At 46.5% G+C, this 214,345-nt stretch overlaps 4 protein-coding genes and 1 long non-coding RNA gene across 33 annotated transcripts; 3 read left to right on the forward strand and 2 right to left on the reverse strand.

The window, feature by feature from the left end:
- Nucleotides 1–42,354: 42,354 nt before the first annotated feature.
- On the reverse strand, nucleotides 42,355–45,224 carry LOC118155376 (uncharacterized). Its single transcript, XR_004745837.3, has 3 exons — nucleotides 45,087–45,224; nucleotides 43,409–43,488; nucleotides 42,355–42,487 (listed from the first exon to the last, which is right to left on the reverse strand). It is a non-coding gene; the product is annotated as an uncharacterized LOC118155376 (long non-coding RNA).
- Nucleotides 45,225–78,874: 33,650 nt separating this feature from the next.
- On the forward strand, nucleotides 78,875–158,661 carry WDTC1 (WD and tetratricopeptide repeats 1). Of its 7 annotated transcripts, none has more exons than XM_035308309.3 (17): nucleotides 79,080–79,400; nucleotides 79,992–80,188; nucleotides 106,468–106,615; nucleotides 108,349–108,432; nucleotides 133,484–133,530; nucleotides 134,268–134,379; nucleotides 139,472–139,659; nucleotides 143,145–143,327; nucleotides 144,607–144,701; nucleotides 145,099–145,214; nucleotides 146,919–146,994; nucleotides 147,579–147,687; nucleotides 148,443–148,616; nucleotides 151,728–151,963; nucleotides 154,008–154,182; nucleotides 155,415–155,607; nucleotides 156,607–158,661. In XM_035308309.3, the coding sequence occupies exons 3-17, from the start codon at nucleotides 106,568–106,570 to the stop codon at nucleotides 156,802–156,804; spliced, it is 2,034 nt and encodes a 677-aa protein (XP_035164200.1). In that variant the 5' UTR covers nucleotides 79,080–79,400; nucleotides 79,992–80,188; nucleotides 106,468–106,567; the 3' UTR covers nucleotides 156,805–158,661. The 7 variants fall into 7 exon arrangements, with proteins under 7 accessions (XP_035164202.1, XP_035164201.1, XP_078186967.1 ...); XM_035308308.3 differs by having other exon boundaries at nucleotides 79,992–80,118; XM_035308307.3 differs by having other exon boundaries at nucleotides 79,992–80,036.
- Nucleotides 158,662–171,972: 13,311 nt separating this feature from the next.
- TMEM222 (transmembrane protein 222) lies at nucleotides 171,973–190,136 on the forward strand. Of its 2 annotated transcripts, none has more exons than XM_078330852.1 (6): nucleotides 171,973–172,195; nucleotides 180,455–180,539; nucleotides 181,894–181,925; nucleotides 183,652–183,748; nucleotides 183,843–183,973; nucleotides 190,066–190,136. In XM_078330852.1, the coding sequence occupies exons 1-6, from the start codon at nucleotides 171,996–171,998 to the stop codon at nucleotides 190,082–190,084; spliced, it is 564 nt and encodes a 187-aa protein (XP_078186978.1). In that variant the 5' UTR covers nucleotides 171,973–171,995; the 3' UTR covers nucleotides 190,085–190,136. The 2 variants fall into 2 exon arrangements, with proteins under 2 accessions (XP_078186978.1, XP_003733434.2); XM_003733386.5 differs by lacking the exon at nucleotides 190,066–190,136 and adding an exon at nucleotides 185,074–186,160.
- Nucleotides 190,020–201,292, forward strand: SYTL1 (synaptotagmin like 1). Of its 8 annotated transcripts, none has more exons than XM_017974442.4 (15): nucleotides 190,020–190,136; nucleotides 192,537–192,765; nucleotides 194,656–194,804; nucleotides 195,040–195,112; nucleotides 195,199–195,244; nucleotides 196,183–196,255; nucleotides 196,500–196,600; nucleotides 196,754–196,867; nucleotides 197,078–197,238; nucleotides 197,496–197,592; nucleotides 197,900–198,058; nucleotides 198,337–198,415; nucleotides 198,535–198,634; nucleotides 200,663–200,868; nucleotides 201,069–201,292. In XM_017974442.4, the coding sequence occupies exons 2-15, from the start codon at nucleotides 192,575–192,577 to the stop codon at nucleotides 201,206–201,208; spliced, it is 1,689 nt and encodes a 562-aa protein (XP_017829931.1). In that variant the 5' UTR covers nucleotides 190,020–190,136; nucleotides 192,537–192,574; the 3' UTR covers nucleotides 201,209–201,292. The 8 variants fall into 8 exon arrangements, 6 of the variants coding, with proteins under 6 accessions (XP_017829931.1, XP_017829930.1, XP_078186968.1 ...); XM_017974441.4 differs by having other exon boundaries at nucleotides 201,089–201,292; XM_078330842.1 differs by lacking the exon at nucleotides 196,754–196,867.
- Nucleotides 201,293–202,139: 847 nt separating this feature from the next.
- On the reverse strand, nucleotides 202,140–213,626 carry MAP3K6 (mitogen-activated protein kinase kinase kinase 6). Of its 15 annotated transcripts, none has more exons than XR_004745838.3 (29): nucleotides 212,899–213,626; nucleotides 211,453–211,592; nucleotides 211,340–211,363; nucleotides 210,886–211,076; nucleotides 210,600–210,768; nucleotides 210,115–210,221; nucleotides 209,525–209,695; nucleotides 209,315–209,427; nucleotides 208,766–208,925; nucleotides 208,380–208,542; nucleotides 208,195–208,302; nucleotides 208,021–208,070; nucleotides 207,831–207,926; nucleotides 207,596–207,683; nucleotides 207,380–207,513; nucleotides 206,929–207,056; nucleotides 206,545–206,681; nucleotides 206,102–206,207; nucleotides 205,477–205,634; nucleotides 205,187–205,379; nucleotides 204,950–205,088; nucleotides 204,486–204,645; nucleotides 204,163–204,339; nucleotides 203,771–203,876; nucleotides 203,360–203,504; nucleotides 203,158–203,270; nucleotides 202,871–203,063; nucleotides 202,630–202,706; nucleotides 202,140–202,430 (listed from the first exon to the last, which is right to left on the reverse strand). XR_004745838.3 is itself a non-coding variant. In XM_035308325.3 (29 exons), exons 5-29 carry the CDS (start codon nucleotides 210,630–210,632, stop codon nucleotides 202,228–202,230), a joined length of 3,327 nt encoding a protein of 1,108 aa, XP_035164216.2. In that variant the 5' UTR covers nucleotides 210,633–210,728; nucleotides 210,886–211,076; nucleotides 211,340–211,363; nucleotides 211,453–211,592; nucleotides 212,899–213,626; the 3' UTR covers nucleotides 202,140–202,227. The 15 variants fall into 15 exon arrangements, 14 of the variants coding, with proteins under 14 accessions (XP_035164216.2, XP_078186965.1, XP_035164211.2 ...); XM_035308325.3 differs by having other exon boundaries at nucleotides 202,140–202,519; nucleotides 202,871–203,043; nucleotides 210,600–210,728; XM_078330839.1 differs by having other exon boundaries at nucleotides 202,140–202,387; nucleotides 202,990–203,043.
- Between the last annotated feature and the right edge of the window lie 719 nt (nucleotides 213,627–214,345).

Below are 214,345 nucleotides of genomic sequence, written 5' to 3' on the forward strand. Positions count from 1 at the left end.
CACTGTGCTTAGTCTCTACCACTGTCTAGCCATGTGACCTTCAGCAAGTTACTTAACTTCACTGCACCCCAGTGTCTTCATCTAAAAGATGGGGGTAACAGTAGAACCTATATCATAAGTATTGTAAGGATTAAATGAGTTAATACATGTAAACTGTTTCGAATTGTACCTACATAAGTGTTTGCTGCAATTATTATTATTAATGAATGGCTAGGTGAGGTGGTTCATGCCTGTAATCCCAGCATTTTGGCAGGCCAAAGCAAGCAGATTGCTTGAGCTCAGGAGTTCAAGACCAGCCTGGGCGATATAGTGAAACCCCGTCTCTACTAAATATTCAAAAAATTAGCCAAGTGTGGTGGCACACACCTGTGATCTCGGCTACCCAGGAGGCTGGGTTGGAAGGACTGCTTGAGCCTGGGAGGTGGAGTTTGCAGTGAGTCAAGATTGTGCCACTATACTCCAGCCTGGGCAAGAGTGAGACTCTGTCTCAAAAATAAAAAATAAAATAAAAATCAAGATTGGCTCCTGGTAAGTCCTATATAATTGTTAGCTATTGTTGTTCACTGCTGTATCCCCAGAACTGAGAATAGCACTTAGCACATAATTAGACATTCAGGAAAAAAATTGTGAGGTGAATTAATTAAGACACATGAATACATAAGCAATGGTATTTTTGGATGGGCCCGGTGGCTCACGCCTGTAATCTCAGCACTTTGGGAGGCCGAGGTGGGTGGATCACGAGGTCAAGAGATGGAGACCATCCTGGTCAACATGGTGAAACCCCGTCTCTACTAAAAATACAAAAAATTAGCTGTGCATGGTAGCGCATGCCTGTAATCCCAGCTACTCAGGAGGCTGAGGCAGGAGAATTGCCTGAATCCAGGAGGCGGAGGTTTCGGTGAGCCGAGATCACACCGTTGCACTCCAGCCTGGGTAACAAGAGCGAAACTTCATCTCAGTTAAAAAAAAAAAAGGTATTTTTGTATGCCTTTAAAATTCATATCAATTGCACTGGACACAGTGGCTCAAGCCTGTAATCTCAGCACTTTGGGAGGCTAAGACAGGTGGATCACTTGAGTTCAGGAGCTCAAGACCAGCCTGGCCAGCATGGTGAAATCTCATCTCTACTAAAAATACAAAAATTAGCCAGGCATGGTTGTGGGCGCCTGTAGTCCCAGCTATTCAGGAGGCTGAGACAGGAGAATCACTTGTACCTGGGAGGCGGAGGTTGCAGTGAGCCAAGATTGCACCATTGCCCTCCAGCCTGGGCAACAAGAGTGAAATTCCGTCTCAAAAAAAAAAAAAAAGTTTGATTTGCAGTAGCTTTGAAATAAAATGTATATCAATAGCATTATATTATACATATCCTTCTTTATCTTTACTTTTTCACACATTATATTTATAACATCAAGCCATGCTGATATATATAAATCTAATTGTGTCCTTTTAGCTATTGTAAATAGTCCATACATTAATATACCTCAATTTTTTTTTTTTGAGATAGAGTTTCTCTCTTGTTGCCCAGGCTGGAGGGCAATGCCGCGATCTCGGCTGACGACAACCTCCGCCTCCTGGGTTCAGGCAATTCTCCTGCCTCAGCTTCCAGAGTAGCTGGGATTGCAGGCATGCGCCACCATGCACAGCTAAGTTTTGTATTTTTAGTAGGAACAGCATTTCTACATGTTGGTCAGGCTGATCTCAAACCCCCTACCTTAGGTGATCTGCCCACCTTGGCTTCCCAAAGTGCTTAGATTACAGGCATGAACCACCGCACCTGGCCAATATACCTCAATTTTATATCTGTTCTTTTTATTTTATTTATTATTATTTTTTGAGATGGGTCTTCCCCAGGCTGGAGTGCAGTGGTGCAATCTCAGCTCACTGCAATCTCCCGGGTTCATGCAATTCTTGTGTCTCAGCCTTCTGAGCAGCTGGGATTGTAGGCATGTGCCACCATACTTGGCTAATTTTTAGCAGAGACAGGGTTTCACCATGTTGGCGAGGCTGATCTCAAACTCCCGGCCACTCACCTTGACCTCTCAAAGTGCTGGAATTACAGATGTGAGCCACCAAGCCTGGCCTCTGTTCTCCTGTTAATAGCCATTAAGGTTGTTCCAAATTTATGTTATCATGAACAATGTTGTATCAAACATTCTTGTATATATATCTCTTTTTTTTTCTTTTGAGATGGAATCTTGCTCTGTTTCCCACACTGGAGTGCAGTGGCACCATCTCAGCTCACTGTAATCTTCGCATCCAGGGTTCAAGCCATTCTCCTGCCTCAGCCTCCTGAGTAGCTGGGATTACAGGCACTCACCATCATGCCCAGCTAATTTTTTTAAAATTAATTAGTTAATTAATTTTTGAGACAGAGTCTCACTCTGTTGCCCAGGCTGGAGTACAGTGGCGCAGCTTACTGCAACCTCTGCTTCCCGAGTTCAAGTGATTCTTATGACTCAGCCTCCTGAGTAGCTGGGACTACAGGCGTGTGCCACCACAACCAGCAAATTTTTGTGTTTTTAGTAGAGATGGGGTTTCCCCATGTTGGCCAGGATGGTCTCGATCTCATGACCTTGTGATCTGCCCACCTCGGCCTTCCAAAGTGCTGGGATTATAGGTGTGAGCCACCGCACCCAGCCTAATTTTTGTATTTTTAATAGAGACTGGTATCACCATCTTGGCCAGGCTGGCCTTGAAATCCTGACCTCAGATGACCCACCTGCCTCAGCCTCTCAAAGTGCTGGGATTACAGGTGTGAGCCACTGTGCCTGGCCCCAAATCTTTATTAAATCACATATTGCACTATATTATATTGTCCTTTGTTAATTGTGTGCCTGTTGCTCACACTATTTTGTTATTACTTGAGAAGAGGGGCCCTATGCAGTTTGTCTTTAACCAAGCACTGAGTGTGGTGCAGTCAGTGTTTACTGAATGAAGGAAGGAAGGAACGAATGAATGGGGCTACAGTCTGGATCAGTGGTCCTTGGACTTTTTGCTCTTGTGCCCCCTAAAATAATTTTTTATTTTGTATTTTTATTTTATTATTTAATATATTTTTTGAGACAGGGTCTCACAGTGTCACCCAGACTGAAGTGCAGTGGCGCGATCTCAGCTCACTATAGCCTCGACTTCCCAGGTTCAAGTGATCCTTCCATCTCAGTCTCCTAAGCAGCTGAGACTACAGACACATGCTACCATGGCTGGCTAAGTTTTGCATTTTTTGCAGAGACAAGGTTTCACCATGTTGCCAGGCTGGTCTCAAACTCCTGAGCTCAAGTGATCCACCCACCTCGGCCTCCTAAAGTGCTGGAATTACAGACACGAGCCACTACACCTGGCTTAAAATAATTTTTAAAACTCTGCACCCCCTTTTGTGAAGATTCTGACAGGAAACAAATGGCACACTTAAGACAATTCAAGGAGGTTATATACACAAAAGGACTAATTTGGACGTGTGATCAGGGTGTAGGGAAATCACAGGGGATCATGCAGGAAACTGGGACTGTAATCCCAAGTAACTGGAATTACAGGCACATGCCACCATGCCCGGCTAATTTTTTTTATTTTTGGTACAGACAGGATTTCACCATGTTGGCCAGGCTGGTCTCAAACTCCTGACCTCAGGTGATCCACCCACCTTTGCCTCCCAAAGTGCTGGGATTACAGGTGTGAGCCACTGGGCCTGGCCAATATTAATATTTTAAGTAAAACTATTCTATCACTCAACTGAATGTAAGTACCATGGTGATTTGATATCCACTATCATCCATTTAAAGAAAATACTTGGCCAGGCACGGTGGCTCACGTCTCTAATCCCAGCACTTTGGGAGGCTGAGGCAGGCAGACCACTTGAGATCAGGAGTTGGAGACCAGCCGGCCAACATGATGAACCTGTCTCTACTAAAAATGCAAAAATTAGCTGCACATGGTGGTGGGCGCCTGTAATCACAGCTAGCTGGGAGGCTGAGACAGGAGAATCTTGAACCTGGGGGGTGGAGGTTGCAGTGAGCCTAGATTGTTCCACTGCACTCCCACCTGGCCGACAGAGCAAGACTCTGTTTGGGGGGAAAAAGGAAAAGAAAATACTGAATAAGCTCTACTTTAACAAACAGAAATGCTACATCATACTTTTCTTCTTGAAAGTATGGTTACATTTTGCTTCCTCGTACAGAATGATATTCTAGTGTAATATATTTTATGCTTGAAAGCTTGTTATTTGGCTGGGCACAGCTCACGCCTGTAATCCCAGCACGTTGGGAGGCCAAAGTGAGTGGATCCCCTGAGGTCAGGATTTCAAGACCAGCCTGGCCAACATGGCAAAATCCTGTCTCTACTAAAAATACAAAAACTAGCTGGGCATGGTGGTGAGTGCCTGTAATCTCAGCTATTTGGGAGGCTGAGGCAGGAGAATAGCCTGAATCCACGAGGCAGAGGTTGCAGTGAATTGAGATCGTGCCACTGCACTCCAGCCTACGAAACAGATCGAGAAAAAAGAAAGCGTTAGCCGGGCGCAGTGGCTCACGCCTGTAATCCCAGCACTTTGGGAGGCCGAGGCAGGTGGATCACAAGGTCAAGAAATCAAGACCATCCTGGTCAACTTAGTGAAACCCCATCTCTACTAAAAATACAAAAAATTAGCTGGGCATGGTGACGCGTGCCTGTAATCCCAGCTACTCAGGAGGCTGAGGCAGGAGAATTGCCTGAACCCAGGAGGCAGAGGTTGCGGTGAGCCGAGATCGCGCCATTGCACTCCAGCCTGGGTAACAAGAGCAAAACTCCGTCTCAAAAAAAAAAAAAAAAAAAAGAAAAAAGAAAGCATGTCACTGATCACCTGATTTATATTCCCAGAGAAATTTATATACTATTAAATTACAATTTATAAATTTGGGTGCCAGGTGGTAGTGGCTCACTTTGGGAGGCCAGAGTAGGAGGATTGTTTGAGGCCAGGAATTTGAGACTACAGTGAGCTATGACTGTATCATTGCACTCCAGTTTGGGTGACAGAGCAAAATCCCCGTTTCTAAAAAATAAAAATAATAGGCTGGGTGCAGTGGCTCACGCCTATAATCCCAATACTTTGGAAGGCCGAGGAGAATCACTTGAGCTCAGGAGTTTGAGACCAGCCTGGGCAACATAGTGAGACCTTGTCTCTACAAAAATACAAAAATTAGCTGGGCATGGTGATGCATGCCTGTAGTCCCAGCTACTTGGGAGGCTGAGGTGGGAGGATTGCTTGAGCTTGGGAGGCAGAGGTTGCAGTGAGCTGAGATCATACCACTGCCCTCAAGCCTGGGTGACAGAGCCAGGGCCTGTCTTTTAAAAGTAAAATTGGCCAGGCACAGTGTCTCACACCTGTAATCCCAGCACTTTGGGAGGCCAAGGCGGGCAGATCACGAGGTCAAGAGATCGAGACCAGCCTGGCCAACATAGTGAAACCCTGTCTCTACTAAAAATATAAAAATTAGCTGGGTGTGGTGGTGCATACCTGTAGTCCCAGCTACTCGGGAGGCTGAGGCAGGAGAATCACTTAAACCTGGGAGGCAGAGGTTGCAGTGAGCCGAGATCTTGTCATTGCACTCCAGCCTGGCGACAGAGTGAGACTCTGCCAAAAAAAAAAAAAGTAAATTTATATTTATATATAAAATAAAAATAATAAGTAATAAAATATTAGGTTGGTGCAAAAGTTATTGTGGTTTCAGACCATGTATTTTAAATCATTATGATTAGGCTCAAATACATCTTTATTAATCAAAATAGGAACAATTACAATCAAAACATTTTTGCTGATGAGAAATAAGTTTGTTCATTCCTGTAATGCAAAAATCCATGCTTCAGGATTTGATGAATTCTTGGCATTTTCTGCATCCTGCTGGTTGTGGAAGTGTTTTCCCTGCAAAAAGTTGTCAAGATGCTGGAAGAAGTGGTGATTGGTTGATGAGAGGTCAGGTGACTATGGCAGATGAGGCAAAACTTTGTAGCCCAATTTTCGTTCACCTTTTTTTTTTTTTTTGAGATGGAGTGCAGTGTCGTGCTCTGCTCACTGCAACCTCTGGCTCCCGGGTTCAAGTGATTCTCCTGCCTCAGCCTTCCAAGTAGCTGGGACTACAGGCATATGCCACCATACCCAGCTAATTTTTTTTTTTAATACAGATGGGGGTTTCACCATATTGGCCAGGCTGGTCTTGAACTCCTGACCTCAAGGTGATCTGCCTGCCTCAGCCTCCCAAAGTGCTGGGATTATAGATGTGAACCACCACGCCCAGCCTGTTCAACTTTTGTAGAGTTGGTTGTGCGACCTGCAGTTGGGTGTTGTGGAGAAGAATTGGTCCCTTTCTATTGACCAATGCTGGCTGTAGGCATTGCAGTTTTTGGTGCCTCACATCAAGGTGCTGAGCATACTTTCCAAGTGTAAGAGTTTCACCAGGATTCAGAAAGCTGGAGTGGATCAGACCGGCAGCAGACCACCAAGCAATGACCATAACTTTTTTTGGTGCAAGTTTGGTTTTGAAGTGCTTTGGAGCTTCTTCTCAGCCCAGCCACTAAGCTGGTTGTTCCCATTTGTCTAAAATCCACTTTTTGTCTCATGTTGCAATTCGACAGAAAAATGGTTGTTGCATAGAATAAGAGAAGACGATAATTCAAAACGACAATTTTTTAAAATTTTCGCTCAGCTCATGAGGCACCCACTTATTAAGCTTTTTCACCTTTCCAATTTGCTTCAAATGCCAAATGACAGTAGAATGGTCTTTGTTGAGTTCCTTGGCAACTTCTTGTGCAGTTGTCAGACGATCAGCTCTGATGATTTCTCTCAATTGGTTGTTGTCAACTTCCCATGGCCGGCCACTACGCTCCTCATCTTCAAGGCTCTCGTGTCCTTTACTTCTTGAACCACTACTGCACTGTATGTTTGTTAGTCGTTCCTGGGCCAAATGCACTGTTGATGCTGCGAGTTGTCCTCTCTGCTTTATGACCCATTTTGAACCTGAATAAGAAAATCTTTCGAATTTTGCTTTTTGTCTAACATTTTAGACAAAATTTGCTTTTTACCTAATTACCTAATTTTATACTGTGGAAATGTATTTTATACATTTCCACAGTATAAAATAAACATAAAATAAACAGCAAATAATAAGTCATTAGCAAAAAAAAAAAAAACTGTAAAGCAAGAAGTGTCCATTAAAATGATGTATAACATAACCACATTTTTTTGAGACAGGGTCTCACTCTGTCACCCAGGCTGGAGCCAAGTGGTACAATCTCGGCTCACTGCAACCTCAACCTCCCAGGTTCAAGTGATTCTTCTGCCTCAGCCTCTCAAGTAGCTGGAATTACAGGTGTGTGCCACCATGCCCAGCTAATTTTTTAAATTTTTGGTAGAGTCAGGCTTTCATCATGTTGACCAGGCTGGTCTTGAACTCCTGGCCTCAAGTGATCTACCTACGTTGGCCTCCCAAAGTGCTAGGCTTACGGATGTGAGCCACCATGCCTGGCCAAGAGCCTGTCTTAAAAAAAAGAAAAATAAATTTTTTTGTAATAATGTCTGTCACCCAGGTTGGGCAGGCTGTTCTCAAACTCCTGACCTCAAGTGATTTGTTCACCTTTGCCTCCCAAAGTGCTAGGATTACAGGTGTGAACCACCATGCAGGTATTTTTTCTTTTTTTTTATGGAGTCTCCCTCTGTCACCCAGGCTGGAAGGTAGTGTCACAATCTTGGCTCACTGCAACCTCTACCTCCTGGGTTCAAGCGATCCTCCAACCTCAGCCTCCTGAGTAGCTAGGATTACAGGCATGTGGCACCATGCCTGGCAATCTTTTCGTCTTTTTCACAGAGACAAGTTTTCACCACGTTGGCCAGGCTGGTCTCAAACTCCTGACCTCAAGTGATCCACTCACTTGGCCTCCCAAAGTACCGGGATTATAGGCATGAGCCACCCAATGTCACTTAATAATTTGAATTCCTTCTGGGTTACAAGCTAAAAATCACAGTGTCCTATCACCCAAAGCTTTTTTAATGACAACTGAATTAGAACCTCCTTCCCCTTTGCTGAAAGCAAAGATCTGGCAACTGCCAGGTACGCAAAGCTCCTCCTTATCTTGTCATTAGAGCTCTTCACTTTTGATTGGTGCCCTGGAGGTTTTTATTCCCTCTCCAGCCCATAACCCCCAATGCTCTAGGGAAAAATTCCTTTGCAAAGTGAGTAGGGAGGCAGGAAAGAAGCAGCACCTTGATATCAGTGCCAATTCTCCTGAAGATGGATTATAGGAAAGAAAACAAATGGAGGTTGGGGATCTGGATGTCAATTTCCTAGAAACACAGGAAACTAATGCAAAAGAGAGAGACCTGGCCAGGCAGGGTGACTCCCGCCTGTAATCCCAGGACTTTGCGAGGCTGAGGTAGGAGGATCCCTTGAGCCTGGGAGTTGAAGATCAGCCTGGGCAACATAGTGAGACCCCTGGGAGCAGGGGTGGGATGGGATGGGGGGAGCTGAGGATCATTTGCACCTGTGAGGTTGAGGCTGCATTGAGCTGGGATCGCACCATTGCACTCCAGCCTGAGCAATAAAGTCTGACCCTGACTTAAAAACAGAGAAAGGGCGGGGAACAGTGGCTCACGCCTGTAATCCCAGCACTTTGGGAGGCTGAGGTGGGCAGATCACAAGGTCAAGAGATCAAGACCATCTTTTCCAGCATGGTGAAACCCCATCTCTATTAAAAATACAAAAATTAGCTGGGCACGGTGGTGTGTGCCTGTAGTCCCAGCTACTGGGCAGGCTGAAGGCAGAGGTTGCAGTGAGCCAAGATCATGCCACTGCACTCCAGCCTAGATGACAGAGTGAGAGTCTGTCTCAAAAGAGAGAGAGAGACTGAGAGAGAGACCGGATGCAGTGGCTCATACCTGTAATGCCAGCACTTTGGTAGGCTGAGGTGGGCCAATCATCTGAGTTCAGGAGTTTGAGACCAGCCTGGCCAACATGGTGAAACCCCATCTCTACTAAAAATACAAAAATTAGCTGGGCACAGTGGTGTGTGCCTGTAGTCCCAGCTACTTGGGAGGCTGAGGCATGAGAATCGCTTGAAAGCACAAGGCAGAGGTTACAGTGAGCTGAGATTTTGCCCCTTACTACTCCAACCTGGGTGACAAAGTGAGACTTTGTTTCAAAAAAAAAGAGAGAGAGAGAGAGAGAGAGAGAGAGGCCCTGGAAGTTACAATAGGGGATAAACTGTGCATTAGAGAAGGCGCTCATCATCCCCTCTCACGTTCACTTAGGGCTCCTCTGGCCAGGTACTTGTTTCTCACACTGGGCTAGGAATTCTTGTTTTCCAGAGAATTTCCAGTGCCAAGGCATGGGACTTGGAGAAGAGCAGTGCTCAGGAAATGGTTGATTCACTGGCTGCATGAATGAATGAATGAATAAGTGAACGAATGAATGAATGAATAGCATTTGAAGGACAGGTAGCTCTTGACTATAGGAGTCAAGTGGAGGAGAGAATGAGTATTCCTGAGAAAATTAAAAATAGAATTTAAAATTAAAAAATGAAAAGACAGATTTTCCTACGGGCCTCAAACCAAATACTTTGTTACTTCCAGAAGGTCCTGCTGTGCAGTGGGCTGGAGGTCTCAGAAGCCCCTAAGGGCACGGCAAGAGAGCTTTGATCCCATGCCCTCTGATCTCTAGTCCTTCTCATTGGCTGTAGACCCACCTTGCCCTTTATCTATTTGTCTCCTTCTCTAAAGGACAAAGTTGTTCAGTGAATTGGACTTCTCAAGGCCCCCGCAAAACTGCCTGTGGCTTCTCACCTCTGCCATCCGCTTCCTCTCACCTGAGCCCCTGTTCTCCTCCAGCACTGAATGACTGCCTCCTCCTCTGGGGATTCATATATTTTTGTATCTATACAGTGCATCTGGCACCTTCTAACCCTCATGTCCAGCCTCCCCTGGGGGACTGTAAGCCTTTGAGGGTGGTGGCCCACCCCTCATCGATGCCACGCTTATGTGCATTTACCATGTGCTGTGGGAAAGGTGAGCCTACTCTATGCAGGGCATAATTCTCACCAATCTCCATTTTACAAAAATGTAAAGAAACAAAGCCGTGGTGACAGCACACCCAAGGTCACATGGTGAGGAATAGGCACCACTGGGATCCAAGCCCACTTCTGTCTGATTCCTGTCTCCCTTCTCCACCAACTATGAATCCACAAGCGCACCCCCAAGGCACTTCCAGTGAACAGAGAAAGAAAGTTAGCAAATAGCCAAAGGACAAAATGTACTGAGGAGCTGATGAGTGTACAGAGAGTTTACTTCTGGCTGTTGGGGGACCAGGAAGTTTCATGGATGAGGTGGCAGGGGAGATGGTTCTCAGGTTGGGTAGGACTTTGACAGAAGAGATAGCAAAGAGGGCCTTCCACATTGAGCATACCACATGAGCAAAGGCTTACAGACAAGAACCCAAAGGGTTTGTTTGGGGAATAGTTTGGTGGAAGCAGAGCGTAGGCATAGACAAAGAGTGAAAGAAAAATCTGAAGACAGCCGGGTGCAGTGGCTCATGCCTGTAATCCTGCACTTTGGGAGGCTGAGGTGGGAGGATCATTTGAGACCAGGAGTTCAAGACTAGCCTGGCCAACATAGTGAAACCCTCTCTCTACTAAAATTACAAAAAATTAGCTGGGCTATGGTGATGCACACCTGTAATCCCACTTACTCGGGAGGCTGAGGCATGAGAATCATTTGAACCCAGGAGGCGGAAGTCGCAGTGAGCCAAGATCACACCACTGCACTCCAGCTTGTGTGACAGAGCAAGACCCTGTCTCAAAAACAAAACAAAACAAAACAAAACAGGCCTAGCACAGTGGCTCATGCCTGTAATCCTAGCACTTTGGAAGCCGAGGTGGGCAGATCAACTGAGGGCAGGAGTTCAAGACCAGCCTGGCCAACATGGTGAAACCATGTCTCTACTGAAAATATAAAAATTAGCCTGGCTTGGTGGCAGGCACCTGTAATCCCAGCTACTTGGGAGGCTGAGGCAGGAGACTCGCTTGAACTCAGAGGTTCATTGAGCCGAGACTGTGCCACTGCACTCCAGCCTGGGTGAGAAGAGTGAGACTCCATCTCAAAAAAAAAAAAGACATAGAATCATAAACTCTCCAGACTAAAAATTCATCATAAAGATCACTTAATCCTGAAGCTAAGCTATGAGTGAGGCAGGAGACTAGGGCCTGGAAGCAGGGAACCTAAGGACTTCCTAGAAGTAAATCAAATGGAAACACTTCAGCTATGACAGGAAATATCCTTCTCATTTACATAGGGCTACTTCATCCTCTTCATTTACATAAGGAGTACACCAAGTAACTAGTGAAAACCTCTAGAGGGTATTTAAACCCCAGAAAATGCTGTAACGCGGGTCTTGAGTTCCTATGTTCAGACCGCTCCCACCTGTGAAGTGTACTTTAATTTTTAATAAATCTCTGCTTTTGTTGCTTCATTCTTTCTTTGCTTTGTTTGTGCTATTTTGTCCAGTTCTTTGTTCAAGACACCAAGAACTTGGATACTCTCCACTAGTAACATATTTTTTGGGCCAGAGAGGGGGTAAGCCCAAAGTTTGAGATTTCTTTTTTTTTTTTTGAGATGGAGTCTTGCTCTGTTGCCAGGCTGTGTGGTGGCCCGATCTTGGCTCACTGCAACCTCCGACTCCTTGGTTCAAGTGATTCTTCTGCCTCAGCCTCCCAAGTAGCTAGGACTTCAGGCACACGCCATGACACCCAGCTAATTTTTGTATTTTTAGTAGCTATGGGATTTCACCGTATTGGCCAGGCTGGTCTGGAACTTCTGACCTTGAGATCTGCCCACCTTGGCCTCCCAAAGTGCTGGGATTATAGGCGTGCCTGAGTGGAATTTCCTTTTCATCTTTTCCTTTCTGCTCCATACAGGGGAATCTCTCCCTTTCCAACTCAGGACCCTTGGTGGGCAGTGCCTAAACATGGCAGCAACTGCAGGTTTTTGGCTGGTGCCACTTTTGAAGGACTCTTTTCCATCTTTTCCTGTTATGGCCCCTGGTCCTTATGTGTGAAGCAGCTCAGGGCAAACTCGCATGTGTTTTGGGCAACTTAAACCTTTTCTTAGGCTAAATTCTTCCCTTATTCTACTGGACTGGCTAAGGACAAAAGAACTCACCCAGCCTCCAGTTCCTATCATTACAGTTGATGGCTATCACTCTAGTGGAATGGAGAGCATGGGATAGTGCAGCCTTATCAACATATAAGAATGCATCAGGGCTTGTTCCGTTGCTGATGAGGAACTGCAATCCCCTGTAGAGGGAGAGGGGTTCTGATTTTGGGTATGCTCGGCCTTCTTAGGCTGTTTTTTTTTCCCTTTATTATAAATGTATCCATCTGTCGTCTTTACAATTACCGCCTTTCTAATTAGGTTTCTGAGTCGACGTCCAATTTATTGATTCCCAGTGCTGCAATTCAAGCAACCCACTGCACCGGCCAAAATAGCACCGATAAGACTGATGGTGCTCTTCTGCCTGGGAATCTCTGGTCTGGCTTCCTTCTTGAGTCCGCAACAAGTGGCTCTGCCTTCCCGGAACTCCAAACACCAGTCAGTAAGGGAACCAGTCCCATTTACTCTGCATGAAGAGCTGCCGTGCCAAGGCACCGGCAAAACCGCTGCGCCGGCCACAAGAGTCATGCTGGCGACCCATGGGGCTCCTCCACTAGAAATCTGTTGAAGTAGGCTCCATTATCTAAAGTAGGCTTCAGAAGGTGGATGATAAGAAACTTCTGGGAATTAAAAGAACTTGTTCTAACCCAATGTAAAGAAACTAAGAACTTTGAAAAAAGGTTTGACAAAATGCTGAAAAGAATAGACAATATAGAGAGGAATATAAATGAACTAACGGAGTTGAAAAATACAACACAAGAACTTAGTGAAATATGCACAAGTTTAAATAGCAGAATGGATCAAGCAGAAGCAAGGATATCAGAGGTTGAAGACCAACTTAATGAATAAAACGACAAGACAAGAATAGAGAAAAAAGAATGAAAAGGAATGAGCAAAGTCTCCAAGAAATATGGGACTATGTGAAAAGACCTAATCTACGTTTGATTGGTGTACCTGAATGTGATGGAGAGAATGAATCCAAGCTGGAAAATACTTTTCAGGATATTATCCAGGAAAATTTTCCCAATCTAGAAAAGCAGGACACTATTCAACCCCAGGTAATACAGAGAACACCACAAAGATATTCCTCAAGAAGAGCAACCCCAAGGCACATAATCGTTAGATTCACCAGGGTTGAAACGAAGGAGAAAATACTAAGGGCAGCCAGAGAGAAAGGTCAGGTTACCCACAAAGGCAAGCCTATCAGACTTACAGCAGATCTCTCAGCGGAAACCCTACAAGCCAGAAGAGAGTGGGGGCCAATATTCAACATACTTAAAGAACAGAACTTTCAACCTTGAATCTCATATCCTGCCAAACTAAGCTTCACAATTGAAGGAAAAATAAAATCTTTTATGAACAAGCAAGTACTCAAAGATTTTATTACCACCAGGCCTGCTTTACAAGAACTTCTGAAAGAAGCATTATACATAGAAAGGAACAACAAGTATGAGCTTTCTAAAAATATACCAAAAAGTAAAGAGCATCAACATAAAGAAGAATTTACATCAACGAATGGATAAAATAGCCAGTTAACATCTAATGGCAGTAACCCTAAATTTAAATCAACTAAATCCCCCAATCAAAAGATACAGCCAAAACCTAACAGTATATCCAAAGATACACAAAGACTCAAAACAAAGGGTTGGAGAAAAATTTACCAACCAAATGGAGAGCAAAAATAAATAAATAAACAAAAAGCAGGAGTTGCAATTCTCACATTTGATAAAATAGATTTCAAAGCAACAAAGACACAGTGGTAAAAGGATCAATGCAACAATAAGAGATCTTAATACCCAGATACATAAGACCCATAACGAGATTTAGACTCAACGAGACAGAAAATTAGTAAGGATATCCAGGATTTCAACTCAGATCCAGAACAAGTAAACTCAATAAATATTTATAGAGTTCTCCATTTTAAATGCACAAAATATTGATCGGCCATTACTAATACCCATTTTTAGAATGAAGCAATATTCCTGTTCTCTCTCCCTCTTTTCTTCCTCTTTCTTCCTCTCCTTCTCTCCTTTTTTTACTTTTCAACATCCTAGTTCCTCACCTCTACTCAATACATTCCTCTGAACACCTGATTCCTTGTGATTCTCCCGTCCCACTGAAACCTCCAAAAAAAAAAAAAAAAAAAAAAAAAGAAGGGGGCAGATGAGAACAGCTGTTGCAAAGAGTAACAGTTGAAACCAAACTTCAAACTTCTCTCTAAGCTAGAAGAAAGTGAGTGTGTGAGTATGTGCAATATTTTGCACTGCAAAATATCGTTTCAGTGGTTTGCAGAATCAGAGTGGAGAATTCAAAGTGATACTGAAATGCAAAAGCACACTAGGTCAGGATTTATGAGATAGATTCTATTTCTGCCTCACTTCTACAACTGCCTAACTTGGTGACCCTGGACAAGTCACATATTATTCTTGGGAAAAAAAAAAAAGAATGCTAGAAGTCCAGGCCTTCTTGACCCGGGACAAAAGGAAAGCTCACAGTTGGCCATCACCTCTGAAGGGAAAACATGCAAATCAGCACCGGTGCCCACCCAGGGTCAGAGATGTCTGACACTCTTAAGATTGGACCCCAAAAAGGGTTGCCCTGGGGTTTCCTCTGGACCCCAATATCTCCAAAAGGGGTGATCTTGGCAGAGGTTCTGTGGTTCAGTACTAAGTTCTCCTTAGAATTTTCTCGGCTGGGCACAGTGGCTTATGCCTGTAATCCCAGCACCTTGGGAGGCCAAGGCAGGCAGATCACTAGGTCAAGAGATGGAGACCATCCTGGCCAACATGGTGAAACCCCATCTCTACTAAACATGCAAAAATGAGCTGGGCATGGTGGCACATGCCTATAGTCCCAGCTTCTTGGGAGGCTGAGGCAGGAGAATCGTTTCAACCCGGGAGTCGGAGGTTGCAGTGAGCTGAGATCGTGCCATTGCACTCCAGCCTGGGTGATAGAGTGAGACTCCATCTCAAACACACAAACAAACCTGATAGAGAATTGAAGACATTCGGCTAATTAAATTTTTTATAGTTAAATCTCTTAGTTTTGATTAAAGTAAAATAAGAAGTATTATAATGAAATGCATTGGCAGTAGCCAGTTGCAGTAGCTCACGCTTGTAGTCACAGCACTTTGGTAGGCTGAGGCGGGTGATCACGAGGTCAAGAAATTAAGACCAGCCTGGCCAACATGGCAAAACCCCATCTCTACTAAAAATTAAAAAAAATTAGTTTGGCATGGTGGCGTGTGCCTGTAATCCCAGCTACTTGGGAGGCTGAGGCAGAAGAATTTCTTGAACCCAGGAGGTGGAGGTTGCAGGGAGCAATGGCACTATTGTACTCTGGGCAACAGAGCGAGACTCTCTCAAGAAAAAAAAAAAAAGAAAAAAAAAATCCATTGGCAATTTGGTCTTTCTTTTTAAAATATAATTAAACATGAAGCCGGATTTAGTGTGGAGCCAAATTTCACATACATGCTTGCATTGCTTCATACTATGTTTACTGTTTTGCCTGGATAGTGTTGGCACTGGAGTACTTATTGGTTATGTGCCTAGAGTGAATTTCTTGGTTGCACAGAATTTATAGTGATATTAGCTGACTTAAGGATATTGAATTGTGCATCAGGAATATTCATTATGTGTGTTTTCTGGGGCCCTGGGTAACACTAGCCTCCAGGATAGACTGAGTAAAAAAATTAAGGGTTGGTTTCCTGTTTATTTGTTTTTGCTTCTAATTTTCATTCATTTGCTGTTTATTCTTCTCTGGGTTTTGCTTGTGTATGGATATACATAAAACCATGACTTTTTTCAGTGTCTAGTGGAAGGCTTTTATTTGTTTCTGTGAGTGGTTATTTTGTTTCCTATGCATTTCTAGCAAATCATCATTAGTGCCATTTATCTGAAATTGCTAGTCTACCTTTGTCAGGCCTGCAGAAATTAATGGAGGACACCAACTTCTTAACCTTAAAGTAACTTTTTGGGGTTTAGGCTTCCTGATACTTTAAGTGTGTTAAGTACACTTTCACAGATAGAATTTGAATCATATTTCTCTCTGCCTAATTTCTTCAAAATTTGTAAACTATTTGTGAATATTCTTAATTCATGGTAATGTGCTTGTTTGCATACAGTTGAGCAGGGTTGTTAGGGCTGCTCAGGTAGAGAGAACCCAGAAACCTGACATGCTGGTAAAAAGGTAAGAATTTCTTACCAGTTAGACCCTGGCCTCTCTCTCTCTCAGTGGAAACTGGTTTGTTGAAGGGTAAAAGTCACTGTTTATCACCTCTGTAAAGTTTTGATTAATAAAAAAAAAAAGCGATCCAAGATGGCCGACCACTAACAGCTCAGGATTGTAGCTCCCAGTGAAAGCCCAGAGAACGAGACAACGTCACACTTTTAGACGAATTTTTGTCACTCACTGATCAGCCGATTCCCAGTGGAGGAGCCCCACAGGTCGCCAGCGCGACTCTTGTGGCCACCGCAGCAGTTTTGCCGGCGTCTCGGCGCAGCAGCTCTTCACTCAGAGCCAACGGGACTGCTTCCCCTACTGACCAGAGTTTGGAGCTCCAGGAAGTCAGAGCCGCTTGTTGCGGACTCAAGAGGGAAGCCAGACCAGAGATTCCCGGGCAGAAAAGCACCATCAGTCTTATCGCTGCTATTTAGGCTGCCACAGTGGGTTGCTCGGATCCCAGCACTGGGAATCAATAAGTCGGACGTCGACTCAGAAACCTAACTAGAAAGGCGGTTCATTTACAATGAAGGGAAAAAAACAGCCTAAGAAGGCCGAGTATACTCAAAATCAGAACCCATCAGCAACGGAACAAGCCCTGATGGAAAAGGACTCATCAGCAACCGAACAAACCCTGATGGAAAAGGACTGTGTTCCATTATCTGAAGTAGGCTTTAAAAGGTGGATGATAAGAAACTTCTGGGAGTTAAAGGAACTTGTTCTAACCCAATGTAAAGAAACTAAGAACTTGGAAAAAAGGTTAGATGAAATGTTGAAAAGAATGGACAATATAGAGAGGAATATAAATGAACTTATGGAGTTGAAAAATACAACACGAGAACTTAGTGAAATATGTACAAGCTTAAACAGCCGAATTGATCAAGCAGAAGAAAGGGTATCAGAGGTCAAAGACCAACTTAATGAAACAAAACGACAAGACAAGAATAGAGAAAAAAGGATAAAAAGGAATGAGCAAAGTCTCCAAGAAATATGGGACTATGTGAAAAGACCTAATATACGCTTGATTGGTGTACCTGAATGTGACGGAGAGAATGAATTCAAGCTGGAAAATACTCTCCAGGACATTATTCAGGAAAATTTTCCTAATTTAGCAAAGCAGGACACTATTCAACCCCAGGCAATACAGAGAACACCACAAAGATATTCCTCAAGAAGGCCAACCCCAAGGCACATAATCGTTAGATTCACCAAGATTGAAATGAAGGAGAAAATATTAAGGGCAGCCAGAGAGAAAGATCAAGTTACCCATAAAGGTAAGCCTATTAGGCTTACAGCAGATCTCTCAACGGAAACCCTACAAGCTAGAAGAGAGTGGGGGCCAATATTCAATATACTTAATCAACAGAACTTTCAGCCCAGAATTTCATATCCTGCCAATTTAAACTTTACATTTGAAGGAAAAATAAAATCTTTTAGGAACAAACAAGTACTCAGAGATTTTATTACCACCAGGCCTGCTTTACAAGAACTTCTAAAAGAAGCATTATACACAGAAAGGAACAACCAGTATGACCCTTTCTAAAAATACACCAAAAAGTAAAGAGCATTAACATAAAGAAGAATTTTTATCAACGAAAGGACAAAATAGCCAGTTAATATCAAACGGCAGCAACCCTAAATTTAAATCGACCAAATCTCCCAATCAAAAGATACAGACAAAATCTAACGGTATATCCAAAGATATACATAGACTCAAAATAAAGGGTTGGAAAAAAAAAAAACCTACCAACCAAATGGAGAGCAAAAATAAATAAATAAAAAGCAGGAGTTGCAATTTTCACATTTGACAAAATAGATTTCAAAGCTACAAGGATACAAGGGTAAAAGGATTAATGTAATAATAAGAGATCTTAACACCCAGATACATAAGACCCATAATGAGATTTAGATTCAACGAGACAGAAAATTGATAACGATATCCAGGACTGGAACTAAGATCCAGAACAAATAAACTCAATAGAGCTCTCCATTTTAAACACACAAAATATACATTATCCACAAAATCTAACGATATATCTGAAGATATACAAAGACTCAAAACAAGGGGATGGAAAAAAAACTCACCAACCAAATGAAGAGCAAAAATAAATAAATAAAAAGCAGGAGTTGCAATTCTCACACTTAATAAAATAGATTTCAAAGCTACAAGGATGCAAGGGTAAAAGGATTAATGCAACAATAAGAGATCTTAACACCCAGATACATAAGACACATAATGAGATTTAGATTCAACGAGACAACAAATTGATAACGATATCCAGGACTTGAACTCAGAGCCAGAACAAATAAACACAATAGAGTTCTCCATTTTAAACACATAAAATATGCATTAACCACTTCAAACACTCAAAATATTGATCGGCCATTATTGAAACCCATTTTAGGAATGAAGTAATATTCCTTTTTTCCCTCTTTTTCTTTTTTTCCCCTTCTTTTTCTCTAAAAATAAAAATAAAAAAATAAAAAATAAAAAAAAAGAACTCTGAGGCTGGTCTTAAGCTGTAGTGAATCTGGTGTGGTTTGTCTTTCCATATTCTTCTGTCATAAATAGGGGTACCTCAGGATAAAATGTGTGCCTAGGACCCTGTGGGTCTGCTTTTCAAGTTGGCCCAGCAAACTGGTCAGTCATCTCCTTGGGAGCTTGACCTTGTAACCACATGGCATGCTTTCTCTTTTCACAATGGTGGTCCAGGTTTAGGGTTTGATTCCTGGCTTAGAGAATGAGTCCTTTATTTTCTGTCTGTCTGTGTATTTCTACATCTTCTAGGTGTAATATAAAAGAGATTTAATTCATTAGTTTAATAATAATAAGACCTTAAATCAAATATTTTGTCAGCAAAGTTAAAGGTGTAATGCCTTTTATTTAGTTCATGTGACTTAAGTAATCTTTGCAAAATAGTTTTTTGTTTGTTTGTTTTGTGAGATGGAGTCTTGCTCTGTCACCCAGGCTGGCACGATCTGCAAACTCCACTTCCCAGGTTCAAACAATTTACCTGTCTCAGCCTCCCGAGTAGCTGATATTACATTCATGTGCCACCATGCCTGGGTAATTTTTGTGTTTTTTTTTAGACTCTAATGTTCCAAAATAAATTGAACAATTTTTAAAAGTCAAAGAAGCCATTTATGACCTTAAAGCATTTAGCAAACCTATTATCTGACCTCAATAATTTATACCAAATGTTTACATTTTTGAAGATTTTAAAAATTTTACCAATAATCTTTAAACTGTCTTTGGCTCATACCTGTAATCCCAGCACTTTGGGAGGTTGAGTCAGGCAGATCACCTGAGGTCAAGAGTTTGAGACCAGCCTGGCCAACGTGATGACTTTTAAAAATTGTTCAATTTATTTTGGAACATTAGAGTCTATATAAGGCCTTGGGACATGTGAAATTAGCCATGTCCCCTAGCTAGGCAAAGAATGTTATAAATAAAAGAACTTTTATATAATAAAGCATCTTGTTTAGAGAAGAAAACAGGACAAGAATTTAAAAAAATAAATAAATAAATGAGAAAGGATCTTGTATGGTAAATTCTTGTCTAAAGTAAATTAACTAGTTGTTTAAAAAGATGGATATTGGCCAGGCACAATGGCTCACACCTGTAATCCCAGCACTTTGGGAGGCTGAGGTAGGCAGATCACAAGGTCAAGAGATCAAGACCATCCTGGCCAACATGGTGAAACCCTGTCTCTACTAAAAATACAAAAATCAGCTGGGCATGGTGGTGCGCACCTGCAGTCCCAGCTACTCAGGAGGCTGAGGCAGAAAAATCGCTTGAACCTGGGAGGCAGAGGTTGCAGTGAACTGAGATCATGCCATTGCACCCCAGCCTGGCAACAGAGCAAGACTATCTTTAAAAAAAAAAAAAAAAAAAAGGATGTTTAGGACAAATCAGAAAGTCCAAGCATGTCATACTTGGTCTGAGTAAGTCATGAAATAATTTAGAAAAAAATTTATGCAGGAAATGTTGAACAATTTAAAGGTGATTAGGCCTCCTGCTTCATAAAATGTCACCATGACTTTTTAACTGTACAACTTGCCCACTTCACAGCTAGTTAAGGCCTGGAACACATGGAGTTAGATGCTGGAAAGACTCAGACCTCATATGCACTTCTGTCTGGGTTCTAGGCTCCACACCTAATACATAATTAAAATCTTAAACTGGATGGCGCTATAGGAGCAACTCAGGATTGCAGCTCCCAGTGAAAGCGCAGAGGGTGAGCGGATGCTGCATTTCCAGGCAGATCTTTATTGCCCACAGACCAGGAGATTTGCAGGTGTAGGAGCCCCACAGGCTGCCAGTGCTGCTGTTTTGGCTGGTGCAGCTGTTTCGGCCAGTGCGGCTGTTTCAGCTGATGCCACAGCACAGTGGCACTCCATACAAAATACACTGGTCTGGATGCCCTGTTAAACCAGCAATTTGAGATTTGGGAAGGCAGATTAGCACATTCATCTGATTACATGGGACTTAAACAGTAAGCCAGGCCAGGAGAGTCCCAGGCAGCGACATTGTTTCAGCCAGCGCAGTGGGTTGCCACATGGGAAATCACACAGATCCCGGCGCCCTTTCAGCAGGTGACTGGAACACCTGGGAGAGAGTCAACCGTTCAACTTAAAAAAAAAAAAAGGGCTCTGAGGCAGGGAGCCAGGTGATCAGGCTCGGTGGGTCCCACCCCCACAAAAACAAACAAAACAGCAATTGGAAACGCTCAGGGTTGAGAGTTTCAGGGCAAGCACAGCTGAACCCAGGATGGTGCAGCTCGGTGTGGGAGGGGCATCCACCATTACCAAGGGACTCCACCCCTACGGAGGTACTCTGCCATTGCTGACGCAGCCTGCCGTTGCCGAGGCAACCCGCCATAACAGAGAGAGTCCGCCATTACAGAGGCAGGCCACCATCACCACGGCACTTCTAACCACACCCATATAAACAGAACTACAGGGAATTACACACGGCAGCAGGGCAGAGCCCACGGCAGCAGGGCAGAGCCCAGAGCAGCTCAGCATAGCCTCTGCAGGCAGGCAGTGGCTAGACTGCCTCCTTGCTGGGCAGGACAGTGCAACGGATACTCATAAATAAAGCCCTAACTCCCCGGGACACAGCACCTGAGGAAAAAAAGGGGCTTTATGAGTTCTGCTGCAGCAGACTTAAACGTACCTGCCTAGCAGCCCTGAATGAACAATGGAGCTCACAGCTCAGCACTTGAGCTCCTATAAAGTACAGACTGTCTCCTCAAGCAGCTCTCTGACCCCCGTATATCCAAAGAATCACCTCACAAAGGACTGATCAGACTGACATTTGGTAGGCATCATTCTGGGACAAAGATAGCAGGAGAAGAAACTGGTAGCAACCCTCACTGTTCTGCAGCTGCTACAGGTGTTCCCCAGGTAAGCAGGGCCTGGAGTGGACCTCAGCAGTCCTACAGCAGAGGGGCTAGACTGTTAGAAGGAAAACTAAGAAAGAGAAATACTTCATCATCAACAATCTGGATGTCCACTCAGAGACCCAGTCGGAAAGTCAGCAACTACTCAGATGACAGGTGGATAAATCCACAAAGATGGGAATAAACCAGCGCAAAAAGGAGTAAAACACCGGAAACCGGAACACCTCACCTTCTACAAGGGACCACAACCCCTCACCAGCAAGGGAACAAAGCTGGATGGAGAATGAGTGTGATGAAATGACAGAATCAGACTTCAGAAGGTGGGTAATGAGAAACTTCCGTGAGCTAAAAGAACACGTTCTAACTCAATGCAAAGGAACTAAGAACCTTGAAAAAAGATTTGAGGAAATGATAAGAATGGACAACTTAGAGAGGAATATGAGTGAATTGATGAAACTGAAAAACACAACACGAGAACTTCGTGAAGCATGCACAAGTCTCAACAGCCGAATTGACCAAGCAGAAGAAAGGATATCAGAGGTCGAAGATCAACTCAATGAAATAAAACAAGAAGGCAAGATTAGAGGAAAAAAGTGCAAAAAGGAATGAACAAAGTCTCCAAGAAATGTGGGACTATGTGAAGAGACCTAACCTACGTTTGATAGGTGTACCTGAATGTGACAAAGAGAATGAAGCCAAGCTGGAAAATACTCTTCAGAATATTATCCAGGAAAATTTCCCCAACCTAGCAAGGCAGGCCAATATTCAAGTCCAGGAAATACAGAGAACACCACAAAGATATTCCACAAAAAGAGCAACCCCAAGGCACATAATTTTCACCAGGGTTGAAATGAAGGAGACAATGCTAAGGGCAGCCAGAGAGAAAGGTCAGGTCACCCAAAAAGGGAAGCCCATCAGACTCACAGCAGATCTCTCGGCAGAAACCCTACAAGCCAGAAGAGAGTGGGGGCCAGTATTCAACATCCTTAAAGAAAAGAACTTTCAACCCAGAACTTCATATCCAGCCAAACTGAACTTCATAAGTGAAGGAAAAATAAAATCCTTTGCAAACAAGCAAGTACTCAGAGATTTTTGTCACCACCAGGCCTGCTTTACAAGACCTCCTGAAAGAGGCACTACACATAGAAAGGAACAACCAGTACCAGCCATTCCAAAAACATACCAAATGCTAAAGAGCATCAATAAAATGAAGAATCTGCATCAACTAATGGGCAAATCAGTCAGCTAGCATCAAAATGGCAGTATCAAATTCATACATAACAATATTAACCCTAAATGTAAATGGGCTAAATGCACCAATCAAAAGACACAGACTGGCAAATTCGATAAAAAGCCAAAACCCATCGGTGTGCTGTATCCAGGAAACCCATCTCACATGCAAGGATACACAAAGGCTCAAAATAAAGGGATGGAGGAAGATTTACCAAGCAAATGGAGAGGGAAAAAAAAAGCAGGAGTTACAATTCTCATCTCTGATAAAATACACTTTAAAGGAACAAAGATCAAAAGAGACAAAGAAGGACATTACATGATGGTAAAAATGTATTATTACATAATACAACAAGAAGAGCTAACGATCCTAAATATATATGGACCCAATACAGGAGCACCCAGATATATAAGGCAAGTTCTTAATGACTTACAAAGAGACTTAGACTCCCACACAATAATAGTGGGAGACTTTAACACTCCACTGTCGATATTAGACAGATCAACCAGACAGAAAATTAACAAGCATATCCAGGACTTGAACTCAGACCTGGAACAAGCAAATATGATAGACATTTACAGAACTCTCCACCCTAAATCCACAGAATATACATTCTTCTCAGCACCACATCACACCTACTCTAAAACTGACCACATAATTGGAAATAAAGCACTCCTCAGCAAATGCAAAACAACTGAAATCATAACAAACAGTCTCTCAGACCACAGTGCAATCAAGTTAGAACTCAGAATTTGGAAACTAACTCAGAACCACACAGCTTCATGGAAACTGAACAACTGGCTCTTGAATGTTGACTGGATAAACAATGAAATGATGGCAGAAATAAAGAAGTTCTTTGAAACCAATGAGAATGAAGACACAACATATCAGAATCTCTGGGACACATTTAAAGCAGTCTCTAGAGGAAAATATATGGTAATAAGTGCCCACATGAGAAGAGTGGAGAGATCCAAAATTGACACCCTATCATCAAAATTGAAAGAGCTAGAGGAGCAAGATCAAAAAAACTCAAAACCTAGCAGAAGACAAGAAATAACTAAGATCAGAGCAGAACTGAAGGAGATAGAGACACGAAAAACCCTTCAAAAAATCAATAAATCCAAGAGCTGGTTTTTTGAAAAGATCAACAAAATAGACAGACCACTAGCCAGATTGATAAAAAAGAAAAGAGAGAATAATCAAATAGATGCAATAAAAAATGATAAAGGGGAAATCACCACAGATTCCACAGAAATTCAAACCATCATCAGAGAATATTACAAACAACTCTATGCACATAAACTAGTAAACCTGGAAGAAATGGATAAATTCCTGGACATTTGTGTCCTCCCAAGCCTAAACCAGGAGGAAGCCAAAACTATGAATAGACCAATAACAAGGTCTGAAGTTGAGGCAGCAATTAAGAGCCTACCACACAAAAAAAGCCCAGGTCCAGATGGGTTCACAGCCGAATTCTACCAGGCACACAAAGAGGAGCTGTTACCATTCCTTCTGAAACTATTCCAAATAATCTAAAAAGAGGGAATCCTTCCCAAATCATTTTATGAGGCCAACATCATCCTGATACCAAAACCCGGCAGAGACTCAACAAGAAAAGAAAACTTCAGGCCAATATCCATGATGAACATAGATGCAAACATCTTCAATAAAATACTGGCAAGCCGATTGCAACAGCACATCAAAAAGCTTATCCACCATGATCAAGTAGGATTCATCCCGGGGATGCAAGGCTCGTTCAACATACGCAAGTCTAAAAATATAATTCACCACATAAGCTGAACCAAAAACAAAAACCACATGATTATCTCAATTGACGCAGAGAAGGCCTTTGACAAAATTCAACAGCCCTTTATGCTAAAAACCCTCAATAAACTCTGTATTGATGGAACGTATCACAAAATAATAAAAGCTATTTACGACAAACCAACAGCCAATATCATACCGAATGGGCAAAAACTGGAAGCATTCCCTTTGAAATCTGGCACTAGACAAGGATGCCCTCTCTCACCACTCCTACTCGATATAGTACTGGAAGTTCTAGCCAGAGCAATCAGGCAAGAAAAAGAAATAAAGGGTATTCAAATAGGAAAGGAGGAAGCCAAATTGTCTCTATTTGCAGATGACATGATTGTATATCTAGAAGACCCCATCGTCTCAACCCAAAAACTCCTGAAACTGGTAAGCAACTTCAGCAAAGTCTTAGGATACAAAATCAATGTGCAAAAATCACAAGCATTCCTATACACCAATAACAGACTGAAAGAGAGCCAAATCAAGAACGAACTGCCATTCACAGTTGCTAAAAAGAGAATAAAATACCTAGGAATACAACTAACAAGGAATGTAAAGGACCTCTTCAAGGAGAACTACAAACCACTGCTCAACGAAATAAGAGAGGACACAAACAGATGGAGAAACATTCCATGTTCATGGTTTGGAAGAATCAATATCTTGAAAATGGCCATACTGCCCAAAGTAATTTACAGACTCAATGCTATCCCCATCAAGCTACCAATGACCTTCTTCAGAGAACTGGAAAAAACTACCTTAAACTTCATATGGAAGCAAAAGAGAGCCCACATAGCCAAGACAATTCTAAGCAAAAAGAACACAGCAGGAGGCATCACACTACCGGACTTCAAACTATACTACAAGGCTATAGTAATCAAAACAGCATGGTACTGGTACCAAAACAGAGATATAGACCAATGGAACAGAACAGAGGCATTGGAGACAACACAACATTATGTTTGTTGTCTTTGATAAACCTGACAAAAACAAGCAATGGGGAAAGGATTCCGTGTAATAAATGGTGTTGGGAAAACTGGCTAGCCATGTGCAGAAAGCAGAAACTGGACCCCTTCCTGACACCTTACACTAAAATTAACTCCAGATGGATTAAAGACTTAAACATAAGACCTGGCACCATAAAAACCCTAGAAGAAAATCTAGGCAAAACCATTCAGAACATAAGAGTAGACAAGGACTTCATGACCAAAACACCAAAAGCATTGGCAACAAAAGCCAAAATAGACAAATGGGACCTAATCAAACTCCACAGCTTCTGCACAGCAAAAGAAACAGTCATTACAGTGAATCGGCAACCAACAGAATGGGAAAAAATTTTTGCAGTTTACCCATCTGAACAAAGGGCTGATATCCAGAATTTACAAAGAACTAAAACAGATTTACAAGAAAAAAACAAACAAGCCCATTCGAAAATGGGCAAAGGATATGAACAGACACTTTACAAAAGAAGACATACATGAGACCAACAAACATATGAAAAAATACTCATCATCACTGGTCATTAGAAATGCAAATCAAAACTACATTGAGACACCATCTCACGCCAGTTAGAATGGCGATCATTGAAAAATCTGGAGACAACAGATGCTGGAGAGGATGTGGAGAAATAGGAACACTTTTACACTGCTGGTGGGAGTGTAAATTAGTTCAACCATTGTGGAAGACAGTGTGGCGATTCCTCAAGGACCTAGAAATAGAAATTCCATTTGACCCAGCAATCCCATTACTGGGTATATATCCAAAGGATTATAAATTGTTCTACTATAAGGACACATGCACACGAATGTTCATTGCAGCACTGTTTACAATAGCAAAGACCTGGAACCAACCCAAATGCCCATCGATGATAGACTGGACTGGGAAAATGTGGCACATATACACCATGGAATATTATGCAGCAATCAAAAATGATGAGTTCGTGTCCTTTGTAGGGACATGGATGAATCTGGAGAACATCATTCTCAGCAAACTGACACAAGAACAGAAAATGAAATACCACGTGTTCTCACTCATAGGCAGGTGATGAACAAGGAGAACACATGGACACAGGGAGGGGAGCACTACACACTGGGGTCTATTGGGGGTAATAGGGGAGGGACAGCGGGGGGTGGGGAGCTGGGGAGGGATAGCATGGGGAGAAATGCCAGATGCGGGTGAAGGGGAGGAAGGCAGCAAATCACACTGCCACGTATGTACCTATGCAACTATCTTGCATGTTCTGCACATGTACCCCAAAACCTAAAATGCAATAAAGAAAAAGAAATCTTAAACTTACCAAGGTTTTCACCAAAAGTAAAGGGTTTTACCAAAGGTTTTTACCAAAAGTAAAAGTCACTAAGAGCTATCATTGTAACCTGTAATTGAGACTACTGAAGAAACAAGTTTACATGAAAGCTATGTAAGAAAAGTGAAATGTGTTTTTGGTAAAAGATTATAAGCAGGCATGGGAATATGGATTTTTTTTTTTTTCTGCCTAAAGGGTTAAAAGATCGTTTTAAGTTAGGATAAAGCTAAAGGTTTGAACAAGTTGTGAAAGGTTCATTAAAAAATTTAATCTTGTAAAAAATTCTGGGTCAAGTGCGATGGTGCATGCCTGTAATCCTAGCACTTTGGGAGGCTGAGGTGGGTGGATCACCTGAGGTAAAGAGTTCTAGACCAGCCTGGCCAACATGGTGAAACCTTATCTCTACTAATAATATAAATATTAGCCAGGTTTGGCGGCGGGGACCTGTAATCTCAGCTTCTAGGGAGGCTGAGGCAGAAGAACTTCTTGAACCCAGGAGGCAGAGGTTACAGTGAGCTGAGACTGCACTATTGCACTCCAGCCTGGGCAACAGAGCAAAGACTTCACCTCAAATAATAATAACAAAAGTTTAAAACACTTCATATTATGAAATAGAATTCCAGGTTACCATAAGTCATTCATTTAGCCAAAATGATGACTAAAAAACATTTTGAAAGGCAAAAACCTGCCAGGAGCAGTGGTTCACACCTGTAATCCCAGCACCTTGGGAGGTTGAGTCAGGTCGATCATGAGGTCAGGAGTTCAAGACCAGCCTGGCCAAGATGGTGAAACCCTGTCTCTACTAAAAATACAAAAATTAGCTAGGTGTGGTGGCAGGTGCCTGTAATCCGAGCTATTCGGGAGGCTGAGGCAGAGAATTGCCTGAACCCAGGAGGCGGAGGTTGTAGTGAGCCAAGATTGCACCACTGCACTCCAGCCTGGGTGACAGAGGAAGACTCCATCTCAAAACAAAAAAAAGAAAGGCAAAAACCTTTACTCATTGACTGAGGGAAGACTTAGCTTTCCAAACAATCTGTCTCTTGTCTTTTCCTTCTTCCTTTTTTTTTTTCAATAGTTTATTCAAAAGGCAAACAAGGCCAGCTGCAGTGGCTCATGCCTGTATTCCCAGTGCTTTGGGAGGCTAAGGCAGGCAGATCACAAGGTCAGGAGTTCCAGACCACCTGGCCGACATGGTGAAACCTCATCTCTACTAAAAATACAAAAGTTAGCCAGGTATGGTGGCAGGTGCCTGTAATCCCAGCTACTCAGGAGGCTGAGGCAGGAGAATCACTTGAACCCGGGAGATGGAGGTTGCAGTGAGCTGAGATTGCACCACAGCACTCCAGCCTGGGCAACAGAGCGAGACTCCATCTCAAAAAAAAAAAAAAGGCTAGCAAAAATCTTTCATTATCTTTTAAAATTACATGAAAATCTTCTTCAAAAGAGAAAGCCAAATTTCACCCTTGCGTTACTGTACTATTAATGTCAACCACAACCCCAGTTTTTAATGAAACCTTACAGGCAAATCTTTCCAATCTTTTTTTGAAATGGATTATTTAACTTATTTATCAGCTCACCTTTAACTTATTTAATAGGCTTCCCAAAATCAAATTTCAGCTTCAAAATTGTCCTTTGTTTTTCTTTTTTTTTTTTTTTTTCTTTTTGAGAGGGAGTCTCACTGTGTTGCCCAGGCTGGAGTGCAGTGGCACTATCTCGGCTCACATCAACCATTGCCTTCCAGGTTCAAGTGATTCTCCTGCCTCGGCTGCCTGAGTAGCTGGGACTACAAGTACACACCACCATACCAGGCTAGTTTTTTGTGTTTTTAGTAGAAACAGGGTTTCACCATGTTGACGAGGCTGGTCTTGAACTCCTGACCTGAGGTAATCTGCCCGTCTTGACCTCCCAAAGTGCTGGGATTACAAAATTGTCTTTTCTGACCTCTAACTTTGAGATACTACGAGGGCTCCTGAAGCATTCAAAAGAGAGGTAAACAGGATTATTTGACATGTTTAGTTACCTGGGAAGCATTGTCAAAATAAAAAAATGTTTAATCTTCTTCAGGTCTTATTTTGGTGAATATTAACAAATGTTAGAAAATGGTGTGGGATTTCTAAAATTCTAAATGTCTGAGTATATGCTATCAATCATAATTATGTTTATTATGTAAAGTTACTGTAGAACACAGAAATAAGCCAATTTCCCTGTTAAAAAAACTGCTAACCCAAGTAGAACAAAAATTAATTGAATACCAAGAAAATACATTCCCCGATTTGCATGCTGCTGATACTGAAATTGTTTAGATATACAATTTGAATGAACTCCACAGTCTAAGTCAAATTACCTGAGATAACCCATTAGTTATCAGTGCTATGCCTCTAAATTGGAGAAACAGGTGGGCGCGGTGGCTCACGCCTGTAATCCCAGCACTTTGGGAGGCTGAGGCGGGTGGATCACAAGGTCAGGAGTTCAAGACCATCCTGGCCAAGATGGTGAAACCCCATCTCTATTTAAAATAAATAAATAAATAAATAAATAAAATAAGTTGGAGAAACAATTGATATGCAAAGGAATATAAATCCAATGTTAAGCAGAACTCATGGAGAACCAGGACGGCCACCTGTTCTTCCTGAATCCTTCGAGCTTTTGCTATTAAAGGTTATGCATTCCATGACTCATCATGGAAAAGAGAAAATGATCCAAATTAAATATATATTGGTGTGCTAGCTTATACATTGCTAACGCAGTTTATAACCAATGTTTGGTTAGTCAAATTCATATTCTTGGGAAGACAAAGCTTCAGTCTGCTTGCCTTGGCCTCCCAAAGTGCTAGGATTACAAATGTGAGTGTACTTTCATTTTCAATAAATCTCTGCTTTTTTTTTTTTTTTTTTCCAGAGGGAGTCTTGCTCTGTTGCCAGGCTGGAGTGCAGTGGCGGGATCTCAGCTCACTGCAGCCTCTAACTCCTGGGTTCAAGGAATTCTCCTGCCTCGGGCTCCCAAGTAGCTGAGATTACAGGCGCACATCACCACCCCCAGCTAATTTTTGTATTTTTAGTAGAGACAGGCGGGCTGATCACAAAGTCAGGAGTTTGAGACCAGCCTGGCCAACACAGTGAAACCTCATCTCTACTAAAAATACAAAAATTAGCTGAGCATGGTGGCACGTTCCTGTAGTCCTAGCTATTCAGGAGGCTGAGGCAGGAGAATCACTTGAACGCACAGCAGAGGTTGCAGTGAGCCAAGATGGTGCCACTGTACTCCAGCCTGGGCAACAGAGCTAGATTCTGTCTCGAAAAAAAAAAAAAACTCACATAAAACGAAACATACTTTTTAATAATTAAAAGAAAATCACCTAATCCAAACTCCACTACCACCACCTGCCACCCCACACCCAAATCCACCCAGTGCTCAAATACATATCTAACTTAAGCCATGTATATAATTTAACATATTCTAGTAACTACCAAAAGAGTAAAAAGAAAGAGTTGAAATTAATTTTAATAATATCTCATTTAACTCAACAAATCTGAAATATTATCTTTCAACATGGTATGAATATAAAAAATCGTTAAGGAGATTTTTTTGTTTGAAATTGTCTTGCCAGATTCAGTGGCTCATGCCTGTAACCCTAGCACTCTGGGAGGCCAAGGCAGGAGGATTGCATGAGTATAGGTGTTGGAGACCAGGCTGGGCAAGATGACAAATCTCTGTCTCTACAAAAAATACAAAAATTTGGGCATGGTGGCACATGGCTGTAGTCCCAGCTACTAAAGAGGCTGAGGTGGGATGATTTCTTGAACTCAAGAGGTCAAGGCTGCAGTGAGCCATGATTGTGCCTGGGTGACAGAGCAAGACCCTGTCTCAAAAATAATAATCATAATAAATAATAAATTTAAAAAAATCTCGGTATAGAACAGCTACATTTCAATGTGATCATTAGCCACATGGGGCTGGTGAATGAAGCGCAGCCTTAAAAGGATCCAATTCCATCCTCAGACCGTTCTGATAGGAAGTTTTCCCCCAGATGGTAAAATAATGCTGACTTTGTTTCTTCTTTAGGCTTTTTTTTTTTTTTTTTGAGATGGCATTTCACTCTTGTTGCCCAGGCTGGAGTGCAATGGCTCAATCTCTGCTCACCGAAACCTCTGCCTCCCAGATTCAAGTGATTCTCCTGCCTCAGCCTCCCAAGTAGCTGAGATTACAGGCACGTGCCACCACATCCAGCTAATTTTTTAGTTTTAGTAGAGATAGGGTTTCTCCATGTTGGTCAGGCTGGTCTCAAACTCCTAACCTCAGGTGATCCACCTGCCTCAGCCTTCCAAAGTGCTGGGATTACAGGCATGAGCCACTGCACCCAGCTTCTTTAGGCGTTTTGCATTTTCTGACTTGTTTACCATGGACATGCATGAGTATGCAGTCAGGATAGGAATAAGTACTAAGTGTTACGAGTGTTCACATAGGAGCCACCCAATCCTGGCTTTGCAGGTCAGGGGAAGGTTTCAGGAGGAAGATACAAAGGAATGAACGTAATTAATCCTAAAATTAGATTTTATTCTGTTCAATTTATAATTATTCTTTTTTTTTTTTTTTTTTTTTTTGAGGCAGAGTCTTGCACTGTCGCCCAGGCTGGAGTGCAGTGGTGCAGTCTTGGCTCGCTGTAACTTCTGGTTCCCAGGCTCAAGTGATTCTCCCGCCTCAGCATCCTGAGTAGCTGGGATTAATAGGCGCCCATCCCCGAAACCAGCTAATTTTTGTATTTTTCGTAGAGACAGGATTTCACCATGTTGGGTAGGCTGGTCTCAAACCCCTGACCTCAGGTGATCTACTCACTTCAGCCTTCCAAAATGTTGAGATTACCGGCATGAGCCACTGCAGCCAACCAATTATTCTTTATATTTAGATGCCTGATGTACTCTTCTGTATGTATATTTCATACTCTAAAAGATAGGTCTATTTTCCGGTAGCAATGAGCAATGACCCGGGACTCAGATTTCAGCTTCTAAATGCCATTCTTCAATCATAGGAACCAGGAATCTAAGAAGAAATGGCTGTTTCTAGGATGTGGGCAGGGAAAAGACATGATGAGCCCAGAGCATCTTCTTTTTCTTCTTTTACATGCTTTGTTTTTCTGTCATCCTAGAGCATTTTGTAGTGCCAGAAAGCAAGGAAGTACTCTAAAAACAAAAGGATGAAGGCACATTAAAGGGACACAGAAGTCAACAGGAAAGGGTTCCCAATGGCCAAAGCTGGAATAATTTGAGCAACAAAATAAATAACATAGTGTTGGATTATAACCCAAAGTATAAAGCAAATGTACATGAGTTCATACCAATAGAAATAAATTATTGAATAAGTAAACGAGGGAGAAAAATGAAAAAATTAGCCAGGTGTGGCCAAGCATGGTGGCTTACTCCTGTAATCCCAGCACTTTGGGAGGCCGAGGCAGGTGGATCACCTGAGGTTGGGAGTTCGAGACCAGCCTGAGCAACATGGAGAAACCCTGTCTCTACTAAAAGTACAAAATTAGCCGGGCATGGTGGCACATGCCTGTCTTCCCAGTTACTCAGGAGGTTGAGGCAGGAGAATCGCTTGAACCCAAAAGGCAGAGGTTGCAGTGAGCTGAGATCGTGCCATTGCTCTCCAGCCTTGGCAACATGAGCAAAACTCCATCTCAAAAAAAAAAAAAAAATTAGCCAAGCATTATGGCACATGCCTGTAGTCCCAGATACTCAGGAGTCTGAGGTAGGAGGATTGCTTGAACCCAGGAGTTTCAGCTGTGGTCATGCTACTATACCTCAGCCTGGGCAACAATGCAACAAAGAGGGACCCTGTCAAAAAAAAAGAAAAGAATTGCAAGCTGGGTGTTGTGGCATGTGCCTGTGTCCAAGCTACTCCAGAGGCTGAGGAGGGAGGGTTGCTTGAGTCCAGGAGTTCAAGGCTGCAATAAGCTGTGATTACATCATGGCACTCCAGCCTAGGGGACAGTGGGAGATCCTTTCTCTAAAAGTAAAATAAAATAATTTTATTTAACAATTTAAAACGTTTTAATTTTAATTAATTAATTATTTTTGAGATGGAGTTTCTCTCTTGTTACCCAGGCTGGAGTGCGATGGCATGATCTCCACTCACTGCAACCTCTACCTCCTGGATTCAGGCGATTCTCCTTCCTCAGCCTCCCAAGTAGCTGGGACTACAGGCATGCACCACTATGCCTGGCTAATTTTTTTGTATTTTTAGTAGAGACAAGATTTCACCATGTTGGCCAGGTTGGTCTTGAACTCCTGATCTTAAGTGATCTGCCCACCTCAGCCTCCCAAAGTGCAGGTATTATAGGTGTGAGTCACTGCACCCAGCCTGATTTTAATTAAAAAAAAAAAATTTTATGCCTGTATTCCAAGCACTTTGGAGGCCAAGGCGGGCGGATCACCTGAGGTCAGGAGTTCAAGACCAGACTGACCAACATGGTGAAATCCCATCTTATTAAAAATAAATAAATAAAATAAATTTTTAAATTAACCTAAAATAATTTATGTTGATGCTCCCCAATCTAGAAAATGGGATTTAAGTTCATCCTCCACCTCCCCACCCCCATCTCTTGAGTGTGGTCTGGACTTGGTGACTTGGGTTCAGAATAGAATAGGGAGAGGCCAGTTGGGGTGGCTCATGCCTGTAATCTCAGCACTTTAGGAGGCCAAGGTGGGAGGATTGCTTGGGCCCAAGAGTTGGGAGACTAGCCTAGGCAACATAGCTAGACCCCATCTCTATTTTTAAGTTTTTATTTCTTATTTTATTTTTTAAAACATAGTCTCACTTTGTCATCCAGGCTGGAGTGCAGTGACTCAATCTTGGCTCAATGCAACCTCCAATTCCTGGTTCAAGCAACTCTCTTGCCTCAGCCTCCCAAGTAGCTGGGATTACAGGCAGGCACTGCCACCATGCCTGGTTAATTTTTTGTATTTTTAGTAGAGACTGAGTTTCATCACGTTGATCAGGCTGGTCGCAAACTCCTGACCACAAATGATCTGCCCACCTCTGTCTCCCAAAGTGCTGGGATTACAGGTGTTAGCCACCTCTCCCAGCTCCCGTGTCTATTTAAAAAAAAAAATAGAGTTGGGGCCAGGCACGGTTGCTCACCCCAGGTGAGGTAGCTCACACCTGTAATCCCAGCACTCTGGGAGGCAGAGGTTGGCAGATCACAAGGTCAGAAGATTGAAACCATCCTGGCCAACATGATGAAAACCAGTCTCAATTAAAAATACAAAAAAACTAGCTGGGTGTGGTGATGCATACCTGTAGTCCCAGCTACTCGGGAAGCTGAGGCAGGAGAATCACTTGAACCTGGGAGGCAGAGATTGCAGTGAGCTGAGATGGTGCCACTGCACTCCAGCCTGGGTAACAGAGTGAGACTCCGTCTTGGAAAAAAAAAAAGATTACAGACCTAAGGAGACACATGGGCGATGCAGCATAGTATCCTAAATGGGATCCTGGAACAGAAAAAGCACATTAGGCCGGGTGCAAAGACTCATGTCTGTCTATAATCCCCGCACTTTGGGAGGCTGAGGCAGGGGGATCACTTGAGCCTAGGAGTTCAACACCAGCCTGGGCAACATGGTAAAACCCCATTTCTACAAAAAATTAGCCAAGTGTGGTGGCAAGCGTGGTGGTACAGACATGTAGTCCCAGCTACTCAGGAGGTTGAGGCAGGATGATCACCTGAGTCCCAGAGGAGAGGAAGGGAGGGCAGAAGGAAAGAAAGAGGGAGGGAGGGAGGGAGGGAGGGAGGGAGGAAGGAAGGAAGGAAGGAAGGAAGGAGGGAGGGAGGGAGGGAGGGAAGGAAGACAGGAAGGCATTAGTGGAAAAACTAATTAAATCCAGATAACCAGGTATGGTGGCTCATGCCTGTAATCCCAGCACTTTGGGAGGCCGAGGCCGGTGGATCACGAGGTCAGGAGTCCGAGACAAGCCTGGCCAATATGGTGAAACCCTGTCTCTACTAAAAATGCAAAAATTAGTCGGGCCTGGTGGCACTTGCCTGTAGTCCCAGCTACTCAGGAGGCTGAGGCAGGAGAATTGCTTGAACCTGGGCAGCAGAGGTTGCAGTGAGGCAAGATCATGCCACTGCACTCCAGCCTGGGTGACAGAGCAATACTCCGTCTCCAAAAAAAAAAAAAATTCCAAGTAAATCTGGAGCTCAGCTAGTGATTGTCATTAACATTACTTGGATTTAATTAGTTTTGACAAATGCACTATGGTAATCTAAGACAATATTATAGGAAGCTGAGTGAATAAAGGAGAACTCTCTTGAGGGGTTGTGGTTTTTTTTTGAGATGGGGTCTTGCTCTGTCACCTAGGCTAGAATGTGGAGGTGAGATTGTAGCTCACTGCAACCTTGAACTAATCTCAAGAAATTCTCCCACTTTAGCCTCCCTGGTAGCTGGGATTACAGGTGCAAGCCACCATGCCCAGCTAATTTTTGTATTTTCAGTAGAGACAGGGTTTCACTGTGTTGGCCATGCTGATCTCAAGCTCCTACCCTCAGGAGATCCACCTGTCTTGGCCTCCCAAAGTGCTGGGATTACAGGCGTGAGCCACCGAGCACAGTGGACTCTCTCTGTTAAAAAAAAAAAAAATTAGGCCAGCACAGTGGCATATGCCTGTAATCCCAGCACTTTGAGAGGCTGATATGGGCAGATCTCCTGAGGTTAGGAGTTCGAGACCAGCCTGGCCAACATGGTGAAAACCTGTCTCTACTCAAAATACAAAAATTAGCCGGCATGGTGATGGGCGTTTGTAATCCTAGCTACTCAGGAGGCTGAGGCAGGAGAATCACTTGAACTCGGGAGGTGGAGGTTGCAGTGAGTCGAGTACAAGCCGTCGTACTCCAGCCTGAGTGACAGAGTGAGACTCTGTCTCAAAAAACAAACAAACATTCTTGCTTTGTTGCCCAGGCTGGTCTCAAACTCTTGGCCTCAAAGCATCCTCCCGCCTCAGCCTCCCAGAGTGCCGGGATTACAGAGGCTAGCCACTGCACCCAGCTCCCTTGACTATCTCTGCAACTTCTCTGTAAATCTAAAATTATTCCAAATGAAAAGTTTATTAAACGTAGATATTATATATTATGTGTGTCATATTGTGAAGCCTGGGGGGAAAGACAATAATTTAAAAAAAGGATTCTGACTTGGCTCTGGTTGAATAACAAAGAAAACACAATGAAAAAGAAAAAAAGAAAAGAAAAGAGACCAAGCAGAGACCTCTGAAGCTGCATTTAAGGAAGCATGGGGAAGGAGGGGAGTAAGTAGCAAGCCAAATGAAATTGTAGGTTGGATCGGGGTTAAGTCTTTTAGACTTTATCCTGTGGCATGGGGAGTCATTGAAGGCTACTGAGCAAGGGCGTGGCCTGATTACAGAGTGACTCAGCCCAAGGTCACACAGTCCAGCTTCCCTCAATCCTTCCTTCCCCGTACCCACTGCCCCTTCCTTCCACATGCTCTTCCTTCTTTGTCTCCAGAGGCCTAGCTCTGGTATGACTCACTAGCATAGAGATGATCATCTTCATTGCCCACACCTGCCCCAAACGGGTTCAGGTGTCTTAAAGACTCAACATTTCTTTTTCTTTTTCTATTTTTGAGAAGCAGTCTTGCTCTGTCACTCAGGCTGCAGCGGTGCAATCTCTGCTCACTGTAACCCCTGCCTCCCAGGTTCAAATGTTTCTCGTGAGCCTCCAGAGTATCTGGGATTTCAAGTGGGCACCACCATGCCTGGCTAATTTTTGTATTTTTAGTAGATGGGGTTTCATCATGTTGGCCAGGTTGGTCTTGAACTCCTGGCCTCTATCTGCCTTGGCCTCCCAAGTGCTGGGATTTTGATGTGGGCTGCCTCACCTGGCCCTCAACATTTATTTTTTATTCTCATTCTGTTGCCCAGGCTGGAGCGCAGCAGCACAATCATAGCTCACTGCAGCTTCAAATGCCTGTGCTCAAGTGATCCTTCTGCCTCAGCCTCCTGAGTGGCTGAGACTACCGGTAAGGCTCAACATTTAGAATCTCAACATGCCACACCTCTCAACCAGTCCAGCACAGAGACCCCTGGGTGGGGAGTTGCAGGGTGGAGTCTTATGCAAAATTCCACAAGTTTTATGTTGAGTCATTTCTTCTACCACACCCGCTCTGCACACTCCTTCCTCCTCGTGAGATAAGTCCAATCCATGGCTGGAGGAAGGGGGCTCAGGAGCAAAAGAAGATGGGGCTTCAAGACTAAACCAGAATATTGTGCCACCAGGAGAATTTTCTTTTTTAAAAAAAATTAATTTATTTATTATTATTTTTAAAAATGGCGTTTCACCATGTTGGTCAGGCTGGTCTTGAACTCCCGACCTCAGGTGATCCGTCCGCCTGGGATTATAGGCGTGAGCCACCACACCCGGCCCAGAGAATTTTCTATTCTCTTTTCAACAGGCCTTCTTGAAACCACAAATAGGTCCAGGTCAGAAGCTGGGGGGAAGGAAGTTGGATATAAAAAGAAAGGAGTTGAAGGGGAAGAAATGTATTTGTGTACTTTTCTCCTGCCAGCAGTAGCAGCAATGAGAGTGCAAGGCTAGAATTAATTAGATTCTCACACCCCAATTAAGCCAGTTTTCTCCATCCTGGTTGTTAACAAAAGGCTAACATTATTAAACAATCTGTTCTGTGCCAGGCACTGTATGCATAACTCCATTGGTTTCTCATGGCAAGTCTGTATTAGTATACCCATTTTATAATTGAGAAAACTGATGCTTGGAGAAGGTAAGTGATGTGCCTGGGTTTATGCAGCTACAATGTGACCAAACTGGCAAAGAGCAAAACCAATTCAAGTCTTCAGAAGACTGCATGGGTTGGAAAATGCTCTAGGGGAATTTCATCTTGCAGGGGAGGAGGAAATAGTTTTATAGTAAAATCCTTATTCCTTTCAGGGTATTCAGCGCCCACTTCTGACTCCTGCCATGACCAGAGTGGCCACAGCACGGAGAGAACCTCTGACCTCAAAGCCAAGCCCTTTGTTTTTGCCCAGAAGTGTACATCCCCATATCGGCACGGGGTCCCTCCTCACTTCATTCAAGTCTCTGCCTAAAATCAGAGAAGCCTTCTCTGATCACCCTATCCAAATGACAACCTTCATCACCCTGTAGCCTCATAATCCATCTAATTTGTCTTCATAGCACATACCACACCTTGACATATTTATAGACATTTCTTTGCTTATTGACGGTCTCTACCCACTAGAATGTAAACTCCATGAGGACAGGACCTGATCTGTTTTGTTCGCTGCTGTATTCACAATGCCTGGAATAGTCCCTGACATATAGTAGGCCCCTAACAAACATGTGGAGTTGCGGCTGGGCGTGGTGGCTCAAGCCTGTAATTCCAGCACTTTGGGAGGCCAAGGCGGGTGGATCACGAGGTCAACAGATCGAGACCATCCTGGTCAACATGGTGAAACCCAATCTCTACTAAAAACACAAAAAATTAGCTGGGCATGGTGGCGTGTGCCTGTAATCCCAGCTACTCAGGAGGCTGAGGCAGGAGAATTGCCTGAACCCAGGAGGCGGAGGTTGCGGTGAGCAACCATTGCACTCCATTGCACTCCATCGCGCCATTGCACTCCTCCACTCCAGCCTGGGTAACAAGAGCAAAACTCTGTCTCAAAAAAAAAAAAAAATGTGGAGTTTTTGTTTGTTTGTTTTGAGACAGATTCTTGCTTGTCACCCAGGTTGCAGTGCAGTGCCGCAATCTCAGCTCACTGAAACCTCTGCCTTCTGGGTTCAAGCGATTCTCCTGCTTCAGCCTCCCAAGTAGCTGGGATTACATGCCTGTGCCACCATGACTCACTGATTTTTATATTTTAAGTAAAGACAGACCATATTGAGCAGGCTGGTTTTAAACTCTTTGCCTCAAGTGATTCAGCTTCCCAAAGTGCTGGAATTACAGACATGAACCACCCCACCCGGTCACAAATATGTGTTGAATGAATAAAAGGGAAAATTCAGCTTGCCTTCACTAAGAGTATTTGACACTCCCGCTTCCATCGGCTGCTAAATTCATCTTACCCTCAAAGTGTTGCTCCTTTTTCCTCTCTTCAGGGACTTCTCCCTCATCTTCCCCAGCCCAGGGATTCATACAGCCACCTACCCAGCTACTCCAGCCAGGAACCGGAAGACATCCTCACCACCTCCTTCTTTCTTCCCACCTCTGTCCACCCCCCGACTCCCCTCTATTTCCAGTGTTCACTTAATCACCAGCTCCAGTCCATTCTGCCTCTTTTAAAAACTTTTTTGAGACAGGGTCTCACTCTGTTGCCCAGGCTGGTCTCGAACTCCTAGACCCCAGTAGTCCTCCCACCTCTGCCTCCCAAAGTGCTGGGATTACAGGCATGAGCTACTATGCCTGGCCTCCATTCTACCTCTTAATTATCTCCTAAATCTGCCCATATCTCCTAATCTTTGCTATGCCCCCTCTACCAGGCAACCTTCCTATTTTGCCTGGATTACTGCATCAACCTTCTCACCAGCCTCCTGCCTCCAGTTTGGCCCCTGCCAGTCAGTCTCCACTGGCTGATTGGTCTAAAGCTCAAATTGTCTGGGTAAACAAAGAATTGAGTCCTTAGTGGCCGGAGATAAAGTCCAAGATCTTAATGTGGGTTACCAAGCCCTGCCCCATCTGGCATAGCCTCATTCTTAGCCATACTCTGCTTCTGCCTGTTTAAACTATTTCCAGTTCCCTAAATGTGCTCTGATAGTTCTTTTGCCTAGGAGCTCTGGCCAACTCCTGCTCATCATTTAGGCCTCAGCTTGGATGTTGCTTTCTCCAGGAAGGCCTCCTTGACTTCTTCTGCCTAATTAGGCTGGGCTAAGCATCCTTAGTGTATCTTAGTATATAGTCAGGGCATTCTCCCTACCTGGAGGACTGCCAGTGGTCACCTGGTCCAATTTCCAGCCTTTTCTATTTCTTGATCACTGCTTGAATAGCCTTCTCTGCTTCTCTGAGGCCTCTCACCCTTCATGACCCATCTTCAAGTATGGACTTGTCTAGAAAACTCTCTGGGAAGTAAAAAGAAGGCAGCCTCTGAATCAGGATGCCCCTAGCTCAAGCCACCTCTGCCACTTAGTGATACAACCTTGGGCATGACACTGTAAAATGGAGATAACATCACTATCTACATCACAATTATTATAAGTAAAATTATAAATGTGAAGGGACAATTGGCTGGGTGTGGTGGCTCATGACTGTAATTTCAGCACTTGAGGAGGTGGGGAGATTATCAGAGGTCAGAAGGTCAAGACCAGCCTGGCCAACATGGCAAAACCCTGTCTCTACTAAAAACACAGAAATTTCCCAGGCGTGGTGGCATGTCCCTATAATTTCAGCTATATGGGAGGCTGAAGCAGGAGAACTGCTTGAACCCCAGAGGCAGAGGTTGCAGTGAGCCGAGATTGTACCGAGATTAGACAAGAGCAAAACTACATCTCAAAAAAAAAAAAAAAAAAAAGAGCTGGGCGTTGTGGCTCACGCCTATAATTCCAGCACTTTGGGAGGCCGAGGCGGGCAGATCACGAGGTCGAGAGATAGAGACCATCCTGGTCAACATGGTGAAACCCCGTCTCTACTAAAAATCCAAAAAATAGCCGGGCATGGTGGCACGTGCCTGTAGTCCCAGCTACTCGGGAGACTGAGGCGGAAGAATCGCTTGAATCCGAGAGGCAGAGGTTGCAGTGAGCCGAGATTGCGCCATTGCACTCCAGCCTGGTGAAAGAGCAAGACTCCATCTAAAAGAAAGAAAGAAAGAAAGAAGGAAGGAAGGAAGGAAGGAAGGAAGGAAGGAAGGAAGGAAGGAAGGAAGGAAGGAAGGAAGGAAGGAAGGAAAAAGAAAGAGAGACAGAGAGAGAGAGAGAGAGAGAAAGAAAGAGCCAGGCACAGTGGCTCGCGCCTATAATCCCAGCACTCCAACACTTTGGGAGGCCAAGGCAGGTGGATCACAAGGTCAGAAGTTCAAGACCAGCCTGACCAAGATAATGAAACTCTGTCTCTACTAAAAATAGAAAAATTAGCCAAGCCTGGTTGCAGGCACCTGTAATCCCAGCTCCTTGGGAGGCTGAGGTAGGGAATTGCTTGAACCTGGGAGGTGGAAGTTGCAGTGAGCTGAGATTGTGCCACTCACTTCAGTCTGGGCTACAGAGAGAGATTTTTGTCTCAAAAAAAAAAAATGTAAAAGGACAATGTAAACACTACAGTGTGTTATAGAAACATGAGTATGATTATTCTCTGCTGGCACTGTGACCTGCCATTTGTATTTCATTATGTCCTGCCTCCAGTAATCTCTCTACAACGAGTGTGGAAGCCAGCTGGGATCATCTCTTCTCTAGCTCTTCCACATCCCCTGGACTTCAGAGATTGGTGCCAAGCAAATAGAAGGTGTATGTGATTATAACCAACTACCATTTATTGATCACCTACTATGCACCAACGACTTTACATGTGTTACAGTCAGTCGCTGCATAATGATGTTTCACTCAACTATAGACCACATATATGACATTGGTTCCATAAGACCGTAATACCATGTTTTTTGTTTTTTTTTTTGAGATGGAGTCTCACAGTGTTTCCCAGGCTGTAGTGCAGTGGCGCAATCTCGGCTCACTGCAATCTCCACCTCCTGGATTCCAGCAATTCTCCTGCCTCAGCCTCCCGCGTAGCTGGGACTACAGGCATGCATCACCATGCCCAACTAATTTTTTTGTATTTTAGTAGAGATGAGGTTTCACCTTGTTGGCCAGGCTGGTCTCGATCTCTTGACCTCATGATCCTCCTGCCTTGGCCTCCTAAAGTGCTAGGATTACCGCGCCTGGCCACCATGTTTTATTATACCTTTTTTTTATATTTAGGTGTGTTTAGATATACAAACACTTACCATTTTGTTACAATTGCCTACAGTGTTCAGTATACTAACATTTTGTATAGGTTTGTAGCCTAGGAGCAATAGGCTATGTCCTATAGCCTACGTATGTAGTAGGCCATACTATCTAGGTTTAAGTACACCCTATGATGTTTGCATGACAAAATCACCTAAGAATGCATTTCTCAGAATGTATCTTTGTTGTTAAGTAATGCATAGCTGTATTTCTAATTCTCACAACTACCCAGGAGACAAGTCAGTTTACCTCCACGATGCAATCTGAGGCTTAGAAAAATTAAATAACTTGTCCAAGGTCACAGAGCTGTTGCAGTCAGGAACCTTGGAATCTTTCTGGCACTTCCCCCAGCTTGATGTTAACAGGCTCATGGCCTTCCTCCTGCTGCTTCCTCTCTTGGTCATCAACTGAGCTATGTCCAGAGGAGAAAAAAGAAATCAAACTTGGGGCCTGGCAAAGGAGGTGGCTGTCATGCCACAGACAAGACACAGGGACAGGAAGAGACTTTGATTTTTATTTTATTTTATTTTTGAGTGGAGTTTCATTCTTGTTGCCCAGGCTGGAGTGCAGTGGCAAAAACTTGGCTTGCTGCAACCTCTACCTCCCAGGTTCAAGTGATTCTCCTGCCTCAGCCTCCTGAGTAGCTGGGATTACAGGTGCCTGCCACCATGCCTGGCTAATTTTGTATTTTTAGTGGAGATGGGATTTCACCATGTTACCCAGGCTGGTCTTGAACTCCTGACCTCAGGTGATCTGCCCACCTCAGCCTCCCAAAGTGCTGGGATTACAAGCACAATCCACTGCGCCCAGACAGGCGGAGACTTTTATTTTTTAGATGGAGTCTCACTCTGTCGCCTGGGCTGGAGTGCAGTGGTGCTATCTCAGCTCACTGCAACCTCTGCCTCCTGAGTTAAAGGAATTCTCCTGCCTCAGCCTCATGAGTAGCTGAGATTACAGATGCGCACCACCACACCCAGCTCATTTTTGTATTTTTCATAGAGACGGGGTTTTATCATGTTAGTCAGGCTGATCTCGAACTCCTGACCTTGTGATCTGCCCGCCTCGGCCTCCCAAAGTGCTGGGATTACAGGGGTGAGCCACCAGGCTGGCCGGAGGAGACTTTTGGAATGAAAATTAAGATGCAGCTTCACCCAGAGCAGTTTCACAAAGCCCTGGTTCTGTGAATGCCGAGTGTGTGAAAAGCCTTGGGACATCTTGTAGCTGTGTCAGCACTGAAGTGCTGTCCACGTCTTACACATGGAAAGTAGATCAGAACAGGATCTGTTAGTTAGCCAGATCACTCACAGTAAGGGAGTGGTCCGCTGTTACTCACAAGGATTTCTATCTTCCCCTGACAAAGATTTTGCTGCAGGAAGAGAAGATGCAGGATTCATCGCGAACCACGAGGTGGCACTGTGAGAGGAGGGCACACAAATTACCCAATTAGACCCTCTGGACGTGAAGGATTAGAAGAATTTTACAGCAGAGAAATGTAGAGTAAACGCCCCCTTTTACAGAAGAGATATGAGGTCCAGAGAAGTTATCCAAGTTGTCCATTTTTGTGGTTTAGCCAATACCAAAAACCCAGGTCTGTTTGTTTCTAAGTCTGGTGAACTTAACCTTTAATGCTCACCAAATCACATCTACAGATTCCCACCCATTCATGGTGTGATCTTACTCAAGTCACTGATGTATTTCTGGGTCTCAGTCTTCCTGACCATAGAATGTAGGACTAATCTAGATCAGTGGAAGGTTTTTTTTCATATTTTTATCGTTTGAGATGGAGTCTCACTCTGTTACCCAGGCTGGAGTACAGTGGCATGATCTTGGCTCACTGCAACCTCTTCCTCCCAGACTCAAGCGATTCTCCTGCTTCAGCCTCCCGAGTAGCTGAGATTACAGGCATGCACCACCACACCCAGCTAATTTTTTGTGTTTTTAGTAGAGATGAGGTTTCACCATGTTGTCAGGCTGGTCTCAAAATTCTGACCTCAGGTGGTTCCTCCACCTCAGACTCCCAAAGCTCTGGGGAGCCACCATGCCTGGCTTTTTTTTTTTTTTTTTTTTTTTTTTAAGGACTGGAGGTTTAATAGGGAAGAGAAAGAGAAAACAGCGCTCGCTCGCTCGCTCTCTCTCTCTCTCTCTCTCTCTCTCTCTCTCTCTTTCTAGTGAGAGAGAGGGGACTTCTGAGAGCAAAAGGCTGGCCAGTGACAGATGCACCGGATTTTATTTGCAGGCTGAAGGAGGTACTGTCTGCATGCACAGAGAGTATAGGAGACATGGCGGTCATGGACAGAAAAGGAGGAGATGATGATAGGAAAGTTGGAGATCCTGTTGCTGATACCCCATTGGGTGGTCAGAGGCTGGGGTCAGTTCAGAAGCCTTTGGATAACACCAGGGATAGCCCCAGCCAGAAATCCTCAGTTGCTTACAGGTCCTCTTCCAGCCCCATGTGACAGCTAAGTCCTCTGTGAAAGGAAGCTGGTTCAAACATAGCTAATGTGCTCAGTGACCTGTGGGTACTGGGGGATTCTCCATGTTCCCGCCCCCAGCAAGCCTCACATCCAAGTCTTTAAGAACACAGCCACTCTAATCTCATTCTTAAATGGCTGAAGGATGCGTGTTATTGATTTGACTTGGTTCTAAAGTGGAGGCCAGATGTGGTGGCTCATGCCTGTAATTCCAGCACTTTGGGAGGCCGAGGCTAGCAGATCACCTGAGGTCAGGAGTTCAAGACCAGCCTGGCCAACTTGGCAAAACCCCATCTCTACTAACAATACAAAAATTAGCTCAGCATGGTGGTACAGGCTTGTAATCTCAGCCTACTTGGGAGGTTGAGGCAGGAGAATCACCTGAACCCAGGAGGTAGAGGTTGCAGTGAGTCAAGATCACACCATTGTACTCCAGCCTGGCTGAGAGAGGGAGACCCTGTCCCAAAATAAAATAAAATAAAATGGAGGCTGAGAGCTCCAAAATGAAAGGACAGAGTTGGAGTCCACTCCTCTACTCACCATTTTGATGAACGATGTACCTTGGTGTCCTGGATGAGGTCTCCAATATGAAGCAGCTACACTGTCTGGGGTAAATACCCAGGGTTCATCATCTTGTGCCAAGAAAATTTAGGACATGAATACACACGAGGAGTTTAGGAGCGGAGGTTTAATAGACAAAGAGAAGGGCCGGGTGCGGTGGCTCACGCCTGTAATCCCAGCACTTTGGGAGGCCGAGGCGGGTGAATCACGAGGTCAAGAGATCGAGACCATCCTGGTCAACATGGTGAAACCCCGTCTCTACTAAAAATACAAAAAAAATAGCTGGGCATAGTGGCGCGTGCTTGTAATCCCAGCTACTCGGGAGGCTGAGGCAGGAGAATTGCCTGAACCCAGGAGGCGGAGGTAGCGGTGAGCCAAGATCACGCCATTGCACTCCAGCCTGGGTAACAAAAGCGAAACTCCGTCTCAAAAAAAAAAAAAAAAAAAAAATAGACAAAGAGAAAGAGAAAGGAAAACAGCTCTCTCCCTAGTGAGGGAGTAGGGACTTCTGAGAGGAAAAGCCGCCCCCCAACACTTTTTTTTTTTTTTGAGCTGGAGTCTTGCTTTGTCACACAGGCTGGAGTGCAGTGGCACTATCTGAGTTCACTATAACCTCCACCTCCCAGGTTCAAGCGATTCTCCTGATTCAGCCTCTTGAGTAGCTGGGACTATAGGCACACGTTACCACGCCCAGCTAATTATTGTATTTTTTTGTACAGACAGTGTTTTGCCATGTTGGCCAGGCTGGTCTCGAACTCCTGACCTCACATGATCCACCTGCCTCACCCTCCCAAAGTGTTGGGGTTACAGGTGTGAGCCATCTCGCCTCGTCATCTGTTTCTTATTGTCTACACAGATGTATAGCCTAGATCTGTGATGTCAGTGTGGTAGCTACTAGCCACATGTGGCTATTTGAATTAATAAAACTTTTAAAATTTAAAAAATTTAAAATTCCATTCTCAGTCACACTAGCAACATTTCAAGAACTGAATAAATGATTTTAAATAGTGGTTGTCATATTGGACAGCATAAATATAAAACATTTTCATTATCACAAATAGTTCTAAACAGTACTGTGGAATGGAAACATTGAGATGGTAGCTCAGGTCCTTCCAGCTGTGGTATCTCATAGCTCCTTTATGTGAGCATTGGAGGGTGTAGGATTCCAGCTCTCAGCCTGAGTTTTCTCTTTTTTTTGAGACAAAGTCTCATTTCGTCAGTCAGGCTGGAGTGTAGTGGTACAGTCTTGGCTCACTGCAACCTCCACCTCCTAGGTTCAAGTGATTCTCCTGCTTTAGCCTCTTCAGTAGCTGAGATTACAGGTGTGCACCACCATACCCAGCTAATTTTTGAATTTTTAGTAGAGACGGGGTTTTGGCCACACTGGTCTTGAACTCCTGACCTCAAGTGATCTGCCTGCCTCAGTCTCCCGAAGTGCTGGGATTATAGATATGAGCCACTGTGCCCAGCCTCATCCTGAGTTCTTAACCAAATACAAGCACTGGGAGATAAAGAAGATGATAAGATAGATAAACATCTTCCCTTTGGTATCTTTCTTTTTTTTTTTTTTTTGTAGAGATGGGGTTTCACCATGTTGGCCAGGCTGGTCTTAAACTCCTGACCTCAGGTGATCCGCCTGCCTTGGCCTCCCAGAGTGCTGGGATTACAGGCATGAGCCACTGTGCCCAGCCACATCTTCTCTTTGTAAAGTCGAGTTTGTTTTTTTTTTTTTGAGACAGGGACTGACTCTGTCACCCAGGCTGGAGTACAGTGGTGTAATCATGGCTCACTGCAGCCTTGACCTCCTGGGCTTAAGCAATCCTCCCATCTCAGCCTCCCCAGTAGCTGAGACCAGTTGTGAGCCACTGCACCCAGCCCTATCATCTTTTATTTTTCCCTGATGTGAATGGCTCACTGCAACTTCTGCCTCCTCCTGCCTCCCAGGTTCAAGCAATCTCTCACCTTAGCTGGGATTACAAGCATAAGCCACCATGCCCAGCTACCAATTTGAGTTTTAAGAGTTATTTTCTTTATATAATCTAAGATATTAATTAGACCCAATATTTTCTCCATCTGTGCCTTGTCTGTTCATTCATTTCATGTTATCTTTTGAAGAGCAGAAGTTCTTAATTTTGATGAAATCTGATATCAATATTTTTATGGATTATGCTTTTGTGGTTCTAGCTAAGAAATGTTTATCAGCCAGGTGAGGTGGCTCACACCTGTAATCCCAGTACTTTGGGAGGCTGAGTGGGCAGATCAACTGAGGTTGGGAGTTTGAAACCAGCCTGACCAACATAGAGAAATCCCGTCTCTACTAAAAATACAAAAAATTATCCAGGCATGGTGGCACATGTCTGTAATCCGACCTATTCAGGAGGCTGAGGCAGGAGAATCGCTTGAACCTGGGAGGTGAAGGTTGCAGTGAGCCAAGATTGCGCCTTTGCACTCCAGCCTGAGCAACAAGAGTAAAACTCTATCTCAAAAAAAGAAAGAAAGAAAGAAAGAAAGAAAGAAAGAAAGAAAGAAAGAAAGAAAGAAAGAAAGAAAGAAAGAAATCTTTGTCTAACTCAAGGTCATGAAGCATTTCAATTTCCTCTAGAAATTTATACCATTGGGGCTGGATGCGGTGGCTCACACCTGTAATCCCAGCACTTTGGGAGGCTGAGATGGGTGGATCATGAGGTCAGGAGTTCAAGACCAGCCTGGCTAAAATGGTGAAACCCTGTCTCTACTAAAAAAAAAAAAAATTATAAATAAATAAATATATATATATATCAGGAGAATTGCTTGAACCTGGCAGGCCAAGATGGTGCCGCTGCACTCCACCTCAGACAACAGTGCAAAACTCCATCTCAAAAAAAAAAAAAGAGTAAAGTAGAGGCATGGTGGCTTACCTGTAATCCCAGCACTTTGGGAGGCTGAGGCAGGCAGATCACGAGGTCAAGAGATCAAGACCATCCTGGCCAATGTGGTGAAACCCCGTCTCTACTAAAAATAAAAAAATTATCTGGGTGTGGTGGTGCATACCTATAGTCCCAGCTACTCGGGAGGCTGAGGCAGGAGAATCTCTTGAACCTGGGAGGTAGAGGTTGCAGTGAGCAGAGATTGCACCACTGCACTCCAGCCTAGGCAACAGAACAAGACTCCCTCTCAAACAACAGCAAAAAGAGTAAGGTAGAATTCACCAGTGAAGCAATCTGGGTCTGGAGTTTTCCTTTTTAAAAAATTATTATTTAAATATATATATATAATAGAGATGGAATCTCTTTATGTTGCCCAGGCTGGTCTCAAACTCCTGGGCTTAAGTGCTCCTCCCACCTTGGCCTCCCAGTCTGGAGTACAGTGGCAAAATTATGACTCACTGTGGTTTCAACATCTTGGGCTTAAGCAATCCTCCCACCTCAGCTTCCCTAGTAGTAGGGTCCAGAGGTGCACACCACCATACCTGGCTAAGTTTTTCAATTTCTTTGGAGAGATCCTCCTGCTTTGGCCTGCTAAAGTGCTGGTAGTACAGGCATGAGCCACTGCACCCAGCAAGTTTTCTTTGTTGAAAGGTTTTATCTACAAATTTAAGTTGTTGAACAGACTACTATGCAAGTTATCTATTTCTTCTTGAGTGAACTTTGGTGGTTAGTGTCATTCAAGGAATTTGTCTATTTCATCTAAGTTATCAAATTTATTGGCATAAAGTTGTTAATAATATTAGCTTAATATCTTTTTAGTTTCTGTATTACTCTGTTCACACACTGTTATGAGGAAATATCAAAGACTGGGTAATTTATAAAGGAAAGAGATTTAATCAACTCACAGTTCTGCATTGCTGGGGAGGCCTCAGGAAACTTAAAATCATGGCAGACGGCAAAGGAGAAGCAGGTACCTTCTTCATAAGGAGACAGAATGGAGTGAGTGCAAGCAGGGGAAATGCCAGACGCTTATAAAACCATCAGATATCGGCTGGGCATGGTGGCTCATGCCTATAATCCCAGCACTTTGGGAGGCTGAGGTGGGCGGATCACTTCAGGTCAGGAGTTTGAGACCAGCCTGGCCAACTTGGTGAAGCCCCACCTCTACTAAAAATACAAAAATTAGCCAGGCATGGTGGTGGGCACCTGTAATCCCAGCTACTTGGGAAGCTGAGGCAAGAGAATCGCTTGAACCTGGGAGGCGGAGGTTGCAGTGAGCTGAGATCATGCCATTGCACTCAAGCCTGAGCAACAAGTGAAACTCCGTCTCAAATTAAAAAGAAAACAAAACAAAAACCATTAGATATCACGAGACTCACTCGTTATTAGGAGAACAGCATGGGGGTAAACATCCTCATGATTCGAGTACCATCACCTGGTCCTGCCCTTGACACATGGTGATTATGAGGATTACAATTCAAGGTGAGATTTGGGTGGGAACACAGAGCCAAAACATATCAGTATCTGTAGGTTGTATAGGGATGCTCCCTTTTTCATTCTTAATTTTGTTAGTTCATATCTTCTTATTTTTTTCTTTGATTAGTCTGTCTATAAGTTTATCAGTTGTTTTTTTTGTTTTTTAATATAGAGATGGAAGGCTGGGCACAGTGGCTCACACCTGTAATCCCAACATTTTGGGAGGCCAAGACAGGCAGATTGCTTGAGTTTAGAAGTTCAAGATCAGCCTGGGTAACAACATGGCGAAACCCTGTCTTTACCAAAAAAAAAAAAAAAAAAAAGGTAGAGATGAGATCTTGCTGTGTTGCCCAGGCTGGTCATATACTTCCTGGCCTCAAGTGATCCTCCAGCCTTAGCCTCCCAAAGTGTTACGATTACAGGCATGAGCCACTGTACCCAGCCAATGTTTTTGGGATCTTTGAAAAGAACTAGCTTTAGGCTTCAGCTTCACTAATTTTTTAGATTATTTCTCTATTTTCTTTTCTTTCTTTCTTTCTTTTTTTTTTTTTGAGACAGAATTTTGCCCTTGTTGCCTAGGCTGGAGTGTAGTGACACGATCTCAGCTCACTGCAAACTTCGCCTCCTGGCTTCCAGTGATTCTCCTGCCTCAGCCTCCTGAGTAGCTGGGATTATAGGCATGCACCACAATGCCCAGCTAATTTTGTATTTTTAGTAGACATGGGGTTTCTCCATGTTGGTCAAACTGGTCTAGAACTCCCAACCTCAGGTGATCCACCCGCTTCAGCCTCCCAAAGTACTGGGATTACAGGTGTGAGCCACAACACCAGCCTATTTTATCTATTTTCAATTTCACTGACTTCTACTCTTTCCCTTATTATTTTCTTTTTTCTGTTTGCTTTAGGTTTAATTTGCTCTCCTTCCAGTTTCTTAAGGTGGAAGCTTAGATTACTGATTTAAAATCTTTCTTGTTAAGTTCGGTGCTGTTAAGAGTTCCCGGGGGTGGAGAGTTGGGGAGAGATAGCATGGGGAGAAATGCCAGATATAGGTGAAGGGGAGGAAGGCAGCAAATCACACTGCCACGTGAGTACCTATGCAACTATCTTGAATGTTCTTCACATGTACCCAAAACCTAAAATGCAATAAAATAAATAAATAAATAAACAAATCCATTAAATGTTGACATAAAAAAAAAAAAAAAGAACAGCAACAACCCATTTGACAGTCTTGGTCTGGGAGTAACGCTTATCAAAATGAAACTAAAGCAGATGAAAGCACCTGCCTTGCTGATGCAAATTTTCCATCTTCTCAGGAACAGCATGAAGAATTTTTTTCCTTCAGATGCTAGAATGCATCAATCGAAAACTTCTCTCCTTAGAGAGATTCACCAGATGGAAGCGCTTTTCAAAGGAATTTCAAAATCTATATATGTAGCACAAACAGGGTCTTGTGGAACCCTGTACCAGTTGTCACCACATACTTGATGGCCCTTAAGGCCCCATCAGCCTGAGTTCCACTGATATTTTATGAGCTATCGGGATCGCATTCAGAGCACATCTTGAAGGAAAATGTCACGAACTTATCTTTCCAGGGACCAAGGCAGCAATCAAAGTATCAGCGCTCAACTCTTGTGTTATATCCCTCATTCAAGCACATTCCTCTCTGCAGTCTACTTGCTCCTGGAGTTCCATGAAGAAGTGTGAGCTCGCATCCCTACTAAACCATGTGAACGCAGCACACCTGTAATTTCACAGCTGCCTGCAGTTGCCACAGTAATGCAAATGTTTGTGTTGGCTTCTCCATGCAATCTGGAAATAGCAGCAAAATGTGGCAGAGTTGTTTCTGCATACCAAAACAAAAGTTACAAGCCTATGGGAAAAAAAAAAAAAAGAGTTCCCCTAAGCATTATTTAAGCTATGTTCCACCAATTTTGCTACATTATTTTCTTTCTCTTTCTTTCCCTCCCTCCCTCCCTCCCTCCCTCCCTCCCTTCCTTCCTTCCTCCCTCCCTCCCTCCCTGTCTCTCTCTTTCTTCCTTTCTCTCTTTCTTTGGAGACCAAGTTTCACTCTTGTTGCCCAGGCTGGAGTACAATGTCGGAATCTTGGCTCACTGCAACCTTTGCCTCCCTGGTTCAAGCGATTCTCCTGCCTCAGGCTCCCGATTAACTAGGATTACCGGTGCCCACCACCAGACCTGACTAATTTTTTTTTACTTTTAGTAGAGATGGGGGTCTCTACCAAAGGCCAGTCTCGAACTCCTGACCTCAGGTGATTCACCCGCCTCAGCCTCCCAAAGTGCTGGGATTACATGTGTGAGCCACCAGACTTGGCCACTACATTATTTTTGTTGTCATTCAATTCAAAATGTTTTCTAGTTTCCTTTATTACTTTCTCTTTGATTCATGGGTATTTAATTTTTATTTATTTATTTATTTTGAGACAGTCTTGCTCTGTCGCCCAGGCTGGAGTGCCGTGGTTCGATCTCAGCTGACTGCAACCTCCGCCTCCTGGGCTTAAGATATTCTCCTGCCTCAGCCTCCCAAGTAGCTGGGACTACAGGCACTTACCACCAAGCCCACATAATTTTTGTATTTTTAGTAGAGACGGGTTTTGCCATGTTGGCCAGGCTGGTCTTGAACACCTGTTCCCAGGTGATCTGCCTGCCTTGGGCCCCCAAAGTAATGGAATTACACCCAGCCTCATAGGTATTTTAAAGTGTTGTTATTATTATTATTATTACTATTATTATTTTTGAGACGGACTCTCGCTCTGTCACCCAGGCTGGAGTGCAGTGGCCTCTCTCAAAGTGCTGGGATTACAGGTGTGAGCCACCTCACCCGGGCTTTTCTTTTTTTAACTTTTGACCTACTTAAGTCTTTATATTTAAAGTGGATTTATTATTGACAGGGTATAGTTGGGGCTTGATTTCCTAATCCAATATGAGAATTTCTGCCTCTCAATTGGGTGTGTAGGTTATTTCAAATGTAATTTTTGATATGGTTGAATTTAAATTTACTTTCTTATCATGTGTTTTCTAAGTTGTTGTATCTTTTATTTGTTCCTATTTTCCTGCCTTCTTCTGTATTGAGGGTTTTATTTTATTTTATTTTATTTTATTTTGAGACAGTCTTGCTCTGTCACTAAGGCTGGAGTACAGTGGTGCCATCTTGACTCACTGCAACCTCCGCCACCCAGGTTCAAGTGATTCTCTTGCCTCAGCCTCTGGAGTAGCTGGGATAATGAATAGGCACATGCCACCACCCCTGGCTAATTTTTGTATTTTTAGTAGAGACAAGGGGTTTTACCATGTTGCCCAGGCTGGTCTCAAACTCCTGACCTCAATTGATCTGCCTGCCTTGGCCTCCTAAAGTGCTGGGATCACAGGTGTGAGCCACCATGCTGAGGGTTCTTTTTTGTTTTTGTTTTGAGATGGAGTCTCACTCTGTCACCCAGGCTGGAGTGCAGTGGCAAGATCTTGGCTCACTGCAACCTCCACCTCCCGGCTTCGAAGGATTTTTCGGCCTCAGCCTCCTGAGTACCTGAGACTACAGGTGCGTGCCACCATTCCCGGCTAATTTTTGTATTTTTAGTAGAGACAGGGTTTCACCGTGTTAACCAGGATAGTCTCGATCTCCTGACCTTGTGATTCGCCCGCCTCAGGCTCCCAAAATGCTGGGATTATAGGCATGAGCCATTGTGCCTGGCCCAGTCTACTTTGATATAATATTAAACCACTTCCCATACAGTGTAAGAACCTCACAACCATATACTTCCAATTCCTTCCTACCACTTTTTGTACTTTTCTTAATCTTTTTCTTTTTTTTCTTAAGATGTTGTCTCGATAAATTACCCAGGCTGGTCTCAGACTCCTGGGCTCAAGTAATCCTTCCGTCTTGGCCTCCCAAAGTGCTGGGATTACAGGCGTGAGCCACAGTGCCCAGCCAATTATTATTATTATTTTTTTTATTTTTATATGTTTGGCTAGTTGATTCAGCAGGTGAGTTATTACATACTCCTTAGCAGATTCTGCCTTCCATGGCTACTGTCCTGCAATTATTTTTTAAAGAGATTAAAAATAAGAATAATGTTTTTCGGCTGGCACAGTGTCTCACTCCTGTAATCCTAGCACTTTGGCCGGCTGAGCGGGGTGGATTGCCTAAGCTTAGGAGTTCCAGACCAGCCTGGGCAACATGGGGAAACCCCGTCTTTACTAAAATACAACAAATTAGCCGCATATGGCAGCACGCGCCTGTAATCCCAGCTACCTAGGAGGCTGAGGCGGGAGAATTGCTAGAACTTGGGAGGCGGAGGTTGCAATGAGCCAAGATCACGCCACTGCACTCCAGCCTGGGCCACAGTGCAAGGCTCTGTCTATCAAAAAAAAAAAAAAAAAAGAACAATGTTTTTCGTCCTTACCTTATATTTTTACCATTTTCAGTACTCTTCATTTCTTTGGGTAGATCCAAGATCTCTCTGGTTTCACACTCCTTTTGCATGAGGAACCCTTTACCTTTTCTGATTGTAGGTCTGCTGACAATGAATTTTCCCAGCTTTTGTTTGTTGCCTCATCAGCTTTCAGCCACCCCTGCACACTTGCACCCCAGCCAAGCTCCTTTACCATGCTCCCGCATCTCCCACTGTGGTAGACTGCCTTTGCTTGTTCCTTGGTGCTGGGGTCCTCAGGAAGTGGATGGGTTTCTCTGTGGTCCCGACCCAGCCTTTGTCTTCGGCAGGCTCAATGCATCCGGGCCTTAGGATGGAGCTTTCTCAGCATTCCTGCCCCTCCTTTGTGTATTTTTGGTTATCTGCAGTGTTAGCAGTTCTCAGCTTATTATTGCTGTGGGATCCTGGGCCCCAGATGGTTTCCAGCTCCACTGAAAAGGTAGAGGGTTTTTGCTTCTACTCTTCCCCCAGATGCAGTGGGTCATGGGATGAGAGTGTTTCCTACCCACCCAACACCCAAGGCAAATGAGTTTTGCTTCTACTCCTTTCTAGAAGCAATAAATCTTTGCTGAGCTGTGGCATGAGAAGGTCTGCTTCCCCTCCCGCAGACACCTTTGCCCCCTTGAAAAGCAGCTTGTAGGACTTCATGCTCATTCCTCAACTGCAGCCTACCACCTGCACACCAGTGCCACTGAGGGGGCTGTCTCTGGTCTCCTGCCTGCCTCTAGTCTTGTGAGAACCCACTAGAGGCCCATGGAAAAGAGCTTGGAGTGAGTGCAAACTCCCCTTGTGTCTGGGCCCCAATCTGTACCAAACTGATATGCTAGCTCACACTTGGTGCTTAAACATTTTTTTAAACTTTAGCTGATTTTCTTTTCCCCATTTGAATGGCAGCCACCATATTCCCCTGAGCTCTGACAAAAGTGATGAAATGTGTGTGTCCCATCACATCTTTGAGAGGATTGTCTCTCTGTGAAATTCAGTTGGCTTGGTTGCCTTGCAACCTTAGCTCTCTGACAAGCTCAAGAAAAATTAGGACTTCATAAATTATCTGCCTTTTCCCCATTGTTCAGGAGGAGCAATGTTCTTTGCCACTTTCTTCATTCCAGATGAGAGTGGAAGCCTGAAACCTTTCTTGAAACTTACTTTTTTATTGCTGAACAACGTATCTTGGATATCTTTTCATGGTAATAACAAAGGATTTACATAGTGATTCGACACCACCTTGGCTGCATGGAGTACCATACACAGGAACATTTTCTTTAGTGCAGTGGTGCAATCTCGGCTCACTGCAACCTTGGCCTCCTGGGTTCAAGCGATTCTCCTGCCTCAGCCTCCCGAATAGCTGGGATTACAGGCCTGCACCACCATGCCCAGCTAATTTTTTGTATTTTTAGTAGTGATGGGGTTTCTTCATTTTGGCCAGGCTGGTCTTGAACTCCTGTCCTCAGGTGATCTGCCTGCCTCAGCCTCCCAAAGTGCTGGAATTATAGGCATGAGCCACAGTACCTGGCTAAGAACATTTTCAGAAATAATTCCCAGATCCTCAAGGTTGGGTCCAACTCTTGCTGCCTCCCAGCATTTGTGCCAGGCACTGAGGGGCAAAATACTCTTCCATTCACTCAGTAAGTATTTGCTGGGAGCATCCCGTGCACACGTATCCACCAAGCTAGCTGCTGGAGATTCTATAGGCAGACCAGGTCCTGGTCTTTATAGGGCTCACAGTATGGAAGATAGGAAAAAAATAGGAATTAGGAAGATAGGAAATAGCAGATAGGAAAAAATAGCAGATAGGAAAAAAATCACAACAGATGTGGTGTTACAAAAGGGGAAGTGGAGGACACTATGGGAGATTATAACTAGGGAACCAACCTAACCCTGTTCAAGAAAGGCCTTCCTGGTCGGGTGCAGTGGCTCATGTCTGTAATCCTAGCCCTTTTGGAGGCCAAGATCGGTGGATCACTTGAGGTTAGGAGTTTGAAACCAGCCTGGCCAACATGATGAAACCCCACCTCTACTAAAAATACAAAACAAAAATTAACCAGGCATGGTGGCAGGTGCCTGTAATCCCAGCTCCATGGGAGGCTGAGGCAGGAGAATCACTTGAACCCAGGAGGCAGAGGTTGCGAAGAGCCAAGATCATGCCACTGTACAACAGCCTGGATGATAGGGCAAGACTCTGTCTCAAAAAAAAGAAAAAAAGAAAAGAAAGAAAGGCCTCCCTGAAGAAGAGGCATTTTAGCTGAGAGCTGCAGGATACTTAGGACTTAGTCAGGTAAAGAGAGGAAGTGTTCTAGTTATGATGGGTGCATATCAAATTTCTCCAGTGCTTATTAGCATAAAACAGTCATTTATTATAATCATGAGTTCTCTGGGTCAGGAATTAAGACAAGACACCACAGGTAGCTTATCTCTGCACCAGTGTCTGGGCCCTAGCTGAAGGACTGAAAGGCTGAAACCTAGAACCATCTAAAGGTAGTGGGTGATGCCCGCTGTTGGCTAGGGGCCTCAGCTCCTCTGCACATGAGCTTCTTTGAGTGATCACTCCACATGAGCCAGTTTGGGCTTCCACAGCACAATGACTAGGTTCCAAGGGCAAACATCCTGAGAAAAAGAGTCAGGCAGAAGTAATATCACCTTTTATGACCCAACTTCAGTAGTCACTTGGCATTCCATCTACTACATTCTAATTGTTGAGGCAGTCAGAAAGTCCCATTCCATTTCAAGGGGAGGGGAAACAGAAACAGACTCCATCTCTTTGAGAAGGGAGTGGCAAGATTCTAGAAAAGCAGAAATATTGCTGTGGCCGTTTTTGGAAAACACAACCTGCCACAGAGGGAAGAGTGTTTCAGTGTGAGAGAATGCTTGAGCAAAAATCCTCCAGTGAGAGAAGGCAGGGCCCACCCTAGGACCTAGAAAAGGAAACTGGTAAATCTAGCCAAGAGGAGACTGGCTTAAAATGAGGCTTATGAGGTCAAAAACCAACATCCTCATTCCTGCCCTTGAGGAGTTTATCATCAGCCAGACAGTGCCTCATACCTGTAATCCCAGCACTTTGGGAGGCTGTGGCAGGTGGATCACCTGAGGTTGGGAGTTCGAGACCAGCCTGACCAACATGGAGAAACCCCGTCTCTACTAAAAATATAAAATTAGCCGGGCGTTGTGGTGCATGGCTGTAATCCCACCTACTTGGGAGGCTGAGGCAGAATTGGCTTGAACCCAGGAGGCAGAGGTTGCAGTGAGCTGAGATAGTGCTATTGCACTCCAGCCTGGGCAATAAGCATGAAACTCCATCTCAAAAAAAAAAAATTATCTCATATACATACACACACACACACATATACACACACACATATATATATATATATATACACACACACACACACATATATATGTATATTTTAGATGGAGCTTCACTCTGTCTCCAGGCTGGAGTGCAGTGGCATGATCTGGGCTTACTGCAACCTCTGCCTCCAGTTTCAAGAGATTCTCCTCCCTCAGCCTCCCAAGTAGCTGGGACTACAGGCGCACGCCATCATGCCCAGCTAATTTTTGTGTTTTAGTAGAGACAGGGTTTCACCATGTTGGCCTGGATGGTCTCGATCTTTTGACCTTGTGATCCGCCTGCCTTCGCCTCCCAAAGTGCTGGGATTATAGGCGTGAGCCACCTATGGTGCCTTCCTTCTATTTAATGCTTTATAGGTGACAAAGAATGCCTCAGTTCATTCCTCATTTGTTTCAAACAACAGTCCTGTGAGGGACAGATGCTTAGCCCTATAAAGACAAAGAAACTAAGCATCAGTGACATGAAGAGGGAGGCAACACAGTGGGGCAGGGCTACTCACGGCAATTTTAAGTGTCACATGGCTAAACATTTTACATGTTAATAGTTAACATCTTTTTTTTTTTTTTTTTTGACTTAGGATCTCACTCTGTTGCCCAGGCCAGAGTACAGTGGCGTGATCATGGCTCACAGCAGCCTCAAGCTCCCTAAGCTCAGGTGATCCTCTCAGCCTCCTGAGTAGCTAGGACAATAGGGGCACACCACCACACCTGGCTAATTCTTGCATTTTTTGTAGAGAGAGGGTCTCGCCATGTTGCACAGATGGATCTCAAACTCTTGGCCTCAAGTGATCTTCCCACTGTGCCTGGCCATTTTAGCTCATGCCTATAATCCCAGCACTTTGGGAGCTAAGGTGGGTGGATCACTTGAGCTCAGGAGTTCAAGACCAGCCGGACAACATGGTGAAACCCTATGTCTACAAAAAAATACAAAAATTAGCTGAGTATGGTAGCATGCGCCTGTAGGCCCAGCTACTTGGGAGGCTGAGGTGGGAAGAGGGCTTGAGCCCAGGAGGCAGAGGTTGCAGTGAGCCAAGATCGTGCCGCTCCACTCCAGCCTAGGCGACAGAGCCACACCCAATCTCAGAAATAAATAAATACAAATAAACAAATAAATAAAAACACATCTGGGGCATCAAACTCATTATTTCACTGATATAGCTTGGGACGAGTAAAAGAAGTGAATTGATTAAAAGTGGACTTACTGGAAACTATTAAATGAATATTAGTTTAGAACAAGCTTGTCCAACCTGCGTCCTGTGAGCTGCATACGACCCACAATGGCTTTGAATGTGGCCCAACACAAATTCATACATTTTCTTAAAACATTATGAGATATTTTTAATTTTTTTTTTAGCTCATCAGCTGTCATTAGTGATTTTGTGTGTGGCCCAAGACAATTATTCTTTCAGTGGGGCCTAGGAAGCCAAAAGATTGGACACCCCTGGTAGAAGGTCTGTGACTATGGTCATACTGATAATGATGAAAGTTAAATGAGGAGCGTTGGCGGGGCAGGGTGGCTCACACCTGTAATCCCAGCACTTTGGGAGGCCAAGGTGGGTGGATCACTTGAGGTCAGGAGTTCGAGACCATCCTGGCCAATGTGGTGAAACCCCATCTTTTAAAAAAAGAAAAAACAAAAAAAACCATTTTTTTTTTCTTTTAAATGAGGAGTGTTTGAGAAATACTGGCAAAGGATTCAGTGTGTGGGATCTGGAGCCAGAGCAAATCCTGGCTAGGTTCCAAAACCAAACATCCCAACAAAGACCCAGGCAAGTTATTAGCCTCCCTGTGCCTCAGTTTTCTTAACTTTAAAATGAAAATAGGCTGGGCTGGTGGGTCATGTTTGTAATCCCAGCACTTCGGAAGGCCAAGGTCGGAGGATTGTTTAAGGCCAGGAGTTCGAGACCAGCCCTGGCAACATTTTGAGACCCTTCCTTGTCTCTATAAAAAGTTTAAAAAAGAAATTATGGCCAGCTGTGGTGTCTCATGCCTGTAATCTTTTGGGAGGCCAAGTCAAGAAGATCGCTTGAGCTTAGGAGTTCGAGACCAGCCTGGGCAACATTGTGAGACTCTCGTCTCTCTCTCTCTCTCTCTCTCTCTCTTTTTTTTTTTTTTTTTGAGACAAAGTTTTGCTCTTGTTGCCCAGTCTGGGGTGCAATGGCACGATCTCAGCTCACCACAACCTCCACCTCCTGAGTTCAAGCAATTCTCCTGCCTCAGCCTCTTAAGTAGCGGGGATTACAGAAATGTGCCACCATGCCCAGCTAATTTTTGTATTTTCAGTAGAGACAGGGTTTCACCATGTTGGCCAGGCTGGTCTTGAACTCCTAACCTCAGGTGATCTGCCCTCCTTAGCCTCCCAAAGTGCCAGGATTGCATGTGTGAGTCACTGCGCCCGGCCATCACTGTACCTGGCTGATCTTTATGCTTTCTTTATTATTATTATTATTGAGATGGAGTCTCACTCTGTTGCCCAGGCTAGAGTGCAGTGGTGCGATCTTGGCTTACTCTGCCTCCTGGGTTGAAGGGATTCTCCTGTCTCAGCCTCCTGAGTGGCTGAGACTGCGGGAGCCCACCACCACACCTGGCTAATTTTCTCCCAAAGTGCTGGGATTACATGAACTACTGTGCCCAGCCTATACTGTCTTTTTTTTTTTTTTTTTTTTTTGAGACGGAGTCTCACTCTGTCGCCCAGGCTGGAATGCAGTGGCATGATCTCGGCTCACTACAACCTCCGCCTCCTGAGTTCAAGCAATTCTCCTGCCTCAGTCTTCTGAGTATCTGGGACTACAGGTGCATGCCACCATGCCCAGCTAATTTTTTGAATTTTTAGTAGAGATGGGGTTTCACCGTATTAGCCAGGATGGTCTCGATCTCCTGACCTCGTGATCTGCCCACCTTGGCCTCCCAAATTGCTGGGATCACAGGTGTGAACCACTGCGTCCAGCCTATACTTTCTATCAGCTTCTAACAGCAATTCCTCTTCTGTCTGTAGTATTTTACAGTATACAAAGAGACTTCACCTACATTTAAAAATTTTGATTCTCATAATAACCTCCTGGCTTTTTGCAAAGGTTACATAGTTGGAGAACTGGAAGCTCAAGGAACCATGCATCGATCCACTTCCTCAACAAATATGAAGTGTATACCACATTCTGTTGAAAATGGCTCTTCCAAATGCTCCAGCTTCTTTCCATATTTCTCCACTCATCTATACCCTAGAGCAGGGTTTTTCTAGTTGCAGGTCATTATTCATTAGCAGGTCATGAAATCAATTTAGTGAGCTGTTACCAGCTATTTAATATTTTTAATGAAATAGAAAACACCTGGTGCATCCCAAATAGTGCACCAGAATATCGTTTTGTGAAACTCTGATTCAGTTACACATCTGCATATATACCTGAATACTGGGTCACAATGTAAAATGGATTTCTCTTTATAAGATCTTGTCAAAGAGTTTGAAAGCTATTGACTAGCAGCTTCTGAAACTTTGTAGTCCCAAGACTCCTTTACAATCTTAAAAATTATTGAGAACCCTCCAAAAATGTTTGTTTTTGCAGGTTATGTCTATTGATATTTACCATACTGGAATTAAAACTGAGAACATTTCACAGGAATACTCAAGCACAGATATCATTAGCCATCAGACTGATATCATTGCGTGTCTTGTAGCTTCTGGAACACTCCACTGTACCCTCATGAGAGAACCACTTTGGAAAAGGTAAATAACTTTTTAGTACTATTATGGATATTGTTTTGACCTTGAGACCCACTGAAAAGGTCTTGGAGGAATGGTCTACAGGATATCTTTGTCTAATTCACCCTTTCCAAAACAAACTCATCTTTTTCTTCTCCAAACCAATAGATTCTCACAGGGTCCACATTTTGGTCATTAACACTTTAAAGTCAAAACAAAAATGTAGGCCAGGCCGGGCGTGGTGGCTCACGCCTGTATTCCTAGCACTTTGGGAGGCCAAGGCAGGTGGATTGCCTGAGCTCAGGAGTTCAAGACCAGGCTGAGCAACATGGCGAAACTCCATCTCTACTAAAAATACAAACAAACAAAAAAAAAATCAGCCAGGCATGGTGGCGGGTGCCTGTTATCTCAGCTACTTGGGAGGCTAAAACAGGAGAACTGCTTGAACCCAGGAGGCAGCGGTTGCAGTGAGCCAAGATTGTGCCATTGCACTCTAGTCTGGGCAACAGAGCGAGACTCTGTCTCAAAAAAAAAAATAAAAGTAGAGATGAATCTCAAAATTTAACATTTTATTTGGGAAGAAAGATTTGTAATTTAGGGCATATATGCAGACAGGGTAATCTTCAGTATGTCTGAATAACAAAGAGAAGGTTGGAGATTTTATTTAAAAAGAGAAATGTATTGCTCTTTGAAAATTTTTGGCCAAGTGCAGTGGCTCACACTAGTAATTCCAGCACTTTGGGAGGCTGAGGTGGGAGGATGGCTTGAGCCCAGGAGTTCAAGACAGGCCTGGGCAAAACAGTGAGACCCCATCGCTATGAAAAAATTTAAAAAAATTAGCAGGCAGTGCTGTGCACCTCTGGTCCCAGCTACTCCAGAGGCTGAGGTGGGAGGATCACTTGAGCTCAAGAGGTCAAGGCTGCAGTGAGCTGTGATTGTGCCACTGCACACTAGCCTGGGCGACAGAGCAAGACCCTGTCTCCAAAAAAGAGAAAGTTGGCCAGGCATGGTGGCTTCCTAACACTTGAGGAAGCTGAGGCATGTGGATCAACTGAGGTCAGGAGTTCAAGACCAGCCTAGCCAACATGGTGGTTGAATACAAAAATTAGCCAGGCGTGATGGCAGGTGCCTATAGTCCCAGCTATTTGGGATGCTGAGGCATGAGAATTGCTTGAACCCAGGAAGAGGAGGTTGCAGTGAGCTGAGACTACACCACTGCACTTCAGCCTGGGTGACAGAGCAAGACTCTGTCTCAAAAAGAGAGAGAGAGAGTAGAGAGAGTTCATTGGCACTAGTAAGGTTCTGGGAAGCTGGCAACCTTTGATTGGTGAAAGACAGCAGTGGGTAAAACTAGTTTTAGAGTCATTTCAACAACTGTTAGATAAAACTGGTTTCAGATGACGATAGACAGTTTCAGCAGCCAGGCTTTCAGAGAATTACGTTTTTGGAGCAAAATGTATCCTGAGTGCTTTTCCCCGCAGCTCCTCAACTCTGGGCATGAGAAAAATGTCCCAGTTCATACAAACAACCTTCACAGACACTATCCTCCTGCAGTGACCCACGGTTCAAAGTAAGGATTTTGTTTGAGCTCTGTCTCCTTCATCATCCGCAGTCAGTGCCACCAAATCTCAACCACCTCTCTTTTGTCTTCCAAGTGGACAAGGCCTGAGATTATCATTTGGGAGGTCACCTAGTGTAAAGATTAAAACCATGGGTCAGAGTTACACAGACTTTGCTGTAAAGCTTTGGACAAATTGCGAATACATGTGTAAGTTCAAAAGTAGGTGTAGGCTGTAAAATGCATTTTAATCAGACTGCTGTTATTTTATTCAAATTCTTTTAATTATTGAAATGCACATTTTTTTATTTTGTATTTTTATTTATTTATTTTTGAGACAAAGTCTTGCTCTGTCGCCCAAGCTGGAATGCAGTGGTGCAATCTTGGCTCACTGCAACTTCTGCCTCCTGGGTTCAAGCGATTCTCTTGCCTCAGCCTCCCGAGTAGCTGGGATTACAGGGGCATGCCACTACACCCAGCTAACTTTTGCATTTTTAGTAGAAACGGACTTTTGCCGTGCTGGCCAGGCAGGTCTCAAACTCCTGACTTCATGTGATCTGCTCTCCTTAGCCTCCCAAAGTGCTGGGATTACAGGCAAGAGCCACCAAAGCTGGCCTTGAAATGCACAATTTTTAAAATATGCAAATAAAAAGTTTAAAAACTTAGGAAAAAAGTACTAGGGAGGCCGAGGTGGGCGAATCATGAGGTCAGGAATTGGAGACCAGCCTGGCCAACATGATGAAACACTATCTCTACTAAAAATACAAAAAATTAGCTGGGTGTAGTGGCAGGCAAGCAATTATCTGAGGCAAGATAATTGCTTGAAGAGAGCTGGCGATAGAGGAGACGGAGGTTGCAGTGAGCTGAGATCATGCCACTGCACTCCAGCCTGGGCAACAGAGTGAGACTCCGTCTCAAAAAAAAGTAAAGCAAAGTACTAAAAGGTATAGGAATGAAAAGTAAACCTCCTTTTCTCCCCTTTACCAGAGCCACCCTCTTCCTCACCTAGAAAGGTAGCCAATTCCTGAATGTCAGTTGTCAGAGTTTCTTTTTTTCATTGCTGCTGAACAAATTAAAGTTCTCAGAGCCTCTAACTTCATGTCATGCTTTAAGTTTTCTGACTATCAAACTTAAACCCCTCCCTGACTCTCTCTCCCTAGGACAGAGTCTGTTGCTCCTTCCTGTGGACAAACTTAAACCGCTGCAAAACGTACTGAATTTATAGCTTTGATCATAGATGTATTTATCTTTGTGACTATTTTATGAGTATCTAGGAAACCAGTGCCTTTTGCCTTTATAAGCCTGATAACTACCCAGTTCAGTGCTTGATGCAGTGTGGGTATTTAGTGAATCTCTGATGACTGAATGCATTTCCCCTGATCAGGCATTTTCAAAGACTCCCCCCAGTGCCTGTGGAGATATAATCTCAACTCTTCATATGGGCTTTCCAATTCTTTCCATTAGGCCTCACTTCCCCTATCCAAACTGAACTCCTAGGAAATTTGGCTGTAACCAAGATAATCTCCTTATTTACCTGACTGCCAAGCCATTTTACCATCAGACATTTGCTTAGGCTGCTGACCTAAGCAAATTGAAATTTCGGAATAAAATATTACATGATATCACATGCTATTTCCTAAGAAAAAGAGATTTATCCAATCTTCTTCTTCTTCTTTTTTTTTTAACTTCTGTAATAAAATTCCACTTGGCAGATATTCTTCTTTTCTTTCTTTTTTTTTTTTTTTTTTGAGACAGGGTCTCTTTCTGTTGTCCAGGCTGGAATGCAGTGGCACGGTCATAACTGACTGCAGCCTCAACTGCCTGGGTTCAATCGCTCTGCCTGCCTCAGCCTCCTGAGTAACTTTTAAAATTATTATTATTATTATTATTATTAGAGATGGGTTTTCTCCATGTTGGTCAGGCTGGTCTCAAACTCCCAACCTCAGGTGATCCGCCTGCCTCAGCCTCCCAAAGTGTTGGGATTACAGGTGTGAGCCACATTGCCCAGCTCCCGAATAGCTTTTACTACAGGCGTGCACCATGCCTGGCTAATTTTTGTATTTTTAATAGAGACGGGGTTTCACTATGTTGGTCAGGCTGGTCTCGAACTCATGACCTCATGATCCACCTGCCTCAGCCTCCCAAAGTGCTGGGATTACAGGCGTGAGCCACTGTGCTTGGCAAATTTTTGTAGTTTTTGTTGAGACAGAATGCCATGTTGGCCAGACTGATCTCAAACTCCTGAGCTCAAGCAATCCACCTGCCTCAGCCTCCCGAAGTGCTGGGATTACTGGCATGAGCCACCACACCCAGTTCCAATCTACAGTTATTTATCCAATATATAAATGCTTAATATGTCTCACAGGAAGGTGACTGGTTTGGGAAGTTGAAATAAATCCCATTGTAACATTGTTTAAAATTGCAAAGAACCCTGAAAGTACCCTAAATGTTTATCAATACAGAAATGGTTAAACAACATTTAGGGTATCTTTACTCAGCTGTATACTATATAGCTATTAAATGAGCTAGATCTAGGAAGGTCAATCTGGATAAATGGAATCACATAGCATGCCTGACTTCTTCCTACACAGTGTTATGTTTGTGAGATCCTTCTAGATGGTTGCACTGGTGGTAGTTTTCTCCTTGTTGCCATATAGTAACCCCCTGTATGAACAACATTGCAATTTATATACACATTTATTTATCCATTCTAATATTGATGATCATTTGGGTTGTTTTCTACTTTTGGTTATTATGGTTGTGTTGGGTCTTATAAATATTCTTGTGCATACCTTGGTATACATATAAACATATACTCACAATCCACTTAGAGTGGAGGATATGCATTTGTGTGTTCAGCTTTATTTGATACTGTCAGATAGTTTTACAAAGTAGTTGTACTCTTCTACACTCCTACAGGCAGTGTATAAGAGTTCCAGTTGCTTCACATCCTCAGCAAAACTTGGTAGTGTCAATATTTCAAATTTTAGCCATTTGGGTAGATGAGTAGTGAGATCTCATTGTACTTTTAATTTGTATTTCCTCATGACTTGAGATTGATAAACTTTTCATATGTTTAATAACCGTATGAATAGTCTGTCAGTAATATTCCTGTTCAAGCATCTTGCCCATTTTTATCAAGTCATCTTTTTTCTTATTGATTTATAGTGAAGTGATTCTTTATACAGTATATAGTGAATATGTGTGTATTTATATGCATCACAAATTTGTATGTGTTGTAAATATCTTCTCGCCTTTGTGATTTGCCTTTTTATTTTAGCAATATGTAAGGTCGCCCATCCTTCCTCATCTTTGTCAGCATTAAAATGCAATTTAGGCCAGGTGTGGTGGCTCATGCCTATAATCCCAGCACTTTGCGAGGCTGAGGTGGGCAGATCACCTGAAATCAGGAGTTTGAAACCAGCCTGGCCAACATGGTGAAAACTCATCTCTACTTAAAAAAAGCACAAAAATTAGCTAGGTGTGGTGGTGGGCACCTATAATCCCAGTTACTCAGGAGGCTGAGGCAGAGAATCTCTTGAACCCAGGAGACAGAGGTTACACTGAGCTGAGATCACACCGCTGCACTCCAGCCTAGGCAATAGAGGGAGACTCCATCTCAAAAAAAAAAAGGAAGAAGAAGAAAGAAATGCAATCTAAAAAAATTTTTTGCTAAAAAGCAAAAACACTGCATATTTCTTAATTAGTAGAATTTTATAGATTTTTTTGTTTTTGAGACAAGTTCTAGCTGTACAGCCCAGGCTGCAGTGAGTGGCACAATCTTGGCTCACTGCCATCCTGGGCTCAAGCCATCCTCCCACTTCAGTCTCCTCAGTATCTAGGAATATAGGCACACACCATCACAGCTGGCTACTTTTTGTATTTTCTATAGCGAGGGGATTTTACCATGTTGTCTAGGCTGGTCTGGAACTTGTGAGCTCAGTCAATCCAGGCGCCTCCACCTCCCAAAGTGCTGGGATTATGGGTGTGAGCCACCCCAAGAATTTATTTTTAAAGTAGATTTATTTATTTATTTATATGTGTTTCTTTTTTTCTTTTCTTTCTTTCTCTTTCTCTCTTTTTCTCTCTTTCTCTCTTCTTCTTTTTTTTCTTGAGACCAACTCTCACTCTGTTGCCCAGGCTTGAGTACAGTGGTATGATCTCCACTCACTGCAACCCCTGCCTCCCAGGTTCAAGCGATTCTTGTGTCGCAGCCTCCCAAGTAGCTGGGACTACAGGTGTGAGCCACCACACTTGTTTAATTTTTGTATTTTTAGTAGAGACAGGTTTTCACCATGTTGGCCAAGCTGGTCTCAAACTCCTGTCCTCAGGTGATCTGCCCGCCTCCACCTCCCAAAGTGCTGGGATTATAGGTGTGAGCCACGTTTCCTTTTTCTAAAGTAGTTTTAGATTTACAGGAAACTGGCTGTGGTGGTGGCTCATGTCTGTAATCCCAGCACTTTGGGAGGCCTAGGAGTTCAAGAGCCTGGCCAACATGGTGAAAGCCTGTCTCTACTAAAAATACACACACACACACACACACAAAATTAGCTGGGCATTGTGGCAGGCACCCATAATCCCAGCTACTTGGGAGTCTGAAGCAGGAGAATTGCTTGAACCCAGAAGGTGGAGGCTGCAGTGAGCTGAGATTGGGCCCCTGCACTCCAGTCTGGGTGACAGAGTGAGACTAGTCTGAAAAAAAAAAAATTTATAGAAAACTGAGAAGATAGTAGAGTTCCCATATACCTACGTTTCCACTCCCTCCCTCACAGTTTCTCTCACAGCTCCCTCTCTCCCAGCACTTTGGGAGGCTACCCACCTCAGCCTCCCAAAGTGCTGGGATAATGCAATGTTATTAATATTGCATTAGTGTGGCATATTTGTTATAATTAAACCAACACAGATATATTATTATTAATCATAACATGAATATATTATTATTATTATTAAAGTCCATAGATTACATTAGGGTTTACTGTGTCATATAGCAATTTGGGTTTTGAAAAAAATGCGTGTCACATATACACCATTATAGTACCGCATGATAGTTTTATTGCCCTAAAAATCCTCTGTTTATTAGCCGGGCTAGGTGGCACACGCCTGTAGTCTCAGCTACTAGAGAGGCTGAATCAGGAGAATTGCTTGAATTCAGGAGGCGGAGGTTGCAGTGCGCCAAGATCACTCCACTACACTCCAGCCTGGGCAACAGAGCAAGACTCCTCTCAAAAAGGAGCGAGTCTCAAAAAAGAAAAAAATCCTCTTTTTATCCCTTCTCTTCTCTTCCCCTTGAACATCTGGCAGCCACTGATGTTTTTACTGTCTCTACAGTTTTGCTTTTTCCAGAAAGTCATGTATTTAGAATCATACAATAGGAAGCCTTTACAGACTGGCTTCTTTCAGAAAGCAATATGCATTTAAGTTTCCACCACATCTTTTTGTGGCTTGATAGCTCATTTATCACTGAATAATATTCTATCATATGAATGTGCCACAGTTTGTTTATCCATTCATCTTTTGAAAGACATTCCTAGATATTTACCTAGGAGTGCGATTGCAGAATTGTGGGGTAAGACTATTTTTAGCTTTGTAAGAAATTGCCAAACTCTTCCAAAGTGGCTGAACCATTTTAAATTTCCACCAGCAATGAATGAGAGTTCTTGTTGCTCCATAGCCTTGCTAGCATTTGTTATTGTTAGTTTTTTTTATTTTAGCCATTCCAATAGGTGTGTAGTGGTATCTCATTTTAAGTTACAATTCCATGTTGACATATATTGTTTGGCATCTTTTCGTATGCTTATTTGCCACTTGTATATTTTCTTTCGTGAGATGTCTGTTTAGACCTTTTGCCCATTTTTAAATTGAATTATTTTCTTATTGTTGAGGTTTTTTGTGGTTTTGCTTTGTTTTATTTTTTTGAGACTGGGTCTTGCTTTGTCACCCAGGCTTAAATGCAGTGGCATGATCATAGCTTACTATATAGTCTTGTATTCCTGGGCTCAAGTGATACACCTCAGTCTTCTGAATAGTTGCTGTAGCTGGGACTACAGGCATGTGCCACCATGCATGGGTAATTTTTTTTAATCTTTAAATTCTTTATAGAGACATGATCTTGCACTGTTGACCAAGCTGGTCTTGAACTCCTGGCCTTAAGCAATCCTCCCACCTTGGCCTTCCAAAATGCTGGGATTATAGACATGAACCACCATTCCCGGTTTTATGTTGGGTTTTAAGCGTACTTTGTCTTTCGCAAATGTTTTTTCCCAGTTGTGGTTTGTCTTTATATACTCCTAACAACATCTTTTATAGAGCAGGTTTTAAATTTTAATGAAGTCCAACATATCAATTTTTCCTTTCATGGATCTAAAAATTCATCATCAAACTCAAGGTCACCTAAATTTTCTCCTATCTTATCTTGAAGAAGTTTATGTTTTTGCATTTTGCATTTAGGTTTATGAACCACTTTGAGTTAATTTTTATGTAAATTTTTTTCCTTTTTTGAGACGGAGTCTCACTCTCATCGCCCAGGCTGGAGTAAAGTGGCACGATCTCAGCTCACTGCAACCTCCGTCTCCTAGATTCAGGCAATTCCTGCCTCTGCCTCCTAAGTGGCTGGGATCACAGGCACGTGCCAACACGAACAGCTAATTTTTTTGTATTTTTAGCAGAGTTGGGGTTTCACCATGTTGGCCAGGCTGGTCTCAAACTCCTGACCTTGTGATCTGTCCACCTCAGCCTCCCAAAGTGCTAGGATTATAGGCTTGAGCCACCGTGCCCGGCCTTATGAAAAAAAAAATTTTTTTGAGACAGAGTCTCGATATGTTCCCTAGGCTAGAGTGCAGTGGTGCAGCGATCTCAGCTCACTGTAACCTCTGCCTCCTGGGTTCAAGGATTATCCTGCCTCAGCCCCCTGAGTAGCTGGTACTACAGGCACGCACCACCATGCCTGGCCAATTTTTAAATATTTAGTAGAGACAGGGTTTCACCATGTCAGCCAGGCTGGTCTCAAACTCCTGACCTCAAGTGCTCCACAGGCCTTGGCCTCTCAAAGTGCTGGGATTACAGGTGTGAGCTACCATGCCCGGCTGGTTTTTGTCAAAGTTATAAAATAAAGTTAGTGTCCGGATGTCCTAGTCCTTTTGGGCATCTATAACGTAGACTGGATAGCTCATAAGCAACAGAAATTTATTTTTTGCAGTTCTTGAGGTTGGGAAGTCCAATATCAAAACACTGGCAGATTCGGAATCTGGTGAAGGCCCACTTCCTGGTACTTTTTTCGCTGTGTCCTCACATGGCAGTAGGGAGCAAAGGAGCTCTCTGGGGCCTCTTTCATAAGAGCATTAATTCCTGAGGGCTTTACTCTCATAACCTAATCACCTCTCAAAGGCCCCACCTCCTAAAACCATCACCTTGGGGGTTAGGATTTCAACATACTAACTTTGGGGCAACCCAAATGTTCAAATCATAGCACTGGATTCATTTTTTGCATGTGGATGTCCAGTTGTTCTAGCATTATTTCTTAAGAAGACTACCCTTTCAGGCTAGGCACAGTGGTAATGCCTGTAATCCAGCACTTTGGGAATCTGAGGTGGACAGATTGCTTGAGCCCAGGAGTTGAAGACCAGTCTGAGCAACATGGCAAAACCCCATCTCTAGCAAAAACTACAAAAATTAGCCAGGTGAGGCAGTGCGTGCCTGTAGTCCCAGCTACTTGTGAGGCTGAGGTAGGAGGATCACCTGAGCCTGGGAAGTTGAGGCTGCAGTGAGCCATGATCATGACACTGCACTTCAGCCTGGGTAACAGAGTGAGACTCTGTCTCAAAAGAAAAAAATCCTTTCTTAATTGAATTGCCTTTGTGTGGGTCTATTTCTGAGTTCTGTTCCATTAATCTATTTGTCTATATTTGCCTATTCTTTCACCTATACCACACTGTCTTGATTATTGCAGCTTTATTTTTTAGATGGAGTCTCAATCTGTCACCCAGGCTGGAGTACAATGGCATGATCTCAGGTCATCGCAACCTCTGCCTCCTGGGTTCAAGTGATTCTCCAGCCTCAGCCTTCAGAGAAGCTGCGATTACAGGTGTGCACCATCACATTCAGCTAATTTTTGTATTTTTAGTGAGATGGAGTTTTGCCATGCTGGCCAGGCTGGTCTCGAACTCCTGACCTCAGGTCATCCACCTGCCTCAGCCTCTCAGAGTGCTGGGATTACAGGCATGAGCTACCTCACCTGGCCGTTTATTGTAGCTTTATAGTAAGTCTGGAAGTTGGGTGGTATCAGTTTTAAAATTTGAACTTTGTAATATCAATGTGTTCTATAAGCATACTGTGAATTTCTACTTATAACTCTTGTCAAGTAGGCAGTGACATATGGAATACCCTATTTGCAGGGTATAAAAAGGCTAAATAACCTGCTCACCCAACAGGTAACAGTCTTGGTTTTTCAGTGCCTTGATGCACTAACCTGCTCCCTGAGAGGAACCATGCTCTGTTTCTGTAATAGTCAAGCAAGATTAACAACTATTCCCACTGCACATTAACACACTGGAATTCTATTTTTTGTTTTGTTTTGGTTTGTTTATCTATTTATTATTTTGGAGACGGTGTCTTGTTCTGTCACCCAGGCTGGAGTACAGCAGTGCAATCTCAGCTCATTGCAGCCTCCACCTCCTGGGTTCAAGAGATTCTCCTGCTATCAGTCTCTGAAGTAGCTGGGACTACAGATGCATGCCACCACACACCAGCTAATTTTTATATTTTTAGAGAAGATGAGGTTTCACCATGTTGGCCAGGCTGTTCTCAAACTCCTGACCTCAAGTGATCCCCCTTCCTCAGCCTCCCAAAGTGCTGAGATTACAGGCGTGAGCCACCATGCCTGACCCTTGGAATGCTATTTGATAATGGCCTTTCTGAGTTTGACTAGCAGAAGTTATCCCCCTGATTTGTTTTGTTTTGTAGAGATGTGCTTTTACCATGTTGCCCAGGCTGCTCTTGAATTCCTGGGTTTAATTCCTCCTACCTCAGCCTCCCAAAGTGTTGGAATTACAGGTGTGGGCCACTGTGCCTGGCCTATCCCCCCCTGATTTTGACCGACATGGCTGAAAGTTGTTCATATGGAACTAGGCTTGAGCCCTGGACTTGAGTTCTGCCCAAAATTATCACCTTGAAATGTTCTGTGACAGGTATTCCTCATTGGCTAGCTCAAATCCATTCCTCAATTTCTTTTCCTTTGCCCCCTCTTGCTATATAGAGGATAGAAATGCTAAATAATTGCTTTCCAGATCTACCTTGTAGATAGAGGTTGTTACAAGACATAGCTCTGACAAGTGAGATATAAACAGAAATACGCTGGGGTCTTCTAGAAAGCTTCTGCTTTTGTAATAAAAAGCAGCTAGTGCCTCTATCTTTCTCTTGTTCATCTTGAACATAGTTAAGATGCTTGGTGCCACAGCAGCCATTTTGTAACTATAGTGAAAACCTAAAACTTAGGATTCTGGAACAGAACAAAATAGAAATAAACTATGTCAAATGGCTGAACTAATCACAATAGTCACCTCAGGACTTCCTTGCTATATGAGAAAATTCAACCTCACATGTTTAAGCCACTGCTAGTCAGGTTAGATGTTATTTGCAACTGAACACAGTCTCAACCGATCTAACTACTCTAATGGGGCCATCATTGCATAGACATCTTTGGAATGACTCCTGGAAATGCCACAGGATTTCTTAACATAGTCTCTTTTTTTTTTTTTTTTTTTTTTTGAGACGGAGTTTCGCTCTTGTTACCCAGGCTGGAGTGCAATGGCGCGATCTCGGCTCACCGCAACCTCCGCCTCTTGGGTTCAGGCAATTCTCCTGTCTCAGCCTCCTGAATAGCTGGGATTACAGGCACGTGCCACCATGCCCAGCTAATTTTTTGTATTTTTAGTAGAGACAGGGTTTCACCATGTTGACCAGGATGGTCTCGATCTCTTTACCTCGTGATCCACCCGCCTCGGCCTCCCAAAGTGCTGGGATTACAGGCTTGAGCCACCGCACCCGGCCCAACATAGTCTCTTGAATGTCTTCGCTGGTGGCAATCTTTGCCTTTGTTGGCTGGATTGGAAGGAAATGGAGACATTAAGCTTAAGAAACAGAAGGCTTAGTGGGGACATGAGAGTTTCACTGTCCAAAGTTATTTTTATTTTAGAACAGGCTCTCACTTTGTCACCTAGGCTGGAGTGCCCATAGCTCACTGTAATCTTGAACTCCTGGGTTCAAGACATCCTCCTACACAGCTCAGACTACAGGCACATGCCACCACGCCTGGCTAATCTTTAATAAAGTCTTTTCAGGCCGTTCGCGGAGACTCATGCCTGTAATCCCAGAACTTTGGGAGATCAAGATGGGTGGATCACCTGAGATCAGGAATTTGAGACCAGCCTGGTCAACACGGTGAAACCTGTCTCTACTAAAAATACAAAAATTAGCCGGGCATGGTGGCATAGCCTGTAATCCTAGTTACTAGGTAGGCTGATGCAGGAGAATCTCTTTAACCTGGGAGGTGGAGGTTGCAGTGAGCCAAGATCGTGCCACTGCACTTCAGCCTGGGTGACAAAGCAAGACTCCGTCTCAAAAACAAAAAATCTTTTCAGAGACAAGGTCTCTGTGTTGTCCAGGTTGGTCTCAAACTCCTGGCCTCAAACTATCTACCCGTCTAGGCCTCCCTAGTAGCTGGGATTATAGGTGTAGCCCACCACATCCTGAAGGGTTTTTTTTTTTCTTTTGAGAAACAGGCTCTTGCTGTGTTGCCCAGGCTGGGATCAAACAATTTTCCTGCCTTGGCCTCTGAAAGTGCTAGGATTACAGGCATGAGCCACTGCACCCAGCCCCTGAAGCTTTATTAAGGGTAAAAGGAATCTTTATGAATACCACTCCTGCTACTCCCCCCAAATTGGCCCAGACCTTTACAGTTTATGCAAATATCACCTCATTTAATATACAAAATCTATGTTGCCACAGATAACAGAGTTGGGACAAGTAAGTGGAAGTTAAAACTTTATCATTAAGAAGAACTGCTGCCGGGTGCAGTGGTTCAAGCCTGTAATCCCAGCACCTTGGGAGGCCGAGGTGGGTGGATCACCAGGTCAAGAGATCGATACCATCCTGGTCAACAGGGTGAAACCCCGTCTCTACTAAAAATACAAAAATTAGCTGGGCATGGTGGTGTGCGCCTGTAGTCCCAGCTACTCGGGAGGCTGAGGCAGGAGAATTGCTTGAACCCAGAAGGCGGAGGTTGCAGTGAGCCGAGATCGTGCCATTGCACTCCAGTCTGGGTAACAACAGCGAAACTCCGTCTCAAAAACAAATAAATAAATAATAAATAAATAAATGAAAATAAAAATTTTTTTAATAAATAAAAATTTTAAAATGTGTCACCTGTGAGACAGAGAACTTGTTTTCCTGGGAAAGGCTGAGAAGAGAAGTGAAGGTGCAGAGAAGGGAAGCTGATTAGGGCCCACTCAAACCTAAGATTCAAGTCTGGGGAATAAGATTGGCTAATTCTTTTTTTTTTTTTTTGAGACGAAGTTTTGCTCATGTTACCCAGGCTGGAGTGCAATGTTGCTATCTCGGCTCACTGCAACCTCCGCCTCCTGGGTTCAAGCAATTCTCCTGCCTCAGCCTTCCGAGTAGCTGGGACTACAGGTGCGTACCACAATGCCCAGCTAATTTTTGTATTTTTAGTAGAGACGGGGTTTCACCTCGTTGACCAGGATGGTCTCGATCTCTTGACCTCGTGATCCACCCACCTCGGCCTCCCAAAGTGCTGGGATTATAGGCGTGAGACATGGCGCCCAGCCACGGCTAATTTTTTTTTTTAGTGGATAAGGGGTTTTGCCAGGTTGCCCAGGCTGGTCTCAAACTCCTGGACTGAAGCAATCCATCCTGCCTCAGCCTCCCAAAGTGTTGGGATTACAGGTGTGAGTTACCCAGCCTTGCCAGAAATAGTACTGTTAAAAAAAAAATTTTTTTTTTAAAAAGTAAGCACTCTCCCAAAATTGCATCTTTCCCATTTAACTTTTTGTACTTTTCTACATATATGTCTATAAATATATGACATTTTTGTGTTAAATTTTACATAAATGCCGTACTGACTAGATTATCTTTAAACTTCCTGCCTTCACTCATGTTTTTAAGATTTATCTTTCTCAATTACATGTAAATCATTTAACTGGTTGTATGGTACTCCACTGTATGAATAACCCACAATTCATCCATTGATTCCCCTACAGAAAGACCGGTTGTTTCAACATTTTTGCCATTATAATACAATTGGAAGATGTATCCTTGCCAATGTCTCCTTGTGCACATGTGCAATAGTTCCCCTAACATATCAGAAGTAGAATTGCTGGGTTGTAAAATATAAGCATCTTTAATTGGAGGTTGAATATGCCCACTTTTGCCTAGGACTCCAATTAAGAGATGAAAATGGTGGTTTCAGTGACTGCCTCTGCAGAGATAGTGATCAGTTGAGGCATCATCTCATTCTCTTAGGAGAGAAAAAATAGCAGCATTCACTGCCACAGGTTTATTTGAATAATCCTTGTCTGTTTCCAAAAGCCAAATAAAAAAATATTGGAAGTGGTCATTTAATTAAATATCTACCTAATACAATAATTGCTTCTAGAGTATCTTGGACACATGAGTATATAGCTTATACTGGAATACTACTGGAAACAAAGAACTTACAATCTCTCAGAGTAGTCCAGCTCTTTGGTTAGAAAATTATCTCATAATCTGAAAACACCTGTGGTTGGGAAGTGTGTATCTGATTTTGAACTTAACCATCTTGTTCTTCTTTCCTCTCCTTCTCTTTTTTTTTTTCTTTTCTGACAGGGTCTCACTCTGTGGCCCAGGCTGGAGTGCAATGGTGCCATCTTGGCTCACTGCAACGTCTGCCTCCCAGGCTTAAGTGATCCTCCTGGCTCAGTTTCTCAAGCAGCTAGGACTACAGGCACCCACCACCGCACCCAGCTAATTTTTTAATTTTTTTATTTTTAGTAGAGACAGGATTTGGCCATGTTGGCCAGGCTGGTCTGAAACTCCTGACCTTAAGTAATCCTGCCACCTTGGCCTCCCAAAGTGATAGGATTACAGGCATGAGGCACACCCAGCCCAGCTACCATGTCTGCCCTAATTTTTTTTTTTTTTGAGACGGAGTCTTGCTCTGTTGCCCAGGCTGGAGTACAGTGGTGCAATCTTGGCTTACCACAACCTCCACCTCCCGGGTTTAAGCAATTCTTCTGCCTCAGCTTCCCAAGTACCTGGGGCTACAGGCATGTACCACCACGCCTGGCTAATTTTTGTATTTTTAGTAGAGATGGGGTTTTCTCTGTTGGCTAAGCTGGCCTCAAACTCCTGACCTTGTGATCCACCCGCCTTGGCCTCCCAAAGTGCTGGGATTACAGGTGTAAGCCACTGTGCCTGGCCAATTTTTGTATTTTTTGTAGAGACAGGGTTTTGCCATATTGCCCAGGCTGGTTTGGAACCAAAATGTTAGGATTACAGGTGTGAGCCACCATGCCTGGCCAAATCTTTGTTTCTTTTATGTAAAATGGGAGTAAGAATCATACCTAACTCATAATGTGGTTGGGAGAATCAAATGAGTTAGTGTGTGTGAGTGTATATGTGTATGTGTACACAAATGTATGTATAGATTTATGTATAAGTCTCTGCTTATACGGAGAGGGAGGAAGAGAGGAGAGAAACTCAAGCAAGTGTAAGAGTACAAGTGAGTACCTAGTAGAAAATAATAAACAGTAGCTGCAGTTGTTAATAGTCTTCTTCCTTACGAGCGAGGTGGCTCATGCCTGTAATCCCAGCACTTTGGGAGGCCGAGGCAAGTAGATCACCTGAGGTCAGGAGTTCAAGACCAGCCTGACCCCAATATGGCGAAACCCCATCTTTACTAAAAATACAAAAATTAGGTGGGTGTCGTGGCCTGTGCCTGTAGTACCAGCTACTTGGGAGGCTGAGGCAGGAGAATCACTTGAACCCAGCAGGCAGAGGTTTCAGTGAGGCGAGATCACGCCACTGTACTCCAGCCTGGGCAACAGAGTGAGACTCCGTCTCAAAAAAAAGTCTTCTTCCTGTCATCACTCTCTACCAACAAAAGTTCATTCTAACAACAATTATTTACTGAGTTTCTGCTATGTGCCATAGACTGTGCTAGGAGTCACAGAAACATCACCCACTCTTCTCTGTCGGTATATCTAAGATCATCTGTGACCTTATTAGCATTAAACAAGGGTCTAAAATGGGGTTTCTCTGCCACAACTAAAACAGGATGCTAAAATAATTTTGAAATGGGGGTTCTGGATTTGAATAGTCTAGGCTTTAATCCCAACTGTACCACTTCCTTGCTTTGTGATTGTGGGAGTCTTCCTTCCCCTCCTTTCCCTTTCCTTCTTCCTTCCTTCCTTCCTTCATTTTTTTTTTTTTTTTTTTTTGAGACAGAGTCTCATTCTGTTGCCCAGGCTGGAGTGCAGTGGCGAAATCTCAGGCTCACTACAGCCTCTGCCTCCTGGGTTCAAGCGATTCTCCTGCCTCAGCCTCCTGAGTAGCTGGGATTATAGACATACACCACCACACCCGGCTACTTTTTGTGTTTTTAGTGGAGATGGGGTTTCACCATGTTGGTCAGGCTGCTCTTGAACTCCTGACCTCGTGATCTGCCCACCTTGGCCTCCCAAAGTGCTGGGATTACAGGTGTGAGCCACCATGCATGGCTGGGAGTGTTTCTAAATCCACTAGTAAGTATTTATCTCTCATGGTAAGTATTCAATAAACATTAGCTATTATTTAATTAACCCAATGACCCTAACCAAGGTTGCAGCCTGAACCCAGAGAGCTACAGATAGATGATCTAAAAGCTTTTTTCTAGTCCCAAGGTCTATGATTTTTTTATATTCAGTGGAACAGCTGTGGGGGAGAGGTTAGGAGGAATGGCCCACAACATTTTTAGGAGAAAGGCATAAAAGCTTTTTGTGAGCTGATTTCACAAGGGTAGGTTCTTCTTCTTACTTTTTTTTCTTATTTTTTTCTTTTTACTTTTTTTTCAGTTCTTACTCCTCTAAATGAGAGATAAATCACAGTTTAGATTTACTCCTCTAAATGGGGAGAAATCTCCCTTAGGGAGAAATCACCAGCAACTAGAATACTACCTTGGTTTCTGGGAGTATTCAGGTATTCACAGACAAATTCATACTCATGATATGAGCAGAATTGGAAAAAAACAAGAAACACATGGAGTAATAAACACTATAAATGCCAAATACATATATTCAGTCCTTACTGAGAGCAGGTGCTGTCTGGTTTTCACAGGAAAGACAGGCAGTGTTCAAAGGCTCAGACTCTGAAGTCAGGCAGATCTGGGTCTGATTCCCAATTTGTCTCCTTATCAGGACCCCGGAGGCAAGTTGCTTTTAAGCTTTCTGTTTTAGCTTCTTTCCTTTTCCGCAAAACACAGACAGCAATAGTACCTAACTAGAGGACTGTGCCCAATCCAGCGAGAATAAAAGTGAATTGTTGTTATTATCTGACAAATGGCACCCTGTGAGTGAGTGACAAGCTTCCCTTGTCAGAAGGTGATGACACGTGTCTTCCCTTTCTGACTTGAGGTTTCATGGGTGGGGCCTGGTCTCTGCCTTAAGAAGATAGGCTTAGTGCTACCCTGGTCACCTTGGGTACTTCCTTAATAAAGAGGAGGGTGTCTCCTCTATCATACCTAGGACTCCACAAAGCTGGAACTGCGTTTCTTCCTCAGAGGTGGGAGCAGCAGTGTCTCCGACAGCGTCAGATGGACCTAGTCTTTCCCTCCACCCCGGGGGCACCCAGAGAGTGTGTGGCTGCCAGGCTATTCAGCGTAGGACCGATTCTCTTTCATCCTCTTTCTTAAGGCCCAGGAGACGCGAGTGAGGACTCTGCGACTTCAGCAGCGCCCCCAGAGCAGGAAGCAGTGGGCTGAGGCTCGATTCTGGAGAACCCCGGGGCCCTAGCCTGAGAGGTCCCACGATTCGGGGGCTCAGAGGAAGTCTTAAGGAGCTCTTAAGGGGCTGTGCGGGGGCCTGGGGACCAGTGGGCGAGCATGTGAGTGGGTGTCCCAGAAGCGGTGTGAGGAGTGTTTCACCCGGTTGTGGGGTGGGAGGTGCGTCCGGGTAACTAATGGCAACCGGGTAGGATGAGCCCGCTCAGCAGGAACTCCTCGACGGCGAAAAACTACGATTCCCAGGGTGCCCCGGGGCTTAGCCCAGCTTTCCCGCCCGCCCACTGGCTGTCGGTCCCGCGAGCCGCGAAGCCCATTGGCCACGGCGGTGAGGGGCTCCCCGCTAGCAGGTTAGTGGGCGCCGCCGGCAGCAGACGTTGACCGGGTGCGGGTCGGGGGGGCCGGGTTAGTGGGGGGGCCAGGCTAGCCATTCTGGAAGCTGCCGGGCGCCGTCTCCGTAGCGTAGCCGCCGGCTGTGAGGCGCGGGGCGGAGGCGGAGACTGCGTGGCGCAGGCGCGTTGCTGGGCTTCTCCTGGGTCCCCAGACAGCTGGAGGAGATAAACAGAGGAGGAGGAGGAGGGAGGGGAGTGCGTGTGTGAGAGCGCGCGAGGGAGTGTGAGTGCGTGTGAGCGCGGGTGTGAGGCGGTGCGCAGGGGCGGGCGGAGGCGCTGTCTGGCCCCGGCCAGGCGCCGGGCGGGGAGCATGGGAAGGGGCTAGAGCTGCTCGGGCCCTCCAGCCCCCTCCCCGGGATCCGCGTCCCCCCTCCCGGGAGAGGGGCCGCCCCCCGGACGGACATGGGCTCCTGAAGTTGCGCCGCCGCTGGTCGGGGGAAGAGACCTGACAGGTACGGGTCGCCACCGCCGCCGCCGCCGCCCCCTGCTCTCCGCTGGCGCCGAGGCGGGGACCGGCTCCCGCAGCCCCGGCGCACTGGCCGCTCTCTCTGGGCCGGCTCCAGCCCTACCGGCCTGGGGGCCTGCGCCTGCCCGCCTTGGGGCCCCGGGTATCCCGAGAGGGACCAGGCCTCGCCGGGGCGGAGGGCAGAGTGGGCCAGGGGCGGGGTGGGGGCGGAGGGCTGGTCGGGACGCAGGTGGAGACTGTGGGAGTTCTCTGGCGAGGGAGAGGTGGAAGTCGTTCCATCATGGGACTTTTTTGCGGAGTTTTTGTTTGACATCTGATCTGGCGCCGGAGTCAGGAAGAAGGGGCAGGTGTAAGTGCCGGGAGGGCAGCGCCGGCCGACCTGCTCTCTTAGTTTCTCTCTCTCTCTCTCCCTCCCTCCCTCTCTTCTCTTCTCTTCTCTTTCTCTCTCTCTCTCCCTCCCTCCCTCCCTCCGTCCCTCCCTCTCTCCTCTCTCTCTCTCTCTCTCTCTCTCTCTCTCTCTCTCTCTCTCTGCCCCCCTCTCCCTCTCTGTGTGTGTGTGTGTGTGTGTCCACCGCAGATGCCTTCAGTGGCCCATCCTGGCATCAAACTGAACTCTGCCAAGGTGTTTCCACAAGGCGATTGTAGCACTCCGTATACAAAGGGCCTCTGCTTGGGAATGGGCTATTCAGTACCCACTTCAAAGGGTAAATAGGAAGTGAGGAGATACAAGAGACTGCGAACCAGCAGGATCCAATTCTTGGACTGAAAGCCGCAGTGAGACACCCCCTTGCCAGCCTGGTTGACTTTACTTGGTGCCTTGTGCTCTCTCTCCTCTGCGTGTGTACTCCCATGGTTTCTAGAGAAGAGTACAGGGGCCTATGACTAATATCTAACAGCCGAATTTGACTGTTTCCCCCAAAGTTCTTTTCTTCTGTGACTTTAACCTCCTGAAGTAGTGGTAGAACAGCATTATAGTTTTTCTCTCAAGTTGGTGACTTTAGGAGCCTGGTAGGGTGGTTGATGCTTCTTCATTCTTTCCAAGGATGGGGTAATGATCTAGGTAAAGTGGCAGTGAAATCTTCTCTTTTTAACAAAGCCTGACCGTTTTGAGAAGAAAACTATTTTGAGGGCAGCTTCTGACTCAAAGAATATGAAATCTCCACCTAGTACACTGGTATGCCCAGTGGTCTGTACTAAGCTTTTTTGTGTCTTTTAGAGTCGGTGAGTGGCCAGCCTCTGCTCACTGTACTGAAGGAACTACTTAATGCTATTTCTGTCTTGAGTTCTGGCTTATTCTTCCATGTGATTCTTATATCTTTAGCGGGATTGAATTGAATTTTTGCTGTTGAGTGTAACAACCGTAACAGACCAGGGAGTGACTATTGGGGCTCCTTTGGGCCAAGTCTGAGACTTACTGAGATTTCTTCATTGCAGGTTGTTGTATTTCATTGGCAGGTAAGAAACGACCTTTTCTGTCACAGTTTGTGATCCTGCTGCTTTAAGTCTGGAGTCCTGCTCTCCTTTCCTTTTTTGACCTATGTAAGAGCACTTATGTTTAAGTCTTACCTTGATTTGACGAAACAGTGCTTTTAGATCAACTCTGCAGAATAATTGAGCAGCAGTCCATATTTCTGCCCGGGACACCTTCCCTGCCTGGCACGAGGGAAAGGGAGAACACATGTAAAGAGTATGATGATGATGATTATTATTATTATGTTAATGGCTATTTACCAGTTTCATACAATTGGCAGTTTTTCTAGCTGGGAGGAGTTCAGTATTGACTCATTGGGCATCTTATGTAGGGTATTTTTTGCACACCTGGACTTTAGGATCTGGAAACACAACTGAAAATCTTGAAGTTCACTGCCAGACATTTGTGGATCTTGAGGGGCCAATTGCTAAGGAAGATCTCGACTATAACTCATTCTTTAATTATTTTCTTTTCTCTCCTTTTATTTTTTGAGATGGTGTCTCACTCTGTTGCCCAGGCTGGTCTTGAACTCCTGAGCTCAAGGGATTCTCATGTCTCTGCCTCCCTAGTAGTGGGACTACAGACACAGCCACCATGACTAGCTCTCATTTCTCCTTTTAAATTAAGGAATGTGGCTCACATGTGTAGTTCTGAGTCTTAGAGGGGAAGTCAAACAGAACATGTAACCTGGTGATACTTGTCTTTTCTTTGGGTCACTGGTTTAATTGTCTGTCCTGTTTCCTTTCTTCTTTCTTCCTCACCTTTCCAGATGCTCCACTGCATCTTTAGGCTGCCATTGCAGATTCCTGGACCCACAAAACCCTTCGGTTGTGCTGTCTTAGCTATCATCTCTTCAGAAGCCAAAGTTCTGGCTGTTGCCATCAGAAACCAGTTCCTTGGTGTTATGTTTAATTTGAGAGTTATTTGCCAGTTGGGATATGTCCTAAAAAGTGACTGACATTTTATTCGGGGCCTGGTGTATCTTGGGCTCAGTGCTAGTTAGTATTTTTACTTTATCCAGGGTAAACTTCATGCCTGTCCTGTGAGGTGAGAATCATTTTCCCTGTGAAGAAACAGATTCAGAGAGATTAAGTAATTTGCCTAAGGTCACACAGCTAGTAAGAGGAAGGATTGGAATTCAAACCCAAGTCTATCTGCTCTATGATACTGAATTGCCTTGGGGACTGTGACACTGAGGAAGAACTGAAAGGACCAAGGGTAAGAGCCTGGGGGAAAATGATACCTCATTCAAATACTTGAAGAATTGTCACGGGGAAAGGAAACTGGATGTTCTCTGTGATTCTAGAAGGAGTCACAGGATTAAATGGCATAAATTCCAAAACAGTAGACTTTGGTTTGATAGGAAAAAATGTAGCTTTCTAAAAAGAAAATTGGCTGCCTTGTGAGGGAGTCAGTTACCCATTGTTGCAGATATTCAAGCAGAGGGCTTGCCACATCTTTTAAAACATTTTTTAAAATTTTTATTTTATTGAGACAGAGTCTCACTCTATTGCCCAGGCTGAAGTGCAGTGGCGTGATCTCGGCTCACTGCAACCTCTGCCTCCTGGGTTCAAGCAATTCTTCTGCCTCAGCCTCCTGAGTAACTGGGACTACAGGCATGCGCTACCATGCCTGGCTAATTTTTGTATATTTAGTAGAGATGTGGTTTCACCATATTGGCCAGGCTGGTCTCAAACTCTTGACCTCATGATCTGCCTGCCTTGGTCTCCCAAAGTACTGGGATTACAGGCATGAGCCACCACACCCACCCTTTTTTTTTTTTTTTTGAGACAGAGTTTCACTTCGTCACCCAGGCTGTGGTACAGTGGCCTGATCTCAGCTCACTGCAATCTCTGCCTCTTGGGTTCAAATGATTCTCATGCTTCAGCCTCCTGAGTAGCTGGAATTACAGGCATGTACCACCACGCCTAGCTAATTTTTGTAGTTTTGTAGAGACAAGGTTTCACCATCTTGGCCAGACTGGTCTTGAACTCCTAACCTCAGATAATCCACCTGCCTCCACCTCCCAGAGTGCTGAGATTATAGATGTGAATCACTGAGCCCAGCCCTGGCTAATTTTTTGTGTTTTTAGTAGAGACAGTGTTTTGCCATATTTCCCAGGCTGGTCTGGAACTCCTGAGGTCCACCTGCCTTATCCTCCCAAAGTACTAGGATTATAGGTATGAGCCACTACTCCCGGCTTTTTTTTTTTTTTTTTTTTTTTTGAGACAGGGTCTCACTCTGTTGGCCAGGCTGGAGTTCAGTAGTGCAGTCCTGACTCACTGCAACCACTGCCTCCTGGGCTCAAGTGACCCTCCTGCCTCAATGTCCCGAGTAGATGGGAATACAGGTGCATGCCATCACACCTTGCTATTTTTTTTTTATTTAAAGACAGGGTTTCACCATGTTGGTCAGGCTGGTCTTGAACTCCCGACTTCAGGTGATCTACCCGCCTTGGCCTCCAAAGTGCTTGGATTACAGGCGTGAGCCACTGCACCCGGCCACTAATTTTTAAATTTTTTTGTAGAGACGGGGTTTCACTGTGTTGCTCAGGCTGCTCTCAAACTCCTGGGATCAAGCAATCTGCCCACCTTGGCCTCCCAAAGTTCTGAGATTACAGGTGTGAGCCACCATGTCCAGCCTCCCTGTCTGTCTGATCTGTAAAAACTGACATGGCTGGGCACGGTGGCTCTACTCTACAAATGAGAAACTGAGACTCTAGAAAGTTAAGGAATAAGCTGGAGGTTACACAACTAGTAGTGATAGGGCTGATATTTGAACCCATGCCTGCTCCTTCTTAGCTCTGTGACCTAGGGTAAATCATTTATCCTCTCAAAGCTATAGTTTCACCTATGTTACAGTGGGTTCATGAGAACTAAATAATGAAATACATCCTTTTTACTAGACCTCATTGATTGCCCTCAAGAGCCAGGACTTGGGTGTAAAGGGGTACCACTTAGTTGGCTTCTTCTGGGTAAACTCAGGCCTAAGTGCAACCCTGAGAGTTCTGGGGCCCATTATTTGTGCTATTAGTAATAGTGCTGACTCCTTGAAGGGCTTTGTGGTGTTAGTGACTAATACCTTAAAAACTTTAAGCCTAGGCTGGGCTCAGGTGGCTCATGCCTGTAATCCCAGCACTTTGGAAGGCCGAGGTGGGTGGATCACAAGGTCAGGAGTTCGAGACCAGCCTGGCCAATATGGTGAAACCCCATCTCTACTATTTTAAAAATACAAAAAGTAGCTGGGCATGGTGGTGGGCACCTGTAGTCCCAGTTACTCAGGAGGCTGAAGCAGGAGAATCGCTTGAACCTGGGAGGCAGAAGTTGCAGTGAGCCAAGATCATGCCACTGCACTCCAGTCTGGGTGACAGAGCGAGACTCCATCACAAAACAAACAAACAAAAAAAAAACTTTAAGCCTGAATAAGGGGAGGATGCAGCCAAAAACCCAGAGCATAGGGGGAAGTGTCAGAGGCCCTATGCAAAGAAAATTCTCAGCTACTACTGCAGAGCCAGATTTGAGGGTCACCGTTGGCGTTTTTTATTTATTATCTTCTTTTAGGATGCAAGGTCACAACTGCTAGAGCTGTGAAAAAGCTCAATGCCAAGAATAATGACCCTTAATCCTCCCTGTAGCCATCTGGGGAGGTATTAACCCCGTTTTCTTGGGGGTGGGGTGGAGAACAGGATCAGACCTTTCCCAGGGAGCTATCTAGAGGCTGTTGAGGGCAATGTTAGGATCAGGACTTTTGTAAAATTTTGTCCTTATTCCTAACCCCCAGATTTTATAAAACTGTTTATCCTTGAACTTCTTTGGGAGACTTTCTGAGGATGGGAGCTAGTGTTTGGGTAATGATGACCTACCTGGCTCCCTTTTGAGTCACACATCTGGATGTAACACAACTGTCACTGAGTTAGAAAGGAAACATTTCCAAATTGACTGGTGGAGTTTTCCTTGACCTTTCAGCTAGTAGTAGAGTTAGAGGATGAAACTTTAGAGCCTTCTCTGCAAGAGGTATTTTGAACTGTGGCAGGATTTGTCAGGATGCAAGTTAAAGCAAAATCCAAGACTGCAGATGCTTTTAAGTAGTGAGAGTATAGCATTAACAAAATATGCTCCCTTTTCTCTGTTTCCTTCCACTATCTTAAGGTAATTATGGGGCCTAAGAGTAGACAGGAAAATTCGCTGTGATCACTGGAAAACAAAGTTCTAAAAACATCCAGAAAAATTTTTCACAAAGCTCAAACAAGTGGCTGGGTGTGATGACTCACACTTGTTTTTTGTTTTTTTTTGTTTTTGTTTTTGTTTGTTTGTTTGTTTTTGTCACCCACAATGGAGTGCAGTGGTGGGATCTCCACTCACTGCAACCTTGGCCTCCTGGGTTCAAGTGATTCTCTTGCCTCAGCCTCCCGAGTAGCTAGGATTATAGGTGCATGCCACTGTGCCTGGCTGATTTTTCTATTTTTAGTAGAGGTGGGGTTTTACCATGTTGGCCAGGCTGGTCTCAAACTCTTGTCCTCAAGTGATTCTCCTGCCTTGGCCTCCCAAAGTGCTGGGATTACAGGCATGAGCCACTGTGCCTGGCCAGATGGCTCACACTTATAACCCCAGCACTTTGGGAGAGTGAGGTGAAAGGATTGTTTGAGGCCTGGACTTCGAGAATAGTCTGGGCAAAATGATGAGACCCCATCTCTACAAAAAATTAAAATTAGCCAGGCATGGTGATTTGCACCTGTAATTCTAGCTACTCTAGTGACTGAGGCAGAAAGATCCCTTAAGCCTAGGAGTTCGGTGTTACAGTAAACTGTGATAGTGCTACATTCCATTCCAGCCTGGGCAGCAGAACTAGAAACCATGTGTCTCTCTTTTTTTTTTTTTTCTTTGAGATAGAGTTTCAACCTTGTTGACCAGGCAGGAGTGCAGTGGTGCAATCTTGGCTTACTGCAACCTCTGGCTCCTGGATTCAAGTAATTCTCCTGCCTCAGCCTCCCAAGTAGCTGGGATTACAGGCATGCACCACCATGCCCAGCTAATTTTTTGTATTTAGTAGATACGGGGTTTCACCTTGTTGGCCAGGCTGGTCTTGAACTCCTGACCTCAGGTGATCCACACACTTCAGCCTCCCAAAGTGCTGGGATTACAGGTGTGAGCCACCGTACCCAACCTACCTTGTCTTAAAAGCTCAGTCAGCAATATAGAGCCCATTGAGCAGGGGAGGAGACATCAAGGTGAGTTGTTATCTAAAGCTTCCCAGAAAATGAAGCATTGCTTAGAAGCATCTCTCTTCTACAGAGAAAACTTCAGGCAGTCCTACATGGGATTATTTAAGCCAGGAGCCTTAAACATGGCTAAGAAGTTTCCCAGAGGTGCTTTGGTGATGAGCCTGTCTACCAGCCAAACCTTTCCCAGAAACTGTCCTTGTGCCAACTTAGTCCATGACCCTGAAATGGACTCTTTAAATTTGTGTTTGAGATCAGCAGAATCAAGGCAAGTTAACCATAAGGAATGGTAAGGGAAAAAGTTTCAGCAGCTTCCTGAAATTGTATCAATATTGATATTACAGGTGTGAGCCAGGTTCAAGTGATTCTCCTGCCTCAGCCTCCTGAGTTGCTGGGATTACAGGTGCCTGCCTGCCACCATTCCCAGCTAATTTTTGTATTTTTAGTAAAGACAGGGTTTTTGCCATGCTGGCCAGGCTGGTTTCAAACTCCTGACCTCAAGTGATCTGTTCACCTTGGCCTCCCAAAGTGCTGGGATTATAGATGTGAGCTACCATGCCTAGCTTGTTAATGATTTTTTAGTGGCCAATGGTTTGGCCCTTAGAGTCAGACTGTATAGGTTGACTCTCCAAGAACTGTATAACTGACAAATTCACTTTTCTGTACCTCAGATCCTGCATCTGTAAGATAAGGATAACAATAGCACCTGTCTCATAGGATTATTATGAGGAGTCTATGAGATGACACTTGCAAAATGTTAGATTGTTCAGTAAATACTATTTAACAGGATTAGTGTCAGGCATTTTACATGCAAGTGTTTCTGTTCTTCCTCACCCTGCAGAAGATTAGGAAACAGGTTTAGAAATGTCAGTCAGGGTCTGGCACAGTGGCTCATGCCTATAGTTCCAGCACTTTGGGTGGCTGAGGTGGACAGATTGCTTGAGCCCAGGAGTTTGAGACCAGCCAGGGCAACATGGCGAAACCTCATCTCTATAAAAAAATAAATGCAAAAATTAGCCAGGTGTGGTGGCTCATGCCATGGTCCCAGCTACTTGGGAGGCTGAAATAGGAGGATCTCTTGGGCCTGGGAGGCCAAGGTTGCAGTGAGCTGAGATTATATCACCACACTCCAGCCTGGTGATAGAGCCAGACTCTGTCTCAAAACAAATAAATAAATAAAAAAGATGAAGAGATGTAAGAGATATAGAAAGGGAAAGAAATTTAAAAAGAAATGTCAAGTCAGACAGAAAATAGGTGGCAGAGCTGGGATTTGAACCTAAGATCTGTATGTCCACAGCTATACTCTTCATTTTATTATGCTATCTCTATCTTTCTTTGTTTTATTTTGTTTTGTTTTTGAGACAGCGCCTCACTTTGTCACACAGGCTGGAGTGCAGAGGCACAATCATAGCTCAATATAACCTCAAACTCCTGGGCTCAAGTAGTCCTCCCCCTTCCCTCCTCCCTTCTTCCTCAGACTTCCTAGTAGTTAGGACTATAGGAGTATGCCACCATGCCTGGCTAATTTAAAAAAAAATTTTTTTTGTAAAGATAGGATCTTACTCTGTTGCCCAGACTGCTCTCGAGCTCCTGGCCTTCAGGTGGTCCTCCTGCCTCAACCTTCCAAAGCACTGAGATTACAGGCATGAGCTACCATATCTAGCCTTATGCTATTTCCAATGACCTTTATGCATTGAGAGTCAAGTTCAGTTCTCACTTCATTGCATCTTTCATCTTTTTTTGTAGGATTGCTCCAGTAGAACCACTATAAATAGAGTGAAAAGGAAACTTGCATGCATCTTTGCATAATTCAGAATGTTGAAAGGGGTTCAGTTGTCACCCTGGTTGGGAGCATTTCCCTGCTATGAGAGGTAGTATGTCTAAAGGAAAGAGAATACAGATGTTTTAGGTTCCATCTCTGGTCTGCTGTTAACTGGTAGTGTTAAAATCGCAGTATAGGCTGAGTGCGGTGGCTCACACCTGTAATCCCAGCACTTTGGGAGGCTGAGGTGGGTGGATCATGTGGTCAGGAGTTCAAGACCAGCCTGGCCAAGATGGTGAAACCCCATCTCTACTAAAAATTCAAAACTTAGCCAGGTGTGGTGGCAGGCACCTGTAATCCCAGCTACTCAGGAGACTAAGGCAGAGAATTGCTTGAACCCAGGAGGCGGAGGTTGCAGTGAGCTGAGACTGCACCACTGCACTCCAACGTGGGTGATAGAGCGAGACTCCATCTCAAAAAAAAATTGCAGGGTAGTGTCATTGGAAGGGGTTTTGTAGTTTATCTTAGAGTCCTCTCATTTACAAATGGCAGAATAGACTGAGAGAGCAAAATGCCTCACTCAGGGTTATGCAGCCAGTTAAAGGCAGAGGCTGGCATGGAGCACAAGACCCTAGATATCCCAGTCCAGTGCTTCTTCCTCAGTATCATGTAGTGTTGTGCTTCAGTTCTCCCTTGTTAAATGGGGACTATTTTTGTATATGAGCATTCATAGTAGCATTATTCATAGCAACGTTTTATTAGCTTTCTAGCTTCCTCAAAGGATTGTTGCAAAGTTCAAATTAAAAGCTTGAACAAAAGTAGTTTGATAGGTATAAAACATTGTATGTATGCAAGGTATCATGCCATTATTCATTCAGCAAATATTTATTGGTGCCTGTTGAGCTTATATTACTCCTGGAAGACCGGGGGATCAGTGGATAAATTGGATGAAGAGCAGGCCCTCAGCATGCTTTTAATCGTCTAAGAAAGAGAAGCCACATAAATAACCACAGCTCAAGGTAGGAGATAGATGAAGGAAAGGCTAAGAACAAAATTTTCTTTTCATAATCTGTGATTTTGAGGTAGAGAAAACAAAGGGTTTTTAGGTATTTCTTTCTTCTTTATTGAGATATAATTCATGTACCGTAAAATCTACTCTTTTAAATTACAGAATTCATTAGTTTTTCTTTTTTTTTTTTTTTTTTTTTTTTAAGAATGGGGTTTCACCATGATGGCCAGGCTGGTCATGAACTCCTGACCTCAGGTGATCCACCCACCTCAGCCTCCCAAAGTGCTAGGATTACAGGCATGAGCCACAGCACCCGGCCTCATTAGTTTTAATACAGTCACAATGTTGTGCAACTGTCACCACTATCTAATTCCAAAACATTTTCATCACCTAAAAAGAAACACATACCCTCTAGCTCACATTCCTCCCCAACACCCCATTTTCTCCCTTAGCCCTAGGCAATAGCAAATCTACTTTCTGTCTCTGTAGGTTTTCCTATTCTTGACTTTTCACATAAATGGAACCATATAATATGTGGTCTTTTGTGACTGGCTTCCTTTACTTAGCAGAATGTTTTGAAGTTTCTTCCATGTTGTTGTATGAATTAGTACTTCGTTTCTTTTTATGACTGAATCATATTCCATTACAGTGGATATTACCACGTTGTATTTATTCATTCATCAGTTGATGGCCGTTTGGGTTGTTTCTAATTTGGGCTATTATGAATAATGCCACTACGAGTATTTCATGTACAGGTTTTTGTATGGACATGTACTTTCTTTCTTTCTTTCTTTTTTTGAAAGAAAATTTCACTCTGTCACCCAGCCTGGAGTTTAGTGCCACAAACATAGCTCACTGTAGCCTCAAACTCCTGGGTCCAGGTAATCCTCCTGCCTCAGCCTCCCAGAGTGCTGGGGTTACAGGCGTAAGCCACCACGCCCAGCCTATTTCTGCATTATTATTTAATTAATTAATTTTTTGAGACAGAGTCTCCCTCTGTTGCACAGGCTGGAATGCAGTGGCACGATCTTAGCTCACTGCAACCTCCGTCTCCTGAGTTTAAGCGATTCTCCTGCCTTAGCCTTCTCAGTAGCTGGGATTACAGGCACCTGCCACCACACCAGCTAATTTTTGTACTTTTTTTAGTAGAGATGGGGTTTCATCATATTGCCCAGGCTGGTCTTGAACTCCTGACCTCAAGTGATCCTCCTGCCTCAGCCTCCCAAAATGCTGGGAATACAGGCATGAGCCGCTGTGCCTGGCCTTGTGCAGGTTTTTTATATAGGTAAACTCGTGTCATGGTGGTTTGTTTTGCAGATTATTTCGTTACCCAGGTACTAAGCCTAGTACCCAATAGTTGTTTTTTCTGATCCTCTCCCTCTTCCCACCCTCTACCCTCCACCCTCAAGTAGGTTGCAGTGTCTGTTGTTCCCTTCTTTGTGTCCGTGAGGTCTCACCATTTAGCTTCCACTTACAAGTGAGAACATGCCATATTTGGTTTTCTGTTCCTGCTTTAGTTTGCTAAGGATAATGACCTCCAGCTCCATCCCTGTTCCTGCAAAGGACAGGATCTCATTCTTTCTTATGGCTAAATAGTCATTCCATGATGTATATGTACCACATTTTCTTTTTCTTTTTTTTTTGAGATGGAAATTTGCTCTTGTTGCCCAGATTGGAGTGCAATGGTGCAGTCTTGGCTCACTGCAACCTCTGCCTCCCGGGTTCAGGCGATTCTCCCGCCTCAGCCTTCCAAGTAGCTGGGATTACAGGTGCCTGCTACCATGCCTGGCTAATTTTTTATTTTTAGTAGAGACAGAGTTTCACCATGTTGGCCAGGCTGGTCTTGAACCTGACCTCAGCTGATCTGCCTGCCTTGGCCTCCCTAAGTGCTGGGATTACAGGTGTGAGCCACTGTGCGTGACCTGCACCACATTTTCTTTATCCATTCTGCCATTGATGAGCATTTAGGTTGATTCCATGTCTTGGCTATTGTGAATAGTGCCACAATGAACATACTGCACATGTGCGTGTGTCTTTATGGTGAAACAGTTTATATTCCTTTGGGTATACACCCAGTAATAGGATTGCTGGGGCAAATGATAATTCTATTTTTAGCTTTTTGAGGAATCCTCACACTACTTTCCACTAATGGAAATGGTTGAACTAATTTACACTCCCACTAACAGTGTAATAGTGTTCCCTTTTCTCTGCAACCTTGCCTGCGTCTGTTATTTTGACTTTTTAATAATGGCCATCCTGACTAGTGTGAGAGGATATCTCCTTGTGGTTTTGACTTGCATTTCTCTCTCTCTCTCTCTCTCTCTTTTTTTTTTTGAGACTGAGTTTCGCTCTTGTTACCCAGGCTGGAGTACAATGGCGCAATCTCGGCTCACCGCAACCTCTGCCTCCTGGGTTCAAGCAATTCTCCTGCCTCAGCCTCCCAAGTAGCTGGGACTACAGGCATGCGCCACCATGCCCAGCTAATTTTTGTATTTTTAGTAGGAACGGGGTTTCACCTTGTTGACCAGGATGGTCTCGATCTCTTGACCTTGTGATTCACCCGCCTCGGCCTCCCAAAGTGCTGGGATTATAGGTGTGAGCCACCCTGCCCGGCCTCTCTTTTTTTTTTTTTTTTTTTTTTTTTTGGTACCATGACTTGGATTTCTTGTTTGTTTGTTTTCTGAGATGGAGTTTCACTCTTGTTGCCCAGGCTGGAGTGCAATGTAATGATCTTGGCTCACCGCAACCTCTGCCTCCCAGGTTCTAGCAATTCTCCTGCCTCAGCCTCCCTAGTAGCTGAGATTATAGGTGTGCGCCACCACACCTGGCTAATTTTGTATTTTCAGTAGAGACAGGATTTCTCCACGTTGGTCAGGCTGGTCTCAAACTCCCGACCTCAGGTGATCCGCCCGCCTCAGCCTCCCAAAGTGCTGCGATTACAGGCGTGATCCCACACGCCCAGCTTGATTTGTATTTCTCTAATGATCAGTGATACTGAGCTTTTTTTCATATGCTTCTTGGCCACATGTATGTCTTCTTTTGAAAAGTGTTCATGTCCTTTTGCCCACTTAATGGGATTTTTTTTTGCGTGTAAATTTGTTTAAGTTCCTTATAGATGCTGGATATTAGACCTTTGGCAGATGCATAGTTTGCAAATATTTTCTCCCATTCTATAGGTTGTCTGTTAATTATACACTTTAAAATGATTAATTTAATGTTATGTGAATTTCACTTAAAACTTTTTTTTTGTAGTCAGAGTCTTGCCCTGTCACTCAGGCTGGAGTGCAGTGGTGAGATCATGGTTCACTATTGCCAAAACCTCCTGGGCTCAAGCAGTCCTCCCACCTCAGCTTCCCGAGTAGCTGGGACTATAGGTCTTCCACCATGCTAGCTAATTTTTATACTTTTTGTAAAGACGGGGTTTCGCCATGTTTCCTGGGCCAGTGTCAAACTCCTGGACTTAAGCAATCTTCCTATACTGGTCTCCCAAAGTGCTGGGATTATAGACATGAGCCACCACGCCCAGCCTTAAATTTTTTGAAAAGAAGCCATATCTTGGCTGGGCTCAGTGACTAACGCCTGTAATCCCATCACTTTGGGAAGCTGAGGCAGGCAGATCACTTGAGGCCAGTAGCTCAAGACTAGCTAAGCCAACATGGTGAAACCCCGTCTCTACTAAAAATACGAAAAATTAGCCAAGCGTGATGGCACATGCCTGTAATCCCAGCTACTCTGGAGGCTGAGGCACGAAAATCTCTTGAACCTAAGAGGCAGAGGCTGTAGTGAGCTGAGATAACACTACTGTGCTCCAGCGTGGACAACAGAGTGAAACTCTGTCAAAAAAAGGGGGGTCTTCCTTTAGCTGTCACTTCTCTATCCCCCCATTCCCTTCAGCCCTAAGCAACCATTAATCTACTTCCTATTTCTATTCTATTTTGTTTTATTTTACATAAATGGAATTATACAATATTTAGGCTTCTTTCACTTGGCATAATATTTTCAGAGTTCATCTATGTTGTAGCATGTATCAGTACTTCATTCCTTCTTATGGCCAAATAACATTTCGTTATATGGACATACCACATTTTGTTTATTTATCAGTTGATGGATGTTTTCACCTTTTGGCTATTATGATTAATACTGCTATAAACTTTTTTTTTTTTGAGACTGAATCTCACTCTCACTAAGGCTGGAGTGGTGTGATCATAGCTCACTGTAACCTCGAACTCTTGAGTTCAAGCAATCCTCTTGCCTCAGCCTCCTTAGTAGCTAGGGCTATAGATGGTTGCCACCACACCTGGCTAATTTTATTTTTTTAGAGATGGGGTTTTGCTGTGTTGCCCAGGCTGGTCTTAAATTCCTGGCCTCAAGTGATCCTTCTCCTCGGCCTTCCAAAGTGCTGGGATTACAGATGAGCCAGTGCACCTAGCCTTGCTGTAAATACATTCTTGTACAGATTTTGTGTGGCATTTATTCGCTTTTAACCAAGTCACAGTTTTCCTTCTGATCTTGCATTTCAAACTTAACAGGTGATAAAGACATCCTATATTCTGCCCCCTCCATCCTACAGTGAAATCTCCCTTGTCAGCTTCATCTCTGCTAGGAAATTGGAGGGGAAATGTTATGATCCATGCTACTGAGCAAATGTAACAGTGGTTATCAGGTTTTAGTAGAATTCAAATTTGGCTAAAATTTATTGAGCACCGACTACAATCTAGGTACTGTTTATACTTTCTTTTTTTCTTTTTATTTTTTGGAGACAGAGTCTCACTCTATTCCCCAGGCTGGAAGTGCAGTAGTGCCAACTAAGCTCACTGCTATCTCCACTTCCCATGTTTAAGCAATTCTCCTGCTTCAGCCTCCCAAGTAGCTGGGATTACAGGCACGTGCCACCACGCCCAGCTCATTTTTGTATTTTTAGTAGAGACGGGGTTTCACCATGTTGGCCAGGCTGGTCTCAAATTCCTGACCTCAGGTGGTTTGCCCATCTCAGCATCCCAAATTGCTGGGATTACAGGTGTGAGCCATCACACCCGGCCCTGTTGTGTACTTTCATACATATTTTATGTATTCACAACAACCCATTAAAGTAGGTGTTAGCATCCCCATTTTAACAAATGAGGAAATTGAAACTCAGAAAATTTAAGTAACTTGCCTACTAATTGGCACACTGAGGGGGAAGCTGCAATTCAGGCCCAGGTGCCTATGTATTCTATGTTTTTCTCTTTCTGCTACATTATCCAGAGCCAAAGACGAACTGTAGCACACATGAAAGGGGTGGTTCTTCATATTTGGATATTACCATTCAATTCTTGGTTCTAGATATGTAATCTTCACAAATGTACTTTGTTCTAAGTCATGTTAACCTCAGGCTATTATATTACTGGTCACCTTGGCATTATGAGTAGACTAATTCCTCCAAATTGAGCTGTTAACTCTTTTTTTGAGACAGAGTCTCACTCTGTCACCCAGGTTGGAGTGCAGTGGTGTGATCTTGGCTCACTGCAACCTCTGCCTCCTGGGTTCAAGTGATTCTCCTGCCTCAGCCTCCTAAGTAGCTGGGGTTACTGGTGTGTGCCACCACTCCTGGCTAATTTTTTTGTATTTTTTTAGTAGAGACAGGGTTTCATCTGATGACCACGTTCGACTAATTTTCTTGTATGTTTTGTAGAGATGTGGTTTCGCCATGTTGGCCAGGCTGGTCTTGAACTCCTGACCTCATGATGCACCTGCCTCAGCCTCCCAAAGTGCTGGGATTATAGGTGTGAGCCACCGTGCCTAGTCAGACTTTTATTTTCTTGTTAGCATCCTTTAAAATCATAGAGATAGGCTTGTAGAAGAAAGTTTTCCAGTAGCCTAGGTTAAAAGTTTGTGGAAATGATGGGGTTAAATGGTGATATGCTAGGCATTTTAGAGCTCCAGGAATAGAATACCTTTTGGGAGGTATAACATCTGCATAGCAGCTCATATTTTCTTTTTAACATTATGTCTGTGTTTTCCTCAGTACCTTAGGTATTTTTATATTTTTCATAATCCCAACTCCCAGAAATTGGCTTCCTTCTTTCTCCTTAATTCATCGAGTATCTACTAGAGCTGATCCACAATATCCTAACGTATAGTAAACCTTGGGGCCTGGGCACAGTGCCTCATGCCTGTAATTCCAGCACTTTGGGAAGCCAAGGTAGGAGGACTGCTTGAAGCTAGCTAGGCAGTCGAGACCAACCTGGGCAACATAGCAAGACCCTGAATTGAGAAAAAAAAAAATTAGCTGGAAATGGTGGTGCAAGCCTGTAGTCCTAGCTACTTGGGAGTCTAAGGTGGGAAGAAGGATTGTGTGAGCACAGGAGTTCAAAGTTATAGTATGCTGTAGTTGCACCACTATATTCCAGCCTGGGTGATAGATTAAGTCCCTGTCTCTATTTAAAAAATAACCTTTGGTATCAAAAGTGACCTTGGGTAGGAAAAGGAAAAAATAAAAAAATTAAAAAAAATAACCTGCCAGATGTGTCAGCCTGGCCAACATAGTGAAACCCTGTCTCTACTAAAAATACAAAAATTAGCCAGGCATGGTGGGGGAGGCACCTATAATCCCATCTAAGAGGGAGGCTGAGGCATGAGCCAATCGTTCTGCCGTACTCCAGCCTGAGTGACAGAGCAAGACTCAGTCTCAAAAATTAAAAAATTTTTTAAAGCCCACCAGATGTGGTGGCTCATGCCTGTAAATCCTAGCACTTTGAGAGGCTGAGATGGGAGGATTGCTTGAGCCCAGGAGTTGGATACCAGCCTGGGCAGCAAAGTGAGGTCACATCTCTACAAAAAATTTTAAAAAATTAGCTGGTCATGGTAGAACACATATGTGATCCCAGCTACTCAGGAGGTGAGGTGGCAGGATTACTTGAGCCAAGGAAGTCTATGCTAGAGTGCAGTGAGGCAGTGATTGCACCACCGCACTCCAGCCTAGGCAACCGAGCAAGATCTTGTCTCAAAAAAAAAAAAAATACAAAAATAAAATGGAAAAACCTTTGTCCTCTAGCTAGAGAAAGTTTTTGTTGAGTTTTTATATTTTGCAGACAAATTAGCCATTAATGTATTAGAGCTTCAAGTATGCAAATCAGGGTTTATTGTTAACTGTGCTCTCCTTAGAATGAAGAAGAATGCACATTAAAGGTTACTTGTGCCCAGGCACATTTCAGCACTTTGGGAAGCCGAGGCAGTCAGATTATTTGAGGCCAGGCATTCAAAACCAGCCTGGGCAAAATGGTAAACTTCTGTCTCTACAAAAAATACAAAAACTAGCTGGGCTCAGTAGTGTATGCCTGTAGTCCCAGCTACTTGGAAGGCAGAGGCATGAAAATCACTTAAATCCAGGAGGTGGAGGTTGCAGTGAGCCAAGGTTGCACCCCTGCACTCCAGTCTGGGTGACAGAGTGAGACTCCGTCTCAAAAAAAAAAAAAAAAAAAAAAGTTATTTGTGGTTTGTTATGGTCCCTGTGGTCCCCTTTTTCCATTAGGGTTTTCCAAGTTGTCTTTCTTATTCTGTATGATGTGTTTAGTTTGTTTCCCTCAATGTCATTTTTTGTGCTTCTAAGATGTAGGAACAAATGAGTATAAAGAAGGTTTAATTTATTAATTCATGTTGTTCTTTCTGAATTTAGTGTCCTACCTATTTCTTTTGGTCATTTGGTTACATTTCCCTTTTTGGGTGCTCTGATTACAATGGCCTTATAGTCAATGAAGAACAACTGTATTGCCTGTCTTTGTTTTTTACTGTTATTGTTGTTTTTGGAGGGGGCGCTGAGTCTCACTCTGTCACCCAGGCTGGAGTGCAGTGGTGCACTCTCTGCTCACTGCAACCTTTGCCTCCTGGGCTCAAGAGATTCTCCTGCCTCAGCCTCCTGAGTAGCTGGGATTACAGGCATGCACCACCAAGCCCAGCTAATTTTTTTGTATTTTTAGTAGAGACAGGGTTTCACCATGTTGGCCAGGCTGGTCTCCTCAATCTCTTGACCTTGTGATCCACCTGCCTCAGCCTCCCAAAGTGTTGGGATTGCAGGCGTGAACCACCACGCCTGGTCTTTTTTTTTTTTTTTTTTTTTTTGAGACAGAGTTTTGCTCTGTCACCAGGCACCAGGCTGGAGTGCAGTGGCGCGAGCTCGGCTCACTGCAACCTCCACCTCCCGGGTTCAAGCAGTACTCCTGCCTCAGTCTCCCAAGTAGCTGGGACTAAGGCACATGCCACCACACCCAGCTATTTTTTTTTTTTAAGTAGAGACAGGGTTTCACCATGTTGGCCAGGATGTTCTCAGTTTCTTGACCTCATGATCCGCCTGCCTCGGCCTCCCAAAGTGCTGGGATTACAGGTGTGAGCCACTGTGCCTGGCCTTTTTTTTTTATTTATTTTTAAAAGAGACGTGGTTTCACCATGTTGGTCAGGCTGGTCTTGAACTCCTGACCTTATGATCCACCCTCCTCAGCCTCCCAAAGAGCTGGGATTACAGGCTTGAGCCACTGTTCCTGGCCCCCCTCTTTTTTTTTTTTTTTTAAGAGACAAATCTTGCTGTGTTGTTCAGGCTGATCAACTCCTGGCCTCAAGTGATCTTCCTACCTCTGCCTCCCAAAATTCTGGGATTACAGGTGTGAGCTACCACACCCAGCCATCTGCTATGTTTTCAAAGTTCATCACAGTGCCTGGCATAATAGGCATTAGAAATTTTATGTTATGAGGTTTTTTTTTTTTTTTTTTTGAGACAAGGTTTTGCTTTTGTTGCCCAGGCTGGAGTGCAATGACGTAATCTCGGCTCACTGCAACCTCCACCTCCCAGGTTCAAATGATTCTCCTGCCTCAGCCTTCCGAGTAGCTGGAATTACAGGTATGCACCACCATGCCTGGCTAATTTTGTATTTTCAGTAGAGACGGGATTTCTCCATGTTGGTCAGGCTGGTCTCAAACTCCCGACCTCAAGTGATCCATCCACCTCAGCCTCCCAAAGTGCTGGGATTACAGGCATGAGCCACTGCACCTGGCCTATTTTATGAATTCTTAAAGTCACTAATTTCAGCCTTTTTGCCTCTTTGCAGAACTAAACATTATGTAATTTGCATACTGCACAAGACAGAAATCCCCTTGTTGTAGTCTTTTCTAGTGTTTAATCATATATGTAACTTTGTTGTGTCAATTCCAAATCTCTCATATATCATTTCATATCTGAGCTCAAAGCCCTCCATAAAATAATGCTTTTAAAATTTGATCATGATGAAATCTTTTCATCCTCGAATAACTATTGATTTATTGATCTGATTATTTGTGTTTGAGAAACTTTGCACTGAAGTATGAAACTTGTTATGCCCCTTGGTAGATTTAAGGGTATTTCCTTCCTGATATGAACCTTTTAAATAATCTCTACTTAGAAGTGTTTCCAGTTTTAGACTGGGCACAGTGGCTCACACCTGTAATTCTAGCACTTTGAGAGGTTGAGGTGGGCCGATCCTGAGGTCAGGAGTTCAAGACCATCCTGACCAACAATGAGAAGCCCCATCTCTACTAAAAATACAAAATTAGCCGGGTGTGGTGGTGCATCCCTGTAATTTCGTCTGCTTGGGAGGCTGAGGCAGGAGAATCACTTGAGCCCGTGAGGCAGAGGTTGCAGTGAGCTGAGATTGTGCCATTGCATTCAGCCTGGGCAATAAGAGCAAAACTTTGTCTCAAAAAAAAAAAAAAAAAAGGTGTTTCCAGTTTTAAAAAGAAAAAACAAGATTTTAAAAAATAAAGTGATTCCAGTTATGCTTGTCTGTAAAAGTTTATAGAAAGGCACTGAATCCCTTTTCTTGAGAGGAGAGAAGACAAGCATGCTCCAAGATGAGCTTTTTGCCCATATGCTATCTATCATTTCTTCTTAGGACAGGAGCAGAAATAGTCACCAGAATGCTAGTTAGGCCAGGCGTGTTGGTTCACACCTATAATCAAAGCACTTTGGGAAGCAGAGGCAGGTGGATTAGTTGAGGTCAGAAGTTCAACATCAGCCTGGCCAAACATGGTGAAACCCTCTCTCTACAAAAAAATACAAGAAAATTAGCCGAACATGGTGATGCACACCTGTAATCTCGGCTACTTGGGAGATTGAGGCACGAGAACTGCTTGAACCCAAAACATGGTGGTTGCAGTAAGCTGAGGTTCACGCCACTGCATTCCAGACAGGGTGATAGAGTGAGACTCTGTCTTAAAAAAAAAAAAAAAAAAAAAAAGAATGCTGATTAAGCATCAGTTGTATTAAATTTTGACTTTTTTTTTTTTTGAGACAGAGTTTCGTCTGTCACCCAGGATGGAATGCAGTGGCTTAATCTTGGCTCACCACAATCTCTACCTCCCGGGTTAAAATGATTCTTCTGCCTCAGCCTCCCAGGTAGCTGGGATTACAGGCATGTGCCACCACGCCTTGCTAATTTTTTTTGTATTTTTAATAGAGACATGGTTTCTACTCCCATCCTGAGAAGAAGTGATAGATAGCATGTTGGCCAGGCTGGTCTCAAACTCCCAATCTCAGGTGATCTGCCCACCTCCGCCTCCCAAAGTGCTGGGATTATAGGCATGAGCCACCACACCCGGGCAAATTTTGACATTATGTTTTTTTTAAAATTTCAGTCTACCAATCAGATCCCAATTTCCATTTTACCATTTTACCATTTATCTGAATTGTGGTTTCCTGCTTCTCTGGTCGCTCTTTTTCCCCCCACTCTTGTTCCTTTTAATATTTCCAAGCCATACACCAGTCTTAGCTAAAAGCACCTTGCCTTTGATACTGAGCTCTCGTAGTATGGGTACCATGTATTTCATTTCATTATTCCTCCTTGTCTCTCCCAGTGCTTAGTGCTAGGTAAATACCCAGTTAACATTTTTGTTTGTTTGTTTTGTTTTGATTTTGAGATGGAGTCTTGCTCTGTCACCAGGCTAGAGTGCAGTGGCGTGATCCTGGCTCACTGCAACCTCTGCCCCGCCTTCAGGTTCAAGTGATTCTTCTGCCTCAGCCTCCCAAGTAGCTGGGACTACAGGAATGTGCCACCATGCCCAGCTAATTTTTGTATTTTTAGTAGAGATGGGGTTTCACCATGTTGGCCAGGATGCTCTTGATGTCTTGGCCTTATGATCCACCCGCCTTGGCCTCCCAAAGTGCTGGGATTACAAGTGTGAGCCATCGCACCTGGCCCCCAGTTAACATTTTAAGGAAATTAATGAATAAGTGGTGGCAATTTAGTGGGCTCTTTTGGTGGATACTCATTGATCGCTACTCTAGGAAATTACATATCATAGTTGTCAAGAGAATGGACTTTGGAATCTCACAGCCCTGGGTTTGAGTTCCTGCTCCAACTCCAGTTTTAGCTGTGTAACATTGTGAAAATTGTTGCATGCCTATGAATATGATTCCTTATATGTAAAATTCTGATAGTAAGAGCATCTACCATACAAGCTTTTTTTGTTTAAGACTACTCAAGTGCAGTAATGAGAAGAGGGGAAAGAGCAGAACAAAGAGTTTGATCTATAATCAATTGAGATAACTCACTACCTTCAGAGCAGCCCATAAAACTTTTTTTTTTTCCTTAGGTGGAGTCTTGCTCTGTCACCCATGCTAGAGTGCAGTGGTGCCATCTTAGCTCACTGCAACCTCTGGCTCCCAGGTTCAAGCGATTCTCCTGCCTCAGCCTCCTGAGTATCTGGGATTACAGGCATGCACCACCACACCTGACGAATTTTTCTATTTTTTTTTTTTTTTTTTTTTTAGTAGAGATGGGGTTTCGCTAATGTTGGCCAGGCTGGTCTTCAACTTCTGACTTCAGGTGATCTGCCCATCTCGGCCTCCTAAAGTGCTGAGATTACAGGTGTGAACCACTGTGTCTGGCCAAAACTTTTTGAACCACTCTTCTGTGATCTTAGTACGCTCTCTCGGGAAGTGGTTTTCCCCCAATTCTTTGCTGCTTCTTGTCATTCATGTAGCTTAAATGTCCTCTTCTCAGAGAGGCCCTCTATATCAGGCAGGATTTGTAGTTGTATGCAACAGAAACCAACTCTGGCTGATTATTGAAAGGATATTGAGGAAATTCGTAAAACATCAGGGAAGGTCATAGAGTCATGCTTGAAGAATGCTAGAACAAGAGAAACTGGGCAACAGGCAGGACCCACAAGTAAAATCACTCATAGACTCAGCCTGGTGAAGACATTGTTGCCACCACTACTTGCACAGCTAACATCATCATCTGTACTGGACTTAATGACCTCTGTGGTCCCCAGGTGGACTCTGTTGTCCTCTGAGTCTGAAACACTAGATTCTAGTTCAAGGTTTAGGGGTATTATGTCTGGTTGGCATAGCCTGGGCCATATATTCACACTGTAGCTTCAAGGGAGCCTCAGAAAGAGAATTCTCAGTCACCTCCTTTCTCACTTTATAGTGGTAAGGGGCTCTGCTTCCCACTAGACTTAGAAGAGGGATTCACAAAAATCTAAGAAGGGTTCAAATGGTGAAAAGCCAGAAAATTCAACAAATGTCCACTACAGTTTATTTGACCTCAAGTCTAAAAGTAGCTCACCAGTCACTGTCACTTCAACTTGTGTTATTGTCATCATAGCACTTTCCACTACTGAATATTTTCTTAGTTTTATTTATTTCATTGTTTATTGTCTGTCCCCTCCTGCTAGAATGTAAGTACCATGAGAGCAAGGACATTGCCTGTTTTGCTCACTGTGCCCTTCATTCTGTGCCAGGAATAGCACCTGGCATGTAGTAAAATCTCCTTATGTTCATTTGTTGAATGAATGACTATAAAACCCTTAGCACAATGCCTGGCACATAGTAAGTGTTTAGTATTTGGCAACATATATTTCTTAGCAAATAAAAACATTTATATTCTTTTTTTTTTTTTTTTTTTTTTGAGATGGAGTCTCATTCTGTTGCCCAGGCTGGAGTGCTGTGGTGCGGTCTCGGCTCACCACAACCTCTGCCTCCCAGGTTCAAGCAATTCTGCCTCCACCTCCCAAGTAGCTGGGATTACATGCACCTGCCACTGTGCCCGGCTATTTTTGTATTTTTAGTAGAAACAGTGTTTCACCATCTCGGCCAGGCTGGTCTTGAACTTCTGACCTCCTGATCCACCCGCCTTGGCCTCCCAAAGTTCTGGGATTACAGGCATGAGCCACTGTGCCCAGCCAAGTAGCTGTATTCTTAGAATAAAAGAAAAACCTTTTGACTTACATTCTTTCATTTCACCTCCACGGCAGTCTTTCAAGGAAAAAGGGTATTGTGGGCAAGGAATGGGCCTTTTTTGGGGGAAGCATACATAATGCCATCAGTGTTTGTTCCAGTGCATCCTATGCCAGTGAGTCACAGGAATGAGTGCCTATTTGGAAAGACTGAAAGACTTAAGCAAGGTCACAAAACTGTTCTTAATACCAGATATAGTCACTTCTTTGATGTTATTTCCAATATAAGCATCCTCACCTCATATGCTTGGTGATTGTGGGGAAATTGTTGTTGTTGTTTTGGTTTTGATCAGTATATCACAAAGCAGAGCTATAGACACAATTTCAGGCTAGTGTTTAGCTTACACTAATTTGTTCAAATTTATGTTTTTAATTTGATGGCCAAAGAGCTCTCGAAAAATCACCATGAAACTATAATTCTCAGGTGGTATTCCTAGTGGTCTTGATGCTCACCCTTAAAAATGCCAGCAACTGCCATATCTCCCTAGTAATGACACTAAGATGGCAATGCTGAATGCTTTCAAGTTGTAATGGTTTCAAGTTCTTGCCTTTTTAAGAGCTCACGATCCTGCCAGGCATGGTAGCTCACGCCTGTAATTCTAGCACTTCGGGAGGCTGAGGTGAGAGGATTACTTGAGCCCAGGAGTTTGAGACCAGCCTGGGCAACATAACAAGGCCCCATCTCAATTTAAAAAAAAAAATGGCTGGGCACAGTGGCTCATACCTGTAATCCCAGCACTTTGGGAGGCTGAGGCAGGCTGATCACCTGAGGGAGTTCGAGACCAGCCTTGTCAATATGGTGAAACCTCCACCTCTACCAGGTGACAGGTGACTGTAGTCCCAGCTACTTGGGAGGCTGAGACATGGGAATCACTTGAACCCAGGATGTAGAGGTTGCAGTGAGCCAGCGCCACTGCACTCCAGCCTGAGTAACAAAATGAGACTATGCCTCAAAAAAAAAAAAAAAAGGCCAGGCACAGTGGCTCATATCTGTAATCCAGCACTTTGGTAGGCCTAAACGGGTGAATCACAAGGTCAGGAGTTCAAGATCAGCCTGACCAACATGGTGAAACTCCGTCTCTATTAAAAATATAAAAATTAGCTGGGTGTGGTGGCAGGCACCTCTAATCCCGAGGCTGAGGTGGGAAAATTGACTGAACCCAGGAGGCAGAGGTTGCAGTGAGCCGAGATTGCAACCATTGCACTCCAGCCTGGACGACAGGGCAAGGCTCTGTCTCAAAAAAAAAAAGAAGAAGAAAAAAAGAAAGGAGCTTGTGATCCCAAAATTGATTATGGAGGCATTGGTCCCAAAGAACTTGGGCTGAATGAGAATGTCTAATTTGGCAGCAAGTTTTTTTTTTACCATCCTACTGCATGCCTAGCACTCAAAGGAAAAAATATCTGCAATAACATAATGTTTAGGTGTAGAGTTTTATTTTGTGGCTAAGTGACAGGAAAGGAAGAAGTCTGCTCACAGATCAGGTGAAAAACATGTGATTTCAGGAGGGTGTGCTAGGAATCTGCAGGAGGCCAGCTGGTGAGAGATTGAAAGGTGGCATTGTGAGGTCCTAATGGCTGGCAGGGCTGGCAGAGAGAACTGGTGGACCCTGAGAACCATCTTCTGAGGACAAAGGGCCATCATTGGGCAAAAAGACCAAACTTCTTCTGTGTGGCTTCAGAGGTGGAAGGACTAAAAGGTGAAAATGACAGGAGGCAGAACTTTCCTTGAAAGTCTAATATTTTTAAATCTGATTATAAAAGTGTGCTGTTATAGAATCATTTCTAAAATATCAAAAAGTAGAAAAAGTCAGTTTTATTATTACCCAGAGATAGCTATTATTTTCTTTTCATTATTTTACCTATTTTTAATTTGTTTAAAGACAGGATCTTGTTCTGTCATCTAGGCTGGGGTGTAGTAGAGCCATCCATAGCTCACTGCAGCCTCAAACTCCTGGCTCAAGTGATCTTCCCACCTCAGCCTCCTTAGTATCTGGGATCACAGGCATGTGCCACCACAACCCAGCTAATTTTTGATAGAGAAAAGGTTTTGCCATGTTGCCCAGGCTGGGTTGGAACTTAGGAGCTCAAGTGATCTACTCACCTCAGCCTCCCAAAGTGCTGGGATTACAGGTGTGAGCCACTATACCCAGCCTATATTTCCTTTTATAAACATAGCTGTGATAACTGTGGAAAAAGCAGCATGTTATATAAACAGTATGATAAGACGTAAACATTTTGTTCTTCATAGTTTGATTTCTAATCCCTGTATGATATCATATGGCTATACTATACATTATTTAGTCATTCTTCTGTTATTAGAAATTTGGTTAGCTTTAATTTTTTTGCTGTTACAAAATCTATGATGAATATGCTTGGGTATGGAATCTTATTTCTTATATTTTGAGTTTTCCTTTTTTTTTATAAGATGGAGTCTCACTTTTGTCGCCCAGGCTGGAGTGCAGTGTCACAGTCCGGCTCACTGTTGGGTTCAAGCAATTCTCTTGCCTCGGCCTCCCAAGTAGCTGGGATTACAAGCCTGTGCCACAACGCCCAGCTAATTTTGTTTTTTGTTTTTTTGTTTGTTTTTTGAGGCAGAGTCTTGCTCTGTCACCCAGGCTGGAGTGCAGTGGCATGATCTCGGCTTGCTACAACCTCTGCCTCCTGGGTTCAAGCGATTCTCCTGCCTCAGCCTCCTGAGTAGCTGGGACTACAGGCATCTACCATCACACACAGCTAATTTTTGTATTTTTAGTAGAGACAGGGTTTCATCATATTAACCAGGCTAGTCTCGATCTCCTGACCTTGGGTGATCCTCCCACCTCGGCCTTCCAAAGTGCTGAGATTATAGGCCTGAGCCACCACACCCGGCCATATTTAGAGTTTCCTTATGATAAAATTGTTTTTCTTTTTTAGAGACAGTCTCACTATGTTGCCCAAGCTGGACTTGAACTCCTGGGCTCAAGGGATCCTCTTGTCTCAGCCTCCTGAGTAGTTGGGACTACAGGCACACACCACTGCACCACCACACCTGACTTTTCTTTTTCTTATGACAAATCCTCAGAAATAGGATTGCTTGTTGTTTCTTCTACTTTTTCTTTTTCTTTTTTTTATTTATTTTTTGAGATGGAGTCTTGCTCCATGGCCCACGCTGGAGTGCAGTGGTGTGATGTTGGCTCACTGCAACCTCCACCTCTAAGGTTCAGGCAATTCTCCTTCCTCATCCTCCTGAGTAGCTGAGATTACAGGCTTGCGTCACCATGCCCGGCTCATTTTTTATAGTTTTAATAGAGACAAGCTTTCACCATGTTGGCCAAGCTGGTCTTGAACTCCTAACCTCAGGTGATCCTCTTGCCTCGGCCTCCCTAAGTGCTGGGCTTACAGGCATGGGCCATCACGCCCAGCTGATTGCTTGTTATTTCTACCATCAGAGTTGTATAACACAGGAATAGGTTGCTTTGACAAGTGGTGAGAGGAGGCCAGACTCAATGGCCCAAGCCTGTAATCCCAGCACTTTGGGAAGCTGAGCTGGGCAGATCTCTTGAGCTCAGGAGTTCAATACCAGCCTCGGCAAGATGACAAGATCCCATCTCTACAAAAAAAAAAAATTAGCTGGAAGGGGTGGTGTGCATCTGTGGTTTCAGCTACTCAGGAGGCTGAGATGGGAGGATCACTTGAGCCTTGGAAATTGAGGCTACAGTGAGCCCTGATCGTGCCACTGCACTCCAGCCTGAGTGACAGTGAGGCCCTATCTCAAAAAAGAAAAAAGGAGTAGTGAGACTAAAAGCTTCCCACCAGGATGTTAAAGAAGGATTTCTTCATTAGGGTGGGTCTTGGACATGGTCACCATTACATTTCCTTTATACTGTTTGATTCTGTGAATCTATTAGAGGCTTGAGAGTTCTGTCTGTGATACTGATTTGGTTTCAGAGACAGCCAAGCTGAGGATCAGAGATTTGAAGCATAACTAGAAGTTCAGACGAGCTGCCGCAGATGCATACTGAGCAAGTGAAACTTGATGTCTTTCTAGCTTGTGCCTTGTTCTAACTTTAAGGATATGCTACCATCATCCTTCATGCTTATACTCAACCTGCCATTTTCTGATGAAGCATAACATACTCGTTCCGTGTTTGTTCCAGCACTTACTGGGGCTGTGCTACTATTCTCCCCACCCACTTCACCCATTAGAGGTTTTTCAACACTATGGAGCAGGGCCAGCCCACCATGCCACAAAGGACAGGCAATAGCCAGTTCACTGTTTTAGGGGTGGGCTGTTTTAGGGGTGGAATTAGGTCTCCGGAGCCACCTTATTATCCATCCTCTAAAGTTTGATGATTTTTTTTTTCTCCAGGTAATTAAATGTGTGTTTTGTGGACCTGGGCTTGGCTGGAATGCTCAGGGGTCCTGAAGATCCTCCTATAGCTTCCTTCTGTTGAACCCATTAAGAAAAGATGGCAAAAGTCAACATAACTAGAGACCTTATCCGTAGGCAGATCAAGGTAAGCAGCCCAGACTTCTGAACCAGATCATGAGATCCTTTCGTTCCCACAGATTGATTTTACAGATGAAAAAACTGAGATCTACAATCTGTGACTTGCTGAAAGTCACATAGCTAGTTAGTGGCAGACCCAGAACTAGAATCAAGGTCCCTTCCTCTCCATCTTGTATTGTCTAAGAACATGGATTTCATGGAGGCTCTGTCCACGTACTTGTGCCTGGGCTGCTAAGATTAATGCAGGCTGGCAAGGGAGGGAAGCTGTCAGTGTGTTGCGCAGACGCATACACATCCATATGTTGGGCAGGTGCTGCTCAAGAGTAGGTATAACTTCTTCATGTTGGTCCAGCTGCCATGTTGTGTATGTAAGAGATCCTGGGAGAGTCTTAATCCAGTTCAGCTTGGCTTCTCTTCGAGGCTTCCTGTGCTGAAGCCTGTCCTCTGTAGTTTGTATGTAGAAGACACTGATACCTGTGAGATGAATGGATGACTGGTCAGTCAAGTTCAGTTAGTGAAGTAGCCCCAGGCTTTGTCAGGAAAACCTTCAGTAAAGGAGCCATAGAGGTTTAATGGAATACATTAACAAGGCATGATGTGCACCAGCACTGGACAGAATCCCCAGTTGGAGTCAGGAGCTTAATCTCACCACTGCCCTAATTAACTACCTATAGGTTTTTAGTCATTTTACCTCCTGTGCCTCAGTTTTACGTTGTTAAATGATGATAATGGCAGTCAGCCTGTAGGCTGACCTTGAGAATGAAATCTGAATGAGCTTGAGAAAGTTCTTTGAAAGTTAAGTGCTAAAAAGTGCTAAAAAAAATTTTAACAAAAAATTTTTTAAAAACCAAGTGGCACGAAGCATAAGCTGTGGTCACCATTTAGAAGGATTCAGTGTGTGCCTCTACATGAGCCATGTGCTTGGTACATTTGTTTATTTTTCCCTGTATCCCTAAATCCTTTTATTGATTTTTTATTTTTATATTTTAAGATGGAGTTTTGCTGTTGTTGCCCAGGCTGGAGTGCAATGGCACGATCTTGACTCAGTGCATCCTCCACCTCCTGGTTTCAAGTGATTCCTCCTGCCTCAGGCTCCCATGTAGCTGGAATTACAGGCACACGCCACCATGCCCAGCTAATTTTGTATTTTTAGTAGAGATGGGGTTTTACCATGTTGACCAGGCTGGTCTCAAACTCCTGACCTCAGGTAATCCTGACCTCCTCGGCCTCCCAAAGTACTGGGGTTATAGGCGTGAGCCACCACACCCAGCCCCTCAATCCTTTTAGCTTTGTCCATTTGTGGGAGTTCTTTGTGTGTGATTTCATTAGACTGAGTAGTCCTCAAGGACAGAGGCCATTTCCTAAAGGCATAGAATCAGCAGGGTTTTTTTTCCCTTTGTATACAATATGTGTCCTAAAGATGATGCCTACCCTGTCCAACCTAAGTATGTAACTATTCCTTATTTGTTGTTTCCAATTTTTCTTCTTTCCTTTTTAAAATTTTTTTGCTTTCTTTAAAATAAAAAAACTGAACAGTACAACTTAGTGCTTAATTATATGCTACTGTCTCCTATTACTCTCTAATCCTTGCCCAAGAATAATACAAGGTCCTACAGGACAGTTTCTTGTTGTCTTCTCTAGCTCCTGTGGTGCCCAGCAAAGGGCTGGATACATAATAGGCACGTAATAAATCGTATTTAATTGAATCAATGAAATCATGAATTTGTTTCTGTCCCCTAGGAGCGGGGTGCCTTGAGCTTTGAGCGGCGTTACCATGTCACTGACCCCTTTATCCGGCGGCTGGGCTTGGAAGCAGAGCTACAGGTAAGAGGTCCAGTTTACACCTTAGATGTCCATGGCCTGCTCTCTATCCTCTGTCTGCAGAAATCCTCTTGGCCTTATCAAGTTTGTTTATACTTATCAAGGCATAAACAAGTGTCTCTCTGTAGGCTATATCTGAAAGTTACTTCTCCTTTGATAGGCAGCTAAATCTGAATCAAGATCAGTGATTGACATAGTCATATATAAATTATTTTTTTGGACATATTATTTGCTTTGTGCTTTAAAAAAGTTTGTTGAATTCTATACCACTAGTTTTACTATTGGATTGGATAGTGAATATAAATTCCTACCTCCATACAGGAATATAGAATTTAAAGTGTTTTCTTTTACACATACACATAATGTATACATGCACACATATACAAACACCCACACTTTCTTATTTTAGCATCAAAGCAATGCTATGGGGATATAGACTAAGAATAGGTATTTTGAAAAAAGAGACTGGGCATGTTGGCTCACGCCTCTTATTCCAGCACTTTGGGAGGTCGAGGGCGGATCACTTGAGGCCAGGAGTTTGAGACCAGCCTGGCCAACATGGTGAAACCCCGTCTCTACTAAAACTACAAAATTAGCCAGGCATGGTGGTGCATGCCTGTAATTCCAGCTGCTCAAGAGGCTAAGGCAAGAGAATTGCTTGAATCCAGGAGGCAGAAGTTGCAGCGAGCCAAGACAGCACTAGTGCACCCTAGCCTAGACAACAGAGCAAGACTCAGTCTCAAAAAAGAAAAAAATGAAAGCCAGGTTTATGACCGGGCTTGGTGGCTCACGCCTGTAATCCCAACACTTTGGGAGGCCGAGGTGGGTGGATCACGAGGTCAAGAGATCGAGACCATCCTGGTCAACATGGTGAAACCCCATCTCTACTAAAAATACAAAAATTAGCTGGGCATGGTGGCGCATGCCTGTAGTACCAGCTACTCAGGGCTGAGGCAGGAGAATCGCTGGAACCCAGGAGGTGGAGGTTGCGGTGAGTCAAGATTGCGCCATTGCACTCCAGCCTGGGTAACAAGATTGTGTCATTGCACTCCAACCTGGGTAACAAGAGTGAAACTCCATCCCCCCCCCTCAAAAAAAAAAACAAAGCCATGTTCAATGACACATGCCTATAGTCCCAGCGGTTTGGGAGGCTGAGGCAGGAGGATTGCTTGAGCCCAGGAGTTCAAGTCCAGCCTAAGCAATATAGAAGACCTCATCTCTAAAAATTAAAGTAAAATAATAAAATGTTTAAAAACAAAAACCTTGTTCAAGTTTGTCCTGTCTAGTCCATGGATAGGCCAGACCTTTGGTCCATAAGTTCGGCTTTGTTACTGTGTCTGGCACAGAGACTTCATAATGTTAGTTTCATTCTTTTTCCTTCCTCAACATCATGTGTTTTGTGTGTGGGTTTTTTTGTATTTTGTTTTTGTTAGAGATAGGGTCTTGGTATGTTGCCCAAGCTGATCTCCAATTCCTGGCCTCAAGCATTTCTCCCACCGTGGCCCTCCAAAGTGCTGGGAATACAGGCATGAGCCACTTCACCCAGCCAAGATCACATTTTGAATCTTTTTTTTTTTCTTTTTGAGACAGTGTCTTGCATTGTTGCCCAGGCTGGAATGCAGTGGTGCCATCATGGCTCCCTGCATCCTCAACTTCCCGGGCTCAAGTGATCTCCCTGCCTCAGCCCCCTGAATAGCTGGGATTACAGATACATGCCATCATGCAATTTTTGTATATTTTTGTAGAGACAGGGTTTCACAATGTTGCCCAGGCTGGTCTGAAACTCCTGAGCTCAAGCCATCCGCCCATCTTAACTGCCCAAAGTGCTTGGATTACAGGTGTGAGCTAATGTGCCTGGCCCACATTATAATCCTAAAGAAATCGGTACTTGAGTTTTGGCATAGTATCAAAGAAAGAAATACACAGTTACCTGAAAAGGCTACTCAAATATTCCTTCCAATTCCAACTTCTTTGTGAGGCTGGATTTTTTTCATATACTTCAACTAAAAATGACATGACATTGCAATGGGCTGAATACAAAAGCAGGTGAGAATCTACTGGTCTTCCATGAAATTAAACATTAAAGAAGTTTGCAAAAAATACAAAACAATGCCACTCTTTTCTCTAAATTCTTTTGCCTTGGAAAATATAGTTTTTTCATTTAAAATGTGTTTTTTGTTGTTTATTTTAGTGAATTAATAATATGCCAGCCTAGGCAACATTGTGAGACCTTGTCTTTACCAAAAATTTTTTTTTTTTTTTTTTTGAGACGGAGATTCTCTCTTGTTACCCAGGCTGGAGTGCAATGGCGCGATCTCAGCTCACCGCAACCTCCGCCTCCTGGGTTCAGGCAATTCTCCTGCCTCAGCCTCCTGAGTAGCTGGGATTACAGGCAGGCGCCACCATGCCCAGCTAATTTTTTTGTATTTTTAGTAGAGACGGGGTTTCACCATGTTGACCAGGATGGTCTCTATCTCTTGATCTCGTGATCCACCCACCTCGGCCTCCCAAAGTGCTGGGATTACAGGCGTGAGCCACCGTGACCGGCCCTAAAATTTTTTTTTTTTTTTTTAGAGATGGGGTTTCGCCATGTTGGCCAGGATGGTCTCGAACTCCTGACCTCAAGTGAGCCGCCCACCTCAACCTCCCAAAGTGCTGGGATTACAGGCGTATAATTTTAAATTTTAGCCACCATGCCTGGCCTGAAATTTTTTTAAAAAATGAATTAGACAGGCATTGTGGTGCATACTTGTCCCAATATTTGGGAGGCTGAAGTAGGAGGATCACTTGGGCCCAGGAGGTTAAGGCTGTAGTGAGCTGTGATTGTGCCACTGTACTCCAGCCTAGGTGACAGCAAGACCCTGTTTTTTTTTTTTTTAATTGTTTTAATTTCTAATATGGTAAATATTGATAGATATAATCCATATAAACAAAAGCTGTTTGGGATCCTCAATAATTTTTAATTGTGTAAGGGGGTCCTGGAACTAAAAATGTTAAGAACCACTGCTCTATAGAGCCATGGAATAGGATGCCTGGATAATATCACCTAGGTGAAAAGTAGGAGGAGCAAGAAAAGGTTCCAGGACCAAGAACCAAGGTGTTTCAACATTTAGAGAGTACCTACTTTTCCTCTTCCTCCACCCACTGGAGACAGAAAGGATAGCCATAGAGGTCTGAGGAGAACATGGTATCATGGTAGCCAAGGAGGAGAGAAAGCTCAATTGTGTTGATTTTTACAGTCTAACTCCCAAAATCCATCTGTTTCCCTCTTTCTTAGTTTGGAGTTGGAGGGAATACTATTTGGATTACCCAAAACAGTAATTAAAATATCTCTATAAGCAATGAACTTGGAGAAGTCCTTTAGCTTCTTTTTTTCCTTCAAGCTTCCAGAATATTCCATAGACAAAGTCCTTTAACTTCTAAAGGCCATTTATTCATCTGTAAAATAAGGTCTCTTACGTTTATGAAGAGGAATAAGTAAGTTAGTTTATGTAAAGTACCTAGTACAGTGTCTAGTATATTGTAAAAGTCCATGGCATGCAAGAAACAGCTGCTATTATTGTTATGTATAGAATGCTCTTAAAGTTTCCTAAGTTGTCAGTCCCAAGATGCTTATTTGATGGCATCTAACTGTTTAAAACTTCAGTCATTTCCTTCCCTATTTTATTTCCATCCTCAATATGTTGTTACATATGAACCTCATGTTAGTTAACAATAGATGATCTCTGACATTAAGAAAAGGTAATTAGCGGGAGGTAACGGTGCAATAAGAGGGAAAATCAACAGTAAAAGCTCCTGCCTTTTGGTGGTTACTGATTATGATGTTTTCTTTACAATCTGGGCAAAACATTTTTTCCTGGGTTTTCTAATTTTCTCCACTGTATGCTTTTGAAGAAATGCAAAGGGAAGCTGAAAGAGAACTGTTATGACATAGTGTTGAACATTTAGTAGATGCTCAATAAAAACCTGTTAGTTTGGTTGGCTTTTTAAAATTTTCTACGTTAGAGGTAGCTTTCATAACCCTATCCCTATTCGACCATGCAATTTCTCTAGCTTCTGCCTTAATAATCTGATCTGATTTTTACTTTTTGACTTCATAGTTTACATTTCGTGTCAATTTAAAATTCAGACTTTAGCTAGTCTTGATATTTGTTTTCCTTCCTGTATGTTGATAGAAATTGTACCTACAGAGATGACTGTTTAAAAAGTCTCCAAGTTAACTTGGATTTCTTTCTTTCTTTCCTTTCTATCTCTTCTTTCTTTTCTTTTTCTTTCCTTTCTCTATCCCTTCCCTCCTTTCTTTCTTCCTTCCTTCTTCTCTCTCTCTGTCTCTCTCCCTTTCCTCCCTCCCTTCTTCCTTTCCTTTCTTTCTTTTCTTTCTTTTTTTGTTTTTTTTTAAGACGGAGTCTCGCTCTGGTCACCAGGCTGGAGTGCAGTAACACAATCTTGGCTCACTGCAACCTCCACCTCCCGAGTTCAAATGATTCCCCTGCCTCAGCCTCCTGAGTAGCTGGGACTATAGGCATGCACCACCACGCCCAGCTAATTTTTTGTATGTTAGTAGAGACAGGGTTTCACTATGTTGGCCAGGATGGTCTATATCTCTTGACCTCATGATCTGCCCACCTCGCCCTCCCAAAGTGCTGGGATTACAGGCATGAGCCACCGAGCTGGGCTCTTTCTTTTCTTTCTTTCTTTCTTTTTTTGGCAACAGGGTCTCACTCTGTCACTCAGGCTGGAGTGCAGTGGCTGATCTTGGCTCAGTGCAACCTCTGCGTCCTGCGCTGAAGCAGTTCTTGTGCCTCAGCCTGAGTAGCTGGGATTAAGGCGTGCAAGACCACACCCAGCTAATTTTTTTATTTTGCTAGAGATGGAATTTTGCCAGGTTGGCCACGCTTGTCTCAAACCCCTGTTCTCAAGTGATCCACCCACCTTATATTTTAATCGATCAACATTCATATGGTTCAAATTCAAAAAGTTTGTTTGTTTGTTTGTTTGTTTGTTTGTTTTTTGAGACGGAGTTTCACTGTTGTTACCCAGGCTGGAGTGCAATGGCGCGATCTTGGCTCACCGCAACCTCCGCCTTCTGGGTTCAAGTAATTCTTCTGCCTCAGCCTCCCGAGTAGCTGGGACTACAGGCGCGCACCACCATGCCCAGCTAATTTTTGTATTTTTAGTAGAGACGGGGTTTCACCTCGTTGATCAGGATGGTCTCGATCTCCTGACCTCGTGATCCCACCCGCCTCAGCCTCCCAAAGTGCTGGGATTATAGGCGTGAGCCACCACGCCCAGCCTCAAAAAGTTTAAAAAGTCATCTCATTATTTTTCCCACCTACCTAATCCACTTACATGGAATCAACTAATTACTCAGTTTTAGTACTCTTTCAGATAAATTTTATAAATAAAATTCTTACTTTTCTCACAAATGTTAGCCTAACGTATTTGCTGTTTTAGTAAGAAGATCAACAACTTACTAAAAAAGTAAGGTCTTAAACAATGAAGTATCTTTGAAAAGATACTTTCATAATTTTGCCATATTCATACATAAAGGTACTTCTAATTTCTAATTCTTTCATGGTTCAGAGTGTTCTGTTGTGTATGTGGACCCATAAATTGTCCCTACCAATGGACATGTAGATTACTTCCAATTTTTGCATGTACGAGGTCATTCCTTATGACATCATTTGGCACTTTCGGGATATATCTCTATCGGATAAATACCTGGGGTGGATTTGTCTGTCAGAGGATATATGCATCTGTGATTTTGATAAATATTACCAAAATTGCCTTTCATGGTGTTTGTACCAACTTTTACTCCTATCATACTACTTCACTCTTCTATTAAACATAATGCTCAACAAATATTCCCTCTCAGACCCCAATGTGCCCATCATCATTTTGAGAAATTTCATAGGCCACATATGGTGGCTTAGACCTGTAATCTCAGTACTTTGTGGGGCCGTGGCAGGCAGATTGCTTGAGTTTAGGAGTTTGAGCAACATGACAAGACCCCTGTCTCTATGCCTTAAAAAATGAAAACATGGGGTCGGGCTCAGTGACTCACGCCTGTAATCCCAACACTTTGGGAAGCCGAGGTGGGCAGATCACCTGAGGTCATGAGTTCAAGACCAGCCTGACCAAACAGAGAAACCCGTCTCTACTAAAAATACAAAATTAGCTGGGCATGGTGGCTCATGCCTGTAGTCCCAGCTATTTGAAAGGCTGAGGCAGGAGAATTGTTTGAACCCAGGAGGCAGAGGTTGTGGTGAGCCAAGATTGCATCATTGCATTCCAGCCTGAGAAACAAAAGTGAAACTCCATCTCAAAAATAAATAAATAAACAAAAAATGAAAACATAAAAAAAGGAATTTCACAGATGAGTACAGAATGATAGGCCAGAGAGATCACAGATTGACTTTCAAGATACTTTTCAATTTTTTTTTTTTTTTTGAGGCAGAGTTTCGCTCTTGTTGCACAGGCTGGAGTGCAATGTAATCTCGGCTCATTGCAACCTCCACCTCCCAGGTTTAAGCAATTCTCCCTCAACCTCCCGAGTAGCTGGGACTACAGATGTGCATCACCATGCCCAGCTAATTTTTTTATTTTTAGTAGAGACAGGGTTTCACCATGTTGACTGGGATGGTCTCAATCTCCTGACCTTGTGATCCGCCCACTTCGGCCTCCCAAAGTGCTGGGATTACAGGCGTGAACCACCGCACCTGGCCAATTTTTTTTTTTTTTTTTTAAGTTTTTTTGAGATGGAGTCTCGCTCTTTCGCCCAGGCTGGAATGCCGTGGCACAATCGTGGCTCGCTACAACATCCACCTCCCAGGTTCAAGTGGTTCTCCTGTCTCAGCCTCTTGAGTAGCTGGGAGTCAGGCACGTGCTACCACGCCCAGCTAATTTTCTGTATTTTCAGTAAAGACGGGGTTTTACTATGCTGGCTAGGCTGGTCTCAAACTCCTGACCTCAGGTGATCCACCCTCCTCAGCCTCCCAAAGTGCCAGGATTACAGGCGTGAGCCACTGCACCCAGCCCAAGATAACTTTTGAAATTAAAAATATAGGCTGGCCATAGTGGCTCACGCCTGTAAATCCTAACACTTTGGGAGGCTGAGATGAGAGGATGGTGAATCCAGGAGTTCAAGACTAGCATGGGCAACATAAGGAGGCCCTGTCTCAAAAAAAAAAAAAAATTAGCCAGGCATGGAGGCACATGCCTATTATCCCAACTACTTGGGAGATTCAGGCAGTAGAATTGCTTGAGCCCAGGAGGTTAAGCTGCAGTGAACCATTATCACACCATTGCACTCCAACTTGGGCAACAGAGCCAGACTGCCTCAAAAAAAAAAGTACAAAACAGTAAATCTGTTAGGCTAACTAACATATGAGTGTGGCAAGAGTAAACAGAGAATGCTCAGTTCAAGAGAACAATTAGTTGCAGAATCCAAGTGGAAGAGGGATGAGAAATGAGGTTGGTGGTGGGCTGTTCGTAACGAGGGAGGTTGTAAGCTACGTGGAAGACTGTGGACAATGGAGAGGCACTGAATGGTTTTTAACATAAGGTCAACATGATTAGAGTTATGCTTTTTTTTTTTTTTTTTGGAGACAGAGTCTTGCTCTGTCACCCAGGCTGGAGTGCAGTGATGTGATCATGGCTCACTACAACCTCTTGGGCTTAGGGTGATCCTCTCATTTCAGCCTCCTGAGTAGCTGGGGTTACAGATACGCACCACCATGCCCAGCCAATTAGATACAGGGTTTTACCATGTTGCCTAGGCTGGTTTGAACCCCTAGGCTCATGTAGTCCACCCACCTTGCCTCTTAAAGTGCTGGGATTACAGGCATGAGCCACTATGCCTGGGCAGAGTTATGCTTTTTAAAAAATTAATGTTGGCTTCAAAATGAAGAATAGATTGCAGGAGTTTAATCTGGAGACAGGCAGAACTAGTTAAGAGGTTACGACAGTGATTCAGGAAGAGGTGATGGGTTATCTGAACTAAAATAACAGTAATTTGGATGGAGAGAAGTCAGTGGATTTGAGAGACATTTAAGAGGTATTATTAGAGCAAGTGCTGTAATCTCAGCACTTTGGGAGGCCAAGGCGGGTGGATTACTTGAGCTCAGGAGTTCGAGACCAGCCTGGCTAACACAGTGAAACCCCATGTCTACTAACAGTACAAAAATTAGCCGGGGGTAGTGGCATGCACCAGTGGTCCAAGCTACTCAGGAGGCTGAGGCACAACAATTGCTTGAGCCTGGGAAGTGAAGGTTGCAATGAGCCAAGATTGTGCCACTGTACTCCAGCCTGGGCAGCAGAGCAAGACTCTCTCTCAAAAAATTAAAAATTAAAATAAAAAAAAGAGGTAGAATTAGGCCAAGTGCGGTGGCTTATGCCTGTAATCCTAGCACTTTGGGAGGCCAAGACAGGCAGATCACTTGAGCCCAGGAGTTTGATACCAGCCTGGGCAACAAGGCAAAACCTAGTCTTTATAGAAAAAATAGAACCAGGCATGATGGTGCACGGCTGTAGTTCCAGCTACTTGGGAGGCTAAGGTGGGAGGATCATCTGAGCCCAGGGAGGCTGAGGCTGCACTGAGCTCTGACCATGCCACTACACTCCAGTCTAGTAGACAGAATGAGACCCTTTCTCAAAAAAAAAGAAAAGGATGAAGATCAAGTTTCTGGGCTGGGTGACAGGATGGATGGTATCATTTGGTGAGTTAGGGAACACTGGAGAAGGAATAGATTTGAGGGGAAAGGTGATGAGTTTGGTTTAGGTATAGATATTTTGGAGCTGTATGCTATAGATTGTCCAGTTAGCACTGTCTAGAGAGGTAGAATATTTGGGTCTGAGCTTAGGATAGAGGTAGACACTAGAGTTGTCAGTTTGGGATTAGTAAGCAGCATATAGATTGGAGCCTTGAAAGTGAGTTGTGACTGCACGTGGGGAATGTGTGGAGTAAGAAAACTAGGACAGTATACATATGTATTAAATACATAGGTAAGTAAAGAAGACCAACAATCAAGGACAAAGAGGAATGTGTATGCAAAAGGGTATCAAGAAAGAGCAGCCAGAGATGTAGGAGGGAAATCAGAGAGGGTGGTGTCACAGAACACAGAAGAAAAAGTTTGATTGAGAAGGAAATGGTTAGTACTGCCATTACTGCCAGGGGAAGAGTAAAATAAGGACCAAGAAGTTTTCATTGATTTAGAGCAAGGAAACTATAGTGGTAACCTTGGCAAGAGCCATTTCTGTGGAATGTGGTATAGACAGATAGAAGTAGGTTGAGGAATTATTGGAAAGTGAAGAAGTGAAAATATCAAGTATAGATTACTCTCTCAGTCTGGCTATGAAGAAAGGGGGAGAGAAATGGTAGGCCATAGTTAAATATGTATGAAGTTGGCGTCAAGGAAGGACTTTTATAAACTAAAGAAACTCAGCCAGGTGCAGTGGCTCACGCCTGTAATCCCAGCGCTTTGGGAGCCTGGGCGAATCATGAGGTCAGGAGTTCGAGACCAGCTTGACCAACATGGGAAAACCCCATCTCTACTACAAATACAAAAAAATTAGGCATGGTGCTGCGTGCTTGTAATCCCAGCTACTCAGGAGGCTGAGACTTGAACCCAGGAGCTGGAGGTTGCAGTGAGCTGAGATTGTGCCACTGCACTCCACCCTGGGCAAACAGAGTGAGATTCCATCTCAAAAAAAGAAGACAAAAGAAAAGGAAAAAAAAGAAAAGAACTCAAGCATGTGTAATCTCAAGAGGAAATAACTGGTGTAGAAAGGGAAAGCTGAAGACACAGAAAAGCAAGATCATCCAGAGTGGGGATTTGTCAGATGAATATTGTTAAGAGAGCAATTGTAATAATGAATCATCAATCCTTAGCTGGATAGGGAAGGAAGTAAAGATGTGGGGTTGCATATACGGAGAGAGTAGATGGGTTGGTTGACTGGGCTTGGTGGACTTTTGAGGATCAGGGAGAGAAAGAGAGAGAAAGGTTGCCTGTGCTTTGCTTATATTTATCACTTACCAATATATCTTGAAAATCATCTCGTATCAATTCACAGAGTTCTTCCTTTTTTTTTTTTTCCTTGAGGCAGGGTCTCACTGTCGTCTAGGCTGGAATGCAGTGGCATGATTTCAGCTCACTGAAGCCTTAACCTTCTAGGTTCAAGTAATCCACCCAACTCAGCCTCCCAAGGTGATGTGACTATAGGCATGCTCTACCATGCCTGGCTGATTTTTATGTTTTTTTTAAAAATAGAGATGAAGTATTGCTGTGTTGACCAGGCTGGTCTCAAACTCCTGGCCTCGAGCAGTCCTTCTATTTTGGCCTCCCAAAGTGCTAGGATTACAGATGGGAGCCACCACGTCTGGCCCTTCCTTATTTTACCACTAATGGTAAAATAGCCAGGGTAACATAGCGAGCCAGGGTAACATACTCTACTAAACTTACAGCTGTAGAGTACACATATCATTGTGTAGATGCACCAAGATGTATTCATTGAATTTCCCATGTGTAGGCATGTAGCGTGTTTCTAAGAGTGTGTAATTATAATAATATCTTGTATTAATTACATAGGTAGTTTAGTATTGCTGGAGATATGTTAAGGGTAAAAAAATGTTAAAAGAGTACTAGTCAAAAGAGTAAATATATATGTGGTTTATTTAGATATTGCTGGCCGGGCACAGTAGCTCACACCTGTAATACCAGCACTTTGGGAGGCCAAGGTGGGTGGAATCACTTGAACTCAGGAGTTCAAGATCAGCCTGGGCAACATAGCAAGACCCCATCTCTACAAAAACATATAAAAATTAGCCAGACATGGTGGTATGTGTCAGTAGTCCCAGCTACTTGGGAGGTTGAGGCGAGCCTGGGAGGTTAAGGCTACAGTGAGCTGAGATGATACCACTGCACTCCAGCCTAGGCAACAGAGTAAGATCCTATCTCAAGAAAAAAAAGATGTTATGTTGCCAAATTCTCCACCATGGGAGTTGCACCATTTTGTCTTCCCACAAGCAATGCATATGCCTGTTTCTCCATAACTCACCAATAGACTGTGTGGTTGAGCTTTTGAATTTTTTTTATCATTCTAACTGGTGAAGAGTGTCTCAGTATAGTTTTAAGTTACATTTCTCTTTTGCATGAAGTTTAATATATATTCCATATGCTTGAGGGCCATTTTAGTATAATTTTTGCCAATTTTGGTGTAACAAAGGAGGAAAAACAAGAATTGAAATATGTACCTGCATGGTTTTTGTAAACAGAAGCACAGGATGGATTTGCAGAAACTAATGAAATTGTTCACTCCAGCGGGCAGGAGGTATGAGGTGGAAGGGTAGAGAAAGGTGAGTAACTCTTCTCTGGAACTTTTTGTAGTTTTTACTTTTGTTTCTTTTACGTTTTTGAGACAGAGCCTCTCTCTGTCACCCAGGCTGGAGTTCAGTGGCGTGATCTTGGCTCACTGCAACCTCTGCCTCCTGGGTTCAAGCAATTCTTGTGCCTCAACCTCCTGAGTAGCTGGGACAACAGGCATGCGCCACCATGCCCAGCTGATTTTTGTATTTTTAGTAGAGATGGAGTTTCACTATGTTTCCCAGGCTGGTCTTGAACTCCTGGCCTCCCAAACTGTTGGGATTACAGATACAAGCCACTGCGCCTGGCCCATTTTTACTTTTAGAACCATGTTGAGATTTTACGTTTTCAAAAAGTAAAATTAAATCAACAAAGTTGGGAAGTGGGATGCCAACTAACTCATGTAATTTATTTTTTATTTTTTTAGAAGATTGTTAGTAGAGACGAGGTTTTGCTATGTTGCCCAGGCTGGTCTCAAACTCCTGAGCTCAAGTGATCCTACTTTGGCCTTCTGCAGTGCTGGGATTATAGGCATGAGCCACCATGCTCAGCCAGTTTTTTTTTTTTTTTGAGGTGGGGTCTCACGCTGTCGCCAGGGCTGGAGTGCAATGGCGTGATCTCAGCTCACTGCAAACTCTGCCTCCTGGGTTCAAGCAATTCTCCTGTCTCAACCTCTTGAGTAGCTGGAATTACTAGCATCCTCCACCATGCCCAGCTAATTTATTTGTATTTTTAGTAGAGACGAGGTTTCACCATGTGGCCAGGCAACTCCCAAACTCCTGACCTTGTGATTCACCCGTCTTGGCCTCCCAAAGTGCTGGGATTGCAGGCATGACTACTTAGTAGAATTATCATTTGTAGTAGTATTGCTATAGCAATTCTGTAACTACTTTGTATATGTCATAGAATTGAATAAATAAGTCAATGTTGTTAGGAGCCAGAGTTCTCACTGTAGAAGGGAAATTCAAATATGGAATAGGGAAAGACAAGGAAGAACTCCGAGGTACTGGATTGGAATTAGCCTGTTTCGGTATAAACTCATGATTTTAAAAACACTTATAGCTTGAGGCCAGGAGCTAGAGACCAGCCAGGGTAATATAGGGAGACCCCCATCTCTCCAAATAAAAAATAATAAATATCTGGGCACTGTGACACTTGCCTGTACTTCTAGCTACTCAGAAGGTTGAGGCTGGAGGATCTCCACAAATAAAAAATAATAAATATCTGGGCACTGTGACACTTGCCTGTACTTCTAGCTACTCAGGAGGTTGAGCCCAGGAGGTCAAGGCTGCAGTGAGCTATGATTGTGCCACTGCACCCCAGCGTGGGCAACAGAGTGAGACCCTGTCTCTAAAAAAATAAAAATAAACCACATATATAGAAATTTGTATTTATTATTTCCAGCTCTGTCCACTCAAAGGTACTTTAGAAACAGTGATACCTTAGTAATTATGAGTTGCTAGTTTCTAAATACCTTTCTCTATTAAAAGGAACCAGGGATCCTTGGATAAATAACTAATTCTAGGGCTGGGAAGGGGCCAAAATTGATACAGTCTTCAAAAATGTCAGTGTCATAAGAAACAAAAAAGGGCTGAGGAACTGTCCCAGATTAAGAGAAACAGAAAATGACTAAGTTTCTTAATGACATTAAGAAAACATAAACCAAATGCAGTGTGTGATCCTAGATTGGATTCTGAATGAGGAAAAATGGACATTATTGGACAGTTGGTGAAATTTAAATATGGACTGTATGCTAGACAACAGTATTGTGTCAGTGTTAAATTTCCTGATTTTGATAAATATGTTCTGGTTAAATAAAAGAATGACCAATATTCTTAAGAATTATATACTGAAGTAGTTAAGTGTAAGGGGTCCTGAAGTCTATGATTCTCAAATCGTTCAGAAAAAAAGTACTTTGCACGTGTGTGTGTGTGTAGGTAGAGAGAGGGAGAGGGAAAAAGATTAATTTATGAATTAGGTACAACGTATATATGGGCATTCTTCTATTCTTGCAAACTTTTTTATGTTTGAAATTGTTTCAAAATAGAAAGTTTAAATTGTTCATTAGGAATATAACAAAGGTCTGAGCACAGTGGCTCACGCCTGTAATCCCATCACTTTGGAGGCTGAGATGGGAGGATCACTTGAGCCCAGAGTTGAGACCAGCCTGGGCAGCATAACAATACCTTATTTCTACAAAATACAAAAAGCCAGGTGTGGTGGTGTGTATCTGTAGTCCCAGCTACTAGGGAGTCTGGCGTGGGAGGATTGCTTGAGCCTAGGAGATAGAGGCTACAGTGCACTGGATCATACCACTCACTCCAGCCTGGGCAACAGAGGGAGACCCTGTCTCAAAAAAAAGAAAGAATGAGAAAAAAAAAAATACAAAGAATAGGCTGGGGCACAGTGGCTCATGACTATAATCCCAGCACTTTGGGAGGCAGGAGAATCGTTTTGAGGCCAGGAGTTTGAGACCAGCCTGGACAACATAGCAAGACCCCATCTCCATTAAACATTTTTTAAAAGTAAAAGAAAATACAAAGAACTGTTGTAGTGGCTGCAACCAAGAGAACCAGAAGGGAGGCTGAGATTAAACAATTTAAATTTAAGTTAGTTAGGATTAATTTTAAGCCATTCTGGTGTATAAGACCCAATCAGTTTTTCACTTTCCTTGGACATTTTTGCTGAGCGTTCCACATCCTTCTTTAGTTACATGTGCCAGCTCATCTCATGAGTTTTATTGTCACAACTGGACAAGAGCCAAATATCCTGGGATTCCAGCCATGGCCTGCAGTCCTCACTTTTTGGGGGAGTTGCTTGCTTTCATTTTATATGTATCACCAGGGATCTTCCAAGATCACCTTGGAAGTTGTGATCACACTTTGATTCCTCCTATTTCATTCACTTGTGGGATTTCTTGGCACAGTATTAGACACATGGTAGAGAGAAGAGGAAAGGAATCTCACTTTACAAATCAGAGTAAAACTGAGCATTTCTAAGGTCAGATAAGTGGTAGGAATAAGATTTAAAAGATTTATATCAGGCTTATCTGGCTCCAGAGTTCCTATTCTTTCCCTCTCAACCATGTGTGTATTTTAAAAAGGGCTTAATAGATGGTTCCTGGCTTGGTGGATTTATTCTCTTGCCTTATTAGTTTTCTTCATATTATCCTTAAACAATTGCAAACATTATGTATCTCACCTTTACAATCTGGCCTGCTTGCTTTTTCCATTTTGTTTCTTATATCATTTTAGCATAAGTTCAAATTACGAATTTATGGAAACAAGTCATGTGAAACTAGACTGATTTCCTTTTTGAATAGCATTGGTAGACCAGAGCAGTTCCATGGGCGTAGTGTAACCTGATTCTAACGAAGACTTGTCAGCACTTTTTAAAATAATAACATTTTAGGGAAATAAACTAGATACCAAGTTCATTAAACAGTCATGTTTAAAGAAAAGGATGCCAGCCTAGCCAACATGGTGAAACCTCGTCTCCACTAAAAATACAAAAAATTAGCTGAGCATGGTGGCAGACACCTGTAAGCCCAGCTACTTAGGAGGCTGAGACAGGAGAATTTCTTGAACCCAGGAGGCAGAGGTTGCAGTGAGCCAAGATCATAACACTGTTCTCTAACCTGGGCAACAGAGCGAGACTCTGTCTCAATAAAAAATAAAAAATAGGCGAGGCACGGTGGCTCATGCCTGTTATCCCAGCACTTTGGGAGGCTGAGACGGGTGGATCACAAGGTCAGGAGTTCGAGATCAGCCTGCCTGGCCAATATATCGAAACCTGATCTCTACTAAAAATACAAAAAAGAATTAGCTGGGCATGGTGGTGCATGCCTGTAGTCCCACGTACTTGAGAGGCTGAGGCAGGAGAATCGCTTAAACCCGGGAGGCCGAGGTTGCAGTGAACGGAGATCACGCCACTGTACTCCAGTCTGGCGACAGAACCAGACTTCATCTCAAAAAAAAAAAAAAAAGCTGGGCAAAGTGGCTTACGCCTGTAATCCCAGCACTTTGGGAACCGAGGCCAGCAGATCACGAGATCAGGAGTTCAAGACCAGCCTGATCAACGTGGTGAAACCCTGTCTCTACTAAAAACACAAAAAGTAGCTGGGCATGGTGGCGCACACCTGTAATCCCAGCTACTCAGGAGGCTGAGGCAGGAGAATTGCTTTATCCGGGGAGGTGGATGTTGTAGTGAGCCGAGATCACACCACTGCTCTCCAGCCTAGGTGACAGAGTGAGACTCCATCTCAAAAAAAAAAAGAAAGAAAGAAAAAGAAAAAGATGGATCGGAGATCTGACTTTGTGTGAGAGTTCCTTTTGTGAGGACTGTCTTTAAATCATGGATCAGCAAATTACGGCCAGTGGGCCAAATGCAGAATGCTGCTTGTTTGCTTGTTCGTTATTTTATTTAAGTGTACAATTCAGTGGTGTTGACTATTCACAAACTATATTCACAAAGTTTTGCAACCATCCCTGCTATCTAATTCTAGAACGTTTTTGTCATCCCAATATGGAACGCTTACCCATCTTAGCAGTCACTCCCCTCTCCCATACTGGCCCTACCCCAGAAACCACTAATCTATTTTCTGTTGCTATGGATCTTCCTATTCTGGACATTTTGCTTAAATGGAAGTATAAAATATGTGGCTGTTTAGCATAATGTTTGTAAGATTCGTCCATATTATAGCATGAATCGATACTTTTCTTTTTGTGACCAAATAGCATTCTATCATTTGGATATACCACATTTTGTCTATCCATTCATCAGTTGGTGGAACATGGGTTGTTTCTGTTTTTTGTCTATTGTGAATAATGCTGCTATGAACATTTGTGTACAAGTTTTTGTGTAGACATGTTTTTTTCACTTGTCTTGGTATATACTCAAGGGTAGAATTGCTGGGTTATATGGTAACTCAGTGTTTAACTTTTTTGAGGAAATGCCACACTGTTTTCCAAAGTGGCACCACCATTTTACATTCTCAACAGAAATGTATGAGGGTTCCAATTTGTCTGCATCCTTGCCAACACTTCTTATTATCAGTGTTTTTGATTATAGCCCTCCTGGTGAGTGTGAAGTGATATCTTATTGTGGTTTTTATTTTCATTTTCCTCATGACTAATGATGTTGAACATGTTTTCATTTGCTTATTGTTCATATTATTGTATTTTCTTTGGAGAAATGTCTATTCAGATCCTTTACTCATTTTTTAATTGGGTTGTCTTTTTTTGTTGTTGAGTTTAATATATGTGTGATTTGAATGTTTTTTCCTATTCCTTTGTGTGTTGTCTTTTCTTCCTTCCTTCCTTCCTTCTTTCTTTTCTTTTTTTTTTTTCTCTCTTTTGTTTTCTTTTCTTTTCTAACAGAATCTCTCTCTGTCACCCACAGTAGAGTGCAGTGGCACGATCTCAGCTCACTGCAACCTCCACCTCCTGGGTTTAAGTGATTCTCCTGCCTCAGCCTCCTGAGTAACTGGGACTACAGGTGTGTTCCACCATGCCTGGCTAATTGTTTGTATTTTTAGTAGAGACGGGGTTTCACTGTGTTAGGCAGGATGGTCTCAATTTCCTGACCTCGTGATCTGCCTGCCTCCAGCTCCCAAAGTGCTGGAATTATAGGTGTGAGCCACCACATCTGGCTGTCTTTGCATTTTTTAATGGTGCCTTTGCATAAAAGTTTTAATTTTAATGAAATTCAATTTATCTTTTATCTTTTTTTTTTAATTGGTAACGGGGTCTCTTTCTGTGACCCTCACTGGAGTGCAGTGTTGCAGTCATGGCTTGCTGCTGCCTTAACCTCCCAGGCTCATGCATTCATCCTGCCTCACCCTCTTGAGTAGCTGGGACTGCAGGCACACACCACCATGCCCAACTAAACCTTTTTTCTTTTGTTGCTGGTGCTTTTGGTGTTCTTAAAAAACATTGCCTAGTCCAAGGTCATGAATATTTACACCTATGTTTTCTTCTAAGAGTTTTATAGTTTTAGATTTTATATGTAGGTCTTTGATTCATTTGGAATTAATTTTTATGTATGGTGTGAGGTAGGGATCCAACTTCATTCTTTTACATATGAACATCCACTTGTCCTGGAACCATTTGCTGAAAATACTATTTTTTTCTTTCTACTTAATTGCTTGACACTTTTTTTTCCCCAAGAGACAGAGTCTGGCTATGTTGCACAGGCTGGTCTCAAACTCTTAGTCTCAAGTGATCCTCCTGCCTCAGCCTCCCAATTAGCTGGGATTATAGGTGCAAGCCCCTGTGCCCAGCCTGTCTTGACACTTGTATCAGAAATAATTGATTGTAAATTTAAAGATGTATTTATGAACTCTCAACTCTAGTCCATCGATCTAAATGTCTGTCTTTATGCCAGTACCACACCATTTTGATTGCTGTAGCATTGTAGTAAGTTATGAAGTTGGGAAGTAGGAGTCTTCCAACTTCATTCATCCTTTTCAAGATTTTTTTTTAACTCATGGTCTCTGGTATTTCCATATGAGCTTTATTTAATTTTAATTTTTTTTGAGACAGAGCCACACTGTGTTGCTAAGGCTGGTGTGCAATGACATGATTGTATCTCACCCCAACCTCTGCTTCCTGGGCTCAAGGGATTCTCCTGCCTCAGTCTCCCATGTAGCTAGGATTATAGGCATGCAGCATGCCACCCAACTAATTTTTTTTGTATTTTAGTAGAGATGTGGTTTCACCATGTTGGCCAGGCTGGTCTTGAACTCCTCACTCAAATGATCAGCCCACCTCGGCCTCCCAAAGTGCTGGGATTACAGGTGTGAGCCACTGCACCTGGCCCATATGAGCTTTAAATTCAAATTTATTGCCACCTATTTTTATGAATAAAGTTTTATTGGAACACAGCATGCTCATTTATGTATTGCCTATGTTTGCATTAGTGATTCAATGGTAGAATTGAGTAGTAGTGATAAAGACCATATGGTCTTTAAGACCTAAAATATTTACTGTTTGGGCCTTTACAGATAAGATTGCTAACCTCTGCTTTAGATGATGGAGTCAACTCATGCTTTGAAGTACCAGAGGGCAGAACTAGGAACTCTTTATTAATTCAGTCATATTTTCAAGCAAATATTAAATGTCTACTATATGACAGAAATGTTCTAGACACTGGGAAAATAATATAGCAGTGAATAAGACTGACACTGTTCCTGGCTCCATGAACTTCTTGTCATGTCCTGTAAAACATTCTTAGGATCTGACCTCTGCTCACCTCCTTGAGCTCATCTTGCTCATCTTACTCTGTCCCTTCATCACTATGCTCTAACCACATTGGCTTTCATTGTTTCTTCAGCATTATCAAGCCTGTTCTTATTTTTATCCTTGTTCTTCCATATGCCTGAAATGCTTTTCCTTCAGATCTTTGTGTAACTTGCTACTTCTCAGCATTCAGATTTCACCTCAAATATTAATTCCTCAGAGAGGCTTTCCCTGACCACTATACCTAAAGTATATCGTGCCAGGTTCAGTGGCTCACGCCTGTAATCCCTGCACTATGGGAGACCAAGGCAGGTGAATCACCTGAGGTCAGGAGTTTAAGACCAGCCTGGCCAACATATCGAAACCCCATCTCTACTAAAAATACAAAAATTAGCCGGGCATGGTGATGCATGCCCATAACCCCAGTTACTCAGGAGGCTTAGGCAGGAGAATCACTTGAACCTGAGAGGCAGATGTTGTAGTGAGCTGAGATTGCGCCACTGGGTGCAGTTGCGTCACTGTACTCCAGCCTGGGTGATGCAGTGAGACTCTGTCTCAAGAAATAAAATAAAAATAAAAATAAATAAAGTATATCCTACCACTTGTTTTATATTCATCACACCATCTGAATTCATCTCACTGATTTATATGTTTCTTTATTTTCTCTCATACCCAACTAGAGTTCTGTCTTATTTATCACAACAACCTTTGCATGTGTAAGAAAGCCTAGTATATAATAGGTGCTCAAATAATTGTTAAAAAATTAAGCCTGGACATAGTGGCTCACGCCTATAATCCCAGCACTTTGGGAGACTGAGGCAGGCAGATCACTGGAGCTCAGGAGTTCCAAACCAGCCAGTCTGATCAACATGGTGAAGCTCCATCTCTACAAAAAAATACAAAAATTAGCCAGGTGTGGTGTGGCATGTAGCATCTCTAGTCCCAGCTACTCGGGAGGCTGAGGTGGGAGGATCGCCGGATACCTACCAGAAATATAATCGCTCCTTTTCATGACTTTTAGGAGGATTTCTTTTTTCTTTTTCTTTTCTTTTCTTTTCTTTTTTTTTTGCGTTGGAGTTCCACCCTTGTTGCCCAGGCTGGAGTGCAATGGTGCAATCTCAGCTCACCACAACCTCCACCTCCTGGTTTCAAGCAATTCTCTGGCCTCAGCCTCCTGAGTAGCTGGGATTACAGGCATCTGTCACCACACCCAGCTAGTTTTATATTTTTATTGGAGATGGGGCTTCTCCATGTTGGTCAGGCTGGTCTTGAACTCCTGACCCCAGGTGATCTACCCACCTGGGCCTCCCAAAGTGCTGGGTGTGAGTCACCATGCCTGGCAAGAAGATTTCTGTATGTTTTTTGTTAATTGGGGTTTTTTTGTTTTTGTTTTTGTGAGACAGAGCCTTGCTCTGTTCCCCGGGCTGGAGTGCAGTGACATGATTATGGCTCACAGTAGCCTTCACCTCCTGGGTTCAAGTGATCCTCCCACCTTAGCTTCCCCAGTAGCTGGGACTACAGGTGCACACCACCACACCTGGCTAATTTTTTAAATTTTTTGTAGAGGTAGGGTCTCACTATGTTGATCAGACTAGTCTCAAACTCCTGGGCTCAAGCAGTCCTCCTGCCTGGCCTCCCAAAGTGCTGAGATTACTGGTGCGAGCCACCATGCTCAGCCTGTGCTATAAGTCTTGAACTCTCTTGGTGCAATGGAAAAGGCATATTTGGATTTTATTTCTGATTCTGCCTCTTAGCTATCAAAGTAACCACTCAAAGTGCTTTACAAATACTGTTCGTTTCCCACAACAACCCTACGAGGCATAGTTATTAACTTTTCTGATGTAGAGCCTGAGACAGAGAGGTTAAAGAACTTGCTCAAGGAAACACAGCTTGTATGCATTAAACTGTATTTGTTGTATTTTATGGACAACTTAATGGATTTTCAAGGATAATTATGTGAAGTACTTAGGACAGGCCTGACACATGGTAAGCTAAGTTTTAGCTATTTTTATAATTATTACTGCTCCATGTAAGTAATTCTTAGGCATACTAAAATTTGAGAAGCCATTGAGCTATATTAAAGAAGGAACAAAAGGAAAGATTTTTGTGGAAGTGTCTGGATATTCAAATCATTCTGCCTTGAAGACAACGTATCATTAAGTGAATGGAGAGTGAGTAAGGAATTTTTTTTCTCTTTTTTTATTAGAGTAAGGAATTTTTTAAATAGTTTTATTTGCTGTCAGAACTTACTTGATTCTGTTATAATATTGCACCTACACTACCTTAATACATGGAAATCAATGTGTATTGTGAAGCTTAAGTGAATTGACAAATGTGAAAGCACAGCATCCACCGTGGCATTTAGTAAGTGTTCTGTTAATTTTGTTGGACTTTAATCTAAATCTTGCTTGTTCAGACTCATTCATGCTATTTTTTAAGAAGTTAGAAGCCCTTGGCTGTCTGCTTACTATCTTTCCTAGTTGGCGCTGTTTTATGGAGGGTCATTAAACTTTCATGCTCTTTGACATTGACCCTTTAGGTTGAGCCTCATTACACAAGGGCTTAGGTCTGAAGTTAGCAGGTACATTAAATGTGTATATGATAAATCTCATGGGGTTATAGTTAAGAGAGGGTCCTTATATGTCGCTACAAACTGGATCACAGGCTTTGCCTGAAAATCAGAACGTTCTCAAAGATCCTTTAAGCTGGTTCTTAAAGCTTGACATTCCTATCTTCTTCTGGGTTTGTTTGATATCTCTCTCCTTTTATTTTCTTTTTTTTTTTTTTTGAGACAGAGTCTCTCTCTCTCTCTCTCTCTCTCTCTCTCTCTCTCTCTCTCTCTCTCTCTCTCTCTCTCTCTCTCTCTCTCACCCAGACTGGAGTGCAGGGGCACAATCTTGGCTCAGTGTAACCTCTGCCTCCCAGGTTCAAGCAGTTCTCCTGCCTCAGCATCCTGAGTACCTGGGATCGTAGGTATTAGCCACCATACTCAGCTCTTTTTTTTTTTTTTTTTTTGAGACAGTCTCGCTGTGTTGCCCAGGCTTGATTGCAGTGGCACTATCTCTGCTCACTGCAACCTCCGCCTCCCAGGTTCAAGCAATTTTCCTGCCTTGGCCTCCGGAGTAGTTGGGACTATAGGCGTGCACCACCATGCCTGGCTAATTTTTGTATTTGTAGTAGACACAGACTTTCACCATATTGGCCAGGCTGGTCTTGAACTCCTGATCTCAGGTGATCCACCCACCTCAGCCTCCCAAAGTGCTGGGATTACAGGTGTAATCTACCTTGCCTGGATTAGAGTCACCATGCCTGGCCAAGATATTCCCTTAATACAGGTGGGAGTAAGGGTGGCATTTGCGGTAGACCAGCACAGAAACCCTTTGAGCCAAATTGACCTGACCTGGGTTCTTATCAAGGTTACAGCATTTAAAATATGTATGATCTTGGATAAGTTATTTAATATCTCTGAGACTTGGGTCTTACCTTTTAAAAGGGAGTGGTAATAATATAATATATGTAAATATTTGGTATTCTACCTTGTAGTATCGTACCAAGGAGGGTACAGTAGTACAGGCTTTAAGGGGGTGCATAGTCTGTAAAGAATTTAAAGGTGGTAATAAAACCAACTAAAAGTCCATCTGCTTTTACCATCATAATGCATCTACAATTCTAAGCAATGTCAGTGATAAAATACTTCTCCCTGCCTCCTCTTTCTCCCTAACACAATGCTACCTGGAAAACTCTAGGTAGAACTCTGAAAAACATTTTTTTCAGGGGAATGCGGTCTCCCTCTGACGCCCAGGCTGGAGTGCAATAGAATGATCAGGGTTCACTGCAGTCTCAACCTCCTGGGCTCAAGTAATCCTCCCCCATCTCAGCCTCCCAAATAGCTGGGACCACTGGCTCATGCCACCACGTCCAGCTGATTTTTTAATTTGTAGAGACAAAGCTTCATTATGTTGCCCAGGCTAGTCTCAAACTCCTGGGCTTAAGTAATCTTCCTGCTTTGGCCTCCCAAAGTGCTGGGATTATAGGCATGAGCCACCATGCCTGGCCTGGGACTTACAATAAATAGTAATTATAATCAATATTTAATAAAGTTAAGTTATGTGTGAGGTTTGATCCAAGTGCTGTGGGAAGGTAAAAGACCTTAGGTCAGTAAGCAATCAGGCAGGTTTGAACAAAGCAGTAATGTATATAAGTAGATAGTCTGGGAAGAAATAAGTTTCGCCTCAGATGAGCGTCATTACAGGACAAAGAGTAAAGAGGGAGTGAGGCCAGGTACAGTGGTAAACACCTATAGTTCCAGCTACCTGGGAGGCTGGGGTGGGAGGGGCAGTGACTTGAGCCCAGGCGCTCGAGGCCAGTCTGGCCTGCATAGTAAGACCCTGTCTCTCAAAAACAAAAATAAAAACAAATCCTGTGGTGTGTACTGAGGTTTGAAAAAGAGTGGTGGGGGGGTATTTTCTGACTAAACAGTTGGGAAAGTAAATAGGTTCATATCTCTCAGCTTTTCCCACTAGTTTCACTGTACTTACTTGTTCATTTAGGCAACAGATACATGCCAGGCACTGTACCTAGCCTTGGAGATGCAATGATTATGATCCACAAAGCCTGCTTTCTCAGGGCTGGGGTCTGGTGAAAGAAAGCAATCACACTGACAAAGAACTGTAATGCAGTTTGACAGTAGGATCCCACGGGAAGGGCACGCCTTCCTCCCAAATCTACATGACAGGGAGGGCATCTCGAAGGAAATGCCTATCAACCAAGACCTGAAGAATGAGTTGGAGTTCATTAGTTAGAATGCTATAGCCCACGAATAACAGCCCAACTCATATTGCCTTAAACAATAATGAACTGACTCGTTTAACTGTCTCACTTAACTGGAAGTGCGGGAGTAGGGTAGATGACTGGATTGGTGACTCTGGTCACTTTGGCTCCATTTTTGTATGATTCTCTGGGCTGGACTCTTCTCTGTGTATTGATTTCACTCTCAGGCTGGCTTCTCTCATTGTGGCAAACTGTGTGCAGCAATTCCAGGTGGCTCATCCAGAGAAAGAAAGGCATCTCTTCCATAGACTCTCTCCTAAGAAAGAGAAAACTCCTTTTCCAGAAGCTCCCAGCAACTGTGCCCCCTTGCATCTGATTGGGGTCACAGGCTCATTTCCAATCCCTGTGGCCAAGTGAATGCAACGTCCTATTTGGTGTAGGTCTAAGTTCCTGAGCTTCTCACTGTGGCAAGAAGGAGACTGAACTTAAGCATCCTAAAACACATGGTCTGATCTCGTGCAGGGAGTTAATTAAAGGTAAATCAGGGTGCTGTTGGGAATGAGGAGAGGGTGAAGGAACAGAAAGAACAGTATGTAGGAATGCCTCATGACTTACTCTCTTCTACCATGTAAGACCCTTTTCTGCTCCTTCAAACCTTTTCTGTATTCATGGATCCTGCACCCCAGCCATGATTTTTCTCTGTGCATGCTTTCAGTTTCAGCATCTGCTAACTGCCTCAGTCTCTTCATGCTTTTCAATTCAAATCCCCAAGATAAAGACTCTGACCTAATTTAACTTACTATACCAGGCTCTACCTATTTGAAGTAAGCTCTAGAAGATCCAAGGACTTTGTTTTTATACTCCTGTACCCCCAGCATGCAGAACAGTACCTGGCATGCAGTAGGTGCTTGATGAACAATATGCTGGGTGAATAAAAGATTAGCCTTCTAGTTAATTGGCTGCCCCTGGACTGAATGTTTTCTAGGCAAATTTTCTGTGGCTGAAAGGATGTCCCTTGAAGGTACTGTTTCAGCCATATCTCTTTTTCTGTTTTTGTTTGTTTTGTTTGAGACAGGGTCTGGCTCTGTTGCCCAAGCTAGAGTGCAGTGGTACAATCTTGGCTCACTGCAACCTCCACCTCCCAGGCTCAGGTCATCCTCCCACTTCAGCCTCCTGAGTAGCTGGGACTATAGGCACATGCCACCACACCCAGCTAGTTTTTGTATTTTTTGTAGAGACGGGGTTTCACCATGTAGCCCAGGTTGATCCGAACTCCTGAGTGCAAGCAATCTGCCCACCCCAGCCTCTCAAAGCACTGGGATTATAGGTGTGAGCTGCTGTGCCTGGCTGACATACCCCTTCTAATGGTAAAAGCAGAAATTTGTTTGGATCTCACTTTTACTGTCTGGTGAAATTACAGTTTATCTTTCTGCAAAGTGGGATCAATTAAACCTGACCTTTATGGCTCAGAAGTGCCCAGTACCAGATGAGGTCATGAATATGAAAACACTTTATATGCTGTAAGACGCTAGTCAGTTTAAGTCCACTCTGGCCACTCACATGCACTTGGAAAATATTGAAAATGGGAAGACTGGTTTGCCTCTTCAATTCCACTTCTTAGTGTTGAGTTCCCCAGGAGAACCCCTAACCAACTCTCTTCTTGTCTCTTTTCATTTGCTCCCCCAGGGTCACTCAGGATGTGTCAACTGTCTGGAGTGGAATGAGAAAGGAGAGTAAGTATGAGCTAGAGCACCTGAAGGGTGCTGCGGAAGCAAGGGAGGAGGGTGGAAGAAGGGGCTCCTCCTGAGTGGATCCAAGGAAAGAGTGGACCCAAGTGAAGAGAGACTGTTGCTTTCTGCTGTTCTTCAGTTTAGCCTGTAATTTTCAATACAATTAAACAATTAATTTCAGAAGGAAAGTTGGATGACCATCCAAACCTTGTGTTTGGGGTTTTTTTTTTTTTTTTTTTTTTTGGAGACAGAGTCTTGCTCTGTCACCCAGGCTAGAGGGCAATAACGTGATCTCGGCTCACTGCAACCTCCGCCTTTCAGGTTCAAGCGATTCTCCTGAATCAGTCTCCCAAGTAGCTGGGATTACAGGCACATGCCACCATACCCGGCTGATTTTTTGTATTTCTAGTAGAGATGGGGTTTTGCCATGTTGCCCAGGCTGGTCTCAAATTCCTGTGCTCATGCAATCCATCTGCCTCCGCTTCTCAGAGTGCTAGGATTACAGGCATGAAGCACCATACCAGCACAAAACCCTGTTTTTTAAATAAGCTAATGAGTTCAAGAATAATGGAAATTTCTCAGGACAAAATAGAAGAGAATCAGCTGTTTACGAGGTAACCTTAAATTCTGTGGCATCTACTGTTCTTCAGGTTTTGTGGCCTAACTCCTTATAAACATGGGATTTGGAAAGGGGGCCTAGGAATTTGAGGAGAGGTCACAATCTCTCACTCTGCTTTCAGCTTGCTGGCCTCTGGTTCCGACGACCAGCACACAATTGTGTGGGACCCGCTGCACCACAAGAAGCTGCTCTCCATGCACACGGGACACACTGCAAATATCTTCTCTGTCAAGGTGAGCAGGACAAGCCACAGAGCAAGCACAAGAGTGACTGCGCTGTGGCCGCACCATGTTGGTATGTGTATGTCCCATATACCACCTAGGGTCACAGACAGCCTTATGATCTAAGTATCTGTTGGTAATTCCTGAAACCTCATTTCTTTTCCATGTTGTTCTTCTTTTAGAGCTAAGATGCCAATTCTAGATGAATTTATGTGAGTAGTAGTGGTGGGGGTATGGTTCTGAAAATGAACTTAGAGAGCAAGCAGACCCAGGTTTGACTGTCTTAATCTGCTTCTTTGGCATCGTGTGAACTGGGCAAATCACCTGACCTCTCTGAGCCTGTTTGCTCATCTGTATAAAGGAAATAGCAAAGGAAACACTCCTAGATTTGTAAACAAATGAATTTTTTAAAAAGGAAGTAATAATCCGCAGGGTTGATGTGACAGTTCAATGAGATAATTGATAAAACCAAAGCCTCTGTGCAGTGCTTTTATCTGTTCTATCTCTTCACAGGAAATTAATATTTTGATTTAATATTAGGGGAGGAGACTTGAGCTGAGGAGAGGTGGGAAGGGAACTTACCAGTGTTTTCAGACCTTTGAAGCCCTATTGATGCCCTGGAAATGACATGAGACGTGGGGTTTTTTGTTGTTGTTTGTCTGCTTTTTTGAGATGGAGTCTTGCTCTGTCGCCCATGCTAGAATGCAGTGGCGGGATCTCAGCTCACTGCAACCTCCGCCTCCTGGGTTCAAATGATTCTCCTGCCTCAGCCTTCTGAGTAGCTGGGATTACAGGCACCCGCCACCATGGCTGGCTAATTTTTCTACTTTTAGTAGAGACAGGGTTTCACCATCTTGGCCAGGCTGGTCTCAAACTCCCGACCTCATGATCTGCCTGCCTCGTCCTCCCAAAGTGTTGGTATTACAGGCATGAGCCATTGCACACAGCCAAGACGTGTTTTTTGTTGTGGAGAACAGACCTAGGACTAGTGGCTGTAAGTCCATAGAATTAAATGTGGGCCTGAGGAAAGAAAGAATTGTCTAATGCTTAGAGCTATTTGAAAAATGTAGAATCGGCCTTTGGAGGAGATGAGTAAATGTCCTGTCCCTGCACTTGTCCACTAGGGTGCTTTATCTCCCAAGTTTAAAGTTGGAAGAAATGGCCTGTAAGGAAGGGCCTTTCCAACTCTGAGATTCTATAATGGATGGATATGAGAATGAAGTTGTCCTTTGGAAAACCTCACTATTCTACGAAATATTTTCCTAATTAATATCAAGAAGAATTACAAGATGAACCAGACGATAACTCCAAACCTACTTGTTTTCCTAAACCCTTCTTCTTTCTCAAGCTGTGATTCTTGCCTTTAGAGACAGGGCAATGATGATTTACCTCTTACATGACTAAAGAAACTGCTTTCTCCCCCTGCAAAGCATTTAGGTCCAATTTTAGTCATACAGTCAGACCCAGGGAAGGAGACCTAAGCCATCAGTTTAACACCAGAACACAAGACATTGAGTTCTGATACCAGAATGTGACAATGGTCTTGATACTCCCTAATGGTAAGACCTTGGGAAAGGCACTTACATGCAGACTCTTAGCCTCCTCTTCTGTTAAAAAAAAAAGAAAAGAAAAGAAAAAAAAATAGAAGAGGATTCTTCTTCTCTCTTCAGGTAGTGGAAACACTGCTGATATATATGTGTTTAACTCATGCGCTCCCCCTGGTGGTAACTATGGTGTGTGATGAGTGTGGCGGCAGCCACAAGATCGTGACAAGGGCTCCCCAGTTTATTTCTGCTGTGCATTGAGTGTATGCTGTCTCTAGACAGGATTAAAGCCTACTGGTTGTCCCTAAAAATGATGAAATCGTGTCTATTTCTTCTAGACCTTGTTCTTTTTTATTTTTTTTTTTTAAGGCAGAGTCTTACTCAATGTCACCCCAGCTGGAATGCAGTGAGTGGTGCAATCTTGGCTCACTGTAACATCTACCTCTGGGTTCAAGTGATTCTTGTGCCTGAGCCTCCTAAGTAGCTGGTATTACAGGTGTGTACCACCATGCCCGGCAAGTTTTTGTATTTTTAGTAGAGACAGGGTTTTACCACGTTGGCCAGGCTGATCTCGAGCTCCTGACCTGAGGCAATCCACCCACCTCACCCTCCCAAAGTGCTGGGATTACAGGTGTGAGCCACCGCACCCAGCTAGACCTTGTTCTAATAGCTCTTAGAGAAGCTTATGTGGAAAGAGTAAATTGTTGCTCTTTGTGAACATTTAAAGTCAAATGGGATGTCAGCTGTTTCAGTGTAGAATATAAAGTAATGCCCCTCCTCCAACACTGCCACTCAACCTTGTTGTGGGTAGGGGGGAACTTTTCAGTTAAAAAAAAAAAAAAAAAAGATATTTCAATCTTTTGAACTCACAGAAGAACTCAACTAACAAGATTCCCAAATATTTTTCATCCTCAAAGCTATGTGATAGAACTGCATACTTTCTTTCTCTCTTTTTTTTTTTTTTTTTGAGAGATGGAGTCTCAGCTCTTGTTGCCCAGGCTGGAGTGCAATGGCATGATCTTTGCTCACTGCAACCTCCACCTCCCAGGTTCAGGCAATTCTCCTGCCTTAGCTTCTCAAGTAGCTGGGATTACAGGCATGTGCCACCACACCCAGCTATTTTTTTGTATTTTTAGTAGAGACGTGGTTTCTCCTTGTTGGTCAGGCTGGTCTTGAACTCCCAACCTCAGGTGATCTGCCCACCTTGGCCTCCCAAAGTGCTGGAATTACAGGTGTGAACCACAGTGTCTGGCCCAGAATTGCATACTTCCTTTTTTCATTATTTGAAGCTTTGGTTGCACTGTTTTGTTATCAGATATCATCTGGAGCATTTTGTTGTTGGCCTTTATAAGCATGAGGTGAGCTTTTTTTTTTTTTTTGAGACAGTCTTGCTCTGTTGCCCGGGCTGGAGTGCAGTGGCGTGATCTCAGTTCACTGCAACCTCCAATTCCTGAGTTCAAGTGATTCTCCTGCTTTGACTTTCCGAGTACGGATTACGGGTACATGTCACCATGCCCAGCTAATTTTATCTTTGTAGTAAAGATGAGGTTTCACCATGTTGGTCAGGCTGGTCTCAAACTCCTGACTCAGCTGATCTGCCCACCTTGGCCTCCGAAAGTGTTGGGATTATAGGCATGAACCACTGCACCAAGCCTTTATTTATTTATTTTTTTCATAAATACTGCATAGAGATGTATCCTCTCAATACTCAGCCCTCCCCTGCAGTCCAACATTTGAGCTGTTTCCAATATTTGCTATTATAAGAAGCATTCAAGCATTTCTGACCAGGTCCTTTTTTTCTTTTTGGATTATTTCTTAGAAGTGGAAGTTTTGAGTCAAAAGATAGAAATTATTTTTAATCTTTGTTACTATTGCCAGATTATTTTTCACAAACTATCGAACTAATTTAAAACACCCATTCCTGGCTCACACCTGCAATCCCAGCACTTTGGGAGGCCAAGGCAAGTGGATCACCTGAGGTCAGGAGGTGGAGACCAGCCTGGCCAACATGGTGAAACCCCATCTCTACTAAAAATACAAAAATCAGCCAGGCGCGGTGGTACACGCCTGTAATCCCAGCTACTCGGGAGGCTAAGACAGGAGAATCACTTGAACCCAGGAGGTGGAAGTTGCAGTGAGCCGAGATTGTACCACTGCACTCCAGCCTGGGCAACAGAGCAAGATTCTATCTCAAAAAAAAAAAAAAATTTTTTTAAAGCCAAAAAAAAATACGTCCATTCCCTTAAAATGCTGAAAGTCTTTTTCACCTTAGGACTAATTTGTTACTTAATCTCTAGGTTACTAACTAGTCATCATGAGGCAGTAGGGCATGTGGGAGTCAGATAGACTTGGGCTTGAACACGAACGATCCTGCTACATATCACTGCTGAACCTCCATTTTTTTTTTTTGAGACAGGGTCTTAAAACTGTTGCCCAGGAGGGAGTGCAGTGGTGCAATCATGGCTCACTGCAGCCTCAACCTACTGGGCTCAGTCCTCCCACCTCAGCCTCCCAAGTAGCTTAGACCACAGTCTTGTGTCACCACACCCAGATAATTTTACTTTTTTAGAGACAGGGATCTTCCTGTGTTGGTCGTTCTTGTCTCGAACTCCTGGCCTCAAATAATCCTCGCACCTCGGCCTCCCAAAGTGCTAGGATTACATGTGTGAGCCACCACACCTAGCCTGAACCTCAATTTTTTTTTTGAGACAGAGTCTCACTCTGTCGTCCAGCCAGGAATGCAGTGGCACGATCTCAGCTCACTGTAACCTCCTCCTCCCAGGTTCAAACGATTCTCCTGCCTCAGCCTCCCAAGTAGCTGGGACTATAGGCACATACCACCATACCCAGCTAATTTTTGTAGTTTTAGTAGAGATGGGGTTTCACCACACTGGCCAGGCCAGTCTTGAACTCCTGACCTCGTGATCTACCCACTTCAGCCTCCCAAAGTGCTAGGATTACAGGCATGAGCCAGTGTGCATGACCTGAACCTCAATTTTTAATGGGGTTGTTTTAAGTATCAATAAGATAAAGTAGCTGCCCTGGTGTCAAATATATGGAAAGTGTTTAATAAATAATAATAGCTATGATTCTCATCCACTGAGCTCTTACTTGGGGAAGACACAAAGGAAAAGGGTTCCTCAGCTAGTTTGACTTGGCATAGGTCAGGACCACTCTGGCAGAGTAAAGATGTGTGTCTCAATTTTGACCTTTAGGCCTACAGGCTGCTGCTCAACATTGAAAGTTTCTTGGTGGATTGTCTTGAATGGGCTCATTTTCTGTTTTTTTTTTCTTGAGGCAGTCTCACTTGTCACCCAGGCTGGAGTGCAGTGGCACAGTCTTTGCTCACTGCAGCCTCTGCTTCCCAGGTTCAAGTGATTCTCCTGCCTCAGCCTCCCAAGCAGCTGGGATTATAGGCATGAACCACCACACCCAGCCTGAATGGGCTCATTCTCTTATCTAACATGGAAAGAGAAAAGGGTGCAGATATCAAGGCTAGCTTCCTTCCATGGCCATTTCTACTTTCACCACCCACCCCTTCCTCCATTTCTCCTGAATAGTTCCTGCCTCATGCTGGGGACCGCATCCTGATCACAGGGGCAGCTGACTCCAAGGTGCATGTGCACGACCTGACAGTAAAAGAGACCATCCACATGTTTGGAGACCACACAAACCGGGTGAAGCGCATCGCCACAGCGCCCATGTGGCCCAACACATTCTGGAGTGCTGCAGAGGATGGGCTTATCCGGTAAGAGTCGGGACCTGTGGCTCCCCCATCCCATCATACTGTAGTGTTTCCTTCTACAGGCCTAACTCTTTCCCCCCAGTGGAGGTCCAGCCTCCTTTATAGGTCCAGGGCAGTTGTCTGTGTACAAATTCCACTGGTAACATTTGCTTACCCTGCCCTCACCTTCCTTCCTCTTTGCCCTCCCTTGTACTACCTCTAGGTCCACAAGTCTTCTGTCACCACCTCAGGTTTCCAGGGTCTATGCTGCCTCTGGGCATTCACATTACTGTTTCTTCTATTTGAGAGTCTGTCCCCAGCTCTTCCTGTATCAGACTGTTTCTTATTGTAAGGAGATCAGCTTGAGTTACCTCTTCAGAAGCACCTCCTTCTCTGACCATCCTGTCTAAAGTAGACAGATGTTATTCCTTTTCTTTTTGTGTGTGTGTGAGTATAATCTTATTTATTTGTTACTCAAAAAATCTTATTTCTGACTGGATTCAGATTTAGAAGTAGAAGCTCGCAGAGAGGAAAGTCTGCATCTCTTTGCAATTTGTTCCTGGTGTTTCTCTTTAGCCTCCTTCATTCTCTTGGTCAAAAGTTTAGCATATTCTGCAGCCTATTCCTTATTTTTCTTAGTATACTGTTTCTTCAGAGCAATACGCCACTGTTTGTGCTGCAGGATATGTGGAGTAACAAAACACTGAATCTTGGATGCTTTGGACCTAGATTTCTTACCTTCTTTGTTTGAGGACTTTCTTACAACATACTGGCAGACATCATCTTCTTTAGAGAGATCGAAAAGTTTGTGGATTCTGCTAGCTCTTTTGGGCCCCAGGCACTGAGGCACCATAGTATCAGTCAGTCCAGGAATATCCTTCTCTCCTTTTTATAATAACCAAGTTGAGAACGCTCAGATTGGCATCCACAGTGCAACCACAAACTGATTTTCTCTTTCTTTCTCCAGTTCTCCTTGGTCTATAACAGGAATGCCCCTTACTCAGTAGCAGGCAGACACAAACATAGGTCAAGACACCCTGCTTCATGGGGAAACTTTGTCATTCCCACCACTGATTTGGACCACATAACCCTTCCATTCTTCATCCAGAGTATCAGCAGCAACTTCTGTGGCCATACACTTCTCATAAAAAGTATGAAGTTTGTGTTCATCATCCACTTCAATGAGTTTCTGGCAGCCAGTGGCTGGGAAAGAGATGTTGAACTTCATCTTGAAGCAGCTGAATGCCTCTGAGGCACCACGGAAAAGAGCTATTCCTTGTCTTAACACACTAATTGTATCCTTTACAACTCTAATCGCCACCTGTAGTTACTTTATTTTTATTAATTTATTTTTTTTGAGATAGGGTCTTAATCCATTCCATTGCCGAGGTTGGAGTGCAGTGATGTGATCATGGCTCACTATAGCCTCAACTTCCTGGGCTCAGGTGATTCTCCCACCTCAGCCTTCTGAATAGCTGGGACTATAGGCACACTCCACCATGCTTGGCTAAATTTTCTATTTTTTTGTAGAGATGGGGTTTCTCTGCTCAGTGAGTTGGCAAATGGTAGCAGCAAAAAAAAAAAAAAAAAAAAAGAGAGAGAGAGAGATGGGGTTTCTCTGTGTTGCCCAGGCTGGTCTCAAGTCCTGGTCTCAAGTGATCCTCCCTCCTTGGCCTCCCAGTGAGCCACCATACCTGGCCTTATTTTATTTTTACTTATTGGTTTACTTTTTTGTCTGTATTCTCACTAAATAGTAAAAGTAAACTCTGTTAGAAGAACTCCATGTCTGTCCTGTTCTTGGTTGTGTTGCTAGAGCCTAGCACAGTGCCTGACACATAGAGGCACTTGATACATTTCTCTTGAACAGTTGGTCAGCAGCCATATGCCTGGGAGGGGGCAAGCCAGACGGAAATGGTAAAATGGACTGTGTCCTTTTCCAGCGCCCTGCATTGTTACACATTTGCCTCTACTTCCCTTCATTCTAAAATGGTGTCATTGCCCTTCTTTAACTCCTTTCTTCAGATGTGGCCTTAGAACTTCTTCCTTATCTCCCCAGCCTGCTTTAATCTGTCTCACTTGAGTTTTTGTAGGACTTTGTACCCTCTTTCCTTTTACAAATGAGGAATATCTAAGTCATATATAAAGTATAACAGTCAAGAGCAAGACAATAAAGTCAGACAGACCTAGGGTCAAATCCTAGCTCTCTCACTCAGTGTTTGACTGGGGCAAGTCACTTCATCTCTGAACCTCAGAAGACAGAATGCACTTGGTCAGTGGCAGGTCCAACTCTATGTAGCACTTGTTGACCTTGGCTGCCCAGATTGTGCCGAGGCCAGCTGGTAGAAGCTGAGCGTCTAGCACATCAGATAGGATCCTAAGTGCTTAGGCATAGGCACAGTCAGAGAAGGTGTCCTAGCAGAAGGTGAACATAAGCTGGGCCTTCCAGAACAGACAGGATTTGGATGGGCAAGAAAAAGCAAGAGTGTATTCCCCAGCTTGAGCAGAGTTTGCAAAGGCAGAAATAAACATGGCATGTGCAGGATAAAGAATTCTGTAGTTATAATTGACCCACATTTAGAAAACTGAGGAATAAGGTTGGAGAGAGATGTGAAATTGAGTCTTGAAAACCAGACTGAGGAGTTTGGTAAAAGTAAATTTGTGCTAAAAGTATTGAGGAATCTCTGCAATTTTTTGAGCAGGAGAGTGATGTAAAACAATATTTTAGGTAGAACAACCTGGTGAAGATGGCTTAGAAAGACAAGATGAACAGCAAAGAGGTGATAACAGATGTCTAGGCACAAGGCGTGAGCATATGGGTGATGTCCCCTTACCCACCACTCTCTGAGGATACCTGTGTGTTGGCAGCACAGTTTCCCCGTCTGGAGCAGTGGGAGTTTGCTGCTGTTTGGTAGACTTTTTGGCATTATCTTTACTGCATGGATGAGACTTTTAGGTTTGCCTTGGCCCATGGTATATCTAGATAGCTCTTAGATGATCTGCAGATTCTCTTTTCTGTCACCTCCATACCTTGCTTCATGAAAAAAACTACATTAGAAGATCCAGTCTTAGAAAGCTTCCCCAGCTCTGCACTTACTAGCAGTGTTATCCCAGGGAGGTTATTCAACATCTTTGAACATCAGTGTTCTGATGATACCTAGGGATGACATTAGGATTTAATTAAGGGACAATACTGTACATAAGCACATTTTCACTAAGTGTTGGTAATCAGTAGTAGCATAATAGTAGCAATAATACTGACATCTGTAGAATAGGTACAGTAGTATCCACCTTAGGAGTTCTAGTAGAATAAAATGCAATGTGTGAGAAGCCTACTACAGACGCCTAGCACACTGTGGGCACTCAAGAATTGGGAGGTTTTTTCACATTCTTACTTAGAAACAGGTCTAAAGTCCCTCCCAATCCTCTTGCATAACAAGAACTTGCCTTTTCCTCTGCCTTCCACACAAAGACCCCAAGCCCCAATTCCCTAACTCTGTCCTCTCTCACAGCCAGTATGACCTTCGAGAGAATAGCAAGCACTCGGAGGTGCTGATTGACCTGACAGAGTACTGTGGCCAGCTGGTGGAGGCCAAGTGCCTCACTGTCAACCCCCAGGACAACAACTGCCTGGCAGTCGGGGCCAGCGGACCCTTTGTGAGGCTCTATGACATCCGCATGATCCATAACCACAGGTATGAATAGTTCAGCCTCCTGTTTCCTATGGGTAGGACCTGGAGAACCTGTTGCCCCTTTCCCTCACTGCCATTGCAATGCCCTCTTCTGTCACAGCTCACTGTAGCCTCAACCTCCCAGGCTCAAGCGATCTTCCCACCACAGCCTCTCAAGTAGCTGGAACTATAGGCACATGCCTCCTTGCCTGGCTACTTTTTAATTTTTTTTGTAGAGGTGGGGTCTTTCCATGTTGCCCAGGCTGGTCTCAAACTCCTGAGCTAAAGCAGTCTTCCCACCTCAACCTCCCAAAGTGCTGGAACTACAAGCATGAACCACTGTACCTGGCCCCTTCTTTTTTTTATTTTTTTATTTTGAGATGGAGTCTTGCTCTGCCACCTAGGCTGGAGTGCAGTGGCGTGATCTTGGCTCACTGCAACCTCTGCCTCCTGGGTTCAAGCGATTCTCCTGCCTCAGCCTTCCAAGCAGCTGGGATTACAGGCATCCACCACCACACCTGACTAATTTTTGTATTTTTAGTAGAGATGGGGTTTCACTATGTTGGTCAGTCTTGAACTCCTCACCTCAGGTGATCCTCCCATCTCAGCCTCCCAAAGTGTTAGGATTACAGACATGAGCCACTGCACCAGCCTTGCCCTTTCTTCTTTATTAAATGGGCTTTCTTCAATTTTGTGATTTTTAAAAAATTTAATCCTTGCTTATGTTGGAAAATATGAAGCATAAAATGTAAAGCAATTACCCATAATCTCTTATATAAATCCCTTATAATTTCCTTATATTTGTATATTCTTATAATTTCTTACATAAATCTTTTATAGTGTCTTTCTGAAAGAAATCACTGATGTAATATTTCTTGCTAGTTCTTACAATACTCAGAACCCCCACAGCACTCCCAGACCTGAGTTGCCTCTCCAGCCTGGGCTTTCCATGATTCTTGGGATGGATACAGGAATGTCTGACCTGCTTTACTTTCATTCATGGGCTTGGTAACCACTGCTGCCCCTCACACACTGCATGTCTTGGAGTGGGTCTTGAGCCTTAGCTTGCTTGTTTGTAAAATGGGAAAGATAAGGTGATCATGAGGACCCAGAGAGTTTATAGGACCTGCTTGGTAAAGCACTGTATAGCTGTCTAGTTGGTGGGCCTTTAAGGTTACTTAGGTAAGGAAGAAAAATACCTCCTGTTTCTCAGATACAGATGTAAGTTTTCTTCTAGTGAGTGTGGTCTGGTCTAACCAGGGGCAGTGCTAGGACTTTAACCTATGATTTTCCTTCCTACCAGAAAGAGCATGACTCAGAGCCCTTCAGCAGGTGTGCACACCTTCTGTGACCGGCAGAAACCCCTTCCAGATGGTGCAGCCCAATATTACGTAGCAGGTAGGACTCAGCACAGCGTTGGCCCCAAACTCATGGCTAGATGCTGACTCTTTTGGGGGCAGTGCAGGGAGACAGCATGGCATGGTGATCAAGAGCAAGGGTTTCAGGGTCAGACAGACATGGGTTTTAATCCCAACTCTACCATTGACAAGCTGTGTGACCTTCAGCACATTACAGAAAAGAAACTCATTAAGGTTAAGTAAAATGAGGTCATAATGACTAAATGAGATAAAGTATATAAAGCAGTTATCCCAGTGCATATAGCAAGGGCTCGACACTTGTATCTGCTTTTATGATAAAGTTGATTGGTATCATTTTTGATATGGCTGACTTCACACAATCTCATGCCCCTTTCAGGGGGACTGGGACCCTAGTATGACTGGGCTATTCCCTACAGGTCATCTGCCAGTGAAGCTTCCTGACTATAACAACCGTTTGAGAGTGCTGGTTGCCACCTATGTGACCTTCAGCCCCAATGGCACAGAGCTGCTAGTCAACATGGGAGGGGAACAGGTATGTACTGCATGAGGTGGCTCTGCCCTGTCACCATTCCAGTAGCCAGGGCCATGTACCTTATGTTCACTGCTGAGGCAAACAAGACACAACAGCCTTATGGCAAATGATGTTACAGTGAAATATGGGGGTGATGTGGTATCATTGTAGTTCCCAGAGAGGTGTCCTAGCTCAGTCTTTTTATTTCATTTTTTCTTTAATGATCTAGATAGAAATATGATAGTATGGTATTTTGGTTAAGAATATAGACTTTGAAATTGACAGACTTCTGTTCAAATGCTTGCCTGCTGTTTACTAGCTGTTTACTGTGACTTTGAGCAAATCTCTTTATTTTTCTGAGCCTCAGTTTCCTCATCTGCTATTTTCCTAGGAGGAAATCCCTGGGGCCCAGAGCATGCAGCTCAGAGCAAGCCGTGGGTTAGGGCCAGCTTCGGGAAGTGTTCTTTGATAATAACAGGTTGCTAAACTTTCTGTTTGTGTGTTCTCTGGATATTTCATAAGCCTGGCATACATTTATTTACCAACAGTGAGCACTTACTCTGAGACTAGCATTATTATAAACATAAGAGAAACAAATGGGAAATATGATCCATCCTCAGGCTGATGGGAGACATGGCAAATGAAACAGTTAATGACATTACAAGACAAGGCCTGAATACATACAAAGGAAATGGGACGCAGAATAGATGAGGATAAGCCAGACATTCCTGCACCTTTCTGAGGACTCATGAAAAGCTCAGGGTAGTGCTAGGGTAAATGTAAAATGAGACATTTGGCTTTGTGACCTTTGAGGATGTCTTCACCTTAAACCTATGATGTGTGATTTTTTTTTTTTTTTTGAGACAGAGTTTCACTCTTGTTGCCCAGGCTGGAGTGCCTGGCATAATCTCGGCTCACTGCAACCTCCGCCTCCCAGGTTTAAGCAATTCTCCTGCCTCAGCCTCTCAAGTAACTGGGATTACAGGCATGTGCCACCACACCTGGCTAATTTTGTATTTTTTAGTAAAAATGAGGTTTCACCATTGGTCAAACTTGTCTTGAACTCCTGAACTCAGGTGATCCACCTACCTTGGCCTCCCAAAGTGCTGGGATTATAGGCGTAAGCCACTGTGCTCAGTCTTCTTCTTCTTCTTTTTTTTTTTTTTTTTTGAGACAGGGTCTCACTCTGTCACCCAGGCTGGAGTGCAGTTGTGCGATCTTGGCTCACTGCAGCCTTGACATCCCAGGCTCAAGTGATCCTCCCACCTCAACCTCCTGAGTAGCTGGGACCACAGGCACACACCACCACACCTGGCTAATTTGTATTGACAGGATTTCGCCATGTTGCCCAGACTGGTCTCAAACTCCTGGGCTCAGGTGACCCACCCTCCCACCTTGGCCTCCTAAAGTGTTAGAATTACAGGCTACACCCCCATGCCCAACCAAATGTGATTCTAATTAGTGACAGTATTTCAAGCAGGGCTTTGGGTACATCAGAAAGCCCACCCTGAATGCCAGAGCTAGGAAGGGGTGCATGACTGGAAGATTTTCCAGCCTGAGGTTTGTGGAGAATACCTCCTGGGGTAGCTTGATGGTTCCATGCTCAACACTCACTGTGTTCCAAGACCTAGCTAGGTTATTGAGAAGCCACCAAGGCCTGGTTACTGGTCCAACCACATCCTTTTCTCACAGCCTTTGTCTCTTTTTTTGCCCCCTCAACTCTAGGTCTATTTGTTTGATTTGACTTACAAGCAGCGGCCATACACCTTCCTCTTGCCTAGAAAATGCCACTCCTCAGGGGGTAAGTTCTCCCTTAGGGTATCTTGCTGAGGCAGTGTAGGGGAGCTTCAGAAGTGTGTGCTACACCTGCCGAGAAGCCTGTCCGTTACTCTGGACTGTGATCCTCCAAAAAGAGCAGGTCTCTGAAATAACCCTGTCTATGCTGTAAGAAAGATGATAGTAGAGCAGAGATCTCTTCAAGAGCTTTTCATCACTGCCCTTTTTGCTTCCCTCTGAAAAGACAGGCTTCTTCCATGGCTTGGCTCCTGAGAACCTGAAGTAGTTCTCCTCCCTTTTGTATCTTGGCTCAGTCTTCTTACTGACTTCTTCCTGGGGCCTACAGTTGATTTAGGTACCTTCTCACTCCATTCCCACCCCCAGCCCCAACTGAGTAATGCCACAGTGAAGTTGTGTCCCTCGCCAGCCAGCAGATGGCGCACGGGCTTTTCTTTATGTCAGACTTGCTTTCTGGGAATAGATCTTACTCTGGGAGAATAGTCCCACAATGGAACCATCAGACCCCATGGTGGAAGCTGGAGGGCTGCCAAGAAGAAATGGGACCTCTTCCTGAGTTGTTGCTTTCATTTTCTCTCTATCTCCTGCCAGAAGTCCAGAATGGCAAGATGTCCACCAACGGTGTGTCCAATGGTGTGTCCAATGGCCTGCACCTTCATAGTAATGGCTTCCGGCTGCCAGAGAGTAGGGGACCTATCAGGTAAGGTCAGCTGCCTTGTCCAGCCCTCCAAGCCCCAGTTATACCAAATAGACTGGAGGGAGGGACATAGCCTGTAAATCTTCCTCCTGACCCAGTCATGCATCCCAGAGAGTAAGGACCAAGGCAAAGAGCCTTCTTGGAGGGTGGCTAGTGTTTCCAGCGCCCCTCTGCCTGGCAGGACACTAGTCATGCTCAGACTGAAGCTTTAGTCTCTTGGTACCAGTAACTGGGCCAGGACCCAGGGGCTAGCTGCCTCTTAGCACTGAGCTCTCTCCAAAAAAGGGCTGCATACAAATGGATTTTCCCATATATTATTCCCCATCCTATAGCAGATCCTTGCCTCTATTCTCTGCCAGGCACTCTGCTGGGCTTTGGATACAAAGGCACTCAAATTCCCTAGCCTTGAGAGAAACAGAATTCTCTAGACAGTGATCCATAGGAGGGACTTGAGTGGTCATAATGTTCAGCTCAGCATGGAGGCAGGTGGTGTCAGCTACTGTCATGCCCAGGAGTTTAAGTACAGCTTCATTTCTGCCCTTCTTTTCACAGACTGAGAGTATTTGTAGTGGCACCTATTCCCCATCATGGCAATAGGTATAATAGCCCAGGCCAAGGCAGTGGTCCCCTCTTCCAGATGGCATTCAGATTCCAGGGGCCAAGAAAACCTGGGTGGCCCTCAGGCCATGTTACAGACTCCCCGAGGGGCTGCTCTGACCTTCTTTGACTGTTCTGACTTGGCTCTATTTCCCCTGCAGTCCCCAGGTAGAGCTACCGCCATACCTGGAGCGTGTGAAACAGCAAGCCAATGAGGCTTTTGCCTGTCAGCAGTGGACCCAAGCCATTCAGCTTTACAGCAAGGCTGTGCAGAGGGCCCCTCACAATGCCATGCTTTATGGAAACCGAGCAGCAGCCTACATGAAGCGCAAGTGGTGAGTGGCTACTGCAGAGGGGACATGGGTCAGGATAAGGAACAAAGCAGCTGGACCAAAAGGCAGGGGCCTGATGGAGCCAAGTTGCCAAGGCATCCAGGGAAGGTGGCAGGAACATACTGCTGCCTCTTAGGGCTTCTTGGCCTCTCCTCCCCACCTCCAGGCTAATGGTCGGCAGGGGCCTGACCCATTAATCAGGCAGTCTCAAGCACTAAGGAAGCCCACAGTTACATGAAACATGTTCAAAGCTAGTTCCTACATGCCATATTATTATAAAGTGCTGTGGCCCCTGGGGTAGTAGGAGTTGAGGATTGTTAGTCCCAACTGTTAGAGAATTGGACTTTGAAGAGCAGTGGAATCTTGCTAAGTGGAAATGAGGGATTTGGTGAATTCAGTTAGCATGTGTCTAAAATATTCTGCAGTCCCTTGCCCCACTAAGGCTTGCTTTCTGTGTACTTAGACCCTTTGGACTGAATACAAACCAGATCCCGGAGATCCAAAGCTGGCTATGGGTCACACTAGAGTATGGTGGCTGGTAATAAAGAAATAGCTCCATATCCTAAAGAACCCCTCATCTTTGGAGACCATCAGGGCCCCCAGCCCTTCTGCCTGCAGCACCAGCAGGCAAGCAGACATGCAGACCCCCCCACACACCCCCAGCCAGGGCCAGGACTGGGGATGGATAGAGCTGGGCCCACAGCCATTTCTGCTCCGTCTGGCATCCGTCGGCTCTGCCCAGACAGACAGGCCAGCTGGTGTGCCATCGTCTGGCTGCAACTAGGCAGGCCAGAGAGGGAAGCTTAAGAACCCACCCAAGTCAGCAGGATGGTAGTGCTAGGTGGGGGTGGGGAAGATGCTATCCCCCCACCTTAGCTGAAGCATCAGGAGTTGGCCAGGGGCTCAGGTGGCAGCCAAACCCAGGAGATTACTGTTTTGGGTGAATCCTGAGCTGGTTTAGCTCTCTGCCCAACAGTTGGGTAGAACTCAGTAGTCCTCATCCAAGCTGTAGGCTGAGAGCTCAGCTTTACTCCTGCATTCTTGCTAAGAGAGGTTGGTGATTTCCTAATCCATGTGTGCCCTCGGCATGTTCTCTGTGCTCCTACTATGTGCTAAGTACTAGGAACACAAGGTTCTGTCACTGAGAGTTCCTGTGCTTGACCACCCAGCCTCTGGACAGGGGGTAAAGTGGTGGACGTAGTTTAGCATTAAAGAGGCAGGAAGCAGTGAATCCTGTGAATGGTCAGGTAAAGGGCTGTGGGCATCAAGAAAAGTTGGGTCGCTTTAGCTGGGGAGCAGGGAAGCATCAAAAAGACATGGTGTCTGAATGGGCTTTAAGTGTAGTCAGGCTTAGACAGGAGATGAAGGAGAGGAGGGGCCTGTGGGGGAAGGACATTCCAGGGAGATGAAATGGTGTGAACAAAGGCGTGGGGGCGGGGGACTGCCTGAGAGCTTGTTTGCAGAACAGCAAATCCATTTGGCTGGAGCAGAGGGTTCGGAAAGGGACTGGCAGGAGATGAGTCTGTGAGGTAGCCTGGGGCCGGCCTAGGGAGGGCTTGGAATGCAGAGCGGTGACGTTGGCCTTGATTCAGTGCATGATGGGCAGCTACTGGAGAGTTCTGAGCAGGAGAGGGATGTGCCGAGGGCTGTCCTTTCAGGGAGATTGATCTGGCAGCGAGTCTAGGAAGGGTGAGCCCTGGGGCCAGCCTGCTCTCTTCCCTCATCCCACATGCCTGCCAGTGACCCCTAGAATGTCACATTCTGTCCTAGGCCAGTCTCCCCAGGGCTGCCATCTGCTCCTGGATGCAGTGGGAGCTGTCACCCTCTGGCTCCTGGCTGGCCTCTGGTCTGGCTCTCCCCAGGAGCTCAGAGGGGCACCTTGCAGGCAGTAATTGGGTTTCCAAACAGTGCCTGCTCCTTCGTCACAGCCACTCATCCTGACGCAGGCCACGCCATTGAAGCAGCTCTGTTTCCTGCCTGCCCCACATGGGCTGAGTTGCTGATTCCTGGTCTAAGCGTGGCTGCTCCGAGGACTGGGTGCTCACTCTGAGTGCTGCAGGAGGAGGTGGCTCAGGAAGGATCTTCCCATGTCAGGCCTGCTTTAGCCATGCTGGATTGTTGTGAGCCATGCCTTTGGTGGAGGAGCCATTAGCTCTAGGGGGTGCCTCTTACTGCTGCTTGGCACAGTTGGGTCCTAGGCCTACCCCAAACCAGCTGGAAAAAAGAAAAAAACAATGGCTTCTGAAGAAGCAGCTCCTGTGGCCCATCTTGCTCTCCAGACAAGAGGCAAGGACAGGTCTGTGGGTGCTGGGGGAGTGTGCTTCCTACATTCTGGCACAGGGTGGGAGAAGGAGGGGCTTCTCTGACCTCCTTTCACTTCCTCTTTCCCTACTTCCTCATCAAAAGCACTCCCACTTCCCTTCATCCATGCTTTAGGAGGTTGGAGAAGTGAGTGGGGACAATTTGGAGCTCCTGGTGTGCACAACCCCCTCACCATCAGCTTCCAGAGAGCTGACTCTGCCAGACTGTCAGGCCCCATCCTCCAGCCCCAGGAGGTAGAGGCCACAGCTGCTGTGGATCAGTCAGCCAGGACAGAGGGGGGTCTGGCTGAGAGCTTGCTGCCTGCTGGTCAGACCCTTCGTCCCCAGCCTGGCACTTCTGGCTTCCCCAGACCACAGAACTGTCCTTGAGGGCCCCCTGCCTTGGACATGGCTTTGAAGGCTAGCTGGGGGTGATCTGAGGAGGTGGATGGAGGAAGAGAGAAGGAGGGCTTGGGGAGCCTGTGGTGGGCAAGATGCCAGGCCTTCTGCTGCAGAGCTGCGGGTGCCTGGGGTGAGCCAGTATGCAGTTGCACTCTGTGCCCAGCAGAGGGCAGCCTGACACCAGCTTTTGCCACCCTCAAGACCTTAGGGTTTCCTGGCTTGCTCCTTAACATACTCTGTCTTCTGATGGGGAGGCCTGGGTTGAGCCAGGATTGTCTTCATCCCCAAGTCCCCTTGCCATGAGACCTGTCAGCGGTGGGCTGGGGTGACCACAGGAAGCAGAGGAAACTGAGTGGGGACCCCTCGCTTACCCCTTGCTCCACCTCCAAGCCACTCTTCCCTGCCTTCCCAGGGATGGTGACCACTATGATGCCCTGAGGGACTGCCTCAAGGCCATCTCCCTAAACCCATGCCACCTTAAGGCACATTTTCGCCTGGCCCGCTGCCTCTTTGAGCTCAAGTATGTGGCTGAAGCCCTGGAGTGCCTGGACGACTTCAAAGGGAAGTTTCCCGAGCAGGCCCACAGCAGCGCCTGTGATGCATTGGGCCGAGACATCACAGCTGCCCTCTTCTCCAAAAATGATGGTGGTGAGTGGGCACTGAGGAGGGGTGCTGTTACTGTTTCTCTTTGAGGTGCTGCATGACATTCTGGAGAGGTCATGGTTCCAGGATTGGAGAGGCCTGGGTTCAGCTTTTGACTCAGAAACCATGCAGCCTTGGGGCAATTACTTGGTCTCTCTCTGTTTCCTTGTCTGAAAAAGAGACAGGCCAGCACCCCCCATCAAGCATTTCTGTTGAGAATCAGCATGTTTAAATGGCATGTTGAAAGCACTGGGGGAGTGCCTGGTATCCAGGATAGGAAGAAGCTAAGCTCAGTGAGGCTCCTGCTAGGCATTCTCACCTGCTCAAACAGGGCCCTGGTGGTTCCTTGTGGGCATCTGGGAGGCAGAGCTGGTCATTATGTTTGTTCCAAGTGTACAAGTGCACAAAGAGCACGAAGCCCTGCCCACCTTACCTCAGTGTGCTGGAGAATGAATTGGGCCATTGGCGTGTGGTCTGTAAACATGAACAGTGAGCTCACAGGAGGCGACCATGGATCTTCACCTCTCTCCTTTGCCATTTACTGCCCATGTGATAAATTCATTTGTTTAATGAATAGTTATCAAACACCTGCCATGTGCCAGACACTGTGCTGGGTCCTGGGAACAGAGCTGTGATTAAGTCACATGGAATTTCTGTGTTTATGGCATTTGCAGCCTACTGAAGGAACCAAGTGATAAAAGAGAAACAAAAAGTATGACAAGTGCCAAGGAGACCTGAATGGTGTAGGTGTTGGGCGGGGGCTTAATAGCATTCTGGGGTTCTCTAGGAAGAAACATTTAAACTTAGATCTAAAGGATCCAAAGGAAGCATTAACTAGATACAAAATATAGCTGTGTGGCTTAGCACAATGGTTCACACTAATAATCCCAGCACTTTGGGAGGCCGAGGTGGGAAAATTGCTTGAGGCCAGGAGTTCAGTATCAGCCAGGACAACATAGCAAGACTCCATCTCAACAAAAGAAAATTTTAAAAAATTAGCCAGTGATGGTGGCACACACCTGTAGTCCCAGCTCCTTGGGAAGCTGAAGCAGGAGCATCACTTGAGCCCAGGAGGTCAGGGCTACAGTGAGCCATGATCACATCACTGCACTGCAGCCTGGGTGACAGTGCAAAATCCTGTCTCAAACAACAACAAAGTATAGCTGTGGAAGATGCAGAGCTCCTGGCATACAGACCATCATACTCTAAGGCCCTGAAGCAGGCAGGAGTGAGTCACTTTTAAGGAATTGAGAAAACTTCTATGATTTTTGCCTTTCACTTAACTGATCAGTGTCTCATTTGGGACCCTAATAACTTGTCTTCCAGGGGATAAGGGCATGATCCTTACTGCCTTAAGCACTATGAATCTGTTTATAAAAGTCACCCAGGGCGAGCACAGTGGCTCATGCTTGTAATCCCAGCATTTTGGGAGGCTAACGCAGGTGGATCACCTGAGATCAGGAGTTCAAGACCAGCTTGCCCAACATAGCGAAACCCTGTCCCAACTAAAAATACAAAAATTAGCCTGGCGTGGTGGCACGTGCCCATAGTCTCAGCTACTCAGGAGGCTGAGGCAGGAGAATCGTTTGAACCTGGGAGGCAGAGGTTGCAGTTAGCTGAGATTGCATCTCTGCACTCTAGCCTGGATGACAGAGTGAGACTCCATCTCAAAAATAATAATAATTAAAAAAAAAAAAAAGGCACCCATTCTCTGTTTGCCAGTGCCTTACTCTGTACCCTGCCCTGCCTCTCACCTCCGCAGAAACAGACCTTGAGTCTCTGCATCCTTGGGGCTTTCAGGCCCTCATTTAGGGACCTGAACCAGGAGGCATCAAAGAGAAGGCATCAAAGTTCTCCTCTTGAACATCCTCAGAGGCTGGATTCAAAGATGCATCTTCCTCACAACCTTTCCCCAATTTTCCAGGATAAGGGTGGAGGCAGGTAGCTCTATGTTGTCAGACTTTGGACTGAAAACAGAGCCATGGGTGGGGAAAATAGGGAAGGAGAGAAAGGAACACGACTCTTATCTTTTCTGGATCTCTGCCCCCAGAGGAGAAGAAGGGACCTGGTGGCGGTGGCCCAGTCCGCCTCCGCAGCACGAGCCGCAAGGATTCCATCTCAGAGGATGAAATGGTGCTGCGGGAGCGAAGCTACGACTATCAGTTCCGCTACTGTGGCCACTGCAACACCACCACGGATATTAAGGAGGCCAATTTCTTTGGCAGGTCTGATGCCCTGAAGAGGAGGAGGGGGCAGCCCAGTTGGCAGCAGGAGGTTGAGTGGGGAGTGTTGGGGCATAATGGTTTTAGAGAAGAATCTCAAATCCCTGCTCCACCTCTGTACCCTTGGGCAAATGGCTTCACCTTTGTCAGCCTCAGGTTTTTCATCTATGAAATGCCATACCCACTTATGAGGCCATAACAGGGACTAATAATATAATCCAAATAGAACCTCCAGCACAGTGCCTGGACTACTTCTTTATCTCCTACCTCCTCCCTCTGTCTGCATGGTCCAGAGCTTGGTTTCTTTATCTACATTCAAGGAGCCTCCCTCTGCTTGGCAGTATGAGGCAGCAGCCCTCCAAGGCTGAGAATCTTGACACATCTGTTGTGTGCTTAAAACTGTCCTGGGTACTAAGAGACAAACTCTGTGTTTCAGACACCATCACCCCCACCTCTCATTTGTAGCTGTACTTTCTTTGGGTAGGTGAGACACATGAACATGAATCAAGAATCTCTTCATAGGCTGGGCACAGTGGCTCATGCCTGTAATCCCAGCACTTGGGAAGGCTGAAGCAGTAGGACTGCTTGAGCCCAGGAGTTTGAGAGCAGCCTGGACAGCATAGACCCCCATCTCTCCAAAAATTTTAAAATTATCTGGGTGTGGTGACATACACCTGTAGTCCCAGCTATTCAGGAGGCTGACATGGGAGGACCAATTAAGACCACAGTGAGCCGTGATCATGCCACTGCACTCCAGCCAGTACTTAGAGATGCTGTCTCTAAGGGAAAAAAAAGGCTCTCTCCATCACGATGCCCTCTAAATGTCAATGGTGTGTGAGGGACTGTAGTATCCTAGAGGTGTCCTGTAGGATTTGGGAGTCTGGATGTCAGAAGACTGAGATTGCTCAGCGAAGGCTTAGAACAGGGTATTTTAGAGACCTGAGAGATGTAAGATGGTCCTGGCCCAAGGAAGTAACAGTGAACTTTGGGGGAGACTGTCTTGGAGAAATCCAGGCAGTCGCTGGCCTTGGGTTTAAAAGAACAGTGACCAGAGCTCTGCAGTCTGGAGAGGATTGCTATGTACATGGAGTTCTGGGTCAAGTGCAGACCCCAGCGTGTGGGGTACTGAGTGGCTGTGGACTTTCTTATTCCCCCTTTACCTAGGCCATGCAGCCTCTACTTGAGGCTGTAGGGCAGTAACCCACCTGACCTCCTTGCCCTTTGCCCCCCGCCAGCAACGCTCAGTATATCGTCAGTGGCTCTGACGATGGCTCCTTCTTCATCTGGGAAAAGGAGACGACCAATCTGGTCCGTGTGCTCCAAGGGGATGAGTCCATTGTCAACTGCCTGCAGCCACACCCCAGCTACTGCTTCCTGGCCACCAGCGGCATTGATCCTGTTGTGCGGCTCTGGAACCCCCGACCAGAGGTGAGGGTGCAGGCATGGTGGCCAAAGCCAAGCAGAGAGGTGGGCAGGGACTCTGTGGAAAGCCTCCAATGGAGCCTGCTAGGGCTTGGAAGAGAAATGAGGAAGCTGCTAAGAAGAGTAAGCTGTTCCCCTGGGGCCCAAGGCTGTGTCCTCAGGTTCTGGAAGCTCCAAATGCAGTGGCATTTCACCAGAAGCTGTGCAGAGGGCCTGGTCACAAGGGAACTATGTAGGCCTTGGCATCCAGTAGGCCTAAGTTTGAATCCAGTCTCCTCACTCGCTGCTGAGAGACTTCACCATCTCTGACCCAGGTTTTTAATCATCTGTACATTGGGAATGGGAATCACAGCACCATCTTGAATGGTTGTGGTGAGGAGTAAAGAAGCGATGCCTGTGAAGTGTCCAGCCCACAGGGACACTTAGAAGAATGTAGTCCCCTCCACCCCGGTGTGGGTAGCCAGGGAAGCTGGCTTGGTGCCTCCCCTTCCCCTCTGCCCTACTGTCTCCCTCTTCCCAACTAGCAAAACAAAAGTCAAGTAGTATATCTGATTCCCAAGGTAATTTGCTGTGACTTTTAAAGAGAGGACCCCTATAGGATTCCCCCTTGAGGGGAGAGGAGAAAGAAAGATGAAGGAAGAGTTGTTGAGGCAACAAAACAGAAGGAGGTGGGGAAGTTGTATCTTCCCTTTGCCCCAGGTATCCCAGTATGTGTGTCCAACATATCCTGGTGTGTACTGTCCCCCATGTATATCCCAGCATGTTATGAGCTGCCTGTATATCCTGATGTGGCATGTCCCCCCACATATATTCCACTGTGAGCACCAACAATATATAACCAAGATTGTGTGTTCCCCTCCATTCATATACACCTCCTTGAATGTACATGTACCTTCCCCAGTAGATAGTTTAGTTTGGGTATTTCCCTCCCCCAGACCCTATGCATGTATCCTGGTGTCTCCCCCTCCTTGAGCGCCACATGTGTTGCCCATTTCTCCACCACAGAGTGAAGACCTCACAGGCCGAGTCGTGGAAGATATGGAGGGTGCTTCGCAGGCCAACCAGCGACGCATGAATGCAGACCCATTGGAGGTGATGCTGCTCAACATGGGCTACCGGATCACGGGCCTGAGCAGTGGGGGTGCCGGGGCCTCTGATGATGAGGACAGCTCTGAGGGCCAGGTGCAGTGCCGGCCCAGCTAGACCCTCCAGCTCTGGTCTCCAACCCCTGCTACTGGCTGGACCCTCCGCCCTAGGCAGTAGGTCAGGGGGTTCTGTTTTGATTTGTCTTCCCCACCCCTCATTTTTTCATTTCCCTTATTTTGTTTGTTAGTTTGGCATTGGGGGTGGAGGTTGCTACAACTTGCTGGCTTTCAGACTCTTGGGCTGATTGTCCCCTGACTATCCCCAGCCCTGAGCAAAAGAGCAGGAGGGGACACCTTTGCATATGCCCCCCCCAGCTCCTGCTTCCATGTCCCTGGAGGGCTCTGGCCTGCCTCAAAACTCTTCTGCCTCAGGTGGGGAGGAACAAGGTGATCTGACTTCAGGGACTGTTCTGCCCTTCAGCTGGCAGCAGGAGAGGGAGTGGGATTCCCAGTTGGTAAGGGCTTGCCTTGGCCTGTTGCCACTCTTGCTCCCTAGCCTGCAAGGCTAGCTCCCCTGTGGTCTTCAGGAAAGGCTTTGAAAAAGGATGGGTCCCACCCTCCCTCCAGAGCCACCAGTGTTAGAGAGGAAGCGAAAGAAAGGATGGGAGCCCTGGAGTAAGGCAAGACCAGGCCACCTGCTGAGGTCGCAGTGGAACAGCCTCACTCCTCTCCTGGCCACTAGCTCTGACCCTGCACCTACTCTCACTGGCCACCTCTGGGGGCCTTGCCTTTCCCAAGGGCCCTGGCAGAGGGTGGGGCACTGCACCCTACCCCACCCATCCATGCCAGCACTTCTGCACTACGGCCATTATCCTCTTGGGCGCTCCTCAGCCTCACTGTGACCTTTCTGCCAGAGCTCCCAGCCAGGCCTACTCTGCTGAGGTGGCGCTTCCTGCTAAGGGCCCTTCTCTGCCCTTTCTGCCCTCCTTCCCACCCACATGCTGAGCCGCCACAAAGACCAAAGAAGTGATGGCTTTTCTCTGTCCCCTGCTGCTCTGAGGGTAGAGGGGTGGGTCTCCTGAGCCACTCAGATTGGAAAGTCCCTTACTCAGCCCCTCCCTTCCTCCCCAGCAGCCCCAAGCTTTACACTGGATGCAGCGCTCAACCCACCACTCACCAGGCCTCCCTCCCCTCTGCCCCCTGGCTGTTAGCTCCAGCTGCTCCTAGTAGTTGGTTCGTCCTTCCTTCTCTCTCCCTCCCTGCTTCCCCTCAGTGCTTACTTGGCTCCAGCCCTCCAGCTGCAGCCCCTGGGGAAAAGCAACCTCCCTTCTCCTCTCCCTCTACTCCCTCCCTCCCTCCCTCCCTCATTCCCTGTCTCTGCCAGGTGCCTCCTCTCAGTCAGGCTTCAGAGCAGCCCCAGAGATAGGAGGGCCATGTTAAAAGCTTTTTCACAGTTTTAAGAAGACAAGAGGAGGGTGAGGATAGTGGTGGGGGGTCTGACACCATCTCATTGCTTTAATCCCAGCAACACAGGTGGCAGCTTCTCCCCCTTCCTTCCCACCCCAGTCCCTCTTCTCACCCCTCTCCTCTAGCTTGGTAATGAAGTATATTTATTGGTGAAGGAAACAGCTGCTGCTGCTTCTCCTGCTGCTGGGACTTGCTCCCCTGTCTCTTCTCCATGACCTTTCTCTAGCCAGGGAGGGGAAAGCAGGAGTATTGGGGCTGGGCCCTGGGGCCCATGGACCAGCTGGGTCCCCTTTGCTTTCTTGTGTTCCGGCCACCTGCCATTTCCTCCCTGCCTCCCACCACCCCTGCCTCCTGTCCTGCCTCCTACCCCTGCCTGCCCAGTCTGGGCCCTGCAGTATGGAGAGACACATAAGCCTTACTGTCCTCTGGGGGCAGGAGCCGAGCCTTTTTGTTGCTCTGCTCCCAGGAGAGTGAGGGTGACGCAATTGATTAAAACCATTTTGTTCTAGGTGTGGCTGGTGGCATTTGTGGGGTTCAGATGGGTCTTGGAATCAAAGTGAGGGCACCTGGGCAAATGACTTTGAGTAAACACACCTCTACTGGGCAGAGTGAGGCCAGCCTTGAAGGGTCACCCAGCCCAGTGGTTACCCAGCCCACTAGGGCTGAGTGTAGAGCCCAGCTCTCATGGCTGTGATTTGTAATCATCAGCTTTCACTCTCGAGCTGTTTTCTCATCAGTAAAATAAGGGGCTTGGAGTCTTAGTGGTTTTTCAAACCATTTTAGATTGTGACCCCATATACACATGCTTACTTGTGTGTGTATATATATATATATGTATGTATATATATATATATATATGTTTGTGTGTGTGTGTGTATATATATATAATGAACAAGTTTTACACAATAATATTTACCCTTGCTACATGCAATGTGCTCTGCTTACCTTTCTGTTTTATTAGGGAAAAAAATGCTGGTTATAACCCACTAAATTGATTTCACTTATGTAGTTTTTTGATGTGCCCTGGATTAGATGGTCTCTTAGACTAGAGGTTCCTGAACTTTCTTAGCTCACAGCATCATTACCATCTCAGTAGTTTTTTCATGGAACCTCTAGGCCAAAAGAAATATCTAACGGTTCAATTTATTAAGTAATTAAGCCCAAATCACTTAAAAATATTTATGTCCTAACAAGTTAGTTGCCATTTAAAAATACACCTAAATTGGAAGAAACCTATTTCTTTCTTTTTTTTTTTTTTTTTTTTTGAGATTGAGCCTTGCTCTGTTGCTCAGGCTGGAGTGCAGTGGCATGATCTTGGCTCACTGCAACCTCCGCCTCCTGGGTTCAAGAGATTCTCCTGCCTCAGCCTCCCAAGTAGCTGGGATTACAGACACATGCTACCACACCCGGCTGTTTTTTTTTAATACAGATTGGGTTTCACCATGTTGGCCAGGCTGGTCTTGAACTCCTGACCTCAGGTCATCTACCCGCCTCAGCCTCCCAAAGTGCTGGTATTACAAGCATGAGCCACTGCACCTGGCCTTCATTCTTAAATAACTGCAATTACTAATGGGATCTATGCCGCCCATTGTACACCGAACAACTTGTTAAATTTTCTAATCAAAGCAGACACTGCCACCTTCATTTCCTGTCCCACATTGAATTTCATTTGTTTTTTATCACAACAACCACTAAAAACCCAGCTTCTTAAAGATGACATAATGAAAAGGATTGTAGCATAATCTAATAATGGAACTATGAACTACCTTGAGCTAGCAGTTCTCTCATTAACCAAAGATGTTGAGTATCTCTCAAAATATCCTGCTTTGCTCCCTGTGAATTTGTTGTGGGTGCCCTCAGGTGCCTTGATGCACAGTTTGGGAACTGGGGTTTAGTCTGTGGGAATAGTAGTTTCACTACTGAAACTACTGAGAGGTCCTGCCAGAAACACAGTAGGTGGTATTATAAAGCAGGTACTATGGGCTGGTATCATTCCTCTGTGTACCCAAATTAAAGTCTGCAGAAGCTTCTTGAAGGCATTTCCAGACCCGGCAAAGGAGGGACAATGTTCAGACCAGAGAGTAATGCAGAGTCTCAGGTTCCTTCATGAACCTTGAGTGATTCCATTTGGCTGGATTATAGAGGATAGACTGGAGGGGCAGTTAAATTGTGAAGGACTTCTTGTGCCTGGTGAGAGACCATAGACTTGATCCTGTAGGCAAGGGGGGCACTGGAAGACTTTTCCAAGTGCTCCTTTTCATTTGGAGTTGGTACTCCATTTTTCAAAAAAATTAATAAATAGCCTTTACTTTTTAGAGCAGACTTAGACTCACAGAAAGTTGAGCAGATAGTATAGTGAGTTTCATATACCCCTCTTTTCCCATCTCAATTTTCCCTGTTATTAACATCTTGCATTAGTGTGTTATTTGTTGTAATTAATGAACCAATATTGACACATTATGATAACTGAAGTCCATAGTTTACATTAGGGTTCACTCTTTGTGGTTTTAACAAATGCATAATGTCTTATATCCACCATTACATTGTCATACAGAGTAGTTTCACTGTTCTAAAAGCACCTTGTCCTCCACCTATTCAGCCCTCATTAGCATCTTCCCAAAAAATTATTTAGAAATAACTCTAACAACATATGTACAAGGTTTGTGTGAGCAAAACTACAAAACTGATAAACCAAGGAAGATCAAATAAATGGAGAGATGGTCCATGTTCATGGATAGAAAGACTCAATATTAGAATGTCAGTTCTTTTCAACTTGATCTATAGCTTCCATGTGATCCTGGTCATAGTCCCGGCAAGTTATTTTGTGAATATCACCAACTGATTCTAAAGTTTACATGAAAATGTAGAAGACCCAGAATAGTTCCGCGGATCACACCTCCTGCTGCTCCTGGTGCTGTTTGTTTGCTCATTCATTCTGTGCAGACCTGGTACCTCATTTGTGAAGCAGCAGCTGAGGAGACTCCTGCATCACTATGGCCAATGAAAAGCCCAAAGAGGGAATCAAGACTGAGAACAACAATCATTTTAATTTGAAGGTAACAGGGCAGGATGGTTCTGTGGTGCAGTTTAAGATTAAGAGTTATATACTGCCTGGGTGCAGTGGCTCACGCCTATAATCCCAGCACTTTGGGAGGCCAAGGTTGGGGGGGGATCATCTGAGGTCAGGAGTTCGAGGCCAACGTGACCAACACCGTCTCTACTAAAATACAAAAATTAGCCTGGCATGATGGTATGTGCCTGTAATCTCAGCTACTCGGGAGGCTGAGACAGGAAAATCGCTTGAACCCAGGAGGCAGAGGTTGCAGTGAGCCTAGACTGGGCCACTGCACTCCAGCCTGGGTGACAGAATGAGACTCCACCTCAGAAAAAAAAAAAAGTCATGTACCACTTAGTAGAATAATGAAAGCCTATTGTGAGTGACAGAGTTGTCAGTGAGGCAGATCAGATTCTAGTTTGACAGGCAACCAGTCCATGAAACAGACACACCTGCACTGGAAATGGAGGATGAAGATACAATTGATGTGTTTCAGCAGCAGACAAGAAGTGTCTACTGAAAAAGGAACCTGCTTCTTTACTTTAGAACTTTGTTCTTAGACCAAGATTACATTCTCAATTAGAAAACTGCAATTTGGTTCCGCCACATTATCATTATTACTATAGTATAGTTTTCTCTATTCTTCTATTTTTCCATTACCCATTCCTTTATTGTACATAGTAACGGGTGTATGTGCACAAGCATACTGCTTTTTGTTATATTAAATGGCCAAGTGGCCACTTGATTGACATCAAGTGTATGTCAATCAAAACATACCCATGGGGAAAAAATACTGATTCTATGAAAATTACCTCCCTTTCTCCATCAGTGGCATGCTCATTCAACCATTCAACTCTTTTCTTTATATTTCAATAAGTTATTTTGCTCTATATTAACAACAAAAAAATCCTTGCATTTTTTTGTTGTTAAAATAGAGTAGAATAAGCTTTTTCAATTGGAGAATTTTAATGTTTTTCACTTATCATTGTAAAACCAAGGACAATTTATAACTTTTTTTTGTATATAGCTCTTACATGTAGGACAATCTGTCTTTAAGTAGGGATAAATTACTCTTAAAAAAAAATCCTAAATAGTTTTCCCTTCAAGTCAAGCATCTTGTTGTTTAATAAACTTCTTATTAAAAATGGAGGAAAAAAGCCGGGCACGGTGGCTCACGCCTGTAATCCCAGCACTTTGGGAGGCTGAGGTGGGCGGATCATGAGGTCAAGAGATCGAGACCATCCTGGCCAACATGGTGAAACCTCGTTTCTATTTTTAAAAATACAAAAATTAGCTGGGCATGGTGGCACACACCTGTAGTCCTAGCTACTCGGGAGTCTGAGGCAGGAGAATTGCTTGAACCCAGGAGGCGGAGGTTGCAGTGAGCCAACATTGCGCCACTGCACTCCAGGCTGGTGCCTAGTGACAGAGCAAGACTTTGTCTCAAAAAAAAAACAGTGGAGAAAAAGAAGAAAGATCCAGAATATCCAACATAATACTTAACGAAAAACAAATTCAGAGGATTAACATTGCTGACTTCAAGGCTTACTATAAAGCTACAATAATCAAGACAGTGTGGTATTGGCAAAAGAATAAACAAATAGGCCAATGGAACAAGTAGAGATCCCAGGAATAGACCCACACAGACAGTCAACTGATCTTTGACAAGGCAGTAAAGTCAGTTCAATGGAGAAAGGATAGTCTTAACAAACAGTGATGGAACAATTGGACAGCCACATACAAAAAAATCTAAACACTGAAACAAAACACTGTTTATAAAAGTTAACTCAAAATAGATGACAGACCTACATTTAAAATTCAAAACTATGAAACTTCTAGAAGATAACATAGGAAAAAAATCCAACTTGATCGATAGCTTTAACATAATCCCAGTTGTAGTCCTGGCCACTTATTTTTGTTGGGTTTGGCTATGAGTTTTTAGATAAAACACCAAAACCTCAATCCATGAAAAGAAAAAACTGATAAATTGAACTTCATTAAAATAAAAAAAGACACAGTGGAGAGAATGAAAAGTAAAGCCAAGGAATGAGAGAAAATATTTGCAAAATACAGATAAAGGATTTGTATTCAAAATACAGAAAGAATTCTTAAAACTCAACAATATGGAAACAACCCAATTTTAAAATGGGCAGAAGATCTGAACACCTCACCAAAGATGATTTACAGGTGACTAATAAGCATATGAAAAGATTTTTAACATTATGTCATTAGGGAATTACAAATTAAAACAATGAGATACCGTTCATTGCACATTGCACATTTACTAGGATGGCGAAAATGTTAAACCAAAAAACTGTCCACAGCAAATGCTGACAAGGATGTAGAGCAACAGGAACTCTGATTCATTGCTGGAAGAAATGCAAAATGGTACAGCCACTTTGGAAGACAGTTTGGCAGTTTCTTACAAAGCTAAACATACTCTTACCACACAATGCAGCAGTCACTCTCCTTGTATTTACCTAAAGCAGTTGAAAACATGACCATGTAAAAACCTGTACATGATTGTTTATAGCAGCTTTATTCATGATTGCCAAAAAATAGAAGCAACCAAGATGCCCTTCAAAAGGTGAATGGAGGCCAGGTGCAGTGGCTCACGCCTATAATCCCAGCACTTTGGGAGGTTGAGGCACATAGATCACTTGAGATCAGGAGGTCGAGACCAGCCTGGCCAACATGGTGAAACCCTGTCTCTACTAAAAATACAAATAGTAGCTGGGTGTGGTGGCATGTGCCTACTATCCTAGCTAATTGGGAAGCTGAGGCAGGAGAATCGCTTGAACCTGGGAGGCAGAGGTTGCAGTGAGACGAGATCATGCAGGCTGCACTCCAGCCTGGGCAACAGAGCAAGACTCCATTTCAATTTAAAAAAAAAAAATGGTGAAGACCGAGCGCGGTGGCTCAAGCCTGTAATCCCAGCACTTTGGGAGGCCGAGGCGGGTGGATAACGAGGTCAATAGATCAAGACCATTCTGGTCAACATGGTGAAACCCCGTCTCTACTAAAAATACAAAAAATTAGCTGGGTATGGTGGCGCGTGCCTGTAATCCCAGCTACTCAGGAGGCTGAGGCAGGAGAATTGCCTGAACCCAGGAGGCGGAGGTTGCGGTGAGCCGAGATTGAGCCATTGCACTCCAGCCTGGGTAACGAGCGAAACTCTGTCTCAAAAAAAAAAAAAAAAATAGTGAATGGATAAACTGATGCAGCCATACAATGGAATATTATTCATGATAAAAGGAAATGAGCTATCAAGCCACAAAAAGATAATGGAGGAAACTTAAATGCCTATTGCTTTGTGAAAGAAGCCAGACTGAATGGGCTACATCCTGTATGATTCCAACCATACGACTTCCTGGAAAAGGTGAAACTACAGAGACAGCGAAAAGATCAGTGGTGCTCCATTTTTAAAGAGTGTCCACATCTGTGACTCATCCAAAGCGTTCACCAACCCTGCTGATGAGAGAGTCTGGGGCTCAGATGAGCCCATACTGTGAATGTATAGTAAAGCAGAGATTGGAAATTGGGACTTCTGTGTTTGTGGAGGTCAAGTGTGGCCCCAGAGAGCTGCTCCTGTCTCTGCCTAGGAGCATGTGCAAATATTGTTGCAGAACTTAAAAGATGATGAGAAGTCATCTAGCTCAGAGGCTGTCAGCCCTAGCTGTAAATCAGAATCAACCCAGGATGCTTTTATAACTTCCCATGACCCACCCAGAGATTCTGTTTTAATTGGTCTGAGGTGGAGCCCAGGCATCCATCCATTTTTTTTTTTTAAGAAATGGGGTCTTGCTTTGTTGCCCAGGCTGGAGTGCAGTGGCTATTCACAGGTGCTCCAACTACTGAACAGCATGGGAGTTTTGTCTTGCTCCATTTCTGACCTGGGCTGGCATCCATTGTTTCAAATCATCCCAGGTTCATTTTAATATACAGCCAGAGCTGAGAACCACTGATCTAGCTCCATCTCCACTTTGTACAGATGAGACAATGAGTTTCAAAGAGGGGCAGGAAAAGAGATGGGCTTGCCTGAGGTCCCTTGTGGATTAGAAGCAAAGCCAGGACTGGATCCCTGATCCCTAATTCCTAGCCCAATTTTTTTTTTGAGATGGAGTCTCACTCTGTTGCCCAGGCTGGAGTGCAAGGTGCAATTTCAGCTCACTGCAACCTCCACCACCCAAGTTCAAGCAGTTCTCCTGCCTCAGCTTCCCGAGTGGTTGGGATTACAGGCATGTGCCACCACGCCGAACTAATATTTGTATTTTTGGTAGAGATGGAGTTTTGCCATGTTGGCCAGTTGGTCTCAAACTGTTGACCTCAGGTGATCCGCCTGCCTCAGCTTCCCAAAGTGCTGAGATTACAGGCGTGAGCCATCATGCCTGGCCTAGTACAATTCTTTTAAACCATTTTCTTATAATGTAATAGGTCACAATACTTTTTTTTCTTTAAATAGAGACAGAGTCTCCCCATATTGCCCAGGCTGGTCTCAAACTCCTGGCCTCAAGTGATACTCCTGCCTCAGCCTCCCTAAGTACTGGTATTACAGGTATGAGTCACCATGCCTGGCCCATGATACTTTCGAGCTCCTACTCTGTGCCTGGGATTGAGCCAGGCACTGGCTTAATAAAATTGTACGCAACATATTCCTTGCCTTCCTGGAGCCTCTAGATTATCTGGAGGAATAGCAAATACAGGGATTGTGCATGGTTGCTGAACACTGGATTTTACTATGAAATGTGAGTCCTCCCTAGTATATTCTGCCATCATTCAGTGCCCCACCATGTGCCACGTTCTTTGTCAGGTCTAGGGATATTAACATGTCTGGCAGGGGTGGCAGCCCCAAGAAGGAATATGTCACTTGGTTGGTCAGCCTCTTGCTCCCACCCAGTTCTTTTTTACATAAGGTCCTGGTCCTAATGAGACCATACTTATACCTGTTTTACAGTGATTTGGAGACTCTCATGCTGGTCTTCCCCTCATCACTCTAGTAAGCCCTAAAAGGGATCATCACCAGGCCAAGTGTAATGACTCACCAGTAATCCCAGCACTTTGTAAGGCTGAGGCAGGAGGATCACTTGAGGCCAGAAGTTCAACTCCAGCCGGGTCAACATGGTGAAACCCTGTCTCTACTAAGAATACAAAAATTAGCCAGGCATGGTGGTGCACACCTGTAACCCAGCTACTTGGGTGGCTGTGGCATGAAAATGGCTTGAACCCAAGAGGCAGAGGTTGCAGTGAGCCAAGATTGTGCCACTGCACTCCAGCCTAGGTGACAGAGCAAGACTTCGTCTCAATAATAATAAGACGCCACACCGGGCGTGGTGGCTCACGCCTGTAATCCCAGCACTTTGGGAGGCCGAGGCAGGTGGATCACGAGGTCAAGAGATCGAGACCATCCTGGTCAACATGGTGAAACCCCGTCTCTAATAAAAATACAAAAAATTAGCTGGGCATAGTGGTGCGTGCCGTAATCCCAGCTACTCAGGAGGCCGAGGCAGGAGAATTGCCTGAACCCAGGAGGCAGAGGTTCAGGTGAACCAAGGTTCTGGTGAGCCGAGATCCCGCCATTGCACTCCAGCCTGGGTAACAAGAGCGAAACTCTGTCTCAAATAATAATAATAATAATTTATGAACACGAAGAAGGAGACAACAGACACTAGGGTTTACTGGAGGATGGAGGGTAGGAGGAGGGAGAGGAACAGAAAAGATAACTATTGGGTACTGGGCTTAATACCTGGATGATGAAATTAATAATGGCTTTCTGCAGCCCCTCAGGCTCAAGCCATCCTCCCGTGTAGCTGGAATTACAGGCATGTGCCACCATGCTCAGCTAATTATTTTCTTTTTTTTTTTTTTTTTCAGTAGAGATGAGGTCTTGGTATGTTGCCCAGGCTGGTCTCAAACTCCTAAATCCTGAGCAGTCCTCCCCTCTTGGCCTCCCATAGTGTTGGGATTACAGCCATGAACCACCACACACAGCCTATTTCTCATTTTAGGGAGGAGGAAACTGATGCCCTAACAGGTGCTGCTACTTTCCCAAGGCGTGACAGACATTGACAGGGCTAAAATTCAAACACTGAGCTGGCTGACTCCTGACTCCACATGTGTAGCCATCATGCTTTACTGGGAACCCCAAAGTGAGAGACTTAGATTCTGGTCCTAGCTGTGCTTTCTATCACCTTGGGTAACCTAGCCCATCTATAAAATGGAATGGAGGCCGGGTGTGGTGGCTCACACCTGTAATCCCAGTACTCTAGGAGGCCAAAGCGGGTGGATCACTTGAGGTCAGGAGTTCAAGACCAGTCTGCCCAATATGGTGAAACCTCATCTCTACTAAAAATCCAAAAATTAGCTGGGGCCAGATGCAGTGGCTCACGCCTATAATCAGCACTTTGGGAGGCCGAGGTAGGCAAATCACTTGAAGTCAAGAGTTCAAGACCAGCCTGGCCAACACAGTGAAGCCCATCTCTACTAAAAATACAGAAATGTGCTAGGCATGGTGGCACATGCCTTTAGTCCCAGCTACTTGGGAGGCTGAGGCAGGAGAATCACTTGAACCTGGGAGGCAGAGGTTGCAGAGAGCCGAGATAGCACCACTGCATTCCAGTTTGGGTGACAGAGCAGAAAAAAATAAAATTAGCTGGGCTTGGTGGCGTACGCCCATAGTCCCAGCTACTCAGGAGGATGTGGTAGGGCAGTGACCTGGGCAACAAAGGGAGACTCCATTTCAAAAAAGAAAAAAAGTAGAATGGAAAAGGAAGTCGTTTTGTGAACTCTGATGTCTAAAGGGCCAGTGGGTTTGCTCTGAAATGGTTTCTTGCATTGAGTTGGTCCCCTTGATCTCCTCCCCACCATGGGAAGGTTTGGAGTCATATGGAGAGAAGCCAGGTTTCCAGGGGCCAGAGAGGGGAAGCTGAGCAGAAAAGAGGATGCTGCCCTCCCTCATGCTACATACACTGCAGCCTGCCCCTGACTCAGGCTCTTTCCCCGGATTGAGGTGATTCTTCCCAGAGCCCTTAAGGAGACTGTCTACAGTCAACAAATAACTCCAGTGACATTACCTGAGCACTTCCTCTCTGCCAGTTGCCTGGTTGGATACAGGACCAATAGATCCAGTCAGTCCCCTTTTCAAGGAGTTCACAGTCTCTTGGGAGCAACAGACATGTAAACAGCTAATGCTAATGCAAGTACACATGAATATTCAATAGGTGGAAACAGCCTTCGTGCTCTGGGAGCAAAGAGGGAGCATTTGCCTGAAACCTTGAAAGTAGTGTAGAAGAGGAGAGGAAGGACATCCCTGATGAGGGAACGGCGTGAGCAAACACATGAGGTATGAAGCACAGGGCTCGTTCTGTGAAGGGCAAACAGGCCAGTGAGGCTAATTCCAAATAAGTCCCAAAGGAGACTGAGAAATGAGGCTGGAAAGAAGATTTGAGGGCACCATAAGGGGCCTTGAATGCCAGGAGTGAGATAGCCTGAGAGAGGAGATTTGTGAGTCCTGGGAACTTATACATGGGGCCAATTGAGGGAGTGCTCTGACTCCCACCAAGAGAGGAAGTGCCCCAAGCTCACCCTTCAGACAAGCAGCATCTTACCCTCAAAGGTTTCCCAGCTTGACAGTTTCAGCTCTGGCATGCTTCCCTCCCCAGCCAAACTCATAAGTGGATCCAGATGGTCATTCCTGTTTTAGGTTGGGGTGTGTGTTGGGGGAGGGATAGCTCTGAAACCTATCAACCCTGTCCCAAGCTCAACCATAACAGGAGCTTCCTCCAGGACCCTGCTGTGATCCTGTGAGCCTGGAAGGAAATGTTAATCTTTGACAGAGATGTCCCATCTGTCTTTGTGTGATATGGAAGCAATAGCAGAGGAGTCCAGGGCACAGGCCAGGGAGACTCTTACACTGGGTGAGAGGACCAAGGTGTATATGTGAGAAGGGGTGTTCTGCAGGGATAAATCCATTATTTTTTTTTTTTTTAAAAAAAAGGTCTTCTGAATGGGTTGTGGTGAGGGGCAAGCCTAGGAAACAGGTCCCAGAGGAACTGGCTTCTACCTCCAGGTACCTGGCCCTCCTCATGCTCCTGTTTCTGCAGCTGCCTAGACCAAGAATAGGATGATACGGACCTTAGGAAAGGGAGCCAGGGCTCTCTGGTCTGACCCTCTGTCTGAGCACTGTGCCCATCAACCTAAGCCCGTTAAAAAGGCTTGGGACACCACAAGGTAGCAGGTAACAAGCTAGGTTCCTGCTTTCAGACTGTAACCAGCATGATACCAAGCCTGTAAGTATTTGCTTTTCATTTCATTTAACAAATATTGAGCAAGACAAATATAGTCTACCTTCAAAGAGTTTCCAGTCTAGTGGGGGAGGCAAATAGTACATAGCTACAAAGAAGCTATGAAGAAAGCAGATTAACAGGGGCTTTCTCATTTAGATTGGGAAGCCATGGATGGGCTCTCTGAGAAAGTAATATTTGATTTGAGACTGGAAGAATGAATGAAAGTTAGCCACTTTAAGTTAGGAGTAGTATTTCAGGCAGAGGGGAACAGTGTTGTGCCAAGTCCCTGAAATAAGAAGTGCATGAGCAGAACTGAAAAAAAGGCCAAGATGGCTATAGTGTAATAAGGAAGGGGTGTGGTCCAGATGGTGCAGGGTTTTGTGAGCCATGATACGATATTTGTGCAATGGGAAGCCATTGGAGGTTGGCAGATTAAATGTAGTACATGTATTAGTACTACCAAATTTCTGGCACTCCCTGAAAGACTGACTTTGGTTGTTTATTCATCAATACCTATAATAAATGTTTAAAGGGCACCCAGCAACCCTGTGCTAGAATTATGGGTTGACAGCCATGGTAGAGAGAAATCTAAGGCACATACCTTATTCATGGCCTGTGGTCCAGAAGAGACTAGATAACTACAGTGATTGAATCACTGTAATTTATTCTCAACAACTGTGAACTACACACCTAATCTATTCCAGACTCTGTGCTGGATGCTGGTTGTTGCCCTTCAAGGATCATACACTACACAGAGGTCACAGATGAGGTACAAATGTGCTCAAAGAATTTTGACAGGATTGATAGGTTTCAGAGCTGTCCCTCCCCCAACATACACCCTAACCTAAAATCATTTCCTAACCCACTGTAATCATTATCATGCCTGTGAATTTGGGAGGTCTTTATAAAACATCCATTTATTCAATCATTCAATAAATCAGTAAACATCTAGTGGGTATATGCTCTACACCAGGAACTGTGCAGACTATACTGAAGTCAAGGACCTCAGTGTTCCATAGCAGAGACAGACATCCCTCACAAAAAAAAAAAACAAAACATGAAAATATTAGGTGCTAAAAACAGGACAACAAGCTCTCCATAGATCAGCATTGAGGGAGGGCAATTCAATGGAAGAAGGACCTTTCCCAAATGGGAAGCTCCTAATTTCCTGAGTGCATTTGTCCATACCTTCCTTTACCTGATTACTCTTTTTATCCTTTTTTTTTTTTTTTAAGCCTGATTTTTAGTGGCAGCCTTCCCTCTTTCTGACTTTGGGCTGTCCCCTACTCCCCTCTCCAGTAGACTTCATTTCCTTTGTCTGTCTTGGCATCCTTTAAAAATCCAGAAGGCAGGCTGGGTGCAGTGACTCACGCCTGTAATCCCAGCACTTTGGGAGGCCTAGGGGGGCGGATCACGAGGTCAAGAGATCCAGACCATCCTGGCCAACATGGTGAAACCCCATCTCTACTAAAAAATACAAAACAATTAGCTGGGCGCGGTAGTGCCCGCCTGTAGCCCTAGCTACTCGGAAGGCTGAGGCAGAATTGCTTGAACCCGGAAGGCAGAGGTTGCAGTGAGCCAAGATCGTGCCACTGCACTCCAGCCTGGCGCCTGGCGATAGAGCGAGACTCTGTCTCAAAAAAAAAAAAAAAAAAAAAAAAAAAAAAGCCAGAAGGCTCCAACATTTGAACCTGGCTTCTCTGTAAGTATGGTTGTATGTGACCTCAAACAATTAACTTCCCTGAGCCCGTTTTCCCATTCGTACAATGAAGGGTTCGGATCACTTCTAAGCCTTATGATTTACTCCAGTAAGTATTCATATTTGCACACAGTGCTCTGCACGGCCTTCCTTTCTTTGCACCGCTGCACCCATACCCCCACTCCCGTGCCACATGGCAAACATCAAGACTCAGCTCAAATATCCTATCTTCCAGCAAGTCTTCCCTGTATATACAATACACACACACACATACGTGCACACACACAATTGTAGTCTCTCTTTCCTTTGTGCTACCACTACCTCGTGAGACGCCACAGAATGAAAAGGGCAAAAGGAGGTATAAAGACTTGGGTTTGAATCGTGGCCTCTCATCTCACCTCTTGAGCCTCAGTTTCTCACCTGTGACAGGGAAATACCTAATTTGGATGTCTAATCAGTTTATGGGGATTAGAAACAATGCATATCAAGTGCTTGGCACCTAAGAAGAGCTCAATAAATAGCGACTGTACCACACCACCTAGTAGCCCTCAGCGTACTGAATTACAGAGTTGTTTGTAGGTTTCTGGCCCTAGACAGCGAGCTACCTGAGGTCAGCCGCGGAGCCAACCCGCAAAGCCTCAGGGCTAGCAGGCACAGAGGAGTGGGGCGGGGCTGGCCAGACCCAGAGGGACGCGGCTCGCATTCCCGGGGGAAGGCCAAGCGGGGCGGACCCCATCTCCAGGAAGTGACGCCATGGGAACCAGCGGCGCGAGAGCCGGGGCCAGTCGGAGCAGGGCGCGCACAGCATGGCGGAAGCGGAAGGGAGTTCTCCGCTCTTGTTGCTGCCGCCACCGCCGCCACCCCCGCTCGGGATGGCGGAAGTGGAGGCGCCGACGGCGGCCGAGAAGGACATGAAGCACTACCACGGCTCTGGCGGCGTCGCCATGGACGTGGAACGAAGCCGCTTCCCCTACTGCGTTGTGTGGACGCCCATCCCGGTGCTCACGTGAGTCTCCTCCGGCATCCACCTGGGGAAGAAGAGGGCCCAGGGAGAGCCAGAGTCCGCGCGGCGTCCCTCGGCGGACCCGGACTAGCCTTCGGCCCCTACATGCAGCAAGCCCTTTCCTCGGATCTGGCCAGCACTCCTCGCCCAGTCACCAGAACCCCGCCGTCCATGCGGTGCCAGTTTCTGCAGACGGTTGGGTCACGCTCCCTGCTCTCAACACACCTGGTGTAGTCGGGGAGAAAGAGAAGAGAGTCGTAGGCCAGCGGGGAAGGGCGAGTGGCTGAGAGGCGGAAGCTATGAGTGCAGAAGAGGGAGTCCCTCGTTGGATCTGAGGAGACAGTTTTATTAATTCACTGGTTTATTAACTCATTGAGCAAATGTTTACTGGTCGCTTACTATATTTAAGACATTCTGCTGGGTCTGGGAGCAAGAGTGGGAGTTTGGTTGGCACCATACGACATCCTGGGATGTCAACATTGAAAGGGCCCCCAGAGATCTGAGAGTCCAATCCTTTGTCTCACGTGCCATCTCAGTTGCAAAGCGGGTTTAGATTCCAGGTTGTCTGCCTCCCAGACCAAAGTTCTTTCTATAACATCAGTCTTTGTCAGGGGAGAAGCAGTTGCTCTGGTACTGCTTGCCACCTTTTGGGAGGAGCTCTCGAATGGGAGAGGTGGTTTGCCCTCCTGCTTAATCCTTGACAGCTGATAAATGTAACCCCTCCTCACGGTGCTGGACAGTTTGCCAAGCTCTTAAACCCGCATTATCTCAGAATTTCATATCGATTTTTTTTTTCTTTCTTTCTTTTTTTTTTTGAGACAATCTCGCTCTGTCGCCAAGCTCCAGGTGGGAGTGCAGTGGCACGATCTTGGCTCACTGCAACCTCTGTCTCCCGGGTTCAAGCAATTCTGCCTCAGCCTCCCGCGTAACTGGGACTGCAAGCATCTGCCAACATGCCCAGCTGATTTTTGTATTTTAGTAGAGATGGGGTTTCACCATGTTGGCCAGAATGGTCTCGATCTCTTGACCTTGTGATCGCCCACCTCGGCCTCCCAAAGTGCTGTCATATCCATTTTCCAAGGTAGGTTATCTTCTCAGATGGTGAAGCTGAGCTGCTTGTAGCATTAAGTGTCTGATCAGGTTCACACCCCAATAAGCAAAGGCATGAAGAACTCAAGTCTTCTGATCTCACTTGCTCTTTGCACTACATCTTATCCACTCTTACCTGATGGGATAGCTTGTTCCCCTATCAACAACAGCCAAGTGGTCGTTTGGAGAAGGGATCATTTGGGGCCTTAGGTGTTGCCTATTCTAAAATGACCATAGTTTTTGAATTATGTTAAAATACTTGAATGATTTTGTATTTTCAAATACTTATGCATATAAGAGCGTCAAAATCTGTTCTTTAAAAATAAAATCTTGGGCCGGACATGGTGGCTCATGACTGTAATCCCAGCACTTTGGGAGGCAGAGGCGGGTGGATCAGGAGTTCAAGACCAGCGTGGCCAACATGGTGAAACCCTGTCTCTACTAAAAATACAAAAATTAGCTGGGCATAGTGGTGCGTGCCTGTAATCCTAGCTACTCCAGAAGCTGAGGCAGGAGAATCGTTTGAATCTAGGAAGTGGAGTTTGCAGTGAGCCAAGATTGCACCACTGCACTCCAGTCTGGGTAACATGGTAAGACTCTGTCTCAAAAATAAATAAAAACAAACAAACAAACTCTTAAGAAAATGTGTACATTAATTCATTCCGTGTTCTTTTAACACATGTGCTAAGTGATCCCTGTGTTCCAGATAGTTCTAGATGATGCAATACAGTGATGAATAAAGCAGACATGGTTTTTACACTTTTGAGAGTTTAAGTTATGGTGGAAGTAGCTAGACAGTAAACAAACTAATAAAAGAGCACCTGATAGTGATTAGTGCTATGAAGAAAATAAACTATTAATGTGAAAGTAATAAGGAGGGATACTCAGAAAATGTATTTGTTTTCTTAAAGCCTGTCTGGTGATCCTAAAATCTCTTTGGCCTTATTCTCAAAATCACCATTTGTGGCATGCTCCTCTGTAGAGAATGGTAGCAGCGTGAGGTGAAGGCACCACAATCCTTGGTCCACTAGGCCAAAAGCAGCTCATAGCCCATATCTATTCAGATCTGTGTGCAGGTGTTCATAAGAGCAAGATGAATAAGACACTGTTTCTGTCAAAGGGTTCATGTTCTCATCTGTATTAGTCCATTCTTGCACTAATACTTGAGACCGGGTAATTGAAAAAAACAAAAGGTTTAATTGGCTCATGCTTCTGCAGGATATACAGGAAGCATAGCGGCTTCTGCTTCTGGGGAGACCTCAGGAAGCTTCCAGTCGTGGTGTAAGGCAAATGGGGAGCGAGGTTTTACATGGTGGAAGCAGGAGCAAGAGAGTGAAAGGGGAGATGCTACAACCAGATCTGGGGAAAACTCAGTAACATGAGCATAGGACCAAAGGGATGGTGCCAAACCATTTATGTGAAAGCTGTCCTGATCCCACCAGCAGGCCTCACCTGCAACATGAGAACTGTAGTTCAACAGGAGATTTGGTGGGGACAGATCCAAACCATGTCACTTACAAAGGATTCACCTCCGAGCCAGGCGTGGTGGCTCATGCCTGTAATCCTAGCACTTTGGGAGGCTGAGGTGGGTGGATCACCTGAGGTCAGGAGTTCAAGACCAGCCTGGCCATCATGGTGAAACCCCATCTTTAAAAAAAAAAAAAAAAAAGGAGTCACCTCCAGCAGGAGCGAGAGAAAGGTCAATTAGCCATCATAGTATTACTGTATAGTAATCATTGCAGAGTTAGGCATAGATGTGGCACAAAGAACTGTCACCTGTCTTTGGAGGAGAGATCAGAGGAGGAAATGGAACCCAAAGATCTGTCTACCCCTCAGAGATGTTGGTAATTCTGCATGAAAAACCAGTTTAATAGCTGCTGCTTCTAATAAAAACAGCTAGGATTAGATGCTTACTCTGTCCTAAACATTGTATGTTCTCTCAATCCTTACGTCAGCCTATTAAAATAGGTACTGTTGTCTCCATTTTATAGATGAGGAAATAAGGCTTAGAAGCCAGTGTGGGGCTTTTTCCTGAGTTAGCCTATCTTCCCAGATTGAGCTCCAGGATTAGTGAGTCATGTATTCATTTAGTAAATCTTTATAAAGCACCTGTTATGTACCAGGTCCTGAATAGAAGGTAGTCCATAAAGTAGCTCTGCCTTCGTGGTGCTTGCAGGCTGACAAACCACTTTGAGAGTTTCTTCTCCGGGGTTCCAGCCTTTACTCTGATTTCCATCAGCAGCTGCCAGCACAGCGTGTGGAATCGTGGTTGAACCCGGACTTCCTCCCAAGCAGATGAAAGGAATGGAGGCAGAGATGGTGAGGGGAGGGCAGACCTGAGATCAGGATGAGCTACTTTCCCATAATCCTGAGTGTCCGTCCAGTGGCCTATGGATCTGCAACTTATTCCATGTTAGTGCAGTCAGATAGTGCTTATGTATTGAATACCTCAAGAAGACAACACTGAGCAGCTGTCAAGCAGAAGGCAGGGTTGTAGGCACTGTGTAAATCTATTCAATTAATTCTCACAATAGCTCCCTATTTAGGTAATTTTTACTATCTACAGAGAGATGGGATTGAGTAATTTACCCAGAACAAAGGCAAGCCTGAACCCAGATGAAAACTGAGCATGACTTCACTCTTGGTGTTTGTTTGTGATTTTTAATTTTAATTTTTCGAGACGGAGTTTCACTCTTGTTGCTCAGGCTGGAGTGCAATGGCACAATCTTGGCTCACCACAACCTCTGCCTCCCGGGTTCAAGCGATTCTCCTGGCTCAGCCTCCCCAAGTAGCTAGGATTACAGGCATGCACCACCATGCCTGGCTAATTTTGTATTTTTAGGATAGACAGGGTTTCTCCATGTTGGTCAGGCTGGTCTCAAACTCCCAACCTCAGGTGATCCACCTGCCTTGGCCTCCCAAAGTGCTGGGATTACAGGTGTGAGCTACCGCACCTAGCCTATTTTTATTTATTATTAGTATTATTATTTTTTGAGATGGGGTCTTGCTCTTATCACCCAGGCTGGAGTGCAATGGCACGATCTCAGCTCGCTGCAACCTCCACCTCCCAGGTTCAAATGATTCACCTGCCTCAGCCTCCTAAGTAGCTGGGATTTCAGGTGCCCGCCACCATACCCAACTAATTTTTTTTTTTTTTTTTAATTTTTAGTAGAGATAGAGTTTTGCCATGTTGGCCAGGCTGGCCTTGAATTCTTGACCTCATCTGCCTGCCTCAGCCTCCCAAAGTGCTGGGATTACAGGTGTGAGCCACCGTGCCTGGCCCCATTCATTATTTAGTCAACAAATATTTAGTGAGTTTCAGCTATATGCCAGGCACTGCCATAGTAAACAAGACAAAAATGCTTGCTTTCTGGGAGCTTATGTTCTAGTGGAGAGACAGCATGTGAGTAACCTAGATAATTTTGGATAGTAGTAGATACTATGAGGAAAGAAAAATATTGTAGCGGGATCTGGGATTGGGTGGCTGCACTGGAAGATACCGTTCAGGCGAGACCCCTGAAGATGACAGTGAGACTGAGGCCTAATCAGTGAGGAGTCGGCTGTGCCATGCTCTTGGGGAAGAGTGTTTCAGATAGAGAAAATGGCAAATACAGAGAAAGCATGGGGTGGGAGGATTGGCATGTTTGAGGAACCACAAGCAGGCATTGTAGCTAGCGAGGGGAGTGAGATGAGGTTCAAGGGATGATTAGCGCCATACTGTTGGAAGAAGTTTGAACTGTATTATAAGTGCAGTAGGAAGCCATTCATGGGTGTTGAGCAGGGGGATGATGGAATCTGAAGTCAGTTCTCAAAAGACCACTCTGGCCCTACCATCCTCTCAAGTGCTCAGGCTGGAGACCTGGAAGACCCCCATCTTGTCATAAATTCTCCGTCCATGTGCATCTCACCACCCTGCCCCGATCCTCTAGTCAGGACCTCCGTCATCTCTTGCCAGTGGTACAGCAGTAGCCCCTGCACTGGCCTCTCCCCATTTCATTCTTCCAGACACATGCCACACTTTCCAGGCAGATCATTTGAGGTTGGGAGTTTGAGACCAGCCTGGCCAACATGATGAAAACCCTTCTCTACTAAAAGCAGCTCTGCGGTGTTGTTTTCTGCCTGTTGATGTTCTGTCCTTTCACAGGTCAAGGTTTGGGAGGCTGAGGCGGGCAGATCACAAGGTCAGGAGTTCAAGACCAGTCTGGCCAATATGGTGAAACCCCATTTCTACTAAAAATACAAAAATTAGCTGGGCGTGGTAGCATGTGCCTGTAATCCCAGCTACTCAGGAGGCTGAGGCAAGAAAATTGCTTGAACTGGGACCCAGGAGGAGGAGGTTGCAGTGAGCCAAGATCGTGCCACCGCACTCCAGCCTGGGCTACAGAGTGAGACTCTGTCTCAAAAAGAAAAAAAAAGTACATAGTTCAATGAGTTTTGGCAAATGTTTCCCAGGGGTGAGGCCAAAGAGGGTTCGAAAAGTGAAACTGCTGAGACATAGAGTATAGTGCCAAACCGTTTTCCAAAATGGTAGAAACAGGCCAGACATGGTGGCTCACGCTTGTAATCCCAGCACTTTGGGAGGCCGAGGCGGGCAGATCACTTGAGGTCAGGAGTTTGAGAACAGCCTGGCCCACATGATGAAACCTCTTCTCTGTAAAAATATAAAAATTAGCTGAGTGTGGTGGTAGATACCTATAATTCTAGCTACTCGTTTGAGACCAGCCTAGCCCACATGGTGAAACCCTGTCTCTACTAAAAATACAAAAGAATTATCTGGGCGTGGTGGTGGGCACCTGTAATCCCAGCTACTCGGGAGGCTGAAGCAAGAGAATTGCTTGAACCTAGGAGGTGGAGGTTGCAATGAACTGAGATGGCACCACTGCATTCCAGCCTGGTGACAGAGCAAGACTCTGTATCAAAAAAAAAAAAAAAAAAAAGTCCCCTCTTCTGTGAAGCCTTAACTGACTCCATACCAACCCCCTGTAACTGCTTCCTTGAACTGCATCTGTGGAGGTTTGGCCTCCACCCCTACCCAGGTGCTTTGTGCTCATGCCCAGGCAGCACTGAGACCAGGACCTGGCCCCTGGCCCTGTGAGTCCTCCTTAAACTGGATCAGTCTCTCCAGCACCCAGGTCCTGTAGGGCCATGGTTCTCGGAATGCAGACAGGTCTGGGATTTCTATGTGTGGCATATTGGGGTGCATCTAGACTTCTTGCTTTTTAATGCCCATGGCTTTTTAAAAAATGAACTTTTGGCTGGGGCATGATGGCTCGTGCCTGTAATCCCAACACTTTGGGAGGCCAAGGTGGTCAGATCGCCTGAGGTCGGGAGTTCAAGACCAGCCTGACCGACATGGTGAAACCCCATCTCTATTAAAAATACAAAATTAGCCAGGTGTGTTGGTGCGTGCTTGTAATCCCTGCTACTCGGGAGGCTGAGGCAGGAGAATTGCTTGAACCCAAGAGGCGGAGGTTGTGGTGAGCCGAGATCGTGCCATTACACTCCAGCCTGGGCAACAAGAGCAAAACTTCATCTCAAAAAAAAAAAAAGAACTTTTATTTCCTGGCATTCACCATGCTTCTGTTCCAATTTCTACCCTTGCACATACTGTTTCTTCATCATTTCCTCAGGGAAACCTTTCATGAAGTCCCCCACCCAGACTGGTGTCATGTCTGCCCACCTATTTTTTTTTTTAACTTTCTTATTGAGGTATAACTTATGTACCAAAAGGTGCACAAATCTCAAGTATACAGCTGATAGAATTTTTGCGTATGCACACACTCATGGAACCACCATATGGACAGGACAGAAAGCATTGCCAAGACCCAGAGGACTCCCTTGTGCTCTCCCAGTCAGTTCTACCACAGATACCGCCCGCCATGGACCTCTAGCCATAGTTTTGCCTTTTCTTGGATTTCTTAAAAGTGCTATGTTATGTACTCTGTAAGATTTCCTTCACTTGCCCTTATGTCTGAAAGCCTGTGTTGTGTGTAGCGGAAACTATACTTTTTCATTGTTAAGTACTATTTCATTGTATAACCATACCACAGTTATTCATTGCACTGTTGTGGGACATTTGGATTATTTCTAGCTATTTTTATCAGTGTTATTGAATTATAGCTTACATACAATAAAATACATGCATTTTAAGAGTACAATTCAGGCCGGGCATCGTGGCCCAAGCCTGTAATCCCAGCACTTTGGGAGGCTGAGTCGGGCAGATCATGAGGTCAGGAGTTCAAGACGAGTCTGGCTAACATGGTGAAACCCCATCTCTACTAAAAAATACAAAAATTAGCTGGGCATGGTAGCATGTGCCTATAATCCCAGCTACTCAGGAGGCTGAGGCAAGAGAATTGCTTGATCCAGGACCCGGGAGGCAGAGGTTGCAGTGAGCAGGTCATGCCACTGCACTCCAGTCTGGGCTACAGAGTGAGACTCTATCTCAAAAAGAAAAAAAAGAGTACAGTTCAATGAGTTTGGGCAAATGTTTCCCAGGGGTGAGGGCAAAGAAGTTTCCAAAAGTGAAACTGTTGAGGCATAGAGTATAGTGCCAAACCGTTTTCCAAAATGGTAGAAACAGGCCAGACATGGTGGCTCACGCTTGTAATCCCAGCACTTTGGGAGGCCAAGGCCTGCAGATCACTTGAGGTCAGGAGTTTGAGACCAGCCTGGCGAACATGACGAAACCCCTTCTCTACTAAAAATATAAAAATTAGCTGGCCGTGGTGTTGGGTGCTTATAATCCTAGCTACTCAAGAGGCTGAGGCAGGAGAATCACTTGAACCTAGAAAGCAGAGGTTGCAGTGAGCCAAGATTATACCACTGCACTTCAGCTGGGGCGAAAGAGCAAGACTCCGTCTTGAAAGTGAAATGGTAGAAACAATTTATCCTCCCACCAGCAGCGAATAAGAGTTCTGGTTGCCCTTTGCCCTTACCTGCGTCAGTGTTGCTGGTTTGAGTTGCAGCCATCCCGGCGGGAGGCCATGGCATCCCATTGTGCTGTCAGTTTGCAGTTGCTCTTGTGCTTCCCCAGCCCTCTGGACCTCCCTAATGACCACTTATCACACAACGTAATATTCACATGCTTCCACAGAGGACGAAGTGTCCCCAGCGGCTGACTAGCTGAAAGATCCCCTAAGCTCTGTCCCTTCCCTGTCCTTTTCCTCACAGGTGGTTTTTCCCCATCATCGGCCACATGGGCATCTGCACATCCACAGGAGTCATTCGGGACTTTGCAGGCCCCTACTTTGTCTCGGTGAGTCCCCATTGTGCTCCCCCCCCCCCAGGGTTCCAAGGTTTAATTGGAAGGCTGTCCTGTCGTGCCTGCAGGCAGGCTTCCTCTCTCCCCAGACCCAGGAGAATGCAGGTAACCCGAAGTCCTGGCCCTGGCCCTCTGCCCCTCCCTCACCAGTGTTTGACCCCTTTCCCCCTTCTCTTGCCTCCAGGACAGGCCGGGAGGGCAGTGTGGCCAGAAGGATTCTTAAGTAACTGACCCAGCCTTTTGTCCCCACCCCTGGGGTACCGAGACATGGGTAGGGATTAGAGGCAAGAGTGGAGAGTCAGACCATCCAGGAACCACATCTCTGGACCTTCAGAAGGTGGGAGTCAAGGTGGGGGGACAGGGGAGGCTGATCCGGTTCCCTGGGTGTGGCCACGGAGAAGAGGGGGTGGGGCTTTAGAATGAACCAGCTGTGTTCTCAGTTCTGTCCCCTGGGGATGTGACCAAGACTGGTCCAGTGGGCTAGTCGCAGAGGAGCATGCATCATCCTGCTGTTTCCAGGTGTCAGAGGCTGGACTGAAGGGGTGTGGTGGCACCAACCTGTTTATATTAATAGTTGTCATGATCATCTTAACATGACAAAGGTCTGTCACTTTGCACTTAAAAATACTTTTACATCCGTTACTTTGTCATATATTTTTATGGTGATTAATCTTTGACCAGATCCGTCAACAGGGTCTCGCTGATCTGAACCCAGAGTCTGTCTCTGTGTAACTCCTGTACCCCAGGTCTAATGTGATGAGCCTAGGACTTCACTGCAGTGTCTCCCTCACAGGAAGCCCCTCTGGGCCCAGTGTCCCCTCCCTGCTTTGAATGCAGTCAGACTGCTGAGCACGGAGATGGGCTTCATATGGGCCACCACTGTTGAGTCAGGAGACCAGACCATGATGGAGACTTCCTGCTGCTCCTCAGAGATCAGAGAAGACTGATCACAAAACTTGGAGAAAATGAGCCCCAGAGAGAGCAAGAGGATTCCTGGTGCCACACCGAGGGGCACTGGCTGGATTGGGCAGTGGCAGCCCCACATCTTTGGTCTCTGATGCAGTGCTCTATGCATTTGTGCCATACTGCCTTCCTCCTGCAGAAAAGCCACTGGCTCTTTAGATGCCATGCCAGCCCTGGGGTGGGCCAGGCCTTCTAGAGCACAGCAGGAGCCAGCATGCTGAGGATAGAGTACTGGGGGAGGGACAGCCAGGGTCCACCAGAGACCCACTTGTGACCACCCCTGACGTTCCCTCTTCTAAGTCACTGCACTTCAGCCACCAACCCAGGTTTGTCCTCTGGCCTGAATATAAGTTCCTCACTGACCTCTGCTCTTGTCCCTCAACAGGAGGACAACATGGCCTTTGGAAAGCCTGCCAAGTAAGTGATGAACACCCATGTGACTGGCCCTAGAGGCAGGTTGCTCCTGCCCGGGTGGGCCAGGCCTTCTAGAGCACAGCAGGAGCCAGCATGCTGAGGATAGAGGGACAGCCAGGGTCCACCAGAGCATGGCAGCCCCATACAGAAGAAAGGGAAGGGACTTGGTCAGGGTCACACAGTTAGGAAGTGGCAGAACTGGGACTCACACTCAGGTCTGTCTCCCTCCAGACTCACTTTCCTGCCCTTTGGGAACAAGTGAGCCGTGGAAGGTAGAGGAGAGGCATTGTTTGGACCTCTACTGGGAAGTGCTGGCTGGAGAGAATAAAAACAGTTAAGCCCTCTGGGAGCTATTGCTGGTTTGGTTTGGGATGTTTGGTCTTCATCTTTACAGTCTGGGTGTCCACTTCAGCTGCGGGCCTGGTGACGGTGTCTCAGTCATCAGTGTCCTCAGGTGACCTGTTGCCCAAGGCTGCACTGGAGGAAGGACTGGGCCAAGGAGGAGTTGGTGTCCCACACAGCCGAGATGCCCTGGAACAGAGCTTCCTCAGGCAGGTGGCAGTGTAGTCCAGGAGTCTCTGGGCCACCAGGTGTTCATTGGCAGGCTGCTTTTCAAGGACATTTTTAAGGGCACCATTTTCCAAGCAGTAGCCCCCTAAGTGGCCCCATGATCTCTAGACTTCTCTACCAAGCCATTTCCCTACACAGCAGCCAGGGGGCACCCTGACCTCCCAGCTCTCCCAGGCCTGAGACCCACCGGGCACTCTGTTGCTTAGAACAGCAATTCTCACCCACCTTCAGGTTTATGGGCTTTAGCGCCATCAGCTTCCCTCCCATTCAGCCTGGCAAGCTGCATAGGAGACTGCGGGAGAGTGCTTGCTGCTGAGTAAACTCCTCGTGTGATGTGGCCCCACCTGCATCGCCAGCCTCCGCTGCCAGCAGCATTCCATCACCGTGTTCCTCCTTCCACAGTCTCCAGGCGGGCTCAGTCACTTCTGTTCTGGGACACACTGCAGTTTTATGCCTCTCACTTTGCTTAAGTTATTCCCTCAGCCTGGAATTCACACCTCTTCTTTCTATGCCTGTCTCACCCTCTTCCTTCAGACCAGTCCCAGGTGTCACCTCCAGGAAGCCTTCTCTCACCCCTTCTTAGTCTCTTCTGGCTGCCATAACAAAATATCATCGACTGGGTATCTTAGAAACAACAGAAATGTATTTCTCACAGTTCTGAAGACTGGACAATCCCGGTGCAGGTGCTGGTAGAGTCAGTGTCTAGCGAGGGCCTGAGGTGCCTTCCCACTGTGTACCCATGTGGTGGAGGCAGTGAGGGGTCTCCCTCAGGCCTCTTTAATAAGGACACTGATCCCATTTATGAGGACTAATCACCCTCTTGGTCCTAATCACCCCATGACCTAATCACCTCCCAAAGGCCCCACTTCCTCATACCATCACCTTAGTTGGTAATATTTCAACATATGAACTTGATGGGGACACAGACTTTCAGATCGTAGCACCCCAACTTCGTTCTGTATCCCCCCAGGATCCACCATGGCACCAAGCACCTCACCCTGTGTCACAGTTGTCTGCTACACATTTGCCCCATATCCAGCTTATTGCACACCTCGACACCCAGCTCAGGCCGGGGCACAGGGCAGGCCTCAAAGGTCATGCTTAGAGCCGCGGGCACAAGGGAGCTGAGCCAGTGTCCAGAGCCCTTTTCTCTCCCCAGGTACTGGAAGTTGGACCCTGCTCAGGTCTATGCTAGCGGGCCCAACGCATGGGACACGGCTGTGCACGACGCCTCTGAGGAGTACAAGCACCGCATGGTAGGTGGACTGGGGCGGCGCCAGCACTCCCAGGCGGGGACCAGGGGGAGGCTCCCCCACAGCCTGGCCTGACTAGCCCTTCCGGTGCCTCCAGCACAATCTCTGCTGTGACAACTGCCACTCACACGTGGCATTGGCCCTGAATCTGATGCGCTACAACAATAGCACCAACTGGAACATGGTGACACTCTGCTTCTTCTGCCTGCTCTATGGGAAGTACGTCAGGTGAGCTGCCCTCCTGCCTGGCCACCTACGTGCTGCCCAGGGGCTGCTCTCCCAAGGATCCTAGAAAGACCATTCCTGGCGTCCTTCAGTCAGCCGGGACAGATGCCAGTTGGAGCCGTGGTGGCTCTAGAGTGGTGAGCTGAGGGCCTGGTGGAGAGGGAGGTGGCTGTGCTGAAGTCCAGCTCCACCTGGGCCCCAAGTACAGCTCTGGCACTTGCCCGCTGTGAGACCATGGGCAACTGCCTTGGCCTCTCTGAGCCACAGCTGCCCTTGGTGAAATGCAGGCAATGATTCTGGCTCCTCAGGGAAGCTTCTACAGATTCCTGTGCTCCAGTAAAGCAAACAGACAGATCCTCACAGAATGACTGCCCCCATAGGTCCCTTCCCAGGCAGAGAGGTTGAGTGAGTCACCCATGGTCCCCACAGCATGGCCACAGCAGAGCCCAGACTCGTGAGCCAGCATAGGCTGGTGCTGATCTGGCCGCCTCTCCAAGCTTTCCTCTCAGCCATGTTCATCATTAAGAGCTTCTGAAAAGAAGACTTTTAGGAGGTATTTTTAAGTCCTGCAGGGCTTTTAGAAGTCCCCTGAGAATAACTGTGGTCACACAGAGGTTGAATCCAGGCCCCTGGCTCCCAGCAGCTTGGCTGCAGCCACAACACTCTGCTGACCCTTGCCGGCCCCAGGCCTACTGGTAGTCCCCATTATGAGGGCCATGGGCAGCAGGCACACGTGGCTTCCAAACCCAAACTGCAGTTCCTGGTCCTCTTGCTGGAGACCTCCCCAGAGGTGGGTGGCTATAGATAGAGCCAGTGAGGCCTAGAAATGGCGAGCATGTCTTCTGATCCCAACCAGTGAGGTGTCAGTAAATCTCCACCAGGAATGTGGAGCAGCCCCACCCCAGGACCATAGCTGGTGATTTCCCCATAGTGGGCACCAGGCCCAGCCTGCTCCCTCGATTGACCAAGTTTGGGGTGAGGGGGTGGGTACAGGATTTTCCTTAGGGATGGAAGCCTCTTGGGGTCTGTGGGTGCACAGGGCTCTGGGCTCCACGCCTGCTCACGACTCCACCCACCTGTGCTCTATCCTTTCTCTCTGTCAGCGTCGGGGCTTTCGTGAAGACCTGGCTGCCCTTCATCCTTCTCCTGGGCATCGTCCTCACTGTTAGTCTGGTCTTTAACCTCCGGTGATGACTGTCCATTGGCCCTGCACCCACCAAGGTCCCGAGGAAACAGCCACCGTTCCCTTTTGTTTCCAGATTTTTTTCTCCTCACCCCAAAAGGCAGGCCTGCTATTGTGGACCAGGGGTTGGGGCTGGCAGGATGGAAGGGTTGAGGACCAGCATGAGGCGAGGTTTGCACCTCTCAGAAGCACCCTGTCCCCTCATCCCCAGGCCTGTGACTCTGGCCCTGGAGGCCCCCTTTGTTCCTCTGTTGAAAGGCTTTGGCTTTCCTCTGTAGAGCTGCTCCTGCCACTGCCTGCTGGGCTCCTGCCTCAGCCCAGTGCCCAGTACAGGGAGGGGAGGGCATTTAGGCTCACCTGACAAGGTGCCCTGGGACCAGAGCTGGATTGGGAGCCTGTCCTGCATTAGCTCTGGTCCCAGCATGGGATGAGGTACACTTAGGAGTCTCTATAAGTGAAGTTGCCCTGGAGCCTTCCCCACTGGCCTCTAGAATGATCCAGGGAGGCTGGCTGGGCCCCTTTGTCAGACTTCTGCCGGCAGCTACCCAGGGGATATGTGTGCCCATCTGACATTCTCCAGCCCCTGCAGTTCCCTCTTCACTCTCCCAGGGCCTCCCAGCATTGGGCCCATCTCCCTTTGCAGTTTGGAGCTGGAGAGGCGAGGAGTAGAGCTGACAAGTGCCAGAGTGACCCTTTAGAGAGAGCAGTGTAGACAGCTCAGCCCCAGCCCCAGGTATGGACCTCACACTGGTGATGGCTCCCCTGGGTCCAAAATATATTGGTGATGGCCCCCCTGGGTCCAAAATATATTGGTGATGGCCCCCCTGGGTGGCCTGCCAGCACAGCCAGTGCCATCAGGGAGCTGGAGGGACTGTCCCCCACCTGACTCCAGCTCCCCCTTTTTTCTCATTGTCACCAATGCCCTGTGCCACCTGCCTCGCACCCCTGCTCCTTGGATTCCTTTGGGAAGGGTTCCCTGGGTAGGACAATAAAGAGTTTTGGCTCCAGTTGCTGCCCTGCCATTGTTTTCTCTCTCTCTGGTCCCCCCTTACCCCTCAGCTCATAGAGTATTGGTATTCTTGGGACCCTCTGTCCCTTGACAAGGGTCTGGTTGCCTGTGCCATGGTTGAGCCTGCGTCCAGTGCTTGGAGCCATCAGCATCCCTCAGGTATATCCCATCCCTGCACAGTCGGGAATTCCCTGCCATTCTACATCCCCCATTCCAAAGCTTTCCCCTTGAGGCAGGTGAGCATTGAAACCCTTCCATCGTCCTTGTTGGGAAGGACTTGTAGGATTGGGGTTAGGGCTAAGTAGGGCCTCCACTGCTGTCCCCACCACCCCCAGGATGCAGAGTTAGGGATGAGCCAAGCGCATGGCCAGCCTCTGGCCCCTGTATCCATCCAGCCCTCTCCCGCCTCCGATCCTTGATTCTTCACCGTCCCCATCATGGTGGCCCTGCCTAACCAAGGCCCAGCTTAAAAGCCGCTTCCTCCCTGAACCCTTTCCCAACCCTGCCCATGCATCACTTCAGTTGAATTAGCCAAGGATTTGGTCTCTGTCCTGAAGGTGGCCCTGAGGACATGCTCTAGCAGCTGGCCATGGGGTCCTGGGCCAGGCATCTGCCAGCTCACCCCAGACCCTGCAGTGCTGTGGTCTCCAAGCCTGGGATTTCTCCAGGGCAAGGCAAAGGTGCCCCCTCCCCACTTCGGAACACTTTCATTTTCTTTTTTCTTTTTGAGACAGTTTCGCTCTGTCACCCAGGCTGGAGTGCAGTGGCATGACCTCGGTTCATTGCAACATCCGCCACCCAAGTTCAAGTGATTCTCATGCCTCAGCCTCCCCAGTAGCTGGCATTACAGGTGCCTGGCTAATTTCTATACCTTTAGGAGAGACAGGGTTTTACCATGTTGGCCAGGCTGATCTTGAACTCCAGGTGATCCACCCGCTTCAGCCTCCCGAAGTGCTGAGATTACAGGCATGAGCTGCTACACCCGGCCCCAGCAATTCCATTTTCGAAAACGTGTTTTGCATATTGGGTCCATCCGACAGTTGGTTAAGGGGGACAAATTCAGTACTGAAGACAGCCAAAGCAGAATAGATAGAAAAATGGTTTAAGGCCCGTGTTAGCCTAGCAGAATTTAAAATTTTCCTTGGGGAAACAGGTCATAAAATTGTGCCATAGAAGTCACCAACAGGGTCAGCCACAGTGTCAAACACCTGTAATCCCAACCCTTTGGGAGGCCAAGGCTGGAGGACAGAGGGAGCCCAAGAATTTAAGACCAGTCTGGGCAACAAAGTAAGACCCCATCTCTACAAAAAATAAAATTAGCTGGGTGTGATGATGGTTACTTGCAGCCCCAGCTACTCAGGAGGCTGAAGAGGGAGGATTGCTTGAGCCCAGGAGGTCAAGGGTGACAGAGCAAGGCCCCATCTCTTTAAAAAAAAAAAAAAAAAATCACCAACAGTTAGCAAGGGCTTACTCTGTGCTAGGCCTTGTAATGAAATATCATCTTAGCCTCACAACAGTCCTACAACAAGGTAGGTGCCATCATCCCATTTTACAGATGAAGAAGTAAGCAGAGAAGTAAAGTGATTTGCTCCAGGTCACAGAGGCAGGAACAGTGAAACTTTGGTTGAAACCTGGCAGCTGGGCTCCAGAGCCCGCCTCAGAGCCACCTCGTGCAGTGGCCTCACTGGAGTGCAGGAGTGGAAGTGAGAGGTGCTGTGATGCGAAAGTAGAATGGAAGCTCTCCTTCCAGCAGCAGGCCCCTGAGATGGCTATTGTCCCCCGCCCCCTTCATAAAGGAAGAGAGTGAGGGATTGTCATTGATTCCAGGCCACAAGGGAACCGTGTGGCAGATTTTAACCCAGATCTGCTGGCCTCTAGGACCCTGCCTCTTAATGGAGGGACGTTGCCTAGATACTGGCTGCAGTACAGGAGCACTGAACTCTGGAGGAGGCTGAGCTAGTCCTGGAGCTGGGGAAAAGCATTCCCACAGTGGGCACAGAAAGCCCAGGGGTGTTGAGGGGACATGAAATAGTCCATAGCTAAGGCTCTGCACCTTGCCTTGTGACAAAGGGAGAGAGTCAGAGTTAGGGCAGCAATCCCAAGAAGTCCCCGGCTTGGAGACCCCCAGCAGTGCAGGTCTGGGGTGAGCTGGCACCACCCAGGGCCAGGCTGTCCTGGGAAGTGGTGAGTCTTCCGTCTCAGGACGTGTCTAAAGGAAGCTGGACTAATTTGGAATTGTGTGAATGGGCCCAAGGGATAGCCTGGCTGTCTGCTGGCAGCTTCCAAACCAGAGGATGACAAAAGTATATTCAAAAGCTGTGCAACAAAGGGCCAGAGGGGCTGGGTGTGGCCACAAGGAGGTGGGAGAAAAGGAAGCTTTGAGCAGGGACTGAGACCTGGGCAGGGGGAGGACGGCAGAGACAGACAGATCGAAGTGTGGACAGCACCTGGAGGTGGCAGGAAGCAGCGGGAGGCCAGGGGCCAGGATGATGGGGGCTGGTTACAGAGGAGGAAACTTGGAAATAGGTTTCAGGTGGGGAAGAGGCCAGAAGAATACAGGTTGAGACATAGCAGAAGAGATGTCTGGAAGTGTCAGCATCAGGGAGTCACAGCTATAGGAAGGACAGGAGAGCAGAGAAAGGAAGGGAAATTTAGAAACCCGAAGAGCAAAGTTGTTTCATGCCTTCCAGGAGGGAGGGCTGCTGAGGTGGGAGGGGGGCAGAGAAACATTCTTGGGAGGGGTGCCAGGACCAGGATGGCGGGAAGGGGTGAGAATGCTGTTGGCCACTCTCCATTTTGAGGACCTAAATGAAGGTGGCAGCATCACAGTGATGGTCCCACAGTGTATTTTGGGTGGAGACGGGGTTTCACCATGTCCAGGCTGGTCTCAAACTCCTATTCTCAAGTGATCCGCCCACCTCAACCTCCCAAAGTGCTGGCATTACAGGCATGAGCCACCGTGCCCAGACCGGTTTTGCTTAGAATCCACTCCTTGCCCCATCTCTCCCAGGGGTCTATGAGGAGCTCTCTAATCTTTAATCCATGGCCCTAGGTTCACGGGAGGGGGTTGGGTCAGGATAGGCCATGGGAAATGACTTGGAGATAGTCAGAAAGCTTTGATGTGGCCTCTTGTGCCCAAGATAACCCAGGAGGTTCATGGTCCTGAAGCCAATGGAATCTAGGCCCCAGACCTTCTCATCTCAGTGTGGGCAAAATCTAGCTGTAGAATGGGGTGTTCAGGGGGGCTACCCATAGACAGAGGGTGTAAGACCCTCATCTTGGCACTGGAAGAGTTCAGGCCTCCTCAAACAGATGGGGCCCAGGATGGTAGAGGCAACAGACGACAGAGGGCTGCTCTGCTGTGGCCAGCACATCCCAGAGGTACATGTGGACATGGAGGGCCATGGTTGCTGAAATGGCCATGGGCATTGGACTCTGCTGGAGTGGGGACACCTGGCACCGACTATGCCAGCCTGCACCAGGCACTTTCACTTCCCTTAGAATAGGCCCCTTACACTCTGCTCCCCACAGTTTGCATCGGAAGAAATGGAAGAGACCTGCTTAAGGTCACACACCCAGTGGCAGAGTAGGGACCCTGCACAGGGTGGTCTGTCAGCAAAGACTGCAATCCTTCCTTCCCCTTGGTGCTGAAAAAGAAAGGTTTCTAACTTGCTTTCAAAGTGAGTTCCTATCAGCTCCGTTGTGGGCAGGGTGGGGCTGCTACACATTCTGCAGAGTGGCTGGGGCCAAGTCCAGCCTCTCTAGTCCGCGACGGGGGTGCACCCCGGGGCGCTAGGAGTCCAGGCCGGGTTTTGCATCGGGCCCTGCCGGGTGTTTCCTCCTCCTCAGTGTGGGGCAGCTGCTGGCTGGGGTGCCTGTTGAGTCAGCTTTCTTCCCTCACAGCTCTTCTCCCAGTCCCTGAAACTCGGCTGCCAGGGGAGCTGGAGCCACCTACGAAGGTGTCCTCCCTACAGGTAACACGTTGGTGCCAGGGTCCGGAGATGCAGGCACTGCCACCTGGTATCCTGAGCACCCTCCAGCACCTTGGGGTTGGGGGAGGTGGACGCATGTCTGGGACTGGAACAGCCAGACAGATGGACAGACCTTCCTCTTGACCAATGGATCTGTCCCATGGTGTTGAAACAGCAGGGAAGACCAGACACTTGATTCTGCCTCTGGTAGGAGAGGGGATTTCAGGGAGGGGTCACTGCTGGGGACGCTGGGCTCTGATGTCCATGGCCCAGCCCAGGCCGGCCTGCAGGACAGAGATAGGCTCAGTCCTGCCAAATGTTTCCCTCCTTCCATCCACACTCAGACACACACACCTGGTGGCCCCCAAGGCACCCAGGGACACCCCACAGCACACAGCCCAGTCACATGAACAGCACAGGAGGAAATACACAAAGCACCCTGCACACACCCCACATGGTGCTATCACCCAGAAAGTCACTGAACCCACTACACCGACAATATAGTCACCACACTGCAGCAAGACACAAAGAGACACTCACACAGCAACTCCACAGCTCACAGACCGACATTACACAGACATGCCCAGCAGACTCGGACCCACACAGCCACACCACATGGCACAGAGAGGGACGTGGGCTCACACCCCAATCCACAGGGGAGCCCAAACTGTGTTTTGCAAGACCCAAACCTTGGCCATAGAAGTTCAGGGCAACTGCCCCTGTCAAGCACACAGGTATTCACAGAGTGAATGTACGCGGTGCAGCCACACAGAAGGCTTCGGCTCCTGAGAGTGTCAAGAGGAATCGATGGGGCTCAGCCACTGACTCAGCTGGAAGGGGACAGAGCATAATAGGCAGCAGACACAAGCCAGGACCTGCCTGCCCAGCTGCTTTCCCAGCCCCACCTGGAGCCCTGGCATAGAAGGGGCGGGGAAGAGAGGAGAGGCTGCCCAGTGGGCTCAGGACATAGCCCTGGCCAAGTCATGGGCCCCTTGCCACGTCTCCATGCCCCTTAGTGCTGGGCAAATGTTTTCTTTCCGGAGTCACTGGTAGGAGAGTGGTACTTGTGCCAGCCTAGGCCTCCACTGCCAAGACCCCAGCCTGGTCTCAGGAGAGCCATGTGGCCAGAGCAAAGGGGCCTGGTGACTCCAGGCAAGAGGGTAGGGCTGGTGGCAGGGGCATCCCTGGGTTGGAAGCCTCCATGGGAGTGGGTGCGGCAGTTACCTTGGGGGAGGAAGTTGGGGGTGTGGGCTGAAGAGGAGGTTGCCTCAGACAGGAAGGCCAAATGGGCCAGGGCAGGGTGGAGGTGAAGGGTGGTGGGAGGGGACCCAGGCTATGAGGTTCCTGGGGCTGGGGGGTGAGCAAATGTGTGTTTGTGTGTGTGTGTGTCTAGGTGGGTGGTTGTATGCATGCGTGTGCAGGCATATTTCTGCATTTAATTAATCAAACTTTTACCAACCATCTGTTGTGTGCAAAGTACTGGCTCGGAGAGTGACTCCCTCTCCCTGCCTCCAAGGAGCTTACAACCCAGTGAGCTGGGCAGTGTGTGTGTGCAAAGTCTGTGTGATTTTTGTTTATGTACATCTTTATCGAGGGACATATTTGTCCCCAGACTTGTTCATATATAGGTGAACCCATCCAGTTGGGCCGATCCCCCTTGCTGTGCACATGCTGTACGCAGGTTTATTTGTTTTGAGATGGAGTCTCACTCTGTCACCCAGGCTGGAGTGCAGTGGTGTGATCTCGGCTCACTACAACCTCCACCTCCCAGGTTCAAGTGATTCTCCTGCCTCAGCCTCCTGAGTAGCCTGAATTACAGGCGTGTGCCACCACGCCCAGCTAATTTTTGCATTTTTAGTAGAGATGGGGGTTTTGCCATATTGGCCAGGCTAGTCTCGAACTCCTGACTTCAGGTGATCCTCTTGCCTCGGCCTCCCAAAGTGTTGGGATTCCAGGCATGAGCCACTGCACCTGGCCACTGTGTGCAGTTTAAGAATGTGTGTGCATGTCTCCTGGGCATGGGTCCGGATCGGTGTCTTCAGAGGGCCCTTTGTGGGGGAACAGCTGTGTGTGTACCTGTCATTATGCAGGCATCAGTCTGCATGTGGGACTGTATCTGTGCCTCCATGGATCCATGTGTGCATGTGTGCTGCAGTTCTGTGTGGCCCTACCTCAGTGTGTGCATATGTGTCTCCGTGCTTCTTCAGTTGTGTCCCTGAGTGTGTTCATGGGCCAGTGTATGCATCTGTGCATGAGAACCTCTCATCCCACTTTGAGCTCAGCCGTCCTGGAATAGCACCCCACCCACACTGGGGCAAGTATTTGGGGGAGAAAAGGACTGTTGGCTCCAAGATGTGCCAAGTATTTATGCAGGGCTTGACCAGACCCTCCGTCTGTCCCCAGGAAGTTACGTATGCCCAGGTGGGGCACAGCCCCAGCTGATGCCCCAGAGGGGCCACCCATCTCAAGAGGGGCTTTGGGCTCTGCCCTCTCTCCCCATGGCGCATGGGCCAAAGCCTGAGCCTGAAGGACTGTTGGACCTCAGCTTCCTGACAGAGGAGGAGCAGGAGGCCATTGCTGGTGTCCTCCAACGAGATGCCCGCCTGCGCCAGCTGGAGGAAGGGCGCATCAGGTAAGGCAGGGCAGACCCTTGCCAGGAAGCACTGAGAGGCTTGAGTGGCCCCCACCCTGCTCCCTGCCGACACTCTGCCTGTCAGATGTCTTCGTGGTTCTTGGTTTCGCCCTTTAGTCTCCTCTCCTCTGACCCTGGCCAGCTCACAGCTCGTCACTTCAGGGGTGAGCTCCAGCTTTCTCACCAGCCTCTCTGCCTCCAGACTTGCCTCTTGGGCCCACTTCCTGCAGCTCCCCAGATCTGTCCTTTTTTTTTTTTTTTTTTTTTGAGACAGAGTTTCATTTTCTTCAGCTCACTGCAACCTCTGCCCCCTGGGTTCAAGCGGGCCGTACCTCAGGTTGTGTGCATGTGTGTCTCTGTGCTGCTCCTCCTGCCACAGCCTCCTGAGTAGCTGGCATTATAGGCGCATGCCACCACGCCCAGCTAAATTTTGTATTTTTAGTAGAGACGGGGTTTTCCCATGTTCAGGCTGGTCTCAAACTCCTGACTTCAGATGATTCGCTTGCCTTGGCCTCCCAAACTGCCAGGATTACAGACATGAGCCACCAGACCCAGGCAGATCTGTCCTTAATATCCCTGCTGAAACCTCCCCTGGCTCTCCAGCCTCTAGTGTCAAGGGCAAGCTCCCAAGAGGTCCACTGGGCCTCCCTGGTGGGTCCTTGCCAGCCCCCACCATCTCCTCTTCCACCGTAAGCCCTACCCGACACATACATAAAATGACCTCTAGCCACGCAGGTGCTCCCCAGCCCCTGACACACCCGTCACTTCTATGCCTATGCTGGTACTTCTTCCTGGAAGAGCACAGTGGTAGAAGAGCATGGGTGTTACAGCAATGTTTAGGGACAAACACTTCCTAACTATGTAGCCTTGGGTAGCTCACCTGACCTCCTCGAGTACCATGCTCCTCGCCTGTAAAATGGGGCTAAGGAGTCCTACTTCATTGATTTAAGAGGAATTGGACAGGCACAGTGGCGATGCCTATAATCCTAGAACTTTGCGAGGTAGAGACGGAGGATTGCTTGAGCCCAGGGATTCAATATCAGCCTGGGCAATACAGTGAGACCCCACTTCTACAAAATATAAAAAATTAGCCTGGCATGGTGTTATGTGCCTGTAGTCCCAGCTATTCAGGAGCTCAGGTGAGAGGATTGCTTGAAGCCAGGAGGTGAGGCTGCAGTGAGCTATGATCATGCCACTGCACTCCAGCCTGGGCAACGGAGTGAGACCCTGTCTCAAATAAAATAATAATAAGTATAATAATTGTCCTTCTCTACCTGGAGAATTCCAATTTGTCTTTTAAGAAGCAATTCAAGGCTGGGCACTGTGGCTCATGCCTGTAATCCTAACATTTTGGGAGGCTTAGGCAGGTGGATGACTTGAGTCTAGGAGTTAGAGACCAGCCCAGGCAACATGGAAAAGCCCCATCTCTACAAAAAAATACAAAAAATTAGCCGGGCATGGTGGCATGTGCCTGTAGTTCCAGCTACTTGGGAGACTGAGGTGGGAGGATCACTTGAGCCTGGGAGATGAAGGTTGCAGTGAGCTGAGATTGTGCCACAGCACTCCAGCCTGGGCATAGAGGGAGACCCCAGCTCAAAATAAGTAAATAAATAAATAAATAAAGGCGATTCAAATGTCACCTCCTCTGGGAAGTCCTCCTGGATTCTCACAGGCAGAGCTGGCTCTTATTCTATCACATCATCTAACTCACTACAGTGTACTTGTCTTTTCTAGACTTGGTCTCCCCAGCAGCCTGAGCTCCTCCATAGCACACATCAAGTCTGACTTGCTGTTGGGTCCCTGGCCCGTGGTCCCAAGCCTGGTACCATGTGGGTGGTGGGAATGTTGCTTGGATGAGTCATGACAACCACACCCTCCCCCTTCCTCCAGCAAGCTCCGGGCCTCACTGGAAGACCTTGGGCAGCTGAAGATCCTGACAGGGGACTGGTTCCAGGAAGCACGCTCCCAGCGGCATCACAATGCCCACTTCGGCTCTGACCTTGTTCGAGCCTCTATGCGTAGGAAGAAGAGCTCCAGGGGTGAGAGGAGATCCTCCTGGCAGGGCAAGCCATGTGCCATCCAGGGCACTGGCTGTATGTGGACAGGGAGAGAGGGCCCAGGGCTCCAGTCCTGGCTGCCCCCAGTACTGTGTATCTTTGAGTGGGCAATGCCCCTCCGTGGGCATGGGGTGGGTGGGCATCTCCAGGGCCTCTTCTGAGTTACAGCCAGGCTTCCTGAACATGGGGGTTCACAGAACTTCTCACCTGCCCCCAGGAGACCAGGCTCCAGGCAGCGACGGGGAGGCCAAGGCTGCTGTGAAAGAGAAGGAAGATGTGCCAGAGCCCAGGTGAGGAGGGGTCTCAGGGAGGGGGAGACCATGACCACCAGTCACCAGAGTCCCTCCCTCTGAGAGTGTCCTCTCCCTACTCCTAGGCTCTCCATTGATGAGGCCCCCCAGGAGAGGCTCAGGGAGACTGAGGTAAGAGTGAATGAGCCAATATGTGAGTACAGTGTCCCTGGTGAGGAGGTGGAATGTGCGGGGGGGGGCAAGAGGGAAAGGTCCCAGTGGGGAATGGGGAGACCCTGGACATGTCCCTTCCTGTGTCTGTGCCTCAGCATCTCCTGGGTGGAACAGTGGTTTGAGCCTCTGAAGGAACTTCTGAATCTAGCTATTAGGGGTGAAGTGGGGCTGGGCACGGTGGCTCTCACCTGTAATCCCAGCACTTTGGGAGGCTGAGGCAGGAGGATCACTTGAGCCCAGAAGTTCAAGACCAGCCTGGACAACATAGCAAAATGCCCCCCATCTCTATAAAAAATTAATAAAAGGCTGGGCGCAGTGACTCACACCTGTAATTCCAGCACTTTGGAAGGCCAAGGCAGGCAGATAACCTGAGGTCAGGAGTTGGAGACCAGCCTGACCAACATGGAGAAACCCCATCTCTGCTAAAAATACAAAATTAGCCGGGCGTGGTGGCGCAAGAGGCTGAGGCAGAAGAATCGCTTGAACCCGGGAGGTGGAGGTTGCAGTGAGCGGAGATCGCACCATTGCGATCTCCAGCCTGGGCAACAAGATGGAAACTCCATCTCAAAAAAAAAAGTTGTTTACCAATGGGTCAGTATTTTAAAAAAAATCAAATAAAAGGAGTGAGGAGGGACTGCTCTAGCAGAGGTGGAGGACTCAGGTATGAATGCCTCCACCAATGGGAGCAGGGAGTCAGGCAGCACAAGCCCTGCGGGGTGGCCTGTGAAGCACAGGTCCCACAGCTCCTGCAGCTGGCTGCCAGCCCTGCTCCAGTACTGCCCTAAACCTGAAATTAGGGTAGCTGGCTGGAGCCTGTGACCTCTGACCCCAACATGACCTTTGACCCCTTCCTTACCAGCCCCTCCACTGTGACCTCTACCCCTTCCATCCTTTAGGGACCTGATCTCCCATCGCCTTATGTCCCTCTAAAGGCTTCAGATCCCGAGGAGGCATCCCAGGCCCCGGAAGGTGAGTGGGAGTGCCTGTTGGGGAGCATGGAGAGGTTTCCGGGGTCAGAGGCACCTCTAAGGGGCCCCAACCACCTCTGTTCACCCTCCTTCCCGCCACTCCCACCCCACATCGGAGGTGGGGATGACCCCAGGGCAGCACAGGGGCCTGAATCTGCAGCTCGCTGGGGTTGTAAACGTGTTCTCCAAATTTGCTCAGGGGCGGGCAGGAGAGGGTTCGCTCAGCATCTCGTGCCCCACCCCAGGCCCTGGCCAAGGGGAGCTGCAGATCTGTGCCGAGGAGGCGGACCCGGAGCCGGAGCCCGCGTCGGGGGGAGAGCAGGAGCCCGGGCCCCCGCTAGCCCAGGTAGGTGGGAGTGGCCCGCGGCTGCTCTCAAGAACCGGAGCGGATTCCGGGCGGGGAGCGCTCCTGACCAGACCTGCGAGCAGCCGGCGACCTAGGGCGCTCGGGGCAGGGGCGGGGAAAGAAGGGGCGCCCCGTCATTTGCCCCCTCTGCAGACCAAGGCCGCATCCCAGATCCTGGAGAACGGGGAGGAGGCCCCAGGGTCCGACCCCTCACTCAACTGCATGCTCAGCAGCAGCTCCTCCGTGTCCAGCCTTAACTCCTCCACGGTGAGGCGGGAGGGAGGGGGCCTGGGCGGCGGGGGAGGTGGACACGCCTCGACGCGTAGCCCCTGCCAGCCCCTCCCTCGCCGTGGGACCCAACGCTGCAGACCCCCAGCATGCCACCCATGATCCGGATCTGAACACTCCGCGCTCCCCACACGGGCCCCGACGTGAGCCCTGCGAGTGGCCCTGATTCCCACCCACTCCTGCCCGCAGCTGAGCGGCAGCCAGATGAGCCTGTCCGGCGAGGCGGAGGCGGTGCAGGTGCGCGGCTCCGTGCACTTCGGGCTGCACTACGAGCCGGGCGCTGCCGAGCTGCGCGTGCACGTGATCCAGTGCCAGGGCCTGGCTGCCGCCCGGCGCCGCCGCTCCGACCCGTGAGTGCCCGGCCCGCCAAACGGGGCGCGGCTGTCTCATCCAAGCGCACCATTCACAGGGTCTCGGCCTCCTCGTCCTCATCTTCAAAATGGGAACAGCAGCGTTATTGGGAGGCGTGGGATTGAGCGAGACAATCCCTGTAAAGCGCTTAGCACTAGGCCTGGCACGTGTTCGGGGTGGTGGCTGGGGGAGCGCACAAGGTAAAGGAGAAGGCTCTGAGAGGGCTCCTCCTCACCTCCGATTCTCACCTCCCCAGCTACGTCAAAAGCTACCTCCTCCCGGATAAGCAGAGCAAGCGCAAGACGGCGGTGAAGAAACGGAATCTGAATCCAGTTTTCAATGAGACTCTCCGGGTGAGGCTGTGACCACCGTGCAGTTCCCTGTTAATGAACAGGACGCCCCTTCCTGCGGAGCGAGGTGGCAGGAGCAGCCAGTACCGTCACTGCCCGGTGGATGGGCAGGGCGGGCCCCGTTAACGCGTTGTCCAGGGTGCCAGCCTTATGGTGGGCGTGGTGATAGTCCAGACCCCTACTAATGCCCTTCGGGGCTCCCCAGGATTCCATTGTGCTAGGAACGCGGTAGGACCCTCCCCAGCCAACTCTCGCAGCATCCACGCAGGCTACTAGCAGTGCTCCGCTAAAGCGCGCCTCCTGTCCCCAGTACTCCGTCCCGCAGGCTGAGCTCCAGGGCCGCGTGCTGAGCCTGTCCGTGTGGCACCGCGAGAGCCTGGGTCGCAACATCTTTCTGGGCGAAGTTGAAGTGCCTCTAGACACGTGGGACTGGTGCTCTGAGCCCACCTGGCTCCCCCTGCACCCCCGGGTGAGGAGCCAGGGACGCGCGGGGAGACCTGCGGCCCGGGTCTCCTGAATTTACCCCACCAGGCTCTCCCGCAGCTCCCTCAGACCCCATCTTCGACAGAGCCTCCCCTCAACCTCTTAACTTCAGGGCCCCTTCCCTGAGGGTGCTGGGATCCCTAGGGTCCGCCCCTGCAGGCCCAGCGGTCTCTGCTAACCGCCTCCCATCGAGGTCTGCAGACCCCACCCTCCTGAGGCCCCTTTCCATTGGCCCCTGCTCCACGACAAGCCCGCCTCTCGCAGGTCCCACCCTATCCCGACGACCTTCCCAGCCGAGGGCTTCTCTCCCTGTCCCTCAAGTACGTCCCAGCTGGCTCTGAGGGTGAGTGGCAGCCGGAGAGGCCAAGCTGGACCCGCCCTGAAAAACGGGAGACTCCTGTCAACGGGTTGGGGGGCAGTGGACTCCATCCGTGCGCGGGACTGAGCCAAGCGTCTCGGCAGGCGCAGGACTGCCCCCGAGCGGGGAGCTGCACTTCTGGGTGAAGGAGGCCCGGGACCTTCTGCCGCTGCGGGCAGGCTCCCTGGACACTTACGTACAATGGTGAGGAGTGCTGGCCCTCCCGGCTTCCCTTTCTTTTGCTTGGATTGGAGTGACCAACCTTGACAAACCCCTACTAATCAACCCTTGATCAGGCAGCTCGAGCTTTCACCAAGGAGCAGGGGGGAAGGGGACGGTTTGAGCAAAGGCCTGGAGTCAGGAAAGGTGAGGACACCTTTGAGGAGCTGCGTTTCAGCAGGACTGGCACCTGTAGATCTTGTTGAAGAGCTGAGGCTAAGGGCTTCAGGGGTCCCTCCATAGAGAACCTGGGAGGCCAGGCTGTAGGGCCTGGCCCCAAACTTAGAGTTCAGTGGTTTTCTAAGCTTCCAGGGGACCTCTAGGGGTTCCTCCAGGTGCTGCCCCACCCTTAGAGAGTGAAATGGAGGTGGCCGATCACTTCTGGGTGTCCACCCTGATGCAGCCAGAGACGTTCTTTCTCTCAGGTACTGTACTTCTGAGCAACACTGTATATTGTAGAGGGGGGTCCGAGGCTTTGAAAACCTTGGAAATAGGCCTGGCTCGGTAGCTCATGTCTGTAATCCCAGCACTTTGGGAGGCTGAGGTGGGCGGATCACCTGAGGCCAGGAGTTCAAGACCAGCCTGACCAACATGGTGAAACCCTGTCTCTACTAAAAGTACAAAAAATTCGCCGGGCATGATGGTGGGCGCCTGTAATCCCAGCCACTTGGGAGACAAGTGGGAGAATCGCTCAAACACAGAAGGTTGCAGTGAGGCAAGATCGCCCCACTGCACTGTAGCCTGGGCGAGAAAGAGCTAGACTCTGTCTCAGAAAAACAAAACAAAACCTTGGAAACTGTTTGAGGAGGGTGGTGGTGGAACAACAGGAAGATAATGAAAGTCACTGAGTCAGCGAGTAGCAGAACTGCATTTCAGAAACATTGCTCTGCAGCCTGTGAATAGGGCTGCAACCTTTTTCTTTTTCTTTTTTTTTAATTAGACCGAGTTTTGCTCTTGTTACCCAGGCTGGAGTGCAATGGCGCGATCTCGGCTCACCGCAACCTCCGCCTCCTGGGTTCAGGCAATTCTCCTGCCTCAGCCTCCTGAGTAGCTGGGATTACAGGCACGCGCCACCATGCCCAGCTAATTTTTTGTATTTTTAGTAGAGACAGGGTTTCACCATGTTGACCGGTATGGTCTCGATCTGTTGACCTCGTGATCCACCCGCCTCGGCCTCCCAAAGTGCTGGGATTACAGGCTTGAGCCACCGCGCCCGGACAACTTTTTTCTTTTTTTGAGATGTAGTCTGGCTCTGTTACCTAGGCTGGAGTGCAATGGCATTATCTCAGCTCACTGCAGCTTCAGCCTCCTGGGCTCAAGCAATTCTTGAGTAGCTGGGATTACAGATACATGCCATCATGCCCAGCTGATTTTTGTTTTCTTTGTTTTGTTTTTTTGAGACGGAGTTTTGCTCTTGTTGCCCAGGCTGGAGTGCAATGGTGGTATCTTGGCTCACCGCAACCTGTCTCCTGGGTGTAAGCAATTCTCCTGCCTCAGCCTCCTGATTAGCTGGGATTACAGGCATGTGCCAACACACCTGGCTAATTTTGTATTTTTGGTAGAGACTGGGTTTCTCCATGTTGGTCAGGCTGGTCTTAAACTCCCGACCTCAGGTGATCCGCCCTCCTTAGCCTTCCAAAGTGCTGGAGTTACAGGTGTTAGCCACCGCACCCAGCCCATTTTTGTATTTTTAGTAGAGATGGGGTTTTGCTATGTTGGCCAGGCTGGTTGCTTGAATCCAGAACTTCTGACCTCAGGTGATCCACCAGCCTCAGCTTCCCAAAGTGCTGGGATTACAGGCGTGAGCCACTGTGCCTAGCCAGGAGCTTTTAAAGCCAGGAGACCTGAGACACAGTTAGTGCAAAGGTCCCAGGGCAGTGAGGGTCTGAGGCCAGGCAGGCAGGAGCCAGGGCGCATGGACACATGTGAGGGAGAATGAGTGGTGTATGGTGACTGGATGACTCTAGCGAGTGTGAGGGGTGGTCACCTGATGCCAGGCCACCTCCCGCACAGCTTCGTGCTGCCTGATGACAGCCGGGCCAGCCGCCAGCGTACAAGGGTTGTGCGACGCAGCCTCAACCCCGTGTTCAACCACACCATGGTGTATGACGGCTTTGGGCCTGCTGACCTGCGCCAGGCTTGTGCTGAGCTCTCCCTCTGGGACCATGGGGCCCTGGCCAGCCGCCAGCTGGGGGGCACACGTCTCAGCCTGGGCACTGGTAAGTGGGGCAGGGCCCTGAGAGGTGGGGGTTCAGTATGTGGCCTTGGACACCTCCCTGTCCTTTCCTGAGCTTTGGTATCTACTGAGAACTGAGGAAGTTAACTGGGGACAGTGCATAATCTGGGACCAGGCAGGTGTCTGTGGGCCCCAAGGTGTCCAATGTGATTATGCCCTCAACCCCTGCCCACCCACATCCAGGCAGCAGCTATGGGTTGCAGGTGCCCTGGATGGATTCCACACCAGAGGAGAAGCGGCTGTGGCAGGTCCTCCTGAAGCAGCCGTGCGAGTGGGTGGATGGCCTTCTACCACTCAGAACCAACCTGGCCCCCAGGACATAGCCCGATCAAACCTCTCTCTCTGGACCCCCATCTCAGGGCCTGCCCTCGGCTAAAGTCAATAAAGTCTGTTCTAAGGGCAATAAAGGACTCGTCTGCTGGGTGATTGCAGGAAAGAACCAGGGAAATAAGACGGGCCAGGTTAAGGAACTTCAGACTCTGCCACAAAGACTTCAGAGAAGCCAGGCACAGTGTCTCACGCCTGTAATCCCAATGCTTTGGGAGGCTGAGGCAGAAGGATTGCTTGAGCACAGGAGTTCAAGACCAGCCTGAGCAACATAGAGAGACCCCCATCTCTGCAAAAAATTTAAAAATTAGCTGTAGGTGGTAGTGTCACATGCCTGTAGTCCTAGCTACTTCGGAGGCTGAGGCAGGCAGGTTGCTTGCACTCAGGAGTTAGAGACTGCAGTGAGCTATGCCACAAAGCAAAAAGCTATTTCTAAAACAAAAATATTTAAATATTAGCTGGGTGTGGTGGTGCACACCTGCAGTCCCAGCTATTCAGGAGGCTGAGGAGGAAGGATCACTTGAATCCAAAAGTTCGAGGCTGCATGAATATAATCATGCCACTGCACTCCCAGCCTGGATGACCTCTGTCTCCCAAGCAGCTGGGACTATAGGCATGTGACACCACCACCTGCAGCTAATTTTCAAGCAATTCTCTTGCCTCCGCCTCCTGAGTAGCTGGGATTTATAGGTGTGCACCACAAACACCCAGCTTTTTGTATTTTTAGTAGAGACAGGGTTTCACCATGTTGGTCAGGCTGGTCTCAAACTCCTGACCTTGTCATCTGCCTGCCTCAGCCTCCCAAAGTACTGGGATTACAGGCAGGAGCCACTGCCCCCAGCCTAAAAAACTTTTTTAAAAAAGTCCTCAGGGGGCTGTTCCCAGGATACCCCTCCCCAAATACACCTCTGAAATTGCCAGCACAAATGTGCAAAAGTGTTCTGTTTAATACACTTTGTCTGGTGGTGCTTGGGTGCCGATGGTTGGCTTCTCTCACTGGGACCAGTCCTGGCCCCTATTTGCCTGGTTTCCTCCAGTCGCCCCAGGTATCCTGGGGCTGGTGTGTCAGAAGCTGCCTTTGTCCTCTCCATTCATCCATCCTTGGATCTCTCTGGCCTCTGATGCCCTCATTCAGCCTTCCAGGGTCCAGGGGTGACTGACGTGGATTCTGTTCGCTGTGCCAAGATGGCCCTCCAGATGCGGCATACCATCCCTCCCCTGGGGGTAGCAGACTCAACGTGGCACAGCCAGAAGGTGGTCCTGGACTCTCTCTGTCACCCACTGTCTGCCCAGTGCTGCCTCTGTCCCTAGGGGACCCAGGTGCCCCTTTGGTTTCCAGGAAGGAACCTAAGCAGGCCTGTAGCTGGCCAGCACGAGGCCACATACATGATTCACCTTTGAGGGGCCCAGGATGTACCTGATTCGGGTGTAGACGAGGTCATCTCGAGTGGCATAGGTGAGCAGGATGTGGAGGGTGAAGCTGTGATTCAACAGCTGGATGTGGATAAAGACCCGCAGAGACAGAGTAAGAAGAAATTACAAAAAGATGTGTCCAGAGACCCAGGTACTAGCTCTGCTCTGCTGCCAAAATACTGAGGCAGATCACATGCTTCTGGGTCTCAGTTTTCTCATCCATACAATGGGAAGAGTATACTAACTGTTCTTCCGGTATTGAGATTCTCTGCATCAGAGGGCACAGTGAGAAGAGCAGGAAGATGGACAGAGACGGAGGCTTTGGCCAATGAGGTCATGGACAGCCAAGCACTCCCTGCCTCACCATTTGGATGGTGCCTGAATCCACGTTCAGTTCCTGTAGCCACTGCACCAGGCCCTGGTCCATTGAAAGAGCAGCTGTCAAGAAGCAGTCAGATGATGAGGCCCAGGGTGCCTCCTGCTAGAAGCTGCCTCACATTCACAATAGTGTTCTCCAGCCACACCCACTCACCTGGGGGCTCTGAGGCTCGGGCACAGGTCCCAGCTTCCTCATTCACCCTCTGCAGAGCCCGCTGCACCAGGGCCTGGTACTCCCGTTCTTTCCCCGCCAGGACTTCCCGAAGCCTGTCGGGGGCAGAAGAGTAGAGTGGAGTAGGGATTGGTGAGTGGATTGAAGCCCGGCAGAGGCTATGAGCGATTCCAAGGGGCTTTACCGATCAGTCTCTGCCCGAAGGAGGCTCAGCTGCACCAACAGAGGAGGGGGGCCCTGCTCGGGCTCCACTGGAAGCGGCCTCTGCCGGGAGTCCCCTTCTTTTCTCAGCTCCTCTGACCTCGGTGAGACCACCTCCTTCTCCACCTCTGCAGCCCAGTGCAGTGAACTTAGGCAAGGCTACAAAGCCCGTTTGGGACCCCCAGATCCCAGCAAGGGAGTGCGGGGATAGGGTGCCTGGCTCTGGGCAGGGCCCAGGCGGTGCTGATATGGGAGATGTCCATTTAGTCACGCCCCCACCGGCGCCTGCCCACCCCCCGTCCCGCCTGTCCCCCACCGGCCCCATTCGGCGTTCACCGCGCCCAGCAAGCACCACACCCTCGCTGGCAGGAGGCCCGCGACACTCCCCTCCTACCCTGGCCTAGCACAGCCAGGGCTGCCCTCACAGCACGGCTGAGCAGCGAGTCCAACACGAACATCCAATGTGGGCGGATCTGGCGCCTGCGGAGGATCTGCTTCACCTGCAGAGGGAGGGAGGGCGCCTCTGAGACAGCCGAGCCTCAACTAGAGGCAGGGCTTGAGTCGGAAAGGCCTGGGAAGTCTTCTGCGGAAGGCAGGTGGGGAGAGCGGGCTTGAGGTCTAGGGATGGGCTGGGAAGCTAGGACTGGGCAGACGGTTTTTTGCTGAAGGCCTGATCTTCACGGAGGAGACAGAGAATCTTGGAACATCAAGCCCTGGCACCTTCCCAGGCACGGGGAGCTCACTGCCTGTTTCCGGGCAGCCCTAACTACCAGGGGGCGCCCTCACCACATCCGGGAAGGCGAAGAGCGGGGCGTGCAGAAGTGCGGGCCCAAGGCCCTGGGCCCGCAGCCGTCCTTGCAGCACCCGCAGCTCCTGGGCCAGATGCCGGCGGTTGGGAGTGTGAATGTGTGCCCCGAGGCAGCGCAGCAGCTGTTCCACATGATTTCTGCCCAGACGGGACACCTGAGAAGGAAGAGCGGGGTTGTCAGCGCCTGTTCGAGCCAAAAGAGATGCTGCCGCGGAGGTGGAGTGGCAGGGAGTGCGGGGAAGACCTCAACAGTGTCCTGACCCTGTGCGACCACCAGGGGGCGCTAGGGCGGACCGCCCACCTGCTCCTGCTCCTGGTGCAGATTCTCCGCCAACGCAGGCAGCTCCTGCTCCAGCACCGCAGCCAGCATGGCCCGACGCTTGCTCTCCTGGTGCAGCAGGCTCAGTCCTGAACTCTCCTCCGGAGAGGCAGGCTCCTCGGCCGCAGGCTCCTCGGGCACGCTGGGCACAAGGGCGAGCGGCTGATTGAAAACAGGCAGCAACCGGCCAGCCACCTCTGCTGCCAGGTTTGAATCCTGGCTCTCCTACTTTTATGCTTTTCTCTCAGGGATGAACATAGATAAACCCCACACTGAGAGGACACAAGAAGTCCAAGTTAGAGTTTCCAGGACAGGACATGGGGAGGCACCAAATGCCACATTCACAAGTGGTCAAGATGCCCAGGCCCCCAAGGAGAACTTTCGTAGGATGGGATAAAAAGGCAAAACCAGGCAAAGGGAAGCCATCCTAGGAGCCTAGGTCTCACCGGAGCTGGCTGGTGCCCCCAAAACTGAGGCAGCGCTTTGGGGGGTTGGGCGGGTGCTGAGAGGGTGCCTGAGGGCACGGGAGTGTCTGAGACTGGGTGGTTGAGTCAGCTGAAGGAGTGGGACTGGCGGAAGGGGCATCTGAGGGAAGGACAGAGCTGTCAGCTGGGCCCTCTTTCGCCCTCACAGCTCCAAAGCTCCTCCACCGCCAGCATGCCCATCCCACCATCCCCAAGCACCTGAGGGCTGTGGAGCATGTCGGGGGGAGCTGGGGCTGCGGCTCCTCTTCCCAGGCTGCAGAAAGGGGTCCCCCAGCAGTGCCTGGGCGCTGGCTCGGAGGCGGGGGTCTGGCTCGAAAGTTCGGAGGAGGAAGGCTTGGGCCTCAGCCGACAGAGAACTGGGCATTGGTGGATGCACCTTGTACATACCCACCTGCAGGCGGAGGGCAAACAAGGGTGACATTCAGAGGTGTCCAAGGCCCAGGCTGGCCCTATGCCACCTCCACGGGCCAGGCCTAGAGGGGTCTCACCTGAAACATGGCAGCCTGTGGGCTCCCTAGCTCGTGGAAGGGGGGGTGACCCGTGGCCATCTCGATGACAGTGCAGCCCAATGACCAGATGTCAGCTGCTTTCCCATACCCACGTGGGCCCTGGTCAATGATTTCTGGGGCCATATACTGCAGAGTTCCTAGGACAGGAGCAGGAGCAACAATACCCATCTAGGCTTTATCATGGGGTAGGAGCGGGGAGGGGAATGCCATCATCCTCAGGCTGACGGCACCCATACTGAACCTACCGTCCAAAACGTAGCTCAACACCTATCCTCCTGGTCATCAAACATCTATCCTGAGTTCCATCACCGTCCCTCACACATCCTGGACTGCATCTTCCCCTGAACTCCATCACCCGCCTTTTCCTCCAACTCCCACCTTGACCTACATCAACACTCCTCAAGTGCTAAAATCAACTTCATCAGTTATCCAAGCTCCAATTCTAAATGCCATCACCTCACCCCTGGCCCAATCACTCACCCAGGATTTCATTCCCCATTAGGACTCTAATTCCATGCCTAGGAGAAACCCCATTCCCTGGAAAGCTCCAAAAGATCTTTTGCCCCAGATCAGCATCCCCACTCACCACCCCACACCTCATTACCTGTGAAGGTCTCAGTGCAAGGCGTGATGCCGGCCAGCCGCTTGGAGGTGCCAAAGTCAGAAATCTTGAGCAGCCCACTGAAGGTGTTGATCAGCACGTTGTCCCCCTGATTGATAGTCATTAGTGGACACTGGGCTGGGTCCCTGACAGCAGAACTAGACCCTCTTTCTGGGATCCCATCTCCTGGAGAGCCCAGCCTGGTTCTTCCTCTGTCAACAGTCTTCCCTTGCCATCCCACTTATATGCCCCTCTGGGAGCTGACAACTTGTGTGGCTTCAGAGCTGAACTTCTCCCCTCCTTCTCTAAGCAGCTTCTCTGATGAATTACCTACCCTTTGCAACAGGTCTGCTTACTTAATCTAAACTGTGTCTGGGACCATGTCTCCTCTCCCCACCCCTCACTGCCCCCCAGATGAGGGCGGGGCAGCCCCAGGCAGGGCTTACCTTGATGTCCCTGTGTACAATGTGGTTGTCATGCAAGTAGCCGAGTCCCTGCAGGATCTGGCGGGTGTAGAAACTGATGGTGCTCTCGTTGTCCTTCAGGGGTCCCCACACTGACCGCAGCAAGGAGGACAGGCTGCCTGGGTGGGGACAGTCCAAGTTCATTGTTCCCATCCACTTGCTCCAGCCCACATCTCTCTGCTCAAGGCGCAAACACACCCATGTTGTAGCCCCAGCTCCATTACCCAGCGCCACTCCTCAGCTAATTCTAGGCTACACCACCTACACACATTAGGGTGCGTTTCCCCCTAGGGCTCCCTACCGGTGCCTGCCTCGGTCCCATGCCCCACACTTTGGTTTCAATCCCATCCCACACAGGGCAGGTACCTCCAGGCACTTCCTCCATGAAGATCTTAAGGTAGCCGTCCTGGCTAGCTGAGCCCAGATAGCGCACTATGTTCTTGTGGCGCAGGCGTTTGTGAAGAGCGATCTCTTCATGCAGGGGCTGAGAAAACCTGGGGGGAGTTAAGGGAAAGAGGAAAAGGGCAGATGTGGGCAGAGAAGCCCAGCCCCCACCACCCAGGATCCGCCCCGCCCACAAGCCCTCTCCGACCTTCCCCCCCCCTTACTACCCTGCCCACAGGACCCTCCATACCTCAGTCCCTATCGCATGGTCCTGGTTCTTCCGCCCACCGGCCCAGTCCAAAGGGCTCGAACTCTCAGCTCCTACAAGCTCGCCCACTAGGCCCCGCCCACAGGAACCTCTCCGCTCGTGCACTCGCCCACTCTGCCCCCGCGAGCCCTCCGCCCGGCCCGCGCGCGCGGCCACACAACGCACCTGCTGTCCCGCTCCGGGATCTCCTTGATGGCGATACGCACCCTTGTGTGGCGATCGCGGCCCGCGTACACCACCCCATAAGTGCCCTTGCCCAGCACCAGCCTCTCGCCTGTCTCCGTGTACTCATAATCAAACTGCCGGGAGCGGGGTGAAATGGGGGTTCAGCAGGGCTCGTGGCCCCTCGCCCTCTGCTAGCTCCCAGTTCTGCGTCCTCACCTCCAAGACCTCCCCCACGCCCTCCGCTTCCTCCGCGGGCGCTGTGGAATCCGGGTTCGTCACCAATGCCTGGATCAGGCTGCAGAACCTGAAGGCGGGGGAGGTCAGACCCGCGGGAGGAGCCTCTTGGTCCCCACCTAAGCCGGAGCATACAAGGGACGTCGTCCCTTCCTTTCTCCCCACTCCCCCGGTCATCCTGGCCCTCAGAGTACCCCAACCACGCAAGGCTGCGCACCACTGGCAGTGCCCTACGCTGGGGAAGCACAGCTGGACGTCCTGGGCCGGAGGGAGTGCATAGAGGAAGCAGCAGCGCTCGTCGCGCTTGGAGGTGCTGGGAAGAGATGAAGAACCCGGTGAGTGCCAGGCTGGGCGGCAGCGACCCTCATCTCCTGGTCTTTCTTGTCGCCCCAGGTTCCGCCTATCACCTGACTCCGCATATGGAGGCGACTGGGAAGGTCCAGCTGGAGGGAATGTCCTGCAAGAAGAAATAGGGTGTGATTCAGGGTGCTGGGGACAGGAGACAGGCCTGAGGATAGGAGAAAGGCTCCACAGAAGAGGTGCCCACAGAGGAGAGTGAAGGGCCTCAGCAGTGACTTCACCTGGGTCTCCGGCTCCAGCAGGCTCAGGGTCACTGTGCTCACAGGGTCAGTGCCCTGAACCTTGAGCTTCGCAGGCAGCAGCACCTTGTTCATCTCCAGGACCAGCACCTGTAGGCAGCGGGGGAGAGGGGTTGGTCAGAAGGGGTCCGCCCCTTTCCCAGGTCCACCACCCCCACAGGCCTTACCAAGCACTGGTCGCCTTGGGGACAGGCTGTCTTGAATGGCTGGCAGGACTGTAGCAAGAAGTGGAGCCAAAAGTGGGCTCGGCGTGGTGGCCCTGCAGGGGGCTCTGGCGTGGGCCTGAAATGCTGGTACAGCAGGAAGGTTTCCATCACGGACACCAGGTACCTGCATTCAAAGCCGTATCCTCAGTTCAGCCCAGGCACCAACCAGCACTGCCAGGCAGAAGAATCTGGCCTGGATATAACCAGAATGTTAGCATGGGGTGCCACAGGCACTGGTCTAAAAGTAACCAGGTCATTGGCTCAGGGTTCAGGCTAGCATGCCAACAGACATAGGTGCAGGAGCTGACAGCCCAGGTCAGGTCAAGAATGCAGAAGGGGCCACCTACCATATGGGGGCATTGAGCTTATACAGCTGCTCTGCAGCCAGCACCACCTGGGTGGGATCATCGGCGAGGATCTGGGCTCCCAGGTAGAAACCCACATCCCAGTAATATTGCATCTTCTCCACACAGCCTTTTCGGGCCAGCAGGCAGCCCAGCTTCATGCCTGGGCGAGAGGGGCATGAGCTCCAGTGAGTGTGGGTGCAGGGCTGAGAGAGGCCCACCATTTCTGTGGGCCTGAGTGTGGACATGAACATAGATATGAGTAAATTGTTAGGTATGGCAAGACCTCGGGTGGGGACAGGAGCTCAGGCACGGGTATGTGTGGAATTCAGGACGTAAGGAACACGCAGGTGTGAGTTTGGGAACAGTTTTGGGTTTGAGGGCTCCTGGGGGCCCAGGACAGGCATTAGGACCCAGGTGTGGATATGGGCAGGATAGTCCAAAATGGATGAACTCATCGTAGCTCTTGCCCAGTGTGCGCTCTCCCTGCCCTCTTCCCAGGCCCCTCTGAACCCCTGTGGGTGAGGAGACAAGGCCAGGATCTGTGCTCACCTATTAGCCGGAGCTCCTTCGAATCCTCAAAGTGCTGCCCAGCAGCAATGAGGAGCACAGCTGCATTGATGCCTGAGTGGAGGCTGGGCTCAACGTCAAAAGCCTTGCGATACCTGAGGTGGGGGTAGTGGGCACAGGGCTGGACCGACGTCCACAGCACCATCCCTCATCTCACAGCTCTGCCCACCGGCCACTCACTGTGCTCCTTACCAGTGATAGGCCTGCTCCCGGTGCCCAGCGTCCTGGAAGCCCGAGCCAAAGAACATGTCCTTGTAGATACGGCCACACATGCAGTACAGATCGGGTGCCACGGAGCCCTCAAGCTGTACCAGCGGCAGCAGCACGGCCAGTGCCTTCGTCCGGTCCCCAGGCCTGTTCCTCCTAGGGAAAAGAAAAGATGGGCTCAGGCCCTTCCCTATTCTCTCCAGGGACCTCTAGACACTGAACAGCAGGGACCCTTCCAGGGGCCTGACAATAATGACCTCAAAATGACAGTGACCCTGGCCAGCACTGACCTCTCTAGGGGTCGTGACCTCAGATGGAAGTGAAGTCTTAGATTCAGTGACTCTAAGGAGCAGTGATCTTAGACAGCTGTGACCATACCTCAGGCAGCACCACATCCCCCACCCCCACCCAGGCAGCAGTAACTCAGAACAACAGGGACCTATTGACATCAGGGACCCTGGTCAGCAAATTCCCCAAACAGCAGTGATCCCAGACAGCAATGGCTTTGCAAAGCAGAGACCCAGGTTTCAGAAACCTTTACGTGTCTATGACCTAACCCCTGCTATGCTACTCACCGGTTGAGGGCAAAAGTATAGTGAAAGCAGACGTTATGCTGTGCAGCCACATCACAGGTGGGCAAGGCCTGCAGCGTCTCCACCAGCTCAATGATGGCCGAATAGTCCTGCATCAGAGAATGGCAAGCACTGGCATCATGGGCCCCCAGGCCCCAAGGAAACTTGAGCCAGGGTCCTGTCCCACCCCTGGCATCCCACCCACCCACCATCCTCTGCACACCTCCCTCAGGCCCAGTGGACATGACACCTCACAGGGAGAACTTACTGTATGCCCCATGCTGGGTGTTCTGAACCCCACAACTGCCCCGGGAGGCAGCAACATGCTTACATGCTTATCCTCTGTTACAGATAAGGAAGCCCACACTCAGTGATGTTTGATATTTGCCCAGAGCCACCAGTGAGCAAGTGGCACAGCCAGGAGCTGATCCTGGGTTCCTCTGACTTCAAATGCCGGCCGCTCTACTGCCTCTCTGAATGCCACACACCTGCACGTCGCGGTAGGAGAGGAGCAAGTTCATGACAATGTCGGGGCTCAGCAGCTCCACGCTGTCCAGTCTCCGCTGCAGGCGAGCCAGCTCCTGCCGCAGCTGCGGCCCACTGAACCGCTCCCGTGCCTGCCGGATGTCCCTCCGAATGGTCTCCCGGAAATAGCCACTGATGCCCAGGGCAGGGGAGCAGGGAGAGAGAATGGTGGGGCCTCCACCTCAGCCCCAGCCCACTGTACCCTCACCAGCCCCCTCCTGGGACACCCTCCCTGGGGGCCCTCATTACCAAGAATCTGTGGGTGTGGCCTCCAGCAGGCGGGCAAGCCGGCTCACCAGGGGAGTGAGCAGGGCCTCGGTGCCCACTCCGGCCTGTACCAGCCCATCAGCCAGGCCCCGCAGAAGGCCTGCATCGCCACACAGCACCCGACCAGTGGCCATCACCACATAGGGGATCAGTGTATAGCTGCCAACGCAGTCCTGGTGGGAGGGAGGCAGGAAGCAGTGCGGTCAGAGGTCTGCACAGGGCTAGACAAGGGGAGTGAGAGTGTCAAAGGTCAGCACCAGTGGGAGTTGGAATCGCAGGAAAGGGGCACCGTCATGAAAGGAGGCAGCAGGAAACAGAGGAACACATGGATGTCAGGGGGCGTTAGGTGACTGAGGAGGCCAGGAGGATTAGTGGAGGTCAAAGATCATAGTGGAAGTCAAAGGGCACTTTCAAGTGAGAGGTGGATTCTGCTCACCGAGTTCTTCTGGAAAACATCCTCCTGCAGGAGGCAGACAGTCAGATACTGGTGTTCTGCGTGGACCCCACCCCAGTCCTGTGCCTGCCCCCCACCAGTCCCAGGCCACCTACCCGCAGGGCCTGCAGGTCAGGGAGGTCTGCCTGGGAGCACAGTAGCACGTTGTTGGTCATGCTGAAGCTCTCACGCACACCGAGGTGGTAGAACAGGGAGGGCTGTGCCAGCGAGCTGCTCACCTCCAGCACCACCACATCTGTAAGCACAGAGTGGGTGGCACTGATCCCTGAAGCCCAGCTTGATGGGGAAGGAGCCAGGGTCCATCCTGGCTCGGCCTATCTTGCTGTGGGACTCCAGTAGGGTCTGGTTCTGCTCTGGGCCTCATTTGGCCCTTTTTAGAGTCCCCTGGCACTTTCACAGAACTGATCTCTGAGGTGTTGCAGGAGAGGAGTTGGGCTCACTGGGCTGAGACCCTCAGGCCACGGTTCAAAGCCCGTGAGCACCTGGCATGGGGGAGGGTAGGCTGTGGACAGGTTCAGTCTGTTCCAGGCCATTTGGGAGGCAGGAGTTGTGCAAACATAGAAGTCCTCTCCCCTAGGTCTTCAACACAATCTCTTGAAAGAGGCTACCATCAGTGTGCATAGACAACTCTGTGCCTACATGTATGTATTGTGTATCTGTGACATGTATAGCTTACTATGTCTGACTGCATTTGCGTGACAGCGTCTACTAGGGCCTGCATGAGTCAACATGTATGCGTTTTGTGTCTATCGATAATTGTGTCTTTGTGTCCGAGTGGTCGGGTCAGCCTTCATTTTAGGCTGCGATTTCATGGACATCCAGGAACTCTTGAACTGGCAGGTAAGTATGGGGGCGGAGCATCCGGGCTGACGGGAGGGAGGAGTGACCCATGAGGGAATAGCCTCCTTCTGGCCCCGCCCCTAGCCTATCCTTCTCCGCCCACTTGCCCCGCCCATTCTTTCTCGGCCTCTGACGCTATTTAATCTCCCTCGCTGGGTGTGCAGTCTCATTGGGTCTCTTAGCTTCTCTTTTTGCCTTCCCAGTCCGATTCTCAGAAGTAGTAAGCTAGGACTCCTGAACTCCAGCCTCCCTGGTACAGCCCCTTTCCCTAAGTCCAAGCTCCTCTCCCAGGAATTGTCTTCAAGAGATCCGCGTGACATCCTCCTGAGGCTGAGTTCTCCAACTCCACCCCTGAGACACTACAGCTCCGCGCAGCTCCCCGCCCTGCCCCGCCCCGCCCCGCCCCATCCTTGCCTCGCTCGCTGGGCACTGCCCCGACTGAAAGGTGCCTAAGCCCCAACTCCAAACCCAGGAGCCGCGCCTGGATCCCTGTCTCGTCCCGAGCCCGGCCGCGCCCCACATCCCCTAAATCCCACTTTTTTTTACGGCCCTGTCTCAAGCCCTTCAGCTTTAGCTCACTTTCTAAGTCCCTTAGACCCGATACCCCTCTCGGCCCCTCACTTGAGCCGTATTATCCGGCTGGGTCCCTTCCCAGGACCTTAGGCCCCGCCCGGATCCGGCCCCGCCCCCAGCGTGCTCACCCGCGTTGTAGAAGGCGTCCAGCGCCGCTGTGTCGCCTAGCGCCAGCGTCCCGAAGGGCAGGCTAAGCAGCTGCGGCGGCGGCCGCGGCCCGGGGAGCTGCGCGCAAGCCTCACGCAAGCAGCGCAGGAGCAGCGGTTCCGCCTCGGTTCCCTCCCGAGGCTCCAGCCCGGGCTGCGGCTCCCGGGTTAGCACATAGACCACGCTGAGCGGCCGGCTCCGCGCGCAGCCCCGGCCTGGGGGCGTAGCGAGCGGCCGGCCCCGGCTCAGCGCCTCGGCCAGAGGGTCCTGCCAGCAGCTGCCGGCGCGCTCTGCCCCGGACCGGGGGCACGGCCCCGCCATGCGGGGGCACTCGGGCGCGGGGCGCGGCGCACTGGGAACCCGGGGGCGGGGCAGGAGCCTGGGCCGGCGGATCGGGAATCTGGAGATCCGGAATCCGGTCGAGATCGAAGAATCTCCTACGGGATCTGGGGATCCAGAATCCGGCCTGACGTTCCGTTCCAAGAATCTAAAGTCCAGGGAGAAATCCGAGCTCGGATTTGCAAGGTCCTGAGGTTCTGAAATCGGGAATTGGGTCCCAGAATCTGGGTCATCCGGTAAGCGGCAGCTCAGAGCCACTTGGGGTATCCTGGGAATCGGCCCGGAGGTGCCCGCCACCTGGACTCAAGGGAGCGGCCGCCAACGCGGTCCCGACTTCACATGTAGGCTGAGCCCAGCCCTTTCCCGGCCTACCCGGAAAGCTCCACCCTCGGCCCTGGGGCAGCGCCGCTCCCTAGCGGCCGAAGACTCAGCCTCTCCCCTCCCTTCTCTCCCGCCAGAACTTCGGAGACTGGCCGCTTCCGGAACAGCCTGGTGCCCCCAAGCACGCCGAAGACTGTAGACTGCTCGCAGCAAGCGAGAATAAAATGCCAGGCCAGAGCTAGGGAAAAGGTTCGACCCGCAGACCCTGCCCTGCAGGAATCTGTTGAATGAATGGCTCTCTAGAGACATCAGGGTACTAGAGCACCATGAATAATGGGTGTCCTCCAGGGCCCAGTGAGTGCCGGCAGGGAGGGACTGGGATGGGGGAAATCTTCACCCAAGGCCGCTTGCCCCAAAGTCTTCAGACCTGGAGTGGGACTTGGCATCTGAGCCTTTACTGTTGCTTAGGAGGCTGCTTTCTTCAGGACCCAACCTGCTGTGGAGCCCCGCTGACCTTTAACTTCTATCCAGAAGGTGACCATAGGCCCTGAGAAGCACTTCCCACTCTAAACATATTTTATTTTATTTTGAGATGGAATCTTGCTCTGTTGCCCAGGCTGGAGTGCAGTGGTGCCATCTCAGCTTCCTGCAACCTCTGCCTCCCGAGTTCAAGCGATTCTCCTGCCTCAGCCTCCCAAGTAGCTGGGATTACATGCACCACCATGCCCGGCTAATGTTTTTTGTATTTTTAGTAGAGATGGGGTTTCA

This window comes from Callithrix jacchus, chromosome 7 (genome assembly GCF_049354715.1).
Source record: "Callithrix jacchus isolate 240 chromosome 7, calJac240_pri, whole genome shotgun sequence".
NCBI classification, from domain to species: domain Eukaryota; kingdom Metazoa; phylum Chordata; class Mammalia; order Primates; family Cebidae; genus Callithrix; species Callithrix jacchus.

Coding starts and splice junctions, on each gene's coding strand:
- WDTC1 (XM_035308311.3), top strand. CDS start 106,568: ATGGCAAAAGTCAACATAACTAGAGACCTTATCCGTAGGCAGATCAAG. Junction 146,995..147,578: donor AAAATGCCACTCCTCAGGGG/GTAAGTTCTCCC, acceptor ATCTCCTGCCAG/AAGTCCAGAATGGCAAGATG. Junction 148,617..151,727: donor GCCTACATGAAGCGCAAGTG/GTGAGTGGCTAC, acceptor CTGCCTTCCCAG/GGATGGTGACCACTATGATG.
- TMEM222 (XM_003733386.5), top strand. CDS start 171,996: ATGGCGGAAGCGGAAGGGAGTTCTCCGCTCTTGTTGCTGCCGCCACCG. Junction 180,540..181,893: donor CAGGCCCCTACTTTGTCTCG/GTGAGTCCCCAT, acceptor GTCCCTCAACAG/GAGGACAACATGGCCTTTGG. Junction 181,926..183,651: donor GCCTTTGGAAAGCCTGCCAA/GTAAGTGATGAA, acceptor TTCTCTCCCCAG/GTACTGGAAGTTGGACCCTG.
- SYTL1 (XM_017974440.4), top strand. CDS start 192,575: ATGCCCCAGAGGGGCCACCCATCTCAAGAGGGGCTTTGGGCTCTGCCC. Junction 195,245..196,182: donor AGAGGCTCAGGGAGACTGAG/GTAAGAGTGAAT, acceptor TCCATCCTTTAG/GGACCTGATCTCCCATCGCC. Junction 196,256..196,499: donor GGCATCCCAGGCCCCGGAAG/GTGAGTGGGAGT, acceptor GCCCCACCCCAG/GCCCTGGCCAAGGGGAGCTG.
- MAP3K6 (XM_017974443.4), bottom strand. CDS start 213,238: ATGGCGGGGCCGTGCCCCCGGTCCGGGGCAGAGCGCGCCGGCAGCTGC. Junction 211,077..211,339: donor ATGTTTTCCAGAAGAACTCG/GTGAGCAGAATC, acceptor CCCTCCCACCAG/GACTGCGTTGGCAGCTATAC. Junction 205,089..205,186: donor ACATGCTCCACAGCCCTCAG/GTGCTTGGGGAT, acceptor TCCTTCCCTCAG/ATGCCCCTTCCGCCAGTCCC.